This window comes from Hermetia illucens, chromosome 1, assembly GCF_905115235.1.
Source record: "Hermetia illucens chromosome 1, iHerIll2.2.curated.20191125, whole genome shotgun sequence".
In the NCBI taxonomy this organism is placed as follows: domain Eukaryota; kingdom Metazoa; phylum Arthropoda; class Insecta; order Diptera; family Stratiomyidae; genus Hermetia; species Hermetia illucens.
Window position 1 is genome coordinate 217,070,324 of NC_051849.1, and position 262,331 is coordinate 217,332,654.

At 45.1% G+C, this 262,331-nt stretch overlaps 4 protein-coding genes and 2 long non-coding RNA genes across 8 annotated transcripts; 4 read left to right on the forward strand and 2 right to left on the reverse strand.

Annotated features, from left to right (window-relative positions):
- Positions 1-38,368: 38,368 nt before the first annotated feature.
- LOC119646735 lies at positions 38,369-38,973 on the reverse strand. Its single transcript, XR_005248768.1, has 2 exons — positions 38,718-38,973; positions 38,369-38,619 (listed from the first exon to the last, which is right to left on the reverse strand). It is a non-coding gene; the product is annotated as an uncharacterized LOC119646735 (long non-coding RNA).
- A 40,905-nt stretch (positions 38,974-79,878) lies between these two features.
- LOC119646951 (vesicular glutamate transporter 1) lies at positions 79,879-148,745 on the forward strand. 3 transcript variants are annotated; one of them, XM_038047644.1, is made up of 10 exons: positions 79,879-79,960; positions 80,650-80,857; positions 97,484-97,835; positions 116,268-116,565; positions 132,181-132,417; positions 141,048-141,241; positions 141,309-141,768; positions 141,829-142,014; positions 146,003-146,176; positions 146,232-146,402. In XM_038047644.1, exons 3-10 carry the CDS (start codon positions 97,786-97,788, stop codon positions 146,400-146,402), a joined length of 1,770 nt encoding a protein of 589 aa, XP_037903572.1. In that variant the 5' UTR covers positions 79,879-79,960; positions 80,650-80,857; positions 97,484-97,785. The 3 variants fall into 3 exon arrangements, with proteins under 3 accessions (XP_037903572.1, XP_037903575.1, XP_037903573.1); XM_038047645.1 differs by lacking the exon at positions 79,879-79,960 and adding an exon at positions 80,526-80,543; XM_038047647.1 differs by lacking the exon at positions 79,879-79,960 and having other exon boundaries at positions 80,412-80,857; positions 146,232-148,745.
- Positions 148,746-170,096: 21,351 nt separating this feature from the next.
- On the forward strand, positions 170,097-208,042 carry LOC119646939 (inactive pancreatic lipase-related protein 1). The gene is made up of 4 exons (XM_038047629.1): positions 170,097-170,432; positions 206,682-207,386; positions 207,452-207,620; positions 207,701-208,042. Exons 1-4 carry the CDS (start codon positions 170,366-170,368, stop codon positions 207,810-207,812), a joined length of 1,053 nt encoding a protein of 350 aa, XP_037903557.1. The 5' UTR covers positions 170,097-170,365; the 3' UTR covers positions 207,813-208,042.
- A 7,133-nt stretch (positions 208,043-215,175) lies between these two features.
- Positions 215,176-215,867, reverse strand: LOC119661254. The gene is made up of 3 exons (XR_005250569.1): positions 215,730-215,867; positions 215,544-215,643; positions 215,176-215,446 (listed from the first exon to the last, which is right to left on the reverse strand). It is a non-coding gene; the product is annotated as an uncharacterized LOC119661254 (long non-coding RNA).
- On the forward strand, positions 215,795-228,716 carry LOC119661253 (pancreatic lipase-related protein 2-like). The gene is made up of 5 exons (XM_038070501.1): positions 215,795-216,421; positions 216,830-217,221; positions 227,923-228,114; positions 228,174-228,348; positions 228,470-228,716. The coding sequence occupies exons 1-5, from the start codon at positions 216,243-216,245 to the stop codon at positions 228,615-228,617; spliced, it is 1,086 nt and encodes a 361-aa protein (XP_037926429.1). The 5' UTR covers positions 215,795-216,242; the 3' UTR covers positions 228,618-228,716.
- Positions 228,717-236,076: 7,360 nt separating this feature from the next.
- On the forward strand, positions 236,077-237,820 carry LOC119646964 (glycerate kinase). Its single transcript, XM_038047665.1, has one exon. The coding sequence runs from the start codon at positions 236,127-236,129 to the stop codon at positions 237,612-237,614; it is 1,488 nt and encodes a 495-aa protein (XP_037903593.1). The 5' UTR covers positions 236,077-236,126; the 3' UTR covers positions 237,615-237,820.
- The last annotated feature ends 24,511 nt before the right edge of the window (positions 237,821-262,331 follow it).

Consider the following 262,331-nt stretch of genomic DNA (forward strand, 5'->3'; position numbering starts at 1 on the left):
GCCAAGTTCCTCGTCATTTCATGGCGCGACAATCCAATTAGATCCGGACCTTGACGTATGTCAGAGACTTCATTTAAGACCATAATGGTACACTACAACATTACAGTACCCTGTGGCGGGCCGACCCATAATTTCGCGGATTCCTCCGCAGCATTACTACCGAATGTAGTATCTCTCAACCAGTTGCGTATGATGCTTGGATTCACATTAAGACTACTGACTCCCACTTTTACACGTTTACCACCCTAGAAGCCCGCCGTTGCGCAGAAAGGATTGAACGTATTAATTAAGCAGTAGTTGGTCATCTCCACTCCATTTGATCCCAAAGTCCAATGGCGAATGGCAACCTTGTGGAGATCATAGAATCCTATGCGTTCTGTCTCGCATCTCCGAGATCAGCATCCTAGCCACAGTCGATTTTTCGATAATTGCAGTGGCCCAGAAGGATAATGAAGTTTTTCAGAGCCAGCAGTCGAATTCCAAACATAGGTTTAACTAGTTTTCCACCTTCGGCTCACCTTCTCCTATCTGCTGTAAGATTTCGCTTGGTACACGATCTCTGATACTCCGACACTCGAACTACGGACCGGCAGCGAAGGAGGTTGTGAATTCTTGAGCCAGAGAGTGCATCGCGTATCAAAAGCCTCACGATCATTGACTGGTTTACGCAGTGGCCTGAAGCAATGCTTCTGAATGACATTAATGTACCTTCATGTGCAAGGGCCTTCTGCCGAGAGTTCGTTCAGCGTCTTGGTATTTCCGCCGTAATCATCACAATTCTCTTCAAGGCGCTCGGAAATCTCCTTGGTTTCAAACGCCAACGGACAACCTCGTATCATCCGCAGTTCAGACGGTTGCGCAACCATTGTAACATGTGACAAGTCGTCCTGTTCCCAGATCTTGCTTTTTATTCTACGAAGAGCTTCCTGTCAGCCCAACTAAACTGGTGTAGGGGAAAGAGACAATTTTGAAGAAACTGGAATGTTGTGTCTACTATGGGAGACCATTTCCAAATTGAAGCTACCTCTGTCATCTCATCATGCGCAGCCAGTTGCCCATATTCTTAGAGAGCTTGAAGTCTGTACTCACGTTCTGGTGAAGACTGATCTCACGCGGAAGCCGCTGCAGTTACCATACGAGGGCTCTAATAAGGCTTTCGAGTGTGGGGAACCTGCTCAGTCTGGATATCGGTGGCAAGTCCAAGTGGACCCCATTGGACAGACTGAAACCTTCTTCAAAGAGGCAGGCGGCACTAGAAGGAAGTGTGAGCGCCGTGGGTATTCTGTCCATGGGAGTGACGACGTGTATAGAGGACTACTCTGTCCTCGCTCTCGAACAGACAGTTATCATTCTTGTAAGGGATCAGGGGTTAGGTATATCGAATTGGTGTACCTCGGCGCAAAACCGGGGTGTGTGGAGTTCCTTACTAAGGAGGAGGTGCCGTAAGAGTCGGTGGGCGGATGGTTCGATCTGGGAGTTGTGTACCGAAGATGATAGCATCGTGGCCACTAATGCCAGGGATGGTTTATAGAAATAGTGTTTGTGTTTGGATTTTAAGGATTTAATTGATTTTACTGCTGATTAGGATGTAGTCAAAGTAAGAGTGCCGGCTAAAATGGGAAATATTGCGTATAGCAGGACTGACTGTCAGTCTGCGGTGTAGCTGGCAACCATTGTTGTTGACATAGAAGTCAAACCAAGAGACATGTCTGGCCTTTAACTCGCCCCCTAAAATAAGAGACCATGATTTGGCAGGTGGACGTAGTTGATTCGCGGGGAAACAGCTGATGGTGGATAGGTCATTCGGATCAAAGGTTTGCATAGGTCAATAGACGAAAACGATATACACGTATCCGGATATGATTTCGATTGAGACAGTGGTAGCCTCGAGGAATTTAAGTCGTTAGTAAATAGGAAGTGTTGTGTGCCTCCGACGAGGGATGTGGGCTTTTGGTTTGAATAGTATCTGTCTGTTGGAAAAAGGTTAAAGTTTGGAAATGAGAACCTGTGGCGGTAGTGCAGCCTGATTTCATATTGAAGCATTATTTGCGGGTTGGGTTCACCGAGGAATAATTCATGAGAGCTTTTTCACTGCAGAATTTGTTTATTCAGGATCCGTTCAAAGGAGGACCACAATGCGGTTTATCGCCTTTATAGGGGCGGCAGCGTGGATCTGGAAAGGGGGGTCAAATGTGATAAGCCCCAGGCTCATTCTACGGCCCTGTTGCTTTGCCCCGCTAAGACTAAGGGTTTAATGGACAGCAGGCTTGACATGCCTTGGTCCTTGAGGTCCTGAGCGATCTCCTGTCCAGAGTATGTGTTGTCAAGGCCATTAATTACAATAAAGACTCTCCGATGGGGGCGTGTAAGTGAAGAACTTCGTCCGATCCTTCACGAAAAGGTTCTTGGTTAGGGACTAGTCCTCTTAGTTAGCTTGCATTGAAGTTTCCTGATTTTTTAGCCAGGAAATCCGTGATGATGGAGTTGCTGATCGTGGTTTGGGTGGATATGAAATTTTCAGCGGGTTCTACGATCATGGTTGGAGAAATTTTCGCGGTAGGTGCTTAGTTTGCTATTGGCGGCAGTGGCTGTTAGAGCTGCTGCGGTTGCTGACAAAGTTGTGGTAACTGTGGGCCGGCAGTTACCTCCAAGATTGTTTCCCCAAAGGATCGGATCGTAGCCTCAAGGGAGGCTATCTGATCAACTCTTCAAGGGAGGCTGTCAGGTCAGTTCTTAAAGGGACTTATTCTTACTGGGTTCTCCACTAGCTTACGTTCGGCTTTTTTAGTTCAGTGATCTGCTGAATTTCGCCGAAGATTATTTTGACAGGTTGACTTTTCAAGGTGCCATCGGTTCCTCTTCTTACAGCGGGGTCCGAGTCCGTTGTTACCACCAATTCCAACTCTGACTGTATTCTGACTCCATCTTCAATGGAGCCGGCTCCAGTTCGCGGTCGGTACTCTACTGACCATTTCCTTATACAGCCTTATTGTTGCACTAGGAATTGTTTGTAAAAACACATCTTGGGTTGTCTCGCGATAGTGGAATTTAATTGAGCCCCAAGATTCACTTCGCTTCTATATGCCGGACGCCTATTACCAACTGTACTGTACCGATCGTCAACTCCCTCTTTTTCTTTGTACAATATGCGTCGTGCATCCTCCCCACTAGAGCCTTTCCAAAATTACCGAAATCATGCCATCTGAAGTAGGTGCTTTGTCCCTAAGTCGGCACACGTCCCAATTTACCTTGCCCCCGCTAATTACGTTAACTGCTAATTTCGCCGGCTGGCTAATAATAGCCGTTTGTGTGCCCCCAAATGCCTTCTTCATTGTATTTATTGGACTATGCTCCATCCCAGATGCCGGATTTTACCTAATACGGACGATCCTACCTACATAAACTATAAAGGGGGTGCTGGTGGTAGTGGCCGGTGGTAGGTCAATAGGAGAATCCGTCGAGAGCTCCCCGGAACATCGAGCGCGTATGCAGAATGGCATATTTCTGCATGGTTTGAACCAGACTGTGCAAGACTCCCAGGACATCAAGAGAAGCCGTGAGGGATTTAGGTACAGTACCTGTACCTGACAATATTATGGTACTTACAACCACTCGCGGCTCATAAAACACCTTATTATTATCAGATCTGATTCAATAATACCGTCACTATTCCGTTGCTCCGTGTTCTCACCTACCCTATTATTCTTGGGCGGCTTTACTACATGAGGTTTGGGTGTTTTCTCCTCTTGCATCCTAACATAGGACCATTTAACGTCCGCATCAGGGCCCTTCTTAATGAACTCACAGAGTTCGTTGTTCCAGTGTGCTGCCTTCTACGTTCGATCGTGCCGCAGCAGTATTAATGTCGGACCGGGTAATATCCGTATTCTTTTCCGAGTCCCATAAAGAATCTCCGCTTTAGATAGGTATCGTTGCCTTCAGTGGTGGTTTTTCAAGCTTCGAGCTATTATGAATAGGATTTTGTAGCATTAGATGTCACTGTTGTCAGGTTTACCAATAATGAGGAATTGCGGTCATTAGCTATCACTAGACGCTTGCCCACTTCCAAAAACCTCCTCCTTTTTCACACAAGCAATTGCGTGGCCGCCTAAAGGAAGCCATTCGGAGGAGCAAAAAGAACTGCTTCAAACAGCTGTGCGACCATGCCGACATAAACCCTTGGGGCGAGGCTTACAGAGTGGTGATGAAAAGGCTGCGGAAATCACCCCAGGTGACCTGTCCGCGCCTCCTGAAACAGATTGTTACCACTCTGTTCCCTCACCACGAAAATAGGGGAGGGCAAATTTTTGTCCAGCTAAATGACGGCATAATACCGCCTGTAACTGTGGAGGAGCTGCGGGAAATATGTGGTAGGTTCGGTGACAACAAGGCCCCAGGTTTGGATGGCATCCCCAACCGAGCTTTGAAACTGGCAGTGAATACTAGGCCCGACCTTTTCGTCAACACCTTCGAGGCGTGCATAAGAGAAGGAATATTCCCTGCCCAGTGGAAAAAGCAAAAGTTGGTGTTGCTTCCGAAGCCAGGTAAGCCGCCTGGAAACCCAGCGTCGTATCGTCCTATCTGCCTGTTGGATACAATGGGGAAGATGATGGAGAGAGTCATCTACAACAGACTCCTGCCCATCGTCGAAGCCAGCAATGGTTTGTCGGAACGCCAGTTTGGTTTCCGACGCGCCCACTCTACGGTGGACGCAATTGGCATGGTGGTAAACCTGGCAAAAGGTGCACTGATTCTTCGCGGCTGCTGTGCCGTGGAGGCGTTGGATGTGAAAAACGCATTCAACTCGGCCAACTGGAATAGAATTAAAGGGGCGTTGGCTGACATAGATGTCCCCGGATACTTAGCGAATTTGGTGGAAAACTACCTCTCAGAGAGGACTCTCTGGTACGGGACGGATGAGGGCCCCAAAGAGTACATTGTCACAGCCGGGGTACCACAGGGATCGGTACTTGGTCCCCTGTTGTGGAATATCATGTATAATGGGGTGCTTGCTCTTCCCGTCCCAGAGGGGACTACGATTGTCGGCTTTGCTGATGACCTAGCTGTGGTTGTTGCAGCAAAACACCCAGAAGATGTGGAGGTTTACGCAACGGAAACAGTGAGAGCGGTAAAGTCCTGGCTAGAAAAGGCCGGGCTGACCTTGGCGGACGCGAAAACGGAAGCGGTCTTGATAACGAAACGCAGGAAAATAACACTGTAAAAGTGGAGGCCGGTGGACATACGGTCGTATCAAAGCCGGCTATCAAATACCTGGGGGTAATAATTGATACCAAATTCAGTTTTAGGGAGCACCTAGAGTATGCATGCCAAAAGGCAGCCAGTGCCACCACGGCACTTGCAAAAATATTACCAAATATTGGTGCACGGAAACATTGCCGGAGGTTGGTGCTAGCCGGAGTGGTGCGCTCCATCCTGCTCTACTCGTCGCCTGTGTGGGCAGAGGCGCTTGCAAACTCTCAGAGACGGAAGCAGGTGAACTCGGTTTACCGGCGGATGGCTTTGAGGGTTTGGAGTGCTTTTAGAACCACATCAGATGAGGCAGTATTGGTGGTGGCAGGCATGATCCCGGTTGACATTCTGGCCAAAGAAATGAGTGTCCTGTACCATGCAAGACGTATGGAGGGGCATACACAGCGTAGAAATGCGGCAAGGTCAGAGTCGCTTGATCTCTGGCAACGCAGATGGGACGAGTCTACGAAAGGTCGGTGGACGCACAGGCTCATTCCCAACATTAGAGTGTGGCTTGAGCGAAAACATGGGGAGACCGACTACCATATTACCCAGTTCCTCACGGGACTCGGTGGTTGCTTCAGGCAGTATCTGCACCGCTTTGGGTTGGATGATTCTCCGAACTGTCCCAGATGCGATGGCACACCGGAGGATCCAGAGCATGTGATATTTCACTGCCCACGATTTGCGATGGAGAGAAGGAGCTTAAACCAGGTGTTGGGCAGGAGCGGGACCCCGGAGAGCTTGGTTACTGAGATGCTGGAGTCCGAGGAGAAGTGGCTTGCGGTTGGCTCCGCAATCATCCAAATGCAGGAAGAGTTGCTGAAGGAACAAAGAAGGAGGAAAGCTGAAAATAGGAAAAGGATGAATGTCTAAGAGCAAGCCTACCCCGCGAAGTAATACCTCAATGGTGGTTCCGCGGGGCTGGGGCTGGAGAGACCGGGGGTGGCTTTTAGTGGGTGTGAATCCCACACGCGCCCGCTGTAATTTCGGCGTTCGGGCGGCGGAGCTGCGGCGGACGTGTCTTTCTAAGATTTTCCACCTCCGTGTACGCACAAAAAAAAAAAGACCCTTGTTTATGCTGCACCTCTAGAACCACCACCACCTTGCCGTCTATATATTGCCTACCCACCCTGCAGTATTACTTCGAGGGAGGATCTAGCCTACACCAGCACGAATAAATCATTGTATTGTGGTTGTTACTGCATTTGCCGCCCTCCAATTCCCTTCCAACCTCAACCTCTCGACCACGAGGTCCTATAACTACTTTGTGGATGTCATTCAATATCCCTCCTTCATCCGCGGATCTCGGACAACGCAACATGGCAAGATCCAAGTTCTTGGTTCCAGCGGCGCATTTGGAACAGTCCGGAAACGTTGTGATGGAAGCACTTTCTGTATCGACCATGTTCCGCAAGGAAATATGTTGCCCAAATCCTCATCGAGGTAGATGGTATGGAAGGGCTTGGTCGACCGAGGGAATACGCCTACTTCCGTTTTTACATGCTCGTTGATTTTACACTTCTGGTACGCGATGCACTGTCTGGCCCAAGAAGTTAGGTCCTTGTTCATGCACGGCCAGACGAATTTTCCGGTGACTAATCGGTTCGCCGTTCTAATGCCTGGATGAGGAAGATCGTGTACTGCGTGGAATCTTTTCTTTCGGGCGGAATAAATGGTCTAGGTTTCTTGCCTGAGCTCTCTCAGAGTAAGTAAGCTTGAACCGAACATAGGGAACTCCTTAAACTTGTATTTGAAGTTTCTCCTCAGGCTCTCAAGCTCTGCATCGTCTTTCAGAGCCACGGCAATTGCCGTATAATCGACCGCGGCTGGGACTGCAATTTCCGAGCTTCGTGACAAAGCGTCCGCAATGACGTTTTTCAGATGCGTGTTGGATGTCGGAAGCAGACTGGTTCATCAGTTGCCGAATTCGAAATAATTAACGCTTGGGTTCTTAGCAAAATAAAACTGCGAACTCTTGGCCGCGTTCAAGAGAAGAATCCTCCGAAGAATTTTTTGCCATCTACATAAGGATGAACGATTAGGTAGCCTACATAACGAGGAAAACTATGAGTAAGACCATGACCGTCATGTTGTTTATAAAATCCGGCTCAACAGGTTACGGAGGGCGGGTCACTTAATCCGTATGGCTGAGGATAATTCAGCCTGGAAAGTCTATAAGGGTAATATGGCAGAAAAAGAAGACGAGGTAGACCCTGCCTGAGATGGAGCGATGGCGTAGGTCAGGACGCCAGACAGCCTTTAGGGATATCGAATTGGTGGACCTCGGCGCAAAACTAGGATGTCTGGAGTTCCTTATTAAGGCAGGCCTAGAGACCGGATACCGGTTGTTGCGCCGTTGATGATGATAATGGTGTTCAGTTTATCAATTCGTAGCCATACTTTCATAGCATAACTGGTTTCACCACCATAGAGTTCCGCACCCTCGGGGTGTTTCACAATCACCACCACCACCACCAAGTCGTCTACAAAACCAATAAACGTTGCCTCCTTTAGAATGCGCAGGCAAACCGCTCCGTCATACATTATGTTCCACAGCAGGGGCAAAAATATGAAGCTAGTCCGAGAAGTGACTCTCCATCATCCGAGTTAAGTAACCAGGGGTACCCAGTTTAGCAAAGGTGCCCTTGATCCAACCTATGATTGAACGAGCTAACACGATAACACCTCGCAGAAATCCATATTGCCGTTTCGATGCATCACCCACTAGCTCGACGAACGGAAACAGCTTGTTTTTTACCATTCTTCCCCACTTCTTTTCTATAACTTCTGAAAGATAGATGGGGCATTATGAAAAGGATACGGCAAGTGTTTTCTGAGTCTTAGGTACCAGACTCAACCTCTGCGACAATGCACGATGAGCTTGCTCTTAGAGGCCAATCTCTGGGCTTTATTCCGAATCGCACCACATTCCGCAGGATTGATTTCTTCGATTCCTCCAGAGGTTTCTTGTAGTTCATCCTCGGGTATCCTAGAGAAAACTCTTTTGTTGAACTGTTGACTAAAGTTCACTGCCTGGGAAGTAAATTGAAATTATTTTGAACAAGAGTCACGGACACGTCACTTTGAAATCTTGTTAATTGCAACCTTGATAGCAGCACCCTAAAGGTTAGTAGTTGCCCCAAGGCATAGCTGCTTGTAACCATTCCCCTATAACCTTCTTGAAGCTACTACGAAAAACACCTAATTTCTTTAAAGCTTTCGCAAAAACTCCTCGCTTGCAGATACGATGATCTCAAAAGTGGGCTTATCTTCAAAGCAGTAGTGTAATTGCTATCGGGTCATTATAGAGTCACATGTCTCAGTTACCCGATAACCTAACTAATTCAAGCGCCGTTCCCTGCGAATTATGACCTCCTTCTAAATCCATTACCTCCAAAACTCCAGTGGACAAGCCAGCTACCCTGTTTTTTTCACTTTTATTGCACATTTGACTGTCGTCCCCTCTGACTCACCCGCCAGACTATCCCTCTAGCCAACGGGGTACTGAGGTAAGTCTGGTCGACGAGCGAACCTAATCTTCTACCTCGGGAGGTGGGTATTAATCCAACGTTGGTAAGTACAATGGCCAGCTCAGCGACGGTTTCAAGTATAATTTGGCCCCTGGTGTTCGTTACCCACGTAGGCCTTTGGAGGGCCTACGTGTTGAAATCGTTGGAAATAATTTTATGGCTGTGATTACCTCAACTATTTTCAGTTTCGACACAACCACTCACTCTCAACCATTCCAGGCCCCAATTCAAGCGGGTAACCCTATCGGTCATCATTGGAAAAGCGCATACTTCAAGAACTCCGGTAAATGGGTTTAATGAAACAAGTTATCCAACATCATTCGCAAGTTATCAACACAAGTAGCCTGGAGTACACTCTTTGTATTGTATGTATATATCTTTAAAAGAAGGAACTAGACAGTTTTTTTTTGTTTAAATACAACTTCATATCTTCAGCCTTCATTCGGTTTGCATGCCTTTGCTTTTTCGGTATGTTGAGGTCCAATTCGGTTTAGCTGATGTCACATCGACGCCATATATTTTAATCATGCGTTGATCAGGCTAGATGAAGAAACAATTGGGCTTGTTTCCGACGTACTCCAGGACTGCTCCTGTAAAAGACTAAAGGAGCAGTTTATAAAGTCAAATGTCAGTAAGTGAGACAGCCAAACTGAACCACTTACTGACAGTACTTACATTAGGTGCGCCAAGCCAACTGCATCGTGAAATGAAGCTGTCGAATGGCGACAAAGTCTTTGCTGCTGCAGTGGCTTCCGGAGAGCACGCACGCCATCCAGGCATGTACAGATTAAGTGTCTCAGGAGCCAACCCGTGGTTGGCGAGGTGATTCGCGACACGTCAAGTTAGGTGGCTCAACTGTAGCAAATGATGGCGGCGTTAAAAGACACTGTTTGTACGTTGGCAGAGGCAGTCAGTGCTTAGCGTTCCGAAAGTAAGACTACATCAACGTCTAGATCCGCCTCCCTATCGAATAGTATGTCATCAGGATCATCCGCAAGTACCGCGGCATGCTGGTAGGTTCGCCGAAGATGCCATAAAATGTACCAGTACCGCTGCAGTTTCTCACCAAAAAACTAGTTTCTCCGGGAGCTCTGGCGACGGCTACTCAAAATGCAGCACCACTTCCTCTTACAATTTACGGCACAATTACCTGGTCGATACCGACGCTGAAGCTTCGTTCTTCCCGTATCCCGGAATCACAAGTTTAACATCGCAACTGTTGAATCTCGTGGCAGTAAATTTCTTTTCGATTGGAGCGTATCACTACAGGGAGCTAGATATAAGTCGAGGGCTACAACGAGCGTTTCCTTGGCACTTCCATATCGCGGATATCAGCATTCCCATTTAAGGTCACTATGGATTGCTAATGGATCTACACAATAGGTCTGTCATTTACTCCACAGCTTCCCTTAGGTCATCGGAGGGAATTTCATCTTAAGGATTGTTCCTTTCCATTATTTTTGAAGACGTTGCTGATCTACGAATTTGAGCACTTCTTCAAAAATACGACAGCGTTACTACTAAGCGTAGTTTCGCCTATGCCCGTTAAGCATGATGTACCTCATCAACACTACTGGCTCCCCTATGTTTTTCAAAGTGCGCCGATTACCATCCCAGAAGTTCGCAGTTGCGCGGAAAAAACTCGAAGAACTTCGTAAGCAAGGTATTTGTAGACCTTCAGATAGTTGCTGGTCTTTGCCATTTTGCATGGTCCCTAAACGCAATGGCAATTAGAGGCCTTGGGGCGACTGCAGGTGTCTCAATGACCAGATCATTGCAGACCGATACCCCATTGCACTCATCCACGATTTTATGCACTCTATTGGAAACTGCCTTATTTTCCTGACCTTGGACTTAGTCAAGGCATTCCATCAAATTCCAGTCTCTCCTGAATATATTTCGAAAATGGATATTTTCGGGACTCTTTGAGTTCACTAGGATCACTTTTGGACTGTGCAGTGTGGCGGAAACCATTTGGAGATTCTTTCACTCTGTGCTGCGGAACTTCCATTTCTGTTCCGTTTATTTGAAAAATTTTCTGGTCAAGTTTCCCTCTGAGTTCAAGCATTCAAAGCACCTAGAGTCCATTTCCCTTGAAGGTATCCAACCTAACCCAGTCAAATACAAGGGATTTCTAGCTTTCCACATCCAGTAGTTAAGGATCTGAGAAGGTTCTTGGGCAAGTAAAATTTGCATCGTCGTTTCTTGCTCAAGAACGCCGACCATCAATCGATCCTTGACGTCCACTTATCTGGGTTGGAGCCCAAAGACTCCCACCTAATTCGTGGTACCGAGGCATCAAAAGGTGTACCAAATCTGGCATCCGTTGAGCTTCGTTGTAAGCAGCTAAACCCCAATTAGTAAAACTACAGTACTTTCGGTCGTGAGTTATTAGCCCAGTATTTCGCTATTAAATACTTCCGGTTTTCCCTTGGAGGCAAGTCATTCACTGGACTCATGTACCGTAAACCACTCACTTCTGCTTTAAAAGGAAGCCCGACAATGTGTCCCCTCGCCAACTTTCACACCATTCAACTCAAAGTAATTGGCCAAGCACGTTTTCCGGTATTGCCTGATGGGATACCCCTGAAATACATTTCTGCAAAATCTTGTGGTGAGGCGCCCTGTCGAGAGTCGATTCCACGCTTTGATGTGGCGCCAATTATAACCACTGAGCTGATAATGCAGTTTCAGTGCTCCCTTTTCTCATAATTGTGTAAACTCTTCGGCTTCAATCATTGACGTACAACTGCGTATCACCCGCAGTCAAATGGAATGCTTGAAAGTAGGCACAGGAGGTTGAAGACACTATAATGTCCCAAGTCGATGCCTCCGAACAACCAATCGGGTCTCGCCAACTGATGTACGCGGAGAACCTAAGACTCCTCAGCGATCATTAACTCAACATTAGGCCTAGACCCAAAATCACTCGTCAATCACGTGAAAAACGTGGTTGAACAGGGTTGTCCAGGGTTCTCGAAGTCCGCACGTATGTCTTCATTGGGACGGGCGCTCCCCAGAATACACTGCAGCTATCTAAGGAGGGCCATTCTGAAGTGCTTGAACGACGCCGACAACATTATAATCTAAACGTAGGGGCACGGCCAAGAGGGTCACCTTGGCTCGGTAAAAGCCTTTCTTATTGACCTTATTGACTTGCGGCAGCTCAGTTGAGAGGGCCGTGCGTCCGGTTACTCGCTGAAGCCTCCCTGAAAGATAAATTAAAATAAAGTAATTCATAACAAATTTAACTGCTGATTCCACCGCCAAGCGGAGTCCGCCAGGGTTGCATCTTATAACCGATGTCGTTTTTCCTTATTATCGGTGGCGTCTTTCCTGCTTCTTTGTCAGAAGGACGTGGAGGAGTTCAGTTTACTATGACATCTTTCTTTAAACACCTCGACTGCGCTGATGACATCTGTTTGATTCCTCACCCGATCGTGGACCTTAGCCAAAGGTCTCCGGAATTTGAAAGGGAGGCAGTTAGAGCTGGACTGAAGGTAAACACCAACAAAACCAAGGTTCTCAGTCTGACAGGTCATAGTACTCCATAAATCTGTATGAATAGAGAGAGCACCGAAGGCATTAATCAATTTATTTATCTATGAAGGATGGTTTCTGCCGACAGTCACAATGGACTGGATGTTGGCCGAGGCATTAACAGCCCTAGATCCGTTTTCGTTGGCTTGTGTAAAATTTGGAAATGCAGTTATCTCAACACCAAGATTAAGTTGAGACAGTTCTGTGCTAGCGTTCTTACTGTGTTGATATATGGGAGCTGCACGTGGAAAGTGGCTCTCACTGTTATTTGAAAACTACAAGCCTTCGTAAACACCTGCGCGCGTCTTATCATTGGAGTACGCTGGCCTGATATTATATCAAAGGGAGAACTTACCTAATAAGATCGGAAGGCGGAGGTGACAGTGGGTAGGTCACACATGGAAGAGGGGCGAAAATCGCATTGCTGGCTATGTCATGTAGTGGAATCCACTATCTCAATATGGATGGCAAGCAGGTCGACCCAAAGGCGCTTGGCGCTGGATAGAAGTCATGGGGGACCTGAAGCGCATTTCAGGTAAACGCAAAAGATGGCGCGTAGGTGTGGTTGATGTGCTATACCCCATCAGGGGCTAAATGACAACAACCTACATATATGTATGCTATTCATTGAAATCTGCTCCATCCCGGTAAAGTTAAATTGTTCTCTTATCGCCACACAGATTTTCTCTCTTGAAGTAACTTCATCTGCGTCCTTTCGTTCGATTATTATCTTATGATTTTGAGCTTTTACTTTTGCTTGCTCACCTGGCTCTTTTTCGACCTGACCCCGAAAATTAGTTGATTTGGCTCACTCGCCGGAGGATATCGGCATAGGATATATATCCTTTCTTGGAAATAATGCTGATTATTTCTGGTCGGATCTTTATTTTGTCTTTCTGCTCTCTTTTTGCTACCCACCTTGGTCCATTCCGCGGGCTTACAATTCACCTATTTTACGTCTTTTGAAAATATTGAACCGACAAACTACCGACCCAGCTTTCTTCGCTGAAGAGGTTTTTTCTTCTTGGCCGCTTGGTGGGCCCTAAACGGTTCACCGATACCATCCCCATTCTGTTTCCCCCGCGTTTTTCTCTACCCTATATTCGTTGGGGAGTTCCGTCCGCACGTACTCGAGGAGGAGGAGGCGATCAGACCCAAATCTGCAAGGGACTCATCTGAAGTGGCTCTGCCACGAAGCCTCACCGGAGGTTATCTGGTACCATGGGAACCGGGATGGCCCTCTGAGAGCATATGCTCCAGGAGAATTCCTGGAGGATGTGTTCTCGGCCCGGTTATTTGCGGTTGGCCCCCTAGTGGGAGTTTCATGGTGGTTGTGGTTATGCCTGCACCGCGGGCAGAGCTCCTCGGAGCTCAAGCGTGGAGTTGCGCTGTACAACTCGGGTGCCGTACTCCTTAGTTGCGGCAGAGGTGTTAGATAGGCCTCGCTTCCACTGGTATGAATGCTGAGCCTGCACTCAGTATAAACCAGGACCGCTGTGCTTGCATGGCGGAGCTCTGATTGTGGTCACAAAATCAATCCGTTCACGGCAGGTACTCAAGTTAAACCCCCAGGACTTTCTACCCTATATTGAATATCGCCTGCGTTTCTCACGTGAGTTTATCACATGAGGTTTGGACGTTTTTCTCCTCTAGTGTTCTAATATAGGACTATTTAACCCTCCTTACAAGAGCCCCTGTTAATTAACTCACAGAGCTTATTTATGCAATCTCCCAGTAAAAGAAACATTGTTCCTGTTTGCTGACTCCTATGATCGTCTTTTGCAAAATCGGAATTAATGTCAATCCGGGGACTATCCGTGTTCCTTTCTGAGTCCCACAAAGAACCTTTGCTTCGATCTATTATATTACAAAAAGGATCTTGTAGCATTGGTTGCCACGGTAGCACTGCAGTCGCTGTATATCGGAGTCTGAGATGTCGGGGGTTTCCGAAGCCTTGCATCGTAAAATTCTTACTCTTTCCTCCTCCTTACCTGGTTTGACTTCTAGGTATCACTCCCATAGCCATTTTTTACCAGTCAATGGGCGTTTGCAGACACCTCCTGATGGGAGCATGCGATATTTTTCAAGGATGCAACTTGCCCAACGAGTTCCAGAGTTTCAATATGCAGAAAACTCCTTAAGACACTTTTCCAATACTTGTCGGAAATGGAAAGATATTGTGAATCCATGCTGCAACAATATCACATGTCCTTTCAGTATGTTCCTTCCAAAGAATACTCCTCACTCATTGCTCTTCTGACTCCTTGTAATTGGAATATTGCCTGTATCCGGCTCGTTGTCAAGGATTTTTACTATCCCCATAATCTATTTACCGTTTTCCATTCCATTGTAGCGATGACGTCCAGATTGAGTTATCATCGACGTCATCGAGAACTCTTCGTCCTTGCCGACTGCAGAAGGGACACAACAAACATGTAATTTACATGAAAGCAATCCGAACAAAGTAACAAACAGAACCGGCGGGTACTACCCCATTTGACTAAAATGTTAATTACATGCTACGACCGCATTGCATTACGTTACCACTCACCCGGGGAAGGATACGTACGCCAAGGAAGCTCTGGAGAAGGGTCTTCTTCGCTGATCCCTGAAAAGGATACAACATTTTAATTTTTTCGGGGTTAGCAAACATTTTATCAGTGTTTTGTTTGATCATCTCTTGATCGAAAATATTATATGCGTCGATATTACATCCGTAGGTAAACAAAGGGTCGGAACTAATATAACTACCGTCGAACTGAAGGCTTTCCCGGAGTCGACTCTCGAATTAGATTGAGATGAAGTTATGAAAGTGGATAAAATGAGAGGGAACAGTTTGTGCTCTAAGGAAAGGATACTTCACTGGAATTGGTTTATTATTGTTAAGAAGGATAATATGAGGACATTCTCCTAGAGAAAGTCCTAAAATAATTATTGGGATGGTTAAAGTATCTGTATCTTATCGCAATCCAATCAGTAACTATTTCGTACTTTCAAAGGATACTAGAATTCACTCAAATCAGTTAATATTTCCAAGAATCCACTACATTTTTGGAGTTCAGGGGGGGCTGACATAAAAATGGGGTTGAAATCCGTAACAAGTTTATTGCGTAGACTATCACTGATGACATCTTCGCTTCGGGCTTTTAGTTCACTTCCAATTTCGACCCAGTCGGAATGGATTTCCATTCAGAACCCTTAAATTAAAGGCGACAGGGTAGTCTACTGGTAGCAGCGTGGCTTGGGTGTAAAACGTGGAAGCGTTTGCCTGGATAATACCCCCCACTTTCAGTGCATATTCATCTCAGCCTCCAACTCTTAAGTACTCAGGCTCCAGTTGAAGTGTGTTACGCGAACGGGATGGCACCCTCTTGTCATACTTTTGTGCTGATGCTTGATGTTAATTGAATTTCCAGCAAACAATTTATCGGCGATTATATTCCACTAAAAGGGATGATAGTAGATAACGAATACATGCAGAGTTGAAGGTTGTTTCGCGTTTTGAAAACAGGAGATGGATTGGGAAAGGCTGAATCTTCGAAAGTTGTATCTACAAGAGAAATTAGGATGAAATCTGGAAATAGAAGGAAAGAAGGAAGGATCTATATTCATAATTCTTGCTAAAAAATTCACCTCCATTACATTACACCCCATTTTGAAAATCCTTTCCAACATCAAATGCAGGTAAAATTCCATTTATCAGTAAACTCGGCTTTTATAACCATAGTCAGGAAGCCTCGTCTGATTATGCTTCAGGCTAAAGTTGCCTAATTCGGTAAGCCTCACGCGACCTCCCCGCGGTGACCGCTGGAAACCGTCTTCGGAAGGGGCCAAGAGTGTGTAGGACCGGGCTGGGAGTAGGCCCATCCAAATGACGAGGATGTGCTTGTCTGCTGGTCATGTGTTAGGGGCAAGTGGATCTGGCGGGGGGATGAACCGAAGCACCAGCTCGGGGATCATCTTCCCTGCACTGGAGAAGGAGCTAATAGGACCCCAAGCCAAGGAGGAACAGCATACGCCGAGGGCTGCGGGGCCAATGAGGAGCTAAGTATTTAGTATGCAAACTATGAATACCTTGGGCACCTTCACTTTCACATACGACCCTTACCAAGGTGGCCGGACTAGCTAGGGTGAAAATTCTTCCCAGAGTATTACTCAATTTTTTAAAAAACTAATAAAGCAACGATTGAAGAAGGGGTGGTGATGCCTGGCGCATCATCGGAGGTCGAGCTGCTGGCATCCAGATAGGCAGGTAGGCTGCTGGCATACACTCGGTACCAGCCGTAGCATCGTTGTATGGAAACGAACCGCAGGGACCTCTCGTGGCGAGACGGCGGACGGACTATAGACTTTCAACTTGGAATCCAAGCAGGTCAAGCAGGTGTAGCGAGTACCAGACATAGTACTCCTAACCCGAAACCCTGGACTCCGGAGATTCATCAAAAGTAAAGATAGACAAGAACGTCGGCCACAGGAAACCAACTAAGAAGCGATAAATACTGGATGATTGTTAAGGAATACGACAGCAAACGCCCGGCAGAAGGCAAAGCCTTCTTCTCGCAAATGCAATTGATCTCACGACGAGATCGAACAAAATCACAAGGGAACCAGAGTGAGAAAGCAACATCTGGAGAGAAGTACGCAGCAAACGACAAGCCACGAATTGCGAAAACTTCATCGACGTGATCAGGAGCCACTTACGTATGGCGCTGGCGAATGGTAATTCTGTTAGCGGCAAACCTGCGCCGGAGGTATGGACCAGAATTGAGGCCATGCTGTTGAAGATGGTCATTGAGCATCTCCCGGACACCAAAGGCAAGTACACGAGATCCATCCCCTGCTTTGGTTCCGCTCAGGTAGTACGTGGGTTCCACGTTATAGCTTGCGGAGACAAATTCTCCAAAAAAAAAATAGCCATATAAACGGAGAGTACCTGGAGGCACTGAAAAAAGTCGACTATAAAGTGCCTTTCGGAGTCAAGCAAGCAAAGACGAAAGTGTTCTGCTCTGCAAAACCTTACGAAAGCCAGGATCCAATCGAAGCCGCCAGCGAGCTTTTAGGGTAACGCACATAAATCTGCAGTACTCGAAGTACGCCTCGGCTAATCTACTTCTCTTCATCCCAGAGGAAAACTTCGACATCGCACTAACATAGGAGCCCTGGATCGGAGGCGACCGAGTCATCAAAGGGCAGTAAAGCAAATATTATAATTTATTCCACAGAACAGGAAACGCTTATCAGGATAGACTTAGAGCATGTACCCTCGCGAGGAAGAGTCTGCACTGTTTGTGTCCGTATCTGAGTTCCAGCGACCTAGTCGTGGTCACACTGAAGTAGGCGGGGGCAGAGAACGTGAATATTTTTTCGGCATACATGGCTCATGACAGATCAACTTCCCAGAAGAACTACAACATTTGACGAGCACCATAGCAACAAAGAAGGCCAACCTGTTGATAGGCTGCGACATCAATGCAAGCCATACGCATTGGGACAGCTCGGAAATCAATGAGATAGGTGAGCCATCCTTTGATTTTATGATTACTACAAACCTACCCGTGTGTAAAAAGGGCAGTACACCAACCTTTCATTTTCTCAGCTCAGGGAAGTGTGACGGTTGGGAGAAGGTCCTTGATATCATCGTACTGACCGACAATTGGATTCTTAGGGAGGAGAACTAGAGAGTGTCTGAGCAGAGATCCTTCTCAGATCACAGTTGGATACTTTTCTAAACCCTTCGGAGATTCCAGGAAGACCGACTGGAGAAAGTTTGGTCAAGTAATTAAGAACAAACTCCCCGGTGCACAAATTGGCAAGATTTGGACGGCAGACGAATTGGAGTCAAAGGTCGGAGCTCCGGAAAAGACATTCGATACCGCCTTTAAAGTCTCGTGTCCTACTAAGTAAGCAAGAAGACACCGCCACCGTGGTGGAATGATGGATCTCCCTAGACTCAGGAAGCTGAGCAGGGAAATCTTCAAGATCTGCAACAAGCATAAATATTGTCAGCCATACAAGGACTGCCTGAAGAAGTACAAGTCGACTATCTTGGCGGTCTTGGTTGGACTATTGTCAGAACATCGAAAGCACCAGCAATCTTTTTTCAAAAGGTGGGAAGGCTCCTGGTTTAGACGCACTTTCCCTACAGCGAGGGAGACTGTGAGTCAAAGCTTTGCTTGGAGGGTTTGCGGCCACCGCAGCCGTGCGAGGCTATCAAATCGGTAATTACCGAGGATAAGATCGGCTGGGTTATAAATAGCTTCTCCGCATATAAATCTCCGGGTCCCGATAGCATAATGCCATGCATGCTACAGAAGCAGCCTGAAAGGGTTGTGGAGTGGCTTGTCGAGATTTATCGAATCTGTATCTCTTTAGGATACGTGCCACAGTCTTGGAGACGCGCACCAGTGGTTTCTATACCGAAAGCGGACAAGCGGAACCTCCGAAGGGGTTTTGACCAATCAGCCTAACCTTTTTCATTTTGAAGACCCTAGAGCACGTCCTGGACAACCACTTAGCGATTATGGGGCGAACGCCTTTTTCCAAGTCCCAATATGCCTACCTCAAAGGCAAATCCACTGAAACCGTTCTCCACGAGGTAATTGGCACGGTTGAGCAATACAAGCAGTCTACCTTAGCTGCCTTCTTGGATATATAGGGATCATTCAACAGCTTTAGTACCAACGCCATCTAGGAAGCCTTGACCAGTATTGGATTTGAGGGGTATCTTACGCAGTGGGAAGCAACCACTTGACCAGAGCCCAGGGTGGCGCCATCTCCTTGGTGCTTTAGTTAATAGTGGTGGATGAAATTTTACGAAACAAAAGTGGGGTGAAGGTAGTGACGTATGCCGACTACTTGGTGATATTAGTGTCAGGGATGTTTCCGTCCATTATGAGCGAAATCCCGGAAGGAGCGTTGCGAATGGAGTGCCTGTGGTCTGTAAGATACCGCCTTGGCATAAATCCAACCAAAACGGAACTGATGCTATTCACCACCAAGACAAGGGTACCTGCACCTACCCCTATTCCACGGCTGAATGAACAAAATTGGTTCTTTCCTGCAATGTAAAGTATCTGGGTGTGATCCTGAATTCAAAACTAAATTGGAGATTGATCATAGAACTGACAGTTAAGAAAGCTTGTGCAGCGTTCTATGCCTGCAAGAGAACCTTTATAAAGAAATGGAGTCATCGGCCGAGGAGAGAACTACTCTGGATGTACAGCGCTATGGTGCGTCTAATCCTAATGTGCGGCTCTATTGTGTGATGAACTTTGAGCAAAAAGCAGCTGCTGTTTGCCTTCCTTCTGCGAGGGTTTTCTCCTGCATCTCCTGTCCCTAGCCCTCCACAGTAAACACGTTGTAGCGTTCTAGCAGCATCTAACCACATGAGCCTGAATGTTGGACAGCGGAGTCCTACGGATACAGTAACATCCAAGACGAAGTAGCTGGGGAAATCTTAGCATTCCCGTAACTGAACTTCAAGAGAAACTTTGCAATGGACTTTTCAATCAGGGCAGAGTGGAAGACCGGCGCCGTGTTGCAAGTTTTTGTCACAGAATTCTTAGCCGATCGATCAAAGATGGTCTGTGAAGCTGGGAGTTTTCTCGAATACACAGTGTATCCGAGTCGTATTGTCTCCTAGGTAGTCTGTCGATAGCTGGAGCATAATCCGACTCCCAAGCGTAACATAGCCATCCTGACTGAAAGCCAAGCGGCCGTTAAGATCCTATACTTAGCGACGACATTCTCCAGGTGGTGGCAGTGCAGAATCGTGCTGAACAGTTTGGGGGGCGTGCTCAAGGTCACCCTCTTCTGTTTTCCCGAGCATAATAACATAGAGTGGAATGAGTGGGCTGAAGGATTGGCCAGCCGGCGCTCTGCTCTTGACAGTCTTTCGGCGGGTACAGTCGGTGTCTCGTGAGTGACTGTCAAGGGCGGAATCTACTAGCACTACTTAGCAACCGCGGGTCTTAGATGAAGGATTTGACCCGCTTATAACATAGCCCGATCACAAGAACTCCTGCGCCTGATGCGAGTAAATGCATACTAGATTACGGCGGTCTGAATGGATGTTAGGGCAGGGAGGGAACCTCGAAGGCTGTGCCTCACAATACATCTGAAGCATGGGAAACATCGATAGAGGTCCGGAGTTTTACGGAGCTACGCGTGCGGTCGAACTGTCTTTATTTTATTTTCATTTTCAGGTTTAGCTTGCGTTTTGGTCATTCGATAGGTTCGAATCACCATTTGTTTATTTTCTAGGATCTGTTGCGGACCCACGCATCGGACGACACGTGAAATGTTGGAAAGACGTCCCGAACATTCCCGAACCTGGCTCCCACAGAGGCGAACAAGGGCCTGTCGACGGAGAACTTTGATGGACCTTCGCGACCAATTTTGCCATCTATTTAGGTTTTTGGGGTAGCTCTCCCCTCTTGTGTGCGTCTTTAGCCACTTAGGATGGTCTTTTGACCATCGCAACCACATTTAGACATTACACATTCCTTTGGAAAAAAGAACGAAACAAATAAGATGAACCCAGCGATACGTACTCAAAACCATACAGAATCGCAAGAAGTTTATCAATCTTGACATCTTGGAAGATCTAGAAGAATTGAGCATCAAACCTCAAACGATAAAATCTATTTTCCTTTTTCCATATTACAAGAGTTGTCATCCGTAATAGAGGAAATAAAATGTGTCACAGGGCTATGTATGCTAAACAGTTGTCCTTTTAGTAATACGTACGAATGAACAACTTAAATAGAAAACCTACTTCAAGGCGAAGATCCTTCATTGCAGTTATTTTTAGAATTTTTGAACTCCATTAGACTTCCTATTTGTATGTTATATGTAGGCGCGAATTGATTTCGCTCCCACATCATCACAGTACCGCGTAACAAAAAGTTTACCTCATCATCATCATCAACGGTGCAACAACCGGTGTCCGGTCTAGGCCTGCCTTAATAAGGAACTCCAAACATCCCGGTTTTCCGCCGAGGTCCACCAATTCGATATCCCTAAAAGCTGTCTGGCGTCCTGACCTACGCCATCGTTCCATCTTAGGCAGGGTCTGCCTCGTCTTCTTTTTCTACCATAGATATGGCCCTTATAGACTTTCCGGGTGGGATCATCTCATCCATACGGATTAAGTGACCCGCCCACCGTAACCTATTGAGCCGGATTTTGTCCTCAACCGGACGGTCATGGTATCGCTTATAGATTTCGTCATTGTGTAGGCTACGGAATCGTCCATCTTCATGAAGGGAGCCAAAAATTCTTCGGAGGATTCTTCTCTCGAGCGCGGCCAAGAGTTCGCAATTTTTCTTGTTAAGAACCCAAGTTTCCGAGTAATACTTGAGGACTGGCAAGATCATAGTCTTGTACAGTAAGAGCTTGGACCCTATAGTGAGACGTTTCGAGCGAAACAGTCTTTGTAAGCTGAAATAGGCTCTGTTGGCTGACAACAACCGTGCGCGGATTTCATCATCGTAGCTGTTATCGGTTGTGATTTTCGACCCTAGATAGGAGAAATTGTCAACGGTCTCAAAGTTGTATTCTCCTATCCTTATTCTTCGGTTTGAGTTTGACCAGTGCGGTTTGATGTTGTTGGTTGATTCGTCTCCGGTGCTGACGTTGCCACCATAAATTTTGTCTTTCCTTCATTGATGTGCAGCCCAAGATCTCGCCTTAATTGCCGCCTGCTCGATCTGGATGAAGGCAGTTTGTACGTCTCGGGTCGTTCTTCCCATGATGTCGATATCGTCAGCATAGGCCAGTAGTTGGGTGGACTTGAAGAGGATCGTACCTCTTGCATTCACCTCAGCATCACGGATCACTTTCTCGAGGACCAGGTTAAAGAGGACGCATGATAGGGCATCCCCTTGTCATAGACCGTTGTTGATGTCGAATGGTCTTGAGAGTGATCCTGCTGCTTTTATCCGGCCTCGCACATTGGACAGGGTCAGCCTAGTCAGTCTTATTAATTTCGTCGGTATGCCGAATTCTCCCGTGGCCGTGTACAGTTTTACCCTGGCTATGCTATCATAGGCGGCTTTAAAGTCGATGAATAGATGGTGCAACTGTTGTCCATATTCCAACAGTTTTTCCATCGCTTGCCGCAGAAAGAAAATCTGATCTGTTGCTGATTTGCCTGGAGTGAAGCCTCTTTGGTATGGGCCAATGATGTTCTGAGCGTATGGGGCTATCCGGCCTAGCAAGATAGTGGAGAATATCTTAAAGATGGTACTCAGCAACGTGACACCTCTATAATTGCTGCACTGTGTGATATCTTCCTTTTTATGTCTGAGACAGATAATGCCTCGTTGCTAATCGTCAGGCATTGATTCGCTGTCCCATACCTTGAGCGCAAGTTGATGAACCACTTGGTGTAACTGGTCGCCTCCATATTTAACTAATTCGGCTGGAATTCCATCGGCTCCTGGCGACTTATGATTTTTTAGCCGATGAATTGCACGGACTGTTTCTCCTAAACTTGGTGGTGGCAGTATTTGTCCGTCGTCTTCAGTTGGCAGGACCTCCAACTCGCCGATGTTCTGGTTGTTCAGTAGCTCATCAAAGTACTCAACCCATCACTCTAATATGCCCATTCTGTCGGAAATCAGATTTCCCTCTTTGTTTCGGCAGGATGAGCATCGAGGTGTATAAGGCTTCATCCTGCTGACTTGTTGGTAAAACTTCCGCTTTCGGGCCTGGTGCGGTTGCTCCCTGTACTTTTCTAGTTCACAGACTTGTTGGTTCTCCCAGGCTTCCTTTTTCCGTCTGTGAAGTCGCTTCTCCGCTCGACGGAGTTCGTGATAGGTCTCTGCGCGTGCCCGCGTTCTTTGAGAATGCAACATTACTCGGTATGCGGCATTCTTCCGTTCCGTTGCTAGCTTACATTCATCGTCAAACCAGCCGTTCCGACTCCTTTTGCGGCTGGGGCCAAGTATGCTTGTGGCCGTATCCATGATAACGTTCTTCAGGTGATTGTGAAGGTCATTTGTTGATGCGTCATCTCCAGGTCCTCTGTTGACTGCGGTTATTGCGGCATCCATTTCCCTCTTATAGGTGTCGCGGAGGGCTGTGTTGTGGATGGCTTCAGTGTTCACTCTCACCTGATTGTCAGAGGGGATTCTAGGTGGTATTGTTATTCGGGCTCGGAGCACCATGCCGACGAGATAGTGATCCGAGTCTATATTGGCCCCCATATATGTTCTGACATTCATCAAGGCTGAGAGGTGGCGGCGTTCGATCAGATGCTGCTCGTCTTCCTTCTGCGGGGGTTTCTCCTGCATCTCCTACAGTCAGACCCCCATATTAAAAACGTTGTAGCGTGCAGTGCCGGCACACTACTTGAGTCCAGATGTTGAACGACGAAGCCCTACCGGCTGCAGTAAGACGAAGTACCTCGGGAAATCTGGTCATTCCCCACGGACTATACAGCCTGGTGGGCCAGTGCAGAAGCGCGGTGAATAGTTTGGTTGGCATGCTCAAGGTTACCTTTCTCCGGGTTCCCGGGCATAGGAACATAGAGAGGAATGAGCGGGCTGATGGATTGGCCAGGTGGGGCTCTATTCTTAGTAGTCCTTCGGCGGGTACAGTTGGTGTCTCGCTGGCGATTGTCAAGGGCGGAACTTACTAGCACTAATTAGCAGGCGCGTGCCTTAAATGACAAAGGCTCACCATCTGTGCCAAGTCAAGGAGGATTTGGCCCGCGTTCAAATGTATTCAAGATTACGGCGGTCTGTACGGAGCACTGGCCCATAGGGGACTATGCCGCCAGGCTCGGAATACCCTTCAATTCGCATTACCGAAGCTGCGGAGAGGGGGGGGGGAGCCCCAGGCACTTCCTCTGCCATTGCCCAGCTCTAGCTAGAATCAGGCTACAGCAACTGGGTAAACCATTTTTTTGGGGACCTTAGTGAAATTTCTAGTTGCAGGGTGCTCTCCTTCGTGAATGCTACGGGCTGGCTCTGAAAATCTGAGTCGGTTGGATTCTGCCCCTTGCTCCCATAACAGCAGTCACGGTCTTAGGAGTTTGTGTCATCAAAACGGCGCACCACAGCGCTAATTGGGTTCCTTGGAGTGGCCACTGATACCTACCTACCTCCCCTTGTATTGGTTCTCTTCGGTTTCATCTGAATTATTATTTATTGAAGTGAATTCTTGTCAAATTCTTTTTAATTTAAATACTCCTACTTAAAGACCGACTCCACTCTAGCTTCGCAGAACTCTTTTAGACACAAAGGCGCATCCACCAATAAGGCCCAAGGATATTAAGGCAGGGAGGGAACCTCGAAGACCACGCCTCACAATACATCTGAAGCAGAGGAAACGTCAAGGATGCGAACCGTGGTGGATTCTCCTTTTCGATCGTGGCACTCGAGTTGGAACTTATACAGGGCCACGGGCGCGGTTGAACTCTTATTTTTTTCTGTTTTCATTTTCGGGTTTAGCTCGGGTGTTGGTCGTTCGATAGGCTCGCGCCAATCGGAAAGGACCCGCGAATTTTCCGAAAATGACAGGTGAAGTGTTCGAAGGAGGCTTCCACATTCCCGAACCTGACTAGCACAGAGGCATCCAAGCACGTGTCGACCGAACACTTCGATGGAGCTTCAATATTTGCAGGCGGACCTTCACGATCACGATAAAATCTATTTTCCTTACCTTTTTACGTATTACAAGAGCTGCCATCCGTAATAAAGGAAAAAACTATGTGGGACAGGGCTATGTCTGCTAAAAATTGTCCTTTTGGTAATACATTTGAATGAACAACTTACATAGAAAACCTACCTCAAAGACCTCATAGGCGAAGATCCTTCATAGCTGTTATTTTCGAAATTTTTGTACTCCATTAGACTTCCATTTGCGTGTTATATGTAGGCGTGTAGCTAAGCTAACTTTCACTCCTTGAAGGAACCATCTTCTTAGGGAAGAAAACACATGTAGTTGTAGCCTCCACTTTGTTTTATTATTAGTTTTCGAGCGAGGTAGAAAATAAAATAAAAAAAATAAACCCCAACCCCTCTGTCCTGTCCTCAGATAAAAATCAATCTTAATCCTGCAATATAAAATTCGAAAAGTAATAACTACTTTATTTCCAATGAAATCCTGAAGGCGTCCATCGTACGCCTCTTGGAAATATTCCGAACAAGAAAAAAAATGACATCCTGCAGAAGGGACGATGCATAATTTAGTCATTGTGACAATTTCCGCTTGGGAAGTGTGCCCATCATTTCAACCTTGGGCCAATCTCATCTTCCATCCACTGCTCTCTCAATGAAAGCAATTTTCACAAGGACATTCATTAAAGCTTATCGAGATTTCGGGGACGTTTGTCACATCATCATTTAACTCCTTGGGGATTTCTGGAACGTAATCCTGCACATTGAAAGGTGTTGAATGGAGAGGAGATCTTGGTAGAGCGAGGAGGACATTATTGTTTTCAGTTCCAGTTAAATCCGTTTCGTTGATTACACATCCCATTGTAAGAGATTAAAGGTAAGACGAGCTAACTGAGAGCTGAATGGGGGAACTTTTTTTAGCTTTGATTAATAGATTACTTTTTCGCTTTTCCAGAGAAGGTCGTATCGAAGTTTTAAGAGACTTGTTCAGCAGTAAGGCCAGCTAAGACTTTTCAAGATAGGGCTTGTACACAGGGTAAGTTGTTTTTGTACATTCACTTTAAGGTTTTGCTTCTCGATTCCAAAAGTGGCTTCATAGACTATCTATTCATGGAAGTATGAAACTAAGGACGTAACCCTGCTTTAAAGTTAAAAATGAATATCTAGGTTACCAATTTCAGATCCAAATGGATAGACATAAACAGCGACATGCAGCTAAGTTTTATTTCAAAATATTTTGATACTTGTTCCAAAGAAGGATAGAGTTAATCTCCAAATCAAGCTCACCCACACGCATTCCAAAGAAACTTATAAAAGGACAAAATATGAATGCGATCAATAGGAAGAGTGGAATCAACGGTGCACTAGGAACCACGAATTAACTCTAGGCTTCGGGTGAAGGGTCGGAGACAATGCATGATGGCATTCTACGAACCTGGAAGAGTCTAGAAGAGATATTGTGAAGGACAGTAACACGAGAAAAAGTCGGAATTTGTACATGTAGGGGAGGCACTTATGAATATAATCGACAGGAAAGGTTAGAGCCATGTCTGTCTACCCTGTCAAGTCTAGGCGCATTGAATTTAGAGGAGGGTACGGGTAATAGCCATCAACAAAAAGGAAGATTGACCTCGGCAGGGGGGAATTTGCTATGCGCTGATCAGGGAACCGGAAGATCCCGCAGAACGGAATGCCTTGAGGAGTATATACCACATCATGTAAGAGCTGGCATATCGTCTTAAATCTTTTGATGGTCCTGTGAACGACGCTTACACTTGACTTCTCATCCACGATGAGCAGCAGCTGAAAGGGTGGAAAGAACACTTTGCCGCGATTCTTAACAGTATCGTACCTGGTGAGGTTCCTGTAAATTAAATGGATACTCACCGTAACATGGCGGCCTGGTCTGATTATGCTTCAGGTTAAAGTTGCATAATTAGGCAAGTCCTCACACGACCTCCGCGTGGTGGCCGCTGGAAACCGTCTTCGGGCGGGCCAAGAGTGTGTAGGGCCGGGCTGGGAGTAGGCTCATCCAACTGACGAGGATCTGCTTATCTGCTGGTGATGTGTTAGGGGCAAGTAGATCTGGCGGGGGCATGGACTGAAGCAACAGCTCGGGGATCGTCCTCCCTGCACCGGAGAAGGTGCTAATAGGACCCCAAGCCAAGGTGGAACAGCATACGCCGAGGGCTGCGTGGCCAATGGGGAGCTTGGTCTTTAGTATGCGAACTCTGAATACCTTGGGCACCTTCAGTTTCAAATAAGACCCTTACCCTGGTGGCCGGGCCAGCCAGGGTGGTCATTCTTCCCGGACTACTCGTGGGACCAAGACATGGACTCAATTAATAAAAAAACCAAAACGACGATAGAAGAGGAGGCGATGATGCCAGGCGCATCATCGGAGGGCGAGCTGCTGGCCTCCAGCCAGGAGACAGTGGCCGTCGAGAGCAATACACTCGGTGCCAGCCGTAGCACCGTTATGCTGAAACCAACCGCAGGGACCTCCCGGAGCGAGGCGTCAGACGAACTAGTGGCTTCTAGCCTGGAACCCACTGCCGTCAGGCTGGGTGTAGCGAGTACCAGACATAGTACTCCTGACCCGAAGCCCTCAGCGTCGGGGGATCCCTCGAAAGCGAAAACCGACAAGAATCGCCGGAAACCGGCTAAGAAGCGAAAGTCCACGGGTGTCCTGCTCAAGAGTCAGTACCAGAAGGCCATGCATATTCTCGGCAAGATTGCCAAGAATAAGGAGGCCGGTACTGTCGACGAGCGGGATGAAAAAGACCTCGCTAAATACCAGGCGATTGTTGATGAATACAACAGCAAACGCCGGGCTGACGAGCAGAAGGCGAAGCCCATCGCTCTAAAACGCAACCGATCTCAAGACGAGGTCGAACAAGATAAAAAGCGGAGTAGAGTGGGCAAGAGCGCAGACGCCAAGCAACATACGAAGGAAATTGTACAGCAACCGTAAGCCGGCGGGCCGCGTACTGCGAAGACCTTCAGCGATGTGGCCAGGAGTCACTTATGGGTGGCGCTGGCGGATGACAATTCTGCTAGCGGCAAACTAACGCTGGAGGTGTGGACCAGTGTTGAGGCTAGGCTGTCGGGCATGCTCTATGAACACCTCGTGGAAACCGGAGGCAAACACCCGGGACTCACTCCCCACTTTGATTCATCTCATGTGGTCCGTGGGTTCCACGTAATAGCTTGCATGGACCAGTTCTCTAAGGACTTTCTCGGCGCGTGCGTCGCTAAGATCAGCGACACTTGGGAGGGCGTTAAGCTCAAGACTATCCCTTACGACGAGATTCCCAGGAGACCGGTCGCTCGCATTTGGTTGCCGAAGATCCGCATGGAGAAGGACAAGCTGGTCCATTTCCTGCGCCTTCACAACCCCGGGATTCCCATGGACGACTGGGTTGTTATAAGGGAGGAGGAACCTCAGATAAACAGCCAGCCCGTACTACTCCGCATAAACGAGGAGTGCCTGGAGGCACTGAAAAAGGCCGATTACAAAGTGTGGTTCGGAGTCAGGAATGCCAAAGTAAAAGTGTTCCGCTCTGCAAAACCGGACGACGACCTTGACCCAATCGACGCCGCCAACGAGCTGTTGGAGGAGACGACGATCGACGGTCCGACGGTCCGACGGGGGCTGACGAACCCCCCACGCAAGCAGATCATCCTGAGGGTAACGCAGATAAATCTGCAGCACTCGAAGTGCACCTCAGCTAATCTGCTCGTCTTCCTCTTAGAGGAAGACATCGACATCGCATTAATACAGGAGCCCTGGGTCGGAAGCGACCGAACCATCAAAGGGCTCCAAAGCAAATATTTTAATTTATTCCACAGCACAGGAGACGCTGATCAGGCTAAACCTATTCTTGCGAGGAAGAGTCTGCACGCTTTTCTGTGCCCGGACCTGAGTTCCAGTGACCTAGTTGTGGTCAAGCTGGAGCAGGTGGGGGCAGAGAACGTGTATATTTCCTCGGCGTACATGGCTCACGACCGATCAGCTCCGCCACAAGAACTACAACATCTGACGAACACCATAACACCAAAGAAAGCCAACCTGCTGATAGGCTGCGACGCAAATGCAAGGCATACGCTTTGGGGCAGCTCTGAAATCAACGAAAGAGGTGAGTCATTCTTTGATTTTATTATTACTTCAAATCTATCGGTGTGTAACAGGGGCAGTACACCAACCTTTCATTTCCCCCGCTCGGAGAACTGTGACGGTTGGGAGGAGGTCCTTGATATCACCCTAATAACCGACAACGGGATTCTTAGGGTGGAGAACTGGAGAGTGTCTGACCAGAGATCCTTCTCTGACCACAGTTGGATACTCTTCAGTCTAGATCTCGCCGCAGAGGTCTCCAAACCCTTTAGAGACCCCAGGAGGATCGACTGGAGAAAGTTTGGTCAGGTAATTAAGAACAAACTCTCCGGTGCGCAAATTGGTAGGATTGGCACGACAGACGAACTGGAGTCAAGGTCTCGTGCCCTGCTAAGTACAGCAAAAAGACCCTGCCACCGTGGTGGAACGAAGATCTCTCTAGTCTCAGGAAGTTGACCAGAGAAATCTTCAACATCTGCTACAGGCAAAAATACTGGCAGCCATACAAGGACTGCCTAAAGAAGTACAAGTCGGCTATCAGGACCGCCAAGAGGCGGTCTTGGCTAGACTATTGTCAGAACATTGAAAGCACTAGTGAATCCGCGAGGCTCAATAAGATTCTGTCCAAGGAACATAAGAATCCATCCTTCCTTAAAAAGTCGGAAGGCTCCTGGACGGAATCTTCTAGTGCAACCTTGGAGCTGCTAGTGCAAACGCACTTTCCCTCCAGCGAGGAGGACTGTGAGTCAGACCCTCGCTTGGAGGGTTTGCGGCAACCCCAGCTGTGCGAGACTATCAAATCGGTAATTACCGGGGATAGGATCGGCTGGGCTATAAACAGCTTCTCCGCATACAAATCTCCAGGCCCAGATGGCATAATGCCAGTCATGCTACAGAAGCAGCAGGAAAGGGTTGTGCCGTGGCTTGTTGAGATTTACCGGAGCTGCATCACTTTAGGATACGTACCGCAGTCCTGGAGGCGAGCACGGGTGGTTTTCATACCGAAAGCGGGCAGGCGCGGTCATGAGTCCGCGAAGGACTTTCGGCCAATCAACCTGACCTCTTTCGTGCTGAAGACCCTAGAACGCGTCCTGGACATTCACTTAAGGACGATTATTGAGAGAACGCCTTTCTCTAAGTCCCAGCATGCCTACCTCAAAGGAAAATCCACAGAAACCGCCCTCCACGAGGTAATTGGCACGGTTGAGCGGTCGCTGCAGTACAAGCAGTATACCCTTGCTGCCTTCTTGGATATAGAAGGAGCCTTCAACAACGTCAGTACCAACGCCATCAAGGAAGCCTTGACCGGTGTTGGATTGGAGGGGTATCTCACGCATTGGATTATATCCATGCTGAGTACCAGGATAATCCAATCCGATCTGGGAGGCAACCACTTGACCAAAGCTGTGAACAGAGGCACGCCCCAGGGTGGTGCCATCTCACCGGTGCTCTGGTTAATAGTAATGGACAAAGTTTTACGTACATTAGACAGCAGCGGGGTGAAGGTGGTGGCGTATGCCGACGACTTGGTGATACTAGTATCTGGGATGTTTCTGTCCATTATGAGCGACATCATGGAAGGAGCGTTGCGAAAGGTGTGCCTGTGGGCCGCAAGATGCGGACTCAGCATAAACCCAACCAAAACGCAACTGATGTTATTCGCCTCCAAGACAAGGGTACCTGAGTTCCATCTACCACGGCTGAATGAACAAAGATTGGTTCTTTCCTCTAATGTAAATTATCTGGGTGTAATCCTGGATCCTAAGCTAAATTGGAGGTTGAACATAGAACTGAGGGTTAAGAAGGCCTGTATAGCCTTCTATGCCTGTAAGAGAACCTTTGCCCAGAAATGGGGTCGCCGGCCGAGGATGGTTCTCTGGATGTACACCGCTGTAGTGCGTCCGATCCTGACGTACGGATCTATTGTATGGTGACAGGCTTTGAAGAAGAAATACAATAGAACGAAGCTTAATAGGATTCAAAGAACCGCGTGTGCAGGTGCTACGGGGGCTCTGCAGTCTTGCCCGGCAGATGCTCTCAATGTACTCCTGCATCTCCTCCCCATTGACCTCTACATCAAATATGTTGCAGCGTGCAGTGCCGTCAGACTACGTGAGTCCGGATGCTGGGCAGCGAAGTCCTACGGCCACAGCAACATTCTAGATGAAATACCTCGAGAAATCTGGGCATCCCCCACGGACTATGTCACACGCAAACTGAACTTCACGAGAAACTTTGCTGTGGGCCTTCCAACCAGGGCAAAGTGGAAGACCGGCGGCGTGTTGCAAGACTATGACACGGTATTCTTTACGGACGGATCAAAGATGGCCTATGGAGTCGGCGCGGGGGTTTTCTCGAATACACACGGTGTGTCCAAGTCGTATGGCCTCCAAGGTTTCACCAGCGTATTCCAGGCGGAAGTACTGGCGATATTGGAAGTCTGTCGATGGCTGGAGCGTGATTCGAGCCCCAAGCGTAACATAGCCATTCTGACCGACAGCCAAGCGGCCATCAAGGCCTTGTACTCAACGACGACATCTTCCCGGTTGGTGGGGAAGTGCAGAGACACGCTCAACCATCTGGGCGGCACGCTCAAGATAACGCTCCTCTGGGTTCCCGGGCATAGGAACATAGAAGGGAATGAGCGGGCTGAGGGATTGGCCAGGCAAGGCTCTGCTCTTGGCAGTCCCTCGGGGAACACAGTCGGTGTTCCGCTGGCGGCTGTCGGGGGCCGAGTCTACTCGCACTACCTAGCAGCCGCGGGCCTGAGATGGCGAAGGCTTACAAGCTGTGCCAAATCAAGGAGAGAGGCGGGTCGGAGAGCTGCTTTCCTTCGTGAATGCTACGGGCTGGCTCTGAAGATCCGAGCCAGCTGGACTCCGCTTCCCTGTTCCTATAACAACAGTCACGGTCTTAGGAGTTTGTGGCATCAAAACGGCGCACCAAAGCGCTAATTGGGCTCCTCGGAGCGGCCACTGATACCTACCTACCTACCCCCACCGTAACATGCGGATACGGACTGTTCTTTCAAGCGGACGAGAATTTCGGCCATCAATACACTTAAATGGAGTGAATTTGCTATGTTTGACGGTCTCTTCATAAAGTTATTTACCGCTGTACCTGCAGATACTACTGGTCTGCTGCTTCCACTGTCACGGAAATCTTGGGAATCCGAGACATTTCTCAAAGAGTAGAAGAATGAGTTGGTCGCTAACATTCCATAGAAGGGCACCCATTTTGAGTGTGGCAATTGGAGGAGTATCTATCTAAACAATCCTGGAACCTATTAAACAACATTTCGAAAACTTGATCGACATTGAGCAGGCTGGTTTCCGCTTCGGATGCTCCTACATTATCCACATCAGCGCGCTACGGATCCTTTTGGAACAGCGCGCGGAATTTAGCACCGGCTCTTTATCGATTGTACTGGAGTGCCATAGGCAGGAGAGGCATTCCATAGAAACTAATAACTATTTTCAGAGCGGCATATGATGTAGGAAAATGTTACATGCTTCAGCGAGGTAAAATCCTGGAGGACTGTGATGTCCAACGCGGAGTCCGCCAGGGTTAACCGAGCACCGATATTATTTCTTCTTATTATCGATGATGTTCCTCATACCACCTTCTCTGGAAGCCATGGAGGAATTCAATGGACTATGCAATCTTTTCTCAAGCACCGGGACTTTGACCAAATGGCTCTGGATTTGGAAAGAGAGGAAAGTAGAGTTAAACTAAAGATAAACACTAAGGGATGCAGGAAATCCTGAGTACGGATTTACTTGATGGTGGACCGGAGCACTTAGGAAGCAACTTAGTTCCTCCCTTGTGGTCCTCGTTTTTGAGTTAAACACACAAGTTTTTTGAGATGAAAGGGTGACTGACGGTTTCATCCAGGGCAGAGGATCAAGGCTAAGATCAAGTTGGGATTGTTCTGTGTTGGCGCTATTTCTGTGTTGCTGCGGAGGAGCAGCACATGGGAAGCGAGTTCCACTATTACTACTCAAAACCTCCAAGCCTTCATCAGCACTTGTCTACGCCGTATCATAGGAATACAGTAGTCTTACACTATCTCAAATGAAGAGCTTGGTCGACGCACAGTCTTGGCCTCGCACACCCTGTAACCGGAAGGCTGAAGTGACAGTGAATAGGTCACTCACTAAGGGGGCGACAATTGCACCACGCCTTTAAGTTGGTTGTTACGTTGAGACTAGTTTTCTGAATGAATAGAAATTTTTCCTGAAGTATGGGATCGTTAAATGATAGTGTAGTAACCTAAAATTGGAAGTTGACAGGATGAGTTCAGTTTATATGAGGATCGCCTTAAAAGTGTGCTTCAAATTTAGAATTGTTTCAGACGAACCGTCTCACACGGTATCAGGAGTGATGCCACTTTGATCAATGAGATGCAACGTGCATTTATGACTGCCTGAAAAGGTGTGCAGATAACATCAGGGGTGGCAACGAATGATGGACCCATCCTTTCCAGTATCAAGACGTGGACGCAGTAAAGCAGTGAGATAAAAAATAATCTCACTGGATATGGGGGTATCGTAAATACATATATAGGTTTAAACTGGGCCGCTTTTCTAACTGTTTTAATTGCTATGGTATTTCGGAAGACCCGAACCATATCTTCCTTCTTTGTCTTAGTTTGGCAAAGAAAAAGAAGAGTCTGGAGGAGACATTGGGAATAACAGTGACTCCGGAAAGTCGAATGTTTGCATGCTTCCAGACAGTTGACCACATGGTAAAGATGGTCCAGTGCAAGTTGAAGTAGGTGGAGGACGCGAAAAAGGATCGAATACGAATGTAACTGGTGGGAGCAGTGATAGTCATGTCTACCCCGCCAAGCCTAGCCGCGTTGGAACTGGAGGAGCGGAAAAGTGAAAATCCCCTAAAGGAGCATCGACCTTGATGTGACAGGTTGGTAATAGTTTCCAATACATCATAATATGTATTAAAACTTTTAATTATATCCATCCCAGTTTATTTAGCTTCCGCAAATAACGTTGGTATTTTGCTCCTGGATTGAATTACAATATGCCTTTTTATCTCCTCTGACAATCGGGTGACATTGAACTTTGAAGTCATCCACAACACAAATCTCTGTAACTCCTATAAGAAGGAAATGGAGACCACAATAACCGCATTCAACAGAGGTCCTGGGGATGAAGCATTAACCAATGATCTTCATAACTACCTGAAGAACGTTATTGTTGATAAACGGAGCTCTTGGTTCGACGATAAATGTAAGGTAGCAACGGAAGGGAAGAATGCTTTATATTGAGTACTATTGCACTCTCAAAAAATGCTGGTACGCGTGAAACTTATGACGAACTTCGTCGAGTGGAACAGCGACTTCACAGCCAGAAAAAGGAAGCCGGGGAAAACCAACAGGCTTGTAAACTACGAAAAGTGCAGGGAGCAGCTGCACCAGGCGCGGAAGTTTTACCAAGGATATCAGGATATATAACACGAAGCTCATCATGTCGAGACAAAGGAGCAAATCTGATTTTTGGCAGTTTGGGAATATTGGGGGTTGAATAATTTGATAATCTGTTCAACAAGCAGAATATCGTCGAGTTGGAGGTCCCACCAACTGAAGACGCGGGAGAAATACTGCCACCAATAAGCATAGAAGAAGCAGTCTGGGCAATTTAACTATAAGTTGCCAGGAGTCGATGGAATTACATCCAAACTGGTTAAATATGGAGGCGACCAATTATACCAATTCTAATGAAAGGCGATATTACTGTTGGAGTTGGGAGATCACTTGCATCATTTTTTTCATTGACTCCAAGGTCGCCTATGATAACATAGCCTGAGTAAAACTGTACACGACTATGAGAGAGAAAATTGATAAGACTGATTAGGATGACCCTGATCAAGACCAAGCACATATTAGCAACATCAGTTCGAAATCGTTGATAACTTCTTCTATCTAGGGTCGAAAATCACAGCCGTTAGCAGCTCGGATAATGACATCCGCGATCGGTGGCTGCCAACAAAGCCTATTTTAGGTCACAAAAACTAGTTGTCTCGAAACGTGTCCAGTACTGTACAAGACAATGACCTCGTCAGTCCTTCTTGAATTCTTGACCTCGGGGTGGACGAGCGCGTAGCCTACGACGAAATCTATGAGCGATACCGTCAACGTCAAGTTGCGGATAAAATCCTGCTCACCAACTTGCGGTAGACGGGTCACTTAATCCATATGGATGAGGATGATCCAGCCTTAAGGGCAATATCTATGGTAGAAAAAGAAAATGGGGCTACTGAGATGGAACGACGAGGTAGGCCAGGATCTTTTAGGAATATCGAATTGGCGGACCTCGGCGCAAAACCGGGGTGCCTGGAGTTCCTTATTAAGGCAGGCCTGGACCGGATATCGGTTGCTGGGCCGTTGCTGATGATGAATGGAATACGAAGGTGATTTGCATATACTTTCAATGATATCTTTTTCTAGCCGATCTACAGGTTGTATACCTGAATTGAAGAAGGCTGACTTGATACGGATTTTCTCTAGCTCTAGAGAAAAAGGATAAGATCGTCACTAGCAAGGAGTCCTTTCCATACAAGTTGTCCCAAACACGCTCCAGTTCCAGCCAGCGGTAGACTTGAAAATGCAGCTGCATCCTGCATACATTAAATGTCGTTCGCTAATAAGTGCATTCTATTGTCGCAAGTACCTAACATCGATCCAATAGCGAGAAGCTTTGCGTGTAGGATCTGTTAATCCCAGATAGTAGGACCAATCCCTATCAGTAAGCACGGCGCCAATATATATACACCTCAGAAAAGTTGAGGAGGATAAGAATGCGGTTACTTGTGCCTTTTAGATTTGAAAGTCGATGGAACCATAGCTATCTGTGATACTCGTACTTTCTTACCGATGATCTCTCGTTAGTTATGAATTAGGTTCTCATGGAGCAATCCAGTTCCATCCAATAGGCAGTGAACCTCAGATCTGACGTTAGCCTAAACGGTCCGTACATCAAAGATTATCAAACGTGCAGCAGACCACCTGGCTTCTGGCTACAAACTGAATAGGGAGAACAGTACCTATCTGTTCTATCCAGGAGCCTACGAAGAACATAGGTGATAAGTGTTCGGATTTTGTAAAAGATATCTGGCATTAGTGTATGACGTAACCGTGGTAAGAAGCAGGAACCTATGAATAACCACCAAGTTCAAATTATATGGCACAGAGAGACCTAGAGACAAAGAAAAGCTTTTTTTCCTTAAATGGGTGAAGAAGGCCTAATGGCATCGTCTAAATATGTATTTCGTCCCATCCCAGTGGGAGCGCTCGGGCAGTAGTGTTGGAAGGATGAATCAAGGGATAGGACGTATCAGTTAATTGGTCATGTTTATTGTAAGGAGGAGGTTAACGGTTCCTGTGATACTTTCTACATCTTTAGAACCGGCAACGCTTCTTTGCCGTGAAAGATCAGGTACTTTCAAAAACTTAACTTGAGACCATGCTACCTGTAAAGTGAGGACATGTGACGTCGGGTGGCGCATTGTACTCAAGGCATTCTGAAGACGAAAAAGATGGAGATGAATGGGAGAGGTGGCACATAGTTGAAGCTTCCTGAATCTGGGGTTGTATACTGGTAAAGCCAGAGGTACACTTCACACGGTGCTCACCTCATTAGGGATCCACAGAATTTCCGTTGATATGTGCTTGAACGTGATAGTAACTATTCTTGCAATGTATGCGAGATCTTTAACATATCAGCTCCAACACGCTATTATAGAAAACTACACCTGTCTCATCCTTGCTACCATTGAATGAGACGATGTCGGACTTTTCACTCAAGCTCTATGCTCTGTATGACCATTGACTGGGATATGCCTCGTCCAGACTCCAGAGTGAAACAGATCCTGTTAATGGTAGTAAGAACCGAGCTCGTATTTTTAAACAACGCCACCCACGCTGCGAAAGAAGCATCCCTTACGGGCGGCGAGTTCTGGAACACTTCCCGGAAAGTGGCCATCAATGTATCATCTTCAAAGTGACTAACGCTATTTGTTGGCATACACCAACCCGGCGTTCCCCTGCACATGGAACGTCACGAGGGTGCACATCGGGAATTTTGTTGAAACTCTTGCAACAGGCAGAATCGCGCTGGAGGGCACTTGGGGGCGTTTTGGTGTCGCAGCTGACACCGTCGTAAATTTGCTGATAAAGCTAATGATGACCGCTGTGAAGTTTTCATGCTTCAGCCGTGGCAAGCCTTCTATATACTTTTGGATGGCACTAAATCGTCTAACTGCGGAAAGAGTGTAATAAGCTCCGTCGTTTAGCGCAACGTTTACATACGGGAGGAGGTATGTCACAATGTAATGTACAGAGTACAGATCTAACTAACCAAAAAGAAACGCCGCAGCGTGATGAACAAAAGCAAAGCTTGCGGCTGACATAACCTAGTAAATGAAGTAAATGAGCATTCGGGGGTTCGGCTATAAACTTGTCACCCAGAAAACTGGTGCTCTGCGAAAACCCTGCATACCTAGTCTCAACCAGACAAACCGCGTTGTACGGGGATTATTTCCTAGACATCCCGTATGGATTGATGGCAACAACGCGAAAGGCATCGAAGACGCAGCTCTCACTATGAAAACTAAGAAGTCGCCAGGTCCTAGTGGTATAACGGCGGAAGTATAGAAGCCGGTGTTCTAACAACGACCACACTTGCTACTCGGTGGGTTCAAGGAAAGAGGGCATTTTTCTTCAGCTCCCGAGCTATCACATGCGGATATTGAGGGATTATTTGAGAGAACGTGATGTCGATTACCTCGGGGATAGAACAGGGATCCGCCCTAGGACAGGATCTCTTCCTAGGATTTTTTTATAAGACTCGATTCGCCCAACCACCGTTGTATAGACGCAAAGCAGACTTGGTCATGGTTTCAACTTTACGCTGGGAGGAACCGAAGTAGTCATCCTGATTAAAAAGAGAATCCCCCTCATGTCCACCATTCCAATCGAGTCAAAACTTAAGTATCTTGGATTTACGATCGACTCAAAGATGGATTTTTTCGAATAGATCAAAGTAGCAGCGAGCAAGGCTGCAGTTGGCTAATGGCGAATGTTGGAGGCTCTTTATCTACCAGGAGATGTATTCTTATGGATGCAATGCAGTTCGCTCAGTTCTCTGGTACAATGGGACGAGTGTTATTTCAAACAACGCCCAGGAGAGGTTAGATTCAAATATGCAGGCTGTGTCGGTTTATTATTATGTTCAAGTGGGTCCTTAATTTTTTCTAAATAGGAAGCTAGTGGAAGCTTTCCTTGAAGTAAAGAAAATATCGTTGTCCCCTTTATTGTTCTCAATTTTTTCGCTGGTCTTACTTAACTACAAAAAAATGTTGTTTTCCGCGACTGAAGGAAATCCTGTCCACATGTAGCTCCTTACGACATTTTTTCACATAATCTAGAGAATGTATTTTTTGAAGCTCACAACGATGACTTTTTTGAATACATCAACCAACTTTCTGAAGCTTCAGCATCGAGCTCAGCGGCGGTAGAGACAAGGATCCTCTTTTCCTGCATAAATTAATTAAAAAGTTCCAGGGAAATTCATACTTTCTTCGGAGTTATGTATATCAATTATTACTCAAAAACAAATTCAGAAAACAACTCACATAATTTCGACAAACGCAACGTAAGGACGAGAAGGTAATCATCAGCTCTTTCCGTCTGTAGCGTAGAAGTCCCCGGTACATCCTGCATCATCAGGAAACTTGCGAAACACAGCAAAAATATTCACTCGTCGCCAGTTTATATACCCTCTAATAGATTTAAGTCCTATAATTTATGGGCTTAAGTCCTGTTATCTGCATTTGCAGGCAACGTACATTACTAGCGAGTGTCCTCGTCCTTGCGCTCATTCCCTCAATTCGCCCATTTGAAATGGAAATGGGAAAACAAAACAACAAACAGACCTTGACGAAATACCATCCCCAATGATGGCGAACAGGCTCTAAGGTTGACTTCAGTTCCCAGTGGCTCCTCCTTTTCAGAAACGCTATATTTCCCTCGCTCATTTCATACTGTGTATACCACTGGGAAGGACTCGCATACCTGTACACATTCCTGGCGTTTAGATTTCGGATCCTACACATTCTTTTGAAGGCTACATTTGTAGCGAAGGCATCGATTGGACAACAACACGTACCGAATGTAGGTGTATTGTGAAGCTTGCGCAAAAGGGTCCTTTTCCAGGGAGCTTTGATAAAATGTGGAGCGAGGCAGGATTCTGTGGTGTATTCAAGCGGTGGCTTTTCACCACACAAGATCCGCCAAGAGGTGGTTTTTGAAAGAATTTCTAGCACCGAAAAGTATTTTATGAAGGCGAATAATTTTATTTGTTCGTTTTTAAAGTATCTAAAGTTAAATTTAGTCCTAAGAATAGAAGCGAGAAGGAATTGTAGAATATCTTTTCCTTTGATAAAGATTTGGTCTTCGCTTTTACCATTCTTTGAAGGTTGTGTGAAAAGCGACTTTTGGTTATACATTGTAGGTTGGGAGATATTTTGATAAATTCACAATTTTCAACGAATTTCACTAAAGACACAATACATAGTCGATTTAGGTTGGAATTTAATAATCTACGTTCAGCATTAAATGCCCTTTTATGCGCTCCATGTCCTGAAGTCATATAATCCTTATGTAGCTACTACTATGTGTAGACTGTGCAACTTTCTGTCCGCTAAGACTCCGTCCCCACGTACTCGCGGAGGGTGATCAGACCCGAGTCTGCAAGGAACTCATCTGAAGTGGCTCTGCCACGAAGCCTCACCGGAGGTTATCTGGTACCATGGGAACCGGGATGGCCCTCTGAGAGCATATGCTCCAGGAGAATTTCTGGAGGATGTGTTCTCGGCCCGGTTATTTGCGGTTGGCCCCCTAGTGGGAGTTTCATGGTGGTTGTGGTTATGCCTACATCGCGGGCAGAACTCCTCGGAGCTCAAGCGTGGAGTTGCGCTGTACAACTCGGGCGCCGTACCCCTTAGGTGCGGCAGAGGTGTTAGATAGGTCTCGCATCCACTGGTATGAATGCTGAGCCTGCACTCAGTATAAACCAGGACCGCTGTGCTTGCATGGCGGGGCTCTGATTGTGGTCACAAAATCAATCCGCGTCCGAAGAGGACCGTGGGATCAAGCCTTCACGGCAGGTACTCACGTTAAACCCCCAGGACTTTCGTGTCCGCTAAGACTCGTCAGAATTTCAGCTTGTTTTTTCCAGTGAGGATGTAGTCTACTCGTTGGGATGGGCTTCCGGAATACCGCACTGGTATTGATTCCTGTCTGGTTGCGCAACATGCTCAGGAGGTTGACATCCTCAGAAACATAGTACGCAAAATAATTGCACTTGGTGTGTTCCTTAAAGATTCCACTATTTCAGAACACTGACTCCCTCGTTTATAACTTGAGAAATTTGGTTGCTCTGGTCGTACTAAAGTATGTGGCTTTGACGGATATCTCTCCTATTTAGGACCGATTACAGCAGCTGCTTTGGGAGCTACTGTGTACCTGTGAGGGGATTTCGGTGTCTTCAATACCTTTTCTCTCTGCAGTCGACTGGAGTGGTGAGTTGGAAAATGTTTGATGCAACCAGGCTTCGTTTCCTGTCAGTCCCGGGTGTAATTCAACCATTCAGGTAATTCCGAAGATCGGGACAACTGCTCCTTACAATTTGTTGTTCAATTTCATTAAAACGATTTCACATTATAGTGTGCAGGCAGACGATTGTTCCTGATTCAAGGAAATGACCTGTCGTACACTTCAGCAACCGTGTATATTGCTATTGACGCTGAGCCGGCAAAAACTTTTTAAGTTCAATCCAATGGACCGGGAACGAAATCAGTGGGATCGAGACCGCCTGATTGATGGACAGCTGATGAGCTGGACTGGCGGTCGTCCTTTGATAAGCGAGTCTGGTAAGAGAAAGCGCGTGAGCCATGTGAAAAGCTGTAATTTTGTAAGCATAAAACAAAAGAAGTGAAATTTTTCATATCCAAGCGGTCAATGCGGAAAACAGATAGGAACCAAAGTTCTAGGAAATCATCTACGGTGAACATGCATCCGGAGGTAAACGTGTGCTATGTACCGTATTGGTTGATTTAGAACCTGGCACTATGGATTCAGCATGTAGCGTACCATCCGGTAACATTTTTTTGACCAGATAATTTCGTATTCGGACAATCCGGTGCTGGTAATAAATAGCCCAAAGGACACTACCCACAAGGGTTGAATTAGATGCTGCATTATTGGAGGTTGTACGAAAAAAAAATTGGAGAGTTGCAGAAACTTGAGCTTTGCAAAATAATTTTTAGTTCGCTGGGTTGCATTTTGATTTTATTATTATTGCGATGATTAGAGAACATCAGATGTGATGCGAGGAAGACCAATTAAAGGGGATTGTATGCGCTGCGACTAATTGCGACCATATTCACTTTTTCTGATTTTTCTGATAACAGAAAGAGCTCCGCGCGAAAAGTGAAAGTGCAGATTCGTATATTTTTCCAAGCTCGAGAGTATGCAATAGGAAAAGTTGTACCCTCGCCTCTTTATATTTGAATTATGTTTGCCGTGGTCTCCTAATTGTCCTATCAGTCACATTTTTAAGGAAGTCATTAAAGAAGCGTATAAACGCTTTATGTAGATGATATTTTCCTAGCGTCCAATCGCAAAAATGATCTCGAACAGCTTGTCCAAAAATGGAATGATTGCCTCATGCAAGACGGTCTCAGATTAAAACTGAATAAAACTGAATTTCTGACGTCCGATTCCCATGAAACAGGCACAATCAGCTCAATGTCCTCTCCAGAACTGAGCGCTGTAAATATCTCGGGTCAATTGTCGTGTCGTCCTCTATGGTTCTGAGTTTGGCCGATTATAAAAGACAATAAACGGCGTCTCGCGGTAAAGAGGACGAAGATGTTGCGTTGAACTGATGGCGTGACACGTTTTGGTCACATCTGCAATGAGGATATCCGCGATCGATATGGGGTTGCAACGATCGTGGAAAAACTGCGAGAAAGGCGCCTTCGATGGCATGGTTACGTAATTTGCTAACGAGGATTCACTTGCCAGGATTGGTTTGAACATCGAAGTCGATGGCAAGCAACCAAAAGGCCGGCCAAAGCAACGGTGGCTCCACACGCTGAACGGGGATTTAAAACCCTCGTGATTGCATCCAGATCAGACATTTGATAGGGCCAAATAGAGAAATCAAGCACGACGAGCCGACCTCGCTTGTGAACGAGACAAAGGCTGAAGAAAAAGAAGAAGAATGAAAAGATACTGAAGATGTGATACTTCTTGGCCCCTACCTCCGCCAAACCACCGTGAAGCACAAGCATTCCTTTGGGGAAAGGGCTGTGATCCCATGTCGACCGCTCTTTCCCCGGCTGAAAATGTCCCTAGATAGCGGTTATTCCTGCGTTTGCCGCGCTACAATTTCCTTATATTTTCAGCATTTCCTCCACGAGATTATGGAGTCTTATAAGTAAGTTGAAAGCGTTATTCAAGCTGCCTCTTTTATCCGAGAGTCTGGGACAATGGAACATAACATGCTTCGGGACTTCGAGCGTACCGGCGCATTTGCTACAATCAAGGGACCCATCTCATTCGAATCGGCACAAATATTCTTCCTGCCTTCACCGTATCTCGCAAGGACCTGTATAAGGTAGTAACACACATTCAATACACGAGATCAATGTATGGATCCTGCGACCTTTTTCGGAATTATTCTAGCGTTACTGCTATTCCCTGTACAAATCCTTCCTAGTAGCTTCTCGGAGGTCTTCAGTCACATCGCAAGAATTCGGCTTCCTTCTCTCGTAGAGACACTAAGCCACATTCTAAAAGATTCCAAGGAATCATCTTCGCAATGACAAACAGCCACACCCAATGTTGTCCTATGTACTTTGTACACCCTCAATGCCGACTTAGCCAGTAGGCCGAACTCACCCTCCACGTTTTCGAGTGACCATGCTCAGATAGAAGCCGCCCAGGATGGATTTAATTATTTTTCCGATAAGCGTAGGCGACAATATTTTGGCCCTTCAATGTTAGGCATAATCCTTAATAGAGATGAGTTAGCTGTGATACCTTTTTTTCACGCATACTCTAAATGCCCTTTGATATACAATGACCGATTTTGAAATAACGTCGTGGTTACAGATCCGGATGATAATGAGGACCGCCTCCGCCTTTTCGTCCGCCAGGTCCAATTTAACCATTCGAAATAATATTTTCATTGCATGAATGGTTCCACTTCCATAAAGTTCCACGCCCTCGGAGTACTTCGTCATTGCCACCACCGGCGCGTCATCTGCAAAACCAGCCATCGTTACCTCCTTCAGCACGCGAAGGCCAAGCACTCCGTCATATATTATATTCCCCAGTAATAATAATAGTAATCGCTGACGAGACAATCCAATTAGATCAGGAGCTTGACATTAGTCACAGCACTTCGTTCATTCGGTACACTACAACATACATCCAGTACCCTGATTTGGCTCAGGTATTCATTCACAGCTGGGTCAACTGGTATCTGACGTCAAAACACGATACAAATCCCACTGCCACCAGTAAGATTTGAACCGTGACTTTTACGTACGAGATTCTAGTGCTCCAACTACTGAGCGATCCGGACACACAGTTCCACAGTAGGGGCACCAATATGGGGCCTTGAGGAACACCTGCTATCACAACGTCTTCTTTCGGCAAGACATCTATCTCGCGCCAAAGTCCCTCCCAGGGAGAACTCTCGATTATTCGAGTTAATTAATCAGGGACACCTAGTTTAGCTAAAGTGTCCTACCCCAGTTGGCCAAATTAATAGCATTCCTGGCATCTAGCACTTACCGAAATGATTGACAGCTCCTAAGCTATCGCATTCTCCATGGAACGGGCTCGCCGAAATCTATCCTGCCATTCCAATAGACCACCCAGTCGCGTATGGAACGTCTCCTGATAGAACCGAATTGGGAACCCGATTTCGACGAGCCGACCCCCTTTGTGAACAAGGCAAAGGCTGAAGAAAAAAATATGCGTAGAAGTTTGCGTGGCGAAATTCTGGGCAATTCTACAACATTTGAGCTCCGTTTGCTTTATCTTCCCTATTTTCATTACTATTAATGCTTTTTAGGTTCCAAACATATACTTCTCCTGATGTTCACTTCCTCCTTTCTTGCGTGTGTTCCATTTCATGTAGTATGAAGTATTTGCAGTTCCTATTGCATTTTTCGGCCTTGGTCCACCATTCCTTCTGCAGCACTAGAATTTATCAATGTCACTCGTGAATGCCTTCGTGGAATTCCCTATACAAGGTGCTTCATCACCATCATCATCAACGGCGCAACAACCGGTATCCCGTCTAGGCCTGCGTTAATATGGAACAGACATCCCAGTTTTCCGCCGAGGTCCATCATTTCGATATCCCGAAAAGCTGTCTGACGTCCTGACTGACGCCATCGCTCAATCTCAGGCAGGGTTTGGCTCTTCTTCTTTTTCTACGATAGATATTGGCCTTATAGACTTTCCGGGCTGGATCATCCTCATCCATACGCATTAAGTAACCCGCCCACCGCAACCGCAAGAGTAATTTTGAGGTTTTACCGAGCTTAACGATTGGGCCTGTACTGACCTTACCAGTTGGTTCTATCTTCCACTTTCTGAACAACGTATCTCGGTCGGTTGGCCCAAGGTTGGCTAGTTCACACTACCCAATCGCCTTAGCATGATTTTATGATGGAAATTTTTGTCATGTTAGACTTTTCCGGCCCCACTACCACTAACTGATTTCACTAGCTAATCTCACTTTCTTGTCGGTTCTAGACCCGCAGTGCCCCCCAAAGCTTGAAGGCAGTTGCCTGGTAGTTGCCGCTAACGTGTCAAGATATGTTACGCCTCAAGGTAGCACGAATGACCGGCATACTAACAGATATTTAGACCACATTTAGTTCGTGTTGTTAGTATTATTTCAACTGGTCGAACCCAATCAATGACCTCTGGCAATTAAGGAAGAGGAAATTCGGAAGTGATTTCTAGTCAAGAAGGAGGAGGCACACCTCCGAAATAGTGAAAGCCAGATGATTACACCCAAAAAGGGAGAAGTTACGACGTCAAGCAGTAGATTCAAGGTTAACATTGGTATACTGCAAGGACAACAACCAACAAACATCACTGCTCAAAAAGCAGGGATAAGCAAAAACACGTCTGAGATCAATATATCAGACATCAGGAATGGCCTCAAACCAGAAGAGGCCTTTAGAAAGGCTCAAGATAGACCTAAGCCATCTTTATCTGAGCCAAGAAAGCGGGGATCAGCGGAGATTAGCCTGAATTAAGTCAATGCTCCAAAAACATCCAAATCTGAATCCAAGAGGAGAAAAAACCGGGGTAAGTAAGTGGTGAAGGTAGGAATCAAAAAGCCCGCCATTAGCTATGCTAGTGTGGTCAAGGGCAATCGACTGGCCATACTGCCGAAAGACCAAATACTCACTTGTGAGGTGCAGGAAACTATCGAAGACCTTGGCGTCAGTCAGATGTGCAAGGGGTGGACTCCGAAAATTGTGTTCACCGGGACACGCTCTTGACCAGGTCATTTATTGGTGCGAGGCAGAAGAGACTGCAGAGTGGCTTAGAACCATAATTCCTAAATTTCTACACTGGGAAGGAGCAGAACTTGTGTTCACCGGGGTACGCTATTAACCAGGTCATTTATTGGTGGACTGCGTGACAGAAGAGACTGCAGAGTGGCTTCGAACCATAATTCCTAATATTCGTTTTGAGAATGAAGGGGGTCCTAAGTCCGCATCAACTTAATGCAGGACCGGACCAATTGATAATTCCTAAATTGCCACACTGGGAAGGAGCAGAACTGTCAGCATGTAGTGGGGATGATATGCCAGGAGCGCACATGGTGACAGTGTCTCTCCTGAAAACCGCAATAATAGCGACGGAGGATTTCATGGACCTCCTAATTGTTCAGAATGACGATTTCCGTATGCGCATATGGAGAGTCTTCAGAAGCAAGGTGGAGTCCAAGGGTAAAACAACATACCTATGCACGTACATACCGAAAAGCCGGAGAAAGACACATCGCCGGAGACATCGGGTGGAAAGCATACCGAGATTCCCGAAGGACCCTCGGAAGCCATAGAGGCGGAAAGGACTGGATCAACCAGGGACTTCTACCCAGTGAAGAGCAGAAGCTGGACGACCTGGGCTTAGATCTTGCAGGCCTAGGGTGGACAGCGACGTGCAACAAAGCAAAATGTCGGAGGGGAAGGGTGATACTCCGACAGGGAAGTAAAGCTCAAAACAATAATAGAGCCAATGGCCAGCTCTAAGATAGCCCACATGAACTTCCACTATGCGAAAGCTGCATCTGCGGTAATTGCAAGGGCAAGTTCCAAGGAGAACATTGGAATAGCAATAGAACGGATTGGGATTCCTATGCAACGCATCTGAGTAACAACATGGCTCATCTTCAAGGGGGCGTTGACATCAGGAGCAAAGTGGAACTAGAAACAGTGGTGGAAAACCTCAACAAAGTTGTCATGGTCGTATATTAGGTCAGCTGCATCGCTAAGACAGTTCAGTCATCGAGAGATGGAAGGACGAAAGGAACCTAGGGATAATGAGAACAGAGGTACTAAAACGGGGTACTCTTCAAACGGGCAAAATAAACCGGGATTTGAAAGAATCGGATAAATCACGGAAGCAACCAGGCTTTACAAAGCTGTAGCCAAAGAAGGGGCAATATCTTCAATCCTGTTCCCATACACAAAGCGGATATTGCATAGTATTGATTCAATCAACCCAGGCAATGGCTCTAAAATTCCTGTGCAATTTACCTACTATAACAATTCCACCCCAGATCCGTAAGCAATTTGCATGACCAAATCCCGGGCAATTTTGAAATATTTGAGGTCCGTTTGATTTACCATCATTTTTTCATTGCCGTAAGCACTTTCTTAGGTTCCAAACACTTGCTACTCCCGATAATTTGTAATTCCTATTGCATTTTCGACCCTTGGCCCTCATCCCTTCTGCAGCACTAGAATTTATCAATGTCGCTTCCTGGGATTCCCTATATAAAGTGCTTGAAGCACTTTAGTGGTATTTGAGGCGGCGGAGAACCCATTCAATACCCACTTTTTCAGCAGTCAACATCTTCTGCACTGCCTTTACTGGAAGTCATGTTGTCTTCAGCTGAGTACAACCATATGCCTTTCTGAGACCACTTCAAATTTTTGCAATTTCAAGTGTTCTTCCAGGGCGCACTCAATTTACTCTTTAAGTTCGACTTCCTCCAAGTCTTTGAATTCTATGTAGGTCTCTCTCGTTTTGGGCACACCCCCAGATATTCCATTCAAATAAGTTTCCACCTTGACTGCCATGCCATCACCTTTCCTTCTTTCCCTGTGCAGAGTCCTTTCAGTTTGGATATGAAATCTCTTTATGAATTCTTTGCGTTCTGTTGACGATTCCACTTACGAAGGTAGTTTAGTTGAATCTGGGTTTTAACCCCTTTAAATATGTTCATGTAGGACAAACTGCCCTTGCAGGAGATGACAATCATTCCTGGGCGAATTCTTCTCTTTGCTTTCTTTTTTTTTTGTTTCTCAAATTTTTCGCCGAGATTCACCTTTCTTGTGGCCTTGGTTTTCCAGACTCTGAATCTTTAACTCCGTTCCAGAGCGAGTTTTAGTTGCGTTATCAGTTGCAAAAGGGCGAGCAGGAATTTCAAAAATACATTTTCAGAAATTACGGAACTGAAAAATCTTTAAAAATCATAGCATATGCAACATCTGAGTCCTAAAAGGCTATCAATATGGTTATCTACTCAAAGAAAATAAAAAAATATTTTCTAAATTGACTACAAGCTCGTCCTATAACGATAAACTTTTCGATAAAATGGGCCATCATATGAAGCGTCATACTAGAAAATTTGGTAGAAATCCCACTAATGTCATCACCATCAATAATTGGTCCAGTGTCAACCAAGTTTTTATGTCTAAAATTTGTCTCCTTCAAATGAAATGAAATGTCAAATAAAACCGGGGCGAACCCAAATATTGTCACATAATAAACACACAAAATATTTGAGACCTAAAGCGCAGAATATCTGCTTCCCGAATGGTTTCTCTTTTATGTGCTTGCTGATTTTCTAGAGGATATTTCCCCTCCCTTTTCTTTCTTTTGATAACCCGCAAGTTAATCGGAATACCATATCATTTGTATTGCTTATTTCGGCCTCAATTTTTCTTTGAACTTCTCCTGTGACCTGTGAGGGACCTTATTATTAGGACCTTATTGAGTTTCATACTGCTTGCCTGCTTGCACTTCATAATTCGAATAGCTCAAATTTCAGGAAGATCCCTCGTTCGAAGGAGACCTAAATATTTTTCAAATTACTCTGGAGAAGGACTACTGTTCGGGGCTAGAGTTCAACCAAAGGAAATATATTTTTTTTCTGAGTAGGACCAGTGGATGCGTTAATATACGGAGTGCTGAACTCACTACCAACTAAACACCTTCCGGTGGTCAGAGGACCTGAAGTCGTTTGTTACATTCGAGTTACTTCCCCCGCCTTAGGGAGCCTTTAATTCAGGTAACTCCTTTATCCAACGGAAAGGAAGAGGCAGAAGGGCGCTGCTAATTGAAGGGGCCCTTTGATCGGGTGAGCTCTACTTTGTTCAGAACAAGGAGAACCCGAACGTAACGCGCAACACGGCTTCATCTGGTGCAAATAAGACTTAAAACCTGCACGCTAATTTAAGTTGCGAATGTGCCGTTCAGCCCATCTGCCTCTTGACTCGTTTTCCCAAAAGAATTGCCACTCATTTAGTATGTATTGCCGTTCGTCACAAGCAACCACTTCCCTTGAGTTTTCCCTTGCACTTTTAGATGGCTTTATGTTCCTTATCCAGGAGAGCAGCTGGAGTCACTTCCACGATCAACATCACAGGGGATTCAAAAACAGTGCCATAGGCAGACGCTCCCCACAAAGCTTCGTATTCATACGGCAGAATAGACGCTATGGACTCATTAGAAAATATCTTTTACTAGATGTAGGACTTCCAATGTTTGGCATTAGCCGACTTAAGACCACATCCCTAGCTGCAGCCTTTTGAGTAGCTCCTTCATCCTTGATTGCTTCAAAAAATGAGAGACTCAAAAAGATGGGGAGAAACTCTGTCTGGTCCATATAAGTGCATATTCAATATTAACCAGTTATCTCATCTACTAATATCTTTTATATCGTTTTGAAGTATCTTAAGGTTTACTACGTTCTAAAATGTCGAATTGAACTCTAGATCTCCCCAAAAATCGAAAGCTATACCCTAGAGCTGCGAGTAGATTCCAGGGTATCCTGTGTGGAGTTGCCAAATCTCCCATCAGGCGCGTCCCTTCGTGCGGATAAGGGAATGCTCGGCGAATGTGTCATGGCCATGCACATGCACGTATCCGGAGATGTGCGTATATGGGCATGTTTATGTGCAGGCCGGGTAGGTGGGAAGTAAACCCCCACCCGTGGATAAAAATTGGCTATGGGAAGGATACCCAGAAATAAAACCAAACATGGAGGAGCAGAAGAAGAATGAAGTTACGGTGCAGGGTTTCGGACACCCAGTGCCGGCGGTTTTTGGGAGTGAGCAAGCGGGCTCCCGGCCGTCGATATCCAACGACCGCAGTGCCTCAGTAGTGGGAATCTTGACTACTGTGGCATCTAATGTTACAAGCGTCCGGGAGGAACTTGAACTGGCTCCAGTGATGGATCCGTTCAGAAGGAGCTCGATTTTTCGCAGATCCCCTCCCACTCGGGCACAAGCCCCCACGATCGCTACCCCCAGTGGGAAGCGTATAGCGGGAGTCTTCGATGAGGAAGAATCACTGACGCCGATTCACCCGAGCGATGTTTTGGGCAATGATCAGTCTGGAGCTGCCTTTACTGCCCTCGGTAAAAAGATCATGGAGCTGTGTGAGTTTATAAAGGAGCGCAGGAACATTCACCAAAATATAAGGGCCATGATAAGAGGCATCCGTTTGACGTACGGCAAGGCCCAGGATGAACGAGTAGGGAAGTCGCCGATTGGAAAAGTGAACCAGGCAACTCAAGTAACGCCGGTTCAAAACACAAAAGGGGAGAAACCGGGGAAGAGGCTGCGCGAGAAGCTGAATGACTCAACAGGCCAGCGAACCCCGAAAAGAAAAAAGGACTCAACTCCCAAAAAGGCGGAGTTCATGAAAAGTTCGTCTGAAGCTGTCAGTGAAAATACTGCAGTGGCTACCTCGGAAAAAGGGATCGAACCTTCAAAGGCGGATGCGGAAGCTTGGAGGAAGGTAGAACCGCGGAAAAGAAATTATCGGAGGAAGATTAGACCGGAGATGATTTTCATTTCCAAACGGGGCGAAGGGTCATACGCCGACATTCTCAGGAAAGTGAAGGCAGACCCCGAACTCACCAATTTGGGAGACAACGTCAGCCGTATTATACGGTCGCAGAAGGGAGATCATATGTTGGAACTTAAGAAATCCAAGGATGTAACCGCAGACAAATTCTAAAGCCAAATCGGGAAGACTTTAGGGCAGAAAGCCGACATAAGAGCTAGCAGGCCGGAGATCACTATAATCTGCAAAGATATAGATGAAATCACGACGAAGGAGGAGGTTCGAGAAGCGTTGGAGAAACAGTTCGATCTTGCCGGACTACAAGAGTCAGTGGTGAAAACGCTAAAGAAAGCCTATGGGGGAACACAAACCGCCATCATCAGCCTACCAGTGGAGAACACACTCAAACTGTTAGCAGCAGGGAGAGTGAGAATAGGCTGGGTTATGTGTCGCCTTAGGGAACAGGTGGCGTTAAAACGGTGCTTTAGATGCCTTGGCTTTGGTCACATTGCGAAGGCATGCACTAACCCAAAGGACAGGTCAAAGCAATGCAGGAGATGCGGTGTGGAAGGCCACATCAGCAAGGACTGCGGAGCTGACCCAAATTGTCTACTGTGCAAAGGAAAGGAGGATGTGGACCATCGGCACATTGCGGGCAGCAGCAGGTGCCCGGAATACAGGAGAGCCCTTAGCACAAATCGCAGATGAGGTTGATACAAATCAACCTCAACCACTGCGAGGCGGCGCAGGATCTACTCGTGCAAACCATACGCGAGAAAAACATCGATGTGGCCATACTAAGTGAACCATACCGAAACCGCGGTGGTAGCGCTTGGGTTAAAGACCAAACGGGCCAAGCAGCGCTGTGGACTTGTGGAGAACAAGCCTTCCAGGAAATAATGGAGCACCCGGAGAAGGGCTTCATCAGAGCGAAGGTGAAGGGCATCCACATCTACAGCTGCTATGCTCCACCCAGTGCTACACTCGTCGAGTATGAGCGATGCTGCTCTTGTTTTGGATGCAAGAGGACGTTGGCCGATCATAATAGGAGGCGATTTCAATGCGTGGCCTCTTGAATGGGACAGCCGGATAACTAATGTCAGGGGACGTGTTCTCCTCGAAGCATTCGCGGAGCTGGACGTGGTACTGGCAAATGTTGGGTCTTCGTACACTTTCCGGGGAAGGGGCCTGGGGTCTATAGTGGACCTGACATACGTGTGTGCCAGTTTAGCCAGTAGAATCGTTTGGCATGTCAGTGAGGACTATACTCACAGCGACCACCAGGCAATCTGCATAGAGATCAAGGGCGGATCGAGCTCGAAAAAGAGTTTTCGCAGAATGCCGGGTGGTATGATTGGCTGGACATATCCCTGAATGGTACGGCTGGAGAGAAAGCCACCCAGATCACTCGATAGGTGACGGAAGCATGCGATGCTAGTATGCCCAGAAGACGATTGCTCCCCAGTAGGCAACCCAACTACTGGTGGAACAACGAAATCGCAAGTTTGCGAGCCGCATGTTTTCGGGCAAGGAGGCTTTGCTAGAGGCTCAGGGGAAAACCCGCTGGCGACGGTCGAGAGGAGGCACACAAGCAATTGCGTGGCCGCCTAAAGGAAGCCATTCGGAGGAGCAAAAAGAACTGCTTCAAACAGCTGCGCAACCACGCCGACATAAACCCTTGGGGCGAGGCTTACAGAGTGGTGATGAAAAGGCTGCGGAAATCACCCCAGGTGACCTGTCCGCGCCTGCTGAAACAGATTGTTACCACTCTGTTCCCTCACCACGAAAATAGGGGAAGGCAAATTTTTGTCCAGCTAAATGACGGCATAATACCGCCTGTAACTGTGGAGGAGCTGCGGGAAATATGTGGTAGGTTCAGTGACAACAAGGCCCCAGGTTTGGATGGCATCCCCAACCGAGCTTTGAAACTGGCAGTGAAGACTAGGCCCGACCTTTTCGCCAACACCTTCGAGGCGTGCTTAAAAGAAGGAATATTCCCTGCCCAGTGGAAAAAGCAAAAGTTGGTGTTGCTTCCGAAGCCTGGCAAGCCACCTGGAAACCCAGCGTCGTATCGTCCTATCTGCCTGTTGGATACAATGGGGAAGATGATGGAGAGAGTCATCTACAACAGACTCCTGCCCATCGTCGAAGCCAGCAATGGTTTGTCGGAACGCCAGTTTGGTTTCCGACGCGCCCACTCTACGGTGGACGCAATTGGCATGGTGGTAAACCTGGCAAAAGGTGCATTGATTTCTGGCGGCTGCTGTGCCGTGGTGGCGTTGCAAGTCAAAAACGCATTCAACTCGGCCAACTGGAATAGAATTAAAGGGGGCGTTGGCTGACATAGGTGTCCCCGGATACTTAGGGAATTTGGTGGAAAACTACCTCACAGAAAGGACTCTCTGGTACGGGACGGATGAGGGCCCCAAAGAGTACATTGTCACAGCCGGAGTACCACAGGGATCGGTACTTGGTCCCCTGTTGTGGAATATCATGTATAATGGGGTGCTTGCTCTTCCCGTCCCAGAGAAGGCTACGATTGTCGGCTTTGCTGATGACCTAGCTGTGGTCGTTGCAGCAAAACACCCAGAAGATGTGGAAGTTTACGCAATAGAAACAGTGAGAGCGGTAAAGTCCTGGCTAGAAAAGGCCGGGCTGACCTTGGCGGACGCGAAAACGGAAGCGGTCTTAATAACGAAACGCAGGAAAAATAACACTGTAAAAGTGGAGGTCGGTGGACATACGGTCGTATCAAAGCCGGCTATCAAATACCTGGGAGTAATAATTGACATCAAATTGAGTTTTAGGGAACACCTAGAGTATGCATGTCATAAGGCAGCCAGTGCCACCACGGCACTTGCAAAAATGTTGCCAAATATTGGTGGGCCGAAACATTGCCGGGGGTTGGTGCTAGCCGGAGTGGTGCGCTCCATCCTGCTCTACTCGCGCCTGTGTGGGCAGAGGCGCTTGCAAACTCTCAGAGACGGAAGCAGGTGAACTCGGTTTACCGGCGGATGGCTTTGAGGGTTTGCAGTGCCTTTAGAACCACATCAGATGAGGCAGTATTGGTGGTGGCAGGCATGATCCCTGTTGACATTCTGGCCAAAGAAATGAGTGTCCTGTACAATGCAAGACATATGGAGGGGCATGCACAGCGTAGAAATGCGGCAAGGTCAGAGTCGTTTGATCTCTGGCAACGCAGATGGGAAGGTCGGTGGACGCACAGGCTCATTCCCAACATTAGGGTGTGGCTTGAGCGATAACATGGGGAGAGCAACTACCACATTACCCAGTTCCTCACGGGACACGGTGGTTGCTACAGGCAGTATCTGCACCGCATTGGGTTGGATGATTTTCCGAACTGTCCCAGATGCGATGGCATACCGGAGGATCCAGAGCATGTGATGTTTCACTGCCCACGATTTGCGACGGAGAGAAGGATCTTAAACCACGTGCTGGGCAGGAGCGGGACCCCGGAGAGCTTGGTTACTGAGATGGAGTCCGAGGAGAAGTGGCTTGCGGCTGGCTCCGCAATCATTCAAATGCAGGAGGAGTTGCTGAAGGAACAAAGAAGGAGGAAGGCTGCAAATAGGAGAAGGATGGGTGCCTAAGAGCAAACCTACCCCGCGAAGTAATACCTCAATGGTGGTCCCGCGGGGCTGGGGCTGGAGAGACCGGGGGTGGTTTTTAGTGGGTGTGAATCCCACACGCGCCCGCTGTAGTTCCGCCGTTCGGGCGGCGGACGTGTCTTTCTAAGATTTTAAGATTTTCCACCTCCGTGTACGCACAAAAAAAAAAAAAAGATTCCAGGGTATACTTCGTTCTTATATTCAACACATTTCTTCAATACCTTTAAGACACCGTACAGAATCTCCATTGAAAAATGATCGAATAATGCGAAAGCCATGTACGTTAACTGTCACATAATGGTGCTCTCTATTGACGGTGCCCATTCAGGAGAATGTCCTTTGGTCTCCACTTCATTTGTCCAAATGGTTTGATAAGAATTCTTAAAATGTCTCCCGACATATCGCAAAGTGAAATAAATTGTTTCTGATTCCACGGCAAACACTTCGTCCTTTGGTCCTACGAAACGCAGCAAACACATTGAAATCTAGGACACTCTGAAAGGTTGAAAAAAAAATGATGCCGGTCATTCTTGATTTGAAAGGGAAGCCTGATATCAAACAGCTCCCTCGTTTCTGTATTTCCGTATCTAAGAAATGAAAACCCCCGAGTGGGAAAGTGTTGTCATTGGTTACGTATCGCCTGTTGACGTCATTGAATCACTTCATAACGGCAAATTAGCCCAAGAATTTCCATATAAACGTCCCCGTTCCCAGGCACCAGGACGCAATGAAATTTAATTTTCGGCTCAGTGAATTAAATCGAATGGAAGTAATTAAGTGGCCGGGGTGCATGAAGTGATGAGGTTGGCGAAGGTGAGGGTGAATAGCTCCCGAGGGGATGACTTAATGAGAAATCAAAAAGGTAGAAATGTTTGAAGTTACGGAACATCCTCTATGAGAGTGAGGTGTATGTGGGATGTTGAAGACACCCACCTGCATTGAAGAAAAGGAAGCCGTAACCATGTTGTGAAATTATTACTATGTGGAATCAATGTCCTGAAAATGAGGTAAATGGTGTAGTTTTGAAAATAATAATTGTGAATTCCAACTGAGGTTGGAGAAGGTGCATGCATGTAGCCCACGCTAAAAGAGTATTAAGCTCCCTAAAATGACATATAATAGTCTTCCTCATCGCGGTAACTCTTCCGCAAGCTTCTCGAAATTTCCTTCGTCTTGCTGACGAATATGACATTGAATGATAATTGAATAGAAGCCTTCCTTAGCATGCTCTGTGCCGTCCTATGGCACCGGCTATGATCGAGGTTCAAACATGCGACTAGGTCGTGAATGATCCCAGCTTATATCGCCAAATGAAGGAGCCGCTAGAAAATTTCCTCAAAAAGCAAGAGAAACATAAGGATCACAAATGCTTCCTTTCAAATCGAACCAACCGTAAATCATCCCTTTGGCGAGCGGTGAAAAACTCAATAGGCCAATCCTGCGTGAGTCACCGATTGACTTGTCAGACGACAACTGAACGAGGAGTGACGCCGAGAATCAATCTTTACTCAATATCTGAGAGGATAAAAGAAGTTGAGAAAGAACTACCTCTTTCGGTTTTCCAAGACGCATTCCAGCCGATCCGTTTCAGATTTGCTATAATATCAACACTCATACAAGACCAAATCGACGCTAAAAAGGCCGCTGATATCGAAATTCGAGAAGGCGCCATTACCGAATCTAGATCAATACTTCTCACGTGGTATAACACATCGTTCAATAAGTCCCGGGACTAACTATGAAAGCAACATTTTATCGGCAAAATTCTTTATTATTCATCAACATAATCTCCTTGAAGGGTTATATAATCATTCCAACGCTTCTCTAACTTTTCAATGCCATGTTTGTAGAACGATTTGTCTTTTGACTCAAAATGAGCCTCAGTAGCAGCGATCACCTACTCATTTGAGTCAAATCTTTTTCCCTGGAGCATCTTTTTGAGATCCGCAAAGAGCCAGTAGTCGCTGGGGGCCAGATCTGGCGAGTACGGAGGACGAGGAAGCAGTTGGAAGCCTAATTCGTTGAATTTGGTCATCGTTTTGATTGACTTGTGGCACGGTGCGTTGTCTTGATGAAAGATGACTTTCTTCTTCTTCATGTGTGGGCGTTTTTTCGCTATTTCGGCCTTCAAACGATCCAATAACACCATGTAGTAGTCGCTATTGATGGTTTTTCCTTTTTCCAGGTAGTCAATGAAAATTATACCATTCGTATCCCAGAATACGGGCGCCATCACTTTGCCGGCCGACTGTTGTGTTTTTGGGCGCTTCGGGCGGCTTTTACCGGTCGTACGCCATTCAGCGGACTGCCGACTTGACTCCGGAGTGAAATGGTGAATCCATGTTTCGTCCACTGTCACATATCGACGCAAAAAATCCTGTTTATTGCGAGTAAACAGTGCCAAACAGCTCTCCGAATCATTGATACATTGTTGCTTTTGTTCCATTGTGAACAAACGCGGCAGCCATTTGGAAAAAAAAACCTTTTTCATAGCCAATTTTTGGTGCAAAATAGTAAATGCACTACCAGTTGATATGTTCACCATCTTAGCTAAATCGCGCACTTTCATTTTGCGGTCACCCATCACGATTTTCAATTCTTCCTTGGTGTTTTCGGGAGTTACTCCCTCATTTGGCCGACCCGAACGTTCCGCATCATTTGTATCAGCACGACCGCGTTTCACGTCGAAAACCACCGACAAATGGTTGTTTTCGACGGAGTAGAGTCCGGATAACGTTTTTCAAGCCATTGCTGAGCTTGAACAGTGTTTTTTTCCCATTAGAAAACAATGTTTTATCAACACACGAAACTCGTTTTGGTAGCGTCAGTTTAACCACTATAGCTTTCTTGGTTATGTTTCGAATTACATCAAATTTTGACACATCTTATCTGAAGGTTGGTACTTCTGAACCTTGGTATATAAATGGCATTATTAGCGCCATTTCTACGCTAGACCCGGGACTTATTGAACGATGTGTTAGTTAAGCCTCTGAGATAAGCTGTTCTTTCGAAGGTAACAAATACACCTGTATTCGCATTGATTATTATCTAAAAAAAGAAGAGAAAACCAATACCTCATAATAGCATCTAGGAGAATGAGTGGCAGTTAACATTGCGAATAAGTTGTTTATTAGAATCTCTCCATATTGTTATTCAATGAAAAAATAGGAAATCTCAGAAAATTTCCATATCGATATGAGCTAATAAGCCAAGCTAAGTTGCTCAATATCGTGCTCTTAATTTATATTCTGGATGGAACTTCTGAGCAGACTGTTGCCCACTACAGCGGCAAAGTTGTACATCAATCTGAAAAACTGCACTTTGATCGATCAGAATCGTCAGAAACAAGGTGCAGCTGATCGACATATGCTGGTTTCCTTCTGCTACCTTATTCGGAAGGGTTACTCGGCTCCATGTTAACGCTAATGGGACTTTATCCTGGTCCAATTTCTGGCGCAGTTGTTACGGCAATGCGGTCTATGGGGTTCTCCTTCTTCTTTGACACCTCATGGATCACATGAGATGCCCCTAATTTGCTTTGAATTCCTAGAAGAGTTAACAGGAAGAGGACTTCCAAATTTTTTTCTTAAGAGGTGGAAATTATCAAAAGACTAACCTCGGGGTTCACCATCCCTGAAAGTGTGGCATTTTTACCCAATAAGGCCACCTCCCACCAAGCTTCGAATCAGGTTGCCCCTATCCAGCAGCTTTCTTTGCATATTAAGGTTTCGTTTTTTATTGAGAGAAGACCCTGTGGTCCACCCCAGCACGTTGCTTAGCTTCGCTTAGGAACTGGCTCCTCCTCAGCAGCTTATATCTTTAGCCACCATTTATGTTAGCAAGTCGTCCCACTAACTCAAGTCGTCAGAGCGCTGGGCTATCATAGCGGAAGATTGCGGTTCAAATGTCACTGGTGGCAGAGGAATTTGTTATCGTGACTGGATGTCGGATGCCAGTCGACTCAGCTGTGAATGAATACCTGAGTTAAATCAGAGTAATAATTTCGGGTGAACGCAATCCTGATCACATTGCCTTCTACAGTGTACTGTATCTAGAGGCTGAGTCCGTGCATTTAGACCACCTTGAGAATATTTTCCAACGTCTCCTTGAAGCGGTCTAGTACTCAACATTGAGAAATACAAATTCTTACAATCGCAGGTGGGATTCCTCGACTACCTGATTACCCCTAAAGGCACCGGACTCAGTGAAGGTGCAAGTGATTAAGAGATTACTGCTTGCAAAGGTAGTTAGCGATGTGAAAAAGATTTCGAGTATGTAAAATTTCTACCGCTGTTTCTTTCCGAAGGCCGCTCACCTCTAATCGATACTTAACGCTTACTTGTCTGGGCCGACATAAGACTCCGGCCTGATTACTGCCCAAGCATTTGAGACCAGTAGGCAGCAGTTGTTCGCATTCTCTAAGCAGTTTTTCTCCTAACCGTGCGCTTCTGGAATTGCAGAAGGTGCTGCCCTTCACCGAAAGGTGAACTAAATATGGCAGCCGTTGAGCCCCTTTTCCAAGCAACTGAACTCCGCCAAACGACATGACAGCACTTACATGAGCTATTAGCCGCGCACCTCGCAATCAAATATTTTTGGTATCCTCTTGAAGAATGTTCACATAGTCAACGAACACTGCTTTGAAACAGAAGTCGGACAAAGAGTTTTCTTGCCAATTTCGGCAAATGAGCTGTATCAGTTAGGTCACTTCAACACTTGTGTGGAAAGGATAACGCAGTTGTTGACCCTTTCTCACTCCCCCCCCCCCCCCCCCCCACCAACGTCGATTTTCCGGACATCGCGATGGCGTAGAAAGACAACGCCGTTCTCCAGATCTGGAAGACCAACTTCAAATAAACATTTAGGAAGTTTCCTATCTTCAGCTCCCGTATATATTGCGAGACTTCAGACGAAGGGGGAATGCCGCATATTCTGGCCCATTTCCATAAGGAAGTATTTCACGAGGTGCATGATCCGGACAACGAGTCGGTTAGTCATCGCAAAGCATTTCTAGCGGTCCATGAACAACGACATTCATCCTACGGGCAGACAGTGCACCGCATGCCAGAAGCGCGAGGCTGCAAAAGATATGAGAAAGAGGTTTGCAGTTTAGAAGCCTACGATTTTTTTGAAAAGAGGAAAACTATCATATTTGATGAAGATCAGGGATCTGAGGGCACCAGATGCACGGACTTCGGGCCATGGGTTGTAGAAGGGGAAGATTTCTCACCACGGGGACAGGTTTTTTGAGCTCCTGTCGAAGGATTCAGCTCAGGGTTTGTAAAATTCCTGTCTAGAGACCAGATTCCATCTGAAGATTGCAAAGAATATCAGTTTCTAAATAGTTTCTGCCGGAGCGTGCTTTTATATTTAATATCCTCCAGGATATCATTGTCATCGTCTAGTCACCATTACATGGACATTATAACCCTCGAACTCCTACTGAAAGGGTCGATCAAATCCAATAAAAGGTCCTCCCCAGAATCCGTAGGACCGATCTCATGAGAGGGTGGATTTTCCAGTACAACTAGTCTAAAGTCTATACTTCTTACCAGCAGTTTCTGTTCCGGTTTAGAGTTCACGCTGGGACGCCGGACACGTTTGTTGACCACATAACGGTTGTCTAATGGTTATCCAGAGCTACCACTGGCAGGTGTGAATTTACTTGATCCCAACATGGACACGGATCGTCACTGGCATTTGTCGAGTTAAAGGCGATCAGGAACTTTCCCCTTGGGTATCTGAACCCCTTCAGCCAAGTGAAGAGTGCTTTAAAGATATGTGCATCTGCATTCATCATCATCATCAACGGCACAACAACCGGTATCCAGTCTAGGCGCGCCTTAATAAGGGACCCCAGACATCCCCGTTTTGCGCCGAGGTTCACTAATTCGATATCTATAAAAGCCGTCTGGTGTCCCGACCTACGCCATCTCTCCATCTCAGACAGGGTCTGGCTCGTCTTCTTTTTCTACCATAGATATTGCTCTTATAGACTTTCCGAGCTGGATCATCCTCATCCATACGGATTAAGTGACTCGCCCACCGTAACCTATTGAGCCTAAATATACAAATGAAATCCTTAAACTGTATCGCACGCAAAAGTCAGTACCATCTTTTGAGGGGAGAATGTTTTTGTCTTCTTCTTCTTCTGCCACCTTTATCCCATTCCCAAGCAGGGCCAGCTCAGTCCGATTGTGCCATTTTGCTCTATCGTAGGTCTGATCCGAATAAAGTCGATAGACTATCAAATTATCATCAAGCATATCAAGCCATCTTTCTTTCGGTCTCTTCATCGTTTTCCATTGACTTCGATAGTCAGAATAATCTTAGCAAGTGAATGATCGTCAACGCAAATTACATGTTTATACGATCAAAGAAGCCTATTAAGTTCGCGGATCCCCGGATTTCAGATGTAATGATAATGAGTTACGTTACTGCGTCAACGCATCTTTGTTTGCAATACCGCGAGGCGTCGTTCATTGTTGCTGCACCTAATGCCGTAGAAGTTTCTGTCGGAAATTTTGGATTTGAAACATTCGTTGATGTGCCAATCACAGAGATCGCCAGTTGTGGACCGTTACTTCATCCAAGTTGCGCATTATCAGTATCCCTAAGAAGACAGCGAAGCAACTTCATTCGCACGGTCTGGAGGAGGGCGACTCTGACCCGACGTTTCAAACGCTGGGCATAGCCACAATATACAAAGAACTGGAAGAAGCACTTTTCAGCCTCAAAAGAAGTAAATAAGACCCGTGCACGAATAGAAGATCCATGACTAAATCGCTAATGCTCTTACCAATGAGCCTTACTTTGGAAAGAACAGTCACTTGCACCTGGTAGATAGCTAAATTTGCTAATCAGAAGGACCAACCAATGACTTCGCCTACCATGGGAGGATTAGTAACCTTTAGATCCATAGCGGAGAAAACCGGAAGAAGGGATTTCCTCGCGAAATTAATAGGTGATAACCATGCTGCTAACAGTAGGTAATTAGCGGCATAAACAAACCATGGATGGCATATAAATTGAATTCGAGTTCATTGGAAAGTCCACTACATAGAAAAACATAAAATTGAACAAATTCCGTAGGTACTTTTTCCTATCTACCTCTGTCGAGCCGGCTTTATTTACATTATTTTACTTGGGGCTGCTGGTAGAGAAGCTCATCACGACTCGCTGGCGCGATGCACGCTGTAGAAAACCTTTCTTTGGAATTGTGAGGTTTTGGAGGTGGAGGGAGTCCTTTCAAAAGAAGCCAATATGCTTCAGACATTAGAGAACTGTTTTCCGTCCATTTCCAGGATACCTCTTGAGATTATTGAAGGATCTAAATCTAGACTATGTGAGAAGTACAACGAAGAACGGGGGTCACGTTGCCAGTTGCTTAGAGAACTATCCTTGTCCCGAATGTCCCATAATTAGGTACGCGGTTGATGTTTTGGTTTACACTACTCACACAATCCTGATAATGGGAGTCAGTCGATGAATCACTAAGTACGAATTTTCCGTTGTTAACGAGATTACACTGATCAAAGAAGATTAAAATAGTCCTTCCTATGTAAGTTTACTAGAGCACGGTACTGGTCGAATTGGCAGTGAAATACACTTCCTCTATGTGGGCGGCCAGTTCCTGTCAATGTCCTTCAGATTACTCTATGATTTTCCCTGAAACATGCACTTTTTCTCTACTATTCTGGGCCACATAGCTTGATGCGAAACCACTGGTTGACCTAGGATAAAAGTTTCCATTGCAAGGTATAACCCGCAATTGAGTTTTTGCCCTAAGGAGGAGCTTGCTCACATTCCAAAAACCATTCATAAACAATTTTAGGTAGCCAAAGGGAACACAGCTTCTACTGCTGGGTCTATCCGAGCCGCTGCTGACGTTTCAACAGCAATGAAGTTCCGAAATTTATGGTTTTCTAACTGACTAGCTTACAAACGTTTCTTTTTTCTCTGCGCTTGCAATGCATTCCAATCCAATGATATCCATCAAATTCTTAGATGTTGCGATGATCCGCACCGTTCAGCTGTGTTCGACCCTGTATAACTAGAACTTCGACTGATCTGTATGTTGATCTGCACAAAACCGATTAATATGTCTCCTGTTTACCCCTTTTTGGGGTAGACGGTATCCGAATAGTCGCTTTGTTGTTATTATTTTTTTCTTCCCTCTGTTTTCAGTGTCACTTTTCACACAATTCAGTTTCATTACCATCACATTTAATACTCCTCAAGTGAAAACTCATAGTACCTAAACAAATATCAGACGAACACAAGCATCCATCCAATTCCAGGATGTCGACATGATTATCTGGATTGACCATGGATAACCGCAAGGGCTGAGCTATTCCGAAGCCTAACGAAAAGCAGCATATCAAACTGTGTATATCTGCCTGCACCTTAGTGCAACTTAATTGAAGTCTTCCGTTGACACAAGTTTGGACGTCTCGGTGTTTACCAGGTTCAGGAATGTGGAGGGTCATTTTCCTGCCGAGAAGTCCCTGTTATGTTTTTGCCAAAGTCTATCACGTGTCCTGTAACCAGTAATTTGGGACGGGATCACATCAGAATCTGTATCGTCTTAGGGAACAGGTAGCGCTCAAACGGTGTTTTAGATGCCTTATCTTCGGTCACATTATGAAGCTATGTTCCAATGCGGATGACAGGTGGAAGTAATGCAGGAGATTCGCAATGGAAAACTATATCTGCAAGGACTGCTGAGTGGCCCCAAATTGCCCACTGTGCAAAGGGAAGGAGGGTGTAGATCATCGGCACATTGCAGGCATCAGCAGGTCTTCGGAGTATAGAAAAGTCCTTACCGAAAGTCGCAGATGACGTTACTATAAATCAACCTCAACCGCATTCAGGCGGCGCAAAATCTACTCTCGCAAACCGTTTGCAGGGAGGATGTCCATCTGACCATAATTAGTGACTTATATTGAAATCAGGGTGGAGTAACCGGACAACGAGTATGAGCCGACGTGTTCTACTTGAAGCATTTGCGCAGTTAGGCGTAGTACTCGCGAATGTTGGGACCTCATAGATTTTAACAGGAAGACATCTGGGGTCAATAGTAGGCCAAATATACCAGAGCGCCGCTTTAGTCAGAAGAGTTGCTTGCCAAGTTAGTAAGAACTCATAGCGGCCACCAGCCAATCTGTATTTAGGTAAAGAGTGAATCGAGCTATAAAAACGTCGGAATCTTTCGTGGGAGACAAGTTCTCTGCGGCACTTGAGCCTGATATAGCTCTGAATGGTATAATCAAAGAAAAAGTTACCCAGATCATCCTCTGGACAACGGAAGGATGTGGTATTACTATGTCTCGAAGGTAACAGCACCTCAGTTTGTAACCCAACTATTGGCGGAACAACGAAATCGCAAGTTTGGGAGTCGCATATTTACGAGCAAGAAGGTTTTACGAGAGGCTTAGCGGAAACCCCGGTAGCGTCAACCGAGAGGAAATGCATAGACAGACGCTTGAAGAAGGCAATTAGGAAAAGTAGGGTGAGGCTTACAGGATGGTAATGAAAAGGCTGCGAAAATCAACCCAACTGATCTTTACGCGACTCCTGAAAAAAGTTGTGGCGATTCGATTTCCGCACCATCAAAACAGCGACCCAGCTGAACGAATGCATGATACCTCCTGTTACCAAGGAGCAGCTGCCGGAAAAATGCAGTAGGGTCGGTGACAATAAGGTCCCTGATTTGGATAGCATTCCCAATAGACCTTTAAAGCCTTACGCCAGTGATGACTAGACCCAACATTTCTCTCCCTCGCCGGTGAAAAAGGCAAAAGTTGAATTTACTTAATAATAATTGGAACAAGGCCTTGAAGTCTGTTTGACTACTTCATTCAAGGCCCTAACGGAAAACTGCAGGATAACAGTACCCTATAGGAGGCAACTGCCGCCAGTGAGATTTGAACCGCGAACTTCCGTCCGACAGTGTAGTGCTCTAATCACTGAGTTATACGGACACCTTTTAGGACCATGCACAATTCAAATGTGCTTATGATTTTGGCAGCCAATTTCAGGACTTTGTTTGGAATCCCGTACAATCTCGGAACCTTATGACCTCCATGTCTTGTTGAAACATTGGTTGAGATCCTCTTCCGTCTTGTGGTAAAAGAGTTACAATTATTTTGAACGAGAGTCGCAGGTTCCACTTACTTTCCCGTATAGTCTTCTTAAGGTTATTACGAGAACCGCTCTGGAAGTTACGGCTCCTCGTTTTCCTTTTGGTCGCGGTTCGATGGGCTCAACATCATAATATCTTAGTTTTGTCAGTTGTTTGGTTTCCTACTGCACGAATTCTCCGCGTCAGGCTTACTGACCCTGCATGCCCACGGCGTAACTTAAAATGGCGGACGAGAAGTTCAATGAAGCCAGCGGCTCTCCACGTGACCAACAGGAGAGCGAAATCGACAGCGTGACTGTTTTTCAGCTACCATTTTAGAAGGCGCGACTGACAAAGGACGACGCACAGCTCGACAAAGTATTGAGTGAATTGGATTTCGAGGTTCTTGGCCAAGTGGCCGACATCATTGAGTCATCGCCACTCACTGACAGATATCGAACAATCAAAAATAGGATTATACTGCTTAAGCAGTATCGGGGGAGGTTGAACTGCGTGAGCTGTTTATGGATCTGCAACTCGGAAGTCAACAACCATCACAGCTTCCTCGCAGATGAAGATAAAAGCTGGCAACACAGTTACCGACATTGTTCTCAAATCCTCTTGGCTATAACGTCTACTAGCTAGCGTCCAGGCCATCCTCAGCATTTCAGAAGCTAAGGATGTGTCACCGTTGTCAGAAATGACCGACAGGATCTTAGAGGTTCGAGAGCCCCTAGAAGTGTCCGCCGTGGTTGCATCTTCCTCCCCGTGGTTTCCAGCGGAAGAAAATTTGCGAAAGGAGTTGACAGAAATCCGCAGTCGCCTCGATCGAATGGGTGCAAACCATTCCCAAGCGTCGTGATACCAGTCGGCGTAAACGCGCTGGTTTAAAAAAAATGTCGGGAATCATATTTCAGCTTTGTTTTTCCACCGGGAATTCCGTGAATACGCAGGAAAGTGCCAGAAACCTTGTTCTTGGTTTTCCAGGGGCGAGTCTTCGAAAAACTAGGTATGCCACTTGCAAATTTGGCAAGTCGGAATCAACGAAATCGAGTTCCTTGGCCATACGATTAACAAACGTGGAATCTTTCCACCATGATCCCGTGTCAAGGCAATCCAGAACGACAAACATCCTGCCACTGCCAAAGAACGCAGACGATTTCTGGGAGTCTTTAATTTTTTCACACGTTTTGTTCCCAACGCCGCTACCCTTCAAGTACCATTGAACTACGTAGTGAGGGTCGCAAAAAAGGGGACTGAACACCCATTACGTGGACAACGCAGGCAGACCAGCCTTCAACGATTGCACAAACAGTCTAGCGAACGCAACATTGGTGGTCCATTTCCAACCGAACGCACCAATTGAATTGTCAACAAATGCATTGGCAACTTCCGAACGTAAATACAGCACGTTCGACAGAGAGCTGTTGGCCATATACTGGGGCGTTCGGCACTTCCCTAATTTTTTGGAGAGCGTGCAGTTTGTTATCAAGACGGATTAAAGCAGTTGATCTACGTGTTCAGGCAAAAGGCGGATGAAGCATCGCCTCGTCAAGTGCGCTACTTAACATACATTGCCGAATTTTCAACTAACATCGTTCCCGTCAGAGGAGAAGCTAACGCACTCTCGCACGGTGATGCTATTTCTCTACCAACAACGTTTGATATTGACCAGCTGATAGCGGAACAAGAGAAGGACCAACAGCTCCAGCAGATACATGCTGACAGGTTCACTTGGACATTGTGGGTCCCCTTCCTCCTTCACGCGAGTGTAGGTATTGTTTCACGATGCGGGACAGATTCTCCCGTTGGCCGCAAGCTATACCACTGCCAGACCAGATTGCCAATTCCGTTGCTAAAGCATTCGTCGCGACATAGGTGTGGCACTTGAGCACGCCTAGGGCAATAATCACGGATCAGGGCACTCAGTTTGAATCGTCACTTTTCACTGTCCTGGCCAACACTGGGATGCAAGCCAACCAGGACATCCCCATATCGAACCGTGACACCGTCCTCTCAGACCGCCATCATGTGCTTGGAAGATAATCGTAGCTGAGTAGACGTTTTGCCTATGGTTTCCCTTGGCCTCCGGGCAAGTCAAACAAGACTTGAATGCGTCATCAGCAGAGCTGTTATTTGGCACACAATAGCTAGGTGAATAGTTCCTGGATTCGGAAGTCGAGAGTGATCCCAGCGTATTTCTCAGCAAAATCCATCAGGTTCGCCTAAAGACCATCGCTCACCTCAACAATCGGACACCCTTTGTGCACAAGGAGTTAAAGTGCTGTATACACGTCGTCGTTGGTGTAGATGCCGTAAAAAGATCGTTGGAAAAGCCATTCACTGGACTTCACCGCGTCACCCACTGCATTCCGCCCGCACTGCTCAAGGTGGATCTTAACAGGCGGCAGGTAAATATTTCCACCGAAAGATTGAAACCAGCCTTCCTGAAATATGAAGTGGACAATCCGATGTTGCAGTCGGATTACAGTCATCCAACAACACGGCCTTTCGAACTAAGGCCAACACATCACGAATTTCGGATGTGCACTTTCCGGTGCAATCGCAACTGGAACACGCCCATCAACTAGAAACTCTAGTGGTAAAAGCCCCCCCCCCCCACGATATCACAGCCCACAGAAAAGGCACATGCAGCTAAGTTACGGCATACGAAGAAGACGCCCTAATTCGTTTCGAGGGCAGTCACAACATTTAACACACCAAGCTCTCTTTCACCAAATCAGGTCAAACCTCTGATTCCAGCTCAAGCAGAGACAGTCCTCTCTGCGTCTTGACCCAGCACACCCGCGTCCGCAGCATATCCCACATGTGTACCAACCGAAATCCCGAACGTCAGCGCAGCGAAAAGTGACGTTCCTAATCTCACGTAACTCCTGGGGGGGAGTTGTGTAGCGACTCAAGCGCACCTCACTTCAGGGGTCAAAAACGCTCACCAACAGGGGCGCGTATTCGGTTAGCAGCATAACAGTCGAATTAGAACAGCCAACCGGCTGGCGTCGTTATTACATACTTTATTGTATTTGGAGTTGTAAAGGAGTTGCGAATATTAAATGGTATTAAATGGTATTCCTTTTTATGTTAATTCCAAAACTAAGTCCTTTTATTTAACTGGATCCAGTGAAGCTCCTACAAACATATGTGTATGCCCACAAGGATCCGCTGAACGTTCCCTTATCCGCACGAAGAGACGTACCTAATGGGAGATTTGGCAAATCTACACAGGAGCCACCAAGTATAATGAACCATTTTAGCAGTTAAAGCCACTGCATATCATTTTCTTCTGGGAACTATCGACCTCCGGGGTTTTAAGGGTTCTTTCCCTGTTTAGAGGATACCCTGCGACAAAGGCTTTGCTGCAATGCTAATAGACTCGAATCACATTTCGTAATTTCCTCGATTGTATGGTATGTGTAGATTCGACTGCGGACGTCTTATATTTTCTGAAGAAAAAAAAGGAGACCAGAAGCACCGTCAATCAACGCCAATTCGTCCTTTCAATGCCAAATCTTCTTTTATGTAAATTTACATTCATTTGCCATGAAATGTGCAAAACATCCTCAACAAAGCAAACACATTTCGAGTCAAACAATTTCATGTGCTACTCATCTCTGCTCTGCCATCATAAAAGATCAATACGAGTCCTTGCTGCAGGATAATATTGGGCATAAAGTTAAAAATATCGCTATTCAGCTGGCTCAGTCGGTCAGAAGAAATTTATTCCGCCCTCTTGTTGGTATTCCGAGGCAATGTATGTATAAGAGTTCGCTTAAATTGAAATGTTTTCCAGGACCCTCGCTAAAGTATCTTTGTATAAGTGTGCATCAGATACATTTTCATATCCCCGTTTTTGTTCCAGATTCTGAGTTATAGCCCAGCAAAAAGACTTCTATGATGATGTTATCTATTCTCATTAATTCACTCCGAATTGTCGTTGGCCATTCGCTGGAATTTATTCTGGCTGAGGACTTATTTATGTACGAAGGAGATAATCAATTCTTTGTTAGTGAAGCCAGACGAGAGTATCGTCTGAATTGAGTGATAAAATGGGTAATATATTATGAACTTTAATGAGGTTGTCGTATTATGGTTTGAATCGGAAATAGTATGTCTTCTCCCGTCCTAGAATGCGTTCTTATTTGGGCCAATCCAATCCTTTCAACTCTTGGTTGCAGACAGAAAAGGGACGTGATATATCTTTGGAAGCAAATGATTTTCTTTTCGAGAAAATGTATATCCCATAAACAAAAGAATATATTTTTTATGGTACTCGAGAGTTATTCTTCGTGTCTGTTCAAACTCTTGACTCCTTATCCTCTCAAAGGACTTACCTTACTGTTCAATAGAAACAACATTCTACACAAGCTCATCTTCTCCAAAACTATAAAATAACACTATCGATACCATCATATCCTTAATGATATATGAGAATACAATTAACTGTGATTGCGGGTCGTCGCTTGGTACCATTATGCGCTGCGTACGCTCCATATTAGTTATTAATCTTCAACAAAAAACACCATAACAGCCATTTCTATGCATTCTGAATCCTTTGTATTTATTTTATGCTGGCATAACAAACGCAAATAGCCCTTTAAAGATCCCGCCGATTAATTCCATTAAAATAATTATCGAAAGCTATTAGTCTGCATGTCCTGTAACAGCAACGGCATGGCAAGCAGTTTGTATCGTTGTCAACCCTTTTAGCACCCAACCATATTTCGTTGAGTCGCATACCATTATCCTGGAGCGTCGATGTGTCTTTCCGTCACAACGTCGATGTCGTTGTCCTTACTTTCTTTGTTTCTTGCAAAACGTGCTCTTTAAGTCTATGTTCCTTTTTGTACGACTGATGAAGGCGTCATATCCTTTCCGGTTTTTGTGAGTTTTCTAGGCCCAGAAGGAATCATTAATCTTGCAATCCTAAAAAGACGGAATCATATAAAAACTCCAGTAATATTTCGGCGTGAAAAGAAACTTTTAGGTCCTTTTCGTTTTCAAGCTGAAGCTGACAACAAGGACGAACTTATCACACAGAACCCTCTATGGTTAACTCACGAGCGCCCTTTTCAAATTTCAGATTTCAATTGTGATTTGGTTAATACCCAGCTTCATGGCAGTGCATTATGAACTGACACAATAAAATACACCCCCAAAAGCTTTTCAATTCGTACAACACGGTACTAATAGTATGCACATTAAGAAAAGGATTGTTTAAGGAAGAGGGACCTACATTATCCTCTGCGCCTCTCGTCATCACATATCAATGGGTAAATGGAAAGGGGGTGGCAGTTTGGAAAAGTGCGCTATTTATTTATGTTGAACAAGGACACTGTCTCATTGAATGAATTCTAAGGATGCGGTGAGGAGAGAAATGCTTTGCGGAAGAAATGTTTTTCGGTCAATAAAACTCATCAGCATAAATTGAAACAATAAGTTTTGCTGATTTAGTCCTTTTCTAGATGAAGTAACTTTTTATACTTGCATTCGCTACTAGAAGAACATACTTGGAGCAGGATTACCTAAAATGCGAGTCTCATATTCAATGTTACCTCTACATATCCTTAATGGCTTCCTATGTAAAATCCGGAGAAGATAAGATACTTTTAAATTTAGTGCAACCAAAAACGCCACTTCTTTTGTATAATTGCGGGCTGGGAATCACACATTCTATAGGAATAGATCAAGATTTTGTGAAAAACTAAATTTTAATAAAATCGGTTAATTGTCCTTCTCTCTACCTCTTTATCAGCATTTTTGTCTTTGAGGTGAAAATAATCAAAAGAATTTTTACCCACTGAAACCACCCCTTAACTGCGGTCGTCTCTCCCGGAGTGGATATGACTCTAATCTCTCCATTCGGTCATCGATTGCTTTTGCAGTCGCGCCTTCGTCACTACCTCTGCCGATCTCAACCTGCACTGAATCCGCCCCACTATATAGTTAACTGTGTTCCAGTTTCCCAAAGAGACTTTCCCATGCTGCTGTTCTTCTCTATTTCTCTTCTAGAGTCCTTCTTTCCTTTGCGAATATAGGACAATGGAAGAAGTCAGGCTCCGTGTCCGGAATGCCGTCGAAACTGCGAAGTAAGGTGAGATGTCCTTGTCCATGTCCCGTGAGAAACTGTGTAAGATCATATTTTATCACAAGATGTCTTCTCCGGGTTCACATTTTAATGCTGAGAACCAATTTATGGATCCACCTAATCCCATTGTTGCTACCACCTGCTCAATGATTCCTCTCTTTTGACGTTTTTCACGAGCCCATGAAAGGGGGAATCATATCATATCCTCGGCCAAAATATCGATCAACATTACTCGGGAAACCGCGTAGCTCGCTTCGCTGAGACGGTTCTAAAACCGCAATACACGTTTAAGACGAGATCCTCCGATAGACCGAACTAATCCTTGCAGCATTGCATATGGAATGAAACGCAGTTTCCGAAACTGCAGCGCACCACTTTGACTACAAACAGCCTAAGGGTATTTCACTTTCAAAGTGACGAAGCGTTTCCTCATTCTGATGGAAACGATTGTGTCCTTCGTGTGCTTCGAGATAAGGTGGCACAGTTTTGGTTACCCACATCTTTATAGCAGCGATTGCTTCGAATGCCTATAACTCAGCATCCGCGAAATGTTTTGCAACAATAATCACCCACAGATACATTATATTTCTTGGGTGCATTGCTTTTGTCGTAATAAAACCTTCATCCTGTAAGACAGCTGGCGAAGTAACTGGCTTCACCAATCGTCGCCAAAGAACTCCTTATTAGGTTCGAATTGGTCGGATTGAATGCACTTTACATACCAAGCGCAATCACCATACAATACTCGCTAATACCACTTACTCCTGGTATCGCATTTTCAGCCAAGCCAGTCAGGTCGTACGGAAGCCGAATTTTTGGTGTGATAAGCTTCCAAAACTCCCTACTGCCAACAGACATATAGATCTGTAGGAAAATGATTCACCAGGAGGTTTATCAACTTTAGAAAGCTACACTAGCTGTTGGCATTTCCATGCCCCAGGAAAGATTCCAAAAGATTCCAAGCAAGCTCCAAACGACTAAACAGCCAAATTAGGGGCTTTGTTTATATTGTTGCCATTTACTCCTTGGTATAGAATAGCGTGTCAACCTTACCTATACGCCATTGTTCATGGTTAACCGAAATGCGCTTCAGCCCCTCCCACGATTTCCCGAAATGCCGCCCTCCATCTCTACTGTTTTTGCGCCAAATGCCGTTGGTAAGCCCCACTCGTCGGCAATCTTGGGAAAACAGAATCCACCGCATGGTTAAAGACCGCCATGCCATTGTCGTCCTCCGTAATGTGTGACCTATCCGCTGCTATTTCCGCCTTCCAATCACAGTACTCTGAGTGCCAGGCTTATGCACCGACCAAGTTCTTCGTTGGGGATAGTTCCAGGCCAGCGCATTCCGATGATATGACGCAGAAAAGTATTGACGAAAGCTTGGAGCTTTTGACTAACAGTGGAGTTCATTTTCCAAGCGCTCTTCACAGAAGGAACACCACAGAACAGTCTCAACTTGATCTTAGTTCTGAGATAATGGCATTTCCGGACTTTAGACAGGGCAACCAAACCGGATCTAGTACTGTTCATGCGTCGGGCAATACCTAGTTCCGTACCATCGTCGGCAGAAACCACGGTTTTGGATCTTTTGCCCAATAATACACATAGGGAGAGTGCGATGACCCTTCAGGCTAAGAATTTTGGTTTTGTTGGTGTTTATCTTCACTACAAATCTACTTCCTCTCTTTTCAAATCCAGAGCCATTTGGCCAAGATTCATGACCCGTTGAGAAAGCAAACAGATGTCATCAGCGTACTCGAGTTTTTTGAAGAAAGACGTCATCGTCCATTGAACTCCTCCGCATCATCGAGACGAAACAGCATGAAGAACGTCACCAATAACAAGAAGGAATAAAATCGTGTATTATCAGATGTAGGATTCCAGGTGATATCGTCAGAGGTGGAAAAGTCCATCAGACCCAAAAAAAATTAAAAAAATGTTCATAAATTCAGATAGATCGTCGTGACAAGGACCAACGCTGACATCAAGCTTGACAATTAAATACTCGACAATAAGAGGAGTAAGGGGGGGAATGGTAGGAGATACGGGGCAAGTTGGATCCACTAGTGGGAGACAAAAAGGAAGCGGACAGAGAACATGGACTGAGGAAAATAGTAGCAGAGTAAATCACAGGGCAGTTGGGGACAGGTAGCTGAGGAGCCAGAGAATTTAATGAAAAAAGGAGATACCTGGATGGGACTGCGGAGGCTGCGAATATGAGACTAGAATGGTTTGAAGTTTCTGCGCTCTGATTAGTGGCCAACACTAGCCAGATATTCCTTTCCGGACTCAGTAGTTAACAGTTTGACCGAGAAACACAGAATTTTAAATAAAACGAAGCCAACATTGGAGCCAGAAGACAGAGATTTCTCCCTAGCAGTAATTTCAATAGCTAACAGCATTGCGTAAGAGCGAAGATTCTTAGGAGAGAAGGGGATGTAACAGGGGAGATCTGATAAAATCGCGTAGAAGGTGCTGAGCGCTTAGTCGTATGTTAATCGAGAAAGGAGGGGCCCTGTTAATTGTCGCCAATGCTGAGTTTAGACCTTTGCCTTACGAAAGTTCAACTTGCTAGCGTTACGCACAACAGGGGAGTAGAATCTAGGAATCAAATTCGAGAGCAGGATAATGGGTGCCGGAAGCAAGGAAAAAGGGGATGGAGAAAAACAATACACATAAGGATAACAGTGCAATTTAAATTACGTTTCATGGAATGACTTGTACGGTGAGAGAATCGCAGGTGGAAGAGAAGCAGGCAAAGATGGTTTTGGCGTAGAAAGAGGATTTAACAGCTATCAGGAAACCTCCGCTGGTTGATTTGCTAAATGCAGCGTAGTCTCTGTGAAAGGTAAAGTAAACTTTGAGAAGCTCCAAATCTAAAATTCTTTCATACAACCTGAATTCAGTAATGCAGATGGCGTTATGCTGAAATACTAAGATAGATAACTTGAAAGCTTTGTTTTTAGACGCCTTTCATTCTGGTAGTCTCATTTTGGGAAATCATTGAAGGTCGGTGAGGCAAGCGGGCCGGCCGGAAGCTTGGTCTTCTGAAAAGACCTGATGCAGATCTATTGAGACCAAAAAAAGAAACTTTGAAGGAAGCGATCAGTCGGTCGAGAGAGTCACACTTCATCAGTTTTACAAACAAGCGAGGTGACGGAATTTGGTTGGCCTTGCTTCCGATGTAGGTCAGAATATCATCGGAAGTGGAGAAGAAAACTAGCCTCGACATGGACAGTTGTTTCAGTGATGGGACAATGTTCAGCGTGGTGCTACTGGAGCGTTATAAGTTCGAGATGACTGCAGATGTGACCAGCGGTTCAGCAGTGGCAAGCGTCGCTGGGAGGAGCGCATAAAGGTGCTGGTTGAGCGGAAGTAGGACGATCGCTGGAGCTACGTAGTGCAGCCGATACCGACTAAGGATTGTGTACCAAGAATGGAAAGCGGTTCTTAGGGATAGTTTGGCTTGGAGGTACCGTCGAGCTGGTGCGAACTTTTATAGTTGTACTGCAATAGTGCATAGAAGAAAAAGACGGGGGATTAGTCGACGAGGGCGGCGTAAGTATGCAGCCAGTATTGTTTGCCACACTCGACTATAGGCTATATGCAGAGCAGTATCTTAGCAGCTTAGGCACCCGATGAAGTAGCAGCTTGAGGCAGCAGATTGGCTGGCTATTGCCGTTGATGCAGCAATTGAATCGCATCAGAGGGCGTGATACCATAGCAAGCGTTGCAATGATAGGTGACACTCGAAGAAAATTTTGCTCGAATGTCTAGGAATGCAGAGGGAAACGTCAGACATTTGGCATGAATAATCATTCCACAGTGCCCAATGCAGTCGAGAAATTTTGAACAATTTGATTCTCACTTTAAGGAAATAGCACATTGATCAGCGAAGATGTTACCATAATAAAAATGTGACACTTAGCCACGGGAGGCTCATGATAGAAAATGATATACTGTGAAGTCACTTTAGCCAATGGTCGGTAGAACGAAAGTAACATACAGTATACCTTCGGTAATAAGTTTGGCAACAGAGCTTGTTAATAGTGAAAATAGTGGAGACCGATGCGCTGGGAATCGAACTCGCCAGCTTTATCGAGAAAAATTTTGGAGAATAAGGTAAAAAGAATTTGGAGGATAGACGCAATTAAAGTGCGTCTAACACAATCGTTCATGTGATGATGGAGGTATACTTCGAAATCTCGTGCTCACTTATCTTCTAATCACTGCATATCTCCATTTCTTCTCCTTCGTCATGAAAGGGTGTTAAAACCACATCTAAAGGTAAGGAAACAAACCGCGAACAATTTTCAAAGCAGATCGAGGGACATCCCATTGCAACCCTATTGCCAATTTCCAATGGTTTTAAACCCGTCTGTGCAAAAGATTGTTTCAGGCAATCGCACTTTATTCGCTGCATAACTGGCTTGAAGTTTCTTACAGTTTCCTTGTAGATGTGCTGCTTCGTCTCCTGGTCAATTTTATCCATTGCACTTTGGAAACCTTTCCGCGGTTGTTGCAGGTATAAATCTCGAAAAAACAAAATCCTTTTACATTCATCACCAAGCTTCCAATTCCAATTGCGTCCAGGACCAATCTGTCCAACGTGTCCCCGGACACAGCAAACATCGGGCTTGGAGGAGCATCGTAACTATGGACGTACATGCCACCCTTTTTGACTACACCAACCCAGTTGTAGACTGTCACATACATTTCTATATGGCTTGACCACTATATGTCCACAAAACCGCCTCAACCAGCTAAGTATGCATTATTGTTTGAGTTTCTACAAGGTTCGCTTATTATACTCCTTTGGACCTTCGGTTATGGGGTGGTTATCGGGAGCAGGTCTTGAGCGACCCTATAATAATTTAGGTTGGTTTCAATCAATCTCATTTTCTCACCGCCGTTAGAGACCTTTCCGAATTCAGGACACGGTAAGCATCTTCCTTCAATGTTCAGTCTGAGTGAAAACAACGGTCTCCTTCCGAAACTATCCCTTGTAAACCCTGAGGTTTCTAGAGACACTCTGGTTCAATATTTTTTGAAATCTTCTGAAGGTTTTCGGAGGAAGTAGTAAAAGGAGATAGAGTGATTCCTTCGTAACTTGCTTCGTATTGATTAGAGAAGAATCTTCAAAGATATTAACAGAAAACGTACCTAGAGGAAGTGCAGGGTAATGCCCTAGAGTAGCTAATAATTACTACGAAAGTGGTGTGTAACCAAGTTAGAATTCGGAGAGCGCAGAGTCCAGTGTGTCACCGAAACTGCTCCTTATTGGGCCCGATGCCATTTTTCACAGTTGACACAATTGTTTTGACCGTAATCATTTGACGAATTTCTGTATGCGTCGTCTAATTAGAAGATACTTTTCACGAGTTTGAAAAAACAGCTCGAAAATTTGGTCGACTAAAGATAAGCTGGTTTCGTTTTAAATTCTTAAGATCCTTTTGTACTGATGAGATTAATATCCTTTCAAATATGGACAATGTGCGGAATTTCAACCTTTTGTTTATGTGCTTTTTACTGAAAGCGTTATAATTTTCTAAACCCCATCTGTTGGTTAACACGTCGGCCATTACTGTCAGTTTCGGGCAATATGCTTCCACTTCCTCCACGCGGAAACCATTTTCAAATTGCAGGATGTTCAATCATTCTTATTTCAAAAGGGGGGAGGGGCGGTAACTTCCTGACAGACTTAAGACCTACAAATAAGGAAACAGCGAAATTAAAAAGCGGATAAAACATTCAAACAAACCATTTCTGTGTTAAGGCAATGCAAGATGGCTAATCAACCTGACAGAAAAGCGGCCAACTACACACTGAACTTGACATCGTTGTCCATAATTTCAAATATAGCCTGAACGGCACTACAGTCCTTCAGTCTAGCTCTGCATTGCAGGCTGATCTCATACTCAATGATAATTTACTTGATTACTTTGTCTCATGTGGGGAATTAACCTCCATATTTAGACGGATGAACAATAAGAGATCATCCGGTGTAGATGGCATTCCCAACATAGTTCTCAGGCATTTATTGAACATTACCATTTAGAATTGTTGTTTCCTGTTCAAGAAGGAATTGTTCTTCTTCCCAGGACAAAGGAAGAACGCCCAAGTGTTCCAGATGTTAAAGAGAGCGAAGGATTCATCCAGTCCCAAGAGCTACCGGCCAATCAGTTTGCTGCCTAACATCAGAAAGGTGGAACCTCAAGTTTTGGTGATGAAAGCCTTAAACGGGCATATCAAGAGGAAAAAATTATTATCGAATACGCAATTCGGATTTCTATCTGGACTGTCGACAATAGATACAATAACAAAGGTAACAGCTGATATTTGCTGGCCGTTTAACAATGGTCAGCGCTTAAGTGCTTGCCTTATAGACATGAAGAAGGCCTTTGATATCGTCTGGTTGGATGGCCTGATTTTCAGGCTCTTGTAGAACGAGTTTCCCAATCACCTCGTAGCTATGATGTGACAAATGCTTTGTCATCCCAGATGAATTTAATGTTCTGAATGGATTGCAGCAAGGAACAGTGACTGTGCCTACACTTTTTACAGTATTTGCCGGCGAATTACTTAACTTGTTTGAGTTTAATAAACCTCCGAGAAGGCCGTTGGTTGTCTTCGCTGACGATCTGACAGCTTACATGACACATAAGAAGGTAACTGGTAGGCTCACACTGGAATTCACGTTCCTCGACATTGATACCTTACGACTCCAAAGTTTTGCGAAGTCTCCTCTATAATTCTTTAGTTTTCGTCGTAGGGAGCTCTAATTCTGGCAGCGCCTTTTAAGCTGCTTCACTTTCAAGCTCTCCAATTTAAGCATTCCGGCTTACGCAATCCCACCGCTTCCACCAGTTGTTAGATTAGACTCGTATCACTGGATTGCATAGCACTAGACAAGAACCCGTTCTGCAACTTTGATATAAGCCTTTATTTTAGATTAAATTATACAACCATATTGCACAATTAATTATAGATCAATTCCTTCAACTAGTACAATTTGAGGCATATTTATAATAGACGCGACCTATTCTGACTCCATAACTAGACTGACTCCGCGTGGGGACCTCCGGCCCTTTTACACCCCGCTCAACATTCCAGAAAACCCTGCAAATACTTTGCGCCTTTGACAAGATGTCCTTGCTGGCATTAGAATCATCTATCAACAATTACCCTAACTAAAAATTCGCCTTACTGTTATATAATTTTGGTATCCTAGCTAATTGTCATTGCTACGATTTACATTGATGTCCCGCATAATTTTCCCAAAGTGATTTCGCTACAATACAATATTTAATTTGGCTGTCCTTTTCGAAGTGTGCATACCAAATTGGTAACCGTGACGGCTACCGCAAGGCTCGCTCTCTGGACATGGAAAGCTGCGTCACAATTGTACAGCGCTAAAACCCAACGGAGACTTCCGATGTAGTGAAGAAGGATGCTTTCTACGAGCTATTACACAGGAGAGGCTTCCTAAAGGACACTGTGATCGTGATAAGTGGTCTGAATGTCAAGGTGGGCTTCGGTAAAACATGCTCGAACATGTGACGGAGAAGCCGACCATAACGATAATGGTGGGAGGTTTGTGGATTTCTAGGCAGCCTCGACAGTGATGGCACATTGTTCGAGCACAGAGCCTGCTCTAAGATCAGTTGGGTTTCAACTGATCGATACCGCACGAACAATCGGATCAACCTCTTTAGGATCAGCAGTAAATTTAGGGGTCATCTCTTGGATATTCATAGTAAGAAAATTTAGGAATCGTGATTTCTGGCGAGGGCAGCACCGAACTGGATGTTGTCTAACGCATTAACCAGTACTAGATCCGCTTTGTTCAAAATCTGGAAACGCATTTATTTCAACACCAAGATCAAGCTAAGACTACAAGTGTTCTATCTATGTTTCTATATGAGGGTAGCATGTGAAAAATGACCCCCCACTTTTATTCGAAAGCTTTATCCCTTCGTCAACACCTGTTTGAGTCATATCATCGGAGTACCCTGGTCTGATACTATCTCAAACGAAGAATTTAGTCGGCGTACAAACCTGGCACCCGTACCTAACAAATTCGGAAGGCGTAAGTGTCAGTGGATAGGTCACCCATTAAGGAGGAGTGAGAATTGCATTGCTGGCTACATCATACAGTGGAGTTGACTCTCCCAAGGTTTGGTCGCCCCGGGCGCGGTTGGTACAGAACAGTGCAGAAAGAGTGCAGGTATCTCAGTCCTGCGGGGGAGCTGATGCGCATTTTAGGTAACAGCCAACGATGACTCGTAGGTGTGATTGACGTGCTATATCCCACGAAAGGGTAATTGGTAGAGGTTGTGCAGATATATGACTTTTTTATTTTGATTAAGTTACTAATAGACGTCATTCAACAGTGAATGAAGATATTTTATTTCGATGCGAGCGACGTATACTTTAAGTTTTTATGAATACCTTACCTTGACTGAGGGGTTCATGACAAATGCCAATCTATGTGGCATTTTGTCTAATATCGCAGCGGAAGCTATGATAATTCCGAATATGACAAAACTGATGATACTGGGCTAGCAGTCTTTGTTCGTCGTGTAACAAGAAGCACCCTTAATTATTACAGGAACCTCGGCTTCAAAATCTGGTATATTATATCATGTTTTGAAATACAGAATATTATCAGCATAACTCGCCAAACTAAGCTCATAATTCATACTATATTGCAAAAGCTGAATTTCATTCTTTCTAAATAAGCACTAAATGCTTGATCAAAATAGCGTAAATATTCCAATTAAAAATTTCTGCGAACCAAATTCCGCTGTTCCAAAAATTCAACCACACAAAATCTCAGCAAAAAGATCCTACAATATCAAAGTTTACTCAGATTGTGTATCTAACTGAAAATCTTAAAGACAAAATACCAAGAAACCAGCAAAAAGTATTACCGCAGTAGGAATCCCCGTCGAATATTAGTTCTGGTATCTGGCTAATCCGGAAAAGGAGCCCTGGATATGTTGGGTCGTTCCCAGTCACCAATCGGTCACTTGGAATGGGAGCTCGAAAAACTAAAATGGCTGAAACAGAATAGCAACAACATTTTCCTCGTTACAAAGAGCATAGATACAGATATTCTAGAGTTCTAAAAATAGTATCTCGAAGCTATGGAGATAGTCATACAAATAAGCATTCAGTCCGCATACACTCTCATAGCATGTTATCAGTTATCCTTGAAGCGGATTAAAACTGGGGCGGCCTCCACCTTTACAATGTTCTGATTGGCTAGAATTCGCCTAACGTCAGCTCATTTACATGTGTATGGACTCCAACGAATGATACAGTTACGAATTCCTCACAATGTTCCTTTTTCGAGTCGAATGTAGAGATTTACAAGTCCTGCGCAGTCCAGCTCCATCCTTGAAAGGCTTTTCACCACTCTATGCCAGCCAGTGGGGAGGGTTGTGGAGCATACTATCCCAGAATGATGAAAAAGGAGGACAAGACTTCAGTTTTCTCAATTTCCCGGCCTGAAATACAGATTCAGGCAGGTCGTCGAGCTGTTTAAGTGAATCGACCGAGGAAGAAAAGTCCTTGCCGTCGCAAGAGTATAGTTAAGCGAGTGCTGTTTCGGTGAGCGAGAAAAAGAAGTGACGAACCTCTGCTTGAGGATACAAAAACAGTGGCGTAATATTAACAATAACAACAACAACATACATTCAATCTGAGGAATATATTATTAAGCTCTGCAGGATTCCATGGACAAACCACCCCACTTTCTTCGGGGAGGCAAGTGCGGTGTGACATTGATGCAAACAATGTAGTGCAGTGCAGTGTTACCTTCACACATTTGCGTTCCCAGCAATTGCAACTGAACTCTCACACTGATACCTTTAGCCCACGTTGTGATGGATTCTATATGTACTACACATCCCCTCCAATTTATCACTTTTGTGCAGAATGTTTCATACAAGATTCATCTGTAACGAACGTATCTACAGAGTTTTTTCTTTTCTAGCTAAAAATAAAAAATATCAGTGGGTGTGCGTTTATTACATTTGAGACGTGTGTGAGGCGGTTTATTAATTTTACAATATTGGCCCGGCGCTACTGACGAAAACCTGGCCCAACCAGACCCTCCTCAGACAGAGTTCGACTTTGGACCTAGTGAAAACTCTGTCTGAATGGTGGTGTTCGTGATCAAACTTTTCCATCAGTATTTTCATTTTTAAGTTTTATTATTAGTTTTATTTTATTTAATATTGTTAATTTCTTATATTTTTATTTATTAAAAAAATATACAAAACCTTGAAACGGTCCAGGGGTTGTAATATCTTACAAAAGATTAAAAGATAACTGGAAGAAGTAATCCTGCATTGAAAAATAATGTGCAACGTCTAGTGGAATTATAAAAAAATATAGTAAATAATAATCTAGCGGAAATTAGTGAAAAGTGTTAATTCATCTGAGGTTAGTGCACAGATAAACTATTTGGATTATATCACGGAATCCATACCAACTGCATTTACAGTAAGTATTCTACCTTTGAAGATTGACTGTGTCTACCCTTATGAAATTTCACTTCAGAAGTTCTAGTTCTGGAAAACATTGATTGTTTCAGGAATAGATGTATCTTGAATCATTGATTTAGAAGGCTACATTTGCGTATTGATATAAAATCAAATTTCAAAAGTTTGAATTAAAATTTAAAAGGAAAAAAAAATAATTAATTAAAATTAATTAATTAATTAAAAATTAAAAAATTTTAAAATAAACAAACAGAAAACCTTAGATTTTGAACGATTTTATGATTTTATCTTTTGTCACGATTTTTGGTTCTATGACTATCCATTGGAATATCATATTCACAATTCACCTTTCCTTGCCTTGGAAAGTGCAGTTTAACCTACTCAAACTTCTATTGGCAATGGGACGATTTTCACCAAACTTTCCAGTATTGTGCGCTTCATTGTTTGAAGAGGAATCAACAGCCAATTTCTGTATAAATTTAAAAATGTTTAAATGTTTTAATGTTTTGTGTAAAAGCAAACCTAAAACAAAAATCAGAAAAAAAAGGAAAATCAGTTTACTGTCTGTCTATCTGTCTATCACACACATATTTGTCTGAAACACCCACATTTACTGGCCGTTTCCTTTTGCTTTACTAAAAATCTTACATATTTTGCAAATATGGATATTTCTGCAACTATTTATCGCCTTCCTTTACGCTGGGGTTATGCTTAGTAAAACAGAAGGAAACGGTCTAGTGTTTTGATATTTAAGGAGGGTCTCCATACAAGCGAGGAGGAGGCGGGTTTCTTTTTCTCTGAAGGAATCCATGTCAAATGATTTTAGAATTGCCATAAGTTGCAAAATATGGAAAATAGTTATTTTCATCGAATCCTCTCCGTTTATGGGAGACTTTTTAGCCAGAAAAATAAGATCGATCTTATTCGTGTCCGATTGATAGAATGTTCGCGTAATAGAAATCTGAAATATTGCAAATCTCATGGAGCTAAGCCGGAGGATTCAAAACTCTTCATTTATCAGCGAAGCTCAATTACTAAGCAGTCCACTTGGAGAAGATTCAACTTATAAATTTCAATAATAAATTGAATCATCGAATAATGCTTTTTAAGGTTTTGTGAAAAAAAAACCCTATTAAAATCGATTCACTGTCTGTCTGTCACACGCACTTTTCTCCGAAACGGCTAAACAAATCTGAACGAAATGGCTGGGAGCTATGAAATCCAATGCATACCGCGAGTGACATAAATTTAGTTGGAGTTTAAAGGAGGGCTCCCCATACATGAAAAGGGAGTTTTAAAAGTTTTTTTTCACCACATATTGGCGTGTGATACCAAATGGAAGGTCTCGGTTAGTACTTTCCGAAACTGATATTATAATAGTTTCGACATGAATTGTAAAGTGCGCGAGTAAGGAATCAAAATGTACACTTAAAGCGAGACAGGACTCATTTTCGGAAGCCATCCAACCCGAAAATCTGATAAAAATCGGGGTGGTGGATTTAGATGAAATTTAGTCCTCAAAATATATGCCATTTCGATATCTGCTCAAATAAACCTACTAAGGGTAGTTTTTTACCAACTTTTTATCAAATTCACTGAAAACCCCCTTAAGTTCATCCTAGGAATACTATTTTGGCCCAGCATAGAGGACACTATCCTGCATACGCATGCTAAGTTTCATGAAAATCTGGCTATTATTGTCAAAGTTATAGCAGTTCAAACTTATCAATTTGAGCGAATTTCCCGCATCCTAAACCATACAAATAAGATGTTGACGTCATAATTAAGGAGAATAATTGATATTCAAGTATTAAAATTCCATTCATGAAAAATCTACTTCTCCCTAGCCCTTTTTAAGGTTTTGTGTAAAACAAAACCTTTCTAAAGTCGGTTTACTTTCTGTCTGTCTATCACACGCATTTTTCTCGGAGACGGTTGTAGCGATTCACACCAAATTTGGTGGAAAGGTGGGAAATGTGAACGCTCACGCATACATTGAATTACACAATTCAGGATCGAATTAAAGGGGGGGGGTATATATTCAAAAGGAAGGTGTACATTTCTTTTTTCATCAAATATAGTCATGTACCAAATGAAAGGTCTTTCCGATACCATTTGTTGGAAAAGCGGGGAATGCGAGGGATCGAAAATCATCATTTCTTTACCGGACCCGTTCTCAGAAGCCGCCCAACCGAAAGATCTGAAAAAAAAATTAAGAAGCTGCCTAGGCCCCGAAATATCCTCCATGCCGATATCTGGCCAAATAAAGTTAATTACAGTATATAACTGTAATTTTAGTAATTGGCTGCAAAACCCCCTCCTCTTTAGCATCACGACAATGCAGGATATAACATAAGGCATGATCCTACCAAGTTTGGTAGAAATCACGCTATTACTAACAAAATTATAACAGGTCAAAGTTGTCGATTCTTTGAAAGTGGACATTCTCACATAAAGTATGCATATATTTCTCGCCACGTACAAGTGAGGCAAATGCACACTCAAATCTTGTTATAAAAGAAATACACAAAACCTTTCATACCTGAAGCGTCCAGCTTTCCGCTTCCCAGAATTTTTATAATTAATGACATTTATCTCATCGTAGGACGTTAATTGAGTGCACGTCACATACTGGCCGGTGACAATTGGCACAGTTTTTACGAGTCTTTCACAGTCTTTTATTGGCTCGGTTTTATCTTTTGGAACCACTGGACCAGAATTTATTTCGACTGTTTCTGCTAGTGCATGATCTAAAATACTTTCAACAGCAATCTCTGTTGAGAAGTGGTGGAATTTACTGCTCCAAAAATGGAAAAAAATTCAACAAAGACCCTAATGGGTGATCTTTACTAATTTCAATCATCATCATCAACGGCGCAACAACCGGTATCCGGTCTAGGCCTGCCTTAATAAGAAACTCCAGACATCCCAGCCCCCCCATCCAGTCCACCAATTCTATATTCCTAAAAGCTGTCTAGCGTCTTGACCTAGGCCATCGCTCCATCTCAGATAGAGTCTGCCTCGTCTTCTTTTTCTACCATAGATATTGCCCTTATAAACTTTCCGGGCTGGATCATCCTCATCCATACGGATTAAGTGACCCGCCCACCGCAACCTATTGAGCCGGATTTTATCCACAACCGGACGGTCATGGGATCGCTCATAGATTTCTCCGTTACGGAATACGGAAAGCTACGGAATCGTCCATCCTCATGTAAGGGGCCAAAGATTCTTTGGAGGATTCTTCTCTCGAACGCAGCCAACAGTTCGCAATTTTTCTTGTTAAGAACGCATATATCCGGTTGGTTTTTGATGCTGACGTTGCCACCATATATTTTGTCTTGCCTTCATTGATGTGCAGCCCCGATTGCCGCCTGCTCGATCTGGATGAAGGCAGTTTGTACATCTCGGGTGGTTCTTCCCATGATGTCGATATCGTCAGCATAGGCCAGTAGTTGGGTGGACTTAAAGAGGATCGTACCTCTTGTATTTACCTCAGCATCACGGATCACTTTCTCGAGGGCCAGGTTAAAGAGGACGCATGATAGGGCATCCCCTTGGCCCAGACCGTTGTTGATGTCGAATGGTCTTGAGAGTGATGCTGTTGCTTTTATCTGGCCTCGCACATTGGTCAGTGTCAGCCTAGTCAGTCTTATTCATTTCGTCGGGATACCGAATTCTCTCATGGCCGTATACAGTTTTACCCTGGCTATGCTATCATAGGCGGCTTTAAAGTCGATGAACAGATGGTGGAACTGTTGTCCATATTCCAACAGTTTTTTCATCGCTTACCGCACAGAGAAAATCTGATCTGTTGCTGATTTGCCTGGAGTGAAGCCTCTTTGGTATGGGCCAATGATGTTCTGGGCGTATGGGGCTATCCGGCCTAGCAAGATAGTGGAGAATATCTTATAGATGGTACTCAGCAACGTGATACCTCTATAATTGCTGCACTGTGTGATATCTCCCTTTTTATGTATGAGACAGATAATGCCTCGTTGACAATCGTCAGGCATTGATTCGCTGTCCCGTACCTTGAGCACAAGTTGATGAACCACTTGGTGTAACTGGTCGCCTCCATATTTAACCAATTCCGCCGTAATTCCATCGGCTCCTGGCGTCTTATGATTTTTTAGCCGATGAATTGCACGGACTGTTTCTGCTAAACTTGGTGGTGGCAGTACTTGTCCGTCGTCTTCAGTTGGCGGGACCTCCAACTCGCCGATGTTCTGGTTGTTCAGTAGTTCATCAAAGTACTCAACCCATCGCTCCAATATGCCCATTCTGTCGGAAATCGGATTTCCCTCTTTGTCTCGGCAGGATGACCATCGAGGTGTATAAGGCTTCATCCTGCTGACTTGTTGATAAAACTTGCGCGCCTGGTGCGGTTTCTCCCTGTGCTTTTCTAGTTCGCAAACTTGTTGGTTCTCCCAGGCTTCCTTTTTTCGTCTGTAAAGTCGCTGCTCCGCTCGACGTAGTTCGTGATAAGTCTCTGTGCGTGCCTGCGTTCTTTGAGAATGCAACATTACTCGGTATGCTGCATTCTTCCGTTCCGTTGTTAGCTTACATCCATCGTCAAACCAGCCCTTCCGACTCCTTTTTCGGCTGGAGCCAAGTATGTTTGTGGCCGTATCCATGATAAGGTTCTTCAGGTGATTGTGAAGATCATTTGTTGATGCTTCATCTCCAGGTCCTCTGTTGACTGCGGTTATTGCGGCATCCATTTCCCTCTTATAGGTGTCGCGGAGGGTTGTGTTGTGGATGGCTTCAGTATTCACTCTCACCTGATTGTCCGAGGGGATTCTAGGTGGTATTGTTATTCGAGTTCGGAGCACCATGCCAACGAGATAGTGATCCGAGTCTATATTGGCCCCCCTATATGTTCTGACCTTCATCAAAGCTGAGAGGTGGCGGCGTTCGATCAACACGTGGTCAATTTGGTTGAAAGTGTTCCCGTCTGGAGAGGCGCATGTATGTTTGTGGACCGCTTTCCGCGCAGACCAGGTACTTCCAACAACCATTTCGTGTGACCCTGCTAATTGAATAGTCCGCAGTCCGTTATCATTTGTGTTTTCGTGTAAGCTATGGGAGCCAACGTATCGCCTGAATACGGGCTCCTTCCCTACTTGGCTGTTAAAACCCCGAAGTATGATTTTGATGTCATATCTGGGACAGGCTTCGAGGGTTCGTTCTACTGCCTCGTAGAAGGTATCCTTCTCCGACTCTGCAGTCTCCTCTGTAGGGGCGTGAACGTTTATGAGGCTTATATTTCTAAACTTACCTCGCAAATACAGTGTGCATAGCCGTTCGCTTATGTTTTCAAAGCCGATAATAGCAGGTTTCTTTTTTTGGCTGACTAAGAAACCTACTCCGAGCACATGGTTTACTGGGTGACCGCTATAATATATGGTGTAGTGGTTCTTCTCCAGGAAACCGGTCCCTGTCCATCGCATCTCTTGCAACGGATATCCCATATAATTTTGTCAGTCCAGCGGCCTTTTTCTGGCTCGTCCCACTTCTTTTGCCATTCCGCGACAGTTTCAGTTTGTGCGAACTGTCGCCGACGGGCAGGAGATTCTCCGGTGAGAAACGTTCGATCGTAAAGTCGTTGTATTTCTTTCGCCAGAATATCAATCGGGACCATTCCTGCTACCACGCAAGCTGCTTCATTGGATATTGTTCTGTAAGCGCAACATGTTTGGAGTATACCTATGCCATACGCAGCTCCAATCTTTCTCTTATTTGCTATATTTTTCAGTGCTTTTGTCCATACTGGGGTTGCATACAGTAGGATCGAACTGGCCACCTCTGAAATAAGGAGTCAACGGCTCCGCCTTGGGCCACCTATATTTGGTAGCATTCTCGCAACCAGCGTCCCCATGTTGTATGCCTTGGCTGCTGCACCCTCCACATGCAATCTGAAGTTTAACCTCTGGTCAATCATTACGCCTAAGTACTTAAGCGCAGGCTTGGAATGAATTGTTTGGGTTCCAACTTTGATTTTCATGGAAGTGCACTTTCTCCCCTTAGTAATAAGTACTACTTCCGTCTTATGTTCTGCGAGCTGTAGACCAGCATTCTCTAACCAAGACTTGATCTCATAGACTGCTTCATTTGAATAAAGCTCGACTTCTTCGAGAAGGCGTGCAACAACCGTCAGACCAATATCGTCCGCGAAACTAATGGAGGCACACCAGTAGGAAAGTCTAGCGTCAGTACTTCGATATACATAATAATCTACGAAAGTGGCCCTAGGACAGACCCTTGTGTAACTCCGCATGTCGTTCGGTATAATTTCATTCCTTCATCTGATTCGCAGCACAGAATCCTATTGGTTAGAAAGTCGGCAACAATGCGCACCAGGTACTTCGCCACGCCTAAGTTGACTAGGGACTCAAGTATCTTGCTCCATCTAACGAAACTGAAGGCGTTCTTCACATCGAGTGTAATCACTGCACAACATTTGCCCTCGTCAAGTGCAGTCTTAGGTGTGTTAGCTACTAAGACAACTGTATTCGTTGTAGACCTCCTCTTTCGAAAACCGAACTGATTTTCGGAGAGACCGCCATCCCTTTCGGCAATTGGAAGTAATCTGTTATAGATTACTTCTTCAAATAGTTTGCCAGTATTATTCAGAAGGCATATCGGCCTGTAGGACCAAGCTTCCCCCAAAGGTTTGCTTTGCTTGGGGGCTAGTGTTAATTTCTGCTTCTTCCATTGTGTAGGAAATGCTCATTCTTTGAGGCATGTGGTGAACGTCCCAGCAAACATATTTGGAGCTATTTCCATTGCTGCCTTGAAAGCTTTATTGGGGATGCTTTCCAAGCCAGGTACTTTATTTCCAACAATTTTATCCGCAGCTTCAAGGACCTCTTTTTCACTTACCATGGGAACTTCGGCGGTGTGATGATTGGTGGTCGTTGTGTGTACATTCTTCACTGACATACCACTGGATGATTTCCGGTCTTATCCGCGACCCAAACTCCACTGCCTGGAGTTTTGTACTGCTCGCAGATAATAGCAACGTCGATTTTGTTTTCCAATACCGCCTGGGAGAGCAGGTCCTGAGTCGCTTGGTAATTGTTCAGGTTTAACTATATGAACCTCATTTGCGCATAGGGTCGATCGCCTTCCTATACACCGGACATGTGGTGCTGCCTCTAGAACAGACAATTGGGACTTTCTTCGCAGACTTTTGCAGTGTGGACTTATTATCCGCATTCGGACCTATCGTGAAGAGTAGAACATTTTTTCGCCACGTGCCCAAATTCCAAACACCCGAAGCATCTGTTCTGAGTTATCTGCTCTCCTAGTCGGCAGACGACCCTGACAATCCGACCTTTACTGGCAGTGATAGCCCTTTTGGCCGCTTCAAGTCTTAGACTTATGGACGCAGTTTCTGTGCCGCCATATGCCTTCCTTAGCCGTGGAATATTCCCCTCCTGGACCGACTGTATTCCCAGCTGGGATCGTAGCGCTTGACAAATTTCTTCCTTCGTTTGTAATTTCGTCCAAGTCTTTACGCTCAATAACCACGCCATTTTTACTGAGCTTCACTTCTGCTGCCTCACCCAGTGACGACTCGAATTTTTTCTGCAAGTCTTCTGACTTGCTTTCTTCCAGCAATAGGTCGCCCTTCTGCGTTCATCTTATGCAACACTTTCACCTAGCTCTATTAACAAAGTGTCTGTTTTGACCTTGCGCAGAATATCAGCGTACGTGATTTTACTTTTTTTGTTATTATTAGCGCATCGGGCCGGCTTCTCTTCTGCAGCTTTTTCTTCTTTTCCACCTTAGTCCAAGTGGAACCTTGATTGCAGTTACCGACTTTCGCCGTAGGGTGTGGTAGTCTTTTGTGAATTTGCCGTGGAGGTGTTTTCTCCATTTTGTGTTTTCGGCTGCGTCGAGAAGATTCCGCTACCCCATTAGACTTTCACAGTCTTTTACGGAGCTCCGGAGTTCCCTTTTGGGCCCAGTATACGTTGTGCATCCTTAATAGTGAAGGGGCTGCCCTTAGATGGGAGTAATCTAGGCGTTGACTGCAGTACTGTAGTTTCTCCCTGTTCCTTACCTTCACTACTTTCTTTTAGTCCCTTTCGTACTTCAAGATACGCAGCTCCAATAACACGTACCTGGTCTTTGATTGCGTGTCCTTCTACCTGTCTGTCTTTTTTTTTCATCGTTGGAAGGTGGAAAGATTCAAAACCTACTGCTGGCTCGTTCCATGCAGTTATGTGAGACTCCTACTCACTAAAACCACCCCCTTCTTCTTCCAATCTCCACACGGGACTGCTGCATCGCGGGGTTGGATCAGTTCTTAACTGCGGTTCATGATTGTTCTCTCCCTTTCTTGCGTTCTTCGCAGTTCTTCATACTTTAGCTGTTGAAGTTAGAAAGAGATGGATTCTTTGGTGGTTATTGGTCATACAAAGTCCATCTGTTGTTTTACGGAGGAATTCCCTTACTATCAAAAACATTTGCAATTTGGACTTACATACATAACGAGTAGAGAGATAGGGAACAAAATAATTCCCTCGGAATCTTAATGCGTCCAGAATACCCTCTCATCATCTTGTCCCATTCCTACTATTTCTAGGGGTTACTTCATTAATCTGGTCAATAATTAATTTCTGATCGTATTGAATAGTTTTGCGATGTTTGGTTATATTTTGTTCTTCGATGCTCGGTAAAGATATTCAGAACGAAAAACATCTATTTAGAGGTATTTGGCCATTCGAGACCCAGTTCCTGATGCTAAAATTTTCAGGAGCAAGTTAGACGGTGACCTCTTTGTAAAGGGAGATGACTTTCTTGCTGTCGTTTGTTCCTGGTGCTCAGAGGTGGCGGCGAGCAGGATGGGGCGGAAACCCTATCGGCCAAACCAAAACCAAGTGGCCGAGGAGAACCTCTATAGTGGTGGCACCGGGAGACGCTGTAATCACTTTGGTTTGCCGGCCGTGATTCAGTAGGCGAATGCTCCAAAGGCCTAATCAGGACGATCAGACCCGAGTCTGCGCGGGGACTCATCTGAAGTGGCAAATTGGTCACGAAACCCTACCAGGGGTATACTGGTACCATGGGAACCGGGAAAGCCTCTGGACTCACATACTTCGGGTGAACTCCTGTTGTATGTGAGGACAGCTCGGTTATTTGCGGTTGGCCCCCCTAGTGGGAGTTTCATGGTGGTTGTGGTTGTGCTCAAGGGAGAAGAGACCTCCGGGCCTCGACGTGGTGTTGCGTATCAACACGGGTGCCGTACTCCATAGTTCGGTAGAGATTTAGATAATTCTTGCATCCACCAGTATGAATGCTAAGCCATGCACTTGGTATAGACTGGTACCGTTGTTGCTTGTCTCAGCGGGGCTCTGATTGTGGTCACAAAATCAATCCGTATCTGAAGAGGACCGTAGGATTAAGTCTCACGACAGGTGCCTACGTAAAACACTATGGGCTTCACTGTCGTTTGTTCCTGTGAGCAGATCGTCCACGGACTCTTAAGGGTTCCTGATTCAGTGACCTGTAATACCACAACATTGTTGGACTCTCCCCACTCTCTGAAATGCTTCATGTTCTCAGGGAACGGGCCTATTCACATTTGGGCTCTCCCATCATCCTAAACTCATAGCCCAGCTTAAGATCGATTTCGATTTTGTTCTTGCTCTCCTGTATTTATTTATTGAATGATAATGGCATCTATTTTTTGAATGGTAACGAAACATTAATAATTAATTAGTTTTGTGGTTTCCAGCATACATATTATTTTGGGAACGAAGTGGTTCCGTCTTTAGAGAGGGACGCACTGAAGAAGGAATCAATAAACTACATGAGTGAAGATGAAGCCTTTAGGGAGCCTAGGAACGACATTGGACTCAAGTGCCATATTCTTCTATGGCGACGAGGCAATGAAATAAATACAATAAACAAAAAAAATCGTGCGTAACATCAATATACATAGCGTCTTTTTTCAATGACCCTAGTATCGCCTAAATGGGGAAACTCTCCCCCCGGTCTTCCGGGAAAGCCTACACAACTCCTCCTCTACTATTTTGCGCCATGATTTTCTCTGACGACCCACTCGCCGATCATTCTGGGATAATGGATTCCATTACCTGGCATATTCACCTGCCCACTGCCACTTCTGCCTTCCAATTAGCACGTATATCGGCCCCTGAAGGACGCAGGCAGGTGCCAACGAAAGTCTGGACCTTTCAAATAAGAGTAATTGTCACTTTCCATGCCTTGCTCCCATATAACAGCACAAAGAGAAGATTGGCGTGGATCGATCTAAACTTGACATCTAGGTTGATGTATCTGCAATTTTAGTCGAAAAAACGAAACGGATGTGGAAAGTCTTCCAAAAATCGGTGAAGGGTAGGTGAAGCGGAGATCTGACTTTGCAACAAAATAATTCGAAGAAACGACGACGTGGCCAATAACTTCATTACCGTCAAAGAAAAAGACGCTTTTGACGGTGGCTCCATGCTCATCTACAGCGAACAGTTTTGAGCTCCTTGGATCCAGGCTCCACCACGGAGGGTAGGACGATATCAGTGCCATTGGCGACTCCTTCCTATTGAGACAACGGTCCACTAAGCCACGCTTTTCTATCACATTTTCCAACGAAACATTATCTAAGGCCACCTACATGATCATCAACGGTATCCGTTTTAGGCCTGCTTTAATAAGAAGCTTCAGAGATCCCCGTTTTGCGCCGAGGTATACCAATTTGATATTCTTATTTCCGCCACTTTATAAAGGGTTCCAGTGCGTGGTTTTTAATCTAAGATTTGATCGTCCGTATAGCCTCATTCCTGCTGTCAGAAGTCGACGGAGATTATATTTAATAAATATTTTGACTTTTGTGCCGTGATGAGCGCTTCGATAATATGGTTCCATCTGGCAAAATTGAACGCATTCTTGATGCCGAGAGTCACCAGTGCGCAGTATTTCCCTTCGTCGTAGGTTTTGCTGGGTAGCTCAAAAACCAGTTTGGTGGCATCAACCGCTGACCGAGCCTTTCGGAAGCCAAACCACCTATTTGGTTATTTAACCACCACTATTAATTATTGGATGTAGCCGGTTATAGATCGAGAACCTTGCTTATCGTATTCAGATGACAGATAGGTATATAAGATGTTGGTCTACCTATCGGCTCAGTTGTCTTTGGGATCAATACAAGCTTTTGTATTTTCCACTCAGTGGGGAAGGACTCTTCTTTTGGGCAATCTGTAACCACTGTGCGAACATGCTTGGTGCCATTCTCATTGCCAGTTTCAGCGCCTTATTGGGGATTCGATCAATACCACTCTCGGACCCTTTTCACTGAGTCCAGGACTCCATCTGTCTACGATCCGCATTGGTATCATTCGGAAGCTAGCTGCAGGATGTTTGGGAAACAATGTCGAAATTAGCTTCCAAAATAAACTAGGGCACATAATAGGAGAGGACCTTTCGCCTTTTATTGCCGACAAAACCGACTTGTACGCTCATCTCGCCATGGATCAGAGTCCCCCTTGTCACAGTGTCGCTTGAAGCAATAATTTTTACTTTCCGTGATGGCCCATTGCAACCTTTTTACGTGCCTGCTTATATTCAAAGGTCAAAGGGTAGTATAGGTCCCGGGGCGAAACGTGGATTGGTACCCACGATGGAGCATAAAACCTGGGAAATGCCTGCTGAACCAACACCAACAGCTCTACTACCAAACCCTATCTCCACCTCCACGTGGTGACCGCTGGGAGCTCTTTCTTGACGAAAAGCTGCAGAAGGAGAAGGATGAAGGCGAGTCTCCCGCACCTAAAAACGGGACAAATCGTACCAACTGGTCCTCCAGGTTGGGGGTTGGGTGGGGCTGACAACCCTACACGGAAAACAACCTGTTACGAAGCCACAACAGGAGGCTCGGATAGGACGGATTTTAAAGCGACGGACCCGGCAACGACAAAGGAACAAGGATTTGCGCATCTTCTCATGGAACGTGCGCTCCCTGTACAGAGATGAAGCTGATAAGCAGCTAGCCGATACCCTGTCCCAATATAGGGCTGATGTAACAGCGTTGCAAGAGATGCGATGGACACGGACCGGTTTCCTGGAGAAGAGCCACTACACCATATATTATAGCGGTCATCCAGTAAACCATGTGCTCGGAGTAGGTTTCTTAGTCAGCCAAAAGATGAAACCTGCTGTTATCGGCTTTGAAAGTATAAGCGAACGGCTATGCACTCTGCGCTTGCGAGGCAAGTTTAGAAATATAAGCTTCATAAACGTTCACGCCCCTACAGAGGACACTGCAGAGTCGGAGAAGGATACCTTCTACGAGGCAGTAGAAAGAACCCTCGAAGCCTGTCCCAGATATGATATCAAAATCATACTTGGGGATTTTAACAGCCAAGTAGGGAAGGAGCCCGTATTCAGGCGATACGTTGGCTCCCATAGCTTACACGAAAAATCAAATGATAACGGACTGCGGACTATTCAATTAGCAGGATCACACGAAATGGTTGTTGGAAGTACCTGGTTTGCGCGGAAGCGGTCCACAAACATACGTGGGCCTCTCCAGAAGGGACCACTTTCAACCAAAATGACCACGTGTTGATCGAACGCCGCCACCTCTCAGCCTTGATGGATGTCAGAACATATAGCGGGGCCAATATAGACTCGGATCACTATCTCGTTGGCATGGTGCTCCGAGCTCGAATAACAATACCACCTAGAATCCCCTCTGACAATCAGGTGAGAGTGAACACTGAAGCCATCCACAACACAACCCTCCGCGACACCTATAAGAGCGAAATGGATGCCGCAATAACCGCAGTCAATAGAGGACCTGGAGATGAAGCATCAACTAATGATCTTCACAACCACCTGAAGAACGTTATCATGGATGCGGCCACAAATATACTTGGCCCCAGCCGCAAAAGGAGTCGGAACGGCTGGTTTGACGATGAATGTAAGCTACCAACGGAACGGAAGAATGCCGCATACCGAGTAATGTTGCATTCTCAAAGAACGCGGGCACGCGCAGAGACTTATCACGAACTCCGTCGAGCGGAAAAGTGACTTCAAAGACGGAAAAAGGAAGCCTGGGAGAACCAACAAGTCTGTGAACTAGAAAAGTACAGGGAGCAACCGCACCAGGCGCGCAAGTTTTGCCAACAAGTCAGCAGGATGAAGCCTTATACACCTCGATGCTCATCCTGCCGAGACAAAGAGGGAAATCTGATTTCCGACAGAATGGGCATATTAGAGCGATGGGTTGAGTACTTTGATGAGCTACTGAACAACCAGAACATCGGCGAGTTGGAGGTCCCGCCAACTGAAGACGACGGACAAATACTGCCACCACCAAGTTTAGGAGAAACAGTCCGTGCAATTCATCGGCTAAAAAATCATAAGTCGCCAGGAGCCGATGGAATTACAGCCGAATTGGTTAAATATGGAGGCGACCAGTTACACCAAGGGGTTCATCAACTTGTGCTCAAGGTATGGGACAGCGAATCAATGCCTGACGATTGGCAGCGAGGCATAATCTGTCTCATACATAAAAAGGGAGATATCACACAGTGCAGCAATTATAGAGGTATCACGTTGCTGAGTACTATCTATAAGATATTCTCCATTATCTTGCTAGGCCGGATAGCCCCATACGCCCAGAACATCATTGGCCCATACCAAAGAGGTTTCACTCCAGGCAAATCAGCAACAGATCAGATTTTCTCTCTGCGGCAGGCGATGGAAAAACTGTTGGAATATGGACAACAGTTGCACCATCTTTTCATCGACTTTAAAGCCGCCTATGATAGCATAGCCAGGGTAAAACTGTACACGGCCATGAGAGAATTCGGTATCCCGACGAAATTAATAAGACTGACTAGGCTGGCCCTGACCAATGTGCGAGGCCAGATAAAAGCAGCAGGATCACTCTCAAGACCATTCGATATCAACAACGGTCTACGACAAGGGGATGCGCTATCATGCGTCCTCTTTAACCTGGCCCTCGAGAAGGTGATCCGTGATGCTGAGGTGAATGCAAGAGGTACGATCCTCTTCAAGTCCACATAACTACTGGCCTATGCTGACGATATCGACATCATGGGAAGAACCACCCGAGACGTTCAAACTGCCTTCATCCAGATCGAGCAGGCGGCGCGAGATCTTGGGCTGCACATCAATGAAGGCAAGACAAAATATATGGTGGCAACGTCAGCACCGAAGACGAATCTACCAACAACATCAAACTGCACTCGTCAAACACAAACAAGAAGAAGAATAAGGATAGGAGAATACAACTTTGAAACCGTTGACAATTTCTCCTATCTAGGGTCGAAAATCACAACCGATAACAGCTACGATGATGAAATCCGCGCACGGTTGTTGTCAGCCAACAGAGCCTATTTCAGCTTACAAAGACTGTTCCGCTCGAAACGTCTGACCATAGGGTCAAAGCTCTTACTGTACAAGACTATGATCTTGCCAGTCCTCATGTATTCCTCGGAAACTTGGGTTCTTAGCAAGAAAAATTGCGAACTCTTGGCCGCGTTCGAGAGAAGAATCCTCTGAAGAATTTTTGGCCCCCTACATGAGGATGGACGATTCCGTAGCCTACACAATGACGAAATCTATGAGCGATACCATGACCGTCCGGTTGTGGATAAAATCCGGCTCAATAGGTTACGGTGGGCGGGTCACTTAATCCGTATGGATGAAGATGATCCCACCCGGAAAGTCTATAAGGGCAATATCTATAGTAGGAAAAGAAGACGAGGCAGACCCTGCCTAAGATGGAGCGATGGCGTAGGCCAGGACGCCAGACAGCTTTTAGGGATATCGAATTGGTTGACCTCGGCGCAAAACCGGGATGTCTGGAGTTCCTTATTAAGGCAGGCCTAGACCGGATACCGATTGTTGCGTCGTTGATGATGATGATGCTTATATTCAAGGTAGCTTTGTTCATAGTCTGGCGTGGCGTGTTTCTTCGTCGTTGACCCCGCCTTCAGGCATTTGGTACAACATTTCGCTATTTCAGCGTCCCACGAGCAGTTAGAGTTGCGGTTCTGAAAGTGTGAACGTCCTGGGATGAAAGCGTCACATGCTCGGTATATCTGTTCGGATAGTTGCGATGCTTTTCTTAGGTTCCAGTAAACTCAGTGTCCACTGCGATACCTCCAGAAATGTATCCCCATCAAGTGCTCTTGATGACCAACCTGTTTCTGGTTTCTTCAGGTGAAGATTTATTGTTCTGGGTCCCTTATCAATAGTAATATATGTCGTTTAGTGGTCGCTATAAGTATATTCTTTGCAAACATGCCAGTGGAGACCCCATCCACGACGAAGACCCACAATGGAGGCTAGCTCTCCGCGCTGAAAAGTGTTTACGCTTCCGATGTTGGCCAGGGCGACGTTTAGGTAGGAGGAAATCTCAAGTAGGATTTTTCCCCTTTCATTTGTTTCCCGGCTTTCCCACTCCATTGCCCAAAAGTTGAAGTCGACTGCAATAATTTTATGGTTGCGATCTTCGGCGTTTCTCGCTAGTCTACTCGTATCTAGCATGCTGCAATACTCTGATATTTTCATGCTTAGAGCGGCATAACAGCTGCAAATGTAGTGGTCATCGATTTTGACCCTCCCACATTATGTTAGCGATGCTTCATCGCTTGCTGCAAGACTCGATTACCACAAATCCACCCCGCAGCGTTCGCACTTAAGTCTGCTTCCCAAACGCGTGGAGACCTTTGCATTGTTCGCAGACAATAGCAACATCGATTTCCTTTTCATACACTTTCCCATTTACGTAGGGTACATAAAGCGATCCTGTAGGCTGAACACCTGGTTCTATCCGTTATGTGGTTCTAATCGCGATCTTTAATTTTCCTGTATAAAAGACAGCGAGGACTGTTAGGCCAGTCCTGCGCCTGTCTGGCTGTCTGTCACACGCAGTTTTCTCAGAAACGGCTATAGCAATTGATACCAGATTCCGAGGAAAGGTGGGAACTGCGAACGCTTACGCATACAGTAGGCTACATCATTCTACGTCCAATTTTAGAGGAGGGGGGGGGGGGGGGGGGGGGGTTCCATACATGCAGAAGATCTGTATACATTTTTTTCACCAAATATAGTCTTGTGGGGTATCAAATCACAGGTCTCGGTTAGTACTTTCCGAAACCGGTCTTAATTTTGACATTTGTTGGGGTCAGGGTTAGTTAGGCTTATTTAGTCTTATCAATTTAGTCAGGATACGGAATTGATTGGCTGACCTACACCTTGTGAAACCTCATATCGTCTATCTTTGTATAAATTTGCTTCTAGCCGAGAACATGGAGGTTTGCAGACCAACAACAGAGGAAGAAAGTTTATTTCAAATTGGTCCGGCCCGCCATCAAGTGGATGGCACACTCAGGGCTCCGGCAAATCCTTAAACAACATTTACATGATTTTTCGAGTATTCAATTCCTTTCGGGTCCAACCGTGTCAGAGATAAAAGGTTTTAGTTATTAATACCATTAGGTCATCAAATTTATTGCATTGCTGGGAATATCCTTTCAGATAAAAAAAATTATGCCTACTTTTCTCTTTCCGCCATCGATAGTCTAATCTAATTTTTCTAATCTCATTCATCCAAATTTTCCAGGAAATCTCAACAACAAATTCTAATCACCACACAACCAAACGTCATGATGTCCTTGTAAATGAGCAATTTGGACGGATTAAAACGGCCAGCCCACATCAAATCACCACTGGCTGTTGAAAAATTACTCCAACCCAGTTGGAGTCAGGACATCGAAAGGTGGTTTGGATTACACCCGAACGAACGACTCCCGTCCAAAGCAATCTGAAAGACTCAACACTCCGGAACGAACCAGCAACCCCATCATAACTTCACCATCAAATTCACCACCCCCCGGTGTGCATCCAAATAAGTAACCGAGAAAAATGCGAGGATTAGGGGCGATAAAGGAGCGAGCAGCAGGCGTCTTTGGCGGGTAAGTGTGCGATAATTTCAGTCCGTGCATGACACCCAGAGTTTTAGAATTGTAAAATTTAATTTTATGGTCCACTGGCGCCCCGGCTAGCGATAGCCATTCACGGGGCCCAATCTCACATAATCTAATCATCTCCTGAAGTTTGCAATTTCCAAAATGAAACGACTCGTGACCAGCCAGCTATGATTTATGAGGAAGCAGTTCTGGATCACAAGGATGAAAAAAATGGTCCTGACCAGGGTCCTGGGGTTCCGTCTCGCTCACATGTTATATACTTATAGATTCCTGTCTCGATTCGTATTGATTCTAATTCATTTGTAATGCAACATGTTCCCAGATCGATTGCCATCTTAAAGTAGCCCATTAAAAACAACTATAAAGTGGGGAGAAATTATCTCCTGTGACCGGAAAGTGAGAACGGCTTTCACGCGGTAACAGGGACCTTTCACTTCATCATAATTGTTCTGATATGCCACTGCAGGGGTGACTGTACCCTTGAACAATGTAAAACATGAAAAATTCCACACACGTAGGGACACGTGCAGCCATAGTGGAAGACGTGGTACATCAGTTTTAGAGTGTTTTAGTGTAATTTCCTGAAGGAGTCTATTAAAATGTCCTAGAAACGTTTTTATTGGAAAATTGTGTTTCAAGGACTGCTGTATGTTAGGACGTCGAGGAGTTGGAAGTGTTGGGTGACTGTGGAGTAACAAATATGCAAGCGTTTTGCATCTTCCATGGCTCCTGAAACAGTGGAACTAAATTCACTTCACACTAGATGCCTTGAAATTGTATTAATCCATCTGAACAGCGCATCCTTTCAGAACGCCATGACTCAGAATATCTATCTCCTTAACTTACTTCCTTCTTCTCCATCCTTCATTTGAATTGTGCAAAACATCAAACAGGATATCATGGAATGAACCCTTGTTTATCAAAAAAAGGGAGAACCACGTGAGGAAGTCAGTCAGGAGAGTGGGGGAAATTCCTTTATTCATTCATCAAATCGACGACTACTCCCAAGTTCACTGTACCGTAAGATGATAAGTGCCTTTCTTTATCATTGCCACGAATTGAATAGAAAATGGTTAGAAAATGAGAAAATGGCTCGTAAAGTGAAGTTGCCTGCCAACGACAAACGCGCCACTTTGCAATGAATATTGCGGCAAGCGTGAACGGCTCCTAAATACGCCGGAAGACGAGAGCCACTTGAACTGAATACCAATGAATTCCTATTTTCCGAGAATATCATAGTGACGGCATCCTTGCGGGGGCTGTTGTTGGTTGTAAGATGCTTAGACTAGTTCTGAAGTTTGGTGGGTATCATATTACAGGACGAAATTATGAAGCTGCAGTTTCGTGTTGAGGGTGTTTGTGAATGGTGTAATTTACGTAGTAAAATTCCATAACTTTCCTAATGGAAACTTTTCGAGTGTGTTGTTTACTACCAAATCTGTTTATATTTCTATTCGAAGGATCTAGACAAAAACGGCTCCTAACAGAATCTTTCCGAACTCCACTCCAGCAGAAACCACAGTCTCAACCAAACACTTACAACCATGTAATCAAGGCAAGGAACTCTAACGAGTATCGTCCCAAATCACTATTTATCGAGAAGAGAAGTTTTCTAACCCATTTTTAAGGTATTACACAAAACCTTATTAAAATCGTTTCAATCGGTTTACTGTCTGCCTGTCTGTCAGTCCGCCTTTCTTTTTATGGATGGAGGTGGAAATCTTGTAATGAACTTGGAGGAAAATAGGAGGATCAGACGATTCTAAGTGACCAGAAAGGACCTAGAGGAAAGAGCTTTCCCAGAAACCTAAAAAATTAGCGAAATTGACAGTGAAGGTCCTTGCGCAAAGATTGAAGCTCCATCAAAGTGCTCGGTTGACACGTTCTTCCACGCCTCTGAGCTAGCCAGGCTCGGCAATGTGGGGGGGGGGGGGCGGGGGGGGGTGGTCCTTTGAGCGGTTTGATCACTCTCACGTGTCATTAATACAAAATTAACGTGTCTATACCGGATTGCAAAATAGACCACAAACAAAGAAATTCGCGACGGCCTAACGACAAAAGCCAGAACACAAGCTAAAACTGCAAAATAAAAAACGACTCGACCTAGCGCATGGATCCGGACCCCTTTCCGAACCCGAGTGCCGCGATCAAGAGGCAAGATCCACGATGGATCGCAGTCCGGGTCATGGCTTCTTTTGCCGCAGATAGTTAATGAGGCGCAGCTCTTGAGGTTCCCTACCATCCTTGGCATCTCCAGGCCATTATTTAGAGGATGTCCCTAATAAGGTTTCGCAGGGGGACCTTCACGGTCAATTTCGCCTACATTTTAGGTTTCTGAGATAGCTCTTGTGAAAAGTTTTCGGTCACTTCGGATGATCGTCTAATCCTCCTATTTCCCTCTAAGTTCATTATAAATGGCGCCCAACGTGGGGCCGAACCCACGACTCTGAGATTAAGACTCTCATGCTCTACCGACTGAGCTAGCCGGGCTAGCACAAAGGCGTTCAAGAACATGTCAACCGAGGATTTTGATGAAGCTTCAGTCTTTGCGGGTCAACCTTCACGGTCAATTTCGCCATCTTTTTAGGTTTCTGAGCTAGCCCTTCCGTCTAGGTCGTTCTCGGTCATTTAGGATGATCGTCTGATCCTCCAATTTCCCTCTAAGTTCATTACAAATAAATATAAAACATAATGTCGGACTGTTTCAAAAGGGTAACTTTCAGGATTAATGTGGAAGACGTTGTCGTAACGCCTACGCAATCACGTACGTCCGATGCAAGAACACCCTCATGACTGGAGCTGGGCACTGGAATTCGACATTTTGGACATACGGGCTTACGAGTGTTCGGGCGCCCGCAACCGAAACAAAACTCTTTGAGATCCTCCTCCTCCCAACAGTTTTCAAACAAATGTCTAATCTGCTGACAATTCCAGCAGACCAAGTCTAAATGACAATCTTGAATCTCACACTGAGGATTTCCTGAGATGTTCTTTATGTCAACACTCTCTTCAGATTCAGCAGAATAGCTACACAATTGGTTAGAGAGCCTGCTTGTGAGACGTTTCTCTAAAATTTCACTCTGCTACACTAACTTACGCAGCTTGTGAACCGTGCTGGCCAGAAAATAGAGAGGTTGCCTCTGAACATCGGGTCGCAGTCCACGACGTAGCAACTCTACCAACTTGTCTTCCATTAAGAAATTTAGCCTATTGGCTAGCAAACGCGCAGCGTTATAGTAGCTGTCGAAATCTTCAGATGGACCTTGCATGGGGTCTCGCATCAATTCAAGGATATCCCAGTCATCTGGAGAATCCTTAAACTGTTGGCGAAGAGCCTCTCGAAAAGAGGTCCATTCGATTCGTCCAACAGACTGGTGGTAGTCCCAGTACCGATCTGCTACTTTGTCTCTGAAAGTGTATACACAGCAGGCCGAAATTTACCCTGTAGGGTTGTGTTGGTCAACACTTCCACGCGAAAGAGAAACTGGTTGATGTGCAAAGTTTTTGATGTGCCATCAAAAACCAAGGCCCAGGATGTCAAAATTGTGTAAACACGATCCGCTGACATGGTATGGTATCTGTCGTCATGTCAGTGAAAGTCCTCGGGTCCGGACCTGTCGTCCAGTCCGTAAAAATCAACATTACGTCTATGATTGTTCCTGTAAAAATTATATCTATTCCATCGTCACGTATGTCCGGATGTCCATGGTCATGTCTGCCAAAATGAAATGCACGAGTTGAAGCAGGCTGATGTTGAGCTGCCTGATGCACTGAGTGCGTGTTCGGGTCCGAGTTTCCGAGAACCATTCCTTCAACCCTTGTAGCGATATATGAAACAACAATCGAGTTGCTCCCCGTCGCAGAGTATGAAATAAAAAAATAAACAAAAAGGATCGCGAGAATTCAATCTTCCTCGTCTGAAGTCAGAGAACAAAGTGAAGATGAATCATTGAGGACGGAATGGCACAGCATGTAGCCGACTACCTCCGTATTCCATCAAGGATTCACCTCAGCCGACACTTCATCCCTACGAAGAAGAAAGAATATTTAGTTTTTTCCAAATTCTGAAACGAAGAGATAGCCGTTTCACATGAAGGTAGGGAAGGACACACCTGAGAAGCTCGGACGGCAATACCTAGACTCGTAGATTCAGAGACATCTGGAAGGCAATCCTAGGTAAACCTACGAGACGTTAAGTCTCAAAGATAAACACAACAAACGACTCGCTCTTATGGTATTCTACCAAGGATAGGGCAGGAAACTTTACGTTACAAGTTGGGAAAGGAAATTGAGGCTTAGGAGCACTTGCTTCCAGGCTAAAAGGCGTCAAACCTAAAACTGGAAATGTGAAGGCAAGTGTACGTGTAGCCTAGCTGGGAACAATGTTGAGATTCTATTCATTCTCTATCCGACACCACCAAACAAAGTTGTGAGCCGGAATAGGCTATCTTCCACTGATTCAGAAAACCTGTAAATGAGAAATTAGGCCTGAATCCTGGAAATGTTGGGCCTCACGTTGGGGGAATAGGAGGATCAGATGATCATCCTAAGTGGCCAAAAACGACCTAGAGGGAAGAGCTATCCCAGAAACCTAAAAAGTTGGCGAAATTGAACGTGATGACATCGCGTCTCGAGGCAGCTTCAAAACAACGTCTATGGCGTCGATCGAAAATCGAAATCCAAATTATCGCTCCCATACTCCATCCTTATATTCAATGATAGGGAACAGTCTATTGCAAGACTGAAGACGAGGCAGACCCTGCCTAAGATGAAGCGATGGCGTAGGTCAGGACGCCAGACAGCTTTTAGGGATATCGAATTGGTGGACCTCGGCGCAAAACCGGGATGTTTGGCAGGCCTAGACCGGATACCGGTTGTTGCGCCGTTGATGATGAGTTTATTGCAAGTGGCCCTTTCGAACATCTTTCCTACCGTGTCGGGGAGGCAAATCGGGCGGTATGGTGATGGGTGTCCTGAGTGCTTATTCGGCATCGAGAGCAAAACTAGTTTTTGCCTCTTCCACCGGTCGGGAAAAACTCCTTCTACCATGGATGTTTCAAATACGCTGATGAACCAGTTGGGCTGGTGTTAGCAGCAAGTTTAAGAGCTTTATTGGGATCAGCGACCAGACCGGGTGCTTTGTTATCACCATTTCTCCAGGAAATTTGCGCAAGTTCCTCCTCGGTTACCGCAGGTATGGTGTAGACGTCTAATGTTTGTTTGTGTTTTGGCGCTCCCCTTTATCCGATGGGGAAGAGCGCCATTATGATATCGAGCATAAGATGCGAGCAGTTCACATGTGGTGTTCGCCCTCTCATCTTCTTCATAATCACTCTGTACGCTGCTCCCCACGGGTTTTGATCTGCCTCTGCGCAAAGTTGCTTGAAGCATTCTCGCTTGCTGGTCTATATAGCCTGCTTAGGCCTACCTCGAAGGTTCACATATACTTGCCATTTCTCGTCGAAGTCCGGTCTTCCTCTAGATTGTTAGCAGATCCTTCTAGCTCGAAAAATCCATCCCGCAACACCGCGATCTTCGTTACATCAATAGTTTGACCGCCTTTTTGCGAGTACTCGCTGCCTCGGCATAGCAGTGTCGCATGCTCTCGTTATGCGTTCCATCATTTGCTCTACCTTTTCTATAGTTGCACCATCGGTATTGTGGCCTCCCAGTAGCATCTCCATGAATGCATCCTCTTCAAACTTTTTCGCGGACCAGCCGAGGTTTACAGCTGCGCGGGAACGCACATCACCGCATGGCCCATATTCAATCTGGAGGAAAATTGCCAGGTGGTTGCTGTCATTATAACGCTCACTGACAAACCATGCCATTCTCCTCGCCAATGAGGTACTCACATATGTCAGATCAACTATTGAGCCCAACCCTGTCCGACGAAAAGTGAAAACATTTCCCATATTTGCAAGCGCTAAGGCTAGCTCCGCGAAAGCCTCGAGCAGGATACGGCTGCTGTCCCAATCCACGGGCCACGCGTCGAAATCACGGCTATGATATTAGGGTTTCGACTTCTTGCATCCAAGACTAGCATACCTAGGATTCCTTCAAATTCTGCTATCGTCGAGCTTGGTGGAGCATAGCAACTATATATGCAGATACCAGCTATTTTTTCCCTGACGAATTCAACTTCTGGAAACTCCATCACTTCTTGAATGGCTTGATTTCCACACGCCCATATATCCGCCTTGCCAGGTATATCTGCAGGCCAGGCACCGCTCTTATTATTGCGATAAGGTTAGCTGATTATAGCAGTTTCGATTACCTTCTCATAGATGGTCTGCAAGAGAAGGTCTTGTTCTGCCTCACAGAATATTGGTTGATTTGTATCAACCTCATTTTTTACTGCATTCAAGGGTCTCCTAAACACTGGGCATCTGCTGCTGCCCGCAACGGGCCGACAGTCGACACCCTTTTTCCCCTTGGTAAGTAAACATGCAGCCTGGCACTCCCTAGACATATGACCTTCTCTCTCACATTTTCGGCATCTTTCTGACCTGCCATAATCGCCGGTGCATTTCGCTACCATGTGGCCAAATTCAAGGCATCTAAAGCAGCGCCTGAGGGACACCTGCTCCCTGAGTCGGTAAACAATCCAACCTATTTTTACTTTACCGGCCGCCAGCAGTTTGAACCCCACCTACCCTGGTAAGCTTATAGTTGCCGTTTGCGTGCTTCCATATACCTTCCTCAGTCCTTTGATTACGGAATCTGGTAAACCAAGTGGTCCGAACTGCTTTTCTGAAGCGTCGCGGATATCCTCCTTGATCGTGATTTCATCAATGTCCTTACATTGTATAACAATCTCCTACTTTCTGGCGCATACTTGTGCCTCTGCTACTAAGGACTTCTCCATTTTGCGAGGAAATTTTCAACCGTTTTGCATGGAGACTTCTTCAGCTCCAGCATCAAATCTCCTTCTTAGGAGCTCCTGATTCGGTTGACGTTTTCTCCAAGGTCCATCAGCTCAGGATCGGATTTAACATTCCTGATCACCTTTTCTTCGAGATGATAATTAATTCGGACCTTAATCTTCTTTTATGCGTCGCATTTTTCTTTCCGCCAATCTTGGCCCATGCTTCCTTTTTGAGGCTTTACATCCCTTGGGCCGGTGTCCAAGTTTCCACGATTTTGGTAACTTTGTTTGCCTTGCCCTTTTCCAGTGAGGGGCCTTTTTGCCTTGTCGCATCCTGCGAGTATCTGAAAGGATCGCCCTCTCTAATCCTCTTTTCAAGTTTACCGCCCTTTGAATTTTCAGGCGGTGCCACTTGTATTTTTCGTCCTTGTCACTCTTTCACAATACACGAATGGCACGGACCATGCTTTTGATCGCCTGGTGCACATTGTGTTTGTCCCTTATGACTTCGGACATCTCTATTACTTTTCCCCCGAGTAGGGCAAACGATGATTCGTCTGTATTCTGACACTGCTCCTCTGCTTGATTTTCGCACTGGGCACTTCCGTATTTATTGGCCTTTCGGGAGCTTCCCTGATTTCCTTCCTTCATCAACATTGATTTCGGAGGAGATCGCAAGTTTGTCGAGCTTTTCCTAAATGGATCAAACACTTAGTCCTGCGACATGTTCCGACCTACTGTAGCCACCCCACTATGGGCTAATGAATGACAAGTTTGTGAGTCGCCTCCCGTGTATTTTGAACAGGCTTTCTCGGGAGTGATGCACTTCCTCTAAATGCCTCTTTCTCCAGGCTAGTTGTAGTTTTCGGTGCAATGGTGTCCAAGTAATCCACCACCACGGCACTGCAGTCGAGGGATATCAACAGCCGGGAGCCTGCTTGCCAACTTTTAAAAGCCACCGGTACTATGGTTCCGAGTCCCTGCACCGTAACTTTTTCTCTCCTTTTTCTTCCATATTGGCTTCTTTTTCTGGATGTCCTTCCCATAGCCATTTTTGTCTACGGGTGGGTGTTTTTTTTTCACCTACCCCACCTGCCCATAAATATGCCATGCACGTACACCTCCAAATGCGTACAAGTGTATGTTCCTACGCATCCGCCGAGCATTCTTTATCCGCACGAAGGGACGCACCTGGTGGGAGATCCGGCAACTCCGCACAGCACTGTCCGTCTGTCTATCTGTCTGTCTGTCCGTCACACGCATTTTTCTTGGAGACGGTTGTAGCGATTCACACCAAATTTGGTGGAAAGGTGGGAGCTGTAAACGCTCACGCATACAGTGATTTACATAATTCAACATCGGATTTAAGGAGGGGTCCCCATTCATGCAAAAGGGGGTTGAACATTTTTGTATTCATCAAATATAGTCATGCTAGGTATCAAATGAAAGGTCTCGGTTAGTACTTTTCGAAGCTGGTCTTTGTATTGACATTTATTGGAAAGGCAGGCTATAACACAGAGCATGATCCAACTAAGTTTGGTGGAGATCGGACTATTAGTAACAAAGTTAATAAAGGTCAAAGTTGCCGCTTCCTTGCAAATTCACAAAACCTGCACAAAATCTTTTATTTCTGAAGCGGCCAGCTTCCATTTTTCCGATTTGCTATCTTTCTGACTAACAAAAACCTAGATATCTGCATATTTGTAATTTCCATCCAATGATTTTCCGATATGAGTTTTATCATTCTCCCAAGCAGTTATGGAATATATGGATACACATCCCATCTACAGACAATCCTCAACTATTGATTTCCCTGGCATTCCCCCAATTCCTCGTGGCCATAAAAACTAAAGTCATTACACTCAAGATGCGGATAGATAGTGGAAGCTTCCGAATAATGTTTCAGATACAAAAATCTGAACGATTACTCATCGTTGTCGCCGATTGTCTAGCCAGAAAGTCTACGCGCTTCCTGACGAAACTGTAAACAACTGTCAAGGATGCGAAATAGGATCTCCCTACAAGAATTTCAGCCTTGATTTCAGGGCGGAAAACTTAATGCTATTTAGCTTCATTTTAATATCTCCAAGATATCCATTTAAGAAGTCGCCAAAAATCTGAAATATCGTTTTGGCACACATTCGGAAAATATAGATGCATACGCCTTTGGTATGCAGCATTTGTTGTTGGAGATCAAAAGAAACGGGGGAAGATTCTGTACTGACTAAGAGGGGCGGATGATAGATGAATTCCGAATTCGTCCTTAAAAAGTTTTTTTTTTATGTACGCATTCATATGTATTGGCGCAGAATTGTGACGCCAAATGAAAAGTGGTTACATTGAGGAGGGTCGTAGGGTTTCCTCTGCTTGGCTGTTTGGTGGAATCGATAAGAAATCTCTCCGGAAGAAATGTAAGAAAGGGAGTTGCTACCATAACAACTATTTGCTTAATAGCTCTATTCATTGAACGGGTTTCAATTCAATTTACGATACAATCGATTCGTAAGCATCTATTTCTGAAAGGCTATGGGAAGCTCTTTAACGAGATCTTAAAAGAAAATTTTAGGTTTGCGTGTTTTTTACTAGAATGCTTTCTCCCTAAATAGTTGACATTTGAGTAAGGTTTCTCGGACTGTGTTGTGTTTGACCCCCGTTTTGTCCCCTTGAGCTCCATTTCTTAAATTTAAATTAGTATTGAAAGGAGAGTTACAAAATTATTTTTTGGATTGTGTCAAAAGTTCACCAAACTTTTAGAAAGATTAGGCGAAGGAATATTCATCTACGCCTCTCAAGAGCTAGGGAACTCTTAGAGTCGGTCGAAAATCGAAATGGTCGCAGCAATATCACCCTACAGTCGTTTGGGGAAAACATCAAGCCTAAAGAAGTGCACTTTATATGGGTCCTCATATGGTGGTTGCAAGGACTTCCGAGAAGCATCCACGGAAACCAAGAAATGCGTGCGGACGTTTGTCGAAGAATGACGGGATGTCGGGGGTGATTTTAGCTTGACCACGATGTCCTGGAGCAGTATCGAGCTCAGGCTCGCTAGGAAGTCTCAAATATTCCCCGTATACTAGCTCGGTGGAGCTAGCGGCAAACTCTTCACGATAGGCTGTACGGAGGCCAAGTAAACCTAAAGGCAGGACTTGCCACCACGAAGAATCATCGTGTGCCATTATAGTGGCCCTAAGCGTCCTCTACTAGTGTTGCAGCGCCCCCATAGATTGCGGGTGTTCCGCAGTCGTCCAATGGCGTTTGAAACCTATGAGTCCGCCCAACTCCGAGAACAGAGTAGATTCGAACTGCATTCCCTGGTCAGCAATGTTTTCGGCTGGAACTCCAAAGCGTGGTATCCAGTCCCGACAAAGGCGCACGATTGTACAAAAATGTCGGCCAGAGGCATTACCTCAGGACACCGCATGATCCTATTGATGATTGTGAGGGTACACTTGAATCCATGAGAATCTCGCAAGGTGCCAATAATGTCGATGTAGATCGTATGAAGACGCTTGGTAGACCGAGGGAATGAACCCACTTCTTTTTGTGTGCGCTGGGTGACTGTACTCTTTTGGAACGCAATGCACTGTCTGCCCCATGAGTTAACATCCTTATTCATTGACAGCCAAAAATAGTTGCTAGTGACCAGCCGATTCATTGTCCGAATGCCCAGGTGTGCAAGATCGTGTATGTATACTTCCTTGCCAAAAGTGGCCTGAAGGTATGGTCTAGGTCCCTTTTCAAAGGTCTTGCAGATTATTTTGGAAGCTGAGCCGAAAAGGAGAAACTCCCAAAACTTGTATTTGGGGTTATCCCTGAAGCTGTGGAGCATTGCGTCATCCTTCTGTGCCTCGACGATTCTCGAAAAGCCGACCGTGGTAGGGATTTCAACCTCTGAACTGCGTGGCAAAGCATTTGCAACTACATTGTCCTTGCCGAACATGTGCTGGATATCCGAAGTAAACTGGCTTATGAAGTTGAGGTGTCGGAGTTGGTAAGATGATGTTTTATCGGGGTTCTGCTCAAAAGCGAAGCTAAGAAACTTCTTCTTCTTTTTCTTCAGCCTTTGTCCCGTTCATAAGCAGGGTCGTGATCGGCTTCACCATTTGGCTCTATCTCCATAAACACTGAAGACGGTCTGCCTTCTAACGAATATCGAAAATATTTGGTTGACATGTACGTGGCCAATCACTCACGATCGCAGTTGTTGTAGTTCCTTGAGCTATATTCAATTGTTTGGAAAAGAAGGTCAACGGCTGCCACATTGGTTCACCTCTTGGTGAAGAGCAACAACTACTACGATGCCTGAGGCATCGACGAATACGGGTATGGGTCCATCTGGCTATGGAAATGCCAGGAGTATAGCGTCTGCCAGCTGCCGTTTCGTTAGCTCAAATCCCTGAACGGCCTCTGGAGAACACGGAATCAGGCGCGAGTCTTTGGTTGTGGGCCCAGACAAGTACTCGTTGAAGATCGCTTGATGTTGTGCCGCTTTGAGTAAGAAACAACGATAGATCAAGCCCGAAAACCATCGGAGACCCTTGACTGTATTTGGTTGTGGGAAGTCTGTAATGGCCCGAACCTTATCTGAATCCAGGTCAGGTCCCTCGGAGCAAATCGTTTAGCCTAAAAACTCCACCTGCTGTTGAAACAATTTGTATTTTTCAGTGTTGAGTACAAGATCTTCCTCGAGGAGATCTTGAAAAATCCATTCGAGATGTTCCAAATGCTCAGACTCCAAAGAAGAGGTGACCAAAATATCATCCAAATACACGAAAGAAAAGTTAAAGTTTTACAAGGCAGAGTGGATGAACCTCTGAAAAGTTTGCATCATATTGCACCGACCAAAAGTCATCTGTTTGAACTCGAAGAGTCCGAAGGATGTGCATGTTGCTGTTCTCGGAATATCTTCAAGAGCTATAAGGATTTGATGGTATTCCTTGGCTAAGTCCAAGGCCGTAAAAATACGCCACAACTAGCGGGGTTGTCCGCAAAGTGTTGTATGAGTTGTATGGAATAGCGGTCTGGAATGATGTGAGCGTTCAGACGCCTGTCATCGCCACATGGTCTCCATTCGCCATTGAGCTTTAGGAGCATGTGCAGTGGAGAAGTTCAGAAGATATTTGATGGCCTGCAACTACTCTGGGTATTGAATCAGGGCTTTGAGGTGTCTTAGAGTACTTCATTCAAGACTGTAGCGATACACTACAGTACACTGATTTGGCAATCTGGTCAGCATTGCGCCCAACTGAGATTATTACCCTGATTTGACTCAGGTACTCATTCGCAACTGAGTCAACTAATGTCCGACATCCAGTAACGATAACAAATTCCTCTGCCACCAGTGAGATTCGAACCACGACCTTCAGCTACGACAGCCCAGCACTCCAACTGCTTGAGCCATCCGAACATCCTGAGCGAGGCTGCGGGGTCAACAAGAGACCTATTCCATAGTGGCATAGGAAGTCTGCACCTAGTATGGGACTGCTGATGTCCGCTAAAACGAAATCTGAGACTTACGTCCACCTGCCTGTAGCCGATAGTGTGTATAGATGAGTAGTTTGCCGCCGCTAGTTTGAGTTATTACGGGATCAATTTGTAATTCTGCGATACTGATTCTTTTGCGCCTATGTCGATTAGGTAATGGCGCTTGCTTAAAGGATCATAGATGGTTAGACAGGGTGGAGCTCTCAACCAGTTCAGTTTTTTTGATGTCGTGAATGTGCATGGGCTGGTACATATCAATGCCTTTTCGGCAAAGATACCGTGGTACCAGCAAATTGCAGAACTCGTTGAGGTCTACGACGCGAGACTACTCGATTGCCTCGACGACTTTGCCGCTACCGCCTTTAAGATAGCGGTAACAACAGCTTTGCATTCGGGTGGTAGGTCCCGAACTCGTTCGCGGTCCGCCAACCGAAATGGGGGATCGAGTAGTCCCGCTTTGTAAACCTCAACGAGTGCTGCAATTTGCTGATACCACAATATCTTTGCAGAAAAGGCATAGAGATTTACCAGCCCGTGCATATTCAAGTCATCAAAAAACTGAACTCGTTGACAGCTCCGGCGGCGGCTACCCAGGACGCAGCTCCATGCGCCTAACCTTCTACCATTACCGTCTGTTGAAGCTCGGTTATTTGCCGCGTGATGTTAGCTTACATTTCCAAAGACCCGGAGTCGCCTTAGACCAAGATGGCTTGGGTGATCTCACGCAGCAGTTGCTCGGGGAGCGGTCGCCTAAGGTGAGCTCTGTCAGCAAGTGATTCAGCTTTGCTGACTCATTTACCAAAAGTCGCTTCAGCCTGGCGCCCTTTAATTTTGAGTTGGAACACTCTTCAAGCATGTCGGCGGCGAGCACAAATCACTCCTCGTCCAGGTTGACGAGTGCACGATTAACTCGCGTGGTGATGCCCTCTAGCTCGAATAGCACCTCCAGTTGGCGGAACCCGGCGGTATCCGTTCTGCCATGGGGAGTGAGGCCGAGGCGCCTGCGGCGTTGTTTTTGTAGGACATTGCGAATTGAAGCTGAATTCACGAGAGAAAAGCGAAAAAAAACTCCCGATTACCGACATCCAGATCTTGTTTTTGACGGTGAACAGTGGTTTACTCCCTGCACCGCGATCTTTCAAGAGGTTCGCTACGGCTTCCATGAGCAAATGCCTGAGCTCATGTATGCCATTTCCAATGCTGACGAGCCCTGTGCCGTAGTGGTTGTGACTTATTCACCGGTTTCTCTCATTACTACCGTTGGCTGCCGCTGTCAAATGTCCGATGCCTCTCACTTTCGCTGTTGTCTACGCTTACTTCACCATGTTGAGCGTCGCCATACTCTCCTGGATATCTGTCATTATTCCATCGGTGGTATACAAGTGCCACACTATATTCGCCGTCCGTAATACATTTTTCACTTCTTCTATTTTAGCTATCTCAATGTTCGGATTTTCCATTTGGGAATCAACATTTTTTGCCAAGTCTCTATTAAGCTTCGGGCAATTGCCCTCCCGATGTTCGGTGATGCCAGATATCTAGCACAGCTTCGCTTTCACTTTCTATCTTGAATAACTTTGTTGTCGACCTCTACCAAAAAAAATTGTATACGCGAGATTCAACTCTTAACACATTCTTCGCATGCTTTCTTTATGGTGAAGACCAATCATTGCTCATTTTCGACCGTCGACGGTAATTGCGTGAGAAAAATTTCCGCGCATTAGATTTGGTGTTGGTGCTGTTTATGTGATGCAGTGTGTTGGTGTGGTAGCGATCACATGTGGCATTGCACAGCTGTTTATAGCTTGTCACATCAGATGGGAAAACTCATACAAGAAAACCATCTAAGCGCCATTGGCACACCAACATATTAACAACATAGGTCATCTCGTGCCTACCCTAAAGATACGCAATGACATTTAGTAGACAATTGCGGCTGGATTTACTTCTGTTGTATGCAGTCTTCTTGACCTCTACCTATGAAGAGGCTTCTGAACTTCGTTTCGCCAACCGACATACAGCTATATATGACGTATCTTCCTCTAAACTCCTTAGCTTCAACTGACTGTTGTGTGGATGACGTATTAGTGGGTAGCTATCGATTATTTCCGCAGTAACTACTATGCTAATGTATATACTTGTGAATGTTACTAAAACCTTTAGCAAAAAAATTGTAGTTCATTTGTTGTTTAAAGATGTCATTCGGTCGCCCGAGGTCATTTCATGTGTATTAGAAAAGGAACGGCGGTTGAAAGATCGTCCAATCGTCCTTCTTTACCAACAAAATGTTATCCGGAAGCTACTGAGGCAATTGCTGGCAACTTTCAATTTCACTGTGAGAGGGGCTAAGTGTCAAAAGGAACAACCACAATATATTCCCGAGCCTGGTTTACACCTAGGCGTTCAAGCGCACGTCGACTGGATACTTCAGTAAAGTTGCACTTAGGAAGACCTGCACGATCGACTTCGTCATTTTCTTTAGGTTTGGTATAGTTCTGCCCTCGTAGTTGGTCATGATTAACCCCGCTGGTCATTCGCATCGCTTAACTCTACAGTTCATTCCAAGGGTTATGGGTCCCGGCCAAGAAATCAGTGACAGCGGAAAAGGTATGTTTCGGCGTCTGAGTCCGGGTTGCATAGGGTGATCATTCCATTTTTGAACAAGTTGCTCTGGATCAGCGTTACCATTAAAGGCAACCTGTAGAGCGCTGGATGTCCGGGTGATAGTGTTCACAACAAGAATGAAGAGGGTTGATGGGAGGGCGCTTTTGTTTGTGAACACGATCAGAGACAAGAGTGGTGTTCGGGTGACAGTGTCAATTATAAGTACCAAGAGCAGGGCACTTCCTTGATAAACACCAATAGAGACACGAAGCGGTTTTGATATACCCACCACATTTTGAGCTTTACTTTTTCAACTATAGTAGAGCAATTTACCTTCCCCCCGCTCCTCCATCCCAGTCTATCAGACTCTAGGTCTTATCACAGAGTAGACCAGATAAGTTTGTGTGGCATACGGTCAAACCCCGTAGTTCCTGACAAACCCGGCTTAACTCGCGGTTATTTGAACAACATCGCTAATACAGCCATCAAAAGTGCCTTCAAAAATCTTCATGGTATGAGACAACAAAGGGATCTGATGGTAATTTGAACATTCTGCTTGACTATCTTTCATTTGAGATATAAGAACGCTGATGCTTTCTTGCCAGTAAGATGGTCAGTGGCGTTAAGTTAGTTAGACCTAAAAACCCAAAAATTTACCAATTTTTCAATTTATTCTGGCACCTTGTAATGATACGAGTGGTAATAGAAGATCAGGTCGATCATCCTAAGTGGCCGACAACGACCTAGAGGGCAGAGCTATCCCAGAAATCTAAACAAATTGGCTAAATTGACCGTGAAGGTCCGCCCACAAAGATTGAAGCTCCATCAAAGTGCTCGGTCGACACGTTCTTGCACGCCTCTGTGCTAGCCAGGCTCGGGAATGTGGGGGGGGGGGTCCTTTGAGCGCTTTGATCCCTCACGCTTCACTACTACAAAACAACGTGTCTATTCCGATCCGTGGGTCCGCGCCGAATTCTAAACTCGACATTAATATGGATTTCGCGACGGCCTATCGAATGATAACCAGAACGCGAACTAAATCGGAAAATAGAAAAGAGAAAAAAAAACCGGCTCCGAGCGCATGGAGCCGTAAGTCTCCGAACCCGAGTGCCGCGACCAAGGAGGGGAAGATCCACGACGGATCACCGTCTCAATTATCATCCCTTCCGCCTCAGATCTTGTATGAGGCGCGGCCTCTGAGGTTCCCACCCTTCATCGACATCCTCAGGCTAGTTATTCACTTTGAGGATGTCCCTTTATATAGAAGTTCCGCGGGAGAAAGGAGGATACGAAAGGGAGGAAGTCCTCAAACTACTATTGGACTATTTATGCATCATTATTCATCGTTTGAGTAAATTTAATAACAAGTTATAACAAAGAAATGAAAATAAAAATAAACAATGGATAGAATTCAAAGAAGGAAAAGAAAATAAATAAACAAAAAAAGAAAATAAAAAATAAGAAAATAAAAAAAAAAGAAAACAAAAACAATAACTCACCCAGGACGTCACTCCGAGCTCGGATTGAAGCTGGTGTACAAAATTCTAAAAAAAAATGTTATAAAGAAAACAATTATATAAAAAATTAATTCATTCTCATCAATGTATGTTACTCTAACTTGATGATTCGTTCTTGGACACAATATGAACCACTTGGCGTCCAGTAGGCGTATTGCGTAAATTTTTACAGAAACGATCAATATATTATACTAGAATCCGCACGTTTCTTAGCTGTTCAAAATCTGTCCGTTTCTATTAACGAAAATTTTTCCGGAATTTCACCACAACGCCCGAAAATCGCAATCAATCCCGTCACGCAAATTCATCTTAGCAGATTTCAACCCAAATCCTCAAACAAAATTCTGGACAGACGCAGGCAAAATCGAGAGAAAATTCCTCAAGGAACACCCCCAATACACTTATAATGACGGCTGACAAAGGCAATGTCACGATCCTCAATTTTCCTTCCAACTGTCACTTTTTCTTTTTTTCTTCCGCCGCTCCAGCACCCTCTTCTTTTCTTCTGCTGCTCCAGCACCTTCTTCTTTTCTTCTGCCGCTCCAGCACCTTCTCCTTTTCTTCTGCCGCTCCAGCACCTTCCTCTTTTCTTCTGCCTTCAAACAAAGCCAAATCAAAACTCCCCGTTCTTTTTCCCTGCACCGCTTCACTTCCCGCTACATCGCCTCTCTCACTCGCTAGGCAATGTTGCAACAACATGCGCCTGCGGATGCGGCAAATCATTCGCCTCTTGTCAAGATCAATTCGCCCGAATGCATTCAATAATGTGGAATCTGCGGCGAACATTAAGGCAATTGCACACTATTAAATGCATTGTTTAAACAAATTAATTAAGATAGAGCCGAATGAGATTCCGCTCCCGTCGCGCAGCCGCGGTCACTACAACCTGTAAACGCTGCTGACAGAATTACCAATAAAACACTCAGAAACTAGATGGCAAATGAGGTCGACAATCGACAATTGTTCATTTAATCAACTTCACACCATCCAATATTCTTCACCATCAAACAATGGCTAATCCTTAGATTCAAGGAATTCTCACATCAGACCACTTCCCCCTAAATGTCAGACGTCATTCCAACACAAAATTGACCCCGAATATTTTGTCCAACATTCTTACAGTCGTAGATCCGAAAAGTCCTAGTTTTCATGCAATTTAAGACAAGCTTTCACGCACTTATTTCAATACAATTCCAGAAAACAAAATTGAGTTATTTACTTAACACAAATACCAGGAATTCTGGGAAAGACACGTCCCAGCAAAATTCAGTAAGACGTTGGCTCATTTCAATTTATATGTGGTATTACAGGAAAATGGGAGAGAAAAATGGGAAAGGAAATTCCAACTTGAATATCTTCTTTATCCCTTCGAGGGGGGTTGTATGTACATATTTTATCAGTACTTTCCCATATTGTTGATGGAACCGATATTGGTATTGTTATATTTGATTCGAGGACGCTTAATAAAATCTATAGTACAGTGGCTGCAGCAAAATTGTTTTCAGGATACTCCAAAAATTTCCAGAGAAATCCTGGGATCATTGGCAGATTGAGTAGCCAACATGCATCCAAAGAAATTTCCTTTAAATCTCGGAGTGAACTAATAAATAAAGGATCCCTCAATTTGTTGTGTTTTTTCAACACGAAGGGATCCATTTAAAAAACAATTTTCAGGTTTAGATAAACTTTCATGTCCTCATTACATTCCTCCTTTGCCACGTTGAACCAGGAGTGATTATTACGTGGACTATTAAGCAAAATGAAGACGATCAGTAATAACAATTAGTGCGACGTCTAATACTCTTTTATTATGTACTTAATGACCCGTAATTGCTTCTCATATTCAACCTACACCAAGAAGGACCTATTTCGAAGAACGCATTCTACAAGAATTCCCATTCCTTGAATAATATGCAAATTTATGTCTTTTATCTCCTCTTCCAGATTGAAGCCAACGTACGAGAACTTCGAAGTCTCCAAACATGGCTACGAACAGATGGATGGAGGCGAAGTGGGAGACCATGGAGGTGGATATGGTCAAGAAGGGATGGCCGAGTCACCTGGATCATTTGAAGAAATCGAACGTCCCCCATTGCGTCATATAGATAAGTATTGTCGTGCGGAATGTCCATGCTTGCCCGCTCGATTCACAATAGCTGTGATGGCCTGCATTGGCTTTATGATATCCTTTGGAATGCGATGCAATATGTCAGCGGCAAAATTAAAATTGGAACATAATGGGGTGAGTATTTAGTTGAGTTGTATTTTATGGTATTTTGATAGGATGCAGCTATCCTTGTAGCAAGGATTCAATTATGAATGCTTCTTTTTGCTTTGGCCATTTCCTGGCTTCAATTTTAAAGAGATTGACAAGGAATATTTTATAATAGAACAGCACAGAAGCCTTTTAAAGGAATCGTCCCTCGATGACTCTTGCCGACTTATCAGGTCGGTTTCTACGGGAAGGATAGGCGGGGCATTCACATAGGAAATGCTCCGTGGATTCCGCTTCCTCATTACAGGAGGGACACGTATCATCTTCGGTAATTCCTGTTCTGAACATATGCCCAGCTAGTGAATTATGGCCTGTCAGAATGCCCATAATACACCTGCAGGTCCTCCTGCTTTTCGACAGGATAAACTTTGCGGTACGCCTGTTCGGTTCTGGCAGGAAAAGTTTGTTGTGTCGAGCAGCATTTAGGCTCTGCCACCTGTCATTGTGGGAAGCTTCTTCCCAGTTTTTGAAAACAGATTTAGCCAATGCTACTGATACCCCAATTGCTGGCTCCAGTCCCGGCATAGGGGAGATTGACCCCTCTTTCGCTAAAGCGTCCGAGATTTCATTTCCCTCTATGCCACAGTGACCAGGTACCCAGAGTAGTTCCACCGTATTGAATCTAGACATAGAGTTCAAACGGTTTCTGCATTCCTGAACGATTTTCGAGGTGATCAAAGGACTGCTCAATGTCCTCAGTGCAGCTTGACTGTCACTGTAGATTGCGATGTGCCTGCCTTTCAACCGCTCGTCAATCACCCAGTTTGCCACCCTTAGGATCGCATAAACTTCGGCTTGAAAAACCGTCGCATATTGTCCCAAAGGAAAAGCCCACTTCTCGTTTTTATTCCAAAGGTAGACTCTGGCTCCAAAACCCTCTTCTATTTTTGAGCCATCGGTGTAGAAGACTTCCGTATATCCCGCCACGCATTCCTCTGGGTCTTCCCAGTCCTCTCTACGCTTCAGGATAACTTCATATCTTCCACCAAACATATGTATGGGGACACGAGAATCGGAAGGCATTGTAAGAACTGGATTCAGTCCTCCCAGTAACTCTTCCAATGTTCTGTGCCCCCCACATCCGTTGTTTTCCCATAGATCTAATCGAATTAGCCTATGAGCTGCTCTCATTGTCTCACCTTAACCCACCACACTACGGATGCATATATGAACATCGGCCTAATGATGGCAACGTATATCTACATTACCACATGAGGCCTGAGTCCCCATGTCGAGGCAAAGGTCCGTCTGCACAGCCCATAAGCTGTGAGAGCTCGTTTCATCTTTACCTCTACATGTTTGTTCCAAAGAAGTTTTTTATCTAAAGTGACCCCCAAATATTTCACTTCTTCGGAGAGTTGAAGGGTAGTACCCCTCATCTCAGGGAGACAAAGTCCATCCAGTTTTCTCCTTTTTGTGAATAAAACCATTGTGGTTTTATTTGGATTAACTGACAAACCATGTCTAAGGCACCAGCTGTCTATCAAATCAACGGCACGTTGTATATTCCTACACACCATTCCAAGATCCCGATCAACAGCAAGTACAGCCACGTCATCAGCATAAGCTTGAGCGTGTATTGGTAAATTTTGCAGTTCGCATAGCAGTGAGTCGATCAGTATACTCCACAGAAGTGGCGAAAGCACACCTCCTTGGGGGCAGCCCTTCGTTACCTCCGTAGTCAGGTAGCGATCGACCCCTACCTCAGCGCACAGCAATCTTTGCGTTAGCATAGCATGGATCCACTTAATTAAAGCATCATCAACACCATGCGCTCTGGCGGCATCACAAAGTGTTTGAAAAGGCGCACAGTCAAAAGCCCCTTCAATGTCCACGAACACCCCCATCGCGTACTCACCATTCAAAGTTGCATCCTCTATCTTTGTGACCAAAGAATGAAAAGCAGACTCACAGGACTTTCCACGTTGGTAAGCATGTTGGTTTTCACTAAGTGGGTGTGACCTAAGTGCGTTTCCACGAATGTTACGCTCCACCAGTCTCTCCAAACCTTTCAGCAAGAATGAAGTCAAGCTGATTTGTCTGAAGTTCTTTGGATTAGAATAGTCATCTTTCCCAGGTTTCGGTATAAAAACTACCTTAACCTGTTGCCAAGAAGAAGGCACGTAGCCCAGAGCAAGACATCCTCGAAAAATATTTCTTAGAGGTCGCTCTAAATGCTCCATACGTTCTCCCGGGTGGTGTACTTCCAGGAGGATCTGCATTGAATCCAGTCTGGAGCTCATGAAAGTACCGTCGGGTTTTCTAAGAGAATCCAACTTGGTCGACTCATCCCTTTTGAGGATTCTACATAGCCTTGAAATCTCTGTTTCGCCTTCCAGTTCCTCACAGTACGCTCTAAAGGAGTCTCGTTTCGAGTACCTCACGAGCCTCTTATATTCACGTTTTAAGTTCCTGAAATTTAACCAGTCTTCGTTCTTGTTACTTTTGCAAGCACGATTTAGAAGTCGCCTGGTTGATTTCCTGAGTTTTTGCAGTTCTCGGTCCCACCAAGGAACCGTTTTACCGCTTTGGCCTCGGGAAATAGAACAAGCCTCTTCATAGCACTCTAAAAGTGTGCAGTTCAGAGTTTTCAATTCATCTTCCAGCACCAAAGGAGTCCTTAGTCGCCTAAGGAACTGTACTTTATTGCCAAGTAGTTCATTGAACTTTGCCCAATTCATTTTCCTAGGGTTCCGTCTTGGTACTGCAGATTGTTCGCCCGCAATAGTCAGATTGAATTCTAGATATCGGTGATCTGACAGTGAGACCTAGTCTAGCAGTCGCCAGTGTGTAATCAACTCTAACAATTTTGGGGTACAGATTGTTAGGTCAATTACTTCGCTTCTTCTCGGTCCCACGAACGTAGGGGCGCACCCTACGTTTGCGGTCATAAGACCAGCTGAAGTGATGAAATCAAATAGCTTCTCCCCTCTTGGATTGCAGCAGTTGAGCATTCGCATCGCAACCTATTAAGAGCTCGAGACCACTTGATTCTGCATACGCCACCAGATCCCTAAGCTCTTGCGTCGGTGGAGGATACAAAGAATCATAGGGTAAATAGGCGGAGGCAACTATGATGTTTTTCCTCTCGCCATTTATCTGGTATTGTATGATGACCGTAGCTAAGTCCTGGGAACAATATTGTCTCAGCATAGTTGCCTCTAACCGTCTTGACATCAGGACGCAAGCTCTCGGTCTTATGGATCTTTCGTCGTAGAAGATCTTAGGCCCCCTTACTGATCCAATGCCACAGATTCTGTTAAATCGAACCCACGGTTCTTGCACCAGAAAGATATAGGGAAATCCTGCAGCTTTGTCATTCTCGCTGCCAACAGGTAGGAGGGAGCTTTGGCATGCTGCAGGTTGATTTGACCAATCTTTATGTTTTTCGACATAAACTTAGTCTGTTTTCTTATGGAAAACAGTTAGAAGCGTATGCGGCAGTCCGCGTATGACGGAGTTTCCCCCACACCGTACCGCCAGAGACTCGATCCCCTCATGATTGATTTCTTTGAGAAAAGCCGTACTTGGAAGTACCGCAATTCCCATGTCCTCATCCACGAAAGATCTCATCTCATCCCGCAGAGCATTCGTCTGTTTTCCACTTAGCACCTTAATTGGTTTGCGGTGTCCGAGTTGCATAGATTCGATCACTCGAACTGCCATCAAGTCAGTTCCGTTCACGTCTCTGGTTTCCCTTCCTTCCGCCTGTTCCTTGGAAGGTGTAGGAGAAGTTACTAGCAGGTAGGATTCACTTTGTAGTCCTTTCCCCAGTGCGAGCTCCCACACAGGAGTCCCTATATGCACTATCCTCCGCGCACGTCTCCATTGTGGGAGAGCGCACCGAAGATGCTGCAATTTGCTCTATGTTGTGTGAGTCGAAGACCATCATTGTTCTTCGCTCTCAAAATGGAGATGATGCCCTACAGTTTCCTGATATGACTGAATTTCAGTGTATATAGGAAAACGTGGAGCACCATATGGTGACTTCCCCTGAGCACATTCAGACTCTGTTGGTCCAATTCGAATACCAAGTTGAAGCCCTCCACGTTTGTAGATTGGTTCTTCCTGGCATTCATGAACTTTACCCTCCAGTGTCCAGAGTCCATGCCCGGGTTCTGTTCACCCAGCATGCGGATGATGTTCTCTGCCTTCCTTGGAGGGCACGGTAGCCAACTTCCGACATGTTCTGCTCTGCGTAGCTCAGTGTTCACAATAGTGAACTTGGGCCGACCGCCGGAACTCAAAGTTGGGATTACCTGCTGGAGCCACTTTAAGGCGGCCTTGTCAGCACACTCTAAATGGAATGCCCATCACGAAAACCTTGATTGTTAAATCGTGGCTTCGTTCCAGGCTCCAGCAATTTTTTCCACAGGCATTCCCGGAGGATGGTAAATTGTCCCTCTGACATTTTGCCATCCTTGGAGGAAACTCCCACGGCAGCAGTCAGAACAGAGGCTGCAGCTTGCGCATACGTCCTCCTCCTTCCCGCCTTCGTGTTCGTATTCCTGTGGGACGGACCAGCTCCATTGAGATCTCTCTCGCTAATTTGATCACGCGCGGATATAAGTCCTGGTGCGGAGCACAATAAAGCAGATGTGTTGGTCTTACGCTTCTTGCGCGCATTACCGCTGACAGAAGAGTCTGGAGTGTCCAGTGTGGATCTTACCGGGGTTTCCAGTTTATCCCCACCTTCCGCCGGAGATTCCGTGTCCTTGCGTCCGATTTCTCTGGGCGTCACCGCGCCTAGTGGTACAGCCACGTCCATGTCCTCATTCCCAAGGTGCTTGGATCCATTTCCACATACTGGCGTTAAACCAGTAGCGTCCACGTCACCAGCTTCCCGTTCTTCCGATCTTCCCGGTAAGGATGAAAGAGAAGGTTCTGACAGGCAGGATTCAGCCTGTAATCCCCCCTCCTTAGTGCCCGAAGTTCCCTTCTGCCGGGCCTTTGTCTTCCGCTTGCGGGTAGATTTGGGCTGTAGTACCGCGGCCCGTCTGCGGATTTCCAGTTTCTCCCAATTTGAGAGTTTCCGTACGTCTGGCTAACTTCGCCGTAGGCACTAAATGCAAACTTTCCACTGAGTCGGAAAGCATGCCTTCTACAGATTGATTTATAGGCGAGTATGAATGTGGTGAGGCCTCCAAAATCTGCGCCTCGGCCGCGACATGATTGCTCATGGTCGCGGGTGGATTCGAAGTCTGTGACTTCTTACCACTTGGAGAGTTTATATCCATCGTTTCCATATTCATATTTTGGACACCCTTAGTGTAGTAGTAAACTACTACAGGCTCCCCCACCACGACAAGGTGGTGTCCGAGGGGGAAGTAAGGACTCAATTATGAAAGCTTCCTTTTACTGTGGTTATTTCTTGGCTCCCACTTTAAAGAGACTTCTAAGAAATATTATATAACAGATCAGCACAAAAGTCTTTTAAAGGAGTCCCTCGATGACTCTTGTTGACTAATCAGGTCAGTTTCTAAGGGAAGGATTTCCGATAGTAAGCATGTCTGTGGACATGTCTGTGGAGTAGGATGCAATATGATCTAATCAAAATGTAAATCTTTTAGCCGCTCAATTTCAAAATTTGCGGAAGGCTGACCACTGTTAAAATTGAAAAAGGAACATGCGAGAATCGCCTCGTAGTAACCGTATTCTCAGCACGCCAAAAAAGGGAAGGTCACTATAGGGAAACTGAAAAAAAATGGATCAGATGGAGATTGATGGATGGATGGGTACTCCTCAACTGACTTTTCCAAAATCACAACTCTGGGACAATAGCCATACCCAATCGCAACCCAAAAACTGAACTTTGACACTCTGATATTTCAGTGTTATGGCGTAGTATAGTACGAAATGACCAAAAATGTTTGCACTAGCCTTCGCAGATGAACAAGTTGCAGTGACTGTCAAATTTGTTATTATTGACAGATGAAAGTTCAAGCTTCGTATAACTATGCGCTCATATGAAAATAGTTGGGATACATCAGATAACCCTGGTGCCCGCGGACCATATGGTCCCAATATTTATCTTTCAGAAGACATGCTCCACCGTAATCACCGAAAGAGAAAATTAGTTATCAGGTGGGCACATGCCATTAGTGATAACTAACAAAATAACCTTAACCGAGAGGCCAGCCCAGGAAGGGGGAAAAGGATTATTGAATTAGCTCATCCCGTTGGTAAAATGAGGTCCATATTCCAGATGGATAAATATGCCATACTATTGGCTGCAGAAAAATATCTGCGATAAAACTGATGGGGCCACACTATTCAAGTCTGCTCCCACGCAATACACACTGCAGTTACAGGGCAGTTGGTATATACCACCGACTACCACTTTTTAAACTCAACGGTCGACCAAAATTCTTACTCTGGTTACCAACGCAATCAAAATCTGTTGGTCATTACAGATAGGCTGGTACATTGGGCCGTCAAATGACTCGCTTCATAATGGTGGAACCTGTCACGGTTATTGACATAAAGGTTTTCACTGTTAAATATACACTGAAGGAATCAATCTAGCGACCGAATGGAGAAATAAGGACTTGCGTTTTACTTTCTCTGAAGAAAGGGGATATCAGCATTATCATCATCAGCGGCACAACGACTGGTATCCGGTCTAGGCCTGCCTCCAGACATCCCGGTTTTGCACCGAGGTCCACCAATTCGATATCTCTAAAAGCTGTTTGGCGTCCTGACCTTCGCCATTGCTCCATCTCAGCAGGGTCTGCCACGTCTTCTTTGTCCTATTGCCCCTGTAGACTTTCCGGGCTGGATCATCCTTATCCATACGCACCACAACCTATCGAGCCAGTTTTATCCACAACATAACGGTTATGGTATCACTCATAGTTTTCACCTTTATGTAGGCTAGGGGAAAAGGCATATTGAAGCCCTAAAGGTCTTTCCATGAGGCATTGCTACCTAATCTAATATGAAGAAAAAATGGAAGTAATGGTGCAACTACAACTGTATTTAGACGATGTAAAGCAGAGGCCAAGACCGCCCTGCACATCATTTGCAAACTCTTGGCTTCTCAAAACATAGACAAGAAACCATAGAAAGATATTTCTACACGGTGAGATCTAGACACCCTCAGGTTTTAGGAACCCTCCTCCTCATTAAAGTCTTCAAGCACTCTCAGGCAAGCCGTCAAATGTTCACCTGAACGTATAATATAATGGAAATAATTGAAGAATCATATATGCGATGTCTGGATGTCACTAATTCCTTAACCTAAACCTGAATAATAGATGCTGAGGGGTTTTTAAGAAAATTGCGGGCTTCCAAAATATAATAAAGTTGTGGGCGGGTTTCAGTTTCGAATGTTACTCAGAGTATCAGTGGACGATTTGCACAATTCAACGTAAGAGAAAACTTAGTAGATGTCGCTTTTGTGAAGTCATCTAAATTAACATCTGTCATCCAAGAACAAAGCAAAGTCACATATTTTCGTCTTTGCGTATTATTAACTGCCTCCGCCCAAAACTCAGATTAAGGACAGCTGGCGGACATTACACTCCTGGATTTCCTAAGTGAGTTGTTCCGTTGGTCGTATTCGCCCATGTCTCAGACATCGCACTAGGTGCTGCTCCTCACCAACACGAGAACCAAATTTCGTAGCCATTGAGCTTCTTTTGCATGCAATTGAATTGAGCTCAATGGACTACAGCACTTACGATCGTGAGCTATTACCTGCGTACATGACAATCAAATACTTCCGATATTCTCTAGAAGGCAGGCCGTTAACATTGTTCACGGACCACAAGCCTCTTACCTTCGTTTTTAAGCAGTAGCCCGACAAAGGGTCCCCTCGCCAACTTCAGCACCTCAACTTCATAAGCCAGTTTACATCCAGCACGTTCCCGGCAAGGACAGTGTATTTTCAGATGCTTTGTCACGCATTTCAGAAGTCACGGTCCATTTTCCGGCAATCGCTAAGCCACAGAAGGATGACGCAATGCTTCATACCAATACAAATTTCGGGAGGTTCCTCTTTTCGCTTCAACCTCTAGAATACTCTGAAAAAACTCTGAAAAGGAACCTAGGCCATATATTCCGTCAGCTCCGCCGTGCTATAGTATATGGGGAGAATCTCAGAAATACCTAGTGATCCTGGGTTCTATACCAGGTCAGCCCTTTCCACCACTGGATTTTCCCGCTTGCTCCGGCACGCCGTGGCCAAATTAAAATCCCATCCATCGCCATTCCGACGAAGGCTTACACCCCCAAAGATCTGGACGTCTGCACACACGTCTTTGTATGCGTAGATGCTTCTCAGAAACCCCTACAACCACCATATGGAGGCCCGTGTAAAGTATTGAACAGAGGGAAGCACTTCTTTAGGGCTAATGTCGACGGAAGGCCCAAGAACGTCTCCGCGTTCAGGCTCCAGCTTTTTGTATCCCGTGCTGAGGTCTCGGGGAAGAAAGGTACACGGAGCGTGAGATTCGATCTGCGCCCCGGAAACTAGAGAACCAGGTGTCAGCTTTGTCGCTCAAACCGGATAGGTATCTGCTACTTCTTGGCTTTCCAGTCTACCAAAGCACGTTGCCGCAAAAGAGTCCCATCTTACTTCGCTTAACCCCAAAATGTCCAGTTTATATCGCAGGAATTCCCACGTTTTCGTAGCAGTTTCACGATTTGCGTCTAGTACACAAATTTCTATCCTTTTTAGTCACCTCAATCACAAACCACGCATTCACACCAAATTTCGTGAGAATCGGTTTAGTCGTTTTCGAAGAAATCGGGTGTGACAAATAGGCAGAGCGACAGACAGACATCGAATCGATTCTAATAAAATTTTGTTTCACACAACGACAGCTCGACCGTGCCGTGAAGCTGGAAATTTCCTGACCCGAGTGCCACGATCTAGAGGGAAGATTCACAACGGTGAATTTTGTAAAGTTACACGTGGGGATCAAAGCAATCAAAGGACCGCCCTCCCGCCCCCCAACATTTCCCGGCACTGGCTAGCAAAGAAGCGTGCAATGTAGTGACAGAGTGCTAAGATGGATCTTTAGTCTTTGCGGGCAGACCTTAACGGTGACCTTCTTTCTTTTAGGTTTTGGGATAACTCTCCCTCTAGATAGTTTCCGGCCGCTCATGATGGTCATTTGACCATCGCAATACATCCTAGTCATTACTAAAGACTACACTACTCAATAAAAGACAACAGAAGAATCACGAGGAAAATCAAACGACGACTGCCATTTTCAACGCATCCTTCGTGACTTTGCAAAATCCACTCGAAAAAAAAAAGCACCAAACTCCAACTCCGGATTGAAAAGGAACGCTCCTAATACTCCTCGATCACAGCATAGACACCCTCATAGTGTGTTTGAAAATCATCATTTTGGGCGATTGCGAGGTTTAGAAACTCATTCGTCGTTAAAGTTTGAGCTCAGTGTGCCCTGGCAATGTCATTTCCAGCAAATGTCAACAGTTCAATTCCACTCCAGCCTGGTAATTTAGGGACTATGCTTCAGAGCTAGTCTGAAAGGTCCTCCGTCGAGCAGTTTCCCAGTATCAGATCACGGCAAAATCGTATGCTGCTGAATACATGCTTGACACCTCATCCCTTTTATGTACATACCGTGAATTTTGGCACACTCTGCTATTCCAGTCTCTCATATGAAAATTACTGGTTAAACACCAGGTAAGCCTAATGAATGGTAGCTTACATCTACCATCAGTTATGAATGGATACTAGAGGAATCAAACACTGATAGTAATGACAGATAATCTGAAGAATTGATCCGTTAAGGGACTGACTTTATAATTGAACCAGGACCGGGCAAGCTAAGCGAAAAGGTAAATGAAGCCTAGGTCCTTTGTATTTCCGGCTCCTCGTCCTCAAAACAAAGTTCCCAAAACATATTACCCCATGATGACCCTGGCTCAAATAAAAGAGCACCCTGCATGCCAACAAGGTGAACCTCTCAATATCAAGATAACCAATCACGCTGAAAATATGTCCGAGTTAGCCAAAGCTTATTGTGGAAAACTCGGCTAAAACAATGTTCACCCTCATCAGCGGAGATACGCCTAGAAAGGCATCGGGAAGAAATTTGTGCCATAAAAATACCACATACAAACAGTGTTCGGTTTTAGTGGACCGAATTCAGACAAATCAGGGCAAAAAGGAGCGGATAGATCCGTTAGACCTATATCCGCACCCAAAAACCCTTAACTACAGCGAAGATATTGTCAATATCAGTCGTGAGAGTTTTGTGAGAGTGTCGATATTTTTCAAAACGGCCCAAGCTGCTAACTATTTCATAACGGATCCACGTGTCAAAGGACACGGCCTTAAGCGCGTCATACTGTTTAGTGCGGCGTGCCACTATGACATCATTAAGGGTGTATCAGTCAATTGGACGGAAGAGAGGATCATTCAAGCATCAAACTCCGACGTAAAAGTAATCAGAGCCAGAGGTCCACGAAAACTGACAGTGAAATGAAAGAGGTCAAAATACCAACGGGCACTGCAAAATTAACTTTTCTGGGAGAATCGTTGCCGGTGTCAGTTGGCAAACCCTATTTCAAAGTAGATCCCTTTGAAATGAGGGAAAGACAGTGCTATAACTAAGGGCACTTAGGTCATATTGCTAAGATGTGTAAAACATCCAAAAGCAAATGCTTAAACTGTGACTCGTCCGAATACAACACGGCTTTCCCTGCTTTAAAAGTTAGCAGCTCAAACCAAACAAACTCAAGAGAGGCTACCAGATTTTACAACTGAAACGACATCGGCATAGTGTCCCTGCAAGAAACCTATGACATTCACTTTACTCCGATTTCCAAGGTTATAAAACTGTTCGTTTCCAGATTGATAGATCATGGGTATGGCGGACTGGCGTTTCCTTTTCACAACGGAATAACCTTTAGAAAACTCAATTTTGACACTGAACATGAAATACTGATTGCTGGTCAGACATCAAGTGGATGCGGAGTCCTTAAACAAAAGATTTCTCTTCTGCTTGGAGGAACGGTTCGTATCTGCATGTTACGGTGGCTAGCCATTTCATTCACAAGAGGAGGGACCTCACCGGCTGTAATACGGTTAAGGACCCTTCTTGTTCCTTCCACCTCTTCAGTTATTCATCATCGTAGATGAGTCAAACAACAACTTCCTTCACAGGACCATCGAAATGTTTGCGATCATATGCAAGCTCTTTCGTGGTGCTGTATACAGTTCTGAAATCATTGCGATCTGCGGCATCTTCCGCTTCCCTGATCAGCGCAATAACAAATTCTCCTTTGTCACGGCGTACACTACGTTGAACTTCTCAGGATTCAGTTCGGTATTGGAGTTCAAGCGCGTCATGCTCACCATCAATCACAGCGGTCAATAAAGCTTTCAGCCCCCTCCTTTCATCGATCCGCTTCTACCACTCCGCAGTCTGCCAGATCTTATGACGCCCTTTCAGGACGGGGCTTACGCGCAGTGTAGCACTCGAGAAAAGAGCGTTTTTGATGGTCTGCCAATGCTCATTGTTATTTTCAGATCTCCTGTTCGATCAGCTAGGTAGCTCTCCCACTGTCGAGCGATAGCTGGGTCGCATAAGTGGTCGATGTTGAACTTAAGGGGTCGCAGCTCCCCAACCCTGCGAGAGGTGGCAGACGCAACACTCAAGCGAACGTAAGTGACCATCAAATGATGGTCGCTTTCGAGGCCGATGTCAGCGCCTCCCTTGTTACGCACATTCAGAAAACAACTCCCAAATCTACTGTTGATCGTGAAGTGGTCGATCTAATTGCTCCTACGGTGTCGGTCAGTTGAAACCCAATTAACCTTATGGCAGACTCTGTGCTTGAAAAGTGTGCCACCAATGACAAGGCCGTGGAATTTGCAGAAATCCACGAACCTCTTACGATTACCGTTACGGTCGCCAAGACCGTACATCCCCATCAAATGTCCGAGCAAGGTGTTGTCAAATCCAACCTTAGATCACCTGTCACGATCACGATGTCAGCTTTAGGAAGCTTCCCTTGAACTGCGTTTAATTGCTCATAAAAATTATCCTTCTCCACTACATAGAAAGTCCCCGTTGGCGCGTAGCATTGTTTATACAATTGTGATGCTCCATAACCTGGACGGAAACTTAGCAGTTAGAACTCTGCCAGAAACCTGCTTCCAGGTTAAGAGAGCGCGCCTTGCTTTTGCGGTCAAAAGCAACCCGGCACCAGATTCGTGTCTGCTACTACTTGGTTTTCCAATGTACGGGAGCACTTTGCCGAAAAAGATTCCCCCATCTTGCTTCGCTTAGCCTCCAAATTTCCATCCTGCAGGAATTCCCACCCAAGTTGTAGAAAGCGACATTCTAAGGACCCTCGCTACCGTTGTCGAGGAGCATGGGCACCTTTAAACAACCAATCATAGTCCGCTTTCGATAGCCAAAGGTCGTTGTCGTGAAGTCAGTCCCTATCCGAAGCGTTGTTAACGTTTCGGTAGCAATAAAGTTTCAAAATTTGCAAGTTGCTAGTCAAAAAATTTCTATGTCTTTTACTCGCCTCTCAAGACAAGCAGGGAAGACTTTGAGTGTATTTTTAAGCCCCAACTCGCAGAAGATATAAACACCTTTCAATGTATGACGTATCCAATTCGAAAGCGACTATAGCAAGGATGATCCAAATATAGGAAAGCACGTCTGTTCCAACGGTGTTCCCTGTCAAACCTCGCTCGCTGACCTCTGATTGTCGTTGAATTCCACTTATAAAAGATTCAGATGTGGATGACGCAACCTGAGTCAATGGATTACATTATTCCCTTAAAGACAACAGAAACAGAATGAGCGCAAAAGAAACCAAACACCGATTACCATCTCCAATTCTTCCTGCTCCATTTGCAAAGTCCACTTGAACAAGGAAAGCATTAAACTCCGATCCTAGAACAAAAAGGACCGCTCCTAATATTCCTTGAACAAAGACCTAGTCGCGCCGAAAAGCCACAGATACTACTCACATGCACAGTGAATAGTTTTTCGTTATCCTCCGCCTTATGTCTGGACATCCTTCATGGCCGTATTTGAGGACCCTCGTTTGGGGCGATTATTAGGTAAACAAGTTTCTCTGTCTCCGTCGTTGGGGCTTAGTGTGCCGCGGCGATGTCACCCCCAATAAGTATCAATAGTCCAACTCCACTCTAGTCTCGGGCTATAGTTTCAGAGCCATTCTGAAATGTCCTCTGTCGCGCAGTTTACCAGTGTCAGATCACGACGAAAGCGTATACTGCTGAATACGTACTTGGCTCCTCAACCCTTACACATATACCCGACGATAAAGTTTTTTGTATCCTAGTTCCACACGGGGGAGTAGTAGCTTCGGAAATGATCTGGGTATAATTTTGCAGTCGAACACACTTGACATGTGCTAGTATAGCTGACACTGCGTTTCCTAGTCACTACATACCCCCTAATCTACTCAAGGCTTTCTCCTTCTTGATTTCGGGTTTGAGATCCTCGGAAGCATCCATCTGATGTGGGCTGATTTCTGCTACTTCTTCCGTCCTCGGCTCCGCTTTGAAGGTTTCTTTAGATTGGGTAGATACCATTTGGGAGCGCTGGAATTGAGGCCTCTTTTTCTTGCTGATATCTGACATACTAGCCTCCGGTGTATTCTTGCTAGCCTCTGCCTTCTTTTCAGAGATCTTCATTGGTTTTGGTCTTCACAACAAACCAATGTTGAGCTTGTCTCCAATGTTGGGTTTCCAAACATCTTCCTTCTCGGATGTTATCGCTTGGTTATCAGGTTTGGGCATCAGTTTCGGGATCTTGACGGCTATTGTCATGGACGTTTTTCATTGTCAAAAAATCAAAATTGTCGCCAGTCGAACACAGTCACTTACCTCCGACAGTAAACTACCCAACAACCAAGGATCGGATTGAGAAAGGTGCTTCTCGACATTAGGGTAATATTGGTATCACCTCATACAAGATATCACCACGCACTAACAGTCTTGGTAAACTCGAGGTTTGGTTACGGGGGCGACCATATATCAATCACAGAGAACAATATGATGGTTCCAAGAGAGTTTGATCCCTTTAAAGTATGTTACAAGGGGTTTATCTTTAAATTCGAATATACAATGTAATGAAACATGCTCTCACCAATGATGGAATCTTGACGTGGTTATTCCCTCATATGCACACTTTTACTTTGGTTTCATTGGTGAGGAAGGACGAAATTATTGGAAATAAAGTCGACTTGAGGTGGTGAGGGATGTACAACAAATCTGCACAGCGGCAGCAAATCTGATACGTATGAGTATCATAAAACCATCATTCACCCCCATATAAAGCTTCTGCCCTAATAGAGCATCAATAGCCGGAGCTGTTCACTTCCAACGAATTGTGTCAATTAACTTGAAATTTCGATAGAAATGATGACAGGCATGCAAACTTCCAATGCGAGCCCCGGCGATGAGAGCCTTAATGATGGAAATCCCCTTGACGTGATATCTCTGATTTAAAGTCATATTTGTTACATGATTTTATTGTCACGGTTGTTAATAAAGCCCTGGGGGTGCTCCAGCTCAAAGCACTGAGCAGAAAAGATTATTGTGCTACTGAAGCAACGCCGCATACCCATCGTCAACCTCGCACTCCAGGCCGGGGCGTCTATCCTTCCTGTTTACTCCCGATTCCACTCGAAATCCATCCTGAATGAAAAGCGACTTTTTGGAAAATCGGATACAAAAGATTTTCTAAAGCCAGTTCAGCCTAAAGACCGGAGAAAAGGGACACCCACTGCGTGGAGTTTCCGCTTTGCAGGATGAGAGCGGCTTAGTGTGTATTTCATGGATATTATGGCATCATCAGCAACATCATCATCTTCAATACACTCTTACGAGATCCTTTACAGAAATGCATTAAATGAAGTGGTTTAATGCATTGTGTACCACTTTTGTGTTTCAGCCGGAATGGATTTCAAGTTTCTGGGGAAATATTTTTAAAAGGATTCTGTCCGCCTGTTGGGGGCGTTTGGTTACTGCATGGGGGATGCTGGGGGTGAGAATATGTGGGCTAAAAACTTTCAATAAAGAAGCGGGTCATGGGTTGGAATATATTAAAGCTTCAGCTGTGACGCAACTCAAGTCCTGGTATTTCTTAGACTTAATTGTGGAACTTGCATGAAGCCGACGCTTTCCGTACAGCAGATAGCTTCCTGCATTAATATGATCCTCAAAAACTATTGGATTAAGGGCTTGAAGGACTCAACATGCTAACGATAATAAGACTGTGCAACTACTCCAGCAAAGTTAAATATAATTAAAACTTGTATCTCAAAACTCCGTCAATATTTATCCATTTCACTAGAAACATCTTCCGTATCCTATTCGTCTCTCTGGGAAACAAACCGCTCCCGGCAATTCAAACTTTATATCCGGCGTCGACAACAGGAAATGAGGGTGGATTTTTTCTACGTTTCTCATATGAATCCCCGAAGGAACTGCAACCCCTTTTTATTCCATATAATAAAAATAAAATCCGTAAATCCGTTCGAAAATCCTTGAAAGATGAAGCTCCTCAGATAATATCTAAATCTCTGTTTTTTTTTCACATATTATTTTCGCAGACTGCTTTTCTAAATTGGACGGTGGCCACGGAAAGCCATGTGGATTCCTCATTCTTCTGGGGCTACTTGGTGACGCAGATTCCAGGCGGCTTTGTTGCATCTAAATTTCCAGCTAATAGGGTTTTTGGTGTCGCCATCGTGTCGTCGGCATCGCTACATCTATTGGTTCCGGCTGCTATGAATATGCTGCGAGGAAAAGTGGTGATAGGAGTTCGAGTGCTACAAGGTCTATTTGAGGTAAGAGCAAAGAGTTTTTAATTTTTCCGTATGTAGTTTTCCAATTAAAATTTTCCGAAAGTAATTAATTTGTTTTGATGGAAACAGAGGAGCTGAAAATAAAATAACACTCCATAGCGATTCAACTGAGAGTTCTACTTGAATGTTGTTAATTGAATTCCCTTTTTATTTAGGTGTACACAGTCGTGGCCTGGACACGCCAGTGTGTGGGATGTTTACCCACTAAAGCCACCCCCGACTGCTCCTACCCTTTGGAACCACCTTTAGGTACTACATCACGGGGCGTAGTTGGCTTACTTTAGCTAAGTTTCCTTCCGTCTACCCGCGGCGATCACCTCTTCTTCTTGTTCGAGTGGCCCAATCGCAGTAGCCATCTAATTATATTGCTCTCCCTTTCGGCTTTTTCCCTTCCGATAAAGGAGATATGGACTTAATGTTACAAATGTTCGTCATCCAGGGTGTCAATCGGTACTATTCCTGGGATGACGAACGCCGCACCATCTGAGAAGGTCCGGTAGGCAGAACACACCCTTAGGGCTGTTCTTCTGAAGATCGCACTCAGTTTATGTATGCTAGATAAGATATGCAGCGTTGATCTCCAAGTTGGGACTGAATACAGCAAGATGGGCCGCCACCCTGGCTGCAAACAGCCTGCAAGTATGCCGCGGGCTTCCTATATTCTGCATCATTCTAACCAGAGCCATACTGGCGGGGGATGCCTGTTTGCAAATATGCTCTATATGCGCGTTGCACCTATTATATTATCGCACCCAAGTACTTGATAGGAGGCTTGGAAGCTATGATATGATTCCCAATTCTAATGCGAGCGCTTGGTGATGAGGACCAAATCCTTCTGTTCCTCCGCGAGTACCAGCCCAGAGCCCACCAACCGGAGGAAACATACTCCAGAGGTCCATCATCACATTATACCGCGTCCGTTCTCGCAAGGAGCCAAGGTTACCGCCGCGCAATATTTGCTGGTACTACCCTTTCCTTGAAATGTATTTTCGGCGGCCCAGTACCCAATGTGGTACCATCGGTGGTTAATCCGGCTTCACGGAGCCCATGTCGTCGATGTAACAGGCCTCCTTGCCCCTCTATGGCCGGAAGTACTCTACTGTAGATTACCCGCTCCAGCGTTTTTCCTATAGTTAGTAGAAGGCATATGGGTCTATAGGAAGATGCCCACCTGGAGGTTTGCCAGCCTTAGGCACCAGTACCAATTTCTGCCACATTCATGCTGTAGGGGATATTCCCTCGCATATGCACGCTTCGAAGAACTTAGCGAACATATTGAGTCTAGATTTCATGCCGAGGTTAAGGGACATATTTCGTGTCCTGTTCAGCGCTCTAACCACTTGAGCCATTCGGACACTGGAGAATAACCCCAGGATAATTTTCAACAAGGGAGTTCGATACGTGATCTGCCCAGATAACCGGCATCTGAATCCTCTCTTTAGAAATGTATAAACGCTCCCCCACAGGTTTACATCCACCTCAGAGGAGAGCTTCTTAAAACATTCCCTTTTGCTCTACTGGATGGCCAGCTTGGACTTTTCCTGGCTTTCTTGTAATCATACTCTGCGGACCAGTTTGATGTCCCTCTAAGCTTTGAGTATGTTGGTTGCCTACCGTCTGGCTGTCTTTTTATTTTGAAGATAATAGCCTGGTGATGGCTGCGGGTCTTCGCTATCGCACCGAGTCATACAACAGCTAACAAAGGCTAAGTCTACGATTGAGGCAAACCCTCCTTTCCGAAAGGCACCTTCATTAATCAAAATAGTATTTAATAAGGCAAAAGCCTCTAACAGACTTCGCCCTTTTGCGTTATTATCTCGGCTTCTATTCCAGTCGAGATATAAAAACCATATTGGGCGCTCCTCCGACGTCGAAGGTAAAATGGTGCAGATATCGCTCCAGGACTGTATGAAATCCGTCTTATGACGATAGAAAGGGTATTCAGGAGGTGTCGATCCGTATCAAGACGTGCCAGCACGACTCAAGATCGCTGGCCACGACTCAAGATCGCTGTGCACACGTGTCGCGGTGGTTTGATCCTGCTCATGGCGTCTCTGACCACACGTCGAGAACTGGATCGCTGGGGAATCTCAGGATCTCTCCGTACACAAGTTCCGTAGGGCTTGCAGCAAACTCCGCGCGGGTCACTGTCTGCAGGCCAAGTAGGACGAGAGGCGAAACTTGCGACTAGAAAGGATCGTCTTGCACCATTATAGCGGATGGTGTGGCAGCGCTTGGTGAACCTGGGGAGCACGTCTGCTTCTTGCCCCACATGCTACTAGGTTTTACACCTCTAACATGCGATGTACTGTCTGGCTGCATAAATTGATGTTCTTGTTCATGGACGCCTAGAAATATTTCGTAGTGACTAACCGATTCGTTTTCTGGATGGCTGGGTGTCCCAGATCGTGAACTGCGTTAAACACTAGCTTGCGAAAATCGTCCAGAATGTAGGATCTTGCTCCTTTTTCTCAGGTCTCGCAGTAAAATGTAGACTTCGTGTCGAAAATAAGGAACTCCCTGAAACTGTATTTGGAGTCACCCCTCAGGCTCCAAAAAACTGCGTGGTCCTTCTGGACATATGGACATATGCTGGATGACGGGTTTCTGTTTTAAGGCAAATGTGAGAGGCCTGTAGTCCGACATACTACCTGAGCGCCTACTTTGTTGAGCGGATCTCGAACTGTCGTTCCGGATTGAGGGTAGCAACCGTGTCGACTAGTTTTCCCATGGTGGTTACCAATGCGGTCATTGACTGTTGTAGTTCCGCGAGTTTATCCAGCGCGTCGCTTGACACCTCGCCAACCATGGGCCACGAGTGCATCTCATGGAGCTTGCCGACGGTTGTCACCAGTATGTTCAGCGACCCAGAGTCCGCCGACGCCAAAATGGCACGAGTGCCCCCCGGAAGACGCTGCAATCACAAAGATTGGAGCTGACCCGCCCTCCCCATGTCTCCATCCAGCTGCTTCACTTTCCTAAGCAGCTGACTGGGTGTCCGGTCACCCAGCGTGAATACTGTCAGCAAGTGATTCAGACTGCATGTCCCACTTACTGACAGATGCCACATTAGAGGCAGGTCGTGAATAAAAAAAGAAATAAGAAACCAAAGGTGCGAATTCGCCCGGAGGCAATTGTAATCTCCAGCAGAGGACATCTAAAATATGCGGAGATACTGAAGAAGGTGAAATCTGACCCCGACCTAAAAGACCTAGGCGGAAATGTTAGCAAAATCCGGAGGACCCAGAAAGGTGATTTCATGTTTGAGCTGAAAAAATCCAGCGTGGGTAAAACTGACGACTTTCGTAACCAAGTTTTAAACTCACTTGGGGAGAATGTCGCGGTTCGTTCCCAAAAACATGAGATCTATATTCAGTGCAAGGATCTCGATGAGGTAACATCCAGAGAAGAGATCTGCACTGCCTTGAAGGAAGAATTCAAGTTGGAGGATTTCAGGGAAGAATCCATCGTGAGCCTAAGGAAGGCTTATGGCGGTACTCAAACGGCCACAATGCGACTGCCAGTGGAGTCAGCGCAGAAGTTGTTGGCCGTGGGGAAGGTTCGGATTGGATGGGTTGTTTGCCGACTAAGGGAACAGATCTCTTTAAAAAGGTGCTTCAAATGCCTAATGTTTGAACACTTCGCGAAGGCATGCACTAGCGGCATCGATCGGTCCGATCGATGCCGAAGATGTGGGGAAAAAGGACATATTGCCAAGGAGTGCAATAGAGACCCCATATGCATTCTGTGCGAAGAAAAGGAGGGAAGGGATAACCGGCATATTGCCGGAAGTGGGAAATGCCCAGAATTTAGGAAGGCGTTAACTGCAGTGAAAAAATGAGGTTAATACAAATAAACCTTAATCATTGCAGGGTCGCACAAGATTTGGTTGCGCAGACCACTTACGAATCCCCGATGGAGGTTGCTATCATTAGTGAACCGTACAGAAATCTCTACGGGGGTGTATGGGTCACAGATTCGACTGGTGGAGCGGCGATATGGGCGTGCGGTCGTCAAGCCATACAATATAGCATGGGTCAGGCGGCTAGCGACTTTGTGTGGACAAAAATAAGCGGTATATTCATATATAGCTGTTACGCCCCACCGAGCCTCACCCTGCCCGAGTTTGAAGGACTGTTAGACGATCTTGTTCACGATGCAAAGGGATGGAGTCCAAAGGTGATAGCCGGTGACTTTAATGCGTGGGCTATCGAGTGGGGCAGCAAAGAGACTAACGCAAGGGGGCGGTACTTATTAGAAGCATTCGCCCAGTTGGATGTGGTTCTGGCCAACGAAGGCGATATAAACACTTATCGGAAAGGGGGAACTGGGTCAATTGTAGATCTGACTTTTATCAGCCCTGCGTTAGCACGTGACATGTCCTGGCAAGTTACTGAGGACTTCACGTACAGCGACCACCAGGCAACCTTTGAACTAAGGATGGAGCCACAAGGCAGGAGACCCGCACCCCGGAAGCCGAAATCCAGAGGAACACCAGGATGGTCTGCCAAAGCGATGGATGAGCAGACATTCATGGAGGTGTGGCTAGACTTGCCTAGCAAAGCAGGCACCTCCACGGATAGAGCTCTCCATGTCACACAGAGCATCTCTAAAGCATGTGATGCGTCGATGCCTAGGAGGTGTTCATTCTCCACAAGAAGACCCAATTATTGGTGGAATAGTGAACTTGCCAATCTTCGATCGATTTGCCACAGAGCCAGACGAACGGCTCAGAAGGCAATAGGTAGGATCGATCAGGGGCCAAAGGAGCATGCCTATAGGGAAGCTCGCAAGAACCTCAAGCTCGCCATCCAGCGGAGTAAGAGGGAATGTTTTAAGGAGCTCTGTTCGGAAGCGGACATAAATCCGTGGGGTAGTGCCTATAAAATCGTGACAGGACGATTCAGAGGCCGATCGTCTCCGCAGATCATGTGCCCTATGCTCTTGTTGAAAATAATCCAGGGGTTATTTCCCCAGCAAGAGGGGGGTGCTGACACCTTCCAGCGCACCCTGAATGTGACGCCGATTCCACCAGTCACCAGGGACGAGCTGCTAGAGATCTGCAGTCGAAGCCCCGGGTCTTGACGGCATACCGAATAAGGCTCTCAAACTTGCCGTCAAAAGTAGACCGGATATGTTCGCGGAGCTGTTTGAAACGTGCATGTCGGAGGGTATTTTTCCTGCACCATGGAAGCGGCAGAAGCTGGTACTGTTGCCTAAGGCTGGCAAACCTCCAGGTGAACCGTCTTCCTATAGACCATATGTCTTCTAGACACTATGGGGAAAATGTTGGAGCGGGCCATTTATAATAGATTACTTCCAGTCGTCGAGAGCCAAGGGGGCCTTTCTGATAGGCAGTATGGGTTCCGGAAAGCCAGATCAACCATCGATGCCATCAAAATGGTTACTGGCTCGGCCGAAAATGCAATTCACGGAAGGGGTTGTACCAGCAAATATTGCGTGGTGATGACCCTAGATGTGAGGAATGCATTTAACTCGGCCAATTGGAACCTTATACGAAAGTCTCTGGTGACGATTGGTGTTCCCACCTACCTCGCCGCTATTATCGATAGCTACTTGAAAGAGCGGACACTCTGGTATGATACCGATGACGGATCCCAAGAGTACGTTGTCTCCCCGGGTGTCCCCCAGGGCTCTGTACTGGGCCCACTACTGTGGAACATCATGTATAATGATGTGCTCAACCTTCCGGTTCCGGAGGAGGCTACGGTGGTGGGTTACGCCGATGATATAGCACTGGTTGTGGTCGCAAAGCATCTCGAGGACGCTGAGTTGTACTCAAGCGAAGCAATCAGTGTTATTAAGGCTTGGTTAGAGAGTGCGGGACTGGCACTCGCGGAGGAAAAGACGGAAGCGGTCCTCATCACTAATTACGCCTGCATTAGAATCGGGAATCGTATCATCACTTCCAAGCCGGCCATCAAATACTTGGGGGTGATGATAGACGGAGGACTTAATTTTAAGCAGCACATAGAGCATACTTGTAAACGAGCATCCACCACGAGTATTTCTCTGGCAAGGATGATGCCGAACGTAGGAGGCCCGCGGCATACTTGTAGGCTGCTCATAGCCAGGGTGGTGAACTCTATCATGCTGTATGCAGTCCCAGTTTGGGGAAAAGCACTGCAGGTTTTAGGCAATACACATAAACTGAGTGCGGTCTACAGAAGAACATCCCTAAGGGTGTGTTCTGCCTTCAGGACCGTCTCAGACGATGCAGCGTTCGTCATCTCGGGAATGATGCCGATTGACATCCTGGCAATCGAAATGATGAACATTTATAACACCAGGTCCATCTCTCCCTTATCTCAGGTGAAAAAAGCCGAAAGGGAGAGATCCATAAGCAGGTGGCAACAGCGATGGGACCAGTCAGAAAAGGGTCGTTGGACTTACAGGTTGATCCCTTCCATCGGGGAGTGGCTGGAGAGAAAGCATGGGGAGATCAATTATAATCTCACCCAGTTTCTCAGCGGCCATGGGGGATACCGTCAACACCTGTACAGGTTTAAATTGGACACCTCGCCTAATTGTCCAAACTGCAGGGTCCCAGAGGACCCGGCGCACGTTTTCTTCCAGTGTCCTAGGTTCGTGGAAGAAAGGAAGAACCTGGAGGAAACTTTAGGTGAAGTGCTATCACCGGAATATTTTGTCCGAAGAATGGTAGCCTGTCAGGAAGACTGGGATGCGATTAATTCCATGATCGCTGTAATCCAGGAAAAACTGCGAAAAACAGAAGAAGTGAGGAAGATGCGGTTACGAACCCCGCGGGTAGACGGAAGGAGATCTAGCTAAAGTAAGCTAACTGCGCCCCGTAATGTAATACCTAAAGGTGGTCCCACGGGGTAGGGGGGGAGTCGGGGATGGTTTCAGTGGGTTAAAATCCCACACTCTGGCGTGCCCAGGCAAGAGTCTTTTGAAGATTTCCACCTCCTCAAAAAAAAAAAAAAGATGCCATATTAGATGCGCTTTTAGTATGTCGTAGTAGCCCTGTTCCAGTATGTCTAAGACAAGCCGAACTGATTCTTCGTCTAGCCCGGCCAGCGCGTGGTTGAAACGTGTTGCGTCAGATGTGGCGCCCCGGGGCTCTCACGCCGTAAAGGTGGTACGCGCATGGCCAGGTTAGCCACAGGTTTTGCAGACCCTTTTGCGCCTTTTTGTTCCGTGAACATCGCTGGAGCCAAGTGTAGTGGAGCACTCACCAAAGTCAGAGCGGAATCGAACCAAAAGAACCGGCAGCGGAGTACCGGAACCAAAACTTCAAGTCGGCTCTTACGGCGAGTGCTCTTTTATTGTATCTGATTTACTTCACACAGCCGACCTTAAATAAACAATTTGTGTTTTCCTAATTTCAATTCGAATATTTCATTTGCTTTTGTTTCGTTGCCCTGACGGTGCAGGGTGCAGCTCGAGATGAGAAAGGGTGGCTGGCTGCCTACGCCGGGTCGTTTCCAAAAGTCCAATATGGGTCCTGTTCCGTCAACTATTGTATGCACGGATCGCAATTCAGACCCCGGTGTCGTTGTAATGGCCGTGTCTGCTGAGCCGCAGCCCGATGTTCAGAGCCTAGCTCAAAGCTCCTTGCTTCTTATGGACGGCGTGACAATCCAACCCTGGGGCGGAGCCGTTCGAGATTTGACCGGCGGTGGTTGATCACGTTGACTTGGGCAGTCAAGTGCACAGCTCCGCGTTGCGGACTGTTCGCATTGGCTACCGTTTTGATCGCACTAAGGAGGCACGCTTCCTTCTTGCCGTAATTTTAACTCCATTCTTCGGAACTATTAGAGCACCCTTTTCCTTCTTAGGCACCTGCTGATTTTCCAGAGATGGTCATCTTTCTCCCGCACCCTTTTATTTGGTGACAGGTCAATGGAACTACGGCCGATTTCAGCTTTTTCTTGGGTGCTCGTCCTTCCTCCTGCGACCTATTAAAGAGAACTCTAATGGCCCTCACTAGCTTTGTAAACGTTGCGCCTTCGGACTGCCTGAAGGGTTGTTTCTGCATATCAGCGTTTTGTTGCCTATGAGTCTTAACCCAATTATCCTTTTTAAACATCACCCTAAGCATTTAATGTGGTTTATAGACATTTTGACGTCTTTAGCATTGGGGGAGATCGGCGAATTAAAGAGCTCCTCCTGAATGGGTAATTTTCTTGATCTTAGAGTATCTCCTATGGTCGTCCACATTGGACAGATGCGATGGGTGTCAAAACCACCTTTATGGGTCAAAGGTTGCCGTTCAGGCCATAATTCTACGTCTTCGTTGTTGGTGTTCTTGGCATGGTCTTGCTTCGCTGAACATCTTTTTTCCAAATCTTAATCACTTGTTGGTTTACTGTCTGTCTGTTTGCCCGTCGGTCCGTCTGTCACTCTGTCTGTCACACACATTTCCTCACTGCAATGTAGTAGTGAGACTATCGTCTAGCCAACAAAACTTTTCATACCTGAAGCGTTCAGTTTCTGGTCCCCCGACTTGTTACTTTTTTTACCCCTTTCGTTGAGATTTCAGTAAAATCTTTTATGACATACGTACATATGTATAGAGTGCTTTGATGCGCAAAACTAAATATGCCTTTTTTGCAATCACACTTCAGGGCGTAACGTATCCTGCCTGCCACGGAATATGGAGATTCTGGGCTCCACCTCTTGAGCGTTCCCGACTAGCAACGTTGGCATTCAGCGGATCATATGCTGGTGTTGTATTTGGACTTCCTCTGTCAGGAATTTTAGCCGACGCTATTGGATATCAAGCTCCCTTTTATGCGTATGGTATTTTTGGAATAACTTGGTAATGCACATTGAGACCGAAATTGTTGTCCATAAGATAAAAATAATTTCCAATTCGAATCCTTCAGGTACTGTTTCTGGCTGTGGCTCTGTTTTGAAAATCCACGAAAACATCCAACAATCAGCATACAAGAGTTGAAGTACATTGAAAAGTCCTTGGGAGAAAGTTCGCAGCAAACTACAATGCCATCAATAGCCACTACTCCTTGGAAGCAAATGATGACATCCATGCCTGTCTACGCCATCATAGTTGCGAATTTCTGTCGTTCGTGGAACTTTTATCTCCTTGTTTTGTATCAGAGCTCCTTCTTGAAACACAAGTTCGGTTTCCAGATTGAAGAGGCTGGACTGATTGGATCCCTTCCGCATCTTTTGATGACTACTATTGTGCCTTTTGGTGGTATGTTGGCGGATCATTTACGTAAAAATGGAATTATGTCAACGACCATGGTGAGAAAAGTGTTCAATTGTGGCGGCTTCGGAATGGAAGGACTTTTCTTTTTGGTCGTTGCACACTCCTCGACTTCGGTAAGTACAAGGAATTGCAGGTTTAGGATGCTCATTTTAAAGTAACTATCTCTTTTGCAGAAAGGAGCTCTGTGCGCCCTGACGGCCGGAGTTGCGTTTAGTGGTTTCGCTATATCGGGATACAACGTTAATCATCTAGATATCGCCCCTAGGTACGCCAGTATCCTGATGGGTCTTTCGAACGGAATTGGAACGTTAGCAGGAGTTATAGTTCCTTATGCAATTGATAGGCTTATAAAGGATGATGTAAGTACTATTCACTGTGTGTTTTTTTTAAACAAAATGATGGTACCTGACCATACCTGAGGTATGGCACGACGTGCTTGTCAGGATCAAATGTCATTGCCTTGGGTTCTTCACCTTGTTTCCAATCTTATTTCAACTTGCATATTTCACTCCCTAAATGGTACCATTTATAAACCTAATTCCAGCCCCTACGTTAAGGGTTCACTACCAGCTCAGAGTTATGGTTTTAGGTCCTTTTTGCAAATACAACCAACGAGGATCTGGTTTAACTTCAAGGCTACCTCATGATAATCAAATCAATCTTTCTGAACATTTTTGTACCCATTCCAGCCTCGGTTCTCTTCTGTTTTTCGAATCTGGATTCGACCACAAAATCTTTCCATGCTTTAGCGCAATGATAGGGTGGCTCTTTCCGAAGGTTTCTATCATGCTGCCATTAATCATTTGAAATGCTCGCCATTTCGGCTCTCAGCGTTAACTTCCACATCATTCAGTCAGTCTTCGGCGTATTATGGTAAAAAGTAACTGGAAATCGCTTTCTGCCCCTTGCAAAATAAATGCGACTGGGGTTCGTGAGTATGATATCGCTGGACCCCCTCCACTATCCAGTCAATATCAGGTAATGGTACAGTGATTTCTGGTCTTTCCCACATCGATGAAAGTGAATTCATTGTCCCTTAAATTGGGCCCTCAATAGGTCGGCAATTCTGTGCGGTTTGGTGTCAGATCTTCCTCAAAGAATATGTTTGACGTTAGAAGTGAAGCCTGACAGAGATCCGCAAATAGAGACTTACTGGCGGCTAAGGCTTCTTTGCTATCGATTGGGTTGTACTGTGGTGGTCAGGTAACCCCTGTTTCTCCAAATTACTAGTAACAGCAGCTGTCGAAGCGGTGGTCCTAACCGAAAATTATGCCAGGGTGGTGGAGTCCTAGCCGAACTAAGCCCGAGGATAACAAATCAAATTACGTTTTATCAAGCGTCTTCTGAGAGAGAAAACTTTGGTTTCCAGGTTCAAACCCACGTATTCTCTGGAAATCCGAAACGTTGCCTACCTCACAGAAAAGAACGAGGTAGAAATTGCCATCAAACGCGAATGTCCGCAGGTAACCAATGTCCACATTGGTACCCCAACCAAATGTTACAGATGCAATGCAGCGACCCTGGCGCGTCTGATGAGACCGTTACGCACACTGCTGGCTCGGAGCGGTGTTCAGTCTCCTGAGCAAAACTGGAAAGAACAAGGACGCGGTCAACATGATTCGCATCCTTCAAATCAATATACACCGAAATGGAAGAAGTTACTAGCGCAGTTCGTTGCGGAGGTAAAGCAAAAGCAGATTTAGTACTCATTAGTGAGCAGTACCGAAACAAGGACCCAGTTCCATGGCACCATATCATATCAGGTAACTCTCCCATATGGGTTCGTGACGACACCCTCCTGAAGGTTCTTACCCAAGGCCGAAGGGACAGCTATGTCTGGATTCCGTGTTCAGGGATAACGTAGACACTCAAGTCTATCCTACGCCAAATCAGATGATACCGGACTTTCGACACAGGCTCGATGCTTTGGGGGACGTTATCTTAGGCACGGGTCGGGGGTGACTTCAATGCCAGGGCCCTTAAAGAAACTAATTCTCGAAATGGCGGCGAGAACATGACTGGTAGCCCTAAACACCGGATCCACCCCAAACATCCCGTCGCCCAGACTGCGAGGGAATCATTCAAGATGTAACCTTCGTGTTGGAGTCACTGTTGTCGCAGGTGGACGGGTGGCGAATTCTGGAAGTTCTCGGGGAGCAAACACCAGTACATTGCCTTCGACAAAAACTCTCAGTGTGCACTACCCCGGCGCTCTTTCAGTGCATGGAACGTTGAGGGAATGATCACCGGAAGTTTTGTCGAAACTCTTGGAACAATTTGTTTTTTAAGTTTTATTAAAAATAGTTCCTTTGTCCACTATTGTTCTTCTGAAGTAATCCTATTGAAAGGAAAAGTTTCCAGTTAAACTATAGATTTTATTTTAGGATAGCAGACACGTGTTTCGGACACAATATGTGTCCTTCTTCAGTGCTGGTTTTGTAATTTAAACACAATTAGTTTTTGTTGGAACAGGTGGGGCCGCGCTTGAGGTACTTCTGAAGGTGGTGGCGCTGCAGCTGACACTGTCCTGAATTCAGTCGTGAATCTGATAACGCCCGCCTGCGGAGCCTCCATGCCTAGGAGGACATCGAGACATGGCGATCGGACTCCTGGGGTAACCGGATCCCCACAAACTGGTGACCCGAAAAGAGGGGGTTCTATGGAAATCCTGTTCACTCAAGGTCAAGGTCGAGCAGTTGGACCGCATTGTACGGACACTATTCCCTGCGCACGCCGTACCGAATGATAACGTCAGCGACAAGAGAATAGAGGACTGTCCACTTTTTCATATCGAAGAATTGGAACAGCCAGTTCTCTCCATGAAAAGCAAGAACACTCCAACTGGTATTCCAACACCGGCCAGACCTATTGCTCGGCGCATTAAACGCTTACCTGAAAGAGGGCATTTTCCCTTTTCGTTGTAAGGTTACGAGGTTAGCGTTGACCAGCAAAGGCAAAGGCGACCTCGAGTTGCTCTCTTCATACCACAAACTTTGCATGCTTGACACTGCTGGAAAAGTGGTCTCAAAGCTCATCAGAAGCAAACTCGTTGAAGCGATTCGCGCTGCCGGAGACTTATCTTCACGGCAATTTTAGAGCAGGGGGACCCTCAGCTAATGCTGTCATGCAAGTCGCGGATGCCATTCAACGAGCGGAGGCGCATAGCCGCCGATCTGGACGGGTGGCGCTCCTTGTAACGCCTAACGTCAGAAATGCCTTTAATTCCGTAAAATAGAAAGACATTCTAGGCACAATGGACAATACTTTCCAGGTGCCCAACTATCTCTTATGAATTTTGAGGGACTATCTGAGGAACCGCTCCCTGCTCTATGAAACGCCTTAGAAACGGAGGAAGATGGAGGTCCGGAGGGCCGGACTTCTGAAACGCTGCCTATGATAGTCTACTTAAACTCAACATGCAAGAAGAGTCACGCCTAGTGAGTTATGCAGATGATGTGGCGGCGCACTATCTAAAAGTGTGCGACCTTTCACTGGAAAAAAACCGAAGTAGTCATCGTGACTAAAAAGATAATTCCAACCCTGCGTCCCATATCCTTCGGCGAGTCGATATTCGAGTCAAAACTAACGATAAAATATCTCGGACTAACTCTCGACTCAAAGATGAGCTTTTTTGAGTAAATCAAAGCAGCAGCGAACAAGGCTGCAGATGGAGTTTCGGCCATAAATAGGGTTATGGCAAATATTGTAGGTCCGTTGTCTGGAAGGCGACATCTCATGATGAATTCAACGCAGTCTGTCCTGCTTTACAGTGCTGAAGTATGGGTTGACGCTCTTGGCAAGGAGGTATATCGTAAGCTTTTCGCGCAAGAACAGAGACAGGGAGCTTTATATGCGGCGTGTGCGTACCACACTGTCTCTGAACCGGTCCTAATGGTGATCCCCGGTGCCCTTCTTACTAAGGAACGTGAAGCCAAGCGCAAGAGGGAAAAACCAAGTGAGGTGGTTCCTCGTGAAAAACGGCGACGCACCCTAGATGAGTGGCAAATCTTTTGGCAAAATTAAACTAGAAGCAGATGGACTGCCATTGTCGAGAAGAGGCTGAGGAGTGCTGACATGTGGAGCCGTGTTGCCCATTAAGTTCGGATCCTTCTCGTTGCAAAGAAAATAGAGTCGACTGGTGCATGAGCCGGATGGCAGGGGGTTCTCTGAACTGACAGTTCTCTTCCTCTTCCTTCCTTCCTCTTCCTCTTCCTCTTGTTAACTATGTACAGTTCCAGCTTTCTAAGGAACTACCAGCACTTGGGCTTACGAAACCGACCTGAACTATAATTAGAGCAGCTGTTAAATGTTTACAGGACTACTAACCGTATCTTTATATTTTTACAGCCGACTGGATGTTGGACGACCGTTTTCACAATAGCCGCCTCTGTCCATTTAGTAGGCATCTCATTTTATGGAATCTTTGCATCGGGTGAATTACAACCATGGGCTGAACCAGTGGTTGAAGAACAGAAAGTATGGAGTCCAACTACCGCAGGATATTTGAAAGAAACAGAATTTGTAAGTATACCCTTCAATCTTTAGTAAATTGTATTAATTTCACATTTTATCACAGAATGAAACAGAAAACACACAAATGCAGCAAAATAGTACAATTAATTATGGCGCAACAGGACATGTTCCTAACAATCCTTTCGCCTTTCCCAATGCAATTGCCGAAGAGCCAGTGCAGCCTGAAGCAACTGACTCATATATGCATGGAACACCTGAGGATAGAAACTATTAAAATTATAAAAAAAGAAAAATAGTAAATTTCATTGATTAATCCATTTTATTATTAATTCATTGATTTCCAGTAATATCCATTGAAACCCCAATTGTTTTACTCGAAATTACTAAAAAGATTTTTAATTGCAACAAAAGTAAAGTTGATCATCGAATTGCCATAGACAGCATACGTACATATATACATACATTCTAGAGATAATTTTGTAAATAAAATCTGCTTCAGATTTGTATAATACATACGTGAATGAAATTGACTAGTCTGTCATATACCCCCCCCTTAAACTGTGAATTTAAATAAGGGATATATGGCATTAAGATAACGATTGCGTTGTATTATAGATTTGAAAAAAATTGAACTGATGCTAAATTAATTGAATTGATAATGATAGTAATCAAAGTAAATCCATTAAGTAATTAAATTTAAATAAATAGGCATTAAAGAACGAACGAAATTGCCCTGCTTAAGCAATTATTAATTAGATAGATAAGATTATATTTGAAAGATGAAACTCTCGAATAGGAGCTGAAATATAGAAGATACTAAATCAGATGTGAGTCTGTAAGTCGCTATTGCAAGTTCCGTGCCGACGGAGATAAGGAGATACAGAGTTTAGAATTCAATTTGAAATATTTGCATAATTTTTCCCCAAAATTATTATTGACTTTAATCGAAAACTAGATGTCTGTATTAACAAATTGGAAATATTTAATAATGAAAATTGCATTTGTTAATTGTGCACGTTTTTTATTAACGTAAATAATGGTAATATTGGAGGAATAGTGCTATGTATAGTTGTTAGATACATAAATAATTAAATGTGATTTCAACTACTAATAATGTGTATAAAATTAGCGTAATTTACTTCAAGTTCTCAATGTTTCTGTTCTACATCGACGAACGCTACTTACATACAATCTTATCGTATCGTATCTTATTGTTTCAATTTCTTAAAAATGCACAACTGAAGAGTCAATTTTAATAAAAGCAAAATAAACAAATTGTACAGGAAAACTAAACGAAATAATTAGCATCTGTAAATTTACTAATATTAGTCACTATAGCGATTGTTAATCGGACAATTAAAATAATAATTATTATTTATGAATTTAGCAAATTATTTAGCAATATTCAATCTACAATAAGTTGATGCTAAGAAACCTCGGATTTGTTGAATTTCAAAACCCAATTGCTTATTGTTATTTGCATTTACTGCAAACATTAATACTTTAGTATCAAAGTATCTTAGTTTCATTTATAGTTATCTTTCAGCTAATCATTGTTTTGGGAAACATAATTGAATAAGTCTATTAAATATAGTTGCGTATGCATGCATGATAATATTATAATTACAAAACTTAATTTGAGAGAATATTTGTTCACTCTCAAAGGCTGTGTTGACAATAACATTTTAGTATAATTAAGGACAAATTACAATACTTAGATTAATAATATTAACGATGTGTAATAAATAAGTAAAATATTCAGAGAATATATGGATAAAGAGGTTATATGTGGAAAATTGAAGATTATAACTAGATTTAAGTAAAAAATAACAATTCACTCATATAATAATCACAATCAGAATATTATTTGCAAGCATATCATTCAACAATGTGTTGGTGCATTGTTGAAGTCATTTCTTCATTCAAAACGCTTATTTGTTCCAGAACGTTTAACGTTGCATTCTTTGTTAACTTTAAGTCCTAAAACTATAATTAATCAATCATACAGAGTTTTAGCAAAGACGCATTATTCTCCGTTGAGTTACATTGCGAATAATTCTTATAAAACTAAGTTTGATAATTGGTCCCAGTTTCCTACTTAAAAAGTGCTAATTTACTTTCATTGCCGCATGTAGGCTTCTAATGAAATATATTGAAATATATTACAAATGTTCCTCAAACTATAAAAATAAAATTTATTCTCCTTTTGAAGATATAAATTCTTATTTGTTCAATCTTAAGATACAATTTGGAAAAAGCTTACTCATATTTGGAATATTTGTTCAAATGAATTGTTTATGAATTTCTCTCCAAAAAATGTGGACTACAATTTCGTCCAGGAAACAATCGACATGCAAACAGAGAAATATCTTCAAAATCATATATTCATTTATCAAGTACCAATTGGAACTAAAAAGATATAAAAACAGAAAAATGATTATTTAAATCGATGATAAAGTATTATAATATTTTTTTTTTTCAAATAGTACTGAGAATGACTATACCATAAATTAGGATAGCCCTTCGGAAAAGGTGCATTGACATCTGCGCTCTGCAAGAAACCCGATGGTCTGGTTCCAAAAGCTGCGACATTGAACGCGAACGCGGTAAAAATGGCTACAAACTTCTCTATTTTGGTAACCCACACACTCAATATGGTGTTGGCATTGCCATCTCAGAGGGTTTCCGTGATGCCATTAAAGAAGTCGAACGATTTGATGATCGGCTGATGAAGCTCACCGTTATATCAGCTGATCGCACTATTCACCTCTTCACCGCGTATGCACCACAGACAGGCCGACCTGATGCCGAGAAAGATGCCTTCTGGCAACTTCTCGATGAAAAGACTTGTCACGTGCCTGCTGACGATTACATAATCATTGCCGGCGACCTTAACGGTCATGTCGGTGAAAAGGCAGACGGTAACAGGTGCCATGGGGGAAAGGGGTTCGGAGCGCGCAACGAAGGTGGCGAGCGTATAATCGATTTTGCGGACACCCATGACCTCGTACTTATGAATACATGGTTCATCAAACGATTGTCTCATCTTCCCACATTTTATAGTGGGAACAATAAAACGCAAATCGACTATATTCTCATAAGACGTCAACATTTTACCACTGTCACTGATTGCAAAGTCGTTCCCTATGAAACCATCGCACCTCAACATCGGCCGTTGATTGCTGTCCTGCGAATTAAGCCACCGATAAAACGGCGTGAGGAACGCACTGGCCCGCCGCGCATTAAATGGTGGCGATTTGGTGAGAAGAACGAAGAAACGGTCTCACTCATGCGATTGCCAACCATTACGAATGTGGAAGAATCATGGAACCAAATGAAAGACACGATCCACAAAGCGGCCTCTGCAACCCTCGGGGTCACCAAGCCGGGTAAGCGGTACATCAACCGAGATACTTGGCTTTGGAATGATGATGTTGAAATGAAGGTCCGTGAAAAGAAACGCCTCTACCACAAATTTCTCGACGATAAAACGCCTGCTAATTGGCAAATTTATAAGAATGCCAACCGGGAAGCAAAGAAAGCGGTCGCTGTCACCCGAGCGAACCATTTCAAAAATCATTACGATAAACTGGACACTCGGGATGGCGAGAGAGATCTGTACCGACTTGCTAAAAGCCGTGATGAACGCACACAGGATATCGAACACTTCTGTTGTGTTAATGACAAGAACGGTACTTTTCTTACTGATCGTCGAGCCGCGACGGATAGATGGCGAGAATACTTCGAGCAGATTTCAACTGAAGAATTTGCTCACCCTCCACTTCCACAATCATTGCCGACATTTGGAGCAGTTCCACCAGTCAGCGCAACTGAAGTCGAGGAGGCAATAAAACAAATGAAATCGGGGAAAGCAACAGGACCTGACGACATCGCATCTGAGCTCTGGAAAGCAAAGAGCTGGGACCCAACACCGTGGCTGAGTGAATTCTTTAACCGGGTTATTCAGGAAGGAAGAACACCATCTGACTGGCAAGAAAGTACCACTGTTCCAATATGGAAAAAGAAAGGTAGCCCAGCAGAATGTTCAAATTACCGTCCGATCCGGTTACTTTCCCATACCATGAAGATTTTTGAACGCATTCTTGACAACCGTATTCGCGAAATCGTTGAAATAACCGTGAATCAAGCCGGATTTGTCAAGAACTGCGGAACTACTGATGCAATACACGCTGCGCGGTTACTCATGGAGAAACACCGTGAGAAGCATCGCCCTCTTTACATTGCCTTTCTGGATCTAGAGAAAGCGTTTGACCGTGTACCACACGAACTCATCTGGTATGCTTTACGACAACACTTCGTGCCAGAAGAACTCGTGCGCTGGGTTCAATTGCTCTACCACGATCCGAAAAGTAAAGTTCGAAGTATGGCGGGTGTATCAAAACCGCTTCGTGTCTCTGTTGGAGTTCATCAAGGAAGTGCCCTCTCACCACTCCTCTTTGTCCTTGTTATGGACACCGTCACACGGGATATCCAACGTCCAGCGCCCTACACACTGCTTTATGCAGATGATGTTTTCCTAGCATCTGATAGCAAAAATGATCTCGAGCAACTTGTTCAAAAATGGAATGATCGCCTCATGCAACACGGTCTCAAATTGAATTTAAACAAAACTGAATTTTTGACGACCGATCCCCATGAAACAGGCACAATCACTGTCAGCGGCAGTGATCTGCCCAGATCTGAGCGATTTAAATACCTCGGGTCAACGCTATCAGCCAATGGAGAACTGCGTTATGAAATTGCTTCACGCGTTAACGCAACCTGGATGAAGTGGCGTTCCACAACTGGTGTCCTTTGTGATCGACGTATCAACGAACGTCTCAAATCTAAAATTTACCGCAATGTTGTCCGTCCAGTCGCTCTCTATGGTTCTGAGTGTTGGCCGACCATAAAAGACAATGAACGGCGTCTCGCGGTAATGGAGACGAAGATGCTACGTTGGACTAGTGGCGTCACACGTTTAGATCACATCCGAAATGAGGATATCCGCAATCGTTATGGGGTTGCACCGATCGTGGAAAAGTTGCGAGAGAGGCGTCTTCGATGGTATGGTCACGCAATTCGTGCAAACGAGAATTCACTTGCAAAGATTGGTCTGAACATCGAAGTCGATGGTAAAAGACCAAAAGGCAGACCTAAGCAACGGTGGCTTGATACGCTGGATGGGGATTTGAAAACCTCGAGATTGCACCCAGATCAGGCATTCGATAGAGCCAAATGGCGAAGCCGATCACGACGAGCCGACCCCGCTTGTGAACGGGACAAAGGCTGAAGAAAAAGAAGAAGGATAGCCCTTACAGTAGACAAAAATATGAACAGTAGCCCTACAATACCTACTAAACCCCTCCGTCATTAAAGAACTAGCCTGAAACATATCACGTCGGGCTAGCCCTCTTGCTCTCTCTCCTTGAAGATCCTTCAAGTCAGGGGTACCTTCCACCATTGTGAGAGAAATTCGTAAGTTTAAAAAAGCTTCTGCCAATCGCCACATGTACTGATCAAACTCAATCTTCTTCGCAGAAAAAAGAATCCGAACGTAATGTCTAAAACCGCTCAATCGGCCAACACTCCACATTTCATTCACAATGTTCTCTTTATATCAACATACAGCTGCTGACGAATTCCATCCCACTTTCCTAAAGAAAAACAGACGTAACCGGAGTCGTCCACCATGGCTTTGGAAAACAGACAGTCAAGGGATGATGCAAGTAAGACTGAAACCTTCATACCCGCTCCGAAGCTGAGTAATAAAATGTTCAATCTTAATCTCTCAAGCACGGACCTCATTTTCCAATAAGCCATGTAGTTTACCTTCCTTTTATTTTCCCAAGGGAATTGCCCGTTATCCACTATATGCTACCATTCTTGACGAGCAACAACCTGTAATAAATCCTCCCCCTTGTGTTTGTAGACAGTTTGGCTTTTCATATCAAAAAGGAGCTACAAGGATCAAAACAGATCTCGTGACACTTCTGAGAAAATGTCTCCTACTAGAAGTAGAACCCTCAACGTTTACCATTGGCCGAATTAAAGCCAAAATGCATGCAGCAACCTTGTCAATCAACCCATGCTTTGACCCTACTATCCCCTGGAAGATTGTCTGGGGACAAATGGTAAGGTTTTAGTGTAGCACAAAGCTGAAACCATAAGCAATATCATCTTCAGGGATTTGTTCGGAATCCCATCCAATCCCGGAGTTTTATTATCTCCAATTCGTCGGCAGATCTCCCGTAATTCATCCTCGGTAACCCTTGGGATTGTGAAGATGTCCTATAGCACCGTTTGGTTGAGGTCCACTTTCTTTCTGTTGTGGGAAAAGAATTACGATTATTTTGAACAGGCGTCGCGGGCACGTCACTTGGAGTGATTTTCGTCCTCGGATCTTGTTCATTATAACATTGTAAGCAGCATTCGACGGATTTGTATTGGCTTCAAGGCACAACTGTTTGTAGCAATTCCATTTACTTTCCCGAATAGCCTTCTTAAGGCTACTTCAAAGATCGCGGTATCCCTATGTTCTGGCATCCCTTTGGTTCATTTTAAAAGCCTCCTCGCTCGCAGGTACGATTTCTTGCTTCCACCAGCAGATTGCTTTCCTACTGTGGTGAAACTTTCGTCGCGGCATTGTAGAGTCACTTTCCTCAGTTATCCATTCACACAACTGGCTCACTTTTTCCAACGTCGTTTCCTTCGGGTCAAGACATCCATCTAAAGCCGTCAGGAAAGTCTCTTCCTCGAAAGCTGCGGGGGACCACCCAACTATCCTGGTTTTTTCGCTTCTATTGCTTACTCGACTGTCGCTCCCTCAGTTCCTCATGTCGACAAAGATGGCCTAGTGGTTATCGACGGCCGGAAACCCGCTTGCCACTCCCAAAAACCGCCGCTGCTGGGTTCCCGAAGCTCTGCACTGTAAAAAAACTACCTTTCTTGTCTTCCGTATTTGGTTTAATTTCTGGATGTCCTTCCCATAGCCAATTTTTATCCACGGGTAGGTGTTTATTTCACACCTACCCGGCCTGCGCGTAGTCATGCCCATGCACGCACATCTTTTGATGTGCATGCCCATAGCGCGTTCCTTTATCCGCACGACGGAGCGCGCCTGATTGGGGATTTGGCAACTCCACACAGAAAGCAAGATCAGTTACACAACGGACCAGGCACGACTTTCTAAGCATGTCGAGTCTTAGCTGGCGAACGTGATGCCAATGATCGAACCCATACCTGCTTTGCGATATGTGTTTGACCTCTGTCATTCGCAATACTACTTCAGAGATGCGAACATTTCGAACTGTCTACGACCTCTAACATTGGTATGTTTTGAAAAATCAAAAATGACTGACGGTTTCGTCCAGGGCAGAGGCAACTCATCAGACGCTGCCTCACCTCTGCCCTGGGAGCAGCGTGACCGAAAGTGCCAACAGGTGGAAAGACGCTCCCTTTTATCATTGCAAAAACACGACAAGATTGCGAGTTATATTGGACTTAAAACGCCAGTCGTTGTAGTCTAAGCTAGACTAAGGCTAAAGCTAGGTTGTTGTTTAGGATCTGCGGGATCCTAAGTCCCCATCCACATGATGGTGGACCATACTAAATGAGGAGCAACTTACTCCCACATTTTTTAGTCCATGGATCCCTAGTTTGGAGCGTAGCACCCCAAGCATTAAAAATTGAAAAAATCAAAAATGACTGACGGTTTCGTCCAGGGTAGAGGCAACTCATCAGACGCTGCCTCACCTCTGCCCTGGGAGCAGCGTGACCGAAAGCCCTCATTTAGTCCGGTCCACCATCATGTGGATGGGGACTTAGGATCCCGCAGATCCTAAACAACAATTGGTATGCTTGCTACCCAACCCATGTGATCATGTGTTGAAGTCACCGCCAATTGTAATTAGATGTCTAATGTCTGCGGACGAAAAATTTTTCTAGCTCTTCGACTTCTTGGAGTACCTTACTTCCGTCATGAATTCTCCCCTTTCTCGTATATTACAGTTTGTGCTGGGGAGTCCCGAGTCAACTTACAGTGGTGGAAGTTTTTTTTTTGAATTATCTTTATGGCAATATCCTAGTATTCAAGCTCTTCCTGAACAGCGGACAGCTATGTGTCTAGCGTCTTTTGTCGCACAACTTGGAGTGGTCCTCCTCGTTTTTGCAGTTTGAATCGGCAAAAGGGACCTAGCATATCCGCCCATACAGTGTTACGAGCCCTGTTCGGCAGGGTGAACGGCTATACGTCTCCACTCGATGAATCTCATCAACAACTTCCATGACAAATTGCACCTTGGATCTCCCTGTTCTAAAACCGAACTGCCTTGGTGAACAGAATCTACACGTGTTGGGTTTTTCAAGCAACTTCCTAGCTCTGCCTCTCGCTACTCCATCGGGGAACAGCCGTTTATGTACCTCTGCAGGGGTACCATCAGCTCCTGTCGCCTTCTTATTTTCATGCTTAATGCTGTTGAAATCTGCCAGAACTGAATGCGTCTGCAATAATGCCTGCACAATTTGGTTTCTCTATTCGACATTAAGTGAACATAGTTCCCATAGAGCACCGTTTCGTGGGTTACTAGTTTATAACCAAGCCCCCTTGTATCCACATCAATCTCATCGGCTAGTTCCTGCTAGCAGCGACTTTTGCTTTCATTTATCACCCTGCAGAATCCCTTTTTAGCTAATTTGTACTTCGCCATTGTAGTGGATTCCTTTTCCTAGTCGCTAGAACATTCAACCAAACGGCAGAGCTTATGACACCGTTCAGCGATTATCAACCCCGATCAAGACATGGAATACTCCGGTCATCCTCCGGAGTATGAGGGCCCCGCAAACTGTAGCCATCACATTCTTATCTGTATTTATTATAGTGTCAGCTGGAATCCTTCCCCCACCAGCATCAAACTCCTCCATGCCTAACACATCGTCCTTTAGTCGAAATTCCGCCATTGTCTCATTCGGTGTTAAATAGACGCTGAAATTTGATGTTCCCGGTTATTCGTATTCTACATGCTGCCCGGACAATTCTGATTTTCCCGCTGTTGAGAAATTACGTGTTTCGCAACTAAAGCTGGCCTCGAGAGTTTTCAAAGATTATGCATATCTTGGCGTTCTTTATCTCTGGACATTGATGTTTGATGGCCTCTTCCACTTAGGCCTCTTCTATATGAGAACCAAAATCTAGGATTTCCAAGCATAACATAGGCTGACTAGACGAAAAATTGTGATCACCTCACCCTCGTCAGTTGTCCTTGGATATAATTCAACAAGGACTCCGTTCCCTTTCATTTTCTACGTAGAAGAAACTTCTGAATCTCGTTGAGGAACTCCGCTGAGGTCTTACCTTCCATTGGTTTAACGAGCAGATCCGGCGATCTAGTCCTCTTCCATTTCCTCGCCTTTTCTTTTGTTGCTACTTCATTCGTATCTAGTTTGACAGTTTTTTATGGGCGTATCGTGTTGGTTATCTGTCCTTTTTCCCAGTTCCCTCTTCAATGGACTATCTGCTGTCCGTTCGGCGGCTACGATGTTGTCTGCGGGAGGTATGGTTGCTCCTGCTTTCGACGCATATGTCCATTTCAACTTATAGCAAAAAGTGAAGTCCAAGTCCGTTTTTCATGCCTTTTCATTGGGTTTTTCTTGAGCAAAGCTTCAGACCGCGTGCATTTCAAAACTACGGGGCATTTTCTGATAAGGCTTTCCTCTTCAACACTGACAATGGTAGACAATTGGGCTTCTGTTCCAACTGTATCCAAAACCATCTGGCTAGCTTCAACGACCTGCTCTGGGCTTCTTTTCGGAAGAGGAGCACTACAGAGTACTAAAATTACAGTCCCTGCACCGGCAGCCACTCGACTTTGCGAGAATTCCTCCGTATTTAGCCGTGCCCACACCGGAGTTACATCGGTGTTTGACCATTGACTGAAGGTGAAATGGTTGCAAGAATAAAGTGAATCACCAAAATAGGAAAATCTCCGAAGAAAATTGAGACAAAAGAAAAATGACCAAAGCTTCAGAATTATTTGAACAAATTGAATTATTATACAATTGTCGTAAATTCCAAACAATTGGAACAAATTCATTCATTTTTTGCTTTATCCTATTTTAATCGCTCTTCACTCAACAAAATGCGATAAACCTAACTCAATTAAATCAATCTAATCACTTTATAACATTCAAACAGTTTTCATATAAAATATTAATGTAAAAAACACTATACGAGTATATAAAAGAAGTAGTTGAAAACCCTTAAAGAAAACCCATCCCATGTACATAAGAGCGAACACTACTGTAGAAAACAATTTGGTATTTATTTGATATTAAAAGTTAATAGCAAGAAAGTATCTATAGAGCATTCTTAAAGAACAACAAATCTATAGAAGAATCTTAATTCAAAATTTTTGTACATAAAAATCACATTTTATTGAGACGTAAAATATTAAAAAAAAAAAGCAAATCGTACATTAATAAATCAAATAATATGTACATAACTTGCATACAAATTCCAAAAAGGCTTAAATTCGAATTTCACACGAAATATACATAAAACAGATACAAAACAAATCATAAGATGCAGAATAACCATTTGCCCATTTGAAATGTTCACAATTTTCACTGATATTCCACTTAATGCAGTTTTGGATGAAATAACACTTCATCTAGTCAATCTAATATTTCCAAGAGTGATTTCGTTTCCTATGATGAGTTCAAAACTAAATATTAAACTATATTCTATTGTGAATTAATTGAATTAATCATAAATTTACCATTTATATCTGTATTGATTATGTCATCTTCCTAATAAACGTTTCTACGCAAAAAAAAAATGTTCCAATAATCGAAATTTACATGCATAGATAATTTTCTGTTGTGAATTATGTTTATCATGGAAATCAGAGTAAATAAAGATAAATAATTACATTCTATATAATGAAAAAAATATTTAAAGATGTTAAAATGCAATAAAAAAAAAATATATACCAATGTTGAAAATTTATTTGTTTGGGTTTGTACTACAATTTGTGCAACAGCCGAAGCCTGATTGTATCTATTTATCTGCCTTATACTTTCGTGACATATGTAGTTTCCGCGGTTCCACCACATGCAATTCATCCTGTTTTTTATTGTCTTGAGCTCGTTGCAGAAATGCATTCGATTGCATTTTCACTACGTAGCATGTTTTACCACTTCAGTCTTTAATATTGATTCAACCAAACGATCATCGACTTCTTCTTTTCTTATAAAATGCGTCAAAATGCTATGCACATACCCACACTGGAGGGCAATTAGATGTACTTCCCCTTAGCAAATCAGCTCAAGCAAATGAATTCACTGGTGTAAAATTACTAAATATGCTTTACACTATTCGCATGATGGCAAGTGCGGCCTGAAAACAAAAAGTTTTTGGGCGCAAACGGAGTAGAGGGTTTCTGTCCTTTGTAACGGACGGCGGATCACTTGATGTTTGTAAACTGACGAATGGGCAGAAGCTTTGCATTCCGTGACGAAATCAAAAATTTTTTTTCAGTTTCCCTTTTATATCATTTAAATTGAAAGTGTTGTTAGTTCCTGAAAAAAGGTGTGCGGTTCACGAGTGATGATTGATTGATTGCATCCAAGGCCTCTTATTTGCTTTCAGTCTAAAGCGAGAAACTGACTCTGAAGATTTGTGTGTCACACCGTTAGCTATTTCATTATTCAGTAGATGCTTTGGAGCTGAATCATGGTTTTAAATCCCTTTTTCGTCCGCTATTACAAATCTGCAAGTGAAAGTAAGTAGCGGGGTTGCCTACTCCATAAGTGCCCACTGCCGCCGCATTGACTGTCAAAAGCTCGAATAGCGGATCTTTACATGGTTTTTGGATTTTAGAGGGCAGCTAAACGCAAATATCTGAGCCCATATCAATGAAGAGCCGTGTCTTCGTATTTTTGTCGAATATGAACAGACGACCCAAGGAAGATGGAATGGGATCATTTGTGGTCCAGCTACACGGATTCATGCTTTTGGTAGTTCCCATATTAATTCTGCATTGATACCAATATGTACCCTGGGGGCAAGAACGCTGACGTTTATATGAAAAACAAGTCGGGAAACCGGAAGCTGGACGCTTCAGGTACGAAAGGTTTTTTGTATTTCTTAGTACGTAGCCCGTAATATACCCATATATTATGTGAGAGTATCCACTTTCGAGTGATATTGACATTTATAATCTTGAATTTTCAAAGAAGCAACAAATTTGAGGTATTATGACTTTGTTAGTAATAGTGCGATTTCCACCAAACTTGGTAAGATCATGCTCTATATTATAGCCTATATCACTGCAAAATTTCATGGTACTAGGATGAACTTAAGGGGGTTTCTAACCAATTACAAAAAATTGTAGTAATATACTATTATTAACTTTATTTAAACAAATATCGGCATGGAAGGTATTTCGGAGCCCAGGCACCATATAGTGGCAGCCTCCTGATTTTTTTCAGATTTTCGGTTTGGTAGTTTCTGAGAATGGCCCCCTTAAATAAGTGATCACTTTCAACCCCCCGCGCTTCCCACGCTTCCAACGAATGTCAAAACTAAGACCGGCTTTCAAAAGTACTAATCGAGACCTTTAATTTGATACCTCACATGACTATATTTGATGAACAAAAATTTTACACCCTCCTTTTGCATGTATGGGGACCCCCCCCTTAAATTCGACGTAAAAGGATGTAATTCACTGTATGCATGAGCGTTGACAATTCCCACCTTTCTACCAAATTTGGTGTCAATCGCTATAACCGTCTTCGAGAAAAATGCGTGTGACGGACAGACAGACAGACAGACGGTTCCAAGGCGGTTCTCGGAAACATTTACCACGTGCCTCCAAGATGGGATTTTCCCGGAAGAGTGGCGGAAACAGAAGCTTGTGCTAATCCCGAAGCCAAATAAACCTTTGGGTGATCATTCGTCTTATAGACCTATATGCCTGCTAAAAGGCATCGGCAAACTTTTCGAACGGGTCATCTTCAATAGGCTTGTACCAATCACAGAAAGGGAGGGTGGTCTCTCAGACAGGCAGTTCGGATTCCGAAAGGCAAGATCTACTGTCAATGCCATCAGCACGGTGACGGAAATTGCGGAAAAAGCAATGGAGGCCAATAAATCTTGCGCGGTAGTTACTCTCGATGTGAAGAATGCCTTTAATACGGCAAAATGGAACAAAATAATTGCGGCTTTAACCAAATTGGGCGCTCCTAAATATCTGGTGCACCTAGTCATGGAATTTCTCCGGAAGATGATATTGTGTTACGATTCGGATGATGGACCTAAAACGTATACAACAACCTGCGGGGTTCCACAAGGATCAGTCCTCGGTCCTCTCCTGTGGATAATAATGTATGACGGAATTCTAAAGTTGCAACTACCCCAAGGAGTGACAATCATTGGCTTCGCAGACGATATCGGAGTAACTATCGTCGCACAAGACATTGATGAGATCGAGGTATTCACAAACGAGGCAATTTTTGAAATCAGGTCTTGGCTAGAGGAAGCTGGTCTGACACTCGCGGATCATAAAACCGAGGTAGTTTTGATTACAAAGCGAAGGAAGCAGACGTCGATAAGGATCAGGATTGGAGAACACATAATACAGTCGCAGCCAATGCTTAAATACCTAGGAGTTATGGTTGACCAAAGACTGAAATTCAAGTCTCATCTTGAAAATTTAGCAACCAAGGCTTCCGGAGTGGCTACATTGTTGGCGAGAATGTTGTCAAATATAGGTGGTCCTAGGCAAAGCCGTCGGCTCCTGATCTCGAGAGTTGTTAGCTCCATCTTGCTTTATGCAGCTCCAGTCTGGGCATCGTCTTTGAAGGTGGAAGCAAACAGAAGAAAAATCGCAGCCCCATACCGATTGAGCGCATTACGTACGTCATGCGCTTACCGTACAACTTCAGATGAAGCAGCTTGTGTGATAGCCGGCATGATCCCCATCGACATCTTGGTAAATGAGGGTCGACGCCTCTATGACCCATCATATGCAATCGGTGAGTCTTATACCAATCGTCGGCAATTGGCACGAAGTGATTCTATTTTGGAATGGCAGAAAAGGTGGGATGATTCACGTAAAGGACGCTGGACACACAGGATTATTCCAGATGTCTCTAAATGGATCAAGCGAAGACACGGTGAGATTAGTTACCACCTAACTCAATTCCTAAGCGGACACGGAGGGTACCGTGAAACATCTTGGAGGGCGGTTGAAAAATTAATGAAGGCGATCCACAATCTGCTGAGGAGGGAGGAGCTTCGGGGGAAAGTAACGACAGAAGCCGCAGTTGATAACTGATCCTGCCCCGCGATGTAATACCGAAATGGCAGTCCCGCGGGGTAAGCGAAGGAGAAGGAGGTGGTTTTAGTGAGTAAAAGCCTCACATAACCGTATGGCAGGAGCCACCGGTAGGTTTTGAACCTTTCCACCTTCCAACGTATAAAAAAAAAAAGCCAGACAGACGGACAGACAGACAGACTGACAGACAGTAAATCGATTTAAAAAAAATGCGAAACAGAACGGTTGCAACTCTGCAAGTTGGAAAATTGCTGGACTAGCTATAAAAAGCTTTTCTTATTGAAGGTGAGGCTACTGTTATGACTGACGTTGCGTCCGCGATGATTGCTATAGAAGGAAGCGCCACATGAATTTTGTCGATTAAGCCGACAACTGTCTATAGTGACTGGCCATCTAGACACAATTGGCCTAAGGGCAGCTAGGAGACAACTCACCCATGGACCAGCGTTTGTGAAACTGCGTTGCCACCGAAAATCTAAAGGTGCCAGAGAAACTTTCAAGGTTTCTCCTGGTTCTTTTCATGCGTTATCTCGTTTTCCCCTCTTGACCGTCTTTGATATGATATTGCGGACTTCGGTGCCATACCGGGGCGGTGGCACCATATATTTCTCCAGTGGATCTGGTATTGTACATAAAAAATTACTTTCAGACAAATTGCGGGGTCATGGGGATTAAAATCTAGAAATTAAGGCACACGGTCGCAAGCTTACTTGTGCCTACAGGCCCGGCTGCAATATCTTTGCTTGGCTCAAAAGGGTAAGACAATTTTCCTGCTTAATTTATTATAGCTCAGGGTCACCACTTTAGGAATTACCTGTTGATATGTCAGAAACGTAATGAACCGCCTTTTGAATAAACTTCATTTGTTTATTATGTATATGAATGTATGGCTTACATACTGATGTTCACAACGTAGAGTAGAATGATTTTTCTTTCGAGTGACCGCTATACTCAACCCTCTGAAAGTTTAGTAACTTTATATTTCATATCTGGGAAAATAGGAGAAGACATGCTACGGATTTTCCGGAATACCATGGATAGTTAGGTGCGCATCATACATGTACAGATATTTACGGTGTCCGCCAAGACCTATGAGAAACTACATGAGTTCATAATTTATCTCACCATGCCCTCTCTGCCTCCACATCTTGATGCAAAGAACCAATTTATGGGTCCATCGACACTTTTGCGCCCATTCCTATTATTTAAGCCACCTGCTCACCTCCTCCTTTTCGGCATATTTCACGTGCCGATAAAAGGAAGACCGGGGCCCATCAGAGATGTATTTCATCTCATCGGCCAAAATACCGATCGGAATCATTCCGGCGACCGCGTAGGCCGCTTTGTCTAGGCCTATCTAAAGCCACAGCAAACTCTGAAGGTAGACCTCCTATAAACCGCACTCACCTTTTGATCGTTGCATATAGTTTGCAGTGCACTTCCTCAAACGAGCGCTGCATAGAGCTCACCACTCCAGCTATAACCAGACCATAGATGTATCGAGAGCCTCCACTATTGACATCATCTTTGTCAAGGCCATGTTAAGATTTGACGTTTTAACTTCTTCTGTCTTCTATCATCACTACCAAAAATTTAATGGTTCGCGATTCTGATGCAAGCAGTCATTTCCTTACGGGCTCTAGAGAAGAAACAAATAATTTGCAGTAGGAGATTGGGGCCGAGATGTCTGACCATTTATTCTCCTCATTATAATCCCATAGGGACTCTCTTATGGGTTTTATCCGCCTCTGCGCTGAGTTGTTTGAAGTAGTTTTTTTGCTTCGCCCAATAGTTAGCTTCAGGTTTCTTCGAGCTTCCTTATATGCACGCTGTTTCACTTCTCAGTTCCACCCATTGCTCTCTGTATTGCTCATCTGGCGATAACATGCAGTCTGTGTGCAGGTTTTCATATGAATTCTTTGGACTTACAATGGGTACTTCTTGTAAGCTTTGAAGCTTGAACTGCTCTTCTCAGGAAGTGCGGACTTCTGCCTACCTATGTGTGACCTACCTATTTGTAGTAGAAATTATGGTTACCTCGAGGGGATCCCCATTTTATTCATGTTTTCTTTTAGCCTTTCGTGGTCAAACGGTGAACGCACTTTTTGATTAGACACAAACGATAGCGATTAAAGCACTGTTTTTCACCTACCGAGAGTTTAGCCAACTTCCTTAAAGTGGGTGTTTCCCCTCCTTTTGCCGAAATCTCCTTTTTCTCCGCCAATCCGGGAGTATGCGATGAGCTATCACCAACGTTGAGCGTGTTACAGTCGAGAGAGTAATTTTGGAGCTTTCCTCTAATTCTTTCGTATCTCCCCGTGATTTATTTTACGGAGCCTTGATGGCTCTCTCCATGTTTTTGAATACTCGTGAACATTGTGCTTGTCTTTAATGAAACCCAATAACTCAAAAATTTCAATGAAGGATGACTTTTCTAGCACTTCTGTTCAATAGCCTTTCTCTCCAAAGTGACCCTCATTCCTATTTCCGCTCAGGTCTGTCTAACGAGCTCCTTTATCCCAGATCTCTTTCCTCCTTGGACACTCGAGGAGTTCTTATAATCATTAAGCATCTCGCTAGTGTCATTACAGCTTGTGATGGCCACCATTCTCCCCTGGGCTCATCCTTCTGTACTTTTATTATGGGTGTTCTATGGAACAACGTACTTATTTTAAAACCCTCTTTTCAACGCTGCTTGTCGCACTGAATGCCAAGCTGCCCATTGTCGAGGCACTGCGGTCGAGGGATATCGACACCCTAGAGGCTGCTTGCCCATTCCCAGAAGCCGCCAATATTAGGTTTCGGAGCTCTTGCACCATAAGATTTCCCACTTTCTTTCCCGTCTATATTTGCTTATTGTTTTAGGTGACCTTTCCATAGTCATTGTGTTAATGTGTGGTTTCATGGTCCGCCTCTTACCTTTCCGACCAATGTTGCCGCGTCTCCTTTGATGGACAATGCAATAGTCCTTTATTATTTTTATTTTTTATTGACGATCTTCTCCACGCCCCCTCTTTGCTTATCCCTGTCTGCTCTATAGCGATGACCATTGGCTGTTTTCGGCTATATCGTCCCCTATGGATCAATCAGGAATTCAAAAATCTGGTTCGCTGGTGCTCTGCTAATGGTTTAGTACTAAACGCCAGAAAAAGTCGCTGTAAGTGCTACTGGCTCAAATACTTATCCCTCTCTTAACCTCTGCGCTTCTAAGGACATCACCTGCTGCCATTTTCATCATGTCCTCCATTTCCATTCCCCGATCCCCAGACTTTGGCGAAACTATAACGCACAACAACTTGGTCTTCTCTCCATTCAGTAGTTTTTTAGGTAAATGCTCTTGTTTTCCCCTCCTTTGGGGGCAATATATAACTGGAGTTACCTCTGTTTATTGTTCAATAATAATAATAACTTCATCGTAGCCGGTCCAAATGCCAGTTGTGGACGGAGGAGGGATGGATGGCTTCACACCATCCAAGGGAGTAGATGAAACTATGCAAATTACTCACTGAGGAAACTATCACCACACCTGGTATAAAATACAATTTGATTTTTTGAGGAGGAGGAAAAAATGGGGGTCCTGTACTGATAACCGGTGGGATTTGTCTGATTTGGTAACAGGGTCGGGCTCCCGCAATGGACAGCAGGGCGTTGAAACCGCTAATCATAGGATGGTTCGACTTCTAGGCACCACCATGGTGTCAGTTCCAACTGTTCCACAATCCATGACGACCACTTCAGCTGGTTTGGATAGGCCGTGGATGAAGTGGACCGAGGGTATGAACCTCTTTATAATGCGCTCTTACTACAAAATAACAATGGTGGGGGCCGGTGTGTGGGTCCGCGAGATACTCCAGATTTGTTGTTTGATTGCTGGTTTGTGTCATTGTAGATTTGATCTAAGATATGGCGAATTCCAAGCCTGTCGTATAGTTTTAAGCATCACTTCTAAATCAGGTGCAGTTGCTTCATCTTGGCATAAACTGCATCCAGGGGTTCATGGCGATTGCAATCATCAAAGTGCAATTGATTTTCGAGGTTAAAACGAGCAGCGCGGCTGACTCAGCACGTTCCCTTCGAATTGATTTTGTACGCTGGAGGTTGCGGTTATTTAGTGTGTTTCCAACTGATTCGTTGATAAAGGCTTTGACAATTGCCCCTGGACTCCTTCCCGTTGCACTTTATTACAGGCTTTTCCGCTAAACTCCAGGTGAATCATGAATATAAGGTCGACAGGCAGGATTACGTTCCAATCACTAATACAAATCGTCCCACGGGGGTCTTCTTCTGCAGGGTCACCAGCTTTGGGGATATTTTTTTTCGATTTTATTTACTTTTTAACGTTATACTTCTCCATTTATCACGATGAACTCTCCCACCGTCGATCTTCCAGAGATTTGTGTCATCGTGTCAGGCCGTCAACTATTTCCAAGGCCATTCAATGCGGCGACAGAGGCGAATTTGTAGTCGCATTTCAAGTTACCACCTCCAATGTGCCGCCACAATCGCATGCCTAAAAACGTTATAAACGGACGACATATCAACGAAACGAGACTACGAGGAAGTCCGAGAGCACGGTGGGAGAGCACAATATATACGGACGCCGAGCAACTACTTGGCTTCCAAGATTCAAGGACGCGGTCATGTGACCCAGACAACTGGATGACAACGATCCAGTCTACCATCTTTCTTCTTTTTCTTCAACCGTTGTCCCGTTCACAAGTCGGGTCGGCTGGTCGTGATCGGTTTCGCCATTTGGCTCTATCAAATGCCTGATCTGAATGCAACCTCGAGGCTTTTAAATTCCCATCCAGCATATCAAGCCTCAATTGGTTCGGCCGGCCTTTTGGTCCTTTACCATCGACTTCAATGTTCAGACCAATCTTGGTAAGTGAATTCCCGTTAGTGCGAATTGCGTGAGCATACCATCGAAGACGCCTCTTTCGCAATTTTTCGACGATCGATGCAACCCCATAACGATCACGGATATCTTCATTTCGGATGTGATCAAGACGTGTCACCCCAATAGTCCAACGTCACATTTCCGTCTCCATTACCGCAGGACGCCGTTCATTGTCTTTTATAGTCGGCCAACACTCAGAACCATAGAGAGTGACTGAACGGACGACATTGCGTTAAATTTTAGATTTGAGACGTTCGTTGATACGTTGATTACAAAGAACACCAGTTGTGGAACGCCACTTCATCCAGGTTGCGTTAATGCGTGAAGCAATTTCATAACGCAGTTCTCCATTGGCTGATAGCGTTGACCCGAGGTATCTAAATCGCTCAGTTCTGGGCAGATCACTGCCGCTGACAGTAATTGTGCCTGGTTCATGGGGATCGATCGTCAAAAATTCAGCTTTGTTTAAATTCAGTCTGAGACCGTGTTGCATGAGGCGATCATTCCATTTTTGAACAAGTTGCTCCAGATCATTTTTGCTATCAGATGCTACGAAAACATCATCTGCATAAAGCAGTGTGTAGGGCGCTGGACGTTGGATATCCCGTGTGACGGTGTCCATAACAAGGACAATGAGGAGTGGTGAGAGGGCACTTCCTTGATGAACTCCAACAGAGACACGAAGCGGTTTTGATACACCCGCCATACTTCGAACTTTACTTTTCGAATCGTGGTAGAGCAATTGAACCCAGCGCACGAGTTCTTCTGGCACGAAGTGTTGTCGTAAAGCATACCAGATGAGTTCGTGTGGTACACGGTCAAACGCTTTCTCTAGATCCAGAAAGGCAATGTAAAGAGGGCGATGCTTCTCACGGTGTTTCTCCATGAGTAACCGCGCAGCGTGTATTGCGTCAGTAGTTCCGCAGTTCTTGACAAATCCGGCTCGATTCACGGTTATTTCCACGATTTCGCGAATACGGTTGTCAAGAATGCGTTCAAAAATCTTCATGGTATGGGAAAGCAACTGGATCGGACGGTAATTTGAACATTCTGCTGGGCTACCTTTCTTTTTCCATATTGGAACAGTGGTACTTTCTTGCCAGTCAGATGGTGTTCTTCCTTCTTGAATAGCCCGGTTAAAGAATTCACTGAGCCACAGTGTTGGGTCCCAACTTTTCGCTTTCCAGAGCTGAGATGCGACGTAGTCAGGTCCTGTTGCTTTCCCCGACTTCATTTGTTTTAATTGCCTCCTCGACTTCAGTTGCGCTGACTGGTGGAACTGGTCCAAATGTCGGCAATAATTGTGGAAGTGGAGGATAAGCAAATTCTTTAGTTGAAATCTGCTCGAAGTATTCTCGCCGTCTATCCGTTGTGGCTGGACGATTGGTAAGCAAAGTACCGTTCTTGTCATTAACACAACAGAAGTGTTCGATATCCTGTGCGCGTTCATTACGGCTTTTAGCAAGTCGATACAGATCTCTCTCGCCATCCCGAGTGTCCAGTTTATCGTAAAGATTTTTGAAATGGTTCGCTCGGGTGACAGCGACCGCTTTTTTTGCTTCCCGGTTGGCATTCTTATAAATTTGCCAATTAGCAGGCGTTTTATCGTCGGGAAATTTGTGGTAGAGGCGTTTCTTTTCACGGACCTTTATTTCAACATCATCACTCCAAAGCCAAGTATCTCGGTTGATGTACCGCTTACCCGGCGTGGTGACCCCGATTGTTGCAGAGGCCGCTTTGTGGATCGTGTCTTTCATTTGGTTCCATGATTCTTCCACATTCGTAATGGTCGGCAATCGTATGAGTCAGACCGTTTCTTCTTTCTTCTCACCAAATCGCCACCATTTAATGCGCGGCGGGCCAGTGAGTTCCTCACGCTGTTTTATCGGTGGCTTAATTCGCAGGACGGCAATCAACGGCCGATGTTGAGGTGCGATGGTCTCATAGGGAATGACTTTGCAATCAGTGACAGTGGTAAGATGTTGGCGTCTTATGAGAATATAGTCGATTTAAGTTTTACTGTTCCCACTATAAAATGTAGAAAGATGAGACAATCATTTGATGAACCATGTATTCATAAGTACAAGGTCTTGAGTGTCCGCAAAATCGATTATACGCTCGCCACCATCATTGCGCGCTCCGAACCCCTTTCCCCCATGGCATCTGTTGCCGTCCGCCTTTTCACCCACATGACCATTAAGGTCGCCGGCAATGATTATGTAATCGTCAGCAGGCACGTGACAAGTCTTTTCATCGAGAAGTTGCCAGAAGGCATCGTTCTCGGCATCAGGTCGACCTGTCTGTGGTGCATACGCGGTGAAGAAGTGAATAGTGCGATCAGCTGATATAATGGTGAGCTTCATTAGCCGATCATCAAATCGTTCGACTTCTTTAATGGCATCACGGAAACCCTCTGATATGGTAATGCCAACACCATATTGAGTGTGTGGGTTACCAAAATAGAGAAGTTTGTAGCCATTTTTATCGCGTTCGCGTTCAATGTCGCAGCTTTTGGCACCAGACCATCGGGTTTCTTGTAGAGCGCAGATATCAATGCGCCTTTTCCGAAGGGCTCTTGCGAGTTCCTCGGTCTTTCCAGTTAGGGTACCAACATTTAGCGTGCAGACACGTATTTGTTTTGTTCGTTGTGTTCGGACTAACTTGCTTACGTCCTGACGCCGTCCATGCGTCAAGAACCCTTGCCCATTTCTCGACAGGACCGGGGCCCGTCCTGCCGCGTCGACTGAGGTGGACGCCCTAGCATTTCTCCGAGGCTTGTGACTCAATCCGATCATCATGTTTGTAACGACATTGTATGCATTTTCTTGGTCGACCTGTCGCGGGGCCTGTCACCAAGAGAGATCAGGTAGGATTTAGGATAGTAGAATAACTCCAACTATACTCTATTTATCTCTTTCCCTGATCTCAGCATTTTGTTTTTGTTTTACTGAGGATAGTACAGAGTACGTTGCCTCAAACCCTCATTTTTTACCTGGGCTTGGGACCAGCATACTATGTTAATAGCATGGCGGAGTTTTACCCTCCGGAAATGAGGTTGAAAATTCATCCTTTGCAAAATAATGTTCGTCGATTCAGAGGTGCTGGCCATAAAAGATACACTTTCTTCTCAGATTATTCTCTCATCTGGGGTCCAACAATTTTCTAATAATATTCAACCTAAATAGAAATTCAAACGTTTTTATAGGGTCTGAACTATTTCTTTGTTTCAGTTCTGTTCTTAATGCCCAACCAAGTGTGAAATAATGAGCCAGATATTTGCGAAACAAAGCGAGATAGCCCCTGAGGTAATGTATCTAAACAATTTTCGTTAGCCTACCTTTCACCATTGGGGTTGACTAATGCATCTAAACAATCATGGGATGCATATACGTCCGATTAATGCTACTATACTCTTATATACAAACAATAGCTCAAAAAGCAACACGTAACAATGCATTTTCAATTGCATTCCGTGTATCTTCACAACATCACATATGATCACATCCAGATATAATTTTAATCGGAAATATGATCAAAACAAAGAAAACTCCGAGAAATTACGTTGGATTTCTTAATTTTCTCCCCATCAAAACTACTCCTTTACGTAACATCCAATCCAATAACAACAAATTCCATCGAAACTATGTTAATACAATTATAACACCGGCCATTCTATCAAAAAACGATTGTTTATAATATTCACCGCTCAAAAGCTATCCACAAAAACTATCCATCATCTGCCCGCTCGAAAATTTGGGTCGAACAGTCGTGACATAACTCCCATTTCGTGTATCTTGAAAGTTCCATAAAGATTGTTTGGTAGTGGCCAATTCGCCACCGTAAATGTGACTAAATATGAATATTCCATAAAAGATTCGCGTAAAAGCGTAAACGAATTCCACCTTTGTGTATTCGGCTGCAAATAGCTTAGGTCACCTGGCTACTGGTTTAGGTCATGGTCGTCTCCGTGCTAAAAATGCGGAACTAGTCGGACATGGGTTTCTCCACGAATGGCGCTTATCATTTTCTTCGAATGTTGATGAAAGTGAAAGACCAAAAAGCAGATTTAAGTATCTTTTCCAGGGCCTATATGGCGATTGTATCATGGAATGAATCGAAAGGCCCAGTGAATGTTCGATATTCCGGGAAGTACCTATGGTTACTGACTACTAGGAACGAACATCGAATCTCAAGTTACTCTTTTCTGGAGAATGTCAGTAAGCTATGCTAACAAAGGGTATTTCGTAAGGATTAACTGAATCAAAGAAAAATAATCCCACATGATCATAGATGCAACCCCCCGTCTATCGTTAGCTATTGGAATTTTAATAAGCAAAAATCCCAGCAAAAAGCTGCAATGATCCATACATCTCAGCGCTAATTACATCCATATGCCATGCCAGGTATTAATCACGTATCACCTCATCCAGTTTCTTTATTAATCCGCATACATATGGATATGTATCTAGCGCGTTGCAATTAAGATAAAGTTACGTCACACTTTGTGCAACATCGAAGACATTACACTTTTTCATGTTTTTTCTGTATTCCATTACCATCTTTTATGAGCAACCTGGCCAAAGATTGTCTTACATCGCCAACCTCAGATGGTATTCAGGGGGGACTCCGATACCATCAAGTGGGGGCGACTCTCTCTTTCAACAGAGCCCCCTCAAGCCTTCAAGGTGGGGTGGAGGTATCGCAGCTCTTTGGGAAGTTATTGCATCGAACCGTGATAATTCAGTCTACGAATAGCGCGCGAATTTGGCAGGCACCTGTGCCAGGAATCATAAGATCAATCAAAACTTCCACTTGTCGGTTAGCAATGATCTATTTGTCGGTTATTGGATTGGTTATTGATAGTTAACCCCCCAAGAGGAATGATGAAGTGCTAATAAAGTGCCAGATGGAAATCATCAAATTGTGTTCGTGTTTCAGTGAGAGAGCTCGAAGTTGCAGTTTTAAAGTTCGATGATCCAGAATTGATAAATAAATGAAAAAATGGAAATGTATCTGAAAATTGGATTAATTTTTATCTTTTTGATGATCAGTGGATGCCAAAATGCCGGTAGGTAACTTTGTTTGAAAGTTTGAAAAGTATACACTCTACTAGGGGTCTTACACTTCTTTCAGTCCCCTGAATCCATTTTAGTTATAAATATCTTCTATCTAGATTGTATCTGAAGGAAGCTTACAATGCAACCAGTTAACATCTCATCTCATTGCACTGTGCGCGAATTAACGTATTTAACATGACTCTTTTAATCAAAGATAGTAACACTAGGGTTGCATTTCCAATCTACAGCTTTTACCAATCTTCACTTCACAAAAGATGAGGGTTGTTATCAATTGAATGGAAATACCAAGTTCAACCCTCTCAAACTATCTTCTGATTGCACCTTTTAGGCTTAAATTAAAAGTTTAGTACCATCAATTGCAAAATCTTTTTGTTCCATAACGAGAGCTAAACTTTTAGCATACATTACTTGAATTTCAGTTATTTTCCATTCAAATGTATCTTAATTGCACAATAACTTCATTTCCATATATCAGCATCTGAAAATTCACTATATACTATATAATGAAGGCAAATTTGGGTCAATGCACTTCAGTTCCGGCTGCCCTGGGAGTTGAGGCTTAAAAATACACCCAAAGTACTCTCTGCGTGAAGTAAAATACAACTTGAAGGGGTAAACATTTCCTGGGCTAGTAACCTAGGAATTTTGAAACAGCATCGCTATTCAACATCAACAACACCTCGGATAGGAACTGACTTCACGGCAATGACCTCTGCCTATCAAAAACTGCAAATGATTGGTCTCTGAAATGCACTCACAGCCCTCGACTGCGATATCGTGGAGCCTCAAAATGCTCATTGCACTTCCTTGGCCTAAGCTAATTGTAATGGTAGGTCTTTGAGGAATACCAGCTCCTAGAGCTCCTATTACGGTACCGTGCTTTTGTGCGCTGGTAAATCAAGTGGTGGCGGTGTTGGACTAGTGCTGATGGTTACCGGAAGATGTACTCACTCACAATTCCGGTCCAGATTAAAAGGCATCACAGTTGTACAATGTTACGTACCCACAGAGATTTCCGATGTAATGAAGGAAGATGTTTTCTGTGAGCTCAAGGATAGGCTTGCTAAAGGTGATATTGTGATCATGATGGGTACAGCGCCTCATCATCATTGTCACAGCTGGAATACTGTTCCAACGCAGGACCTATCACAAAGCAGTTGAGTTCTAACTGACTGGCTACGACATCGGTCTGAAAAGGGGTCGTCATATGATGCTAGTTTTCCTTGCTAATTTGCGCTACTGCGTCTGTCTTCATGCAAACAGAGTGTCGACCCTCAATACAGATCCCTTTCGTTATCCGACTGTTGTCTAGCTGTAGTAGAACTTTTTTTCCGCACAAACGACATAAACTCTGAACAACCCATCCAAAAACATTGATGACCAATGGACTGCCACTAAAAGCGCGGATGAAGCAGTCTGTCACATCCCAAAATAACGTTAAAAGGTCTGTATGAAGGCGGTCAAGGTGGAGCTGAAGCCGAATAGAGACCCCTTGATGGTTGAATTGTTTTTTGCAGTCCCTGCAGTTTCTGTAGCTCTTTACAATTATTCGTAAAACCTGGAGAAATCTTTCTAAGAAGTAGAAGAAGGACCGATTTCAAAGATCTTGATTGCAAAAATTAGAGACGATATTTGCCTGTTCCATGTGCGTTATTAACCAAAATAACTAATTTATTCCTAGAGTTCATCCAAGAACATCTCGAAAGTTTGGTTTAACTGCGACCTCACATTCACGTGAGCTCACTTTGTTATAGTTTTGACGAATTGATATGTTATGGTGACGTCATGCAGGTTTTAGAATGCACCGAATTCACATAAAATGTAAAAGTTTCATCTTCTATAACTTTATTAATAATCGTTGGATTTTCTTCAAACTTCCCAAAATTATGTCTTATGTTATCCGTTGTGCAAGTGCCATAGTTTTAGCATGAACTTAAGGAGGGTTTCCGGCTAAATTTCTAAAATATGCTAATATACTATTATTAACTTTATTTGTGCAGATATCGGAACGGGATGTACATTGAAGCCTAGATTTCGTTTAGATACATCACTGTGATTCTTTCAGACTTTTCAGTTGGATAGGTTCTGAGAAGAAGACCTGTTACACTTTTAGAGGGTCATGTTTTGAGCCCCCACTTCCCTATATTTCACTCGAAAACAAATATGGGTTCAGTTTCGAAAAGCACTAACTGGGCCCTTTCATTTGATTCCACATATAACCACATTCTGTGAAAAAAAAATGTTGCACTCTACATTCACATATATGGGAAGTCCCCCTTAAACTTAACACAAAATGGCGCCATTAACTGTATATAAAGGGAACAACAGACCATACGCTCTCACCAATTTTCCTGACAATCGGTCTAGCCGAATAAACCGGATTTGAGAGACAGACAGATAGACGGACAGACAGATATCGACTCGATTTGATTTGCAGGGTAAAACACAACAGTTGTAATCAACAAACTTTTCCGGTGAAAGTCTACCGAGCCATCAGGAGATACGCGTCGGTGACTCTATTTGGACTAAAGCAGAGAGATAAGATAGGCTGCAAAAGAGGTCGCAGCCAGATGCGCTGATTATAAAATCAACAAGCGAGCTGACATATGTGGAAATCTTGCGTAAAGTGAAAACAGACAGTTCCGTCCTAGACCTGGGTCAACACGTGAACCGGATATCTGTGCAAATATCGGAACGGGAGGTATTTTGAGGACTACATTTCGATTAGATACACCACTGTGATCTTTTCAGATTTTCGGTTGGGTATGTTCTGAGAATGAGACCTGTTGCACTGTTTGATGGTCATATTTTGAGCCGTCACTCCCCTACGCTTCCCCCGATATCAAATATGAGCTCAGTTTCGGAAAGTACTAATTGAGCCCTTTCATTTGATACCCCACATCGCCACATTCTGTGAAAAACAATTTTACACCTTCCATTCACATATATTGGGAGCCCCGACCTCCCATCCCCCACCCCTTTAACTTTACACAAAATGTCGCCGCTTAATGTATGTAAAGGAAACAACAGACAATATACACTCACCACAATCGGTCTGGCCGTTTCCGAATGAATTGGGTGTGACAGACAGACAGACACACAGGCAGACAGACATCGAATCGATCGAAACCTTAGATCTGTTCCAATCTTGTTCTGTAAAAAAAACTGTAATATTTACTTTGGCACCTCTCATGGCCCGGTCTCCTCCGATCCAGGGCTCCTGTATTATTGTGACATCTATCTCTTCCTCTAGGGGGAAGACCAGCAGATTAACAAAGGCACGCTTCGAGTGCTGCAGATTTATCTGCACTACTTCCGACGTGATCTTCTTGCGTAGGGAGTTTATCTGTCCCCGTCAGACCGTCGAACTTCATCTACTACAGCAGCTTGCTGGGGAAGTCGACTGGAGCCAGGACCCGTTTTGCGAAGCGGAACAGTTCCAGCTTTATACTCCTGGCTCCGAATCACACATTGGATTCCACCTTTTCCAGTTCCTCCAAAGAGTCCCCATTTATATGGAGCAGAAAAAGTTAGCTGTTCGCCTGGGCTCCGCCCCTTCCCTTCATAATCACCGTCTCCCATGGAAGTTCTGGGGTTTTAAAGGCGTAAGGATTGAACTAGCCTATCCTTATCCAAGCGAATCTTCATCTACTAGATAGGAGTGACCGGACTCCTGGAGACTTTGTCGTAGTATTGGATGACTTTCAGCTTTGCGCTCCCCCCCCCCTCAGGCGCCGCTGATGTTAGCGACGTACGAACCGAGAAAATCCCTAGGGATCAGATACTGTAATATGCAACCCTCGGACCACCTAAGACGAACCAAAGCACAGGATGAATCCCACCTGCTCCCCTTTTCCGTCCGAGAGATGTTCGATGACCATCTCCAAAAGCCTGGTCCACACCTCCGGCGCCAATTTGCTACTAGTGGAATGACCATCTGGCAGCGCCGCACATGAGCGACATCTGGCCAAGCTGCTGAAGGGTTACTTACTTGCTTCGACTATCGCCTGGTATTAACCGAAGTGTGTTTTATTCCGTTCTTCCAATACTGGCTTTCTTATTCTTCGCAACCTCATTCTGAATATGTATGGACTTCTGGTACTGCCCCCATCGGACCTCCGCTTCTTTCCTGGTTTCCAGGGACCGACACTCTTGCCAGCCCTTGCTTTTGAGAAGCCTCCGACGTCGACAGTTTTGGGTTAGGATTACTATCGCTGGCTCTCGGTACACTCAGTTCGATGACAGTGGGCAAACCGACCCTCATCAGTTGGATGTACCTATTCTCAGCCCTCCCCTATACATTCTTGGGCCGTCAGAAACAGTTTCCAGCCGCCACTGCAGGAAGGTCGTCTTAGGACCTGCCGAATTATGCACACTCTGTATTTCGGAAGGAACTCACACAACAGATTTATTTGATTAGTATAATAGCCCCAATTTGGTTCCTATAAATAATAGGGAAAGAATCAGGCCAGTAAGGAAGCTCTAGCTATACCTATATCTACCACTACCAGCAGGGAGGGTATCCGGAGACAAGCGGCTGGAGCGCAGTGTGAAGTCACTGCACGCCATATTGCGAATTCATAAAGATTTTCACTGCCCTACAAAGGAGAAAGGGGGGTGGGGGGACAACCACTACAAGAGAAAATATTCTGCTTGTCCATTGTTACTTATTTGCAGAACAGGTGAAGGTGCTTTACCGACTACTAACTCTAAGGATTTGCTGCGCTTTTAGAACGACGCCAGATGACAGTCAGGACGGACATGATCCCAGTCGACATTCTGGCGAGGAAAGTGATTATGCTGTACCATGCAATACATATGGAGAGCCACACACGCAGGAATGCGACAAGATCAGAGTCACATGACCAACGGCAACAAAGATGGGACAAGTCTTCCAAGGTACGCTGGACGTACAGTGAATAAAGCCCATAGTGTTTTACGTAGGCACCTGTCGTGAGACTTAATCCTACGATCTTCTTAAGACTCGGATTGATTTTGTGACCACAATCAGAGCCCCGCTGAGACAAGCAACAACGGAACCAGTCTATACCAAGTGCATGGCTTAGCATTCATACTGGTGGATGCAAGAATTACCTAAATCTCTACCGAACTAAGGAGTATGGCACTAGGGGGGCATCCGCAAATAACCGAGCTGTCCTCACATACAACAGGAGTTCACCCGAAGTATGTGAGTCCAGGGGCTTTCCCGGTTCCCATGGTACCAGTATACCCCTGGTAAGGTTTCGTGACCAATTTGCCACTTCAGATGAGTCCCCGTGCAGACTCGGGTGTGATCGCCCTGATTGGACCTTTGGAGCATTTTCCTACTGAATCACGGCCGGCAAACCAAAGTGATTACAGCGTCTCCCGGAGGTTCTCCTCGACCACTTGGTTTTGGTTTGGCCGATAGGGTTGCCGCCCCATCTTCCTCGCCGCCACCTCTGAGCACCCGCTGGACGTACAAGTATCCCCAATATTAGGATGTGAGTTGAGTGAAAGACTAACCGCCACCTTACCGAATCCCCCACCGGATATGATCTTTGCCACTGCCAATATCTGCATTGCCTTGGACTGGATGATTTTCAGAATTGTCCTGAATGTGGTGGCATACCAGAAGTTTCTAGAGTAGGTGATGTTTCACTTCCCGAAATTCGTGATAGAGAAAGATAATCTGAACTAAGCGCACAGAAGGGTCATGATCCTGAAAAGTGTATGCGTGGAGATGCTGAGGTCGCAGGAGGACTAATTTACAGCTTCCTCTGTAATTGTAAAAATACAGGACGAGCTGCAGAAGGAAGTATGGAGCAAGATAGCTCGAAGGGCAAGGAGTACGAGTTCTTAAAGGCAAACCCATCCCGCGGAACCTAATTGATAGTCCTGCGTGGCCGAGGCTGGTGAGACTATAGATGGTTTTGAATATGAGATAGCTCATATGGCTGTCAATGAAATAATTTTTTAAAACAGCCTTGCCTATTTTCCGGGAAGGTTTGGAAAACTAGCCATAAAAAACCCAGCAGTAAAGCTTATTTCGCCTTGCAGGCACGTTAGTGATTTTATACGCAATTCAATACTCGCTGAGGCATTTTATGCGCGAAGTGATATGAGCAGAGAGGATTTTAAAGAATAAGAAACATTAACTTTTGGAGGATCATGGTTGCTTTTCCACTGAAGGATGCGTCGAAGGTTAGCCGATGGCGGTGAAAGGACCGCTGGAGATGGAAGCGTTCGGAAGTGTGGCACAGAATCCTGCTGTGGCAACAGATGACACTAGCATCACGATACTCTCCGAACAGTGATGGAATCACGATTTAGTGTGAAAAGGATATAAATCATGCGAAACCGGCTTGATAGCGATCGGCGTCCCGCAGACCTTTTCGAATGTGTCATCGGCTGTTTGTCATCGGTGGTAATGGCTCGTCGCTTATCCCCTGGCTTCTCCCCAAGTATGTAGGCAAGCTTCAAACGGTCGATAAAGATGTCGTGAATGTTTACGAGGAAATTCTTTTTGAGCGTAAAGGAAAGGACTGGATGGCATTTGCATCGTACCTTTAATAAAGTCGTGTCTTACGTAGACATGTTTCGTAGATGCAAGGTCCTCGAAAATTAAAGTTTTTTTCACCACGCCGTCACTCCATCACTGGTCTGAGCTACTGGAAATATTGACCCAGCTTGGTAATAAACGAAGCTGGATTCTGGTTGTTGAGATTTGACAGCGTAAGCAGTTCACCAGGAAGCCGGAGAGGTTAACCATAAATAAGGTCAGCAGCAGTACCTTCTAAATACCCACGCCACGCTGCGCGAACGCCGAGAAGAACCGATGTTAATACGCGCGTCCATTACACATTCTCGTGGCATAGGATAAGAACTTAAGCTGCCGATGTTAGCGCTCCACAAGTCCACTCGCCTAAATATGCTATGGCGTTGTGCGGCGATGAGTCGTATCTGTCAGCTAGCTAAGAGATTTGAACAGGTGCGATTCGAACTGTTTCCCTGATCAGTTGACACTCGACGAGGCGTACCGAAATGATATATCCATCCGTTATAGAATACCTGAGCGACGGTGTCACCTCCTTGGTCCGACATCGGGAACGCTTCGAGCCAGCGAGAGAATGTTCTTATATACGTGGGATAGTATAGTTTGCCCTCCGGATGGATCGCCAGATGAAGCACTTGCTGACAGTCTGTCAGTCACCTTGATGTCCCCATGTGGTAGACGATAGATAAAGTCGAAGGCCGCTTATTTGGATGTTGGAGGATGGCCGAGCAGCTTCGACCACTGCCTGCGTTAACCAAATGGCCAAGAAAAAGTACTCCTGGCGCCAAAAACACATTTTGCCATATTGGCAGCGATCCTGTAGTCGTTGAAGCATTGAAACCGGATGCGAAGATCCTTCAGATGTCCCTCTTCGTCTATGGATGAGATAAAAATGTTGCCCATATACGAATTGCAAAAATCGAGTTCCCGGGTAACCTCGTCGACCAGACGTTAGCATTTCTGCACTGTATTGTGCAATCCGGAAGTCATGAAAGTTGACTCGAATAAGTCAAACGGTATCATGATGGCTGCCTTCTTAATGTCTCCCGCTGGCACTAGTATTTGGTTGAACGCTCGCACCAAGTCGATTCTGGAGAAGATCTTCTTGCCATGGAGCGTCTGCGGGAAGTTAGTTATGTGTCGTACTGGATAGTGATCGGGAATGGTGTCCGCGGTGCGTGTTCGAGAATTCCCACACGGTCGCTAATCTCCATTGTCCTTGGGAATCATATGAAGCGCAGCTGCTCAGCTGCTGGAAGATGGACGCATCATACCTGGTTGCACCATCGTTTCGAACTGCTTGCGGACAGCTATGAAGCAATCAGATACGAAACGTCGAGGCTTCCTCGCAACAGGTTGTCCAGGAGTCGTTTCGATATGATATTTCGTTGTATGTTTGATAACTGGAACACGGCCGTTGAGGGAAGTAATCTCGATAAATTCGGCTAACATCTGGTGGCAAGCCGATTCGCAGACGGGGACACGTCCACGAGATGCACAATTCATTTTTCCATCAATGAGCTAGTTCTTTTTCAGGTCCACCAATAACCCGTATTGTGTGAAGAAATCCGCCCCGGCGATTGGCCTCGTATGTCTGCCACTACGAAGCGCCAAAGGGAGTAGCGACGAAGTCCGAGATCGAGGCAAAGTTGAGCTGTGCCATACGTATGTATCACAGACCCGTTTGCTGGCACTAGTTCATACATGGACTTTTTATATCCTTGACGAATGTTTGTGCATGAAATGAGCAGATGTCATGACCAGTATGGACAAGGAAGACTCGCTTCATCTCCTTATCAGTAACGAATAGGCGGTGGGCGGATTGGCTGAGTCGGACGCCACACATATTTCTCGGCCTTTGCGTTCCCCGAAAATTTATAGGCACCTCCCTTGGACTTAATCGCCTTAAAGCTATAAACATGATGATACCAGTACGTATCTGCTGGTGGCTCACTGCAAGATCGCTAGATTTAAGTCTGAAACAACTGTTGCTCTGTCGACGGTCGTGTAGGGAGTCAATCTCTGGCCGAATTGACTGAAACTTATCCTGGAAATTTAGACTAACCTGCGCGAATTCTACCGCCATTGCTGCACTAACTGTGCTAGACGTCCAATCCACAGCGTGCACAGAACTGCGTCGTCTACTTTACTATTCGCTAGGTCACGTAGTCGACGCAAAAACTGTGATAGCTTACGGTCGCCGATTTCTTCTCTTTCGAGAAGCTGCCGAGTGTTGACTTCTTGTGATTAGCCGAGGCGCTTGCGCTTCGTGAACGGTGGGTTGACTGTCAATGACATTATAATGTCCTTTACTTCACACGCGTACCACGGTTCCAACAATTCGAGCGTGGACCACATTCCACTCGAAGGATGCGTCGAGGATACCCCGATAGACGTGAAAGGACCGCTGGAGGAGGGAGCGTTTGGATAACACCGAAGTGTGGGGCAGAATCCGCTTGTGAAAACAAAAGGCGGTAGCTGCCAGTACATCCGCGGCCAGCATTGTAAGGTGAGGGAGGTGGAGGGCCTGTCCGAAAAATCATCCCAATATGACTTTTGTCACTCACGTGTCCATGTCTATTCATTATAAATCATTCTAGCTTAGTCAATCAAAAAGAACATCCTTAATTTCAAGAGTCGTGGATGGATCCTCACGTGCGACGCTATTGATGAAAACCTCGGTCGCTCCAAGTTTTGATTCTTGATTGATTTGTAAATGGAGGAGATTAAAATGAACAATGCAAAGCTCAAATCAATTCGCTACCGCTGCAATCGAACTCTTCTGCAACCCATTTGCAACAAAACCCTATTCAAAAGGTGTTATCAAAAGTAAAAGTAAGTGAAAAAGATAAACTGCAACAATTTCCGCTGACACCAAGCAACAATGACGGTAAGCGCAAGCAATCTGCTAACTATACTTTTCGCGGACTATCTTCCGCGTGCAGCGTCAGTCCCCCCCAAATCCCCGCATGACCATACTTTTTAAGGTTGTCTTCGCCTACCAACAAATGCATCTTGACCCACGGATTGGCACACTGACAACTGTGAGTGGATTATGTACATTTCAAATGACCGCATCTGACTGAAGTTATGCAACACAATCTTGAAAAGAAATAGTCAATGGATTATCTTGAGCGTCCATAACAAAGCCAGTTGACTTTTTAACTGTGTTATAACTGCTTTGTCTCCTAAGCGGAATTTCCGATTATGGTTTCATCAGTGATGGAAGATGGAGTGCATGCATATGCATTACCGCATATGACCTAAAATTTATGTGACATAAATTGCGGGAGAGATACTTTTTGAGGTTGCTTTTCAGATTTTTTTTTAGCGCTCCAAATGAACGTTACCTAAACCCACTTTGTTTATCTGTAGTATTTGTAGAGTTCATTAAAGGTAATTAGATATGCACATTCGAATAGGAAAGTTTAGGTGTTCAAATAATAGTGAAAGGAAAAGCACTTTGTTAGGAAATTTCGTGGAAATTTTTAATTGGAAAAGGGCTAGAGAATGTAATTTTATTATTTTTCTTTCAACCAAAGTAGCGCGATCCTTTTATTATGTCTATAAATCGATTTCTTGCCGTGACCATTTTTGTGTCTCAAATGAATCTAAAAAAAATTGTCCCCTCATAATTAGCACAAAAACGTGCTTTGTTTCGTCTATCTTTTCACACCAAATTTAAAATTGTGATCAAAAACGATCAACAATCAAACAAATAGCTACTGTCGCGTGTCAATAACAAACGTCCATCGAGCAATTAAATGCAAAAATGATAACAACCTCTTCAAGTTAAACTCATTATCTGGAGCCAGAAATGGTCAGCGGCTAAACTTTCATTCCATGGAATAATTGCCACTTCAAGTGCTCCAACAAACAACATTTTTGATCGAGTGGTTCTCCATTGGTAGGTACCCGGTCTCCTCCAGCTGAATATCGAGTATCAACGTGCAAGTAAGCGTATGGTGTAACAATTTCAATGTTTGAGGGGCAATTATGTTTGCTGCATGATTACAGCCACATGCATTGGCCTTGTCGAAAAAGAGTCAAGGAAACCTGCTGAGTAATCAATGGGTTGTAGGTAAACTTGGGGGACGGTGGATGTGTTGTAATGCATTGACCTTATGGGTTACATCAAATTGAAGATGGACTTAAAGTCGCGGAACCTCCATGACATTGATTCACCCTCTGTTATCGTCGATAATGTATTGACCTTTGGAAAATGAATCACGAATTTATTTTTTCTATCGGAAGTTAAGAGTTGAATGGAGGTAGCGTAACGTGTTACACCAGAAAGGAAGTAGAGAAAATCTATCTATATCTTCACAATCAATTCCGCAATTTATTATATGCGGTTCCAAGGGTAGGTAGGTAGGTATCAGTGGCCACTCCGAGGAGCTCAATTAGCACTTTGGTGCGCCGTTTTGATGCCACAAACTCCTAAGACCGTGACTGTTGTTACAGGAACAGGGAAGCAAAGTCCAGCTGGCTCGGATCTTCAGAGCCAGCCCGTAGCATTCACGAAGGAAAGCAGCTCTCCGACCCTGCAGCTAGAAATCTCACTGAGGTCCCCAAAGAATGGTTTACCCAGTGTCCGCAGCCTGACTCTAGCCAGAGCTGGGCAATCGCAGAGAAAGTGCATGAGGGTTTCCCTTCCTTCTCCGCAGCTTCGGCAATGCGAGTTGTAGGGTAAGCCGAGCCTAGCGGCATGGTCCCCTATGTGCCAGTGCCCCGTGCAGACCGCCGTAATCTTGAATGCATTTGCACGCGTCTGGCATAGGAGCTCTCGTGATCGGGCTATGTTATAAGCGGGCCAAATTCTCCTTGATTTGGCACAGCTTGTAAGCCTTCGCCATTTCAGGCCCGCGGCTGTTAGGTAGTGCGAGTAGACTCGGCCTCCGACAGCCGCCAACGGACTGTATTCGCCGAGGGACTGCCAAGAGCAAAGCCTTGCCTGGCCAGTCCGTCAGCCCGCTCATTCCCCTCTATGTTCCTATGCCCGGGAACCCAGAGGAGAGTGATCTTGAGCGTGCCGCCCAGATGGTTGAGCGCGTCTCTGCACTGCCCCACCAACCGGGAAGATGTCGTCGTTGAGTACAAGGCCTTGATGGCGGCTTGGCTGTCGGTCAGAATGGCTATGTTACGCTTGGGGCTCGAATCACGCTCCAGCCATCGACAGACTTCCAATATCGCCAGTACTTCCGCCTGAAATACACTGGTGAAACGTGGGAGACCATACGACTTGGATACACCGTGTGTATTTGAGAAAACCCCCGCGCCGACTCCATAGGCCATCTTTGATCCGTCCGTAAAGAATACCGTGTCATAGTCTTGCAACACGCCGCCGGTCTTCCACTTTGCCCTGGTTGGAAGGTCCACAGCAAAGTTTCTCGTGAAGTTCAGCTTGCGTGTGACATAGTCCGTGGGGGATGCCCAGATTTCTCGAGGTATTTCATCTAGGTAGGTTCCAAAAGCATCAATATTTATTGAGCACTTGTCCGGAATCAAATCCACGAGAAAGATTTCAGTGAACCTCGTTCTCCTAAAGCAATCCTAACACGAAGGCGGCAAAGAGGAGGATGTACCCTCGAGCAGTTGTCTTGTCCGTTGCCTAGAAAGGTTCCTCTAAGGATGGCAAAGTGTCAGAGGTACAATTTTTCATCCTGCGGGAGTGCCAGAGAGTGTTGGACGCTGGACCGAAGCCAAGGTTTAATAATCAAGTTCACTTCAGCCTTTTGAACAATTCAGTAAGGGTTCCAACCAGTGTTAATCTACTTGTGATTATAATATCTTAACTAGGCTTCTATTCTTCTCCTAGTCCTTTCTAAAAGTTCCACCAAGGTGGAAAAATTGTTACCCATGTCTCTGTTTAGCCTTTTCTCCGGAGGAATTTTCCAGATTTGGAGACTCCTTGGAATTTGGTCTCCTAACGTCGTACAGCTCTTTCAAGATATAAACGTTATCCAACGACATATAGTGTCCCTGCTCTATTATAAGTCGAGCAACCGCGGACCTTATGTGTGGGCTATTCCTGTTTTTAACGGATTCGGCCTGCATTAGATGTTCTAACACCCTGGTGTGAACGAGTCCTTTTGTTTGCTCTACGTAAATCTTGTCACAGTCTGGGCAGGAGACCTCGTAAATGCTGCTTTTTTCCTTACATTCTTTTTTGTCCGTGACTGATTGTAACCGGGTCCTAAATTGGTATCTTTTGCTCGTCGAGGTGATCCGGAATCCACGTTTATGTGGTCACCTTTTGATGTTCTGCGTCCGACCCGACTAGGCTAATGTTATCCATTGCCTAGGTTCTGTGTTCACGTCCTGGAAGAGTGTTGAAAGTTGCTGTCCTGAGGCCTGGCGAAGTTTCTTTTTGATCCGATTTTCGATGAGGTTTCTGCTTTATCCGTTTTTCTTGGTTGCTTCCAGGATATAATTCATTTCTTTATTTCTTCTCTCCTTGTTGAGCGATGTTGTGACCATCCTGTGGATCATAAAGTTGTATGCCGCCATCTTATGGTGTAAATGATGGTTTGAGGTGTATGTGATGGTTCATTGTGTCTGGGTCGGTTTCCTGTAGATGTCGAATTCAATATCCCGGAGTATTTTCAAATCTAGAAACGGTATCTCCCCTTCCTTTTCGATCTCCATGGTTAAATCGGCGCTCCTGTGTGCCCGGTTGAGTTTTTTGACGGTTATTCCTGCTTCTTTCCTTTTAATAATTGCCAAAACATCATCCAGGTATCTGATCCAGAATCTCGGGAGTGCCCCAGCTTCCACGAGCTCATCCTTCAGGTTCTCCATAAATACCTCGCATAGCAGTGGTGAGAAGGGGTTGCCAATTGCTGGTCCCGGAAGTTGTTTTATAAAATTTATTCCCGAATGTGAAATAGGATTCACTCATGCTCGTGAAGGCCAGTTTCTTATAGAGTTTAGCCTTCTTCCTGATCATGATCCATTCCTTGAACAAGTGTAGAGCTTCCTTCATCGGTATGCTTGGGAACAACGCTTTTACGTCAAAGGATACTAATATGTTTCATCACTTTGTATTCCCCCGGCTTCTTTGAGTCTGGCAATGACTTCTCCGCTATTTCCCTCTGCTCATTTTCCTATTTTTAGGCCTATCCTTTTGACTTCTTCTAAGAGCCACTTTGCAATATTTTGGGTCGGTGAGTTCGTAGCTGCGGTTATCTCTCTGACCTCGTTGCCTTCTTTGTGTATTTTGGGGAGGTATTTGATTCTGGGCAGAGATAGGTTAGGCATTTTCAACGTAAGACGATGTCATAGTCTGCATACCTAGGGTTCACAATTCCAATCTTCTCACCAAATATTGGATGAGTAAGTATGGATCGAGATATGGTTAAAGAAGCCAAATATTGCACCTTTGACATTTACGAATTTAGTCCTAAATTTGTGAAACCTTTTAGGCCAGTACAACCAGAACCGCTGCCAAACATTCCTATTCAGTGACAGTGTAGTTCTGTTGAGCTTCGGCATATGCGTCATTTTTCCCTCCTCTGTCTTCTGCATTAGCACCACACATACCACACTATACCATATTCACTTGCGTCACAATGGATGGCGAAATATTTGGAGAAGTCGGAGCTGTGCAATACCGGAGCCCAAGAGAGACTCGTTTGCAGAACATTGAAGGCCAAGATGGCTTCCGCAGAAAAGCAAAACTGACGCTTCATCTGAAGCATATTTGTCAACGGTGGCATTCAGGGGTGATGGGCTCCTCTATTTGTATTACACTGAAGAGGCTACTTAAAGTGGCTCCTTAAGGTAATCCTAGCTATTAGTTGTACCGACTGCGGCAAGTTGACCATCGTGAGCACCGAGCTGAACAGCACAGAGAATTTCTGATGCTGGAAGAAGGAAGGCAGGGGATATCATCCTCATGCTTGTTGTATGCAACCCCGCCATTGATCTCGGACACTAGAGGGTAAGATTCAAGAATACCAAGAAGATTAAATCCACAAACTTGGAAGGTTTCAGCGTAGAGTTCAAACTAGACTAAAAACCCAAGGCCTGTTCCTATCTAATTCTTCACCTTTTCTTGAAAATATTGAAATTGAATGATATCAAGAAAATGTAGGCGTGAGAAAGCGCCAAATAGAAAACAGAAGAATACTTTACTTAATGAGATAAGTACCCTCAATAAATGAAGATTTGACGACATTTATCAGAGAAATCGATCCTGAGGGGACCGAGCCTTCAACGGTGGAATGTCACGGGGGCCTAGTGGCACACCAACTGTGGTTTAGGCTTCCAATTGTTTTCTATTTGAAAAAATTATACCAAATGTCAAAAAAACCAAAACAAATTTTTTTCAAATCAACCTGCTGCACACCAAAGTCTTTCGGCTCGGGTTTACCAACAAAGACCATTTAGTTCCTTCCTTTCGCCCAGAATGTCTCTCCAAAGGGTCAAAGTCCTTGATGTGTATTCTTGGAAACATGAGTTTCAACTCTTTGCTATGTTCTCCTTTTCCTTCAGCCTTTGTCCCGTTTACAAGCAGTTTCTCCATTTTATTTTATCAAATGCCTGATCTGTATGCAATCTCGAGACTTTTAAATGCTCACCCGGCGGATCAAGTCACCGTTGTTTCAGCCGGCCTTTTGATCGTCTGTCATTGACTTCGATGTTCAGATCAATTTTGGTAAGTGAATTTTCATTAGCGCGAATTACGTGACCCTACCGTCGAAGACGCCTCACTCGCACTTTTCTCACGATTGGTGTAACCCCATATCGATCGCGGATATCCTCATTCCATCATCAACGGCGCAACAACTGGTATCCAGTCGAGGCCTGCCTCAATAGGTAGCTCCAGACATCCCGGTTTTGTGCCGAGGTTCACCAATTTGATATCCCTAAAAGCTGTCTGGCGTCCTGACCTACGCCATCACTATGTCCCAGGCAGAGTCTACCTCGTCTTCCTTTTCTACCATAGATATTGCCCTTATAGACTTTCCGGGTGGGATCATCCTCATCCATACGGATTAAGTGACCCACCCACCGTAACTTATTGAGCCGGATTTTATCCACAACCTGACTGTCAAGATTTCGTCGTTATGAAGGCTACGGAATCGTCAGCGTAGGCCAGTAGGTGGGTGGACTTAAAGAGGATCGTACCTCTTGCATTTACCTCGGCATCACGGATCACTTTCTCAAGGGCCAGGTTAAAGAGGACGCATGATAGGGCATCCCCCTGTCGTAGACCGTTGTTGATGTCGAATGGTCTTGAGAGTGATCCTGCTGCTTTTATCTGGCCTCGCACATTGGTCAAGCTCAGCCTAGTCAGTCCTATTAATTTCGTTGGGATACCGAATTCTCTTATGGCGTGTACAGTTTTACCCTGGCTATGCTATCATAGGCAGCTTTAAAGTTGATAAAAAGATGTTTTCCCGTTGCTTGCCGAACAGAGAAAATCTGATCTGTCGCTGATTTGCCTGGAGTGAAGCCTCTTTGATATGGGCAAAAGATGTTCTGGGCGTATGGGGCTATCCAGCCTAGCAACGTGATACCTCAATAACTGCTGCACTGTTTGGACAGATAATGCCCCGTTTCCAATCATTAGGCATTGATTCGCTGCCCCATACCTTCAGTATCAGTTGATAAACCGCATGGTGGTTTGGCCCCCTCCATATTTAACCCATTCCGCAAACAATCTATGGACTCCTGGCAACTTATGGTTTTTAAGCCAATGAATTGCACGGACTGTTGCCTCCCTGCTTGGTGGTGGCATCATTTTTCCGTCATCTTCAGTTGGCGGGACTTCCAACCCTCCGATATTTTGGTTTTTAAGTAGTTCTTTGAAATACTCAACCCATCGCTCCAAAATGTCCATTCTGTCGGAAATTAGATTCCCCTCTTTGTCTCGGCAGGATAAGTATCGAGATGTATGGGGCTTCATCCTGCTGACTTCTTGGTAAAACTTCCGCACCTGGTGTAGTTGTCCCCTCTACTTCTTGAGTTCATAACTTGTTGGTTCTCAGAGGCTTCCTTTTTTTATCTGTGAAGTAACTTTTTCACTCGACGAAGTTCATGATAGGCTTCTGCAAGGGCTCGGGTCCTTGGAGAGTGGAGCATTGCCCGGTATGCAGTATTCTTCCGTTCCGTTGCTAGCTTACATTAACCATCGAACTAGCCAGCCGGAGGTGTAGGAAGTGTAGTTCCGTCTTCTCTGATGCTAGCAAAATATGGCCGAATACATCGTTCATAAGGCACTGGAACGACTGGGCGACGTTTTAAAGTCCAAGCGTCATAACTTTGAATTCGATTAAGTCGGAACGAATGACCACAGCTGTCTTAGGGATATCCGAATCCGAATTGGATCTATTGGTAGGTCTGTCTGTCTTCCCATTCAGATTGGAGGCGCTGTCCTGCATGTGCGGCACCTGGTATCTGCTAGGAATGTGACTACGTTTTTCTTTTCTTTAACGAAATGGAAAGGGGTTACCAAAGAATTTGCCAAGGGTCAAGGGAAGCCATCCTGCATCAGATATTTAAACTCTGCTAGCTTCTACAGTGTGGGCCTCGAGACTCCGGACAGACCAGAGGTTTCGATCTGCTAGATTTTGAATCGTCTCCGCTTAGGAACCTGCCGCGCTGGAATCTGTCTAGCGACCTTTGTACATATGTTACTTGCTCACTTGTATGGATTTGCGAAGATGATGGCAATAACGAAATGGGATTCACGCATCAGAAGGTGCGGTCCGCGATTTTCCATACCTTAGCTCCTCCTAGTTTAGTTAGATCTGTCGTCTTTGAAGTGCTTAAACTAGTCTACAAATAACTAGGTGGTCGCTGAGGCCACAGAGTTGTCAAAAAGTCATCGATCACCCGATCTGCCGCTTCTAATCCCCAAGCTCAAAACCTCCGTATCTTGGCCAAAGTGCCAAAGACTTGCGTATTAAACATTTCGTGCCGACTTTGTGCGGCGAGCGACCCGAAAATGTCCAATTCGCTAATAACTTTTTCAAGGACCAAAAATCTAAGATCGTCCTTCGTAATCCGAAACGTTCGGAACTGAGTTGAGTTTCTCCGCAAAATTAATGGGGTCCGCCATTGACCACTCTATCCTCGCGTTCGACTTGCTTTGTATCTTCACTTTTTTGTAGGGAACGTTGGCGCTGAAAAGAATGTTAAGGATATAAGCATCAAAGGGAAGGGTTTTTATGAGCCTTTGCACTGAAGTTTCAAAGATGATGAAGGACTCCTACCGACACTCTAACAGCTGGGTTTGTATTTCTTTCTTCCCCGCGATGTCCTAGTTTTGGTCATGACATCAACTAGTTAATAATACAAACCTCAAGCGTTGTGGACTGCCCCCTTTTCACAATGAGAAACCTCGAAGAAGTTATTCTCACTATGAAAAACAAGAAGGCGCCAGGTCCTGATGGCATACCGGCGGAGGTTTACAAACTGGTGTTCCGCCAACGGCCAGAGTTGCTGCTTGAAGTGTTCAACGCGTGCTTGAGGGAGGGCATTTTTCTTTGTCGTTGGAAAGTGGCTAGACTCGAGTTGATCAATAAGGGTAAAAGAGACCCGGACCTCCCGTCTACATACCGACCACTGTGTATGCTTGACACGGCTGGAAAAGTGCTCGAGAAGCTCATCAGGGGTAGACTTGCTGAAGCGATCCGTGCTGCCGGGGACTTATCCCCAAAGCAGTTCGGGTTTAGAACAAGCAAATCTACAGTGGATGCTGTTATGGAGGTCGTAGATGCATTTAATCGAGCCGGGGCACACAGCCGCCGATCTCGACGGATACTGCTCCTTATAACGCTTGATGTCAAAAATGCCTTCAATTCCGTAAGATGAACAGATATGCTAGACACACTAGAGAACTCCTTTCACGTGCCAAGCTATCTCTTGCGGATATTGAGGGATTATCTGAAAGACCGCTCCCTGCTCTATGAGACGCTAGAGGGCCAGAGGAGGATGGAAATCACGTCGGGATTAGCGCAGTATGCAGACGACGTTGCGGCACTTGTTGCCGGACGCACTGTTGAACACGCGCAAAGCAGACTTGGCATATTGATGCGACGGGTAAGCTGATGGATGACTGCTCATGGTTTCATCTTTGCGCTGGGAAAAACCGAAGTAGTCATCCTGACCAGAAGGAGAATCCCGACCTTGCGTCCCATATCGATCGGCGAGTTGACTAAAGAATCAGAACCAGCGATTAAATACCTTGGTTTAATGCTCGACTCGAAGATGAACTTCTTCGAGCAAATCAAAGCAGCAGCGGACAGGGCTGCACCTGGAGTCGCGGCCTTGAGTCGGCTAATGGCGAATGTTGGGGGCCCTATATCAACTAGGAGACGTCTCCTCATGGGAACAACGCAGTCCGTTCTTCTCTATGATGCGGAGGTATGGGCTGATGCCCTTGACAAGGAGGTGCATCGTAAACGCTTCGCTTAAGTGCAGAGGCGGGGAGCTTTGCGAGTGGCGTCTGCTTATCGCACCGTCTCCGAACCGGCTGTGATGGTGATTGCGGGAATGATCCCCGTTGCCCTCCTTGAAAAGGAGCGCAAAGCTATCTATCGCGGTAAGGGCGAAAACTTAAGAAAAGTGGTTGCCCGTGAAGAACGTCAACGCACCCTTAGTGAGTGGCAACTTTCTTGGCAAAATGAGCCAAGGGGCAAGTGGATGGTTGAACAGAACGCACGGTGAGATTGATTACTTCCTTACCCAACTTCTAAGTGGGCATGGAGGTTTACAGTCTTAACTGCACAGTATTGGGAAGGCGCGATCTCCTGATTGTGTGTTCTGCAATGGAGTGGCGGAAGACGCTGAACACACCTTTTTCTCTTGCGAGAGGTGGGACGGCCTCCGCCAGCAGCTTAATGCAGACACAGGGGAGATCTCTCCAGACAACATTGGGCGAGAGATGCTGAAGAGCGCTGGCAGCTGGAATCGTATTGCGCATTATGTTCGGGCTCTTCTTATTATGAAGAAGATTTAACTCGACCGGCGGAGGGATCGGACGGTAAGGGGTTCCCTGAACTAACAACAACTCCCTTCCTCCCCTCCCCTCCCGTTGGTGAAAGGAATTCCCTGACTTGAAGGCTCCCAAAGCCGGGAGAGCGGGAGGGCTAGCCTGAAGTAATGTGTCAAACGGTTCCAGGCTAGTTCTGTGATGACAGGGAGGTGTTTAGTTGATAGTCGGCCAGCGTACTGTTGCGGGAGTCCAACACTCCAACCTCAATCACAACGAGCAATTACAGATTCATTGACTGAATATCATTTGTAAGTAAACACAAACCATAGTTATCGCTACGACTTCCATCAAGTTCAATGCCATCTCCAACTCCAGATTTCGCTTTCACTACCGATCTTGGGTTAATATGGACTTGCCTGTTCCCAGTGCTGAGACAAAATCAATAATAGTTTTGCATTCACTTAATGTAATTCCTCAAGCATGCAAACGAGCAATCCTCAAATTCACATCTGGTCGCACGTACACCTGTATCTGCCCCCACTGCAAACATGCTCTGATTATGACGGAGACTTTTCTCGCTCTCCAACATGTTTGCCCGCAATTGGTGACTTCTAATTAGCAACTCCACAACAACAGTCTGATAAACAAGTTAATCCAATTGAAACCCGCTTGGCTATTATTGTATCTAAAATTCACGCTAGCTTACACATATGTCACCTTTCCAAATTTCTTCGCAAAAAAAACGCCAATTCAGATGTGTCACTTTCGGAAATGCCGACATTTCGGACACATTTCTTAATAACAAACGTTTTCCCAGAAGAAAGTGGTAACGAAAGGAAAGAAAATGATTTTTCATTGATGAGTAAAATGCAAAAGGTCTCCGTAGTAAACTGGTTAGTCATGTGTGATGAGATAATAGCATAGAAGGCAAAAGTGAAACCATTTCAGGTCCATTGCATTTCTGTTGCTTGTCAACTTTTCGCTGGTTGTTTGCAACATTTTCAAAAAGGAGTGTTGGATGCTTGCATGGTGCAGGCACTGAGGTGGATGACTGCCTCGTTAAGTATAAGAATTCTGTGCTAAGTGAGACCAGAGCAGATTGCACTAGAGTGAAATTTGGCAGACATCTTTAGGTACCTGCACCGCGCTACATAACATGCCGTAAAAAAGATGGATATAAAGATCTTTACCTGGTTAGGGGATCTTTAGGAGCAGTCCTCCATATCTGATGGAGTTTTCTGAATTCCGACAGTGCTACCCAAAAACAACAGTCTCGATATGGCTTGCTCTCTAGTCGTAGACTAATATCTCAATGTATACCTCAAGATGAGAAAGGAAAAGTTCGCAATTAGTGCAAATCAAAGTACTTAAATGAAATGCGCCAAGACTACAAAGTAATTGAAAAACTACACTGATAACGACCCCTCTCCTTCCAGACATGGCAGAGTTCATGCCATATCATTGTTGTCTATAAGAAAATAGGAAAAATCATTGCACTAAGGCAACTACTCATGAATCTTTCGCATTTCTAGAGCGCGGCAACGAATTGCATCTAAACTGTTCACTATTATCTATCATCTGCATTGTGGGCTTATCTCATCGCATGTTTGCAGATGATTTTCCGCATTCGCTGCAGCACATGAACCGATGCAATATGAATCGTCTTCGAATTGTGGGAAGACAACCGCTACCACCGCGCTAACTTTCTTCTAGTCTCCGTGGTCCCAAAAGATGCACCACGCAATCTAGCTCCGGAACAGGTAGCACAGTGCCGTCTTGGCCGCTCGCTCACCTGGGGAAATTTTTGATGCACTTGAACGCCGTCGCGATCCCCAACTTTTGTAATTTCTTCTTTTCGCTTTCAACCGCAGCGCACAACTGCTGGTTGATATTCAGGTGATCCCCAATGGAGTCGGCTGCTTCAGCCATTGTCGGAATGCAAAACACTTCCGCGGTCATAATTTTCTTAATTATTTGTTTGATTGTGAAGTTCAAAGTTTGGTGTGCAGTTGGGTGGCCGGGGGGCTGTTAACTAGGTGATTTGTATTTAAGAGGCTTCACGCGCAATATTATGCGTTATCTTAATCGTTTTTCACCCCCTAAATGGTAGTCGTTAATTACCGGACTTGGAACAATGGTCCAGGATTAAAATAGAATAAAATTGCCGTTGACGAAAATAGATGGTAACGCATGACTAGACGGTGAACAATAGTAAACAAATTGGAAGGAAAATCCAATTGTGAAATCTGCCGACGCTAAAATAAGATATTAATGCTCTCCAGTGACCGTTATGGAATTGATTTGTAATGGAGTATTCAGACAATGAGTGCGTGCATTTATCATCAATCGGTCTGCGGATTATGAGGAGAATACTCGAAACGCACATATTGTAAGTAATGCGCTTATTTTAAAGACTGTCGGTGAAAAAAAAAGTTGAGGAGCTAATGCGAATGGAATACAAATGCCTTTTTTCCGAGTTTATGTCTTCAACTTCCTGTAAGTGTAGTACAAGCGAATTTTCTTCATTTGGCTAGTTTTCGTTTTCCTTCTTAAGGTTTTGTTGAAAACAAAATCGGTTTAGTGTCTGTCTGTCTTTCTTCAAGGACGTAGAAATCTTCAAAAGCCTCTGGCCTGGGCACGCAAGATTGTGGAACTTTTCTCCACTAAAACTATCCCCGACTCCTTGCCCCTGCTCCGTGGAACCATCATTAAGTATTACATAACGGGGTGTAGTTAGCTTTCTAGCTAAGTCTCCTTTCTTCTATCCGCGGCGTTCGTAAGCGCCCCAGGATGATTGGGATTCCACTCTTCGCACAAAATTTTTCGGTGGTAGCACTTCACCTAGAGTTTCCCTTAGGTTGCTCCATTTTTCCACGAACCTCGAACATTGGAAGAGGATTTTCTGGGATCCCATGGCAATTTCGACAATCGGGCAAGGTGTCCGATTTAAACGTATACAGGTATTGGCGATATCCTCTATGACTACTGAGAAACTGGGTGAGGTTAGGCCCCGATGGAAGGGCCAAACTGCAAGCCCAACGACCCTTTTTTAACCGGTCCCCCTGTTTTCATCTGCTTATGGTTCTCTCCCTTTCGCCTTTTTTCACCTGCGATAAAGAAGAGATGAACCTGATGTTATATAAGTTCATCATCTCGTCTGCCTGTTATCTTATCAATCGGCATCATTCCTGAGATGAAGAACACTGCATCATCCAAGACGGTCCTGAAAGAAGAACACATCCTTAAGGCTGTTCTTCTGCATACTGCATTCAGTTTATGTGCGTTACCTAAAACATGTAGCGCTTTCCCCCAAACTGGGACGGTATACAACCAGATAGAACCACCATCCTGGCAATGAGCAGCCTGCAAATATGCCGCGACCTTCCTACGATCGGCATCATTCAAGCCTTGGGGTAGGTAGGTATCAATGGCCGCTCCGTGGAGCCTAATTAGCGCTGTGGTGTGCCGTTTTGATGCCACAAACTCCTAAGACCACGACTGCTTTTCTGAGAGCAGGGAGGCAGGGTCCAGCGGATTTAGATCTTCAGAGCCAGTCGTTAGCGTTTACGAAGGAAAGCAGTTCTCTCACCCTGCAGTTAGAAATCTCTCTGAGGTCCCCAAAAATGATTTTACCAGTATCCGTAGCCTAAATCAAGCTGGGCAATCGCAGAGAAGTGCCTAAGGGTCCTCCCCTCCCCCCTTCCCCGCATCTTCAGCAATGCGAATTGTAGGGTACACCGAGCCTGGTGGCATTGTTCCCTAAGGACAAGTGCCCCGTGCAGACCGCTGTAATCTTGTACGCATATGCACAAGTCTGACATAAGACCTCTCGTGATTGGGGTATGTTTTGCTAAGTAGTTCGAGTAGATTCCGCCCTTGACAACCGCCTTGAGCATGCCACCCAGACTGTTCAGCGCGTTTCTGCATTGCCCCACCAGCCAGGAGGATGTCGTTGCTGAGTAATGGCCGCTTAGCTGTCAACAAGAATGGCTGCGTTTCGCTTGAGGCTCGGATCATGCTCCAGCCATCGACAGATCGCACTCTTTAACCGCACCTTAACAGCATTGATTGCTTCGCTTGAGTTCATCTCTGTATCTCCGAGATGCTTTGTGACCACAACCATTTTTATGTCGTCGGCATAGCTGGGAGAACTGGGAGATTAAAAACATCGTTATGCATGATGTTCCATTCGCAGCCCTGCGAGGCAACCGCGCAGTCAACGTACTCCTTCGGTCCATCATCGATGTCATATCAAAGCATTCGCTCTCGAAAGTAGCCATCGACAATAGCAACAAGATAGGAGGAAACACCAATCGTCGCCAGAGACTTTGATATAAGGTTCCAATTAATCGAGTTGAGTCCATTCCTCGCGTCCAGAGTCGCCACCGCGCAATATTTGCTGATATTCCCACCGATCCCCTTTCCAAAAGGTGTTTACATAAACTTCGTTAGCCACAACTTATCCAGTGACTGCGCCCCCTTGCATCTGGTCCTCTGGATTCGCAATTTTGGTGCTGCCTATACTATAGTAGTGATGTATGTATGATAGATGAACTATTTATAACGTTTTTGTGAATTTAATCTTTTTATGCCGAATCTTCGATCCTGCTCCTGCTATTCCAAGATGGCTGCCCTCTTCCATCCTTGTACCACTGGACAAGGTGGGCCCTCCCGAAATAGCTATCTAAAAGGCACATAAACTAAACCTTACAGGCAAGAGTGAAACCGAATCTATTTTGAAGACAATATTGAGAGACAATTAAGAGGATTTCTTCATTATTATTTGATACTGTTGATGAAGTCATATACTGGAAGAAATAATATACTATTACTCATACATGACTCTCCTCCCATTTATAACAAAATAAAATCAAAATACGTTCCGAAGTAAGTAGATAGGTTCCTGCAGTCGCACCCCATTAGCGCTGTGGCGCGCCGTTTTGATGCTACAAACCCTAAGACCATGACTGCTGTGGTAAGAGAAAGGGGCGAATCCAGCCGGCTCAGATCTGCAGAACCTATAGCTTTCACGAAGGAAAGCAGCTGGAGATTTCTCAGAGGTCCTCAAAGAGTGGTTTACTTTGGGTCCGTAGCCTAGGTATAGCTAGAGCTGGGCAATCGCAGGCAAGTGCCTAAAGGTTTCTCCCTCTTGTCCGCAGCTTCCACAGAGTGGGGTATGCCGAGTCTGGCAGCATGGTCCTCTATAGGCTAGTTCCCTGCGCTGACCGCCGTTTGTCACAAGAGCTCTTGAGATCAGGTCTTGCTATAGGCGGGCCAAATTTCCTTGACTTGCCACCCTTAACAGGTGCAAGTGGGGTATAGAGTGTGCCCCCGAGGGACTCTCTAGAACAGAATCCTTCCTGGCCAGTCCGTCAACCCGCTAATTCCCCTCTATGTTCCTATGACCGGCAAGATAGTTCCGTGAATTCGCACACTTTTTCACTAGCCTGGATGATGTCGCCACTAAGTGCACGGTTTTAATGGCCGCTTAGCTACCGGTCAAAATGGCGAGGCTATGCTTCAGGCTCGAATCATGACCCAGTCATCGACAAGCTTCTAGTATCGCCAGTAACTCTGCTTGGAATACACCTGCGAATCTTGGGAGTACGTATGGCTTGGCTAAACTTTGTGTATCTGATAAATCTCCCGCGCCGGTTTTCCATTCTACTCCGATTGAAAAGTCCACAGCGAAGTTTCTCGACTTGCGTGTGGCGTAGTTCATGGGCAATGCCAAGAGTTCCTCAGCTACTTGGCCCTGGATGGTACAATTGCCATGGGACTTCGCTGCACAACATTTGGACTTACGTAGTATGAAAGTACTGCATGCGACACTGTATTTGATGTGGAGGTCTAAGGGAAGAGTTGCAGGAGTTCAGTGAGGGCATCTGCCGGACGGGACTGCAGTGCCCTGGGAGCTCCTGCATATGCAGTTCTTTGAATCCTATTAAGGTTCTTTCCAACCATACATTAGGATGGGACGAACTACGCCTGTGTGCACCCAACTGCGGACTTGGTGTGGCGTCCAGTCTTCAGAGAAGATGTGGAAAGAGCAAGGACGCGGTCAACATGATTTGTATCCTACAAATTAATATGCACCGGTGTGCAACTGCTCACGAGTTGGTAGCGCTTCTCACTGCGAAGACCAAAGTTGATTTAGTGCTCATCAGTGAGCAGTACCGAAACAAGGACCCAGTTTCATGGCACGCTGTATGTACCGCTGCCATATGGATTCGGGACGGCACCCTCCAAAGGATTCATACCCAAGGCCGAAGGGACGGGTTTGTCTGGATTCGGTGTTTAGGGATAATGTTTTTTAGTGACGATGTCAGACGTTCGACGCAAGCATGATGCTTTGTTGGATGCTACCTTGGCCACGGATGGGCAGATCCTGATGACTTCAATGCCAGGGCACTTGCACGGGGCATACTTCATTCAGACTCCAGAAGGAAACGAATTCTCGAAATGGCGGCGAAAACAAGGCTTGTAGTTTTAAACACCATATCCGCCCCAACGTTCCGGCGCCCAGGCTGTGAGGGGAGCATTCCAAACATAACTTTCGCGTTTTAGTCAATGGTGTCGCTAGTGGACGGGTGGTGAGTTCTGAAAGACTTCTCGGCAAGCGCCTATCAATACATTTATTCGAATTGATGGACACAAATTCTCGGTAACCCGAAAAATCGGAGCTCTGCGGAAACCCTGTTCACTTAAGGCTGTGCAGATGGATCGCATTGTACGGACACCATTCCCTGGGCAACCCGTACGTGATGAGGACTGTCCACTTTTCCTTATAAAAGAGTTGGAATATGCAGTCTTCTCTATGAAAAGCAAAAAGGCGCCAGGACTCGATGGTGTTCCAGCAGTGGTATACAAACTGGTATTCCAACATCATCCAGACATACTGCCCGGCGCATGGAACGCTTGCCTGAGAGAGGGCATTTTCGCTTCTCGTTGGAAGGTGGCAAGGCTTGTGCTGATCAGCTATGAGAAAGGCGACACTCAATTGTCGTTTTCATACCGGCCACTTTGCATGCTTGGTACTGCTGGAAAAGTTCATCAGAAATAGACTCACTGAAGCGATACGCGCTGTGGCAGTTCAGTTTTAGAGAAGGGAGGTCCAAAGTTGATGTTGTCGTTCCAGTCGTGGATGCCATTCGACGAGCGGAGGTACATAGCCGCCGAACTCGTGGGGTGGTGCTCCTCGTAACGCTTGACGTCAAAAAGGCCTTCAATTCAGTAAGATCGAAAGGCATTCTAGGCACACTAGACAATTCTGGGCGTCTGCGTACCACATCGTCTCTGAACCGGCCACGATGATGATCGCGGCAGTGATCCCCGTTGTCGTTCTTGCTAAGGAGCATCAAGCCATATACAAGCGCAAGGAGGAAGAGCCAAGGGATCTGGTTGCTCGTGAAGAACGGCAACGCAACCTAGATGAGTGGCAACTCTCTTAGCAATATGAAACTAGAAACAGGTAGACTGTGCGTCTCATTGGCAACTTAGGTAAGGGCTGAATCGAAAGCATGGTGAGCTGAATAATTTGCTTACTCAGTTCTCAAGTGGAGTTTTCAGTCTTACCCACACACGATTGGAAAGGCACGATCTCCGGATTGTATGTTTTGCAATGGATTTGTGGACGACGCCCATCACGCTTTTCTTTCTTGGGATGGGATTCGTCAGCAGCTCTATTTAACATAGGGGATCTCTCCAGAAACCATTTTTGAGGAGATGTTGAGGAGCGCTAACACGTTCGGATTCTTTCCGCTGCAAAGAAGATAGAACTCGACCGGTGAAGGAGCCGGATGGCAAGGGATTCTTTGAACTGAAAGTTTTCTTCCTCTTTTCCCCTCCCGTTGGTGAAAGGAATTCCCTGATTTGAAGGCTCCGCAAGGCGGGAGAGTTCGGAAGCCCGAAGTAATGTGATAAACGGTTGCAGACTAGCTCTCTGACGATGGGGAGACGTTTAGTTGGAAGTCCGACGACGCACCGTTGCGGAAGTCCAACACTCGTAAATGCACTCGCCTACCCCACCCAAAAAACAAACAAACAACCTTGAAGCACACCCCTGCTCACTGCTCTGGTCAAGTGGCTACCTCCCACATGAGACTGGATTATATTAATTTTTAGCATGGATATTATCTAATATGTCGATGCTCAACCGAGCTAATTACGATGTGGAGTGTTGTTTCTATGATTTGCCTTGTGGTAGACTTGCTGAGACTTAGAGAAAAACATTCTTTTCATAAACGTCCTGGATGTCCAGTATCCTAAAAAGATACAGCTCTGGTCAATTTCGACAAGCCACCGCGTAACCCTTTTCTGCTGCTTCTGTAGCATGACTGGTATTATGCCATCTGGGTCCGGAGATTTATATGCGGAGAAGCTATGTACCGATGTGATAGTCGCACACGACTGAAGCCGCATAGCCTTGAAGCAAGGCTCTGACTCGCAGTCTTCCTCACTGGCGGGGAAATGCATCTGACCAGTTCACCAGATGATTCGGAGCCTTCCGACCTTTAAGAAAGGAGGGGCTCATATCCTTTCTTACTAAATGTTTTCAATATTTTGACAATTGTGCAGCCAGGACCCCCTCTTGGCGGTCTTGATAGCCTACTTGTACTTCCTTAGGCAGTCCTCGTATAGCTGCCAATATTTGTGCCTGTAGCAAATATTAAAGATCGCCCTGATCAGCTTCCTGAAGCTGGACAGATCTTCATTCCACCACGGTGGCAATGTCTGGGGTTTCTGGACAGAACGTCTCGAATCCTTCCCCCTAAGTATCGTACTGTCAGTTAGTAGATTGATATCAAGGACCTCCTCCTAACCGTCACAGCTGTCTGAGCTGGGAAAGTGGAAGGTTGGTATACTGCTCCTGTTATATACCTATAGATTTGTATTAATAATAAAATCAAAGGATCACTAGCCTCTTTCAGTGATTTCAGAACTGCCCCAAAGCATATACCTTGCATTACCCTCGTAGCTTATCAATAGGTTGGCCTTCTTTGCTACGATGGTGGACATCGAATTTCGCAGTACTTCTGGCAGAGCTGGTAGGTCGTGAGCAATGTCATCCAAGGATATACACACATTCTCTAAGCCCACCTGCTCCAATTTGAGCAACGTTAGGTCGATGGTCTCCTTAGGTCCGGACGCAGAAAAGCTTGCAAACCCTTCCTTTCGAGTCTGTCTCGATTATTGTCTCTTGTGTTGTGGAAAAATTATAATATTTGCTTTGGAGCCCTTGGTTGTTCGGCCTCCTTCGGTCCAAGACTGATATATTAGTGACACGTTGATGCCTTCTTTCAGGAGGGGAAGCAGCAGATTAACTGAAGTGCTCTTTGAGTACTGCGCTACTCTGAGCAGGTTCGTCAGTCCCCGTCGGATAAGGAGAAGGATAATGGACTCTTATAGGCAGCAGTAAATTGATGATATCACCATTGGTAGAGTGAGGTTTCGGCTTTAACCGCAATCTTTTTCCAGCAGTTCAAAATTAAGGGAGACTGTTTTTGTGTTTTATCGACAAAAGACGTTTTTAAATACAAACCAACCCACAATGCGAGACTTTATGTGAATCATGTAACAATAATTCACTCTAATCTGAAAAGTAAAGTAAGTCATCACCTTTTCTAGATCTTCGTAATCAAATCCCTCAGGTGCTCCAAAAAGATTGAATGTAAAAACCTTCATTCAGTTGGGTTTCTCCTTTAACAAAATATGTATCTCATTCCAGAACAAAGTAGATCGTTTCGAAAGCCCACAACAATATCTGAACACCTTCACTTTTACTGAGATATTATGTAAAATCTGAATATGAATCTCACTAGACGTGACTATCTCCGTAACTATCTTTACACATGTTTAAACAATTTCGCTGGAAGATTTTTATGTGGGATGCTATCCATTTTGCCTAAAACGTGCCAAACGCACCTAATCTCTTTGGACCTTGAATATCACAAGGAAAAAAGATATTACATGCAGAAATGCATATGTTATGATGTAATCTCCATATGAGTATAAATATGTATGAATGATACAAGAAAAAAACTATCCAGAAAAGCTTTTTTATAAATTACACTTTTATGGGCAATCACATTTCAAAATATCACGATAAATGTTATTCCTCAAGTACTCCGAGGGTAGTCGGGTACAAAGTTTCTACTCGAATGGCGCACTCAATCTACCATGTAAGCAATAGTTGCGCTTAAAAAAGTACATTTCATTGCATTTCTTGCGTAAAGAGTGACTATGAACCCTCAAAGTAGGAAATTGCTATAAAACCAAGCAAAGTATCTTAATGTAAACACAGATTAGGTAATAGTTGCGTAAGTGAGTCAGTGAGCCATTGTGGTTTACAATTGATGAATTGAAAGTGAGGTATGGTAGAATTGATCTTAATGTGGAGCAGTACTTTTTGATAATTTCCTTTATTTCGACTTCATCTCTTTTCCATCCATCTTCTTCTTCTTTTTCTTCAGCCTTTGTCCCGTTCACAAGCGGGGTCGGTTCGAATGCCTGATCTGGGTGCAATCTCGAGGCTTTCAAATCCCCATCTAGCGTATCAAGCCACCGTTGTTTAGGTCTGCCTTTTGGTCGTTTACCATCGACTTCGATGTCCAGATCAATCTTGGCAAGTGAATTCTTGTTGGCACGAATTGCGTGACCATACCATCGAAGACGCCTCTCTCGCAACTTTTCCACGATCGGTGCAACCCCATAACGATCGCGGATATCCTCATTTCGAATTGATCTAAACGTGTGACGCCACTGGTCCAACGTAGCATCTTCGTCTCCATTACCGCGAGACGCCGTTCATTGTCTTTTATAGTCGGCCAACACTCAGAACCATAGAGATCGACTGGACGGACGACATCGCGGTAAATTTTAGATTTGAGACGTTCGTTGATACGTCGATCACAAAGGACACCAGTTGTGGAACGCCACTTCATCCAGGTTGCGTTAATGCATGAAGCAATTTCATAACGCACGAGGGACACGTATCATCTTCGGTAATTCCTATTCTGAACATATACCTAGCTACTGAATTATGGCCTGTCAGAATGCCCACAATACACCTGCAAGTCCTCCTGCTTTTCGACAGGATAAATTTTGCGGTACGTGTGTTGGGTTCTGGCAAGAAAAGTTTGGTGTGTTGAGCAGCATTTAGGCTCTGCCACCTGTCATTATGGGAAACTTCTTCCCAGTTTTTGAAAACAGATTTAGCCAACGCTACTGATACCCCAATTGCTGGCTCCGGTCCCGGCATAGGGGAGGTTGACCCCTCTTTCGCTAAAGCGTCCGACATTTCATTTCCCTCTATTCCACAGTGGCCAGGTACCCAGAGTAGTTCCACCGTATTGAATCTAGACATAGAGTTCAAACGGTTTCTGCATTCCTGACCGATTTTCGAGGTGATCAAAGGACTGGTCAATGCCCTCAGTGCAGCTTGACTGTCACTGCAGATTGCGATGCGCCTGCCCTTCAACCGCTCGTCAATCACCCAGTTTGCCACCCTTAGGATCGCATAAACTTCGGCTTGAAAAACCGTTGCATATTGTCCCAAAGGAAAAGCCCACTTCTCGTTTTTATTCGAGAGGTAGGCTCCGGTTCCAGAACCCTCTTCTGTTTTTGAGCCATCGGTGTAGAAGACTTCCGTATATCCCGCCACGCATTCCTCTGGGTCTTCCCAATCCTCTCTACGCTTCAGGGTAACTTCATATCTTCTACCAAACAGATGTATGGGGACACGAGAATCGGAAGGCATTGTAAGTACTGGATTTAGTCCTCCCAGTAACTCTTCCAATGCTCTGTGCCCCCACATCCGTTGTTTTCCCATAGATCTAATCGAATTAGTCTATGAGCTGCTCTCATTGCAGTGCTTTGAATAAATATATCCAGGGGCTGCAAATTGAGTAGTGCATTCAGAGCTGCGCCGGATGTCGTGATACCCAGACAAACAATTCTTTGCAGTGCGGCTAGTTTACGGTGAAAACCTTTTTGTCTCACCTTAACCCACCACACTACGGATGCATATACGAACATCGGCCTAATGATGGCAACGTATATCCACATTACCACATGAGGCCTGAGTCCCCATGTCGAGGCAAAGGTCCGTCTGCACAGCCCATAAGCTGTGAGAGCTCGTTTCATCTTTACCTCTACATGTTTGTTCCAAAGAAGTTTTTTATCTAGAGTGACCCCCAAATATTTCACTTCTTCGGAGAGTTGAAGGGTAGTACCCCTCATCTCAGGGAGACAAAGTCCATCCAGTTTTCTCCGTTTTGTGAATAAAACCATTGTGGTTTTATTTGGATTAACTGACAAACCATGTCTAAGGCACCAGCTGTCTATCAAATCAACGGCACGCTGTATATTCCTACACACCGTTCCAAGATCCCGATCAACAGCAAGTACAGCCACGTCATCAGCATAAGCTTGAGCATGTATTGGCAAATTTTGCAGTTCGCATAGCAGTGAGTCGATCAGCATACTCCACAGAAGCGGCGAAAGCACACCTCCTTGGGGGCAGCCCTTCGTCGCTTCCGTAGTCAGGTAGTGATCGACTCCTACCTCAGCGCACAACAATCTTTGCGTTAGCATAGCATGGATCCACTTAATTAAAGCATCATCAACACCATGCGCTCTGGCGGCATCACAAAGTTTTTGAAAAGGCGCACAGTCAAAAGCCCCTTTAATGTCCACGAACACCCCCATCGCGTACTCACCATTCAAAGTTGCATCCTCTATCTTTGTGACCAAAGAATGAAGAGCAGACTCACAGGACTTTCCACGTTGGTAAGCATGTTAGTTTTCACTAAGTGGGTGTGACCTAAGTGCGTTTCCACGAATGTGACGCTCCACCAGTCTCTCCAAACCTTTCAGCAAGAATGAAGTCAAACTGTTCTGTCTGAAGTTCTTTGGATTAGAATAGTCATCTTTCCCAGGCTTCGGTATGAAAACTACCTTAACCTGTTGCCAAGATGAAGGCACGTAACCCAGAGCAAGACATCTTCGAAAAATATTTCTTAGAGGTTGCTCTAAATGCTCCATACCCTCCTTTAGCATTGCCGGATAGATGCCATCCTTGCCAGGTGCTTTGAAATGTTCAAAGGATAGTATGGCAGCTCTCACCTTTTCGTGGGTAACAACCGCTTTCGCAGTGTTCCAGTTCCCCTTGCAACGCTTGCGTGTTGAAGGGGTTGCAAGAACCGTCAACTCTCCCCCTACCACCTCTCTCACCCGTTCTCCCGGAAGGTGTACTTCCAGGAGGGTCTGTACTGAGTCCAGTCTGGAGCTCGTGAAAGTACCGTCGGGTTTTCTAAGAGAATCCAACTTGGCCGACTCATCCCTTTTGAGGACTCTTCACAGCCTTGAAGTCTCCCTTTCGCCTTGCAGTTCCTCACAGTATGCTATAAAAGAGCCTCGTTTCGAGCACCTCACGAGCCTCTTATATTCGCGTTGTGAGTTCCTGAAATTTAACCAATCTTCGTTCTTGTTACTTTTGCAAGCGCGATTTAGAAGTCGCCTGGTTGATTTCCTGAGCTTTTGCAGTTCTCGGTTCCACCAAGGAACCGTTTTACCGCTTTGGCCTCGGGAAATAAGACAAGCCTCTTCATAGCACTCTAAAAGTTGCAATTCAGAGTTTTCAATTCATCTTCCAGCACCAAAGGAGTCCTTAGTCGCCTAGGGAACTGTACTTTATTGCCAAGAAGTTCATTGAACTTTGCCCGATCCGTTTTCCTAGGGTTCTGTCTTTGTACTGCAGACTGTTCGCCCGCAATAGTCTGATTGAATTCTAGATATCGGTGATCTGACAGTGAGACCTCATCTAGCACTCGCCAGTGTGTAATCAACCCTAACAATTTTGGGGTACAGATTGTTAGGTCAATTACTTCGCTTCTTCTCGGTCCCACGAACGTAGGGGCGCACCCTACGTTTGCAGTCATAAGACCAGCTGAACTGATGAAATCAAATAGCTTCTCTCCTCTTGGATTACATTTGCTACTGCCCCAACAAATATGTTGAGCATTCGCATCCCAACCTATTAAGAGTTCGAGACCACTTGATTCTGCATACGCCACCAGATCCCTAAGTTCTTGCGTCGGTGGAGGATACAAAGAATCATAGGGTAAATAAGCGGAGGCAACTATGATGTTTTTCCTCTCGCCATTTATTTGGTATTGTATGATGACCGTAGCTAAGTCCTGGGAACAATATTGTCTCAGCATAGTTGCCTCTAACCGTCTTGACATCAGGACGCAAGCTCTCGGTCTTATGGATCTTTCGTCGTAGAAGATCCCAGCCCCCTTTACTGATCCAATGCCACAGATTCTGTTAAATCGAACCCACGGTTCTTGCACCAGAAAGATATAGGGGAAATCCTGCAGCTTTGTCATTCTCGCTGCCAACAGGTAGGAGGGAGCTTTGGCATGCTGCAGGTTGATTTGACCAATCTTTGTGTTTTTCGACATAAACTTAGTCTATTGTCGCTAACAGAAGAGTCTGGTGCGTCCAGTGTGGATTTTACCAGGGTTTCCAGTTTATCCCCACCTTCCGCCGGAGATTCCGCTTCCTTGTGTCCGATTTCTCTGGGCGTTACCGCGCCTAGTGGTACAGCCACGCCATGTCCTCATTCCCAAGGTGCTTCATTTTCCTTCGCAGTGCTCTCTTCTGCCGTCGGCTTCGGGCCTTTCCAGGTTCACGGTGTCCGGACCGCTTGGATCCATTTCCACGCACCGGCGTTAAACCAGTAGGGTCCACATCACCAGCTTCCCGTTCTTCCGCTCTTCCTGGTAAGGATGAAGGAGAAGGTTCTGACAGGCATAATTCAGCCGTAGTCGGATTTCCAGTTTCTCCCAATTTGAAAGTTTCCGTACTTTCCTTTCTGGTTAACTTCGCCGTAGGCACCAAGTGCAAACTTTCCACTGAGTCGGAAAGCATGCCTTCTACAGATTGATCTGTAGGCGAGTATGAATGTGGTGAGGCCTCCAAAATCCGCGCCTCGGCCGCGACATGATTGCTCATGGTCGCGGGTGGATTCGAAGTCTGTGACTTCTTACCATTTGGAGAGTTTAAATCCATTGTTTCCATATTCATATTTTTGGACACCCTTAGTGTAGTAGTAAACTACAGGCTCCCCCACCACGACAAGGTGGTGTCCGAGGGGAAGTGGAACAGTGGTACTTTCTTGCCAGTCAGATGGTGTTCTTCCTTCCTGAATAACCCGGTTAAAGAATTCACTGAGCCGCAGTGTTGGGTCTCAGCTCTTCGCTTTCCAGAGCTCAGATTCGATGTCGTCAGGTTCTGTGAGTGTTTAACGTAGGCACCTGTCGCGGAGACTTAATCCTACGGTCCTCTTCAGACACGGATTGATTTTGTGACCACAATCAGAGCCCCACTGAGACAAGCAACAACGGTACCAGTCTATACCAAGTGCATGGCTTAGCATTCATACTGGTGGTTGCAAGAATTACCTAAATCTCTACTAAACTAAGGAGTACGGCACCCCTGCTAAAATGCAACACCACGCCGAGGTCCGAAGGTCTCTTCTCTCTTGAGCACAACCACAACCACCATGAAACTCCCACTAGGGGGGCCAACCGCAAACAACCGAGCTGTACTCACATTCAACGGGAGTTCACCCGAAGTATGAGAGTCCAGGGGCTATCCCGGTTCCCATGGTACCAATATACCCCTGGTAAGGTTTCGTGACCGATTTGCCAATTCAGACGAGTCCCCGTGCAGACTCGGGTCTGATCGCCCTAATTAGGCCTTTGGAGCATTCGCCTGCTGCATCACGGCCGGCAAACCAAAGTGAGTACAGCGTCTCCCGGTGCCACCACTATGGAGGTTCTCCTCGGCCACTTGGTTTTGGTGGGTGTCCGCAAAATCGACAATACGCTCGCCACCCTCATTGCGCGCTCCGAACCCCTTTCCCCCATGGCACCTGTTACCGTCTGCCTTTTCACCCACATGACCATTAAGGTCGCCTGCAATGATTATATAATCGTCAGCAGGTACGTGACAAGTCTTTTCATCGAGAAGTTGCCAGAAGGCATCTTTCTCGGCATCAGGTCGACCTGTCTGTGGTGCATACGGGGTAAAGAAGTGAACAGTGCGATCAGCTGATATAATGGTGAGCTTCATCAGCCGATCATTAAATCATTCGACTTCTTTAATGGCATCACGGAAACCCTCTGAGATGGCAATGCCAACACCATATTGAGTGTATGGGTTACCAAAATAGAGAAGTTTGTAGCCATTTTTACCGCGTTCGCGTTCAATGTCGCAGCTTTTGGCACCAGACCATCGGGTTTCTTGTAGAGCGCAGATATCAATGTGTCTTTTCCTCGACCTTTCCAGTTAGGGTACCAACATTTCGCGTGCAAACACGTATTTGCTTTTTTCGTTGTGTTCGGACTAACTTGCTTACGTCCTGACGCCGTCCATGCGTCAAGAACCCTTGCCTATTTCTCGACAGGACCAGGACTCGTCCTGCCGCGTCGACTAAGGTGGACGCCCTAGCATTTCTCCGAGGCTTGTGACTCAATCCGGTCATCATGTTTGTAACGACATTGTATGCATTTTCTTGGTCGACCTGTCGCGGGGCCAGTCACCAATTTCCATCCATCTTCGCGGTCAAGCAAATCTGATTTTGAACTTATCTGATAGAACCATCTTCTAATATTGTTATTTTTGGTTAAAAATGGCCCTTGAACATCACATTCCCCATTGGCCAAAGTACTCATTAAATTTTCTTTTCAGTTGCCGAAGATGAAAAAGAACCTGACGTATTTGTCAGTGACTCATGCCTCGAGCGACCGTTCCGATGTCCGCATCCTAAAATTCAATTCTATCTTTACACTAGACGAACCCAAGATGATCCAGAGCTACTTGACGTACTCAATCCCGAGCAGTTGTACTTTACGCACTTCAACCCAGCACATCCTACGAAAATTGTAATCCATGGATTTGGTGGGGGTCGAAACAACAACCCCAGCCCTGAAATCCGGAAAGCATACTTCACGGTTGGCAACTACAACATCATCATCGTCGACTACTCGACCGCCGTTAAAGAACCGTGTCTAAGCCAAATGGATTGGGCGCCGAGGTTTGGTGCCATGTGCATTGCCCAACTAGTGAAATATTTGGCACGCCATCCTCGTGGCGTGGTACCTGATGGTCTACACTTCATAGGATATAGTGTAGGAGCCCATATTGCTGGATTGGTAGCAAATTTTCTAACAGCGGCCGAAGGAAAAATTGGCAGGATAACAGGACTCGATCCTACGATTTTCTTCTATGCAGGATCAAATAACACCAGAGACTTAGATCCATCAGATGCTCATTTTGTGGATGTTTTACATACTGGAGCTGGAATTTTAGGACAATGGCACAATAGTGGCCATGCAGATTTTTATATCAACGGTGGAACTAGTCAGCCGGGATGTGCCAGCACAACGTTGTTTCGTGAGTAACAAATACTGTTTTACTACCAAGAAAGATACTTTTAATGCAGCGATCTTATATTTCAGAAACGTTAGCATGCGATCACACCAAAGTCACCCCATACTTCATCGAATCAATAACGACAGATCGAGGATTCTACGCAGGACCTTGCACAAACCTTCTCACCTATTTGATAGGATGGTGCGAACCGAAGGAATCTGAGCTCGTTCTAATGGGCGAACACTGTACCCCCAAGTAAACTTTAAGTTTCATCAATCATAATAGAATCAGTTTTAGGTCAGTCTTTCTAACGAATATCTTTTTCTACCTTTCAGGGCCCGTGGTACCTACTATGTGACAACAAACTCAAAACCACCCTATGCAAGAGGATATCCAGGAAAAAGACAATCTGCCAGATCAGGGGAATACAATGGATTACGAAAGTAAAATAATAAGAACGCGCAAATGCGTTTTCAGGTTACCGGAACTATGATCCTTAAGTAACTTCTAAGAAATCTTAGATTGTTTAGAAAAAGGCTTTATGGACATGCTTTATCAGGTGGATGCAAGGCTAATTTTATTTTAGCAGATTTTTGTTTAGGTTTCTACATTTTAGTTGTTATAGATAAATTATTGACTCGTTGTAAATAAAACATGTGAACCTACTTTTAAACTTACGAGTACCTTTTCTATCGGGAGGCTTGGTATTATCCAGAAGTCAATCTATCTGGCTTGAAAGTTAACCTTTGTTTTAGATATTTCAGTATTAGTTTGCGAATCTGAAGATTGTTGGACTGAAAAATGAGAAGCTCATATAGAATCGAAGTCGGAGTTCTTCCACTAAGCCTATGTCCTTCTTTGGGTATAACACATCAACCACACCTATGCGCCATCATTCGCGGTTGTTGAAATGTGCTTCAGCCCCTCCTACGATTTTCCGAGATCTCTGTGCTCCTTCTCCACCGTTCTATGCCAAATGCCTTTGGGGCGACACACTCATCGGCCATGTTGGAAGAGTTGATTCCACTGCATGACGTTACCCAAAATGTAATTATCGCCCCTCCTTGATGTGTGATCTATCCACTGCTAGTTCCTCCTTTCAATCTCAGTGCGTATGATTGGCATGTCTTGGTGTCGACCAAGTTCAGCGTACTCCGATGATATGTCGAAGACAGGTGCTTTTTGACGAAGGCTTAGAGTCTTCAAGTGATAATGGGGGTCGCTTTATAAGCGCTGTCTCAACTTGACCTTGGTGTTGAGATAACTGCATTTCATAACATGAATTTGGTCTCGGTGTATTTGCTTAGTCTATCAATCTATCATTTATGATTTATATGAGATCAGCTCGAACACTATTAAGAAAACTAGGGATCACCAGCAGTAACAGGCTTTCCTCTTCGCTAGATTTATCACAATTTTACACACCGAGATTAACCTCGATCCAGGCTCTGCCCGTGCTGCTTCGTCTCGAAGATACTCTTAGTCAACAGCGCCCTATTACACCTTTTCCTTTTCACAGGATGTACGAAGAAGAAAAGATGGAGTATATGTAGACCATCAGATTAAGTAAGTAACGGTTAGTAAAGGATGCAGTGATTTTGGCCTCCCGGTGTTTGGCAGTTTTATTTTGTACCATAATTGTCTGTCTGTTGGTTATCGATCACTGTCGATTAATAGTTGTGTACCCTTTGGTTGCATTTATGATTCCTTCAACCGATGGTAGGTCAGTTTTAACGGATCTTGAAAGCCTCCGGATATCGCTTTCACTTCTCCCTTCGTCAATAGCAACTCAGCGCCGCACCGATACCTCGCTAAAGTGTTTATGCTATCTTTGAAGTTCTTCTTCCTTGTGGACTGGATGTCAGTTTATTTTTTTCTCACGACTTCCTTATACCATCGTATGAGTGTTTCAAGCCTACTTAATGAACCTTCTTATGCAATCCTTGTCTTCAACATAGTTGAGTAAATTTCTGAGCAGTCTTCGTTTGATAATTTACTTCTTTTTGGGTCCCTAACAGGTCATAGACCTCACTAGATCGCGAATTTAAATGATTTTTCTTTCATGACATCAATGCTTACCTCGGGCAATACAATGATTATATTCATTTGGGTTTTTGATGCTAGCAGGAACATCCAAACGGTACTCTGCCACCGTTTTCGGGTAAAGCGGTTGACAGACCTCTAACAACATTACCAACTAAGTTGCTAATTCGTCTACTACAGACCATGTAACTTGGCTAGTAACATCATTAAGCTGTTAGACCGGGAAGAGTAGGGACCGTTGTGAGGCTCTTAATGGTCTTCAACGAGAGATGTTTATTGTTATTGAAATATTCTCATATTGCTAACCAATTACTACCTCATATTGTAACCAAGCCATGATATAGACAATGTAACTCGATTGCCGACATAAGGCTCCCGCCACGGGCAAATACTGAAAGTATATCGAAGTGTTCCGTCGACACTTGCTTGCTTGCCTCTATGCTAGTCAGGCCTGGGGAAAGTGGGTGGTCCTTTGAGTACTTGGATCCCTCTCGTGTCATTTTACAAAACTACACGTATTCGTAAGCAATGCGTGCGTCCCCAGTGTGCAATAGCGCAGATCCTTTGAGATTCCCTTCCTGTCAAAGCATCCTCAGGCCTTATATTGGAGGACGCCCCTTGATTAATGCAAATCTTGCGGAGTTAACGTACAGTAGGAAAAGTAGAAGTCCAGTGACAATTAAAAATATAGTCCTTGACCTGTGAAACTATTTTAGGTCAACGAAACCACAAGTGTAGTCTACCCATTGTTTTACAAACCCCCATCTACACTTAAAAGACGACCATGGGCACGGGTGATCATTTCAGAGGAACTGGGGTCAATTACTTCGCCGCAAGCAAAACAATAAAATTCAAAATGTGGCGCTCCGTTTTTTCATTAGTGTTCACCAAAGAAATAATCCTCTTCTTTCTTCTAGACCAGTCTTGATGAAACTGGCATTATAACTGCCACTGACAAAATCCTGCCAAGAACTGAGCGGTTTAAATACCTGGCCCACGAAATCAATTCACGTATTAGTGCAATCACAGCTAACGTAATTTGTGATCGACACTTCAATGAATGCCTCAAATCCACAATCTACCCAGTGTTATGTACATACCTTATCGCCCTACTTGGTGTCGTATGCTAAGTGGTTAGGAAAGATATTGCCAGTAATGTTACACACTACGGTCATGCAATCTCCAAGCTTTTAAATCCCCCATCCAGCATATTAAGCAACCGTTGTTTCGGTCGGCCTTTTGGTCGTTTACCATCGACTTCGATGTTCAGACCAATCTTGACAAGTGAATTCTGGTTCTCTCTCGCAATTTTTCCACGATCGGTGTAGCCCTGTAACAATCGTGGATATCATATACCATTTCGGATGTGATCAAAACATGTCACGCCACTAGTCCAATTCAATATCTTCGTCTCCATTACCGCAAGACGCCGTTCATTGTCTTTTATAGTCGGCCAACACTTAGAACTATAGAGAGCGACAGGACAGACGACATGGCGGTAAATTTTTGATTTGAGATGTTCGTTGATACGTCGATCACAAAGAACACCAGTTGTGGAACGCCTCTTCATTTGGATTACTTTAATGTATGAAGTAATTTCATATCGCAGTTTGCCAGTGGCCAAATGGGTCACTGCCGCTGACAGTGATAGTGCCTGTCTGATGGGGATCGGTCGTCAAAAATTCAGTTTTATTCTGATTCAATCTTCGTCCGTTTTGCATGAGGCGATCCTTCCACTTTTAGACAAATGCCTCGAGATCATTAGATGCTAGGAAAACTCCATCTGCATAAGGTAGTATATAGGGCGCTGGACGTTGGATGTCCCATGTAACGGTGTCCATAACAAAAACAAAGAGCAGTGGTGAGAGGGTGCTACCTTAAAGATGATATAGTTGTCAACAGCCACGTGACAAGTCTTTTCCCAAAAGGTATCTTTCTCGGCAACAGGTCGACCTAACTGTGGTGCGTACGCGTTCAAGAAGTGAATAGTGCGATCAGCTGATATAATGGTGAGCTTGATCAGCCGATCATCAAATCGTTCGACTTCTTAATGGCATCTCCCGACATCGTACTGAGTATGTCGGCTACCAAAATAGAGAAGTTTATGTCCATTTTTACCGCGTTCGGGTTACCATCAGATCATCAGATCAGATATCAATGCGCCTTCTCCGAAGGCGAGTTGCGAGTTCCTCGGTCTTTTAATTTAGGATCCCAACATTTACCTGTTTTACTCGACTAACTTACTTACGTCCTGATGTCTCCAAAGTACAAAGTACGTTGCCTGAAACCTTCCTCCTTTACCTGAACTTAAGACCAGCATTTGATGTTAATAGTATGGCGGAGTTTTTCATCAAACATAGTCATGTGGGGTATCAAATGAAAGGTTTTGGTTAATACTTTCCGAAGCCGGTGCTAGTTTTGAAATTTGCTGGGAAGGTGGGGAGTGTGATAAGGTGTTAAAAGTGAGCATTCCTTTAGCGGACCCATTCTCAGAAACTTAATAATAATAATAATAATAATCGTTGGCGCAATAATCCATATTGGATCTAGGCCTTGAAGTGTGTTAGAGCACTTCATTCAAGACCGTAACGGTACACTACAGTAGACTGTAGGAGGCAATGTGGTCAGCATTGCGCTCGCCCGAGATTATTACCCTGATTTGACTCAGGTACTCATTCACAGCTGAGTCGACTGGTATCCGACGTCAAATCACGATTCAAATTCCACTGTCACCAGTGAGATTTGAACCGTGACCTTCCGTACGGTAGCCTAGTGCTCTAACCACTCAGCTACCCGGACACTCAGAAACTTTCGCAATCGAAAAATCTAAAAAATATCAATAGATTGCCACTATATGGTGCCTAGGCTCCGAAGTATCCTCCATATCGATATCTGTTCAAAAGTTAAAGTTAACACTAGTACATTACTATGATTTTTATTAATTAGCTGCAAAACCCCCCTGAAGTTCATGCTAGAATCACGAGCGGCAATGTAGGCTATAATATGGAGCATAATCCTGCTAAGTTTGGTGGAAATCGCACTATTACTAGCAAAGTTATAGCAAGTCAAAGTTGCCGTTTCTGTACAAATTTAAGACTTTGATTGTCAATATCACGCGAAAGTGGATATTCGCACATAATATATGCATGTATTATGTGCTAGGTTCTAATGGAACAAATGCAAACTCAAATCGTTTTATAAAAAAAATACACAAAACCTTTCATACCTGAAGCGCTCAGCTTCCGGTTTCCCGACTTATTGCATGCAATATGGGTATGCCACATGGAAAATTTTTCATCAATATCTGTCTGCGTCATATCATCCAAGTACGCTGGCCTAATACTATCACAAACGAAGGACTTGGTTCTGCGGACAGGCCTGCCACCCGTACGCACTATCATCGGAAGGTGGAAGTGGCAGTGAATAGGTGAGACATTAAGGAGCGGCGACAACTGCATTCGTTTTGAGAATGATGGGGACAACTGCATTGATGCCTACGTCATCCACTCCCCCAAAATAGCGTCCCAAGGGCACTTGACGCAGAAGAGTAGAGGAGCAGTGCGAGCGTTTCGAAAGTCCTACGGTCCTACGATGGCGCGTAGGTGCGTTTGGCGCGCTATACCCCAACAAAAAGTGAAGCGCAACCACATATAAAGAGCCACATAGGAAGGTTTTCTTATAGAAAAGGAAACTAGTGAATTGACGTTGTTCATTTTCAAGGGTATGACAATCGCAGTTACGGGAAGATGACCAGATCCCGGAACAAGAGGGTTGGATGGAGTCAAGATCAAAGCAAAATTTAATGCCTGACAATTTTGCTGCTCGATTGGTGACTTCGGGGCAATGGTTGTCCAAGTGGAGCTTATTGTCAAAAGAGACTCCGAGGTCTTGAGTGGAATTTAGGTATGGTAAGGAATGTCTATTAAGAGAGTAAGAGAAGAATGTGGGTGAAGATTAGAGCGAGTAGCAGATTCAGTGACACTTTTTAATGTTTACACCCACTAGCAGGAGGGAGAGGAGGAAGGAGAGGGAACATAGACTGAGGCAAAATGGCGGCAGAGTAAATCACAAGATAGTTGGGGGGAGTTAGCTGAAAAGTTAGAGGATTTAGTTTAAGGAGGGGATAGCTGGGCAGGACAGCGGCAATTGCGAATGTGGGACCAGAAAGGTTTGAGGTTTCCGCGCTTCAATGAGACTCCCACACTGCGTTATAATGTGTCCTTGTTAACCTGGAACTGGAGGAAGTGATTCGCTATGTGGACGTAAATGCGAGAGCCACCAACCTCTTCAAGTCCATACAACTACTGGCCTAAGCTGACGATATTGACATTATAGGAACAACAACCCGGGATATACAGTCTACCTTTATCCAGATCGTGTATGCAGATATCGACGGGGTCTTGGACTGCACATTAATGAAGACAAGACATGGTGACAACTTCAGCGCCAAAAACCGAAGAACGATCAACATTGAATCGGGACTACAACTTTGAGACCGTTGAAAATTTCTCCTATCTTGGGTCTAAAATCACAATCGATAACAGCTATAACGATGAAATTCGCGGACCGTTGTTGGCTGCCAACAGAGCCTATTTCAGCTTACAAAAACTGTTTCGCTTGAAATGTCTCACCATAGGCTCAAAGTTCTTACTGTATAAGACAATGATCTTGCCAGCCCTTATGTATTCCTCGGGGACTAGGTTAAGATGCTGAGTTGGACTCATGCGGCATAGCAATCAGTCTGTTAAAGCTTAGTTGACTAGCGCTGGGTTGACACTCGTGGAGGAAAAGGCGGAAGCAGTCCTGAAGAGGAATTTCTCTCGTATTAGAATTATGAGTTATGTCCTCACTTCCAAGCTTGCTCAATTTTAAGCAGGACGTAAAGTATATTTGCGAAAATGATGAGTTTCATCTTGCTGAATGCAGTCCCAGTTTGAGGACCAACGCTACATATCTAACTTAATGGCTGTAAACTAAGTGCGGTCTGCAGAAGAATAGCCTTAAGGGTGTGTTCTGCCGGACTATCTCAGATGATGTGGCGTTCATCGCCTTAGGAATAATGCCGATTAACATCTTGGCAAATGAGATGACGAACATATATAAAACCAGGTCAATCTCTCCTTTATGGGAAGCAAAGCGAGAGATCTATAATTATCGCTGATGGCAACAGCGATGGGACTACTCAAACGTTGGACACACAAGTTGATCCCTAACATGGGGAAATCAATTATAACCTCACTAGCCACGGAGGATACCGGCAATACCTGCACAAGGTTAATATGGAAACCTTACTCATCTGTTAAAAAATCGATGGGGTCTTAGAGGATTCAGAGCACGTAACTTTCACTATCCAGAATTCTTGGAGGCAAGAAGAAACCCAGAGTAAACTCTAGGCAGTATGGCGGGAGAAATAGAGTATCATCAACTCCCTGATCGGATCTATCATAAGCAAAATGCGAAAAAGAGACCAGAAAAGCGCAGTTACGGACGCTGCGTATGGAAAAGGGAAACCAAGCTAGAGTGAGCCACTCCCCCCCCCCTCCCCTTCCCCCCATTATGCAATACCTTATGGAGGTTCCACGGAAAAGGGGAATTCGGGGGTAGTTTTAGTGGATAGAAGTTCCAAATACTGACCGGTCCATCAATGCTCTATATTCCTGGGAGACTTCGGTTCTTAGTAAACAACGTTGCAAGCTCTTTCCCACGTCCACTTTTATTATAGAAGAGGCTTCTCAGAACTAGTCGTAAGCCAGGACACCAGGTAGATACTACAGTTATCGAATTCGCTCCTCATTGATTTTCTAAGTTTTAAAAGGCTATTAAACGTGTTGTTTGATATAGTCGCCTCGTTCGTCCGTTCGTTCCCGATGGAATCCAATTTCCTTAACTAATGTAGTTCCTTTACGATTTCTAGCTGTTACCTCCTTCTATATCTGTCATCTGTTGGTTAATCTTAATTTAGTCCCATCCATCCACTCCCAACTTTGTTGTGCGTTACTATCTCCGCCCATTTGAGTTAAATCATGTCTTATGATACCCTAAGTTGAATCAGGTGTCGCAAATTGAAATCACATTAATGAAAATAAGTAATTTCACTTTCAATTCAAATAGAAGCTTCCGATATGGTGGACTCACGTGCATATGGTCAACTTTCGCTGTTACATTCTTGGCTGCCATCACATATCAAATACCAATTGAGTCGTTATTGCCAAAGTAATGAGCGTACGAAGCAACACTAGTGAGGAATAAACTTAATTAATTCAATGATTTCTCTGGCTTTGGTGGGCTGTTTTGAATTGGGCAGTACACATTGTGTCATACCGAAAGTAAGATTGGCTTGATTCTGTCGACCGCGCGTCCAGGCTCTCATTGTCCTTATTTAAAAGAGTGGTCAGACTTAAGGAGTTTAGAGTGATAGTGATTTATAGCGTATTTCGAAAGTTGAAAGTTGAAACCGCGTTAGTCGCCAAAATGCCTAAATTGACAGCCCACCTAAGAGAGCCGAAACAATGGCAATAGTCAGCCTACCCAGACCTCCTCAATTAAGTGCTTTTCACGTGCATTAATACTATCACGATTGCGAAACTGCCAGAAAATCCGTTACAAACATTAACAAATTCTGACATTGTGCCATTAACCCGAATGAAGCATAAAGCATTCCCAGCAGCTGAATTGGACACCAAAGTGCGTTCAGTCTGGCTGTGTATGCTCACCTGGTATTTGCTTCCGATATGCATACTTTAATCGACACCTACGCTTTTCAATTGAACAAATATCGGACGCTCTATAAAACAGTCGAGACACTGAGTGAAATTCGAAAGGTTCTGTCTGGTCATGATCGCGGTGTGGATTATAGTCGTGTTATGCGGGAGTTTCGCGGATGTCCAATCTTCCTCGGATAATCCTTTCGATCCGACCCATTATTTGAACCGAGGTTTTTGGGTCTTCGATAATTGCTTCTATACGAATGCTAAGTGCCCCAATGAAAATATCACCTTCTGGTTATATTCAAGGTATGGATAGTTCCTAGTGTGTTTTGTGATGGAGACGGGGTTCCAGTGGTTGCTATAAGACAAAACGCCTTTTAGTGAAAGTTGGCAAATAGTGCACTGTGTTCTTCTTGATAACGTGAAAATCCTCACAAATTTTGGTGGTTTGATTCCATGAACCCAAACAGTATCCTTCACTTTTTATCATACTAATATCCCCTTTGCTAAAAAATTCTCATTGGATGCTCTGGAATCCCTTATATCTACGTACTTGCTCCGTTAACAAATTACTTGAGATACTAAAGAAAATATTCATTTCTGAATACCTATCCAGTCTATGTGATAGCTGAAACCCCACAACCTTCTTTCACTATCGCCACACTCAATCATTGCATTCATTTCACAACTATTCACTATTTTCCTTCCATCCAGAGAATCCAGAACTGAACCGAAGTCGTTAAACGTGGAAAACCTTCAATCCAGCGACTTTACTCCAAAGCGTCCACTGACCATTCTAATCCATGGATACACTGGAAATCGAGATGCTTCCCCTAATACGCAAATTAGAGATCCTCTACTGGATGCCGATGATATCTACGTTCTTTCTGTGGATTACAGTCCACTAGCTCCGGCACCTTGCTATCCATTTGCAGTGGAAAATGCAAAATATATCGGAAAATGCATCGCACAAATTGTTGATAATCTGGTAGCTCCTGGATTTGTGGATATGGACGATATCCATGTGATTGGATTCAGTTTGGGAGCTCAGGTTGCTGGTATAATTGCGAATCATCTGAAGACTGGAAAGCTGAAGTGGATTACAGGTAAGGCGTCAATCTTGTCTATTGGCGATTTAGATTTCTTAACTTTTTTGAATCTTTGAAGATTGTAGTTAACGTTTAGAGTTAAACAAGATACTCATATCCTCGAATACTTAGATAAATAGGAAATCCCCATAAAGTTAGGGAGATTAAGCGATAAGCGATGTAATACAAATGGGAACTACAGAATCCGCTAGTGATATATAGTACAAACACTTCTTCAAAACAGACGAACTAAAGTGCAGGATCAAGGCTTTAGAAGGGATAGTTGTAGTCGCCCCTCAGACTCGACATTGAAGCGGAGATCTATTCAATATATCAGGGAGTTGGCCAGGGAGGTGGTCAACACCTATTACAGGCATAAATACTAGCTGCCACACAAGGACTACCTGAAAAGGTGTATACCATCAGAACTGCCAGGATGAAGGATTTCTGTTAGAATGTCGAGAGGATCACCGATTCAGTTAGATTTAGTAATATTTTGCCCAAAGAATGTAAGAACCCATCCTTTTTTAAAAGTCAGAGGGCTTCTGAACGATATCTTCTGGTGAGACCCTACAGCTGATAGTCCAGACGCGCTTCCCAGTAGGATTATAAGTCAGAGCACCTACCCCCTCTCCCCTAGTTCGTTTCGAATACCCCGGATCGCGGCTTAGACATCCACTTAAGCCGATTATGGAGAGTTCATCGTTTTCCAAATTTTAGCATGCCTACTTCAAAGGCAAATCCACAGAGACCACTCTTCCTAACAGTTCGCACGGTTGATCAGTTCTTACAATTCAAGCAACGTACCTTAGCTGCCTTCCTGCATGTAAACAGAGCTCTTGAAAACGTGAGTACTAACGCCATTAAGGAAATTCGAACCAAAATTGGATTAAATGGGGCTTACGCAGTAGATAGTATGATGCTAGTTGCTAAAAATCAGGATAATCTAATCTGTTCGGTCCGGTAGCCACTTGAGCGGAACTGTGAATAAAAGGAAATCCCAGGGTAGGCTTTCTCTCCGTTGTTTTGGCTGGCGGTGATGGATAATGGATTCCACGAATACTGGGTAGGAGGGAGGTGGAGGCTGTGGCATACACCGACGACTTCCTGATATTGGCATCAGTGATAATTCTCTTTGTTACAAGTAGCATTATGGAGCTCCCTTGTCGTAGTGAGGGAGGTCAGTAAGGAAGATCCTCTAGGAAACGAAAGGTGACACCTGAAGCCAAGCAATAATTAAAACCCTAAGCCGTGGTGTGATTACTGTGCCGAGGGGTAAATGGTCACAGGGGTTAAGATGTGGCCGTAAACGGTGAACTCTGGATACCTGGCGACCACCAGTTTCAACTAGCCTTGTCTCAGCAAAAAGTGACTCTGCCAAGATCGACTTACTTTCCTGGCATGAAATTATGAGAAACCGAAAGCGCAGAAACCTATTAAAAAATTAAAATTAAATCTCGATCGTGACGATCCAGCCCCGAGTGAAGTGGCAATCCTAAGCTCATGGATGGAGAACCTGAATGTAGACTCAGATGCTCCATTTACTCAAGTGGAAACCAATCTAATTGGGACCCAGTACTTGACGAACGAGCCGAAGCAGACCCCTTCTGTTAGCACACAGCTAGGCTCCAATCTGCGCTACCTGGTGAAGTTAAAGCCTTGCCGATGGATAAGCACCTATGCATGGGTAGCAAACAGCCTCTGCGCAAACCGCCTTCGGGCAAACCGGCTTCGGACGAACCGCCTTGAAGCAAACCGCCTTCGGGCAAATCACAACCGACATGCTGTGCCAAGGTTGAGAGGAAAGGATCTTCTGGGGCATCTGCAGCTAAGGAGAAACCGAAGCGGTAGCGGTCCTCGGACGATCCCAACTCTTCGATACAAAAGGCAGCAATGAGGGCTAGGCGTTCATTTGTAGCCGAGGCTGTCGGAGCCGATGGATGGGCCTTGTATGACAACTCTAATCCATCCCGTTACGATACTGTGCAGTGCAAATAGTTTAGGAGAAAGCTGCAGGGACTGCATCTTTACAAAGCATTCAGTTTCCCTTTGAATTGGTAGGTGTATACCGTAAAATGTTACGGCTAAATTATTGCCGACGAAAACACAAACGAGTGGTTCAGGCAGTACTGCTCCTCCCTCAACGATGTGTGGAAGGGTACGTGACTAACCATGGAAAGCGTCTTTGGGCTGCCATCGTTCAAAAAGTGCTTACTCCAGCTTCCAGAAGAAAGGCGTAATGATACTGGGGATCTGGAATAACTTGGTGTCCAGAATAACCTCAACACCTCCACCTGGATGCTGCTAGGAAGCAAAGCAGCTATACTATCAGCGTTCCCGAATCTGATGTTAAGGAGGTTCGGGGAAAAGAGCTGCGGGATCTTCTACGGATCAGGGGCCGTGACGTTACACGCGTCGGCTCCTAAAACTATTAAAGAGGACCCGCGGGCCTCGGCAACTGCACTTATGACTCATCGGATCAATAGCTGCATGACATTTATATACCTTATACAAGAACCGTGGCTCGTTGGTGGGGCAGTCAGGGGCCTAAACTTCCAGCATGCTGGCCTGTTGTATGTCAATGGAAGTGATCGATCCCGCTCCTGCATGGCAGCCTCAAAAAACTTTGAGGCTGCTTCGGTTAACAACCTATGTGATGGCGACACCACATCGGTCAAACTAACTATAAAAAGTCAACAGTTAGATAAAGAGGTAATATGGTACTCTGCATGTTTTCCCTATAATGCAGAAGAAGTTTCCAGTGGAACATGCATCAAAGCTGTCCAATATGCTAAAAGTAAAGGGATGGGGGGTAATAACAGAATGTGATGTCAACGATCACTGCATATGCTGGGGAAGTTCCAACATCAATGCAAGAGGATCGAGACTACTGGAGTATCTAATAGGAACCGATCTGCAGATGCTTAATTCCGGTAATGAACCCACTTTCTTCAACGTCGTCAGGCGAGAGGTCATCGATATTAGTGTGGCATCCCCTGGCATTGCAGCTCTGGTTGGAGAGTGGAGCGAATCAAACGATATCACACTCCCAAATCACAGACGCATTGATTTCGTAATGGGCATAGATCCACCTTCACCCACTCCATTTCGGAAACCACGGAAGACAGATTGGGTGACGTATAAAATAGAACTGAGCCCAGGACTCACGATCCCTGGGAGGTGCAACAAATCCATTGCTGGAATTGAGAAAACAACCCAGATGATCGCAACCCGCAAGACGCCAAAGAAAGGTAAAACACCATGGTGGAACTTGGATTTTGTAAAACAGAAGAGAACGACAAGGATGCTCCTCAATCGTGCCCTGAAATGTGATTCACCCGCTGGCTGAAATCTCTATAAGGTGGCACAGAAAGCTCTAAAGAAGAGCATAAGATCGGCTAAACGATCATCAATGAGACACTTTTGCGAAGAGACTAATCCTCCTGAGGCAACCTCAAATGTGGAGCGGATCCTGGTTAAATAATGTAGCGAGAAACTGGGTTATTTACATTTACAGAAAGAGAGGTACACAAAAAGCAATGAAAAAACAGCAAACCATTTGTTTGAAATGCGTTTCCAAGGCAGCATCCAAAATCAAATCTCGGGGCCGACAGGTGCATACAGCCCTAAACCAAGAGACTGGAATCTGACATGCAAAGTAGTATCACTACACAGATGCAAAAAGCCTCCGACCGACCAGTCTAATATCCTTTCTACTAAAAGGACTAGAAAGACTAGTAGATCGGTTCATAAGGAATACACGCATTCCTACGTGGCCACTTCTCCATAGGCAAGACACCTACCAGAAAGACAAATCCACGGAGACAGCACTCCAGGAAGTCATGGCAAAAATTGAAAAGACAATGTCTGAAAAAGAATACGCCTTAGGAGCATTCACGGGCATCGGAGGTGCCTTCAATTATGCCTCATTCAATATGTAACGCGGCAAGACTGCATGAAATCAATCCACTCTTAATCAGTTGGATCTTTCAAATTCTAGGGTGGAAAAAAGTCCACATATTGGTCCGCCAGAAGTCTATTGAGGCGGTATGTCTTAGGAGCCGCCCACAGGGAAGAGTTCTCCCTCCTCTGTTATGACTCCTGGTAATGGATACCACGGTATGGCTCCTCGAGGACAAAATCCAATTATGGACTGGCCCGACCCCTTGAAAAAATGACGACCATATTTCAGGCGGAGATATATGCCATTTCATTGGCAGCAGAAGTCAAGTCTACTCTGAAGTGTGCCATTGCAAGGATTCATGTAGCCGAGTGGAGGAATTTGAACTCTTGCCGACAGTCGAAAATCCTTGTGAAAGAACCTGAGGTCGCTAGAGCGGCATTTTTGTTGTGCCTTAACAAGTGGGACATAAAAACCCTAGTAGGGCTTTTCACGGGAGACTGCTGTTTAAACTACTATATGGAAAAGTTTGAGGTTGGTGGTTTCGGCTATATGCAGCCAATGTAAGGAGGAAGAGAAGACAGCCCTGCACTTCTTGTGCAGCTGCCCGGCCTCCTCAGATTTCAGACGGAGACACCTTGGCAAGGTTTTCTTCAATGAAGAATCTGCACACTCTCTGCCTCTGGAGAATGTTCCCAGATTCGCTAAAGCCTGCGAACGCGCAAGAGGACCTTCGTAGCGAAATGCAAGCTCCTTGGTCCAGCTCATCCTAATTATGTGTTGTACGAGGCCTAGTAAAAAATTCAATGGGACCAAGCTTAATAAGATCAAAAGAAGCAGATACTCCCGAAGTACCCCCACATCTTCTCTCCCTTAATGGACTCTTACATATTAAAAATGTCGGACCGTGTTCCTCACACATAAGGTAAACTTCAACTCGAATTTCACAGCGGGCTGCGACAGAAGGGAAGACGAGCGAAGTGTTATGAGGTTTATGATAGAATATTATTTGCTTTCGGATCAAAAATGATCTGTAGAATTGGGGCGGGAGTCCTTTCCCTTACATACAGTGTAGCCGAGTCGTATGGTATTACAGGATACGTTAATATAGTCCAGGTGCTGATGATAGTAACACAGCTATTCTGGTCGACAGCCATGCCGCGATTAAGGCATGCTGCTCAGTGGTGATGTTCTTCAATGTTGTGAGGTTGCGCAGAAACATGTTAAACAGTTCGGAAGAAATGCTCAATGTCACCCTCTTCTGTGTTCCCGATCATAGGAAGATAGAGGGGAATAAGCAGGCCGACGGATTGTCAAGAGCTGACTCCCCGCCTTCGTTGGTGTACTGCCGCTGCTTCCAAATGACAAAACCACACTACCGCGCTAAGTGAAAAAGGTCCTCCTCAAACGCGTCTACACGGAACAGATGATTCAGAGTTTTTATTACTAGCTAAAGATAAATCGTATCATCCTTTCAACTCTCGAACTAAAACGCCGAAACAATCTAGTAGGAATCCTTTCTGTGGCGAAAATGACAACTACCCCAACTAGGATATCCATAACGACGGCTTGGTAACATCTCAATGGCTCGGGTATGTCATCTTTGTGTTCCGGAAGCTAGTGTTTGATGGTACTCCGACATTATGGGGGGATCATGGGATCATACTTTGTGACGGAGGCGATGGGGTTCCTCTTTATTCAGGCCCGTTAAAGAGTTTCTTCCCCTGACCCGAAATTTACTCGATTGGCCAGGAATGGAAACGTTAATGATGTTGCAATTCCAGGGAAGATCCGCTTTACTTTCACCACGAACCTGCGATCTCCTCCTCATCGCCTTGTCTTTATCACATCGTTAAAACAAAACTTGTGCCTAGATTTTGATTTTTTCACAAACTTGAACAAAATTTATTTGCATTATGTGTATGGCGTCCTGAAAATCTCATGGAAGTCAATCAAACGTCCCTGGCCATTTTGCATCTTCCTGGGCATAGAAAGAGAGGTAGAATTCCACTACATATGTTGTCTCACAGTTCCAAGGCGACCACTCTACCACTTTGTAACTCTGCTTTTTGGAGCGTACAAAGGCCATGAAAAAAGACTGGGCCCTTATGGTCCTTATGGAGGATTTTCAGTTCATTTTCACTGAACAAACAGACACTAACCTGACGATGGCTGACTGATGGCTATTTGAAGTTTATTTGCTAGGGAGGTATTGGACGAAGAACAACGATCGTCCATCCTCAAAGTTTCACTGTTGATGGAACGGCTCCTGGTTCACAGTCGACTACGTCACCTCCATTGAATCCACAGAATGGCCTATATTTTGAACTGCTAAAATATTGTATAATGGGCTGGAATGATCCTGCCTACTGGCAAGTTTCTTTTTAGGGTCGAAACCCCGACAGGTTGACTCTACAGGGGAACTTTTAGCTACTGGTGAAGCGCACCTATATGCTGACAACTCTGTTGACTGGTAATGGGAGTATGGGCAGTCCGATTGGCCGGGTCTTTAGGTTCGAGATCAATTTCGTGACCGCCTATCCGACATTAATCCCGGGGAGCCAATTCACAGTCGTGAATCGTTCGTTGATTTCTGACGGGATGAACAAAAGTTAGTGTCCCTGCAACCGCGACACTAAATTTTGTTTACCCCGATAGAAATCATGGAAATATTTACCACCTCGTTGGATCCGACTACTACATCGTTAACTAGAATTCGTGAAAACTTTGCTTCGAAGCCGTCGATGTAAAATAGTCCGATCACTGTTTCCCATCCATATCTCCATGGCCCGGAAATTACATGGATGGATAAACAAATTTTACGGCCAACAGGACTATTTGACTGGTCGCTAGTTCGCCGGAATAACCAGCTATCGGTCAACTCTGAAGGTGGACAAGCATGCTACTCGAATATAAAGCAGGCAATGCCACCACTATGCTCTGCTAAAAAAAACTGGGGAACAGGACCATCCGGATATGTGGATCACAAAGCCCTACTGACTGCTGCGGCGTCTCTGGTGGCTGCGGCCGCTTCTTTAGTGGCTGCGGCGGCGTCTCGGAGGGCACCCAGGCGATCCTCGCTTGCGTTTCCGGTTCCTTGGAGGAACTGGCAGCGACGGCCAACCAGGTGCAGGAGGTGTACGTACGCCCAACCATGCCGGCCGTTCAACCACCGTCGGATGAGGTGAGCGACTTGAGGCGCGAGATAACCGCTTTAACACCCAGTGTGGCCGAGATGCGGGCGACGTTGGACGCTCAGCGTTCGGGCGCCAGATCGTGAGCTCGCTCACGGTCTGCCACTCGAAAAGGGCAATCAGGTAGCAGGTCGTCAGGACAGTCCACGGACCGAGGGATTTGCTGGTACCACCGCAGATTCGGCAATAAAGCCACCAAGTGTACAATCCCTTGTAAATTCACGCCTGCCGCAAAAAACTAGGTCGAGGGGGGTCCTGGCGACGGCCACCCAGAACGCAGCGCCACGTCACCTAACAATTTACGACCCCCTCAACAGGCACAACTACCTCATCGATACTGGTGCGGAGGTTTCGGTTCTTCCCGTACCTCGGCAACATCAACTTTTCCCACAACCGCTCAAACTGGCGGCAGCAAATTCCTCCCGCATAAACACATACGGGTATAGGCAAGTGGACATGAGTCTTGGCTTGCGTAGGTCGTTTACGTGGCTTTCATCCTGGCGGATGTCAGCTTCCCCATATTAGGCGCAGACTTCTTGTGTCACTATGGGTTGCTGGTGGACTTGCAAAATGAGTCCCTTATAGACCCCACGACCAACCTTAATTCGTCGGGACAAATGGTATCTCACCCAGGCAATAATCTTTACGTTCTTTTAAAAGACATTACCGACTCTCGTGTTCGGGCACTTCTCCAAAAGTTCAGCCAGATTACTACCGAGTGTAGTCTCTCCAAACCAGTGAAGCACCATGTGCAGCACCACATTATCACTACTGGTTCCCCGATCTTCTCGAAGGTGCGTCCTCTACCATCCCAGAAACTGGCTATTGCACGGAAAGAGTTTGAACAACTCGTTCAACAGGGTATCTGCAGGCCCTCAGCTGTTGGTCTTCCCCACTGCATATGGTCCCTAAGCCAAACGGCGAATGGCGCCCATGTGAGGATTACAGAAGGCTAAATGCACAAAATGTTCCTGACCGATATCCAATTCCACTCATCCACGACTTTGCGCATCACCTCGCGAATTGCCGCATCTTTTCGACCTTGGACTTAATCAAGGCTTATCACCAAATCCCAGTAGCCCCTGAAGACATTCCAAAGACGGCAATATGTACACCCTGTGCAATGCGGCGCAAACCTTTCAAAGGTTCATTCACTCAGTCCTGCGAAACCTTGATTTCTGTTTCGTATATTTGGATGATGTTTTGGTCGCTTCTTCCACTGAATCTGAGCACTTAGCCCATCTCGAGTGCACTTTTCAACGTCTCCTTGAGGCCAGTTTAGTCCTAAACGTTGAGAAATGCAAAGTTCTCCAAAAACAGGTGAGATTCCTCGGCCATTTCATTTCCCCTAAAGGAATACAGCCCGACCCAGACAAGGTGCAAGCGATAACAAGCTTCCCGCGTCCAAAGACAGTGAAGGAGTTGAGGAGGTTCTTGGGCATGCTAAACTTCTACCGTCGTTTCCTGCCCAAGGCCGCACATCACCGGTCCATTTTGAACGCGTACTTGTCTGGCCCCAAAACTAAGGACACACGAGAGATCGTGTGGTCTGAAGAGGCTATCCGCGCGTTTGAAAAATCCCGTCAACAACTGGCCGACGCTACACTCTTGGCATTCCCTCTGCAAGATGCACCCCTAGCCGTTTTTGTTGATGCCTCTGACATCGCAGTAGGTGCTGCCCTTCACCAAAAGGTGGATCAACTTTGGCAGCCGTTGAGCTTCCTCTCGAAGCAGTTGAATTCCGCTCAACGGAACTACAGTACCTACGATCGCGAACTGCTCGCCGCGTACTTGAGCATCAAATACTTCCGTTTCTCCCTAGAAGGCAGGCAGTTCACAGTGTTCATGGACCATAAGCCTCTCACGTATGCTTTGAAACAGATGCCCGACAAAGCGTCCTCTCGTCAGCTTCGACACCAGCTTTATAATCCAGTTTACGTCAGACATCCAGCATGTGTCCGGCAAGGACAACATAGTTGCTGACGCTTTGTCTCGTGTCTCCGAGGTTAACATCCCCGCCTCACTCGATTTCTCGGCTATTGCCAAGGCGCAGGAGGATGACGCAGCACTTCAGAGCCTCAAATCCAACCCCAAATACAAATTTCGGGAGTTGCCCATCTTCGGCTCAAACCTCTCTCTCTGCTGTGTACACTCGGAAAAGGGACCTCGGCCATACATTCCGGCCACCTTTCGCTAGGCAGTGCTCCACGCAGTTCACGACTTAGCGCATCCAGGCATCAGGACAACAAATCGGCTAGTCACCGAGAAATACTTCTGGCCCTCTATGAATAAGGACGTCAATTCCTGGGCCAGAGAGTGCATTGTATGCCAGAAGTGTAAAGTCTCCAGGCATGTAAGGAAAGAAGTGTGCCCATTCCCCCGCACTACCAAGCGGTTCCACACAATACACCTCGACATAGTAGGGCCTTTGCGAGACTCGCGCGGTTATAGGTATTGTCTCACAATCATCGACAGGTTTACGCGGTGGCCTCAGGCCTCAGGACATTACGGCGCAATCATGTGGCGAAGCCCTCTGTCGAGAGTGGATACCTCGCTTTGGCGTCCCTGCAGTGGTCATCACTTACCAGGGAATGCAATTTGAGTTCACCCTTTTCTCCGAGTTAGGCAAACTCCTTGGTTTTAAGCGCCAGCGGACTACTGCATACCACCCGCAATCCAATGGGATGCTAGAACGTTGGCACCGGACGCTGAAAGTCGCCATTATGGCACGCGACGATCCGTCCTGGTCCCAGGTCTTGCCTCTCGTCCTACTCGGCCTACGTACAACCCGACGAGAGGAATTTGCTGCCAGCCCCGCGGAGCTGGTATACGGGGAGATCCCGAGACTCCCAAGCGATCCGCTCTTCGACAAGAGATCGGGTCTCACAGAGTCGGGGTTGGTGCGTCTGCTGAGGGACAATCTCCGACGCATAAAAGCCACACCACCCATCCGACACTCGTCCACACCTGCCTGTTCACCCAAGGAACTGGACACGTGCAGGTGTGAAACACATGAAGGAAGATCATTCTCTTCTGCCTCTAACGTTTGGATAGTCGGTTATCACGCGGTGCAGTTTTTAATTAATTTAAACTCATTCATTAAAATTAATAAAGTCTAATTATTACATCTATCGAGTATTGATTGTAAAAACTGTTAGTCTATGCTCGGGCGTACCTAAAAATTGTAGTTTGCAAAAAATGGACTATTTTTAGTTGGAGAAAACCGTTAAAGTTTTGCAAATTCGACTTTGATTGGATATTGTCACCCGAACTTGACCCTCTTCTCATATACGTGGCTTTTTGAAGGTAAGGACTGACACTTCTGAGAAGGCCAGACTGAAAAAACGTTTCAGCTTATATCCATCAAGGTTCGTATTTCTGAAGTTCAGAAGTCTTAACACTTATCTTACGAAGGATCAAGACGAGGCTCTATAGTTGAACAATGGCTAATACAACTATGTCGGTGAGTTTTGGAACTCTAATCGTTGAAAATCCAGAGGGGGAATTTGAAATCAGAAAGTGTTTTTTTGTCCACCTTTGTGTTTTTGAGCCCTACATTGAGCGTCATTTATAATAAGCAAAGGACATCTCACATCAAAACTAACAAACTCAAAATGCTTACAGGATTAGATCCAGCAAAACCGATTTTCAACTTCTTCAACAACGACGGCAGATTGGACTCAAGCGATGCTGAATTCGTGGATGTAATTCACACAGACGTCCTTGAGAGAGGGATGTTAGCCGTGTCAGGACATGTGGACTTCTATCCCAATGGCGGGACCAATCAACCTGGCTGTAAGGAACAAACTGAAGCAAGTAACATTTTCGATAATAATCAAAAACAGACCCACTTTTGATATAATATCTTTTTCCAGGTGTTGGTCAATGCAATCATGATCGAGCCCCGGAGTTTTACGCAGAATCGCTGACCTCTTCCACTAAGCAATTCTGGGGTTATGCCTGTTACAGTTGGTTCAATTTTATGCTAGGATTGTGTAAATGGTCACCAACTTCTGAAGTAGAAATAATGGGATATCGAGTGCCAAAGAAGTGAGTATCACATTTTGTCAGACTCAACAGGATCTTCTAGATATTTGAGGCTGACTTCAGCAATGCAAATTTGTATCTAAAGTTTGAAATCTATTTAAACACGTTTTTCGTTTATTTCCAGCGCAAGCGGTGTGTTTTTCTTGGAAACGAATCCTAATCCACCCTTCGCATTGGGTCCTTATCCAAATTCGGCATCATCTAAAGATACATCACCACCGAGTGGCCAAATTATCACAGAAAATCCATCTCCATTAAACGAGCTAAAGTAAAAATTATTTATTCTTGCTCCACTAGATACTGTTTTAGGCATTTTTTGGTTTTTTGTTTTTCAAATTTAATTTATTTATTTAAGTTACAAAAATAGACTGATTAATTCAAAATAATTTAAGCATTTTTAATAATTACGGAAATGAACCAACCACCGCCGTTGAACTACAGAGACAGAGGGTAGGATTAGCTAAACGTGTACCAGTGGGGCTCCTGAATGTTCATTACATTTCGGCTTATTTTATTTTAGTATTTAAGGGAAATATACATTTTTTGACCCTTCAGTTGACGTTGTACCCCTTTCGTCAAGGTTCCACTATATTTTATTTAGACGGCTGCAACTACATATCATTATAAGAAGCGTGGTGTTGTGAGGTTGGTAACAAGAAAATAGGAACATGAGATTTTAATGAAGGCAAAAGAGTGGATCCTGGTAGGACGAGAGTTTAATCCTCGAATCCTCAAGTGGTGCACACCTAATCTTCCCTCAACCTTCCTTCCTCGTTGCCACTCAACTGTGATTATTAAAAGAGATTGGCTTCCTTCTTCAATATGTGAACAGTGTCGTCCAGGGCAGTGACAACTCATCTCTCTTGAATTAGGGACTGTTGTATGATTAGCTAAACTAGGTGGGGGGGGGGGGGGGGGGGGATGTGTATAGGATGCTTATAGGGGAATTTGAAGCTATTGTACGGGGAAGTATACAGGGCCAGGCAGACGCCTGTCGTCGTCGTGATAAATGCTGGTCTTGTTATGGAAATTCCGGAGATCTAATGGAGTGAAATCGTGCCTGGAGGAAAGGAGCCGGGGAGTCCTGTTGTAGGATTGCGTAGGGGCAGATAAGGTCATTGTCATGAGATTGGGGTTTGGATAGCAACTTAATGAGGGAGTTGAAGAGGAATCTGTAGGTACGGATTGAGTTGATGCTGTCATACAGGAACTGATTGGAACGAAGTTAGGAATCGGGCGTGGCTAGACGAAAAAACGCCCCCATATTCCCTCCAATTGGGAAGAAGATAAGTCACACCAGGTGACAAAGCCATATGCGATAAGAGGTCTTTTAATAGCAAAACAGTTTTATTTCGGGGCGGATAGAGGAATTTTTGTTAAGGATGGACCATATAGTAGAGTGATTAAACCGCTATCCACATAATGGGGAGGGCATAAGTGTATAACAACTAGTAACTACTTTGGTCACGCTGCTCCCAGAGCAGAGGTGAAGCAGCATCTGAAGATTTGCCGCAGCCCTGACCGCAACCACAAATCGTCATTTTTTTAAGTTTGTGTTCTAGCCCAGAAACCGAGTAGGAAAGTTTATTTCCAATTCGTCCAGTACCGGCGGCTTTTGCAAGTGAGCAATCGAAGTCCCGGGTGTTGACACCAGTGACAAAACCGAGGAAAAATGAGCTGAAGGCAGATCGTTGGGCGACAAAAACAGTAACAACATGCACCAGATTGATTCAAAAAGGCGAGAGCAGCAAGTACTTCAGGATCAAAAGAAAGACCAATTTAAGAGGAGCTCGTCAACTATGAAATATTCGCCAATGGCAAAGATCGTACAAAATAAAGCACAGGAAAGGCCAGTCCAGCCAGTACTCATAGAGAACATACCTTTAATCCAGCGGAATTGCCCTTCGCCCAGTGTAAGCACTTGAGCTGTTTGGAGAAGTCAATTGTGTGTTTGCAAAAAGCCTATGGTACTCCTCAAACGGCCACAATATGATTACCAGCGGAGGCAGCGCAAAAGCTGTTGACAACCGAAAAAGTTCCGATTGAGTTGGTAGTGTGCCATTTAATAGAATAGATCTCACCAAAGTGGAGTAAGAAATGCATCTGGAAGACAAGCACTGGCGACAGATGCAGAAGATGTGACGAGAAAGAAGGTATACAATAGGCACTCCAAATGACAATGGCGACACATAACCGATTACAGTGGCAAAATCTCTAGGAAATGCTGAATTCTGCTCATGCGAAGCAATCAGTGCTGGATGGGGACTGTGCCGAGTGCCGTAAAAAAACTAGGCTCCAAATAAAGTTCAAAAACATACCATCACGTCCAAACCTGCCATCAAATATTTGGGAGTGATAATAGACGCGGCCCGACTGTACAAGACTATGATCTTGCCAGTCCTCATGTATTCCTCGGAAACTTGGGTTACATGAGGATGGACGATTCCGTAACCTACACAATGACGAAATCTATGAGCGATGCCATGACCGTCCGGTTGTGGATAAAATCCGGCTCAATAGGTTACGATGGGCGGGTCATTTAATCCGTATGGATGAGGTTGATCCCACCCGGAAAGTCTATAAGGGCAATATCTATGGTAGAAAAAGAAGACGAGGCAGACCCTGCCTAAGATGGAGCGATGGCGTAGGTCAGGACGCCAGACAACTTTTAGGGATATCGAATTGGTGGACCTCGGCGCAAAACCGGGATGTCTGGAGTTCCTTATTAAGGCAGGCCTAGTCCAGATACCGGTTGTTGCGCCGTTGATGATGATGATGATAGATTTCTTGACCCTTCAGTTGACGTTGTACCCCTTTCGTTAAGGCTTCATCATCCTTCCTTCAGACGGCTATAACTACATGTCATTATAAGGCGCGTGGTGTTGTGAAGTTGGTAACAAGAAAATAGGGACATGAGATTTTAACAAAAGGCAGAAGAGTAGATCCTGTTAGGAAGAGAGTTGAACCCTCGAATTCTCAAGTGGTGTACACCTCACCTTCCCTTTTGTTGCCACCCAACTGTAATCATTAAAATAGGTTGGGTTCCTTCTTCAATATGTGAACGGTTTCGTCCAGGGCGGTGACAACTCATCCGTCTTGAATTAAGGACTTATAGGGGAATTTGAAGCTATTGTACGAAGTACGAAGTATACAAGGCCAGGGCGACGCCTGTCGTCGTCTTGGTAAATGCTAGATCTAATGGAATGGAGTCGTTTCTGGAGGAAAGGGGTCGTGGAGTCCTGTTATAGGGTTGCGTAGAAAGGGATAAGGATATTGTCATGAGACTGGGATTTGGATAGGAACTTCATGAGAGAGCTGAAGAGGCATCTGTCGATGCGGATGGAGTTGTCACCGTCATAGAGGAACTGTTTGGAAGAGAGGTAGGAATCAGGCGTGGCTAGAAGAAAGAACCTCCTCTCGTTTACGCATATTTGCTCCAATTGGGAAGAAGATAAGTCACACCAGGCGACGAAGCCAAAAGGGATCAGAGGACGTGTAAGCTATTAATATCAAAACAGTTTTATTTCGGGGCGGATTGAGGAGTTTTTGTTAAGGATGGGCTGTAGTGTGCTTAAACTGGTACGGGTGTTGGAGATGATGGAGTTGACGTGAGGAATTGGTGATAAAACCAAATTTAGGTGTACGCCTTGGAATATGATGGAACAGACAGACGGAATGAAAGCTACCCCTACATTTATATTCAGGTCTTCTGGGCTAAGTGGAATTTCCAGGAATGGAAGAAGTTATTGAGGGATGATGAGTTGCCTCTGCCCTGGACGAAACCGTCAGTTAACTTTTTTAGAAAACTTGGGTATTTAGCCCAAAAAGACGGGTCCGTGGATCACAAGAGAAGAAATAAGATGCTTCCCAAGTGGTCCGGTCCGTCATCAGGTGGATGCACTCTTAATTCCATGCATCCCCAAAACAAAGGATTCACTTTGGCCTAGTTTAGGCCTGAATATATGACGGATTTCACTTGAATTTAATTCGCATTCATGTCATGTTTTCGATTATATCAAAATAGAGTGATTACCGCCTGTCACCGCTTTCGGTCACGCTGCTCCCAGGCAGAGGTCAGCGTCAGCGTCTAAGAAGTTGCCCCTGCCCTGGACGAGACCGTCTGTCAACTTCGTTTTCTGTGTTGGGTTGTCATCCCTACCCAACCCCGAACCTGGAGGACTAGCTGGTACAATTTGCCCCGTTTTTAGGCGCGGGAGACTCACCTTCATCCTTCTCCTTCTACAGTTTTTCATTAAGTAAAAACTCTCAGGAGGTGAGGATAGTGTTTGGTAGTAGAGCTGTTGGTGCTGTTTCAGCAGGCGTTTCCCAGGTTTTAGGGTCTATAGTGGGTATCAATCTACGTTTAGCCCTGGGGCTTATACTATCCTTTACGTATTGACGTACGGGTGTCAGTGGATGGGTTAGAAATGTGGGAGGTGGTGCGGTGGTCTGTTAGGAAGGATTCAGCGGTGCTGTTGACATAATCTTTAGGAGGGGTGTTTCATCGGAGGAGGCTGGCTGATCGGGGTTTGGCTAATTGGGAACATGTACGCCGTAGTCAGCTGTACGTGTATCTTTTTAGGAATATGCCTGCGTGTTGGTCAGTAAAGTGGTCTGCGTACAGGGATTTGATTTTGAGGCGGGTGCGCTGTGTATGAAAACATATTCGTGATTGAAGATGGTTAAGCTGCGAGGAGTATCTGTAGCAGTGAAGTTGGCGACGCAGGGTGGCTTTCTCCTTGATGAGCTTAAGGGTTTGGGGAGGGGGCGTGATTATTCCCTAATAGCTTAGGGATTTAGTAGCCATGATTTGGCGGCGTATTTCCTAAATGATCTCTAAGTAATTTCGTACAGCAGAGTCTAGTTGGGCTAGGGTTGTGGGTAGGATGATGGCGGACAATTTATCCGCGAGTCGCTATTGGGGGAGATTCCTGTTTATGGCAACGTGATTAGAAATGATAGGACATAGGAATGGCTCAAGAGATTGCTGCTAACTAGGAAGAGGTCAATGTAGGATAGCTTGTTCGGACGCCGAAATGAAGGTTGGTTCGGGGGAAGGGGGCTAGTTGGTGGAAGAGATAGTTTTAGCGGTACTAGTTGGCCAACCAATTGCCGTTTGGATACAACACTGCCAACGTCATGGTACAACACTGCCATGATCTATATTTCCCCGTTGGAGAAGAAAGGATTTTATATGTGCCGAGGAAAGAACTGAGGTGGGCAAGTTGGAACGTGGACGAGTTGAAGAGAGTTTATATTTATGCGTTTAAATCGAAGGAGATATCAGGCCGAAAAGCATTTCTCGTGATGAACACATAGGTTAGAAGATGAGACTGGGGGTTGAGGGTAGAGAAGGCTTGGGATGTTTGGGGTGATAGACATGGGGCTTGGTTTGGTAGGAAGAGGCACGCGCTTGCACAAACATCAGGCAGTTGCTTTAACTCGCCGGATGTGCATTTGACCTGCAGTTGGTGCAGGTTGGATTATCCCCCTGCTTCTTGGGGCACAGACCTTATGGAGTGTCGCACTTTACACAACAATAGGGCAAGTTGTAGTTGGATGCAGCATGTCCCAAAGGGAAGCCCTGTTTCCAAATAAATTCCATGTGACAAATAGATAGGCCGACATAGCGATGGACCTGTAAGCAATGACAACTCAATTTCTCATCAGGGATGACCTCAGTTAGCGGATATAGGCGTACTTACATATTGATTTATAACCCGTTGTTTAGGGCTTAGCACCCAAACTTAAAAAATGTTAGGCAAAGACGACAGTTTCTTACCAGGCGGATGCAAATCGTCAGACGCAGCCTCACCTTTGCCATTTTTGAAGTTTGGGTATTAAGCCCATCCATACGTGATTGGTGGTCAATGCTTTCAATGCTTGCTAGAGGTCATTTTTTGTTTACAAAATGCAGGAAGGCGTAAACTATTAGAACCTTCTGCGTAGTTATATATTGTTCTGGAAATCGAAGGTGATGTAAAGGTCTTACTGATAGGCGGGCTTGGATTGGTTGCAGACATGATCTTTGTCAGCCCTGCACTGACGCATCTTAGAACACCAGGCAGTCTTCTTTCCACTATGAGAAGGGCCACTGGGTAGGGAACCAGCACGCTCGCAACTAAGAAAAACTTCGGGTTAGTCTGCAAAATTTTAGGTGAGCAGACCTTCATTGAAGTGGGGCTAGGCTAACCTGCTAAAACAGACGCATCAATCATTAATCTGCTACTGCGCAAGATTAATGGCTCACAGCGTGACATATGTATAAGCTCGATCAATGGCAAACAGAGCACGCCTACAAAGACGCCTCCAAAACGCTCAAGTTGACCTAGTAAGAAGGAATGTTAATAGAGGCTCTGCTCGGAGGCGTATGTAAACCTATGGGCCAGAGTCTATAAAATCGTGATGGCGCTATTCTAAGGCTATTCATCTCTTACAGATCACGTATCCCACTTTCTTGTTGAAAATCATCTAGGAATCATTCTCTCAGTTTCCAGCGATCTCCGGATATGACAGTAAATTCCATAGTAACCAAAAACGAGCTATTAGAGATCTGTGGCAACTATAAAGCCCCGGGCTTGGAAGGTAGGCATACCCCGTAAGGCCCTTATGCTTGCCCTAAAATCCAGACCAGGCATGTTCACTGAATTATTTGAAGTGTTCATGTCCGAGGGGGTTGGTACCAGCAAATACTACATAGTAAAGATCCTGGGCGTGAGAAATGTATTCGATTCGGCCAATTCCGTATTAGGTTCGATAGGGAATTTGCTGGTAAAGAGTGGTATTGACACCTATCTGTAATTTTCGGTAGCTATTTACAAGAATGAAGGCTCTAGTTTGACATCGAAGACGAGCACTAAAAATACGTTGTCCCCGCAGATGTCCCACAGGGTTCCGCACTGGATCCACTGATGTGGGATATCATGCACAATGATGTATTTAATCTCCCAATTTCGGGGGAAACCACGCCCGGCCTAACCCTGACGACACATCACCGATTACAGTTGCAAAACCTCTAGGAAATGCTGAATTATGCTCATGCGAAGCAATCAGTGCTGGTTGGGGAGTGTGCCAAGTGCCGTAAAAAAACCAGGCTCCAATTAAAGTTCAAAAACATACCATCACGTCCAAACCTGCCATCAAATATTTGGGAGTGATAATAGACGCGGAAGTCAGTTAAAAGCAATACGTGCAATTTGCTTCCGACAAAACATCCACAGCAAATGTTGCTCTGGCAAAAATGAAACCGAATGTACCCGGGCGACGTTGTTTTTAAGCTACTTATTGCCAGGGTGACGAGCTCGATCTTACTCTATGCTCTCTCCACTGTCACTGGAGTCAGAGACTTTTCCAGACTCCCACCTTTTCAAAAAAAGAACGCAGACAGGTCGGGAGACAAACATAGAATTGATTTTAATCAGGTTTTGTTTTGCGTAGAGCCTTGAAAATCAATCCATTTTCCGTAGGTTTTATTGGTGTTTGAAAACAGACAAAGAAAAATTGTCAGAAGATGACGGCTTTACGGTTTCTTACCAGGGCAGAGATAAATTTTCAGACGCTACCTCACCTGGTACAGACTTAGGACCCCATCCACCCAAGTTGTGAACAGCGTGAAGTCCATTTATTACTGACTCAAACGGGACTTCCGACAAAGCTGCCAACTTTATAAAATTGACAATCTACCTTCCACAGCCTAAACTCGAACCCAAGAAGGCGATAACTAGGCGCCTCAATCAATCTGTTATCAGCAGTGAAGCTGTCACCGTAGATTCGTGTTTACAATGAAGAAGTGCTACATTTCCGACTTGCGTAAAGTGTTTCAACGTGCAGTGGATTCAGTGCAGCCAACGACGATATTCTCTACAGGTGGATATCTCCATCGTGTCAAATCCCAGACCGGCGAGACCATTCGAGTCGGCGACCAAGCTGTTTCCCTGGAGAACAAGAAATGTCACCTTGTCGGCTTCGGTAAAGCAGTCCTGGGTATGGCAGTTCAGGCGGAGCGGGTACTTGCTGATCGGTTGGTGTCTGGAGTAATAAGCATTCCTAACGGAACCATGGCTAAATTCAGTGGCGTCCCCGAGATGACTTTATCAGCTGGGAGTGTGATACAAGTTCATGAAGGGGCTCTCAACAATCTTCCAGATGAAAATTCAATGCAAGCCGCAAAGAGGATCCTAAGCTTAGCAGAATCTATGACTAATAATGATATCCTTTTCGTCCTCATATCCGGGGGTGGATCGGCTCTGCTTCCTATTCCCATTGAGCCCATTACATTGGAACAGAAAACCAATTTGATTCGAAATTTAGCCCGAAAAGGAGCTGATATCGAGGAGTTGAATGTTGTACGAATTGCAATGTCGCAAACGAAAGGAGGAAAGCTCGCCAGGGCGGCAGGGGATGCATATAGAATTTTTTCATTAGTTATCAGCGATATTGTAAATGACCCGCTGCATCTTATAGGCAGCGGCCCTACAGTTGAATTTAAGGAGGATGGTCGGACAGCTAGGAGTATATTGGAGAAGTACCAACTTTGGAACGAGTTAGATGCTAACATTCAGGACGTATTTACAAAAACTACCCCGAAAAATACCAAAATTATGGAAAACAATTTTGTCTATTTGATTGGAAGCAACAAAATTGCTGCCAACGCAGCTTTACAATGCTCTCAGGAAATGGGTTATAAAACGTGTATCCTATCAACATCGATTGTCGGGTCCCTGGATGAGGTTGTGCAAAAGTACTCCTTCTTCCTCAAAAAGCTTCTAGCATATTTGCGACATAATATCGACGAGCGACAGTTTTCAGCGACATATCCTTTTGGACAGGATTCTCTCAGTCGACTACTAGATACGATCCGATCATGCAATCCTGGAGATTCTTTATGTCTAATACTTGCAGGCGAGCCAACAGCCTTGGTTAAGGGCAACGGGAAAGGTGGCCGAAATCAAGAACTGGCGTTGAGGATGTCCAGAATCTTTTATGAAAACGAGTCACTTCGGACGCTGGGTTTCCTGAGCGCAGGCACTGATGGAATCGATGGACCAACCGATGCAGCTGGAGCTATTGGATCCTCAGAAGTGATTGAAAAATTCCTGGAAACCAGAAAGATGGAAGATCTTGAGGACTACCTAGAGCGCAATGATTCGTATAATTTTTATAAAAATTTAGGACAAAAGGATTTCCATGTTGTTACTGGTCATACAGGCACAAATGTTATGGACATTCATTTGATTATTGTCCCAGTACCTGGTGTTCACAAGTTATAACGTTGTAAGGAAGTTGCTCCACTATCTAAAGATCTTAAACTTTAAAGATATTTAGAAGATTGTGACAGATATAGTTGTAAATATGGTAAATTCTGCATTTATTATAAAAATAATTGTGTTTCAGATACAAGATAAAGATTCGCTGGTCCACAATTGACTTGTGTATTGTACAAACATGACAATAAATACATAGAGAGATATCTTAATATCTATTTACTTTCAACCATACAAGAGCTAACCTTTAGCCCTTTCGATTCCATAGTTGGTTCTAAGCAACTTTGATTTTAGTGAAAGTTGAATTTATAAAGTAGGAAGGAGACGCCCCTTTGTCATCATTATCATCATCAACGACCCAATCCGGTCTAAGCCTCCCTGGAACTCCAGACATCCTGGCTTTTGTGTCTAGGTCCACCAATTCGATATCCTTAAAAGCTGTCTGGTGTCCTGAGATACCATAGATATTGCCCTTATGGACATTCCGGGCTGGATCATCCTCATTCATACGGTTTAAGTGACCCGCTCATCGCAACCTGTTGAACCGGATTTTATCCACAACTTGACTTGGTCGTGGTATCGCTCATAGATTTCCTCGTTATGTAGGGTACGGAATCGTCCATCCTCATTTAGGGGACCAGAAATTCTTCGGAGGATTCTTCTCTCGAACGCGGCCAGGAGTTCGCAGTTTTCTTTGCTAAGAACCCAGGCCTCCAAGGAATAAAAAGGACTGGCAAGATCATTTTCTTGTGCGATCACCGCTCCATCTTGGAATGTTATGGCGAGTCAAAGTGGTATTTTCAAAGTTTTGTGTTGAGACCAAACCTTATTATAATCGAGTCAATGTCTTTTTTTTCTATGCGTTGACGGTGGAAAGGTTCAAAACCTACCGCGGTTGTTTGATACCTTTACTCACTAAAACCATCTCCTTCACCTTCGCTTGCCCAGCAGGACTCTCATTTCAGTATTATGTTACAAACTGCACCTCATGGCCTCATTAATTTTTGCACCGCCCTCCAAGAAGTTTCAGAGGCTTGCATGTAGTCTACGATATTCTCGCGTATAAACTGCGCCCCGGCGTCAATTTTCGCCTCCGCTCTGTGTGCGGCGAACCACGGGCAGTCGTCACGTCCGAAGCGATAAAGGTTTGCACGGTACCCTCCGTGTCCGCTTAGAAATTGAGTTAGGTCGTAAGTAACCTCACCGTGCCTTCGTTTGATCCATTTTGAGAAATCTAGAGTAAACCTGTATGTTATTCCAAAAAAGGATCATTTCGTGCTAATTGCCGACGCTAGGTATAGGAGTCGACGATTGCATATAATGGTAGAGCCGTCGACCCTCGTTCGCCAACACCCTCGTTGGCCGATGGGGACCATGCCTGCTATCACACAGGCTGCTTCGTCAGATGTTGTACGGTATGCGAACGACGTTCGCAATGTACTCAGTCGGTATGGGGCTGAGATTTTTTTTCTATTTGCTTCTAACTTCAAAGACGATGCCCAGACTGAAGCTGCATAAAGCAAGACGAAGCAGATAGCTCCCCAGATAAGGAGCCGAAGGTTTTACCTAAGATCACCTATATTTGGTAACATTCTTGCCAACAATGCACCCGGAAGTTTTCAAAATGGGACTTGAATTTCAGTCTTTGGTCAATCGTGACTCCTAGGTATTTACGCGTTGGCGGTGACTGTATGATGTGTTCACCAATCTTGATCTTTATCGAAGTTCGTTTCCTTCTTTTGGTGATCAAAACTACCTCGATTTTATACTCTACGAGCGTCAGAGCTTCCTCTAGCCAAGACCTGATTTCAAAAATGGCCTCGTTTGTGAGTACCTCGATCTCATCAATATCTTGTGCCACGGTACTCACTCCGATGTCGTCTGCGAAGCCAATGATTGTCACTCCTTTTGCCTCAGTTGCAACTTTAAAATTCCGTCATACATTATTATCCACAGGGGAGGACTAAGGACTGATTCTTGTGTAATCCCGCAGGTTGTTCTATACGTCTTAGGTCATAATCGTAACACAATATCCTCTCCCGGAGAAATTCGATGACTATGTGCACCAGGTATTCAGAAGCACCCAATTTGGCTAAAGCTGCAACTGCTTTGCTCCATTTTGCTGTGATGAAGCCATTCTTTATGACGAGAGTAACTACCGCGCAAGATTTATTGGCCTCCATTGCTTTTTCCAGAATTTTCGTCACCGTACTGATCGCATTGACAGTAGATCTTGCCTTTCGGAACTGCCTATCTGAGAGACCACCCTCCTTTTCCGTGATTGGTACAAGCCTATTGATCACCCAAAGGTTTGTTTGGCTTCGGGATTAGCATAAGCTTCTGTTTCCTTAACTTTTCCGGGGAAATCCCATATTTTAGGCACGTCGTAAATATTTCAGCGAACCACCTTGGAACTGTTTTTTGACGGCCACTGGCAGTGCTTTATTCGAAAGGCTGTCTAAACCTGCAACTTTATGTTCGGCAACTTTCTTTGCGGGTTCCAGAACTTCTTCAGTGGTTACTTCGGGAATTTCATCGGGATCTATCTGGACAGTGGGTCGATGTAGAGAAAGGAAAGGGGAAGGGTAAGAAATGTTGTACCGCAGACACCAGAGCTTTACGAGCTTCAACATGGGCGAGTTCATTTAGTAGATACCCCGCATGCGCCGGACATTAAGCAGACCCATCCCGCCTGAAAGCAGCGTCTGATGCAAGAACAAGAAAACTCCTTGGTTTGAGGCCCTCCACGATTTTACCACACACAGCAGACACACAAGCTCTGCCACAATTGCCACCCAAGTCACAGGAGAGGATAACCTGAAGCTTATTCAAGATTGTCGGAATAACATTGGGAATCATAGTGTCGAACAAGCTTTGGAAAGACATATAGATCGAGGATATGCCATTGTCAGCGTCTAGGTTTTGCACCCCCAATTAATAGGTATTAGCGCAAAAACCTGGTGTAAAGAGGGAGTTCTGGAGTTTATTTTCAAAGTACATCGGAGGGATCGTGGTGGAAGTGGCGGCATATTCTACAATGGGCCGTACCAAATATCTATAGAGATTAATTGCCTTTTGGGGTTGGAGAAAAACCGGTTGAAAAATTAATCAACCTATCAGCCTTCAGGGTTTTAGGAATGATAAAGCTCAACTGGTCTCTTACAGAGCACATCCTCGTTATCTCCCTACCTGAAAGATGATGGATTTAACCCGACTGCCCTAATGATAGACGAGTTCTCAGGCGGACTTAAACTGCACCAGTTAAGGCTTAGACCCTGCGACAAAGCGGAGAAAGTTTTATGTGAACCAGGGCAAAGAATCTCTTGTGCTTCAGCAGGACAGTTATTAGCTCTTCTTCAGAAAAATTCTGAGAAACTGTGGGATATCTAAGGTAGGCAGGGAAGCGGATGTGACGCAGAACTGCCCAGCCAGATATTCAAGGTTTCTCCTTGGGTCCTAGCATGAAAATTTGTCTCAAAAATGGTTACGGAGATCCTTCTTGGATTTTCAGAAAAACTTTACATCCTTTGTCATAGTCAGGTCAGTCCAGATTTGACGACATCGCTTCCTCTTCGCATCCGCGACAGCCACAAAACGCATTCAATGCCTCTAGAAGCAAAAGTTGAATACAAAGCCCCGGAGAAATGCTAGGGCATTCCCTTCAGTCGAAAAGGTAGAACGGGCTCTGGGTCTGTCAAGAAATGGGCAAGAGGTTTTGAAGCATGGACGACGTCATGATGTTTACTTGGCACTTTCACTTGAAGAACTTCCAAGAGGTGCATTGAGACTTGTTCTCTACAATAAACTCGATTGGGAAGTGACAAAAGTTGCGACAGAGTACGCGTACGCGGTGAAGCCTTTGATTGAAGAAAACGGCGCTACAAATCAAAACGAGCCGGGCACGCTTCTGAACGGAACAGAGGCTGAAGAAGAAGAAGAGAGGGGAAACCTTTCTCTTCCCCCTATATACCTTCCTTATTCCCTCTCCTTCCAGTAGTAGAGTTGAAAATGTCAACTTTACCACGATGATATAAAAAGGCAGTTTAATGTTCCATAACTTTGGACCACCATAAGATGGAAGAGAGGGAACTTCGCCGTCCCTCTGAGTGTTACCATCGAAGCACACGTGGAATTGGTTAATTTTACCTTTTATAATAAAAAAAAGTTGACGTAGAAATCGAAAACCGAAAGCTCGAGGTGTAAAATGTTTTGAGCGACGATCGTATGTATAAAAAGATTATAAACGGATGACGCGTGGATGAAGCGAGACTACGAGGAAGATCGAGAAGCCACTGCTTCTTCGATATGTGGCGATTGGGTTGTCCTAAGCAGACCAAATACAGGAGGAAGAAATCAAGTGGCCAAAGGGCACGGAGTTCGTATCCGGATCCATGCGAGTAATATATTGAGGTGCCGATGTGTCGATGACGCTTTTTCTCATAGATTTACCGTAGACGTTCAAATATGCGCAATGGTTTTTCTTCACCATAAAATTTCGAACAATGCACTTGGAGTTGAATCTCCTGTGTTCAATCTTCTTGAGTTGTAGCATATCGGAGGTCTTCGAAATATTTGGTCTATCGGTTTTTTACCAATTCCATGCCTCCAAAAAAATTTTCAACTACGACCCTACAAAATATGGTTCTAGGTTGGAATCCTGCTGTCAGTCTTTCCAATTCGTTAAATTATGTCTATAATTTCGTCAGTTGTATGCTTTGGTTTCTCCTGCAGATTTTGCCAGAGGTACGTCTTAATTCTATTTATTTATCTGGTTTCGGTCTCGTGGGTCATTCGTGATATTGTTGTTTGACATCAATTGTCTGTTTTCACTCTTCGTCAGACAATTCGTCCTTTTTGCGCCGCAGTTCGTGCTTGTAGTAGTCTTGATTTCGTCTTTTAAGCGATTTCACTTCTCATGAATGCTATCGGTATCCTGGTCTCGGTTCAGCATCTGCAGTTTTCGTTTTTCTAACCCCCTGATTCTTTGTTCTGGAGCTTCGGACCTGTCAACTGGGTTGAACCTGCTACTCCCCTTATTTGCTATTCGGCGTAGATCTCTTGTCTAACGAGATAGTGGTCGTTATCCCAATTAACTATGATGACCATATGTCAAGGATGCTATACGCAGCTCCCTTTTCAATAAAACTAAACTAAATCTGATTGGACGTGCTCCCACCTGGTGAGGTAAATGTTCTTTTGTTGATTCTACATTCAGGCAAACATGCTAGTAAGATTCCCATATTTTTGCTGCAAGTGAAATCTCTGACATTGCTTGTGCTAAAGTTAGTTATGTCGTGGCCATAGTTTATTGCCCTTAGTAAACGGCGGGCCGGCTCGTTACCGATTTTTACGTTGAAGTCCCCAAGTAATATTTTCACGCCGGGTCGGTTGCTCGGGAGTAATGAGTCAAATGCTGATTCAAAGGGAGTCGACCCCTTGTCTTTCATTGGACCCTATATATTGAAGAATTTAGTTTCCGGCCCAAGTGAACCATTTATTGAGGACGAAAAAGTGAGGCGAAATTCTTGAGGTTCAAAAACTCATCCTGCCTTCCAGACTTCTTGAAATATAAAATGGTATGTGCTCGAGAGGCAAATATCTCATTGCCTAATAATTTCTTAGACTGGTGGTCTAAGAGCGCTAGGGAGTACGCCTTCCGGGTTCTAAACAGGTAGTCCTTTTTCCGCTGTCATTGTTGTCGTTGTATTTCAAATCCTATGTAAGGCCCTATTTTGGGATCCATGACAATAGTATACTGTGAACAGGTTGTCAATCCCCCCACCCATCTGGTAGGCCAGAGGACTCATCTGTTTTACGGCGCGGAGAACTCACCGTTTACTCGCTTCGTCTGCTGTTTTGCATTGGTCAGAGGCTATCAAGATGGAGGTCAGATTGGGATTTGGTAGTAGAGCTGTGGGCGCATTACCCAGGTATTTGTTTAGGGTTGCAGTGCCGAGTCCGCAACCCTTTTCAAACACATACATACTACTCATACCCTTCAACCCTTGCAGTTTGATTAAGATGAATTTATTCCTTAAAATTTAGAGAACTCTTTTCCGCGCTCGAGAGAAAAATCCTGCTAAGAATTTTTGGCTCCCTGCATGAGGATGGGCGATTCCTTAGCCTACATAACGACGAAATCTATGAGCGATACCATGACCGTCCGGTTGTGGATCAAATTCGGCTCAACAGGTTGCGGTGGGTAGGACACCTAATCCATATGGATGAGGATGACCCAGTCCGGAAAGTCTATAAGGGCGATATCTATGGTAGAAAAAGAAGACGATATAGACCCTGTCTGAGATGGAGCGATGGCGTAGATCAGGATGCCAGACAGCTTTTAGGGATATCGAATTGGCGGACCTCGACGCAAAACCGAGATGCCTGGAGTTTCTTTCAAAGGCAGGCCTAGACCGGATACCAGTTGTTGTACCGTTGATGATGATGCAGAATTTAGGAACATAGAGGAAGAGGGCTACCGGGGCTGACAATTTCGAAAAGGAAATGACAAATCTATTTAGCTTGAATTTGAACTTTTTTTTAGGAATTGGGGAGTCCACACTTGATGTCGAATCGGACCAAATGGGGAGCAACTTGCTCCTACTCTTTACGGTCAAGGGATTCCTCTTTTTGCGTTTAACACTCAAGATTCAAAAAGTAAAAGAGGGACGAAGACGGTTACGGTTGCGTACCAAAGCAGTGGCAACTCATCAGACGCTGCCTCACCTGCGCCCTGGGAGCAACGTCACCGAAGCCACTCGCAGATGTTATACGTTCCCTTTTATAATTCGCAAAATACGACAAGGGTGCGAATTCTGTTCAGCAGAATCTTGAGCTTCAGTTGTTAGCCCTAAAAGCGGACCATATGATGCTACATTTTCTGTAGTAGATAAATATGTTTTCCCTGTTTTCGGTGCAATCCAAAGTGAGCGATCCAGATTTTGATTTTCATCAAGCGGGAAATCCTGGTTATGGGAAGCTCCTCTTGACAGATAAGTTTTGGTTTATACCAAGCAAATGAATCCGCTTTTTTCTAAGAGATAAACATTGCGAAATCCGCTATAATAAACACAATTTACTATTTGTTGAAAGCAATATAGTATTTGTCGAATTGTCTATTTTTTTTCAAAATATTGAACAATTCGATCAGCACATTATTCATCTCATCAATAGCATGCTCACTGTCTCTTGCTCCACAAATCCCGCGTGATTAATCATTGCGTCAATCAGTGCAAAGGATCAATCAAGCCAGAGAAGATTTTTCAAGCAGGAATTCATGTCTAACCCCTCCCACGTATCTATACATAACCTGCGACTAAGAACACTTCCCACAATGGCTGGTGATTTATGGCCAACTGCGAAAGACTTTTCCAGCTCAGCGAAAATTGTCTTACTTACTTAATTATCTGGATTTAGAGCGATTGGAAAACCGCGGACGCCGGGGTATATTTCAAGGCGCAGATAAAGTTTCCAACACGCCAGGAATATTTGTTTTAAATTCAATGTTGATTCTATTTTTATGAGTTGGATGTTTTCTTTTTGATCGACATGATTTCTTTCTCTTTCGGCACTTTTTTGAAAATCGCCATCATCGATGCGGGTCTGGATAAAATTTTGGTGGCAATATTCGCGCACAGCATGCAACCCAGCCAAACAGATTGAGTTAGTGAAAACGATTTTGCGAGGAAAGTTTGGAAAATATAGAAAAAATCTTCATTGATGTTCGGAAAATTTAGGTTGGTTTATGTAATATAGAAAATAATTGGTTCGATGAAAAGGATTTTAGTACTATCGGAAGCCTTCATGGTGAATCTTTTTCGCTGCTCTGCGAGTAGTATTAGATACTCGTCGTCTTGTTAGGGAAACCAGTGGGTTCTCAGCGAAAACATCTCGCTTTTTGTAGGAAACGAACGAAGAATGCCTGCAGGATGGGGCTAATCAGTCCTGGAAAAATCGGCCCTGAGTCATCCCCCCATTTTCACGCCTTAACACCGCACGGAATCAATTAGTCGCCGTCAAAATGTCTGGCACGTCGCGCATATCCAGTGCGAGTATCATCGCATTATTTGTCTTGAAGATTAATTACGCCATGAGGCTGACTATTGAAGCAAAGCAATTATCATAAATTTTATTGAAGGCTATCTTGTTCGCATGTCATAATACACATAGTTCCTGTGTGATGGAGTCAATTGGAAATTCCAAACTGCCTCTGCGCCTGGACCGAGAAGCGTGTCAACTAAGATTTCCTCCGGGCTTGGTACCAGTACTCGCGCTCATTTGCGGGGTCCGAGAATTTCAGAACTATTCGAGTAGGTGGAAGCTATCTCGACAGAATTTTTACAACGGGAAGATACATGGGTATATCGAGTGGACGAGCATCTTGATGGCGGATATGAGTAAATCATCTCGGCTTAGACATGTGAGGAGCGAAACCAAGCCCAAGTGCGAGATAGCTTGCAGCTCAGACACTCCAGCGGACGCTGCTTCGTCTCGAGGAATCATTAAGGCAAGTGTCAAAGTGCAACACTTAATTGTGAAAGCGATCCAGCAATTATGCGCCAGTGGTGTATTAATTAATCGCCTGTTGGCTCATTTTATCGGCGATAAACGTGATCGTCTCATGGAGAGTCGTTGTGTCTGGTAAGACCAGGCTTAGCTCGTTAAGTATTGAGCGCTGGTAGAACTAGGCTGGCTTAAACACGATCGTGTGGCGGAATTGATTGGGGATGCGGGAGCTATGCATTAATATGGATAAATGATTGTTAATGAATTTATTTGTGGCATTGAGACACATCAGTCTGGAGACAACTGAAGTTAAGTGATCCACTCTTCATTTGTTGCTACTTCCCATCTCGTGTGAACTGATCGTTTCTTGATTATTCTCTCCCTTATTTGTACTTCCATGATGTGACCCACTTTCAAGCAATCATGGGTCTTTCCATGAGTGTTGTTGAGGTACTATATATGAAGTTTTTCCTGGTGATGAAACAAGGATATTCAGAGGAATAGATTTTTTCTGTATCTTTAGAAGCTTTTTAACCAAAAATCCACTTAACCGAGATGAATACTTTACGTGAAGAAGGTAGTCAAAGGAGGAACTAATTTGCACTTCTTTTCACATTTGAAAAAACCAGCCTAAGTAGCTCACATTCCCACCGGGAATTAGTATGTCCCATAGTAACCGCACTGGACTTGCTGGAATGCAAGGTTTCCCTTCCGAACTTCCCAACGTTGTAAAATTCGGGATATCACCATCTTCACCAACGGCGCAACAATCGGTATCCGGTCTAGCCCTATCGTAGTAAGGAACTCCAGACGGTTTTTTGCAGAGGTCGGGTCGGTCGGGATATGTCTGGTCTTTGGTGGTTTTATTGTGGTGGTCAAAGGGTAGTATTGGTCCCAGGACGCACTTTCATACATCCTGTTTAATCTAGCCTTGGAAAACGTGATCTGTGATGCTGAGGTTAACGCGGGAGGCACCATCCTCTTTAAGTACACCCAACTACTGGCCTACGTTAACGATATCGACATCATGGGAAGGACGACCCAAGATGTACAAACTGCCTCCATCCAGGTAGAGCAGGTGGCGCGAGACTTGGGCTACACATCAATGAAGGCAAGACAAAATATATGGTATCAACGCCAGCACCAAAAACCACCCAACCAAGAGCGTCGAATCGCCCTGGTCGAACGAGAATAAGAAAGATAGAAGCCTAAAACTTTGACGTTACGTTACTAACTTCTCCTATCTAGGGTCGAAAATCAAAACCGACAACAGCTATGACGATGAAATCCGCGCATGGTTGTTGTCTGCCAACAGAGCCTATTTCAGTTTATAAAAACTGTTCCGCTCGAAACCTCTCACCATAAGGTCGAAGCTCTGACTGCGCAAAACAATTATCTTGCCAATCCTCATGTATTGCTCGGAGACTTGGGTTCTAAGGAAGAAAAATTACCAACCTGCCTGAGGTGGAGCAATGGCGTCAGCCAGGTTGCCAGATTGCTTTAAAGGATATCGAATTGGTAGACCACAGCACAAAACCGAGATGTCTGGAGTTCCTTATTAAGACAGGCCTAGACCAGATATCGGTTGTCGCGTCGTTGACGATGTTTTAATTGTACCTGCCTTTGTCGAATAATATTGTTAATTTTATTTTGCTAAAAATCCACAGAGGGTTTTTTGGGACCTATATGTCATGTACAGGCGCCGTATTTTTCGGCGGACAACTATCATTCTGAGAGTGTTGCATTAAACTATGTGACCAGTTTCCAGCCCACTGTGACTGTGAGCAGTCCTTTGCAATATCCAGACACATTGGACAATATAGCGACTTATCATGCCCAAATCGATAGAAGTATGGTCGATAACCTGCGTGTCCGCTAAAACTTGCGTTAGGTCGAAACCTACTTCGCCGTGGGGTCGCTCCATTCATCTCCGAATATCCCATATATCCATCGGCCTTTCTCTGACCCGTTCCATTTCTCCTGCCATTTGGCGATAGTTTCAATCTACGCGGGCTGCCGCCGAGAGGTAGAAGGTTCCCCGGTGAAATACTTTCAATCATAAAGGCATTATTCTTCTCTCACCTGAATGTCCCACGTACTCGAGGAGGGTGATCAGACCCGAGTCTGCAAGGAACTCTGCTCTGCCACGAAGCCTCACCGGAGGTTATCTGGTACCATGGGAACCGGGATGGCCCTCTGAGAGCATATGCTCCAGGAGAATTCCTGGAGGATGTCTTCTCGGCACGGTTATTTGCGGTTGGCCCCCTAGTGGGAGTTTCATGGTGGTTGTGGTTATGCCGACATCGCGGGCAGAGCTGCTCGGAGCTCAAGCGTGGATTTGCGCTGTACAACTCGGACGCCGTACCCCTTAGTTGCGGCAGAGGTGTTAGATAGGCCTCGCATCCACTGTTATGAATGTTGAGCCTGCACTCAGTATAAACCAGCACCGCTGTGCTTCCATGGCGGGGTTCTGATTGTAGTCCCAAAATCAATCCGTGTCCGAAGAGGACCGTGGGATTAAGCCTTCACGGCAGGTACTCACGTTAAACACCGAGGACTTCACTCACCTGAATGTCGGTGCTCAGAAGTCGCGGTGAGGAAGACGGGGCGGCGACCCTGTCGGCCAAACCAAAACCAAGTGGCCGAGGAGAACCTCCACAGTGGTGGCACCGGGAGACGCTGTACTCACTTTGGCTTGCCGACCTTGATGCAGTAGGCGAATGCGCCAAAGGCCTAATCAGGACGATCAGACCCGAGTCTGCACGGGGACTCATCTGAAGTGGCAATTTGGTCACGAAACCTTATCAGGGATATACTAGTACCATGGGAACTGGGATAGCCCTTGGACTCTCATACTTCGGGTAAACTCCCGTTGTATGTGAGTACAGCTCGATTGTTTGCGGTTGGCCCCTTAATGGGAGTTTCATGGGGGTTGTGGTTATGCTCAAGCGAGAAGAGACCTTCGGTCCTTGGCGTGGTGTTGCGTTTCAACACGGGTGCCCTACTCCTTAGTTCGGTAGAGATTTAGGTAAATCTTGCATCCACCAGTATGAATGCTAAGCCATGCAATTAGTATTGGGGTCACAAAATCAATCCGTGTCTGAAGAGGACCGTAGGATAAAGTCTCCACGACACTCAAGGGCTTAACTCACCAGAATGTCAGTTGGGATCATCCCTGCTATCACGCAGGCCACTCCGCCGGATATTGTTCAATAGGCGCAACATATTTGGAATGCCGTTAAGCGAAATGCTCCCATTTCTCTTCTATTTACTTTTTCCAGTGTATTTGCCCAGATATGCATTTGACTACCCTCGAGAAAAGGAGACGACGGTTCGGCTTTGGGCCACTTATATTCGGTAACATTCTCGTCAGTAGTGTTCCGGTGTCATATACCCTAGCTGTTGCAATCTCCACATGCAATTTGAAATTCCGCCTCAGGTCGATCATTATGTCTAAATTCTTGAATTCAGGCTGGGAATGTATTATCTGTGTCCCAATTTGGATCTTCATAGACGTACTCATCCGTTGCTTAGTGACAAGTAACACTTCCGCCTTATATTCTGCGAACGATAGGTCTACATACCCCAACTAGGACTTAATCTCATGAACAGTTTCATTGGCGTAAATCTTATCTTTTTCTATTAGTCGTGTAACAACCGTCAGGCCAATGTCGTTGGCAAAGCCGGTGGTGGCCATGCTGGTTTAGAGATCTAACCTCAGCACGCCGTTATATATAATTATCAAAAGGAGTGGTTCTAGTACGGACCCTTGTGGAATCGCAGCACAGAAGCCTATCAATTAAAAAGTTCCCAATAATGCACATCCTGTTCTTCGGCCCTCCGAATTTAATTAGGGCCTCTAGTATTTTGCTTCATTTTGGGGCATTCTTCGACAGCGGCTTCAGATATATCAGCCACTAGGTTAACCCCATCGGTTGTAGGCGTTTTCTTTCAAAATCCGAACTGGTTCTTAGAGAGACCATCTTCCTTTTCGGCAATCATATCTTGTATATAATTCGTTCAAAAAAGGAAAGTTAGGGGCAAGTGATTGCCGATAATTTTAACGCGTGGTGAGGATTGGGGAACTATAGAAACGAACTCAACTCAATCTATCAAAAGCTTTTGCGCAGCTTAATATATTGCTACCAAAGTGATCTAAATACCTATTGCAAAGCGGGTCTGGTTCTATTGTATATCAAGTTTTTGTCAGCACCATATTAAAGCGTAAGATGCCCTGGGCTCTTAGGGAGGATTACACCTACAGCGACCACCAGGCAGTCACCTTTAAACCATGGAAATGGTCACTGGGATGGATTTCCACATATTTAAACTCAAAGCAAAACAAAACATCAAGGTGGTTTGCAATGGATCGAGGTGTGACCGGAGCACCCCAATTAGTCAAGCATCTTTCCCATAGTGAACTGGATACAGAGCCAGACCAGTGTTTCAGACGGCGGTCGGACCAAACATGCCAAAAAGGAACACGCGTACAAGGATGTTCTCATAAACATTAAGTTGGGTATCCAACAGAGCAAGACAGAGTGTCCTAAGGAACTCTGTTTAGAGCTGGTCAACAATCTGTGGGAGATGCATTTATAGAATTATAATGGGATGACCCAGAGGCCATTTATTTGTGAAAATCGCGTGCCCTACCCTCTCGGTGAAAATTATTGAGACGTTACTCTCTCTGCAAGAGGGAGGGGGGGGCACTGATGGCTTGCAGACATCTCTGGTTGCAAGGGTAATTCCTGAAATCACCAGAAACGACTCAAAGGCCATTTATCTGTGAAGGTCGCATGCCCTAATCTCTTGCTGAAAATTTTTTAACCTTTATTCTCTCAGCAAGTTTCCAGACACCTTTGGTGGCAGGGGTAATTCCTGAAATCACCAGAGACAAATTGATAGAAGTTTGCAGTAGATCTGATGACAACAAGCACCAGAGGCAGGCGCTGCTTCTTAAGGCTGAAAATCCTCTAAGTTAGCATTCCTCCTGTAGACCCATATGCCTCTGAAACACTTTGAAAAAAATGCTATAGCCAACGAGGGACTTTCACATCGACGGTTTAGTTTCAATAAAGCCAGATAAACCATTGTTGCCTTCAAATTGTTTAATGACTTGCCCGAAAGGCAATTCAGGGAAAGGGTAATACCAACAAATACTGCGTGGGGGTCCTGAAAGTTAGAAATGAGTGAACGAATAATTCGGGCCATTCGAACGTTATACGGAAGTCTCTAACCGTCATGGATGATCCTATACAACCTGTTGCAAATGCCGATATCTACTTACAAGAACGAAGAAGCTCTTAGGTATTGTTCTTCTTTCAGGAACCCCGTATCAGTGGATGCCACATTTTTAATCTCGTGAACGATACTGATTGATATTTTTGGCTAAGGAGAAGTCTATCAAGAGTGATGGCGATGCCCAAAACTCAAGATGATTCACTAGCATAGATTGGTGAGGAAGCATGGGGAAACGGAGCTGTAGGGCGCCTCCACTTCCTTAAGAAGTTTAAATTGAATACTTCTCCTGATTGTCCAAACTGTGAGGACGTATTCTTCCAGTGTCCAAATTCGTTGAAAAAAGAATAGGTTATCTTCCACTGGAAGGAACCTAGGAAATGTGCGGCCATGGACTTGGGGAATATCGGACCATGAACCTGGGTAATATCAGACCAAGAACCTTGAAAATGTATGGTCCCACGTTGGGCGCCATTTGTAATGAACAATATGATGGCCTGAGAATACAAAGGCAGGGAGGGAACCTCTCCATAAATTTGAGACAGGAGAAGCATCGATTAAGGATGCGATCCGTCATGGATCCTCACTTTCGATCGCGTGTCATTTATTCGTTAGAAGCAGAGTCCCTTGTTGGTTGGTCCCTAATTGGTTGAAAAAATGTAGATGATGTGCGGAAGGGAGAAAACCCTATCGAGTGGGTGAAAAACCTGCTTCAGAACTTGGTGATAGTGCTTCAAGAGGAAGGCTTCAAATTGCATCTGCCAACCATAACCATCTGCTGTCATAATTTGGTGGATAAACTAGAACACCGCTTATCATTCAGGAGGATATCATATTAAGGCACTTGGATTGAGGTGATATTCAGCCTTGTGTGCCACTTGAATCTCTAAATAAGCAGACATGGATAAAGAGGTAGCTCCTCTTGGAGACCGTGTCCGTGCATTGCACGTGCATTCCAGAATTACGTGATCACATGACACTTCAATTATTCAACCATCAACGTAATCCAGATTCTCAGATTCCGTCCCGCATACACAGCTGTACTTTACTTGAGGATAGAAGAAATTCGGCCAAAGTCATTTGTCAGACTAATCACACCGAACACCCAGATCGCTTCCTTAAGAATACACTCAATACAATGTTCCGAATTATATGCAACGGCGCTACTGACCAACCTCATGAAGGACACGCTCAAGGAACATACTCTGGGTTAGCTTACACCATATTATTGGACTTGATCTCCAATCTCACTACGACTGGAGTCCAGCAGTAAAAAAGGTAAAAAAAAATTTTCGTGATGAACATGGCATTCCGCGGACTACTTCTCCAGATGTTGATCGCCAACAAATTATGGTCAAGCAAAGCGCTAACAGGGATGGCAGCTGTCAATGATGGATCTAACTTAAGCAGCGATCCGTCAATGTCGAGAGTAAGGATATGGTTCCAAAGATTCTCGTCGTTTGCAAAACGCATCGTCATGTATGGATATGGAAATGGATATGGAAACCCCAAAGAACATGCCAAACATCTGATGAACCGAGAGAATCAAGAATCGTTCGTCTTCGGTTGGATTAAAGAGAAGCATTCCCAATGGAAATCAACTGTCTTGGTATCAATCAGCAACTTCCGCAAACGAGTTATCTAGTGAAACAGACACCAATCCTCGTCCGGCCTTAGGATGGATCCTTGTGCTACTCCCGACGTTATCTCCATCTTCCTCGGGCCCCTTAGTCATGGATAGAGTCTCATAGAGCAGGAAGGAGTCTCTCAGATAATTTCTCAACATCCACCAGAGATAGCTCGCTACGTGGAATGAGTTTTCTGATCTGCCTATAATGTCTTTCCCCTTTACGGAATTAAAGGCATTTATGACGTCAAGCATAACGAGAAGAACCACCCGCCTAGATCGGCGGCTATGTGCCTCGGCTCAATAAACCGCATCTACAACCTCAATAAGGCCCATGAAAAAATCCTCGGTAGCAAGGTCACTTCAGCAAGTCTACTCCTGATGAGCTTTTCGAGCAATTTCCCAGCCGTGTCAAGCATACGAAGCGGTTGGAATACAGACGGTAGCTCAGAATTTCCTGTTCCTTTGCTGATTAATGCGAGCCTCGTCACCCTCCAGTGACAGTGTAAAATGCCCTCCTTCAGGCAAGCAATAAACACCACAGCGAGTTTTTCGCCTCCAGCATTCACAGAAGTGATGCCTATCCGGGTATTGGTTGCCTGTGGATGTCTACGCTTGACGACCTTTTCCACTTCTCCCTTTTCTGTGAGGCAGTAAAGATCACAGATTTTTAGAGAGCGCATAGGATCTAGACTAGACACGAGAGCCTTCTCCCCCAATAGCTCTTTGATCACTTCGCAGAACTTACCAGGTCTTCGGGCTTAATTCAATGAGGACTGTCCCACCCTCCGTTTTCCGTATGGAAGACACTTCTACTCCATTGTTTTTCGGTTTCATTTTGTGGCAAATTTCACTGAGGATTTCCGTAAATCTCCTTCCTTCCGTCATTTTAGTGAGCAGAGCCGACGGACCAGTCCTTCTTCGTTTCCTCGTCTTTTCTGTTACCGGTTTTCTATTTGTAGCCTGCTAGATTTTGGACAGACGGGTCTTTGTCAGCAAGCGTATCCTTTTCTTTTGTTCTTGTTTGCCTTCTTTTTTTAGGCCATGGTACTACTTGGATAAAATCTCTTCCTTTCTTTCTTGCCACTCTTTTCTTAGTTCGTTTTGCAGTCTTTTTTTTTATTTGTGCGTACACGGAGGTGGAAAATCTTAGAAAGACACGTCCGCCGCAGCTCCGCCGCCCGAACGGCGGAACAACAGCGGGCGCGTGTGGGATTCACACCCACTAAAAACCACCCCCGGTCTTTCCAGCCCCAACCCCGCGGGACCACCATTGAGGTATTACTTCGCGGGGTAGGTTTGCTCTTAGGCACTCATCCTTCTCCCATTTGCAGCTTTCCTCCTTCTTTGTTCCTTCTGCAACTCCTCCTGCATTTGGGTGATTGCGGAGCCAACCGCAAGCCATTTCTCCTCGGACTCCAGCATCTCAGTAACCAAGCTCTCCGGGGTCCCACTACTGCCCAGCACCTGGTTTAAGCTCCTTCTCTCCATCGCAAATCGTGGGCAGTGAAACATCACATGCTCTGGATCCTCCGGTATGCCATCGCATCTGGGACAGTTCGGAAAATCATCCAACCCAAAGCGGTGCAGATACTGCCTGTAGCAACCACCGTGTCCCGTGAGGAACTGGGTCATGTGGTAGTTGGTCTCCCCATGTTTTCGCTCAAGCCACACCCTAATGTTGGAAATGAGCCTGTGCGTCCACCGATCTTTCGCAGACTCGTCCCATCTGCGTTGCCAGAGATCAAGCGACTCTGACCTTGCCGCATTTCTATGCTGTGCATGCCCCTCCATATGTCTTGCATAGTACAGGACACTCATTTCTTTGGCCAGAATGTCAACCGGGATCATGCCTGCCACCACCAATACTGCCTCATCTGATGTGGTTCTAAAAGCACTGCAAACCCTGAAAGCCATCCGCCGGTAAACCGAGTTCACCTGCTTCCGTCTCTGAGAGTTTGCAAGCGCCTCTGCCCACACAGGCGACGAGTAAAGCAGGTTGGAGCGCACCACTCCGGCTAGCACCAACCTCCGGCAATGTTTCGGCCCACCAATATTTGGCAACATTTTTGCAAGTGCCGTGGTGGCACTGGTTGCCTTTCGGCGTGCATACTCTAGGTGCTCCCTAAAACTCAATTTGGTGTCAATTATTACCCCCAGGTATTTGATAGCCGGCTTTGATACGACCGTATGTCCACCGACCTCCACTTTGACAGTGTTATTTTTCCTGCGTTTCGTTATCAAGACCGCTTCCGTTTTCGCGTCCGCCAAGGTCAGCCCGGCCTTTTCTAGCCAGGACTTTACCGCTCTCACTGTTTCTGTTGCGTAAACCTCCACATCTTCTGGGTGTTTTGCTGCAACAACCACAGCTAGGTCATCAGCAAAACCGACAATCGTAGTCCGCTCTGAGACGGGAAGAGCAAGCCCCCCATTATACATGATATTCCACAACAGGGGACCAAGTACCGATCCCTGTGGTACCCCGGCTGTGACAATGTACTCTTTGGGCCCCTCATCCGTCCCGTACCAGAGAGTTCTCCCTGAGAGGTAGTTTTCCACCGAATTCGCTAAGTATCCGGGGACACCTATGTTAGCCAACGCCCGTTTAATTCTATTCCAGTTGGCCGAGTTGAATGCGTTTTTGACATCCAACGCCACCACGGCACAGCAGCCGCCAGAAATCAGTGCACCTTTTGCCAGGTTTACCACCATGCCAATTGCGTCCACCGTAGAGTGGGCGCGTCGGAAACCAAACTGGCGTTCCGACAAACCATTGCTGGCTTCGATGATGGGCAGGAGTCTGTTGTAGATGACTCTCTCCATCATCTTCCCCATTATATCCAACAGGCAGATAGGACGATACGACGCTGGGTTTCCAGGTTGCTTGCCAGGCTTCGGAAGCAACACCAACTTTTGCTTTTTCTACTGGGCAGGGAATATTCCTTCTTTTAGGCACGCTTCGAAGGTGTTGGCGAAAAGTTCGGGCCTTGTCTTCACTGCCAGTTTCAAAGCTCGGTTGGGGATGCCATCCAAACCTGGGGCCTTGTTGTCACCGAACCTACCACATATTTCCCCCAGCTCCTCCACAGTTACAGGCGGTATTATGCCGTCATTTGGCTGGACAAAAATTTGCCTTCCCCTATTTTCGTGGTGAGGGAACAGAGTGGTAACAATCTGTTTCAGGAGACGCGGACAGGTCACGTGGGGTGATTTCCGCAGCCTTTTCATTACCACTCTGTAAGTCTCGCCCCAAGGGTTTATGTCGGCATGGTCGCACAGTTGTTTGAAGCAGTTCTTTTTGCTCCTCCGAATGGCTTCCTTTAGGCGGCCACGCAATTGCTTGTGTCCCTCCTCTCGACCGTCGCCACCGGGTTTTCCCCTGAGCCTCTGGCAAAGCCTCCTTGCCCGAAAACATGCGACTCGCAAACTTGCGATTTCGTTGTTCCACCAGTAGTTGGGTTGCCTAGTGGGGAGCAATCGCCTTCTGGGCATAGTAGCATCGCATGCTTCCGTCATCCATCGAGTGATCTGGGTGGCTTTCTCTCCAGCCGTACCATTCAGGGATATGTCGGATTTGAGCACCGCGGAAAACGTGTCCCTCTCGAACGCTTTCACTGTCCAGCCAAGCATACCACCCGGCATTTTGCGAAAACTCTTTTTCGAGCTCGATCCGCCCTTGATCTCTATGCAGATTGCCTGGTGGTCGCTGTGAGTATAGTCCTCACTGACATGCCAAGCGATTCTACTGGCTAAAGTGGCACTCACGTATGTCAGGTCCACTATAGACCCCAGGCCCCTTCCCCGGAAAGTGTACGAAGACCCAACATTCGCCAGTACCACGTCCAGCTCCACGAATGCTTCGAGGAGAACACGTCCCCTCACATTAGTTATCCGGCTGCCCCAATCAAGAGCCCATGCATTGAAATCGCCTCCTATTATGATCGGCCAACGTCCTCTTGCATCCAAAACAATAGCAGCAAGCATTCGCTCATACTCGACGAGTGTGGCGCTGGGTGGAGCATAGCAGCTGTAGATGTGGATGCCCTTCACCTTCGCTCTGATGAAGCCCTCCTCCGGGTGCTCCATTATTTCCTGGAAGGCTTGTTCTCCACAAGTCCACAGCGCTGCTTGGCCCGTTTGGTCTTTGACCCAAACGCTACCACCGCGGTTTCGGTATGGTTCACTTAGTATGGCCACATCGATGTTTTTCTCGCGGATGGTTTGCGTGAGTAGATCCTGTGCCGCCTCGCAGTGGTTGAGGTTGATTTGTATCAACCTCATGTGCGATTTGTGCTAAGGACTCTCCTGTATTCCGGGCACCTGCTGCTGCCTACAATGTGCCGATGGTCCACACCCTCCTTTCCTTTGCACAGTAGACAATTTGGGTCAGCTCCACAGTCCTTGCTGATGTAGCCTTCCACTCCGCATCTCCTGCATTGCTTTGACCTGTCATTTGGGTTAGTGCATGACTTCGCAATGTGACCAAAGCCAAGGCATCTAAAACACCGTTTTAACGCTACCTGTTCCCTAAGGCGACACATAACCCAGCCTATTCTCACTCTCCCTGCTGCTAACAGTTTGAGTGCGTTCTCCACTGGTAGGCTGATGATGGCGGTTTGTGTTCCCCCATAGGCTTTCCTTAGCGTTTTCACGACTGACTCTTATAGTCCGGCAAGATCGAACTGTTTCTCCAACGCTTCGCGAAACTCCTCCTTCGTCGTGATTTCATCTATATCTTTGCAGATTATAGTGATCTCCGGCCTGCTAGCTCTTATGTCGGCTTCCTGCCCTAAAGTCTTCCCGATTTGGCTTAAGAATTTGTCCGCGATTACATCCTTGGATTTCTTAAGTTCCAACATAAGATCTCCCTTCTGCAACCGTCTAATACGGCTGACGTTGTCTCCCAAATTGGTGAGTTCGGGGTCTGCCTTCACTTTCCTGAGAATGTCGGCGTATGACCCTTCGCCTCGTTTGGAAATGAAAATCACCTCCGGTCTAATCTTCCTCCGATAATTTCTTTTCCGCGGTTCTACCTTCCTCCAAGCTTCCGCATCCGCCTTTGAAGGTTCGATCCCTTTTCTCGGTTGGTAGCTTCAGACGTACTTTTCATGAACTCCGCCTTTTTGGGAGTTGAGTCCTTTTTTCTTTTCGGGGTTTGCTGGCCTGTTGAGTCATTCAGCTTCTCGCGCAGCCTCTTCCCCGGTTTCTCCCCTTTTGTGTTTTGAACCGGCGTTACTTGAGTTGCCTGGTTCACTTTTCCAATCGGCGACTTCCCTACTCGTTCATTCTGGGCCTTGCCGTACGTCAAACGGATGCCTCTTATCATGGCCCTTATATTTTGGTGAATGTTCCTGCGTTCATGTATAAACTCACACAGCTCCATAATCTTCTTACCGAGGGCAGTAAAGGCCAAACTGATCATTGCCCAAAACATCGCTCGGGTGAATCGGCGTCAGTGATTCTTCCTCATCGAAGACTCCCGCTATACGCTTCCCACTGGGGGTAGCGATCGTGGGGGCTTGTGCCCGTGTGGGAGGGGATCTGCGAAAAATCGAGCTCCTTCTGAACGGATCCATCACTGGTGCCAGTTCAAGTTCCTCCCGTACGCTTGTAACATTAGATGCCCACTACTGAGGCACTGCGGTCGTTGGATATCGACGGCCGGGAGCCCGCTTGCTCACTCCCAAAAACCGCCGGCACTGGGTTTCCGAAGCCCTGCACCGTAACTTCATTCTTCTTCTGCTCCTCCATGTTTGGTTTTATTTCTGGGTATCCTTCCCATAGCCAATTTTTATCAACGGGTGGGCGTTTACTTCACACCTACCCGGCCTGCGCATAAACATCTCCATACACGCACATCTCCGGATGCGTGCATGTGCATGGCCATGACACATTCGCCGAGCATTCCCTTATCCGCACGAAGGGACGCGCCTGATGGGAGATTTGGCAACTCCACACGTTTTGCAGTCTACAATCTGTTTGACGCTTATAGTGTTCTCACCGGGAAGTGCAGAAACAGCATTTCGTTCGTTTTTCGCCATGGTCCATGTTCGTCTGTAGAAGGAGATACGGCCTAGTAGTTCCTCCAAATCCATCAGCCCATTTTTTACGACGTCACCACTCTTGCGCATTTCCTAATAAGGCTTTCCTCTTCATGTTTAACTAGAGCGGTCGAATTCACTTCCACTCGGTTCATTCTGCCCAAGTCTAAAAATTGAGATTGAGCTGCTGGAAGGTCGCTGCAGCGTATTGGAATTGCCGTCCCAGCATCGGCAGACGAGCCATTCGGTAAGTAAAACAGGAACGAAGACGGCTAAGGTTTCGTACCATGGCAGAGGCAACTCATCATTCGCTGCCTCACCTCTACCCTGGAAATAGCGTGACCGGCATCCATAGGATGCAGACTTAGGGCTCACAAATTTCTAAAAAAAAGCATTCGGTAAAATTTCCACTTTATTTGGATGTCCCGGAGATCTCCCGGGGATATCAGTGCCACTATCGTGACCGACCCATTAAAGATCGCTGACGACCCCTGAAGGAAGATAATTATGACTATGGACAAGTGAACTATCGGTAACCGCCTTTGTATGGCTCTCAACAAAGGTTGATTATTTGGAATTAGCAAGTTACCTGTCAACAAGGACGTATATTGCAGATATTACAAGGAAAAGGTACGTGTCACATGCTCAACGATAAAACAAAGGAGTCGCGAAACAAAGGTGGAAGAGATGCTGCAGAATAATAACATTTGGTGGAAACTATCCTATCAAAAAACTCGCACTTTGGAGGAATCCGTGAAGCAATTGAGAAGTGTTCAAAACGGATGCTGCCGTAGTACATTTGTTCTAAGTAAAGGAAATGTTTAGGCTGTTGGCCCAAATTGAAGCTTGCCTCATCTCCGGACGACTAACGTCCATAAACACTGTCCCAAATGACTTAACCGCGCTAACCAAAGGATATTTTCTCACAGGCGACACCTTTTGGAACTACCCGACAAGGACACACAGGACAACGTGAACATAAGATGTCAGCTCATCCAGAAATTGGAAACGACGTGGCCGAGAATAGTTACCTAACTCAGCTGTAACAGCGAGCAAAAAGGTTCATTACTCGTTCTAGCATTAGCTTTTAGGTCGAATCCTGACGCACCATTTAGGGCGGATTAACACCGGGAGAAGAGAAATCGGGAAGTGACCTTTCACAGGGCTATGTCCACTACACTCGCTTCAACTTTACAACATTGAAGATACTTCTGAGATGATCACAACATCTGAATATCAGTCAGCAGTCAGGAACCTATTCTCAACCAAGGTGCATTGTTTTCTGACTCACCTAACATATCTAATCTTCAGCACAATGAGAAATGACCACCACATTCAACGTCAAGATACAGTGGCATTATCTCAAGGACTAGTGTTTTTTACAAAAACAGAATAATTAGTTCGCAGATAAGATATTTTATTAATAGTTAGATCCTGACTCTAGCAACCAATTGCCCATGCAGTTGTAGTAATGTAGCTCAACTTGCCGGATAAGGATTCTCATAAGGAGCATTGTCCACTTTCCAATTATATCCTTTATAAGTGTATGAACAAAACTTTTCACAAGCAAACATTTATGGAAATTAATTTCATGATAAGGAATATGTAAAAGGATACGTGTGGTCTACATGGTCTGTGAAGGAATGACCATTTCATATACCTATGCCGAAACGCAGCAGACTAATTCGATGTTGCCCTGTATCCATTAGGTTCAAATCGATTAGTCATACATCGAACCCTCCACCAGGCAATAAAGCGATTGACGACACCAATTAGGTGAAGTGGTGAAACCCATTCGTCATTTAGCGTTTCCATCCGGGTCAGTTGGGGGTAAATTTCGACGGAGGAATATGCTGAGTAGTATAAATCGGCTTTGCCTTACCATTGTAAAAATAGCGCTCGTGGATTCACAGATAGTAGGAGTATCTGCATATTCGTACAATGAAACCTTGCAAACGGTTGCCTACTCCAGAGTCCTTCGAGTTTACACTTACATTATTACCACGATAGTTGCAGCCACATTCACTTGGATTCCCCTTCAACTGACAGATACAGAATGGCAAAGCTACCGGTGCTCAACCTACGCCTTAGTCAACGCTGCGAGCTTTACCTTTTTAATGTTATTAGCTATATCTGCAATATCGAAGCATCTAATGATGCAGAAAAGGATCATTAGTGTTGTGAAAACTGCCATCTCCATAGTGAAAAACTTCAATTTACGAATCGGTGCCAACATTTTCGACCCAGATTGTCGGTCTCTCCTGATCGCCAAAGCAGTTATCGATCTTATCCAACGATTCCTTGAGGTGTACGTACTAATCCAGATGCTTACCGTTTCAGACGCTTTTGAATTTATTTTGTGGATACTGGCCTGTCACATAACCCACATGGCAGATGCAATGCTAAACGAGATTTTCGTGTTCATGCTTTTCGTTCGTCAAGGCTTCAAGCTTTGTGCTAGGGAAATACAAGTCCTATTCGTGGAACTGGAAGGACATCCTGTTGAAACTCGACAAAAACTATCGGGTATTAACTTACATTGCAAGGCCAGTGATGAGATAGACGAAATCATGTCACTTTGGACTAGCACATACGAAATTTACTGCGACGTTCAATTGATTTTCAACTTCCAAAATTTAGCCTTAATCTCATGTCACTACTGGAACACGGTCCTACAATTGTATCAAGGATTTGTAGCTAATATAAACGAAACTCCTATCACTGAACAACACTCGTTTCTGGAGGAGTGCCTTTTTGGCATGTTTGCCTTTTGTGAATTAGCTCTGTTCGTCGTGGTTGCTTCTTCGGCTGGAGAATGTTCGTCGGAAGTTCGGGGACAATTTGAAAGGATATTGGACCTTCCTGATATCGATGAACGATTGGTGCAGAATGTAAGATGACATCCGAGTTGTGATTGATATTATTTGTGTTCAAAAATTAACTGTGCTATTTCAGGCTGAAGGACATATTCTAGGATTGCTGTTGAAAGAGTCTCACGCAACCGTTTATAGACTCTTTAGATTGGATAAGAACGCTCTGCTTCAATTATTCTCTGCGACGATCTTGTACTTAACAATTATAATACAATTTCATAAGACACAATAAAGGAAGATTTGAGGTAATGAAATGAAGATAATAGATGTTCTTGGCTGATAAACCTAGGTCACCTTAGTACAACCAAAACTCTGTTGAAAACTATGCCATGTGAACTAAAACGTTCCGGGAATTGTGACCATGTAGTACTCCTACTGACCCCATTTAAGAGCTGTTCTTTTTTCGTTAAGTTGCCACATCCGTTAGTGACCTTCCTAC

Excerpts from the sequence above, each read along its gene's own strand:
- LOC119661253 (XM_038070501.1), top strand. The coding sequence starts at position 216,243 with ATGATCGCGGTGTGGATTATAGTCGTGTTATGCGGGAGTTTCGCGGAT. Across the intron at positions 216,422-216,829 it reads ACCTTCTGGTTATATTCAAG|AGAATCCAGAACTGAACCGA; the intron begins GTATGGATAGTT and ends CCTTCCATCCAG. Across the intron at positions 217,222-227,922 it reads AAAGCTGAAGTGGATTACAG|GATTAGATCCAGCAAAACCG; the intron begins GTAAGGCGTCAA and ends AAATGCTTACAG.
- LOC119646964 (XM_038047665.1), top strand. The coding sequence starts at position 236,127 with ATGAAGAAGTGCTACATTTCCGACTTGCGTAAAGTGTTTCAACGTGCA.
- LOC119646951 (XM_038047644.1), top strand. The coding sequence starts at position 97,786 with ATGCGAGGATTAGGGGCGATAAAGGAGCGAGCAGCAGGCGTCTTTGGC. Across the intron at positions 97,836-116,267 it reads GCAGCAGGCGTCTTTGGCGG|ATTGAAGCCAACGTACGAGA; the intron begins GTAAGTGTGCGA and ends CTCCTCTTCCAG. Across the intron at positions 141,242-141,308 it reads GGTATTTTTGGAATAACTTG|GTACTGTTTCTGGCTGTGGC; the intron begins GTAATGCACATT and ends CGAATCCTTCAG.
- LOC119646939 (XM_038047629.1), top strand. The coding sequence starts at position 170,366 with ATGGAAATGTATCTGAAAATTGGATTAATTTTTATCTTTTTGATGATC. Across the intron at positions 170,433-206,681 it reads CAGTGGATGCCAAAATGCCG|TTGCCGAAGATGAAAAAGAA; the intron begins GTAGGTAACTTT and ends TTTTCTTTTCAG. Across the intron at positions 207,387-207,451 it reads TGCCAGCACAACGTTGTTTC|AAACGTTAGCATGCGATCAC; the intron begins GTGAGTAACAAA and ends CTTATATTTCAG.